The following is a 225,397-nucleotide window of genomic DNA, read 5'->3' on the forward strand; positions in this document are numbered from 1 at the left end:
TCTCCCCCCAAAATCAATGTGTGTCCAAATTAGGTAGTAAAAGCAGGAATGTAAAGGTTGACTGGGGACGGCAAAGAAATCATCCGGTTTCTGTGATTTTTTGGGCTCAACTTTGTTCCCACAGGAAGCTCTCATGGTTTCAGATGTAAACTTTAGAGTGTATCTGTTATTCCATTAGCAGGTAAGCAGAACTTAAATGGTCAATTTTCTCTTGCATTATTGATAAAGTGCTCACATTGTGTTCAGGCTCAGTGCATATAACGGACGACCTGACCATCACACACCACTTTGCTATTTCTGACCACATGCCAGAAGCATCTCGAGACCCCCTTCATCCTTATCTCAACTGTGTGAGTGTGTGTGTGTGTGTGAAGAAGAAGGGGGTCTTCACTGCTTATCAGTTTGTCCGTTACATTCTTGGCTCCACTTGCCAGACCAACGGCCATTTATGGCTAAAGGAAGAACACAATATAGAGCTCAGGCTGTGCCCCACTGACCCACAATGCACCAGGACTTTATAAAAACCCCACAACAAAAAGCCCTTGGACAGTGACAGAGAGGTTAATAGCTTCTGGTAACCCACTTTCTGCTCTGAAGAGGCTTAACGTTTTATACTATACCACATATCCTCTCCCATGGCGTCTCTGACATCGTCCAGCAGAAGATCGTCCTCGTCCTACCGATCATCGTCACGTTACAGCACCTCCAGCTCGTACCGGTCCGAGGGTTCGCTAGGCAGCTCGTCCGACTGTCTGGACCCCCTCTTTGAGCCGTTTCTGGACTCAGCTGATCGCTCCAGTCTGTTTGGAGAAGAGGGACCCGGCAGCTGCTTGACCCCCTTCAGCAGACAGAGCCGATCCTCCTATGGACTCAATGGTGAGAGAACTGGTATTAAACCTGCAAAGCTTCTGTTTTTACATAGCATGTATTTTTTGATAGTAAAAATCACAAGTACCACTTTTTGTTCTTTTTTTATAACAAAATTGATTTCATGTTGAGAAAATCTGGTATTAGAAATTTAAATGCATAGGTATTTCTTATTCCAAATCTGTGAATCTGTAACCCCTTAACACCCTATGGCCTGTGGGTTGTGTTGCTTCTAAATGCATGCTGGGGGTTTTAGGGGTTAACTGAGAAAGAGGACCCTGTGAAACAACTTCGATATAAAGGCCAACCAACAGCTCTGGAGCTGTTGAGATGTTGGTGCCTCACTCATGGGCACTGCCTTGGTATAACAGAGTGCCTTTTTAATTAATTTTCTCCACCAGCAGGAAAGCAGCATTAGTATCTCACATTACAGTGATGGGTTGATTGAAAGAAAAAACAGAAGAAGAAGACGGCACCATGGAGTAGAAAAAGACCTGCGGCTCATAGAGAGTAATGATCCAGCGCCGTAAGAGCTGCTGTGTAAGAGTCTGAGTCTGCAGGACTCCAGACGCCGTCCACTGGGCCACATAAAAAACTAATAATGAGAAGTGAAAAGAAAAGGGTGGAGCACTGATATAAAACACAGAAGCTTCTACAGTACAGACTTAACATAAAGTACTGAAGAATAAAGCAGTAAAAAACGGTTTATTACCAGTGTGACGCTATTGCATTATTTAAGTCGGCACTGTGTAAAAATGACATGAAAACTGATTGTGCCTCTAAAATATTTCAGTAAAATGTCTTCAAAAGAGGACCCACAGGTGTTTGATGATCTAACCAAGTCTCTTTTTTTTTAATGATAAGCATTTTTCAAACTTGTAGCCTAGTAAAACACATTTACAGCTTAAAAAGAGGCTTTAGTATTTTGCTTCAATAAAATAAATGTATATAAATAGGCTACATAAAATAAATGTCATTCTGAAATGCTAGCAGATAATAAACAAGATAGCCTAATAATAAATCTGTATGTAGTATTTTTTTTTAGCAAAATAATTTCATACATCTGTATTTCATTCAATGTAACTTTATATCACATTTTATTTCACAATAAAACTTTTGCAAAGTGGCAATGGTGTTTCCCCCTCATATTTCAGCCAGTCACAACACGCTATAGCACAACAGCTGCTACTACATTTATCCAGTTAAAGCAGAAGTAAGCGGAATGTTTGTGTTAATATAAGTCTTAAATAGTTATATCTTTAGACGGCAATCACTTACATAGAGTGTTTGGTCCGAAACACGGGTCTGTCAGTCACTCTGCTCTGCTGTAAGCCGAGGAGAAAACTTCTTGTATACTTCCTTGTATCCTACAAGCTTTATCCAATGAGGAGAGAGAACGGCATGAAGGGCTGTGTGTGCAGCCAAGGGATGCGCGTGAATGTGGTGACGTAGGGACGAGGACCAATAGATCCATGACGAGGGCGGGGACTGCTAACTCCATCGGCTGACAAGAAGTTAGCCAAAACGACCAGATCGCTTACTTCTGCTTTAACTCTTGTCTGCCAGAGTGACATCATTTCCTACTTACATTCACTCATTTGAAATGTACAATCTGGATTATAAGAAAACTGATTGAGAAAATATCATATCATCAACATATATGCACAGTACAAATCTATAACAACAAGAACAATATATTTCAATTTCTCCTTTTACATTTACAAACATTTAAAACAAGTTTATAGGCTATTGTTATTCCATTTTTTAACACTTTCTGAATGCAATGGAGATCCAATAGCCTATTTAAGTTCCTATCGCTCATTTTCTTTTAAAAATATTTCAAAGAAAAAATGTTTTTCAACATTTCCATTTAAGCAACATACCAGTGAATTACAACTATTTAAACGTCCTTTCACTACATTAAATACTAAATGTTTCTGCTCCTCTAGGTGGCTCTACATCAGGTCGTCAGAGCAGTACAGGCGGTGGTGTGTGTTGCCTTGGAGACAGTTACTACATGTCAGCTGACGTCAGCCAGTTTGAGCCTCACGACATCGTGGTGATGGCCTACAACCACCATGTCGTCATTCACGCCCAGAAGGTGTGTGAGTATGAACGAGCTCAGGTGTCTTTTACATACGTGAGTGTGTTTTCACTCTTCACACCACAATTATCACGTTCATCATGTATGAATCAGAGCTTCAGATGAACCCACTCACGTCAGCATCCTCACTACTCACACATAGTTTAAAGATAAAGCCACATATACTTTAAGCTACTGTATGTGTCACCGCATAAAATGTGATTTTAATTCAATGCATTATTTAGTACATAAGCCATATATTCTGGATCCTGTGCTGTTGTGTTTTCTAAAAATAAACCCAATTAAATGTAAGTGTTAAAAAATGTTCAAATTCAGATTGAAGTGATCATTTAAAGTTATTGTTCACATACGTATTTAATTGAACAAACTAAAACAAACTAAACAAACAGTAATAAAGAAATCAAACAAACATAATTATCATCATATAGCCCCTTTTCTGTGTTTTTTTTTCTTTCTGTAGTATTTTGGGGTTATCAATGTATTTTCATTTTTCTTTTATGAACAAAACAAAACAAAACAAAACAACAACAAAAGAAACCAGAAAACCCAAAACAAATGTCCCAAGAAAAAAGCTAGGATCAAGATCAATGGTTTATATTAATAAATAAATAATGATGATGATAGTAATATATTCAATTTACCATGCATTTTTCATTGACCGTTGACATTCAGTCACCAAATTAATTTGGTTTAGGCCTACTGCCCGCCCCCCCAAAAAGTCACACACTCTAATATTTCATTACACTGCCTTTGAGGACAGCACACATTTGCTGTGGCATCGTTTCAATTAGCTTCTGCAATGTCACAATATTTATTTCCGTCCAGAGTTGAATTAATTGTTTTTAAGATTCTCAGTGGGGTTAAGGTCTGGACTCTGTCACATTGGACCACATTTCTTCCTTGAAGATGATGGTTCCCACTATAGGCCTATCCTTCCAGTCTTTAATAATGCGTTGGACAATTTCAGTTTCAGCCATCTCCTTAGATATTTTATTTGCTTGATGCCAATAATTTGACCCTTCTGGAACAGATTAACATCTTTTCCACGACCACAGGATGTGTCTTCTGACACGGTAGAAATGAGACTCAGTTAGGGTTAGAGAGCCTAAGTTATGAAACATAATCATCCATGCAGTAGGCTAATTATCCAATGGGGGGATTTTACTTATTAGCAAGTTAAATCCAAGTGGTAACTTTTTTTGGGACGGGCAGTATATTATAGGCCTATGTAATATCATGAGTGCTATGAGGAAGCGTTAACATGCTATCATGAGCATGCTCTGTCATTGTAGCATGTTAGCATGTAGCTCAGAGCCCCGCCCTGCTGTGTGCAGCTAACTGCAGACATTAATCATAACAAAACCAACAAACAGCAAACAACAACAGCTCATCCATCATGCTGAGTGAGCTGGTGTGTGTAGAAGCTGCAGCTCTGTCATTTTGTGTTTTGTTCACAGTTTGACGTTAATCGTGTTTAAAAGGAGCGGGAGAGAGAGAACGGTGGAGTGAGGTTCACTTTAACTGGGGTCAGAGCACAAACTGGTGAAACTCCCACAGCCGCTCGGCTCGCCTCGTCTTCAGAGGGAACTCGTCAGTTTTCATCTCCTTCCTCCTCCACCTCCTCCTCTCGTGTTTTTTCCTCTCTGACCTCTTCTCCTCCGTCTCTTTCACTGGTTCTCACCCTCTTTTCTTGCCCTCACGCCTTTTTTTCCTCGGCCCCCGACGCCCTTCTCACTTCTCCCTCTCTGCTCCGTGACCTTTTACAGCAGAATCAATCTGTTTCTAACTTTCATCCTCTTCCCTCAGGTTCTGGATGATGGAAGCGTCAGTGACACCTTTACCCATAAGTCCCTGCTCCCCGACGACATGGACCCCCTGTCGGTCAGCGGGACCCTGGACCCCGACGGTACCCTGGTGGTGAGCGTCCGCCGGACCGCAGCGGCGCTCAGCGGGCTCGAACCTGCGGGCGCATCTTCCACCTTCCACAGTGAGGCTCATCTTGACCTCTGACCTCTTCTCAGTCGCTTCTCGTCATCTCAGCTGCTGTTACTTTTTATATTATCACTTAATTACACTGTTGATAGAGTTTAAATGAATGGAAATATTATAATATTATTGGTTTTATTATTTACAGTTTATCCATGAGGGCGTCATGACCTTTGTGTCACAGCTGTTTGTCGCTTTCCCTTTATCAACATTTTACACCATTTGTCCACCATATATATTATTAATAATTATAAAAATGATAATAATAATTTCCAGGATAGTTTCCTTTTTTTTCCCCCGCCTATTTGCAAGTAAAGTGAAGATCACAAATCAAAATCTTTAATTAAAGAAGATAAATAATTGAGAAATAATCCTGGATTTTTTCGTTTTCTGTCATTTCACCCAATAATAAAATAATGTGTAACTTTATCTCTATTACTATATTATGAGTTGTATAATTAACAAAAGACATTTTTTAAATTTCAAAGAAATAAAGAAATAAAGTGATCCTGTACCACTGGCCCTTCAAGGCTTCCGTATGTAATGGAAAATTGAAGGGTTTTGTTGTAGAAAAATGTAGAAAGAAATCACACTTTTTAGTGTTCATTCATTTTCTTTTTTAACTTCATCTTGTAAAATCATAAATTTACATCAGAGAAACACATTAAACTTGAGGTCACTAACTTTTTCTGTTGTGTCTAACAATATGAAGCTGCAGTGAATAGCCTATATATGTTTCATGAGAAAATGTATATCTACAATGTAATAATAAATATGTTTTGTTAATTGTAACCATTGTTTCTTTAATGTAAACTTTGCATCACTCCCCCTGGAAACACTTCAAGGCTGAAAGTGAGAGATTGTGTGTATGAATGTATTGTGATTTTTCTTTCTCTTTTTTGCAGTGCATGTGTTGATGAAGATTTTCTCAAGTCGCAGTGTGTTGAGCCCTCAGGGCCACCGTACAATACGCCTCATTCCATCTTTATTCAGTGAGTTTAACTTCAAATGTTTGTCTATTAAAACAAGTGTTTAGGGTCAACCTTTGGTCCAATCAGAAAGCAGAGTCAGGAACAAATGTTAGTGAAGACTCCTACTCTCACGGCTTTACAGAGATTTGGGGACAAAATGTACTAGTTTTGAACATTGTGTGTTTCCTCTGGGAGGATGAGCATGGGGACGTAAACATCCACTCCAGGTGTTTTCCAGCTGTTGCTAAGAGGAGAAAAAAAACAGCTGCAGATTCTGGGACAAAATGAGACAACACGTCAACAACATACTTGTTTGTTAAAATCCAATTTATTCATCCCTGATATACAAAACAAAGTTTCATTTTTCTGTGTGAAAAATAAGCTCTGGGTTTTGTTCAGCTCCTTCTGTTTTCGGCCCTCGGGGGTCAGGTGGGGGGTTATAGGGGTGGAAGGGGAAGTTGCCATAACAAAGGCAGCGTCCAGTATGTACAGTTTATAAGAGCAGAGAGAAGACCCCCACTCCCCCTCGCCCGCCTTCGACAGCTGATATCAGATCAGGTCTTATCAAAGGCTCCTCAGAAGGTCGGTGGTGATAAAACTGACCCAGAGTCAGCTCTTCATGGTGGGGGTTCTTGTACAAGAGCGCCGGCTACGGTCCATGCAGCAGGATTCACCAGAAAGCCTTCAGAGACCAGACGGAGAAGGTTTCCCAAAAGTCGACATGCGATGAGTAAATTGCTGACTCCAGTATTCGCTGAGGCTTCTGGGAAACCCCCTCCCCTCCCTTCCCTCCCTCCCTCCCTCTCTTCTCTTCTTTCATGTCTCTTTTTGAACATGAGCATTGCTTTTCATCACACCGGAGCGTCAAGTTCTCCTCATATACATACGTTATACTTTTTACACTTTTCAGGTTTTTCTTTACAAAAATAAGGTTATCTCGCATTCATGTCATCGATTAAAACTGGGTTACAAAGTGAGATGAACAACCGTTATTGCACAAAAAATCGATTACCAACAAATAAATCATCCATAAAAAGAAATGAAACAACAAAAAAAGAAAAGAAAAAAGAAAAATTCTACTTTTGATTAATAGAGACTAATAAATATGCATCTTCTACCTCAGTAGAGTGTGGTGGCAAATGAAATATGTTGTGGTGAAAAGCAAAAAAGAAATCAGTCAGTCAGTCCCTGGGGGTGAGGGGGGGAGGTAGGGAAAAAGGGTGAGGGAAGAAGGGAGGGAGGGAGAGAGTGTATGCATGTGTGAGACGACGGTGACAACAGGTTGCCACGGTGACAGCTGCACACACACACATCATCCCACCCTCTTTCCTCCACGTTTCTGTTTTGTTATTTGCTTGTTCCCGTTGATACAGTCAGAGGAGTTGATGCAGGCACTTGTGGAATGAACATGCTAACGCTAACGCTAACAGACCACACACACCGGACCCTCGGCTTTACATTCTGTGACCTTTGACCCCAACGATAATAATAATAATAGTGTTTTAATTGCAATTTACAAAAAAGAAAAAAAAGTCTTAGAAATGTTTCAGACACATCAACATGAACAAAAACAAAACAACATAAAGGACAGCATGAGAATCAACATTAAAAATCATCAAACATCATATAATAACAACCCCTTAAAAAAATCAGATTGGTTAAGACATTCAATTATGATTTTATATTACAGGAATGATGTTAAATATATTAATCTGTAAGTATAACTAAGACCACACCCCCTGGTTTTACATCAGTCAACAGATAAAGCTCATTGGGTGAATGGAAGACGCCAAAAAAAAAAAAAAATAGCTTGAATAAGATAAGATAATAAAAACACGCAGGCACACGATGGCAGACGACAGGAAGACGACACATCGTTCAATCGCGTTTCTCTTCGTTTTTGTGTTTTTTTGGTTTCGGATCCCATTAAAAAAAAAAAAAAATCAATCCACATGCGCTTGCCTCTCATGCAGAAGTCATGCTGTCGTTGTTTTTAAAAAGGCGACGGCGCCGGAAAGAAAAAGTTCATCCATGCAGTGGAAACAACGAGGAAGCTGAGAGTGAGAGTCAGTGAGTGTGGGAGTGAGTTTTCTTTTTTATTATTATTATTATTAAGGCATCCAAACAGTGGAGGGGTAGAAGGAGGGAGGGGGAGGGGGGGAGTGTTGTGAAGGACAAACAGTGCACAGGAGAGAAAAGGTAGAATAATAAATATGGAGGTGGAGAAGATGGAGAAGACGGAGGAGGCTCCAGCGGACATGAATTTTTAAATACACAGTACTCATACGTTTTCTGTCACGTCCGCTGCCGCACTTCCTGGTTTGAGGCTGGCTGGTTTCCTATTGGCTGAATCTCACTCGAAGCTTCGCTACTGGTCACTTTTCCTGTTTCCTGTTTTTTTTTTTCTGGTCCACATTAATCAAATTGCCTCCGCTCACTCAGAGTGAACCACAGCAGCTGATGTCTTCAGTCTTTCAGCCATCCATTTACTCCCTCCCTCCCTCCCTCCCTCTCTTCCTGCCCTCTTCAGCCCCCCTCCTCCATCCTCCCCCCTTCTCCTCCTCCATCCTCCTCCTCTGAAACGGTTATTAAGAGCTATATTTAGATAAACAGAAAAACCTCGGCTGTGGGGAGTGCGTCGCTGTGTGTGTGTTTTCTTGTGATGTGAGGAGTGTGTACGTTATGAAAAAATAATCTTAAAAAAAAGGAAAGAAAGAAAAAAGAAATGGAGCTACAGGTGCTTTGTCGTCTGCTTTTGCATAGACCGGACTCTCCACCTGACGATGATGAGACGAGATGAGACGAGCGAAAAGAAAACAAACAAACAAATGAGTTGAAAAACACAGAAAAAGAAGAGACTAAGGCAGCTGTCATGACGACGCTCGACGAAAGAAATGGCGCAAAAATATTTCCAGTTAAACCCAGACGACCTGATCAGTCAGAAAAAAACAAAAGAAAACAAAAACTGAAATGTGTCCTACAGGCAATAATAATAATAATAACAATAACAACAATTATAATAATAATAAAAATCGTATAAGAAATAGTCGTTTGCTACCTCCTTCGTCACGCACGCTCACATTTTCTCACCTCACACACACACACTCTCTCTGTCTCTCTCTCTCACACACACACACTTATTTATTCTTCCTGGCCATCATTCGTATTTCTCTGGAAGACTCGTTCAAAAGGAAAAACTCCTTCAGGTCCAAACTTTGATCACGACTCTGAAGACACATGAGCTAAAAGTAAAGAAACATCCCTTTTTTTTTTCTTTTGAGTTTTTTTGTTTGTTGTTTTTTTTTGAAGACTCAGCCCGGTCCCTTCGTTGAACTCCACCATCATGATCATGCGTCTTTTTTGTTTGTTCTTCCTCCTCCTCCTCCTCCTTCTCCTCGCTCCTCTGATCCACGTTGGCTGGAGAGCAGGAGCTCAGGGGGAGATGTGGTTCACCCTCCTGTGGAGTGGTCAGTGCAAAGCTCCAGAGGAGAGAGGGATGGTGGGAGGAAGAGGAGGAGGAGCAGGTGAGGAGTGGAGGAGGTCGGCGTAGCAGTTACGACTCTTCCCAGAATTAAATATTGATCCTAAGCCCTGAGGATTTTTTTGCATGTTTGTGGCTTTGGGGGATTTAAGACTTCAATGCCTCACTCCTCCTCCTCCTCCTCCTCCTCCACTTCCTCCTCTTCTTCCTCCACCTCCTCCTCCTCTTCCTCTCCTCTACTGGGATTTCTCGTCGGACTCGGAGGGTGTGTGTTCGCGGGGCAGCGACAGGCTCTTGTGGCGGTCCCACAGCTTGTGGAGCTCGGTGGCCTCGTTCTCGCTGCTGCTGGTGCCGCTGTCACGGAAACTGGCCAGAGGAGGACGGACCTTCACGCCCTTCACCGTCACCGAGCCCTCGATGGCCTTACGGAGCTGCAGGAGGAGAGACAGGGACGGTCAGAGGTCAGAGGTCAGAGGAGGAGTCACGCGGGTATGTTCACTTTAACAACAACAACTTAAAGTGGTATTCTTATCGATATTATTATTATTACTATGATTGACAGATGTGGGCAGGTGAAATTTCTGCTTTAGCGTTTCATCCAAAGAAAAAAAAAATGCTGACAGGTTGAGATGATGCATTTACTGTAACAGTTTCTGGTTAAACGACATTTTATCTCCAACATTTGTTGGATATGTTGAAGGTGAAAGTGAAGATTTCGTTCACTGTCCAACAGAGTCATTAGAGTTATGATGCTGAAATCACATTAAAACTCTTTAGTTTACTTGAGCTAGTTTTCAGTGTTGGCTGAATGTTTCCTGCTCAACATCTACAGTGAATAAATAACATTACCATATATATCATATCATATCATATATTTGTCATATGAATGATATAATGAAATACATGTACGGTAAATCACCTGTAAAATGGAGCCAATTTAGAACAAAAACCAAAGATACAATCTGTAAAACTACTAATATAAGAATAAAGTCTTGTTCTGATGTCACAAAATCCTACAGAACAAAATCTGAAAACTGTTTATTTTGGGGGGAAAAGTTTTGTCTTCATCACAGCTACAGTGAAAGAGAGTGAGAGAGGGAAACAGATGCATCCAAAAACATCCAATATTCAAAATATTAAACATGGAGGAGACACGAGACAAGACGATGCAGCATCAAAAGGAGAGCTCATGAAACCAGTCAGATGACATCACCACACTGACTGAAGGTTCATGTACATGGCTCTCTGGAGCTGATGAATCAGTTTTCTAAATAAAGTTCAGTGTTTGTGTTCTATATTCAATCCTCAGTGTCTCGACTCCTGTGAAATGAAAGTGTGAACTCCGACACGGCTGCACAGAGTTCGATCATGCAGTTTGAGTCTGTTGTGAGCTGGTGAAATAAAAATGGCGGAGGTGGTGGTGGTGGTGGTATTTCATGGTCAGAGGGTGACGTGCACCACAGAGTGAGGTCACGGCTCGTCCATTAACGCGTGTTCCTCCTACGAACGAGTGACCGAACTCTGGGTCAGAGAAACGAACGCTGCCTCAGAGGAAAAGACGTCAGCAGCTTCTTTTGTGCTCAAGTCAGAACAGCTTGATTCATGTGTTTTATTATCGTGCTGGAACAAAGTCACGCATGAGGTCAGATCAACTTTACACCTCCAGTCTGCACTGCGGCTGTTATTAATGCTGAATTTAAAATTGTAATTTCATTTTATTTTATTTTACCTTTTATTTCTGTTCTCTTCACTCTTGTTATTGGAAATCTGTGTCTTTTATGATGTAAAGTGTCCTGGTGCGGGAAATAAAGTCGCCCTGACTCATACAGACACAGACAGGACTTGAGAGCATCAGTCATTGGTATTAAACTCTATTGATTACTCATCAATACAGTTTATAATCTACCAGCACCATGACGTCCATGTCAGACTCCCTTCAGACAACAGGACAAGATCTACAGCCAGTGCTACAAGGTGACTGGGTATGTGAAATGTTTTTAACTATTTTAAAACTGTGATAATAAAACTAGATTATACCTATGATGTATTGAAAAAAAGAATATGATTATATTAACAAATTATAACGTAAACTATGATTATATGAACAGAATTTCGGTGCATCTCTCCCTAATGATTAAAAAAGGAATAATTTAAGAAATATGAAAGAAGTTGGTAGAGTACAAATATGTGAATATGTAAAAAGTAATCTACAAATATACTGTAAATGTTACTAGTGCATATTAACAGATAATGTCATAAATCATGATTATAATAACAAATAAACATGATTACCTGATAGATAACCAAAGTGAATACTATTACAATAATAGATAATACGATATGTCAACAAGACAATTTAGTTTTGATTGAGAACAGAAATCCAACTTCTTCTCTCAGCACCTTCAAAATAAAAGCATTTCCTGTGGAATCATGTTTAGTACTTTTAGTAGAATCTGATATCTGACAATTAAGAGTGAAAAATATATTCTCAGCATCTTTATCAGCTCTTTTTCTTTCTACCACTTATCAGTTATTAATATGGATTATTATGTTATGTATTCATGCACCGACAGTGACAGGTATTTGTTTGCTTTTTATCTGTTTGCATGTTTCCTCATGTTGCAGCTTCAACAACTATCCACACTTTATCAGATTGTGTATCGTTCAGTCTCCCGACGCCGTGTGGAGGTGAAGGTTCAGACTCTTTTTCGTCTCCTTCGTCCCATCACTCACTCACTTCTCTCTCTGTCTGAGAGTGCGTTCTTGAATTTGACAAGTTTTGCCAAGTTTCTCATTTGGTTGATGAGGACTAAAAAAAAAACTAAAACAACAACGTCTGGACGCTGCTGCAGTGACGAAACTAAACATCCCAGTGATGCCTCTTTGTCTGTATGGAGCAGAGAGGCTGTGGTGTGATATAACAGAGTGTCTGCAGAATGGGTGGGGGGTTATGGTGTAGAGGTGTGGTGGTGGAGAGGGGGGGGGGGGGGGTATTTTTTTGTCTGCTGGAAAAAAGAGACTAAATGTCAGGGACGGACGAGCAGCGCTGCACTTAGCAACAATCCTCTCGCCACTTCATGGACAATTCATAGAGAGAGAGAGAGAGAGAGAGAGAGGTTTTTTTTTTTTTTTTAACCCAGTTGTTTGTGAGGCAGCGCAGATGGATGGAGAGAGGGAGGGGGGTGAGGAGGTGAGAGGAGGGGGGAGGGGGGACAGACAAGAGAGACAACAGAAAGAGACAGCAATATTAAGCAGCCTTTTGTCTGTCACAGTACATAAAAGACAGAGGGAGGAGGAATCGATGCTGATTGAAATGTCTGTGTGTGTGTCTGTGCACAGCGGTGACAGTGATTTTACAGTCACAAAAGCAGTGAATGTGTTGCCAGTGTGAACGACGACAGTCACGACTTTTTAGTTGAAGAAGAAACAAAGACACACACACATATGAGGAAGAAGAAGAGTCTTACTTCTTTGAGGGACACCACCCCGATGAGACGTCCGATGCTGGTGACGTAGGCGTGGTCGAGGCCCAACAGGGAGAAGATGGTGTGAGTCTGTGAGAGGAGGAGGAGGAGGAAGAGGATGGAGACAATTAGAAACACAATAGAAACCAGTAGAAACCAGTAGATACAGTAAAGAGCTGTGGTTTCCTGCATCACTGATTTCAATTATCCAACAGTGACGGCTCCGTTCACACCAGGTTCATTCAGCTTCTCACATATTCAACTGGAAAAATGGGAAACGACCACTTCAGGGACATTCAGAGAATTTCCGTTGTAAAGGTAAAAAGCTGATAGAGGCCGGAGAAAGAGAAACCCTCAGACGACCTTGTGACATGAGAGAGAGCCGCCGTTTTTATAGCCTATGTGAGGGTGAGAAATTAGGTCATAAAGAGAAAAACCATAGCAACAAAGTAAAGTCCTGCTGCATTCAAAGACCAGAGGTCGGATTATCTGTACCAGACCCGACCTGGTCTGGAGGTTGGATAAATGTTGATTAGAAAAACTCACCCTTACCCTGTTGGAAAAACAAACAAAAACCTAAGAGCCTTAAAACATTAAGATGAAGTTGTTGTTGTCACGGTTGCTAAGCAACAGGTGGTGGGCATCACACAATAAAAACATCTCTCCACAGACCAGAACGTCTCACTGTGGCTCAGACTTCACAAAGACCACATCTGAAGAAACAGCTGAAGCTCATCAATTATTTCTATATAAATCGATTTATTAATGTGAGAAAAGGCCAAATACTGAAGGCGACATGTAGAAATAGACGATTTACACAACATGAAGTAGAGAGAAATCTTGTTTCCTGGAGTTTAACTTTCTAAATAAACAATATTTTCTACATTTATAAGACGGAAATTAAGTATTTTAAAGGGACTACGAGTAGTTTTGGAAAGCGTGAGTGTTTTCAATTTCCCATGAGCCTCTGCGCGCACGGTGAAATTCTTGGACAGGCACAAGACGGACGAAAGCAAAGCCATTTTTCAAGAATGTTTTCATTGATCAAGAAGGAAAGTCGGAGGTTGGAAGACGATCAGATACCATCGTAGTTCCGACCATAAACTAGCGATCCGGTGGCCCATTAACAAGTGGGTAATGTAGATTAATATGAGACTCTTTTATAACCAAAAGCAAACGTCTTGGAGTATCTTAAAGAGTCTGGGGGAAGTGATTTTAAAAGGAATATTTAAAGTTTAGCGTTGATATAGAGAGAGAGACGACCACACATTAACCTGCGACAGGTGTTTCATGAACTGGGTCAAATGCAGGTTGAGAAAATTTGTTTTTATAAAGTATAAAGTCTGTGTGTTTTTACTTAGTTTTATTCTTAAATACTTTCAGGCAAAAGATTTTTATTTTATAATTCATGTAAATATTCTTATTTTAAATTATCTTATCTTATCTCGTATCTAAGGATGTAAATATTAAGATGGAGTTGAAGCCAATTCCATCATTTACTTAATTCTATTTTATTTTATTTATTGAGGGGACATTTATTCACCCTACACACGTGGAAACTGTCACAACATTTCTTTCTTCTGTCATGTTGGAGGAACTTCTTCTTTGTCTTTAAAACAAAAACCCAACAACAACAACAACAATATGACAAAAACAATGGAGCTAAAATGTTCTGTGGACGCGCAGCTCTTCATTATGTGTCACTCATGTCATTATTCTTCTGTTCATTGATTCATCTATTTATTTATTTTTTACTTAGCGTTCCTGTGGTGATAAATGTCGCTCCTCTATGATCCCATGACCCTGCTTTTTTTTTTTTTTTTGCTCTGTGTATTAAAACCTCTCTGGTCTATTAGTGCTGCATTAGCTGATGCGATTACTCAGTTTCCCCACAGGAACCATTAAAGTTTCATTTAATCTCATCCTCACCGCTGGAGTCACCGTGGACGACAGTGGGCTGTAAAAAAACAAACCAAAAACAACCCAAAAAAACGAAAAAAAAAACAGAAGAGAACACTTCAGCAGGACCGACGCCAACTGGACTTTTAGTTCTGGACCCTTTTAACGTTTAATGGGACGTTTGACATTGATTGAAAAGATTGTTAAGTGTTTTTAGGCAGAGACCCAGCTGTAATGTAATCTACCCCTTCAACCACCGCCCGAACCCCCCACACAGGAGGATATTTTACCCTCTCTGGGGACTCGATGTGGGGGGGTTGGAGTGTCACCTCTATTTCAACCCATTCACATCTAGTACAGCTGCTATTCATTCACCTGATTAACGGTGTCATCATCACTCAGTGTTTGGGATCATTGGGGATCGTTTTGTCCTCTTCTTCTAATCAGACTAAAAACGGTTTACACAATGGTGAAGAGGATTTTGGGAAATGTGGTTTCAGTTGGTTTCAGAGGCACAGCCCAGAAAAGCCAGAGACAGGAAGTCTATACCAGTAACAGTGGTTTTGTGGACACTGAAAGGCCGGGGCCCATTAGTGGACAGTGATGGGTAAAATCAATACTATTAGAGATCCACGACGACCAATGAGGAACCTTCAAGACTTAAAGAAATAAAACCAACACAGACGCATGAACACCTGCAGGTCCTCTAATGGCCACTAGAGTGAATCTCCATAGACTTACATGTTAAAATGTCCAACTCTGCAGCAGAAACAAACATGTCTACCACCTGTTTACATACAATACAGTAACTCTGTAACATTTATTGACGATTAAAGTTCTGCATAATTGAGTGGGGGCGTGGCCTATTTGAGTGACAGGAGGTTGGGAGTTTGTCTTGTGCTCCTCCTCTTTGCCCATTTTAGACTAGCTAGAAGTCGGGGGGCGGAGTCAGACACTGCCAAAATGGTGACGGCGGAGCAACAACTCTTCATAAGTTCACATTGATGATTATTGTATATGTTAGGGATGACAATCGATTCACATATTTAGTAAATTGATGGCACATTTTAATTTGCATAAGATCATGGGATCTTTTTTTCCAAGTGTTTAATAATGGACAAATGTGCTGCTTTGTGAAATGAAACAGATGAAAGTTAGCCAAGAGCTAAATCGGGCAAAATACTGCATTAAGAATTAGAGAAAATATGGTCAAATGATAATAATAATAGCAGAGATGGTTTAGCCGGATTAAACTGCAGATTGGGTCAAAGGTCAAAATGACAGAATATGTGTTAATCCTGTATAATAAAGTAGCATAAGGGATCTGCATTCACTTGTTATTATACAGCTCTGATACATATATGAATATTTCATATGATGCTTGTAATTCAATGAATGATTTACCCCTGTTTTCCTCCACCTCACATGAACCGACAGCAGCTTCAGGCCAAAACTCAAAGACACATATTGTATTTTAATATTCAGAGGAAGTAGATTAGTCTGTTATTATATAAGACGCACAACAACAACAACAAACAACAAACAACACAATAAGAGTAAGGAGCACAGGATGAATGGCGACCAGATTCTGAGAGAGCAAGGAAGAACTACACACACACCACACACTCACACACACACACACACACTCGGGCCTGTACATAGGGGCGTAGGGCGGTGTTTAATATGCTGAGGGAGATTGTGCGTGGTATTGGCTTTTGGCAGTGTGCAGTGGAGGGCGGGGGTGAGATGGATTGGTGCAGGATCCCTCTCTTAAATGTTTAAAGAGTATTCACACCGAGCCCAGAGGACACAAAGGGTGTGTGCGTGTGTGTTTATGTGTGTGTGGTGCAGCAGGTAACATTATGAATGGACGACATTAGGCAGTACCACAGCCGCCGGCAAAACCAAACCACAACGCCAGAGTTTGTGTGTGTGTTTGTGTGAGTGTGGTGGACGAGCTCTGAAGAACTAAAGCTGCTTTCATGAGGTTGTTTTCTCACTTTTCTCCTTCACACGGAGGAAAAAACTCGACTCAGTGTGTGTTTGCGTGTTTTTTTTTCTGCTTTGTGAGGACATTTGGACCAAAGACATCATCACTCAGTAAGTTTTAACCTCTGGATTTCTGTTTTATTTATATCGTTTACTATTGTTTTTATTATGAATGTGGTTTTACTTTCCTTGTAAAGCAGAAAAGAAAAGTACTTTATATAAATAAACTCATTATAATGAGACTGTGGTCAAGGTTCAGGTTCAGGTTCAGGCATTATATCATTATGTTAAAGTTGATTTCTAGGCCAGTGGTTATGTCTAGAGGTTGTCCACATTAGAAACCATGAGAATAACTATAGAAAAGTCTTTTGACTCAAGGTTTCAGACTTTTATTCTTCTCTTCTACTTTATTCCCTCTTCTGTTTCTATTTTTAAACCTCATCTATGTGTCTTTTTTTAGTCCTGCAGCAGCTCTTTTGTATCTCGTCGCCTTTGTGTCTATAACGTTGAGACGCTGAGAGTCAGTCGTTCTCCTCGTTGTCGTTCGGCCTTGTGGCTGCTTCACAAACAAACTCGACTCGACTAAATCAATGAGTAACTGCTGATGCGCATGTCCCCATGAACTGAAGCCGTTATTCTACACCAGCGAATCACAATCAATCGGATTCAGAGGTATCACAACACTGAACACACCGCACCTGCTTATAGTAGGAGAAAGGATGCACACACACACACACACACACACACACACACACACACACACACACACACACACACACACACACACACACACACACACACATGAAGACACACACACAGAGGTTGGACAGCAGCTGTGTTTGTAATCAGACCTTGTGCAGCGACGTGCGCTCCACCAGCTGGAACGGGGCGGGGTCGATCTTACAGTTGTTGAAGTTGACCTGCTCATCAAGCTGCTTCTCCTCCCACTCTGAAATCTGCACCAAAGAAGAAAAAACACAGAAGAGGAAGAAGAAGAAATGAGCAATGAGAGTTTTGCAGCATTTACAGACTAGTCAATAAACAGGGCTCTGCTGTGTCTTTCTTGTTGAAGTGGCGTCGTCCTCACAGGTTGATGCACACTTTGCACTCAAAGTTTGTCGTCTGAGCTCCTCTATGCGTTCACTGCGACAGCTATTGAAACCATGGAAATGTAAACATACAGTTCCACTGGTTGAGCATAACCGGCTTCCTTTTGTGATGTTCGAAAACGTGTGGATAGTGACATAATTTAAACATACTGTACATGAGCCGACAGATATGCACACGTCTTCTTGGACATACACCGATCAGATCAGAATCGGTATGGTCATACAGTAGCTAGCACACAGCCAATCGGAGTATCCGATGGCTCTAATCCTCCAATGGTTGACGCTTCATGTTGATTCAGGCCCGGCGGCTTCTGCGCGATCCCGACGGAGCTGAACACACCGAACAGACGCGTACCCAACCTCGTCCGTCTCTCCCTGACCGTCTTGGTGTGTTCCAGCTTTTCGAAGCAGCAAAAATGGGGCAAGTGTGAGGATTTGAGCGAGTTTGACAAGGAAGACTGGGCCAGATCATCTGAAAAAGTGCAGCTCTTGTGGGTCGCTCCCGGTCTGCAGTGGTCAGGATCTACTAAAACTGGTCCAAGGAAGGAATGGACCGTGGTGAACCACAGGGCCACAGGGTAAAGGGTCGGGGCCAAGGCTCATTCATGTACGTGAGGAAGTGAAGGCTGCATCAACAGACCAGCTACTGTTGCTCAAACTGCTGAAGAAGTTCACGCTGGTTCTGATAGAAAGGTGTCAGGAAACACAGTGCATCACAAAAGGGGGACCGACACAATACAGTATTGCACAAGTGGTCATATTTTATGCTTGATCTAATTTAAATGAACGGTACTCAAATCCATCCTAAAGCTTTTCCACAAGGATAAACCTTTCTAAACAAGAGTGTATTCATCACACATCTCAATACTAGGAAACTCTCTTTTTTGTGTTCCAGTTCCACCCGTCAGAGTGTGTGATAGCTGCTGTTAACAGACGACGTCTTTATGTCTGGTGTCAGTCACTAATCAGGAGTCAAAGCCGGTGAATAATCCCACACAACCTCCTGACAGATCACCTCCCTCTGATAGACAATCAATGGACCGGACACCGCGCTGAACGACTCTATAAATCACCCCAGACGCAGGACGAGCAGAAGTGAACGGTGACGGTGGAGGCAGAGGTGGAGGTGGAGGTGGAGGTGGGGGATAACGAAACGATGACACGGCAGATGTATGGGAGCGAATGAACGGTGAGTGGGGGGGAGGAAAAAAGAAAAAGAGACAAAGAGGGGACGGAGGAGGAGGAGGAGGGAAGCGTGAGGAATGTGCGGCTGACAGAGAGGAAATGAGAGGTGCTGTTGATGGATGAATTATGAATGATGTCATATCCAAAAATATAAGACTCCGGGGTAATCTATCCGTCTGGGGATATTGAGAAATCTGGGGGGGGGGTAGTGCGTGACGTCATCGAACGCTGAGACGAGGTTCGAGTTTGTTGAAGCCGATGGGATCAAACTGGGTCTGTTTCCTCCTGTCGATAGATCAGCAACCAAACATCAATACCTGCTATTAATTATCAATGACGGACGGGTCTGCTTCCCTAGTGCCACACAGATTTGTTATTGTCTAAAAAAATATCAAGAACACATCAATGAACCGATCTGAGTAACACATTCACTCTTGTCCATAACTACACACTATTAATCATTAATAATGAATCCATAATTTACAGACTTATAAAATCAAAACGCTTGGCCGAATAACCGAATAATACCGAATACCGAAAGTGGTTATAAAGTTTTTAAATAAAATATTTTTTTAAACTTAATTTTCAAATAAAGTTAATGTTTATTGACTATTCTGACAGTTTTTGAATATTCCAGTTGCCGTTGCTCATCAAAAAAGCACAAGAAGTTAAATAAAGTTTTTCATTTATATCGGCCCATTGTGAGTGCTGAAAGATCTATGCAAGTACATTCCAAAAAAACCCAAGTGTCTTTTAAAACAGTGGTTCCTAACCTTTCTTGGTCAGATTTTTTTTAATTCATCAATTAGGTTACTAGACATTTAAGGCGACCTCATTTGAATTTCAGGCGACCCCACGTGGGGTCCAGAACCCAAGGTTGGGAAACACTGTTTTAAAAGCTGTCGGCCACGGACGGAGTGGGCGACATGCTGGGACGAGGAGCTTTCGTTTGAACTGCTGCAGCCGTCTCTCCCTCTTGTACTCAGCATGCCGTTCAGGGTGTTTGGTTTTTAAATGATTTATAAAATGGCGCGTTCCTACGGGAACGGTCTCCTCAGCCTGGTTTATGCTTCTGTGTCGCGGCGACGGCGTACCTACGGCGTAACCCGACGTGAAGCCGTGTCTCCGCTGCAGACAGGACGCACCGGGCTCTTGGAGCGACGTGCAACGTGCGACTCGCGGTCGCTGTGCAGCTTCCCCCCCCCCCACTGCTCTTGTTGCTGTTGTTTTTCCAGCAGTAGGAGTCACTTACTAATAAAGCTCAATGGGGTTTAAGCTGCCGTTTCGATCATCGCGGGATCGCGTAGTTATCAGACTTTTTTTGTGTGTTAATATTCGGCCTTGCTTTGCGCTCATTCCACCGAAGGCCGAATGTTGCTTTTTTTTGCAATATTCGGCCGAATATATTCGGTTACCGATTATTCGGTGCATCCCTAGAATAAACCCTATAGTCTTAGGAGTAGGTTCGTTACCTTTATTTGTCGGTGCAAGCTATTTTTAGAACAGCGGAGCAGAGCCGCGAGCTGCTCAGAGCTACGCTACGGAGGCTAATGGGATTTCTTGTTTTCAAATACACAATCCAACAACTCCAAAACGCTCTGGTGGACAAGTTGTGACCTGCACATTCACCACGCTATGAGATAATAACAGAACGTTACGAGACAGAGTTGTTTTAGAGGTAAATTCATGCAAAACCGCTGATGCGTGTTCCTGTCAAGAGCAGTTTTTCAGCAAGCAGACTCTGAATTTACCTCTAAAACAACTCTGTTAACTTTCTGTTCCTATCTCATAGCGTGGTGAATGTGCAGGTCACAACTTGTCTACCAGAGCATTTTGCAGTTGTTGGATTGTGTAATTGATGAGTTTGATGAGGGAAATCAAGAAATCCCATGAGCCTCTGTAGCGTAGCACTGAGCAGCGTTCTAAAAATAGCTTGCAGCGACAATTAAAGGTAACGAACCTACTGTTATGAGTATAGGGATTATGTCAATGGGCCAATTTGCCAAAATGTTGAACTATCCCTTTAAATAGTTTATTGATAATCTACTGGCACTTTATTAATGATCTTATGGACCACTGACATCGACTAAATAACTGATTAGTGATTGATATAAAGCTTAATTATCTATAAATGCTGAATCCATCATTTATCAGGCACAAAAATACAACAATTAATCACAATATAGACGAGCTCATTATAGAATTAATCATTTATATCTGTGTGATATCAAAGTAAGACTTTATAAATGATAAATGAATACTTAACTGTTGCTTAATAGTGTGTGGTTATTATAACGTTCATGTTGCAGTTGGGAAAAATGGGAATTTAGGTTATTTTTCAGGAATTTTCTCCAGGGACCAAGAACTTTTTGAGAAACTTTACACACACACACACACACACACACACACACACACACACACACACACACACACACACACACACACACACACACACACACACACACACACACACACACACACACACACACACACACACACACACACACACACACTGTGGAAACTGATCTGTTTCTAAAAAAGCAGCTGCAGCTGACTGTTTAGTTTTGATTCTGCGTTTTTTCAAGATGGAGTCCAAGAAGAAAAATTACGACAGACAGACTGACAACAAGCTGCAGGCCTCGCTCAGCGTTTATATAAAAGACGACGATGTACAGCGGGAACTGGAAACGATAACCTGCATCACCATTGGCCTGATTTGCATAATCTTCTTGTGACTTTAGGTGGAAACATAGACAACAGCAGGTCACAAGAAACTTTTACTACCTGAAGAAAAAGTGCACGGATCTTACTTTTTGGTCATAATGCACCTGTTTTCACATCTTGTTTTTTCCTTTGTGGTACCATGATTCATTGCGACACATTTTTTGCACTTTACCACATCGTAGTTTTACTAATATTTCAACAATTTGACTGTAAAGAGTCAATACAGCAACAAAAGTGTGTTAATCCACAGCTGGAGATAGCCCTTATTCTCCTTCGTGGGCCTTAGAAACAGCATCAGCATCAGCATCAGCATCAGCATCAGCATCAGCATCAGCATCAACATATCTTTGCAGGTTTGTGCTCAGTTAGTGATAAAGACTACAGTGCAAGTCTCTTTACATTAGAAATCAATACAGTAGGTTAATAAATGAAATATGCAAACATCATGTATAAGTAATCTTACAGAGCTTGAGGAGGTAGGGGGAGTGTGTGTGTTTGTATCTCACCTCTCTGATGGTCATGTCATCCTCCGGGTCTGCATCATCCTGCAGAGATGAAGGGAACAGTAGTCAGAACAGAAAACACACACTTGCACACAACAATGTAAAAAGCATAAAACACAAACAAACACTCAGTGATGATGAAACGGTAAACACTTGTTATCCAGTTGCTTTTTTTTTTTTTTACTCCATAAACATTTACTTTGTAGCTGTTTCACCTCTGGCCTCAGCGCACAGAAGGTGAAGTGACTCTGGAAACACATTATCACCCATGCGTCACATCGTAAGTGTTGTACGGCGGCGGTGTCGGCGCCGTGTTGAGACAGATGGACAGAAATGGAATGAGCGACTAAAAGAGCGACTACAGTAGATCTAATGAGCGCGGGGGATGTGATGTATGACATGTCAGAGCAGATGATCATTATGATGATGGATCTGCGGCGAATCTCTCTCTCAGCTCACGGCTCTCGCCACTGACAAGCTGATACCGTTTGACACGCCGGAGTCAAACCGGCAACCCTGGCTGCAACCACTACAGAGGTACGGGTGTGTGTGTGTGTGTGTGTGTGTGTGTGTGTGTGTGTGTGTGTGTGTGTGTGTGTGTGTGTGTGTGTGTGTGTGTGTGTGACGGGCTGTGAAATGCGATTTCAAAGTGTTTAGTCATGTGCTTGAGTATAAGTATTTACTTTCTCAGGATTGAACGCAGGAGAACATGTGTGTGTATGTATGTATGTGTGTGTTTGTGTGTGTGTGTGTGTGTGTGTGTGACCCAGGGGCTGATGGGAGCCCTGAGCTCATTTATCCCCATCGCTGTGGCGGCTGACTTGTCGGTAACCCTGGCAACCGCTGCCGCAGGGTGGAAAAAGAGGTGCCCTACTGTAGGATTATGCAAGCAGAGGCCAGACGTGCCTGGAGTTGATGAGACAAAACAAACAATACACACGCACACACGTACACACACACATACACACATGTACACACACACACACACACACCTACAGCCCTTTATCACTGCTGTCTCACTGATCATTCTGCTTGTCACACAACATAAGGGCACTCTGAATGTCGCCAAGACACACTGTTGTTACCGCATAAAATGTAAACTAAAGAAAGATGGAGGGATCAAGTCACTTTGGTGTGTGTGTGTGTGTTCGCAGGAGAGTGTGTGTGTGTTTGCAGGAGAGAGAAAGAGAGAGAGAGAGAGAGAGAGAGAGAAAAAGGTGGGTGTGTACATGTAAAACAGGTGCTTTCAGGAAGATTAGCTGCTCGATTAAGAGAGCAAATCTGTGCTTTCGAAACTTGAGTGAGGCACAAGTGTGTGTGTGTGTGTGTTAGTGTGTGTGCGTGTGACAGTGAAATCAGATGCACTGTGTGGGCACAATTCAAATGAGATTTGAGTGACGAGCTTGCAAGTGTTTGAGTGTGTGTGTGTATGTGTGTGTGCAGAGGCATGTGAGAGGCAGCAGGACCACAGGGCTCGGTTGCCGTGACGTTTCTGAGACCAACAGACAAAAGAAACGATCCATCTTCACTTCCGTGCAGCGACCGCATTCATCCAATCAGTGGCTACTGTCAGTCCAACACCGGGTCAGAGGGGAGCACACAAGCTCGCACTTAAAGACTGCTGCATCACACACACACACACACACAGAGACACACACACTGCAGGATTATGTCGAGAGAGTGTGGTGATGGTGGAAGTTTGGATAAGAAGGAGCTTCCTCTCACTTTAAACTGAGCAGAAAGAAGAACAGGTGAGTTCTTTACACCTGCAAGTTTTTAACATCTGCTTCTTCTATACAAAATTCAGTTCATCCACAGAATAGTAGCTATATTTACACCTATGGGTATTTAGCAATGCAAAAACGTTTGGGTTTTATTTGGAGTGTTTTCATAAGTTCTGGTGAAGCAGCACGCATAAATCAAAAAAAGAAAAAAAAAGTCCACAATTTTTCTAGTGTGAAGGGTTTATTTCGGCACAAACTTCACCAGCTTTACTGAAAAAAAAAGAAATGAAAAATATTAGATATCGATTTATTTAACAGATAAAAAGATGACCGTCCAGTTAATGTACTAACATCGGTTAATTAGCACTAAATGTTAAGTACAGCTGAGGCTGATGGGAATGCTAACAGTTTTAGAGCAGTTTTGCCATAAACCAAATGGACCATATGTGTTTGTGGCGCCTGGAGTCTCTGGTCTGTCCAAGACGAATTTCTTCCAAGGGAGACAATAAAGACTAACTAACTAACTAACTAACTAACTAACTAACTAACTAACTAACTAACTAACTAACTAACTAACTAACTAACAAACATTTTGATTTGATGGTGGCGCTAGATGAAAAATGTACTGTAGCATGCTAGCGTGTTAACATTCACTGGTAGAAAACCATCCCCAGTTTTGGCTAATGGGAATGTCAATGTTTTTTTTTTGTTTTTTTTTTTACAGATATTTGGCTATATCCAAAATATTGTATTCATATTGGAACCGTATCAGATTTTAACTAAGATGTTTCCACTAACTAACTAACTAACTAACTAACTAACTAACTAACTAACTAACTAACTAACTAACTAACTAACTAACTAACTAACTAACTAACAACATGAACCTGAAGACAAAACCTCGGTAAATTAAACTACAACCTGTGAGGCAGAACACAACTTGAGGGACAAGAGAGGTTATTGAAGCTAACGTCATTATTTCTAACCTGAGAATTAATTCACTCCAGTTTTCAATTGTGCGTTGGAAGCAGCTTGTATTAATATGTGCAGATCTGATTTTAGCATCATCGTCATTAACACCCTCTCCAAGTGTCTCAATGACACAAGACGCTATCAAGTTTATCTCTCATGCTAATTTTAGTCATGTGCACTGTTTCTACCGCTGCCAACACACACACACACACACACACACACACACACACACACACACACACACACACACACACACACACACACACACACACACACACACACACACACACACACACACACACACACACACACACACACACACACACACAGAGAGACACACACAGACACACACAGATCAACACACCACATGGTGCAACAGGGACACATTGCAACAATAATTAGTTACCACTCATGTGCGACCAATGCTCGTTTTGCTTATTGCTTTCACACTCTATTGCCGCTCTGTTTGTGTATCTGATTGGACTGAAGAGAGTTTAACACGACTGTGGAACAAGATCTTTAACGACTTTGGTCAAACTACTGTGACGTGTGCAACAATGACGCAAAAACCAGTGGTACCCTGCAAAGACTACCTGAATGACACCCATCAGACGCCCAAAGCTCTTTTTAATAACAACAACACTGGAAGAAAAACCTGCAGTGGAGTCCTGACCCCGAAAGTATCCGGTATCAGACATCGCATCAGTTCACCCTCAAAACAAATTACAGTCAGTGTGTCGCACTCATCTCCTCCTGATAAGTTCACTCTGTCTGCTGTGTATCTCCTCTGTGTTGTCTGAAATTATTCAGGAAATGAAAACTTCATCCCGTCCCCTGAATATTCCTCCTATCAGATACCTGAAGGACATTTTTTAATGGAGTCGGTGTCTTTGTAGTAGCTACAACTTTAAATAAAAAAAAAACTTGCGGCCATTGGAGCCTATTCTGAAATAGAGCTAACACTTGACCCTGGTGATTTAATAATTACTGCCCCATTTCACTATTCATCCTTCTTGCTCTTTGGTTCTTTAACTGTAATCTCTTCTGTTTTATCAATGAGAACAGTGTCCGTTTGATAAGAGATCATCACAGCCGTCTGTTACTCTGAAATCCATCATCACTCGTCCTCTTAAACTACATTCAACAGTGGAACGCCACATAGGAAATCATTATCCTATTGAACTGTCTGGACTCGTCTTTTAGCAACAAGCTCATGTTAGTTTCATCAGTTAGATTATACCAGGCTGGAACTCATACTAAAATGGTTTTTAATTTAGCAAAGAATAAATCTATTTAGACTCAATCTGCACTGCAGTAATGAAAAGCTGTTGCAACCAACTCCAGTATTTTCTAGTTTTATGCAATGGTTTTGATGACTAAAGATCCTGCTACAACTGCCTGACCCTGTTGTTCTTTACTGACACACTGGCTTCAGTTCATCTGTTTGGTTGTATTATGCTCATCACGAATTCATCTCCTTGTTGGTATTAAAAGTTGTTCTTTGATTGACAAAAATGTGCTTCACCATTAAAATGTAGGTTTTGAACTCAGGTAGCATCACGATCAGCTTCAACAGAGATAACTACACAACTAATGTAACAAACCTGATATGAGTTTGGTATCCTTATACATGCAAACATGGTGAGATATTTCACTTTATATATCACTTTTATACTTTTTCATGTATATACTTTTCACTTTGATTTTATCACTTGTCTTGTGTTACTGTATTTTCAAGCAGAATAATTTCTTGTCATCTATCTCATTTTTGCATTTCAGAGTTGGTAGTTGTGTTTGAGAAATATCTAATTATGCCAATGTACACAACAATATGTGGTAATCCAAGCTAACAACAGTAGTATTTCATTGTTTGAGGAAGTGTGTCTTTGTAATTTTTGTGAGACTGAATTCAAAATCTTTCTGATCTACATCGTTGGTTACAGAATTTGATCAAGAGTCTTTAATCTAGAATGAGCGGACCAACATTATTTTAGTCACCTGGATCGATCACTACCACCTGGATGATACCAGGTCTAAATGTATAGTAACATCTAACGTGTAGGAACATCCCAGCTGTTCAAACTCTAAATGTCAACCTTCGACTTCACGCCGATGACACTGACATTCAGCTCTGTCCTTCTGAGCAATAGAAAGAAAGAAAACTGCACTTTCTCTTGAACTTAATGTCGGCCATTAAGGACAGAACGTCCTTAAATGTTGTGCAGCTGGATCCCAAAAAACATTGACATGTGTGTAATTGGACTGAGCAGTTCCGACTCCAGATGTCACAATGACTTAGCTCATTATCTCCGAGCGTCGGAGATAATTCTGCAGCAATTCTTCATAATAATGTAGGATAAACACGACAGGCCAATTTTCGAAGTTCTACTTCTTTTTTCCGCTTGTGATCAAATCCTTCCTCTCTTGTCGTTCGTACTTTTACATCAGTCTCTAGCAGAGCTGTAATTGTCTCTGGGAGCTGCTGTTCTCTCACTACATTTTTCTATCATTTTCTCAGACTGCTTTTCAAGGTGGACGAGTGAAAAGACGTGAAAGTATAAAACCAGTTTTGTGGGGGTTTTTTGACCCAGGGGTTTGTTGCTGAGCAGCCAAACAACAACCGTTAAGGCGTCAAGCGATGGAGACATATTACTCCTCCAACACTTCAATGCAACTTGTCTTTTCTCTCTTGCATCAAGTGTGTGTGTATTCCATGCAACTATATATAAATATATATATATACATATATACGTCAAGAAAGATGCACATCCCCAAATGATCTAAAGAAACAAGAAGAAGAAAGGAGAAAAACACTCAGAGAAATAAAGGGGGGAAAAACCGAGATGCCAAAAAAACTGAGCCCACAAGCCATCATAAATAAAGCATGGCTGCATTACGAAGATGCAAGAGTGTGGAGGGAGGAATAATGAGAAAAAACAGTGAGGAGAGAGGCTGAGCGGCATTATTCCTAGGAAACAGACTCCTGATGTCATTTACCCTGCATCAATATTTCACAGCCTAGATGGAGGGATGGAGGGAAGAAGGTGGGGGCAGATGCCAGAGATATAAAAATGGCAGGAGGAGGAGGAAGAAGAGGAGGATTTTAGAAAGGAGGTAAGCTGCAGAGATTCAAACAAGATCCAGAAAACAAAGAGCGAAGGGAAACGGTGAGAGCGGAACAGACGGAGGACGAGGAGAAGGCGAAGGAGGAGGTGGAGGGAGGAAGCAAAAACTCGATTCTTCCTCCACCGTGGGGGCGTATAACTCGGAGGTCTTGGGAGAAAAGAAAATTGATACATTTATTTGTCCACATTTTCGACTCAGGCCTCGACGGGCCCGGAGGAACGCTGTAATCAGCAGCGTTTCTCTGGCACGTGCACTTCTACGCTCCTGATGACAGGGAAATCAGGACGGCTGGCCTGTGCTACTGTAAACACACACACACCGAGTGCTACAGGGGTTCATTTACTAATTAGCTCACTGCAAGGCAATAATGACTAACACGCTTCTAGGCCCACTTAACACATCCAAAATTCATTGCACTAATAATACACCATCTGTCTGAGCGCTGACCGGACGAGACGCTCCGCGCAACAAATCACTGGACTTCATTAAATTACAACCAGCAGAGGCAGACACAGGAAGCTTGACCGACGTCCACCAGTTCAGGTTAAACTCTGTAAAATATAAATAAAATCTGACATAAAATAGCCGTAAGCAAAAGCCGAAGTTAGTTAGTCACAACTGAACTGGTACTAAGATCTATTCTTATGTCCCAGACGCCCAAACAGTTTCACACTTGAAAGCAACAGATTTATATTTATTATCTGTGGAACTAGAAAGTTTCTGGTGCAACAGATGAGCTCAGGAGGACAAATAGTAAATAAATACATCTCTCGGTGTTAATTACACCAGAAGATTAACATTTCATTATGCAATTTAATGTTTAATATTGCCTAATATGGGGTATCTGCAGGTGTCAACAAGCTACATTGAAGACTTTTTTTTAGATCTTTTTAAGACCATCATGAATGCAATTTTAATGCAAAACCTAGGGTATAAAGGAAAAACTGAAGGAATTACTTGCAAAATACTTATTAATGACAATTAATTAACAGACTGAACCTTCCCAAGTTGCAGCGTTCCCCGCAGATGCCCTGTTAATAAATTTAAAAAAAGAAAAAACACTACATACAGTGTAAATTGCTGCATTATTGATGAATTAAAACTACTTAAATCACATTTCTTATAACTTGCACATAAAACCTGTCACTACTAAACAATACATACATACTACATACTTGCATATTTACAATGGATTGTGTAAAGATTGAAATATGTAGAGTATTGTAATAAATGCAGCACAGACACCACATGCTAATTAACTACTGTCCTAAAGTAACATTTGGAAAGTGGAGAATATGAAAAATTATTCAGCAGCTTCTATTATTATTGAATTACATAATTTCCAAAATGCTACTCATGTGTAGCAGCACTTGGGGACACGATTTGATTCATAGACCAAATATCGATAAATGAGCTCAAGTGATGTACAACGTAACATAGAGAAGTATTAAGAAGTAGCTGAGCTGAAGTTTTTAGTGAGTCTGTTGAAAGGTACAACACTCTTTATGATCTGCCGTGTAACAGCGCTGCAGCTCATCCTTCAAGGCTTCACTCTGAATTTCATTTCACAGATCCTCTAAATGGGTCTCCGTGCTGCTTGAGCTTCCTAAATCTGCACCTAAACCTGTAATTGATGGAGTTAATAACCTTCTCTGCAGCCTCGATTATGTCCAACTCGGAAGTAGGAGTTTAAAAAGTTGTGTTCAGGAGGGGGAAAAAAACGTGGGACGACCTCTGTTTGAAACATGTTTGATAATTTGCCAAGCAATGTTTTCTTAACAGATTAGAGGAGGATCCTGTGTCCTGTGTGAATAAAGCCAAGAAGCCTTCCTGCGTCCCTGAATGCCACACTGTACCCACTGACTAACACACTTGAATGGAAAGATGCCATTTTGCAGGAATAAAGCTCCACCACTGTGGCGAATTAACAATGAGAGGTATGAAAAATGAAAACTGTGACGTTGCACTTACGACTTCTCAAAGTCTTTTAGAAAAAAATTCTGACCTTTAACGTAGCGAGCAGCCCTATCAGGACAATCAATGTGAATTTAGCCGCCGGTGCACACGTGCTGAGCTGTTGCAGACGGACCGTGTAATGAGCTGCGTTTGTGCTGTAAATACGAGAAACTGGTACATCTTCTCTCTATTTTTTATTAATCTCTATGATTACTACAGTTGAAGGAATGTGTTTCCTCATTCACCTCAAACTAAAAGTTCCTCCGCTGTGTTTCAACGGCAGCTCTGTGGCATCATGGTGTGAAATACAAGCCTCAGGGTTCACATTTTTACGCCTCTGACAGAAAAGAAAAAGGAAAAAAGAAAGAAAAAAACTCCCTGTGCACCTCCTCTGTTATTAATTTTCTACTTTTCTTCAGGCGAGTGTGTGTGTGTAATTGTGCAGCATGGATTGTGTTAAGGAACCAGGAGTGTTTGATTTTGATTTTTGGGAGCATATTTTTTTTTAAATATTTTATGGTATTTCATAAGTGGAGAGTGATGATTTCAAGAAACCACAGAGCTGGATGTTAGATGTTTCGATGGTATCTGTGCACAGTCTGAGGAGCTGATGTTGTCAGTGATTTTTCTCTTACATACCAACAAGATTAAGACTTCACGGTGTAATTTATTAGCTGTTGAACCACGAGTTGTAACAAAGCCCGGAGCAACAGATGACGAATGATCTGACACTGCTCTGTGCTTGTGAATGATTGAAAATGTGTACAAGACTTCAATAGTTGTCACTGACATGTGAAACTAATGGAGCCCTTAAAAGTGCCTCAAGTCTAAATCATTAATAGTGCTAATAGAGTTACACTGACACTGTGACTGAGAATCTCAAGCAATGTGTTTATAATTATACCCAAGTGACGTTGTGGACAAATAAACATTTCTATCAGGGTCAATAGTTCACATGATGTCATAGCGTAGATTAGGTAGAGTTAAGGTCTCCAATTAAGACTGGGCTGCTTTTTGAGATAATTATATTTTAATTAACTGGCCTTTGGATTCTGCTAAAAACATTTCTATCATCTGAAAATTAAATCAACAAAACATTTTGCTTTGCATCATTTCTTTCTTCTTTCTTTTTAAATTTTTTTAAATTCATGTTTGTTTTATGTGTGTAATTTGTCTTGCACTGGTTGTATTTCTCTGTATTCACTATGAAGTGCCCTTTAAAATGCTCCCTGGTTACCAATAAAGTTTCTTGAATTGAGAATGCCATTTCATTTCACATCTGTTTAGAGTGAGTTATCACAATTTCATACACAGACAGTGAAAAGCCAGGATTTTTATGGGAAACACACACTACAAGCTAGTTAGCAATATAGCTACAGTACTTCAGCTAAATGGCTAACAAAGAGCATCATCTGCCAAATCAACCCACAAATTATCATAATATACACTAATCTAGTTGTCACAGGATGTAGCATGCTAACAACGCGCTAAAGGGTAACTTTAGATAACCACCCTTAAACTAACAAAAACTGTATTATGTTTTGAAGTATAAAGTAGAAGTCAATAAACACACTATATAACTATTCAACAGCTGTATTTACGTTACTATATTGTACCCTGAACACACTTTTATTTGCCTGCTGTCCCAGACAAAATGTCTCTATCACAACTGTTGTTTCTTTAATGTTGTTTTTGGATGATTAAAGCACTGAATTAGTACACTGTAGAAAACGTGTGCAACAACGGAGACTTTAACAACCAGTGTACGAGATGATCAAGAAGACAAAGATCCACTGTGTTCATTAGCGAGTCTGGAAGTCTGTTTCTGCTCTTTCATCTTCAGACTCAATTGAAATAAAAAGTGAAAACAGACATTTAGAAGAAATGTGGACATCATGCTCACCCCGTAGAAACTCTTTAAGTTCGGTGGTGGCTCCTAGTGAATAAAATGACATTACACGTGATGAGTGAGAGGCGATTTCACGGTGATTTGATACGAAAGGCTTTAAATGATTATAAATGAATCACTGATGTCGAAACATGTTGAAAAATTGTGTTTTGATTGTGTAAATTTTAATAGTGTTTGATTTTTTGGGGGGTTGGACGTCGTCTGATCGATTGTCATGCAACGCCGGATGATCTGGTATCGTGGGAATCATTTGTCTCAATTCACAATCACACGCTCGTTCCATTGATTGACATGCATCGCTGCTTGGTCGCTGGTAATTGGACAGCGACAGGCGGCGGCTTCTGCTGCTGCATCCCAGTTTGTGGCTGATATCTTCCAATAGCTCCCAGGACTTCTCATGCATCATCATCATCATCATCATTTCGTCCGAGCTGCTGCTGCTGCTGGAGCGCTGTCGTTCAAATACCTGCCCGCCGCTAATGAAGAGATATGATGCTCCTATCCTGGTATTTAACGCTGCATGCACACAGCAGCTCCCTCTCGTCCCTCCCTTCCTCCCCTTCCTCCCCTCCATTGCACATTAAACACATAGCATGGCGACTTTCATCAATTACAAAGAAAGCGATGGGACTGTGGGTCACTCCAGGAGCAGGGTGGGGTGGGGGGGACTGCTCTGGGAGGCCGTCACTGATCGGACGCCTCGGGTGACACAGCTGATGATGGACAGCACAGCATGCTCGGTTGAACGGCCTCGTCCTCGTAGACCACTTGCCCGGTAATTTAATTTTAGAAGATGTCAGCAGAGGGATTTAATTTCACCCCATGAACCCTGGGCTCTGATGGGACTTCACAGGTTTTGAGAAAAACTTAAAAGGGATAGTTCAACATTTTGGCAACTTGGCCCATTGCCATAATCCTTATAGTCATAGCAGTAGGTTTGTTACCTTTAATTGTCGATGCAAGCTATTTTTAGAACGGCGGAGCAGAGCCGCGAGCTGCTCAGAGCTACGCTACGGAGGCTCATGGGATTTCTTGGTTTCCCTCATCAAACTCATCAAATACACAATCCAACAACTCCAAAATGCTCTGGTGGACAAGTTGTGACCTGCACATTCACAACGCTATGAGATAATAACAGAACGTTACGAGACAGAGTTGTTTTCAAGGTAATGCAGAGACTGCTTGCTGAAAAACTGCCCCCGACGGGAACGCGCATCATGAATGCATGAATTTACCTCTAAAACAACTTTGTCTCTCGTTCTGTTATTATCTCATAGCGTGGTGAATGTGCAGGTCACAACTTGTCCACCAGAGCATTTTGGAGTTGTTGGATTGTGTATTTGATGAGTTTGACGAGGGAAACCAAGAAATCCCATTAGCCTCCGTAGCGTAGCTCTGAGCAGCTCGCGGCTCTGCTCCGCTGTTCTAAAAATAGCTTGCACCGACAATTAAAGGTAACGAACCTACTGCTATGACTATAGGGATTATGGCAATGGGCCAATTTGCCAAAATGTTGAATTATCCCTTTAAATCTGTTCATTGAAATTGAAGAGAAATAACTAAAGTGTTCCAGATGCTGGTCAAAACAGAAGTTTATGTGAGTCAAAGATAAATAAAAATAGATATATTATATTAGATAAATAGAATATTTGACACATTGTTGCAACCTCTGCTGACCACATGACCAGTTAAAGCTGATCAGGACGAATGGATCCAGTGAAAGGTGAGTGGGCGGGGCTTACAGGTTGGACGAGGAAGAGGATGTTCAACGCTTTGTTTGTTTGTTTGTTTGTTTGGGCACAATGGCACGGACGGGCTTTTGGCTGATCCTGGGCCATCGGCATTTTTGGGATTAGCCCTGGGATGGAAATGACGGTGGTGGTGGTGACGATCGATTGATTGGCAGATGAACCTGTTGCCGGGCGGATTCCGGTAGCCCCGATCGGTGGCTCTTACCACGACAGATATCCTGACTCGTTTGGACGGCTTCCTGAGCTTAGGAGATGAGGGGCGGCTCTCCATGTTGTTGTTTTTCTTCCCGGGAACGACCAGAGACAAGCACACAGCGTTACAACAACAACCTCAACGTCAGAGTGACTTTGCAAAATAATTGAAAAAAATAAAATAAAAAAGTGCAATTCTTCCTTGCAAACGCCACTTTGACATTTGCAAACTTCACTGCAATGCTGAGAGGAAGAGAAATAAAACTGAGAGCTTATTTTTATGAAACAAGCCATTAGCAGCAGGAGCAGGTTTCTCTGGAAAAGGTTTTAAATCGAGGCCGACTGAGATACAGTGTGTGTGTATGTGTGTGTGTGGGAGGTGCTGTACTGTAGAGCGTGAAGGACTGTATGTGAGAGATAGCATAGGACTGTGTGGGTGCACAGAATGTGTGAACGACAGGATGCGAGACACCATGTGTGTGTGTTTATGTGTGCGTAATGGGTGTATTCGAGGACACGGCTCTCTCACCTCGAGGCCTTCTGTGTCTGGGCTGGCACAGAACAGGTTCTTTAAAGCAATGCCCGAGTTATCATTTGGACCTGAGAAAGAGAGAGAGAGAGAGAGGAGAAAGAGTGAGAGCAGTGAAACCATCAGAGATCCCGGCTCTCCATCTGTTAGATAATCGGCTGCCGTCTGTTTGCGGACCTAATCTTGCCGCTCTGGTCTGAACAAGTGTTACAACAACGGTTACATCATGAGCAGAAAATCACTGAAACCTGAACCTGGAGGATGAATCTACACAGTTTTTTTTAAAACTGATTAAACATGAAACTGAACAATTTACAGGTAATTTCACCTTGACAAGAAAAACTTTCTGTCTGTGACATTAATAACGTGCACATCATTTTCCAGGATATTTTCAGTGATGATCTTTGCTCCAACAGGTCTGAAGACGAGTCATTTTCTACGTTTCTTTATTGTACATTTATTTACCCAGATTGCTGCTGTGTTCATTCCTCTCCTCCACCCTCATTCATGTGATTTAATGTGTCCATTTAAAACAACTGAATTTATCATAAAGCTGCTCTCAGTTATGCATTCACAGAATTTACGGTTTCCGTTGTCAGAAAACGGAAAAAAAAAACAAAAAACATGTTTATCTGAATCTCTTCCAAGCTGCTGTTTTATAACCTAAACATCATCTGACAAAAAACACCAACAAATTTCCTGTTCCACATCAACACACAACTTCTAAATCGTAGAAACAGAAGTAGGACAAATTATTTTCTGGGATGTCTAAATCTTTTTTCTTTTATCTCTCCCATTTTCCATGTGTTTTTTTCCACAACTGGAAAATTGTTCAGAATTGTTCATGTTTTCCAGGATGCATGGGAACCTTACTAATAAGCTATACAGACAGGCCACTGAGGCTATGTCCATACTTTTATATTTTACGTTTAAAAGGCAGCTCCTCTGCCATGTTTTTGCTTCTCGCCTGGATGGGTCTAATCAGCCTCGACTACCAGCAGTGAAAGCAACATGGAATATATCATATATATTGTATATAACTAACTGAAGGAGGCAAAACTCTTAAGTCAACAAATATTTCTTATCCACACAGCTCTTGTTAATGAAATCTATGTTTCCCGAATTTAGAATAAAGTAAAAAAAAAGCTGCACTAAAAGTCTACAGATTCATCCACAGTTTGATTTCGTCCACAACAATATTCACAACATAGAAAACTCTGAAAACTCTACAGCTCTGCACCTTTTTACTTCACAGTGAGTTTACACTGTTAGATCAAAAGCAGAACCAAAAGCAAACATCGAAATGTAAATGAATCAGCAGCTGGTCCATGCAGAAGGATCTAACATGTAAGAAATAACCAAACACACTCAAACCGAGAGCTCCAGACCTTCATTAGCTGTTGGACTCAGCAAACATAAGATATTGTTCTGCCCACAGCTGCTGCGTGTGTTTTGGTGGATGTCTGAAATGTTCCAGTTAGTTTAAAATCCAGTGGAAACACAGAAAGAGTCCAGACCTAGAGTCTCATTAGAAATAAAACATGACATATAAGACAATGACGATGGCACCAAACCTGGACGACAACAACCACCGGACATCTGTGACAGAACCAGAGTAAACTTCAGCACAGAACAGAACAAACTGAGCAGCAGATTATTTGGGCTCAGTGAGGAAGATAATAAATAAATAGATAAATAAATAAATAAAACACACACACATACAGACCACAGCCTGCTGGGCTCTGAGACTGGTGGACACAAACAAACAAACAAACAGAAGAAAACAGACTACGCCGTCAGAAAAGCACAGACTCAGTGTTGACCAGAGGAAAAACTCACACTGACGACCAAGCAGCAAAATAAAATATATTAATTAATTATAGTCTTTAACTAAATCAAGTCTTATATTTAACTATGTTCTCTTACATTGGTTATTGTAGTTACTGTGAATCTTGTACAAACGGCTGTGGAAAACCTTCAAACCTTCAAACTGGCTGAAACATTTCAAACATGTTGGTGGAACCAGATCTGATCCAGAAACAACATGGAGGCCAGATGAAAACAGCTCAGAGCACTTAAACCTGTTTTATCAATCATTGATGATCGATCATCCAGAACCAACTCAGAGCAGGGAGGATCTATCTATCTATCTATCTATCTATCTATCTATCTATCTATCTATCTATCTATCTATCTATCTATCTATCTATCTATCTATCTATCTATCTATCTATCTATCTATCTATCTATCCATCTATCCATCCATCCATCCATCCATCCATCCATCCATCCATCCATCCATCCATCCATCCATCCATCCATCCATCCATCCATCCATGAAGATATTTTTCTTTCCAACAAAACTGTGCTGAAACTACTAACTAATACAGAATGATTGATTTATTGATTGACTAATTAATCTAGAAAATAATCAACAAAGCTTTTTAAAAAAAAAAAAAAAATCCTACTGTATATTTATGCATTAGAAAAACTTACAGTTACAGGCGAACATTTAATTATTTAAAAAAAAATCTCTTTCTATTGAGAGTTTTTAGAGATGGGGATATACATTTATCCCCATTTTCTACACCATACATTTTTTACAGGGGAACATTTAAATATGACGAAGTGAAATGTGTGTGTATCATGTTGAGAAAAAGAAGACAGAAAAACGGGAGGGAGAGAGAGAGGTTATTTAGGTAGAGAGACTAAGATAAGCTTTTAGTGTTATTTGACTTTAGACAGAGAGAGAGAGAGGCCATTACAGACACACTCCTTCCGGATCTATTAAATCCATCATACTTTCCTTTCTTCATTGCATCAACTGTCTACTGTTTGGAAAGTGTGTGTGTGTGTCTATGTGTGTGTGTGTGTCTTACTGCTGGGGATTTCGGTGGGCCGCTCGACCACAGACGATCTCTTCAGAGCGGGTTTGAGGGGTTTCTGAGGGACGGGACGAGTGGGACTGAAGGAGGACTCCTCTGTAGAGATCTGCACACACACACAGAGACACACAGACACACACAAAGATAAGAAACAGCCCTCCTAAACCCCCGTCCTGCTTAAAAGATCAACCCCTCTCTTCCGTCTCTTACAGGGAACTCATTAGACAAATGGATGCACTTGTGCAGAGTGATGAGATGGAGGAGAATCAAAAGAGTGAAGAGAGAAGAGGCAAGAAAAAAGAAAAAACACAAAAAGAAAGACATAAAAAAGAAACAGCTGGAGCTCAGAGTTAAAAGACGAACTCTCATGATGTTAAATTTCATGACTTCAATGACTTTCCATGACCTAAAAAAAACAGAACTGGTTTCAACCATAAAACATTTCACAGATCAAATACTTGTGTGGAATTAATTATAATTCTGTGAAGTCGCCCATTTTGTAAATTCATTAATATTCCTGATATATGAGGCTGCTGTTGTCCTTTGATTATTGGACATCGGCCGGCTGGAGTTCCTTCAATAAAAACAACTCTTCCTGTTCTGTTTCTTTTTCTTTTTTAATAATTCTCCTTTTTGTCTTATGCAAAATAATTAAGAAGGCGGAGAAGCTGAACTATACTAAAAAAAAAAAAAACAGAGTAAGGGGAGAAAGGAGTTAAAGTTACAGATGTTAAAAACGTCACTATCGAGGGGTTTGATAAAAAGATGGCCTCTAAAAACCTGCAGTCAAATACGCCGAGGGTTACAGAGAGAGTTGGAGGGAGGGTGTGAAGTCAGAGAAATGTAGAAAAGAGGAGGCAGATAAGGTAAATGAGCATCACACACACACACACACACACACACACACACACACACACACACACACACACACACACACACACACACACACACACACACACACACCAGAGCCGGAGGGTGCTCCACTCAGCCATTCGCTGCAAACGGATGAAATTGAAATGAAGACGGAGAAAAGAGATAAATCGACATTTGGAGCAGCAGAGTGCAGGAACCAATTTATACATCCAGCTAAAACCACGGCCGCACATCTCCAATTGTCTCTCTTAAACACACACACACACACACACACACTGAGCCTCATACGATCTCCTTATCTCTGTTATTGATGGCTTAATAACACATGTTAATGCTCGGAGCTATCAACCTGTCGCCCACACACACACAAACACAGAAACACACTTTATGTTTCTTTACCTTCTCTTCTGTTGTTTTAAACCACCAGGCATATAACGTGTGTGTGTGTAGAAGAAGTGGAGAATTGCAGCAGATGCAGTGCGTTCAGAAAGTTTTCAGACCCCTTCACTTTTTACACTTCTTTTATTGCGCTGTCGATTATTTCTAAATGGATAAATTCATCATTTTTGCCCATTTCACACTGAATAACTCCACTCCAGAACAAGTAGGCTATTCACACTTTCTGCTTTAATTATCTCTGACATGTAACTAAAACTCAATTAAAAACCAGGACAGAAACTGAATCAGGAAGCCCAGAAAACTCTCTGTTCACCCAATGCTGTGTATTATAAGTAAATAAAACTATTTCTGAAGCTTTCAGTGTTTTCAGAAGCTTGTGGCCTCAATTATTGTGAAATAGAGGAAATTTAGAGCCACCAGGACTTTAAAGCTGTAAAGGCCTGGGTCTGAATTATATTATGAATGAGACATTGCACTTTTTGTATTAACAAATTGGCAAAAAATGATCAATAAACTGATTATGAATGACTGATACTGAGTGTGGACTGATGGAAAAATAATCAATTTATAATTATATCTACAAAACAACAAAGAGTGTACACAGTGAAGGGATTTGTGTGTTTTCTGAAGCAACTACAAACAACTGTGCAGAAGATGTTGATTTCTTTCATCAAGTCGACTATTCTGTTGTTGTTTTTACTTATTTGATGCGTCAGTCTTAATTTTAAATGTTAAAACTTTTAAGAACCTGGACTAATTTTTTTTTATGCACAATGTGATTTTACATCAAATTTCTTTTATTTGAGGTTTTATCTCAGCTTTTTCTGAGGCTCACCTGGAAAACACTGATGTCACACTAGTGAACCAATCAGGATTAAGCGACATACAGAAGCAGGATGTTATTTCTCTGAATGTGACATCTATGTAACTGAATTTTAAGATATTTTTCTCTCTGAAATAAAAATTTTGTACAAAATGTTTTCATGCAGTCAATATTCGGGATAAGTTCAATATTCCGGTTTCTTAAACATTCGGAATAACCCGTTAATAACCTGGTTGGAATCGTCTTTTGTCTGACCACATATTCATATATTTGAAAAAACTGCACTTGAGCATCAGCAGCATGTGAACAGATAATAAACAGCCAGACGTCGCTGTCGCTGTCTGTTGTGTTCCCTCCGGCTGCGGTGACCCTGACCTGGAAGCGGACCTCCTGACTGGCCCGGTGGCTCTCGTCCTCGCTGGCGGGGTTCGACACCACGGACATGCGCTTCTTCTCGGCGGCGGCTCGCTCCCTGATGTACTCCAGACGTCTGGGGCGGCCGAGCTGCAGGGAGAGCAGCGCCTGGAGCTGGGCGCGCTCGATGGAGCCCAGCAGGATCATGGACTCTGGGAAGGGAGAGGAGGGTGAGGATGGGAGAGGAAGGAGAGGATGGAGAGGATGGAGGAGGGGGGGGGGGAGAAAGGGGGATGAGAGGAAGAGAGTAAAACAGTTTTAGTGTGAAGAGTGAGCAGACTGCAGGAGATTCCTAACACATGTTGCAGCACTGCAGAGAGATCAGCTGAGTTACATAACAAGAGCCCAGAACACAGTGAATGTGTATGTACCAGCGTGTGTGTGTGTGCATGCGCATGTGTGTGTATGTGTGTGTGTGCAGGCGGGTGGCAGCTTGCTTGCTTTAAGTAATTGCCTTTGTGACAGTACTTGCTGATTATGTATTTGGTTAAATGCCGGAGCTAATTGTTCCTGCACGATTACATAATTGAGACAGTGTTGGAATAACAAATCTGCACTTCAGCTGCGAGGTGGCGAGCGCCGCGTCCTGGCCATCTCTGTACTGTCAATCAATCAACCAATCAATCAAAATCGCAGACTAATGAATGAGCACGTCGCCAAGGTCGACGGTGGGATTTGTTTCGGGTACACAGTGTGAGGGAACGCTCGGTCCGGCATCGAACGCGGACATCGATGATACAACATCAGAGTCAGACGCATAAAAGACCTCATCATCTCAACAGCTTTGAAACATCAGATGAAAGTAGATCCGTCTTAAAATTATGAGCTTCATAAAAAGTCTGTGCTCCCCTGATGATTTATTTTCTCCAATACTTTTATTTAATCAAGTAAAGTGAAGAGGGTCAACACTTTTTGGTTTCATCTGAATCCTTTACATCTGCACACAGTGTAAATCATCAGGCTCTCGTTTTCATTTCTAGAGTCTTTATTTATATTTTTGATACCTGAGTTTTGTTTTACAGTATTCACTGGAAATCCTATTATTTGCTTCTTTAAGGGTCTTAAAGGTGATTGACCAATTGGACACAATATTTGCACACGAAGCAACAAAACAGTGAACAACAAAAAGTGGCCTTGAATATGTTCCCAAATATCAAAAATACTTTATTCTATTTATTAAAGCTGCAGTAGAACAAGCTACACACCATTAGCATAGTATCAACTTTTATTATGCCAATGATTCCCAAAGTGTGACCACTGCCCCCTGGTGGATCATGAATATACTGCAGGTGGTCATTTACAATAAGTACATAAAACATTTTTTTCTTAATCTTTGTTTCTTCAGGTTTATTTTGTGTCAGATGTTGTAAAGTTTTATTATCGAGGCTATTTGCATTAAATTCATATTCGTAATTCGTATTTACCAATTGTTATGTGTTGGTTTATATAAATGACTTATTATTAACATTTATAGGGAGTAAGTACAGATTATGCTGTTAAAGTCCACAGATATAACAGTTGGGGAAACAATTTCTAATCTTTATGTGGGCTACAGCATTCCTGCACAAATGTTATATTGCTTTGAAGTTTAATTTAGGTTTTATTTGTGTCAACCTTCCTCCTTTTTGCTCCATATTTGGTCTCCACCAGTTGGTCTCGCGCTTTAACTACTTTAACTAAGAATTTTACAATTCACAATGTTAATTATTAGTAATTGTTGACTGTTTGCGTCTCACCTGCTGATTCCACCAGGGCCAGAGTCTTCAGGTGACCCGTCAGCAGGACGTTATGGAGGTCCCGGTAGCAGCAGTTGAGGGTGATGTATCTCACATCCCGCACCATGATGTCCTCCACACGGATGTTATACTTCCTGTAATAAGGAAAAACAAACAAACAAGAGGAGAAGGGTTTAAAAAACTGGCGAATGAGATGAAGGGATGGAGGCGAGCTGTGAGGCGAAAGACGGACCCATTAAAGTATCAAATAACATTTTCCCTGAACATGCACACACAGCTGAGTTTTACAGTTTTACATCGACTGCACAGACTTGGCGCGACGTTTTCTGATGAGTTGTCACTGAACCATGACCTCACAGCGACACTGACAGAGCATCCTTCCTGCAGCTGACCGCCCAGTCCAATAACACGCCGCGCTGTCAACACGTCATCCGGATGTTAGCGCTAGCACCGGCGCGGCCATGTGTGACATTGTGTGAGCAGATCTTGCCTCAGCACATTCACACGCCTCGGCTACAGCAGTCATAAACACTCAGCTCGCTCTTCCTGCCCGACTCTGCCAAAACCTGCAAACACAACAGCAGTCACTCTGCGGTTTCCGCTGCCAAAGTACCCGTAAGCCGTGCCAGGACACGGGCTCCGGCCAACCCCTCCGTCCGCTCCTAGTCGCGGTGACAACTCAATACATTGACCTCTCTTTGAAATACAAAGTTAATTTGATGACCGGCCCCCACAGCTCCACTGCTGCTCAACAGAGCGCTAAGTTGGTCAAGGAGCCCTGATACAAATTCCTGCTGCTGTCTTCTGAGCTCTGGCCAACATCTAAACCTCTTTATAAGGTTCTCTATGGGAAGTCATAGAAACCACTGAAGAATATATATTATCATGCAGTAAAGTCAGTTAATTGAAGTTATTCAAATTATAAAGAAATGTATATTTACTTTCATTAAAAAAATTGTGAGAAATCGGTCAAAAATGTCAAAACCAAGTGGAAAAAAACTGCAGTTCCTCAACTGGCCACTTGCTCCACTATGAGATAATAACGGCACGTTACGAGACATAGTTGTTTTAGAGTTAAATGCAGGGACTGCTTCCCAAAAAACTGCCCCAGACGGCAACGTGCATCAGCGGTTTTGCATGAATTTACCTCTAAAACAACTCTGTCTCGTAACGTTCTGTTATTATCTCATAGCGTGGTGAATGTGCAGGTCACAACTTGTCCACCAGAGCGTTTTGGAGTTGTTGGATTGTGTATTTGATGAGTTTGATGAGGGAAACCAAGAAATCCCATTAGCCTCTGTAGTGTAGCTCTGAGCAGCTCGCGGCTCTGCTCCGCTGTTCTAAAAACAGCTTGCACCGACAATTAAAGGTAACGAACCTACTGCTATGACTATAGGGATTATGGCAATGGGCCAATTTGCCAAAATGTTGAACTATCCCTTTAGTTAAAAGAGACAATTTGTTTCTTTGTTATTTGGGTGAACTGACCCTTTAACGGGGTCTTACTGTAACTGAGGTCCCCATTTTGAATTCTGGTGCTCACAGTGTCAGTGCTGCTTCCTCCAATATCACCTGTCAATCAAACAGTGCAGGCCAAAGTCTGTTTTATTGAATTTCGCACTTAAAACTTCCCTTCTTCTTTTTTTCTTTTCGCTGCTGTGACAGACATCTATCACACCGACTTCTCAGCCTTGTCCTCCTGCACCCACCGCTGTCAATAGCACATAATGAAATTGACAGGGTGAATCTGATATATCAGTGTGCGATGGAGGATACAAACAAATATGGAAGTGAAAAAGGGAAAAATCGCCCTTGAAGGAAGCTTCGTTTTCCTGATGAACTGGCAGCCTCTTTTAATTTGCCAGTGGATCTGAGAGAATAATGTAATGCATGCCTCTGAACTGACCACAACCGCTGCCAAGACTAATTTCCCTCGGGGATATCAAAGGCAGTTGATGAAATCTGATTGGTTTCCTCTTAATTGAACCTCCTCCTCTTCCCCCCGCACGGGGCCGAGGCGATACATCTGATCAGTTGGAGCTATCTCGCTTTCATCCACTGGCTTATAGATTTGAGCCAAGATAAACAGAGTTATGGGGTTATGAATCCAGACTTATAGATCATCCATATTGTCCACAGCAGAAAAGGATGTTTGAAATGATCCGGAGAAAATGTGATCATCTCCTGTGGCTTCGCTCGCCGTCGGACGAACAGAGACGGAGACAAAGGTGGGCCGAAGACGCTTCAACACACTGTAATTGGCCGTTATGTCATGCTAAGAAACACACACACACGAACACACACACACGGAGAGTGATGTTATGTAATTGTTCCCACACTTGAGAGAGAGACTGGGCTGGAAAAAAAAGAAAAAAAGGAAAAAGAGGAGGAGGAGGTGGAGGAAGAGGTTTCATATGTGCTACTGGGTATGATTAGAGAGAAGGAGTGGGTACCAGCATATCTGTAGTGTGTGTGTGTGTGTGTGTTTGTGTGCATGTGTGTGTTCGTATCTACAAAAGCTGCGCAGGAATAAAAGATAAGGAATCCAATTCGCTGCCTGTCGGCGTGGGTGTGCGAGCAAATGTACATGACATCATAGTATGTGTGTGTGTGTGTGTGTCGCATGGCAGGCGTTACGTGAGTGTTCCTGTGATTTTGTGTATGTGTGTGTATGTGTGTGTGTGAAGAGGAGGTGTGGGGGGGGCTGGTGGGTGGACGGCTGCGTGGGTGTAAGATGGATAATTTCCAGTTTGAGTGAAAAACACATCCAGCTTGGAGGAGGCCAGGCTACCTACAGCGTCTCCCTCCTTCAGCCTCCTCCTCCTCCTCCTCCGCCTCCTCCGCTCACGTATGCTGCAGTAATACAACAACACACACACTCACACACACACACACACACGCACACACACACACAAACCCATAAAGGCTCACTGATGGAGTCCAGTGTGAGAGCTAAGAAAAAAAGTACAAGACGGATGGAGGAGGAAGAAGAAGAGGCTTTTTTCTGCAGAGCAACTAAAGTTCACAATGTGTGTGTGTGTGTGTGTGTGTGTGTGTGTGTGTGTGTGTGTGTGTGTTATTAAATATAAATTATTTAAGGAGATAAGATTTGTGTGTGTGTGTGTGTATGGGGCTGACTTGTTTACACAGAGGGGATTCCCAACCGTGTCTTCGTGCCTCGTCAACTTTAAATATTTTTGAAACGTGTCATTATGTCGAGATAATTTTTGTATTTTTTATTGATCAATGATCGTGCCATGATTTATGTTCACTTTGCACACACACACACACACACGCTGACAGTTTCTCAATCATCTTAAAGCCTGGGCAACTTTTTACATTTAGAAACTGTTTGTCATTAAATATAAATGACTGATTGTGTGTCGATGATTGATGATCGTCTTGTGTTGTAATGACTCTGCGCACAGAGACTTAGACGACGTCTCATGTTTTCCTTTCTAATTCAATTCACTTAAATGTGTTGAAACTTGGATCGTTAATATTTGACGAAGCTTAACAGACTTTGCGAAGACAGAGTTTGTCTTAAAGGGATACTTCACCCAAAATCGATAATTCACCAATTTTCTACTCACTGTCATGCCAAGGAAAGGTTCGGAGAACTTTCGTTCGTCGTTGTAAACCATTGGATGTCTGATGTAAACACGGAAGAACATCAACACAGCCACTGGGAGCTACTACTACAACAAGGCTAAAAATAGAGATCCAATTACTTTTTTACGAACAACTTTTCCATGTGGCGGCTTCAGGACACTTGGGTCAGTACAGACGAGCAGTATGGAGGTATTTGGATGTTTCATAGTGTGTGTTTTGGACGATTCAAAAGTGAACTCTATCCGCCACCATTATATGAAAATCCGTTGCCAGCCGGACCCCCCTGGAACTCCAAAAGCATTATGATGACTCTTGCACAACCCAAAACTAACAATCCATCTAATAATCCATGACTGCACTGTATGCATGGAGGGTCGGTGTGTAAAACACCCAGTGGTAGTCCGGATGTTGTTAGGACACAAGGACCAATTCTTCCAATTTGCCTGGAATACCCACAATGCAACTTGGCTTGTTTCCTTTAATTCAACTTATTTCTATGCATGCACACACACAGAGGACAGGAGAGTGAGAGAGGGGTGAAAGTGTAGAAAGTGGAGGACAAAAGATGAAACTCTTCAGGGGGGGGACGTGGGAAATGATGAACAGATGGAGGATGAAAAAAAATAAAAAATTCCCTCATTACTCCCAATTTGTGAATGATGCGCCGGCACTATTATCTCCACCTAATGATTTGCCAACATCCATAACAATAATTGCTTCCAAACAATTAAATGAAAAGTGCTTCTGTGTGGTTTCAGGCAGCTCGGAGGACACCAAGCAGCTGCTAATCCCATTCACTATTTTTTTTTGTGGTTGGTATAAATCATTAATGGGTGGTGGTGGCATTTTAAAAAGCCATGTAACGCTGAACCACCGCAGCCTGGCACCTCCACCCACGTCCGTCTCGCTGAGAGTCAGGGAATGATTCAGTTTGCAGTTGAAACACCTAAATTAAAAGCAACATTTGAAGCCATTAAGACTCACTGTGCTACTCGGCTTTCACAATTAAAACCTTAGATTAAGAAGACGGCAAACACAGACGCAGTTTCTAAGCCATTATGTAACTAATTAACCTTCCACAGTTGAAGAAACAAACCTCTGCAGAGCAAATAAAAACGCTCAGTAGCAACTCAAAATAAACCGACTGTGTGAAGTGAACTCACTGGCACCAAGTTTAAAAAGTGAAGTCATATTTGATGATGTGCGTTTCCATGACGATGCTAGCATTTGATTGACTGAGGGGGACGGGGCCAATATGGAGGTTCAGGTCTCACCTGATCTCACTTTATTTAAATTCATGATTTGCAGTATTTTCCTGTTGCAGCTCTAATGAATATAAACATGTTGATATTAGATGGTAAATACAAAAATACTTCTTGATTTTTCTCTTTTCTGTCAATAAATCATTTCCAAAAGATCCCATTCTTTTTCATCTTTGATCTGTTAATGCTGTTAATTTTTTAAAATACAGATGATATAAAAGAAACATTTTTTAGGGAACTCCTTCTCAAAGTTTAGCTCAACTTTCATTTAAAAAAAATGTTGTATGAATGTAAATCGCTATAATAGTGTCTTGAAGATTCATTCTTTAAGTTATGCTTAAGTTTTGGCAAAACTTTCCCTAGAAAATAGTTAAACTCAAACAGGAATGCATGTTTCCATACTCACTACAGTACAGTATGCTAACATGCTAAAGGTTGGATACTTCTAAACTTGCTAACATTATCTAGACACAAACTTAAATATAATACAGGTAAAACCTAAACTTAAGCATGTCAACATAAGCTAGTGTTCTGTACCAGTATCAGTAACTTTCAAAATGACAATTTTTCTTGAAAAATCTTAAATCAGCATTGTTGTGTGTTAGGTACACATGCTATAATCCTGTAGCGTGTGATTTTGTTAATCAATAATGAGTATTGGGGGTTACGTACTCGTGGTGTCCCCAGCCGAGCTCTGGGAGGTAGGGCAGCTTCTTGATCCTGATGATGGAGTCGTAGAGCGACGGCTGCAGGGACTGGGCCACGGCGTTGGCCAGGATCACTGCTATCATCACCGGCAGGATGTGGGAGATCTGACCCGTCAGCTCGAACACGATGACGGCCGTGGAAACCGTGTGGGTGACCGCTCCCGACAAGGCCGCCGCACCTTTCAGGGTGAGAGAGGAGAGTGAGGTAGTGAGGGGTAGTTAATGTGGTTTCAAGGGCATCATCCATCTAAATGAGAGAGAGTTCAGTATTGACTAATATTAATCAATCTTTCAAGTGCAATACAACAATAAAAAAAATAATATTTACTACCCAATGGCCAATAACTGAGGACTGTTTGTGATGTTAAGTGAATAAAGACTTTTATTATTCAGGTCCTGTTATAAAGGTACAATAAATATTCTTATGCAAACAACCTCAGACCAAAGCGCTTTTGGTTTTCCTCCAACACATTTATTTGACAGTTACTTTAATGCCTCATGAAAAAGTCCCTAACAAATGTGTAGTTGTTATTATGTCATATACTTGTTATTATATCACTTAGTATATTACTTTATTGTCTTCTTGCAGAACGTAATGTGAGTATTTGGTGTCTACACAGTCTTACATTCACACCACCTCACATGGACCCTAACGAACCCTTTATGGCTCCTTTAAGATAAATATTTACATTATAAACCTTTGATTAGCTCATATAAAACAGTATTTTATCATATATGAAACTCTCTATAGGTCTAAAGCAGTTGAGAATGGGCTTTACTCCACCTCCTACAGCATAAAATAAGGTTATTTTAAGATGAACCATAGAAATAAATGAATTACTGATAGATTAATAAACATCTTGGACAATTATTTGTACCTTTACTGCACCAAAAATGTATAAAAAGATTAATTTTTTTTTTTTACCTTAATCATGGTAATGGTTTGCACTTTGCTCCATATTTCCACATGCACAGTGCATGTGGTAAATAGTATTGAGTTTTACACCTACCAACATGCAAGAGTACAGGAAATCCATATTTGTAACAATCTCTCCAATATTGGAACATTCATGGTTCAGATCATACAATATAGTGTACATCCAGCTTTATTGATCCAATCAATAAAACCCCACTTCAAGTTATCAAAGTTATCATCCCGTTTTAAATTTCCTTGACTCTCCTCTCCTCAGTTTACTCCCCGTCCAGCAAACTAGATTCATATTTTTTTATTCTCATATACTCCGACAGCAAAGATAAACTTATTCCACTAATTCAATACAAAATTGGAGCCTCAATATTTTCAAATCTTTTTTTTCCCCTTTCGTTTTCCTCAATAAAGTGTTGCAAAGAAAAAAAAGAGCAATAAAAGAGCAGACGGAGCAGCCTAGGCCGACGTGAGGCGTCGTTGCTCTGCAGAGAAAATGGATGAATCCAATCCAAGGAATGAGATGAACACTGGGGTAAAAAATAGTAAAAAGAATAAAAGCATTAAACTGAAGTGAAAAGCGAGAAGGGAGCAGGGAGAAACAGATGGTGGATGAGAGAGCGCACAAAGGCAGGTTTCACTGCTCTGTCTCCTAAGTTAATTAAGCCTGTGTGTGTGTCTCCGAGCCTCCTCAGATAAATGCTGCTGCTCCCTCTGCCCGGCCTAACATTTAGTCCTTAAAGCGAGCTCCGCTGTGAGTTGAAAGAGGCTCATCAGACTGTCAGGCCTGTAAAGGACTGAGTCATCAGCTGCACAACAACATCAGCAGCAAAAAGAAAATAGAAAAACAGCCGTCGCCAACTCAAGACGGTGGCATAATCATCGCGGCTGTCAACAAGTAGCACAGCGGAGGGGGAATCACAACACTGCATCTCATTAGACACACGACTTCAGGAAGGATGGAAATGTTGTGGTTATGGAGGGGACAGCTGGTGTCCGCAAGCTACAGATAAATGAAGGAGTTTTCTGCTTAAAACATCACATTGTTAAGTCTTTACTGTTTTAAAGGGACAACGAGGAGTTTTGGAAAAGCAAAGCGTTTTCACACTACATTTATGAGCCTCTGCGCGCACCGTAAAATTCTTTGACCGGCGCAAGACGGACTCATGTTTTCATTCATCAATAATTAACGTCAGAGGTTCAAAGAGGTTCAGTTACCGTCGTAGTTCCGACCATAAACGGCGATTCAGCTGCGTTATTCTCATTAAGGAAACGCTGGTCGGCTCGACCAGCATTTCCACCACCACTAATAATAACAAAATAACGATAGAGACAGAACGATATATTTATCGAAAATGGAGCCATTAACAAGTGTGGGTAGCGGAGATTCATCCACATTAACGTGAGACTTTTTTATAACCGAATAGAAACTCCTCGTTGTCCCTTTAAGAATAATGATAACTTTATCAGTTTTTAAAGCTTCATATATCACACCTATCTTGTGTTTACATAAGAACATATTTGTGGTTTTAAGAACGAAAAACCATCTCAGTGTAGCTTTCCATCTTCACTCAGCTTCTCTCTGGAGTTCTAGTAACAACAGGTTGCTGTCAGCCAATCAGAAGAGAGGAGGCAGCTCTGAGCTTCTTTTTGATTGGCTGATTGTTTTTTTAAAGTGATCTAGTAAAAACAGAGCAGATTTCAGAAAAAAAACACTCAGAGAAACCAAATCCTACAAGTGTTGGATGGCTGGTGGGTCCAGGTGGTGAGGGGGCGGGGCTTTGGGTGACTGCTTTGTTGTGACATCACAAAGTGACAGGAAGTTCTGACGGCTGGTTTTAAGGCTCAGTTTCTGAATACAGGCTGTATGCATTTCTCTGTGGACTGAGGCTTTGATACTTTCACAGTATTAATATAGAACCTAGAGCTGCTTTATAATCACACTACACATGGACATCTACCTTTATACTGTATGGAGCTTTAACACAAACATCTACCTTTATACTGTATGGAGCTTTAACACAAACATCTACCTTTATACTGTATGGAGCTTTAATACAAACATCTACCTTTATACTGTATGGAGCTTTAACACAAACATCTACCCGGAGCTTTAATACAAACATCTACCTTTATTTTGAAGGAGCTTTAATACAAACATCTACCTTTATACTGTGTGGAGCTTTAACACAAACATCTACCTTTATACCTTATGAAGCTTATATACCGAAAATTAACATGTGCATGTTCCAGTACCAGTGACATTATGTGCTCGATTTTTATTTTATCCCAAAATGTAAGAAAGACAAATGACATGTAATTTGATGGGATCCGATGACCGATGATACAATTAAATATCTTGTTATCTTTTTGTCTTTCCTTTGTTATTTTCTGCTCATTATTCCACACTATATATTTTTTTCTAGTTCTCCAATTATATCGAAGACAAGCTGTTTTAAACTCCCACAGAGTGCGGGAGATAAAGTTAGTGTTGTACTCACATTTCATAGCTTCTACTGTTAAACTGTTAATAAAAGCTTGACTTTTCCTGCAGTTGGCTCCCTGTTAAATCCTTATCTGCATTTCATGGGGTATAATCGGAACCGTTTATGTGCTGTTTCTTTCCTGAGGGAATTGCAGCTGCACTTTTACATATTAAAACAAATCAAACAGGACTGAAACGTGGTCTAAATACTGAGCCTGACAAAACTTTGTTCATCTCTGTCCCAACGCTGTGAAACTGTTTCCTCATGGACGTTAAATGCTCTGCTGGCTTCCTCAGCAACACTGACACTCTAAACTCACCGGTTTAAAGCTGCTTTTAACTTTTAACAACCCGCTCTGTCATCGATGCTTTTATAAGAGAGTATGTTTTATCTCTTACTCCTCTACTGTGCTTTTACTACTGCCCCTTCTCCTGCTGCTGCCTGCTTCTGTATAACTTCTTTTTGCTCATCATTTATCCATGTAGAACATCTCTGAGTGCCTTTAAAGTGCTGTATAAATAAAACTATTATTTTTATTACTATTATTTAAGCAGGTGGTGACATCTGAATACTAACTTAGCTCCCTGGCTCGGCTACCAAGGGACAATGTCTCGTAAAAAACACCTACGCATAACAAGAATCACACATCTTAGAGTTGTGTGGTGAGATCAGGGAACAGAAAGTCAGCTCTTCTTATAATTTGTGTTACAGACAACTGTTCACATGCGTGTCTGTGCAATTACCCAATCAGCCAATCATGATCCTGCAGATACAGGTCAGGAGCTTCAGCTAATGTTCACATCAAACGACAGAATGGGGATAAAATGTGACCGGGTTTCTGCTGAGGCTCACAGATGGTCAGGACAGATTCTGGCTTCAACACTGTGGATTCATGGACCCAACCTGCCTTGTGTCAACAGTCCGGTCCAATGGTGTGTCCAATGTTTTAATGTTTACCATGTGTTTAACATCTTATAATGGCTGCTTCCAACAGGATAATGCTCCGTGTCACAGGGAAAACGTTATTTTATGAGAATGGCTGTGAGTTCAGGGAACACCAGCGTTAGGTGTGAACACTTTTGTGTTGTGTTCACAGCATAAGTGTGCGTTATTATTATTTCCAGAGCAAAGGGAGTCCCACTCAGAATTAATATTGGGTTGCTAATAAAGTGCTTCTATATTGTATCTGTTTTAATTATTGAACTGATTTTGTTTATGTCCATCTTTTGAGTCTCCTCACTTAAACTAATACTGTATATCTTTGCCAGATAACACAATGTCTCCAGAGATGTTTGAGGTTACTATCAAGCTTTTGTCAAATATTTCTGCAGGGGAATTTTTTTGTCAAGTCTGATCTGGTGATCTAGTAAATGAAGTTTGAGTCTGTCTGGAGTGAGAGAGTCTGATCATATTCAATGTCTCCTTTAATCTGGGTCCATTTACAGTCTTAGCTTGGAGCCGTAACTTGAGCTATAGGAAAATAGCCTTTCACATTTATTCATTTTCTGTGAGTGGTGGAGAGAAAGGTAAAAGTGGCCGCACAGATTCTGCACAGAAACCTAATGAGAAGTTAAAAAATAAGAGAGAGAAATGTGCAGCTTCCATCTCGAACAGACTGAATCACTTAACCGAGCTGCTTATGAATGGGAAACATTTTCGCAGTTAATACAAAAATGGCAAGTGCCAAAGCCCTTAAATTTTAATGATCCGAGTCTGACAATAAAAACGGCTTTCAAGAAATAAGTAGAAGACGGAGGGGGTAAAAAAAAAAGAGGAAGGTATTAGAGCACAGAGGCTGGATGATTGTCTCTTTAACTTACCCACGACAGCGTAGCCTCCTGGCACTATTGGGTAGATGGTGCCATCTGTGTTAATGCCATCTGGGAACCAGGCTGCCATGCTTTCTCCAACCAGACGACCAAAAGCTGCCCCTAAAAAAGCACAAACACACAAACACGAGGAGAAAAACACATTAAGTGTAATTAAGACATGAGATAACATTGGTGTTACTTCCCACTGCTCTTAGTAAAAAGTGTGATGCTAAACTCACAGTGTTTCCTTGAGACTGGTAGCTGCAGCTGCTAATGCTAATGCTAGCTCATTTATGATACAACAGAGTTACAATTAAGTTTTTTTTCTTAAAGGGATAGTTCAACATTTTGGCAAATTGGCCCATTGCCATAATCCCTATAGTTTTAGGAGTAGGTTTGTTACTAAACTAGCTTGTGCTGACTGGGCTTTAGGGATTATGGCAGTGGGCCAAAATGTTGAACTGTCCCTTTAAGAAAAGACAAAGAAAAACTTGATAGCTGAAGGCCCCTCTATTACTCACAAAAAATTTTTTTTTCAGTGTTTTAGTCTGAAGCTCCCGTTTGTTTTATCAACAAAGGACTATCCACTCAGAGGCACGACGTTTTTGTAGCAGTAAGAGAAAATCTGGCTATTGTTCATTCTACCTGTAAACACACTGAGTCGACTTGAAACAAAGAACATAATTCCAGAGTCTTTATGGCTTTCTTGTTTTCAGATTGACTAATTGTGTTTATGTATTGTTTGATTTCCTTTTCAAAACAGCAAAAACATGGCGTTTGATTACGGTTATGAATATGAGCCTTGGCTAAAAATAATAAGTTCATTATATAATATTGATGTAATTGGGGGATGATTGAAAAAAAAACATACAATACATTTTGATAATTTGATAACAACGTTTTTTTCAATGTGTTGACAGAGAAAAGTAGTGATCTTTTGCAAAAACGTCTGCAGGTGAAGGCATTGCCAGAAGAGGTGCTGCAAATCTTCTGGAGTCTGTTTGTTCCTGCCAATTGACTGTAGCTTCATAATAAGTGTCAATAAATGTCAAATTATTCCCTTATTTTTCAAAGATTCAAAGTTTTAAATTTAATTAACAGTATCACTGATGAATATTAAAGAAAACTTTTCCCACTTGTTTGTAAATCACACATTTTTACCAAACACATATCTACCCACACACACACACACACAGCTATTTGCTTCTTACCAATAACAAACACTGGCATGAAGGCTCCACAGGGCACTGGGATGGTGGTGGCCAGGGCAGACATCCAGAACTAAGAAATAGAAAAGAAAAAAAAAGAAAAAAGAGGAAGATAAAGAAAGAGAAGACATAAAAAAGAAAGAACAGGGTGGCATTTCAATTAGCTTCAAAGTGCCATCTTGTGTGCCCCTAGATGATAGCCAAGTTGAATCTCTCCACCAGCAGTGAGGAGGCGGCCATGCAAGGCTTATTACTGAGGTTAGATTGAGCTGTCACTTTCACTCTTCATTTGACAAAGACCCTGAAATGAACCCTGGGTAATGAGCGGTCTCTGCCGATTGGCCGACACTGCGCCAGGGCGAGCGGAAGAGACTGCTAATTAGGAAAGACAAACAAAAAGGGAAATGTCACGACTGACAATGTGTGAGCACTATTGTCAGGTGTGTGTGCTTAACTTAAAGCAGAGGGTTCAACAGATATGATACAAGACAATTTGTCTGGATTCGTCATACTGTATATAACATTAAGTTGCTCATTAAAACTCTTTAAACTTCAGCTCCACACCAGTCTGTCAGTGTAATATTGATCAATTCTACAGCAAATATGTGATCAATATCTATACCCTTGACACTAGAGGCTGACACCACCACTGTTTAATGCATGATCAGTATTGCTCGTCTAAATGCCAAATCACACACCAAAACAGCCGCCCGTGCTATTATTCTCCAAGCCCACGCCGTGACACGACACTTCACGCCACGTTTCTATTTCCAGCTTCGCTGGCCGTGAAAAAAAGAACAGGCTGTTTTGTACTCTGCAGCTTTTGTAGCAGCTTTCTCATCCTCGTGTTGTCTCGGTTTCTTCCTCTCGTTTGTAAAAAAAAGGACGAGTAGATTAGTTGTTGAGGTCAAGGTAATATAAAGAGCTATATGTCCCACATTCATGTTATTATAGTAGCAAATATTGTTGCTATGGATGGTTCTTGACCCTGTGGCTATGCAAGTTGTTGTCACACCTGTACATTTGATCCACACCCACAGTTCTGGTCATTTCCAATAAACTCAAACAAAAAAAGAGCTGTAAATACAAACACACAACAGGACTGACTGGAAACAGTGGTCACAAAACTGATAAGATCCAGACAGGAGGAAACTGTACAGAACACACTGTAGCAGAATATTAATGGGTGAAAACAGACCATTCTCCAGCGTGGTTAACCTGAACTAAACCAAACAGGTGTGAAAAAACATTCATCAACTGAAGTAGAAGTAAAATCTACTGTAGTTGCATCCATGCAGAAGTTAAAACTGTTGGTAAAGGACTCAACTACATAATCCTGAATTACAGTATTGATAAACATTTATTAACGAACTCACTAACTATGGTTGACCATAAAGTTAATTATGTTTAAAGACACATGCCTCTTTTTTTTATTCCTATTATATAGTTTAATTGTGGTTTGGTTTCCACTGTGATATGTTTGGAAGAGATTGATCTATAGAGTTTTGAGATAGATATACACTTTATCTATCAAGAATAAATCACATTTTCACAATCATTTTATGAGAAGAGTTTAAAATATTTTATACCAACTTTATGGGCAACTGTGTATTAGTGCATGCAAAGTGCATTAAATGTCCATTTACTGACACTATAAATCATCATAAACCACTGAAATCTCCTAAATAACTGGTTTGTAATGATATAATACTTCATAATTTATTGATGATAAATATAATTTATCAAGTATAAAAATACAATCAATAAATGTGTATAGATGAGCCTATAGATTACATACTTATTAGTGTAAATGTAGGAATAACTCTATAAATTATAAATTAAAGCAGAAGTGAGTGATATATTTGTGTTAATATAAGTCTTAAATAGTTATATCTTCCGACAGCAATCACTTACATAGAGTGTTTGGTCTGAAACACGGGTCTGTCAGTCCCTCTGCTCTGCTCTGAGCCGAAGAGAAAACATTTATCGTATCCTACAGTTTTTATCCAATGAGGAGAGAGAACGGCATGCAGGGCTGTGTGTGCAGCCAAGGAACGCCGTGAATGTGGTGACGTAGCGACGAGGACTGTTATGGTGCGTTCAAGGAAACTCGTATTTTTCCGACCGTGAAGTGGTACCAGTTCGATCTGGTACGAGTTCACCGGTCGGAAGTTACGAGTGGCCGTTATAGTGACTTTCACCGGTAAAACAGGTCGGAAAAACACGAGTGGGTTGCCTGGAACGCTACAAAGTCGTAAGTTGTGACTTGAAGCTGTAATTTACGATTTCAAAAGCCTGCCTGGAACGCAGCATTAGCGAAAACGACCGGATCACTCACTTCTGCTTTAAGTATTAGATAATGCTTTACTAATGCTTATAGGGTGTAGTTAATATAAAAGGTGAAAATGTGCAATTAGGATGTAAATGAAGAAATTAAAAGTAATAGGAATAGGAATAGGAAAAAGGAATCAGTAACTGTTGTAAAAGTTGATTAAATATTGAAATCACTTGAAGAAGAGAAGCCGATGGTTCAATCCCGGTCTTCTTCCAGTCGGCATTTAACCCCAAATTACCTCCCATGATGCAACACCAGTGTATGAATGTGTGAAGACCATTTACATCCAGTGTTTGCATGCAGACAATAAGAAGCAGGAATTAGAGTATTGTACAAGCCATTGCACAAACCTCATCGATGTAATAATCTCACGGTTTCAAATAGACTTTTTAATTACACTCATTGCTCTCTCTCTCTCTCTCTCTCTCTCTCTCTCTCTCTCTCTCTCTCTCTCTCTCTCTCTCTCTCTCTCTCTCTCTCTCTCTCTCTCTCTCTCTCTCTCTCTCTCTCTCTCTCTCTCTCTCTCCCATTCTCTCCATCTCTTCTCGCTCCCTCTGCTCCGTCTATAGTTAGCTGTAATTAAGGCCGGCTGCCATGGTGAAGTAATGGATCTCCTTCTGTAACCTTACACTGCCGCCGTTTTCACACCCCGCACTGCACACACACACACACATATAGTATGTGCGTAGGTGTTCACACACACACACACACACACCTACTGTGACACAGACTCAGTGCTGAACATCACAGAGTGTAACAGACGCACAACCAGTTGAATAGACTAAATAAGCCTTGTGGGACAATGAGACAGTCATTGTAATAATTCTTTACGCTTCTCTTGTACTGTCTGTCTGTCTCTCTCTCTCTCTCCTCCTTCCTCTCTTGTTCCCTCTCTTTCTCTACAACGTTCATAAGAGCCAGAAAGATTTAAAGGATCTAGGAACTCATAACATGAGCTTAACTTTATTACAGAGGCCATGAACTCGGCAGCAAGTGTGTGTTTGCACCCCCCAAGTGACGCTGTGGGACAGAACGTCTAAAACCACACTGAGCTGAGAACAATGGAGTTTGATCCAGCTGTAAATTTACAGTTTGCCCATAAACTCCACAGAAACTGAGAGCAGCAGCTGTTCACAGATGTTCGCGCCCACAGGACAGTAGCTCATCCTCACAGTGTGTCACAACGACGTTAACTAAGTCGTACAGATGTGTAACAATACATCTGATTAAAAAAAATCTCATCTGGCAAACTATAAAGTCCTGATGTGCTGCTACAATAAAAGCTATCAACATATTATATGCATATAGTGGTTGTAGCTGTTTAATGGTGCACTGTTCGATAGAAAAAAGGTCTTTTATTAGTCTATTTGTCACTCTCTTATAGTTATCACTGTAGAAAATATTAGTAGATAATATAGCAAATACAGAAAAAGACAGAAAGATCCAACCTCTGTAGATCAGCAGATCATAACAGTACTCAACAATGGCCATAAAAATGTGTTAGTGTTTTTGTAGAGTGCAAACATTAAAAGGACTGGGCTTTTCAAATCCAGTCGACTCTACTGTACAGAGTGAATAAAGAAGACGACAACCTCCAGCTCCCACTGTTGTATTCAAATATATCACACATATATATGTATCCATATTTTACTCTGTCAGAAGATGGTGTGACTGTACACATAGAAAAAAATTATAAATTGTGAATTTTCTGCATTTAAAACACGATGCCTGTGATGACAAAGAGGAAATACCACATGCTGGTGGCGATGCAGATGACAGTGTAATCTGGACCAGCTGCTTGTTGTTCACTCATAACAACACTGTGTCACTCAGAGCCACTTGAACACAGGTGAGTGTGACAGCACGACCAGGCTGAGGCCGATCACCCACCGTCTGCAAAGCGAAACGCCGGCTGACCCCTGTGGCTCTGCTCTCCTCCTGGATGTCTCCAGGTTGCCATGGAGATGCACTAATGGCAATAAAGACTCAATTCCCCTCTGTACTGGCTGGAAAATTTAGGTCCACGTGTATTGTGTATTAATGCTTAGTGTTACTCAGTTGTAACAACACAATGCAGACTGACATAGAAAAAATAAATACAGTGGTATCATCTGCTCATTATGCAGAATTGCCCATTCCTGGATGTCATTTTATTAAAGTGTATACTGTATATATTATAGCATATTATTACACGGCTCTATTGAATGCTGCTCTCTGATTGGTCCAGCGCTGCGTTCTGCGGTCCGTTATTTCTGAATAATGACCGTCGTCAAGTATAACAGACCGTTGCTAGGGACGGCGCTCTGATCAGCGCAGCACAGAAAAGAGAAACTATGCAGGATATTTACATTGTGTTTCATTTTTACCGTCATTAAACAGCTTCGGACAAATAGCGATGTTAGATAAATGACTTGTAACTTGTTACAAGGAGAGTGGAGGCTCCTTCCACATCGTGGCTGGAAACCAGACCTGCATCAGAGCCTCTGACCCGGTGTCACAGCTCTCCTCTCGTCTCGGTGGCACCGCGGCTCCGCGACACAAACGCACCCCGTAAACAGTAAAGTTAATCTCTTGTTTATGACAGATACGACTACACACAATACACACACCGTAACACGTGTATGGTAATCTATCGATCCACTGATTGATTATCAAAGGCTTCACATGCACGAACGGGAGGAGGCTCGGCAAAACAGCGGAAGTGACCGGTCTTGCAGATTCGCTAAATTATGCAATTTTAAATCAATGAAAGTCGTATTTTGATCAGAATTATGTTTCAAATTAATTATTTCACTCGTAAACCGTGTAATAAGCGGGATAATGTATAGTTGGTCGGTTGTTATGGAGAAATAAACCCCTTCATGTTGTATGAAACCCCTCCGCTTCGCGTCGGGGTTCCATACAACCTGTCGGGGTTTATTTCTCCATAACAACCTCCGAACTATACATTATCCCTTACATAATGTACTGGATTAGCATATATATCTACAAGTATGCAGCACTTATATGCTGTAGCAGGTCAAGGTTAAATATACTGTGCTATGTAGTTCAATTTGTAACAGTGTCTCCTATTTGACAAAGAGATAATGAAGTGTTTTATGCACAAAATCTTATTCTGCAAAGTAAATAGGTACTAGTTACTGTTCTTGCCTTGGTATGAAATGAGCTATATAAATAAAGATGCCTTGCCTTGCCTTGTTTATGTAATATTTTTATTTTTATATTAACTATATTATATCATAGAGATTATTAGCTATCCGTGTTGTTCTTGGTGGTTAAATAGTTGATAGTTGGACTAGGTATGAAATGTCAATCAAAACTGTATTTTAATAAATCCTGTATATGAACATATGCATATAAACTGATGGGCACACACCAGAAATCCCATCTAAGGATGGATATATGCTAATTTCGGAAAAGAATAGCTCTCGTTAAGCTTTTGCTGATCTCCTTTTTTTTTTTTTTGCCAATATGGGACATAATTATGTATTCTCATCCTGCTGACATACTGTACATAATGTAAAACCACACTGTGCGTCATTTACATATAAGAAACAACATCCAGTGCGTGACATTTGAGTGGGGTCTCCTGTGAATGCTGATGCACTCCCCTCCACGGTGGCCTCAGTGATGAAGTCACACTGACTTTGTGCCATTACTTCAATAACACAATGTGCTTCCCTGCACTTTCATACACTTGTATATTATTATACTATAGTTGCCATAAAAAATGTGGATGGGAAGCGAGTCACTGCAACCTTGACTCTGGTCCTCTAGTGCACAGTTTATATATCAGCAACAGTACAACATCAACTATACTCTGAGTCTGAATGCAAGAAGGATAAAAACAGCCTGACAATTTGTCTATAACATGACGTAAAAAAACAAAACACATTTGCATTAGTCTCTGAGTCATCTGAGAATCAGCATGACCTAATGTATAACTCGATAGGTGAGTGTGTTTACAAGGTCATAACCTGGTCCTGCTGAAACTCCTGTTGGAGTTTACAAGGTCTTAGAGAGCTGGAGTCTGCAGGACATTCACTATGACAGGAAACAAGCAGAAGGACGGTCCGGATTGACATAGTATCAAAGCCTAATTGAGAGCTGATCGCTTTTGACGAGATGCATTAGCATTTTCCGGACATATTTCTTTGCCCTTTATTTGCTCTATTACTATTTATATCCTCCTTGCTATTGCTAAATCCAATTCTTTGCGGCAGCAATGACTCACTTTCCCCTGGAGGAATCATTAATTTTTCATCTAATCTAATCTAATGTAATCTACTAAGTGTACATCTCACTGAGGTAGCGCACAACCATCAAAATTTATGAGGATCTGTGACCTCCAACTGAAGGAGGATTTCGGCGAAACCACCAGAGGAAGCCGGAGGACTCGTGTGAACAAACGCGAGCCAAAGACTTGACTTGTTGTCAGCTGGGGTTGTCGGTTTCAAACCCTACACGACGAGGCAGCGGACACGGAAACCTCTTTTACATGAAAACCTCCTGCATTAAAATCCCATTAAAAATTAGTTAATGAGCCACATGAATTCTGACGGTAGCTTTAATGAGACTTGCAATGTAAGTTATAGAGCTGCTCCAGGGCTAAACTATTTTAGAGGGGAAAAATAATTAAATTCAGTCAAAACATACGACGAAGCTTTCATCAGCAGACATGATTAGAAACGTATTTGCTGAGCTAATATAATAACAGGGTCCTTTTTAAATATAATTTCAGCTGGATTCAAACAATGGACTTAAGTTCAAACAAAGAAACCTGAGAAACCCTTTAACCTTTATTATTAAATCTACTTTGTATGCAATTATGAAAAAAAACTGCATCAATGTTTGGTGCTTCACGTTCCAAGTTGGTACTGTAAGAGCTTCACATACTTGCATAGATATTATCTACTCCGCCAGACAAGGAAAGTTTGTCTTAACCTTTAAATTAAATGATATGAAGCTAAATTAGCAATTTGCTTCATTAATAATGTGGCCTCCATCTTCATTATACATAGCACTTCCTCTAATTCTTTTATTGGCCTCTGGATACACGTTTAAGATACTGCTGGCTCCAGCAGCCTTTCTGCAGTTAATACAAACTGTCAGAGTGATAAAGGAAAAGGGAGTTATTTTGTAAGCTGAATTTATGGTTCTGTTTTAAAGCATCGGTAGCTACAGGGAGAGTGTTTTGTCAAAGCATTTGATGGTGTTTTTCCCCTAAAAGTTTCCAATACTGGTAGAAATTGTTGAAAGTGAAGACAACACTAAAGAAGTCAAAGAAAGATTCAAGAGTCTGAGCTTTTTACGGGAACACAACTATCTATCACCACTCGCTGCTCTCTAATGAATGGGGAAAGTCTCAAGAGATCTTTGGATGCGACTCAAATGAGTAAAGTGTGTGTAACCCACCATCACTCTAGATAAATCAAAACTTAGCGGATGTTGAGGGAGGACTCCTGTTAATCCCATTGCATCAACTATCAATCCAGTTAAAGAGAGCTGGACAAAGGCCAGATTCTGTTGTGGAGGAATCGTTAGTGTCTGTGCCAAAAGGCTGGAGACAATTACGCAGCCGTAACAAACCAATATGACTGATGGGATTTAAGCGAGGGTGGTTGCAAATGGACAAATCAGGACAAATGATTATGCAAATTACCAGAGTTAGGAACCGTTAATTTCCTCCCTGGTAATCAAGTAAGAACCAGTGTTTTTTTTTTACATTATGACTCAAGTCTGTACAAGTCTTGATTTTTCTCCTGCAGCTGGTGACCAGCGCTGAACAAGAAACAAGAGACGGCCATCAAAGTCTGAGAGCTGAGCAAGAGCTGAGGGTTTTAATGGAGTGGGAAAAGGAAAAAAAGCTGTATCTTTATATTTGATTGGTTGTTTAATAAGAGTCTATGATTGAGTTTAATCAGGCAGCTTGTTCTATAGTTTACAGTATGAGACTGTTCTCACCTCTATTTATGCAAAGACTGCAAAAGGTCTGCGTTGGTGACTGGTTAATGGTGACCTCTAACAACAAAGAGTCTTGCTTATTAACTACGACAATATCGCTAATAGAAATGTCATAAAGCAGATAGAGACCTACATCCAACCAGACCTTAACCACAGAAGAGACAAATCAGGAAATACTCGTATCGTGACCTTGGCAGAATGTTTCACTGTAATTCCTTAAGCCGAATAAATGTATCTGTCAATGCAATTTCTGCTGAGCTGCGCACTCGAGGTTACAATTTTAATATGTAAAGACATGAGCTGCTGTACGGCTTAATAAGTACTGGAGCACCTGCTCCTGCAGTAACACTTCAGGAGGAAACAGAAGCCGACCAACGTGAGTTGCAGGTTAAATTCAGGTGAATATCAGCCCAGAGGAATGAGATACTGTTTGATGCAGTTAGATTAACTGCATATTAATTACATATTTTTTTATCAACACTACATGGATTACTTCTAATACGTTTAATATCTTTTTAATTTAAAATTCTTGACACAACTCTTTAGGGTGGACTTTTATGTTAATTGCTGCTAAGCCGCAATGTTACCACACACTGCTTCGATCATCTCTCAATATTTCTGTGCGGTTTAATTTACAATAATCATGTTGGTAGATTTACCACGAAAATTATGTTTAAAAAAAATAAAAGTCTTAGATACAGTGGTGGACAAAAGCTGGTTTCAAGGCAGCTACGTCAATACTGATGTTGACAGAAACAATGACTCTTGCGAGCAACAACTGCTAACAACTGTAGTTCAACATAATTCAAAGCTTCAGTTTTAGAAATGGGCTAAAGATAGATAATACTAAAAAGGGAAACTAGAGAAGGGGGGGGGGGGGGGGGGCAAAACACTATAAAACATAAGTGCAGTAGCAGGGAGAAGTGAAGGATACTCAGGTCAAGGGTATCCTATCAGTTGTGACGCACTATCCAGGACATTTATATTCTATTTAATTCGTCAGTCATTTGGGACGCTCATGTGCTTCTGCGTGTCACATTCAGAGGACAGTCTATCGCCTGGGGGCCTTGAGGGACCCTCAGGGGCCCTTCTTCTATTCCCGCTCCAATTACAGTCCCACCAGCTCCCTGTCACTCTTACACACACACACACACACACACACACACACACACACACACACACACACACACACACACACACACACACACACACACACACACACACACACACACACACACACACACACACACACACACACACACACACACACACACACACACACACACACACACACACACACACACACACACACACACAGATAACAGAGGACTCACTCAGGCTAGAGGAGGTGCTCACACACACAGACACACACTCAGAAACACACCTGTATTAATAAAGCTGTTCCTCACTAAGAGCTGTTGATGTGCATGATTGCACACCACTAAAAATAGCATTTAACAACACAGCATGCATTAGTTTGCAGGTTTACGTGTGTAAGACATCAAGTGTGTTATGAAGCTGCAAAAAGACACAAAAACTCTTAAGACAGGTGCAGTGATTTTTTAACTTTACACTTTTTGCAGCATTAAATTCCTGAAAGTGTCTGTGACTGAGTGAGTTTTTTTTTAATTATGTGGGGCAAACATTTTATATTCTACTCCATCAGGGAGTGTTTACAGTGAATCCAAGAGTTAATTTTTGCTAATTCTGTCCTGGTGTCTCGTTTCATGCTGTTTAAAACCACATGTAATTAAACTATTCCTAGCAGCTTAATTAGCCAACCTGCTAATGAGAACTTTGCATTGCAATGCACCTCTATTTTGAAAAGTTCAGCAGCTGGGATGGGGAGCGAGGAGTGGTGGGGGTGGGAGTGGGTGGGTGGGGGGCTTCGTCAAGTAAGTTTTCGGCATGAAAAGAAGCAACAAGACAAGATGGCTGCCAAGTGGAATAAAAGAACCATTCATTACGAAGAGGGAGAAGGAGAGAGCAATCACCCCTTTTGAAAATCACCAGGCTGAATCCAGGAAAACCAAAGGCTGTAATTAGACAGAGCCATTACAGCCTGACTTTGAATGCTGTGTGTGTGTCATAAGAGTTGGTGGTGTGTGTGTGTGTGTGTGTGTGTGTGTGTCTGTAAGTGTGTGTATGTGATAGAGAGAGGACATGATTCAGCGCATGCCCACAGACGTTGAGAGCAGCTCGATGACATTAATGCAGGTGGATGATTAAAGTTAGAAAAGTGGGTATACGTGTGTGTGTGTGTGTAGTACAGTGTCGCTGCATCTGTCTTTTGTAACCGCGTACCTGCATAAATGCAAGAACATGCACACACACCCTCTGTGTGTTAGACATCACGCTGAGAGTAAAGCCATCAGATGATTTTTTGCTGAAGGGCAAACCACACACACATACAGTACACAAACACACACATACACACAGAGCGTACAGCTGGGTTTCATCATAAACAGTTGACTCAGTGCAGCTTCTCTGCTTTATGAAGTCATCAAAATCTTTTTTTTTTTGACATTCAGTTTTTCTAATTCATGACAGACAAAAAGGCCGAGACAGACGTCCTCTGTTGTGCCGTTCAGACCCAAAGACAAAAGAGACAGTGAGTCTGTTACATTACGGCAGCACACGCTGTCACTCCATCAGCTCCTGTGCTTACATAACGTCGAAACCGGAGCCTCCGGGTAACGGTGGGAGCTCGTTTCACGTTGCTGCTGCTGCTGCAACTCCAGGTTGCTTGGCAGTCGTTCAACTTATCTGTGGAAGGATCTGTGTTTAGTTTTTTTCTAAAGTTATTTGTTGTTATGTGAAGTGTAGTTACAGTAATCCTCTTCATCTGTCTATCAAAAGGATAAGATGTAGTGCCATGTTTGCTTCATTAATCCACATCAGTGTGTTTGGTTTGACATTAAAGGACGATGAGTACAAGTTGAAAATATTTGACTTTGGAGACTCCAAGTGGTGAAATGAAAGAAAAAGAAGAAAAAAAACTGCCAGATAACAAAACACAGAGGAAACTAACAGAAGCACCAATAGAAGAAAAAATAAACAAGTCTATACTGTATGTACTGTAGGTGCTTTAAAGTCACTGTGTAGCTTCTGTTGTAATTAGAAGATAATGGTAAATGCTAAAAAACAGAGTTAGAGTCATTAAGTAATTGAGATGTGTCATGTGAAGGACAAAAAAGAGGCTTAATAATGTTCATATATCAATATAATAATGTACTTTTGAGCCCTCACATTAACTAAGAGGAAGGCTGTAACACTCACCTCACAATATTATGATTAATAGTCAGACTTTCAGGTGGTATATTCCAAATTGAACCTTTATATATTAATGGAATCAATATGTTCTCATAGCCCCCAAGCTGTGAGTTACAGAAATAGAGAATAGCCATTATTTTTTATTTCCTAGCCATGAGCGTCGCTGTCAATTTATGACATTTATTTTTTTTGAAACATTATTATTTAATGCAGTTCTGCTAGTCGAAGTGGGAGCCGCCACAGGTTGGCTTCAATAACTTAAAATGATGCCGTTAGTTGACATCTCAGAGCTGTTTTGTCGTGAAGTTATGAGTTTATAATGTTTGAAAAAAAAGTGTATGTGACACTTTCTCAACCAACTTGGTCTTTTGTGCAACTTAAGTTGATAAAACCCACACATACTTTCACTGCAAATAAACTACAATGTCAAGGACAGTAACAGATTCAGTTCAGAAAACACATTTGAAAAATTATTTCCCTGAGTCTGCCTGCAGCCGGCTGCCTGCCTACACACACACACACACACACACACACACACACACACACACACACACACACACACACAACCAGATGACACACCAGCAGCACTCTATTCTGCACCCACTTACACTTTCGGGCTCTCTTGATGTACTTTACTTACACTCTCACACACACACACACACACACACACACACACACACACACACACACACACACACACACACACACACACACACACACACACACACACACACACACACACACACACTGTACTGCTCTTGATGCGGTGCTAGGAGATTTACAACCTTTTGTTTTTTTGAATTTGGAGATGACATTTCATTTCATTTCATCTGAACAGACCGGCCTGAATAAATAAAGGTTACATAAAAAAACAAAAAACAAAACAATTTAATAGCCCTCTTTTTCCCCACCAGAGTAAAATGGAGAAACAGTAACTGCTCATCAGGCTACGAGAGCAGAGAGACTTGGATCCACTACTTTATATCATGATGCATGTTTTTTCTCCTCTTCTCCTCTGTGACTCGGGGGAGTTGAGCCAGGTGCTGATGCTTTCACTGCACCTCCCCCTCAAGTCTCTGACCTCAGCTGAATCAAATCACCTGGGATCCCCAGAGTTTACACAGAAGCTTTTTTGCTTTTAACCTCAGAAATATTTTCCGACGCTCAAAACGCCCAAACACCTCCAGCAGCCTTGATGTAAGCCTCTATAACTGCAGGTATTGGGCTCTTCTGCACTGTATGATATACCGCTGTGTGTTTGCACGTTTAAAACCAAACCTACCTTCATGACGATGAAGAGGACCAGGGTGACGAAGACGTTGACCTGCGGGTGTTTCCAGGCCGCAGAGTTCCCGATGTAGTCGAACTCCTCGGCGATGCCTTGTTTGGCCCACGTCCGGTTGTCCAGCAACGTCACCAGAGTGTCCTTCTGGGTGAGCTGTACGGGATCACAGGAAGTGACATCATCAAGGCCCAGTTGTTCAAAAGGTGCAATCTGGATACAAAATATCCGGATTTTGAAATCCTTTTTTTTTTGCTATTCAGGGTCATGTAATCCGTCTTGATTTTATCCCAGTTGTTCAAAGCGAAGTTGGATTGGATCAGTCCGATCCTAATCCTAACTTTTCAAGATTAATAATAATACTAATAATAATAATGATGAGTGCATGGGGTCACTCAAAGTGTGTTTATTTGAAAACGAAGTGTATATATTGTTTTCTATGCTCTTTGTTATTTCTTCAATGTCTTTTCCACCCGACTGCTGGGATCAGAATAATCCTGTTTTTTTGGATCAAAGTTATCCCGATCCTACTAAAAAGTTTTGAACACAAACTGAGGGTTGGATCCAGATTAAAACCAAAATTGGATTACGTTATCTAATCCGATCTCAGAATCCGTTTTTGGTTTTGAACAACCCATTTTCAAGATTTGATCCAATCCATTATCCAAAATCTGATCAGATTACTTTTAAACAACTGGGCCCAGAAAAACACTGAATCACATGTTCAGTCCTCATACCAATAAATGAATGCAACACGTGTTTCTCCTTATCTTAAAGGCCCCATGGCATGAAAAATGTGATTTTGGTTATTTTTTCATGCTTGGGGAGGTCTCTGGGTCACGTATATACTGTCCCATGCATCAAACTGGTCATAAACAGAGAAACACACACCGCCCATTTGTAGGAACATTCTATTTGAGACGAGCAGATAGCACTTCCTCCTTTCTGTGATGTCACACACAAGGTAACTCCGCCCACCGTGACCAGTTGTTATTTTTCAATTTCTATGAATGCAGCTTAGGTTTCAGTTACTTGCCTGTGATTGGCCCGACCACATGCCACTCTAAAACAGTCAGCCAATCAGAGGAGAGGTTCTCATTCTCTCTTCTGATTGGCCAAATGACCTGTGCCTGTTAGAACTCCAGAAAGAGGCAACAGAAAGGGGCAATATAGACGATATTAAGCAGATCACAGGTACTCAAAACCAATGATACATCTTGTTAGGGATATCAGCAGGTAAATAAACCCAGAGAAAAGTGCACAGCATGGGGCCTTTAAAGCAGTGTTGAAACTTAATTGCTTATTAGTTATCATTAAAACCAATTGAGTGTTTAACAGAGGTGTAAACTGTTTTTTACTGTTCACTATTTTACCATCACTGTAGTTTACTGTATTTACACGGTTAGAGAATAAACTCACAAGTACCTGAAATATATAATATATGCACATGTGAGGTTTGAAGTCTTAAATAAAACCAAACTATGTGGAAAGAAATGAATCACTGTGTATACTATTTGAAGTAATGCAGTACAATAAAATGGATGTATAATCCTGATCCTTAAATACTGACTTTTGCTGAAAATGAGCACTTCTCCTTTCTTAAAATATATATAACAGTTATTAAAATTCAGTGCTGAAACACTGTGGTTTGACACAGATTTCTTCTACCTCTGTGGTGATAACTGACCCAAATCTATTGTAAAATGCTGTAACACAACAGACATTACAGCTGCGTAATGGCCCATTATTTCAAGAAAATTGCTAGCAGACACTTCACTTCACTTGTAGTAAATAGGTACTACTCTCTTTTGTTTGAGAGACTGCTTTCAACGTTCACCTACATATTGACCTCAAACTGTATTAAAACTTGCCGCGCAGCCGACTCGAGGTGTAAATGTAAATATCCTGCTACTCGGAAATAAGAGTACTTTAAATGCAAAAAAAAAAAGAAAAGAAAAAAGAAAAGTCAGCAGCTCATCAGCAGAGGAGATGATGTGCTACTGCTGCTGAGAATGCATTAAAAAGATATCGCTGGAAATTAAAGAGTGTCAAACGACAAAGTCATCGGTGGCTCAGTTTTAAAGACACTAATGACAGAAGAAGCAGAAGTGATGACAGAGGAGTGTGAGAGTAAGACAGAGGGATTTGAGATGCAGGACGTGGAGTGCGCTCTCTGGAGTGGTGCTTTAAGACGAGTGGGTCAGTGTAGACAGATTTAGAGCTTCAGAGGCCTGACTCACCCTCTCAATACTGGGGGGAAGCGTGTGTGTATGTGTGTTTGTGTGTGTGCGCTGTTTGTGCACACACAAGGACTGAGGATGCATAGAATATTCCATTTCTAATTTTGATAATTAGACAGATGAAAGGAGTGTAATTGGAGGGAACAACACACACACGCAGGCACACATGGTTATGAGTCATCCCAGGAGCTAAAGGACAGTGCGCCCGCCAGAGTCTCCGGTGTGTACACAGATGATACACACATAAACACATTTTCACCTGCGACGTGAATGATTAAAAAACCGCTCACGTCACACACACTGACATTAATGGTAATCATCAGGCGGTTGTGGAGAAACATAATGAGCTGCATAAAGACCACAACAAGAACATGTGTGAACACTGTGGTACGGTGGGTTGGATTGTGAACTTTTCTTGTCTTGGTTATAAAAGAAATTAAATGATTAAACCAAACTATCATATTGTGTTGTATCTGACTGGTTGACACGTGGTTTTTATGTTACAGGGTTGAGACTGTGAAGTTCAATTAAGGTTGAAGTCTAGATACTGAGTTTTCCAGGTTGTCAGTGAATGCCTCTTATGATTATGGGTTGTGAAGCCTGTCATTGATCACAGCTGCACACCTGTGATTGGCTGAGAGTGATGGGTACAGGTTGTTGTTGTTGTCCCTCTTTTAGATACAGTCTATGTGTTGTCCCCTTCAAAGATCCTCTACTGTGACAAGATGGCTCATTACAAGCTGCGCCAATGATATATGAAATGGTTCACTTCCTGTCTCCTAAGTGGGCGTGGTCACCTCCAACTCGTGTTGGTAACGTGTGTGTGGATTTATAATATAATTTATAAAAGTTGTTGATAGAGGAAAGTGAGCAGTAATTTCCTGAGGATAAGATTAAATATTTACACAGATAACAGTCATATTTAGCATTACAAAAATGAGTTAGCATGGGCGTTTGCGAACGTTAGTTGACGTTGCCTAGATGAAGATCTGTGCCAAATCTGACAAGAGTGTGTTGTTAAGACACAGGCAGGTCTTGAACAAAATTAATTTTATCCTGATTTGTCTGAAATTTGTCATTTTCGTGCCAAAATGTTAAGAAGAGATGTGCCGTGTGAAAAACTGTCATTGGATTCAATAGACTCAAGACCTGCTGCTGCTGCTGTTGCTGGTCTCCTAAAGGGGGCGGAGTCATGTTGAAACCCACAGGTACAGGAAACTGACTCGTCGTGGAGTGTCTTGCTTCTTAACCGTCTTTGGTCCAAGACATAGCTGACCAGATGTGAGCTTTTATTTCGAAATTTAGAGGCTAGGGGCCGTGGCTTCATGGCACCTGGCGAGTGCTCCATACTACACACACTCCTGACAGTTGCCTCCCACCTTCTTTGAAAATTGTGCCTCACATGCACAATTTAAGCTGTTAGCAATGTGCTTTACTGGAAATGCCTGCTGCAGCTGAACATAGCCCGCAGACATAGTGAGAATTATGGCTTAACCCTCCCTAAAAGAGGAAACATTTATCTTTCTTATCAGTAATCATAAATACTAATATACAGTATTTTCCATATAGTCTACTTGCCAACAATGAGTACCCGGAAATGTTGAGTACCCCAAAGTTTTATGTTAGAAATATATAGTATGGGTCCCCAGTATTCAGAAACTACCGGATGCTAACTTGTATATATTGGGCAATTAGCACATTTGACATAATTAGCATAAATTAGCATATTTTGCCTATATGGGCAATATTTCAACAAAATTGACTTGGCTGATCTGGGCAATATTGGAGTGGTTTTAGGGGTTATTGATTATGCTGAATCCATTTCTGACATTTTCAAAATTCAAAATGGCTGTCTAAACCGGAAGTGACCAGATTGAAATCCATCAAAATCGGCCCACTGGCAGTTAAAATCTGGTCACTTCCAATATATATAAGTTAGCATCCGGCAGTTTCTGAATACTGGGGACCCATACTATATATTTCTAACATAAAACTTTGGGGTACTCAACATTTCCGGGTTCACAATGGGGCCCTATGGGCTGGCAAGTAGACTAATAGTTATCCATAGTTCCATAGTTATTCATCTCATCCGCTATCAACATCATCAACAACTCACTATGAAATCTTTTAATGTTCTTTTAAGGTCTTACTCTGTATTTATCTCTGCTATTCTGCATCTATCTGCTGTTTGTTTTATATTTTATGTCATGTGTTTTTCTTAACTTATGTTTCTTTTATGCACACGCCAAAGAAAAATTTCCACTGCTGGGACAATAAAGGTTTTCCGATTTTGATTCTGATGCCAGGAAGATGCTTGTAGTAAAACTTCCCCTAAGGAATCTGGTCAGTGACAGTGAGGGATGTTACATTTTGGTTGGTTGGTGTTTTGTCACATCAGTCTCTCTCTGAGTATTAATGATATGCAGGTGTATTGATTTATTTGTTATTGATGAAATTGTCTATAAATCTACAGTAGGGAATGACAGAAGAGGGGGCACTGCAGCTAATGGGGATAACGATGAATAAATGAACAAATGTATGATGTGTAGTTTTGACATTAGTTTCTTTCAGTTGCTTTGTCAGATGTGATGTTAATACATTTCCTCTTTTCACAGTCTTATTCAGTTCAGTTACAACATTAGTCCTTTGAACATTGGTGAAAATTCAACATGTCTGAAACCTCCACACTCACAGCCACAGCCCCGGTCGCTTTGCCACAGCTGAGTTATAGTAATAGCTGCAGTGAAATGTGTATTAAAAATAATAATGAAATAAGATATGATTCATTGGTATAAGGGGAACCCACCTTGCCGGCCATAAACTGTCCGAAGCCGGGGGGAAATGTGAGCGTTGAAATGAGTAAAGTGACCAGTGCTGGATACAGCAGACGCCTGAGAGACAGAGAGAAAAATAAAGATTAAAGCCGATTCAGTCGACATCGATACATGAAATGAGCTGAAGTGTTGATGTTTACACGGCTCAGAGTGTGTTAATGAGCGTGTTAACACACCGGTCGTTACTGCTTTCATTATTAATGTCACAGCAACAACAAGGTCTCACGATCACTGATGGACAAACAGTGGTGTTTACACAACAAAGCCCCGCTGTGTGTGTGTGTGTGTGTGTGTGTGTGTGTGTGTGTGTGTGAGCATGTCTCATTATATAACACACAACAAATGACAGTTATGTGACTTCACAGCTTATCGCCTGTACAGAACATGATGTATGTACAGTACAAAGGTGTTAAACTTTATTTACAGTATACAGACCAGCAACCTTTATAAATGTTAGCAACAAATCAGAGAACATGAGCTTCTGATATGACGACATGTAATCACTTCACATATTAAAATAGAAAAATCATCACAAACTAAATGCTCAATATACAAATATATGATTTATTTTATTTTAACTTGAGAACATACTTGTTTTTAAGGATTAAAATCATTCTTTTCTTGCTGTATATCAGTCCCAAACATGTCCTCCATGTGGACTAAAAGACGGACTTACAAAACACTGCAGTGGTTGAAGCAAAAATAAAATGCAGTTTCTCTTTGTGTCTAAATGCAGCTGATCTCAGAGTTCTCGCTTTGAAAACCATCGCTTCAGGGGCGTTCTCCCTCCACATCACTCACTCACTGTATCTGTAATAATGTTTGGTGGTTCATGTTGTAGTTCATTTTTCTGCTCCATATGTATCATCATGATTGTTTTTTGCCATATCTTAATAGTTATTACTAAGGAGAGTTTAATCTATTTGGAAGCAATCCAAAACTACCTCCATGGTGGCGGCAGTGGAGGTTTATGGGGTTGTTGTTTGTACTGACGCTGCAGCTAATAGTTCTTTTCATCATCCATTAATTTGCTGTCCATCTGTATAATGCAAAATTTGAAGAACTTCAATTTATGTTGATAAATGAAAAGAAAAGCTGCACATCCTAACTTTATCATGATTATTTGACTGCAATGATTAATTGATAATTTTTTGTTCTTTACAAGTAATTCATATGATTTCCAGTTGCACTCCTTTAAACAGTGAAGCCTTTATCTGGTGTTTGTCTAACATAAAACTATGTGACTAACGACAGTAAACAGATGACATCAGTGTGAGATTTAAAGCTACAGCTTTACTCGTAAAATATCTGGACTTAAATTCAAAAATACATGAGCAACTGTACATGAAATATCCAAATAAAAGCAATTTAAAAACAGCAGAATAATTAATTATCGATTATTCTAAATATACCCAAATATTTCAACTTCTACTTACTTTTTCATGAGGAATTTGTTGATGGCCTTCTGTTTCCTGATGAACTGCACAATGAGTCGGTTTAGGTACACAAACAGAGCTCCACCAAAACCACTGGCAATACTGCAGAGACACAAACACACACACACACACACAGATCAGAAAGAGTTGCGCTAATATGCAGTTGAATACATTAGTTCAAGTGTAAACAAACCAAAGCATCAATTATAAACATTTTTCCCTCTCAATCCACCTCCATAGGTTTTTCCACTGTGTGTGCACCTGGCCACAATGAAAAACAATGCAGATGTAATGAGTCTCCAATGGGCCGTGGGTGGACATCAGGTGAAGGGTGCAAACGTAACGTAGTTGAACCGTAACGTACAGTCAATACAACCCACGTACTCTATGAGATGTATGTTAAAATAAGCATGGGGGAGAGAAACATAGGATGGAGAGAGGGAGAGGAGAGGGAAACATAGGATGGAGAGAAAGGAAAGAGGAGAAAAGATGTAGGAGGAATATGCTGTCGATATAGAGGAGGAAAAAAACACTGACAAACATTGGAGAGAAAGAGAGAGAGATACAGTAGATAGAGAGAGGATACAGTGGAATGGGGATGTGAGGGGGAGTGGGAGACAAAGCAGAAAAGGAGGTTTACATAATCGTGCATTTAAAAGCTCAGTGGGAGTCCTCTTCATGGCATCAGGAAAAGAAAAGAAAGGAAAGAGGACAGAGGGAGAGAAAGAATAGACTCAGACAGCTACGTAGACAAGCTAATGCTTATAAATTTATCTTGCTGCATTATTAATTCCGTCAAATACCTCTGAATAAATGATGAACGGGATGATGAGGGAGTCTTTGCCCTCGCAGTGCAGCTCAGGAAAACACTGCATGTGTCTCTTTTTTGTGGTCTGCATGTTTTGTTTTTTTATCTAAAGGATCACATGCCACTGTCACTGTGTTACAGGTGCGGCCAGGTAAAGGTGATTTAAAGCCAGCGAGGCACCGAGGCACAGGTGGGTGAGGTACGTGTGAACTAATATGACTCAGAGATTCATTGTTTAGTCTATAAAAAGTCAGAAATGAGTAAAAATTAAACCAGTTCATAGCAACTTTTTCAGATTTTTGTCTGTTCTGGCACCAAAGACATTAAAATTACATTAAACCAAGCAAATGAAAACATTTGAAATTCTCTAAACACAGAATATTTGTATATTATTAAGATTATGCAGCAAAAAAAGCCAAAGAGATGCCTTTATCTGTGTCTGTTTAACCCAAAAATGATCTGTAGAAGTATCTTTATTTGGATTTAAAGGGAAAACAGAAGTTGGCATGGTCTCAAATTTTACTTTAATTTAAATTTAATAATAGTTTCTAGATGAGAACAGACAAAGATCACAAATTATGAAGCGACATTAGATTAAAAGAAGTTCTGGCAATATAGATGTCTTCAAATTGATCAACCTTTGCCACATAAATAACCATAAGCTGTATTTCCTTCACTATAATCAATTATCAGATTAGACTTATTGCTTTAGCTCTAGAAAATAAATCAGATGAAGCAAATAAATCTATTGAACTAATAAAGTAAGTGAGTGTGTTTCACAGTGCGACTCCTCCTGTACTCTATATTCAAAGTGTTTCACCACAAACACCATGAGTTTTAATTTGTCTGATGATAAAATATATTAGAACAATGTGTGTAAGTTGATAGTGAGCTATGACTCTGAGAATAAGTTGTCAGAGACTTATGAATAATGTATTTATATCCTCTTACTGTGCTGTCAACTCAACAAACAACACTGAAGGAGAATTATGTTTTTTTTCCTCGTCAACAAATCTCTCAAAATAAAATAAAAACGAATCACCAAGAACTGGTTCCATTAGTTCTGTAAGTTTTGTGTGTTTTCACAGCCTGTTATTCTCAATCCTCTCCACTGTTGTCCAGAAACTATTAATAACACACCAACAGTTTGTTCTGAGAGGATCCCACACATCCTGCTGCCGCACTTACTCACCACAGCAACAAACACAAAGAGTATTAATCCACTTCTAAAAACAACAACAACTAAAAAAAAAAGTCCCCCAACAAGTTTGCCTTTTTTTTCGGACTCTGTATACAAGGTCGTGTCGCAGTGGCCCCAATGTTTCCAAGCTCCTCCTGGGGGGGATCCTGAGGTGATCCCAGGCCAGATGAGATCTATAAGCCCCTCCAGCATGTCCTGGGTCAAACCCCGAGGCCTCCGACCAGTCGGACGTGTCTGGATGACGTCCAGCATTAGACGCCCAGGATGCATCCTAAACAGATGTTGAACCACCTCAAATGACTCCGTTCAACAAGAAGGAGCAGGACTTTCTACTCCGAGGCCCCTCGTGACCATTTTGAAGGAAGCTCTTGAATTTATTCAGTGAGACAAAACGCTGTGACCTGTTTTCCATCATATTCAGTAGGATTTAATGTGCTTGATGCAGAGGGACGTAAGAAAGTATTGAGAAAAGGCATCACCAGCCTCGTCCTTGAAGGCACCGTGCTGAGTTTGTGACCACTCGTGAGGCTACGAACGATCGTGTCAAAGAGGGGTTTCCTGTCGTCTCTCCATCTGCTGCTGTACTGAAAACACCAGAGACACAATTTAGCATGACTGCTATTGTGAGTAACAGGGAATCTAAAGCCTCTGTTTAATAGCAGGAACTTTCCCAGGTAAGAGATGGGAACCCTTTAAGGATCTACGCATGCTTCGACCTCAGGAACCAGTGTTTGAAGTAAGGTCTGGGGAAATTCAGCCAAGCCCCAAAAAAGTCCCTCGTCAAGGGAGTCGTGCTTCTGATGGGTCAATTACTGACTGCATTTTATTTCACCCATCACATTCAAAAGCCCACAGCTGGAAGCCAACTGTTTTGGTTTGATTCAAGAGTCTGTTTTTCATCGTGGTTCAGGATGAGAGTCCCAGGAGAAAGCGTGGGACAGATGGAGCGACGACAAGGTGCAGGCCTCGCTCAGAAGACGATATCCAGTGGAAACTGGAATTGACGACCCACAAAGAAAGAGTCTTTGCCAGAATAGCAATTTATATCAACAGTTTGAATGAGCTCAACATCATCCACACTGACAAACCGGTTCGAGAGAAGTTAAAAAACTTAAAAAGAACTAGAAAACACCCAGTAAGTGGTTTGACCTGCTCGAAGCTTCACTGGTACACAACCAACATCGGCCTGATTCTTCCTGGGATTTTAGGCCACAATGGAAACACAGAAACCCACAGGAACCTTTACTTCCTTAAGGAAATTTATCTGAACTAAACAAAAAAATCCAGCTGAAATCCACCTTAAATCAGTTTTTAAAACCCCAAATACTTTTGTTGCAACCACAATGAAAAAATGCACAGTGTATTGGAACATCCAGCTCATTTGTACACAACCAGTGTTCTGCATGTATTTGCATATGTGCATGTTATTTTCGTGTGCAGGAATCAGGTCGCTCTTCAGCCCCCACTGGTCCCAGTGCTTCTCATCTCTCCTGCCTGCAGGTGTAAACACCAACCAGACTCGTGTGCGACTCTTCAAAGACGTGCCCTTGGCAGCATGTAACACAGAACAAACTCTTTCTGGCCTAGTTGACTGAGACACTGACCGACTTTCCTCGCTTGACAGCTATTGGCAGGGGAAGATGGAAACTACACACACACAAACACACACACACGGACGTGCCAATGCACACGTACACACAGGCTTAGTGTAAAAGTGCGGCTGAGCGCTCTGGAGGCAGCAGCGCTAAACGTAACTGTATGTACGTGCACGTCAGCGATGCAGCAGTGGGTGTTAACACCTCCGGACGAAGAAAGAGCCAAAAGATGAAGCACAAAAGACAAGAAAGAAGAAGAAGAGAGGGATTTTCTTCTCTTTTTGTGGAGCCTACGCACAGTTACACTCAGGCTTGTGCTTTAATCTGAGAGAGGGAAAGGCAGCAGAGGGAGGAAGAGCACCGCCACCACCTCTCCACCAGCTTCCCTTCTGGGAAGCCCGTGGTCTCATTCACAGGCGAGGAGACGCCCTCAGGCTCAGGCAGGATAAAATAAGACATCCCTCAGTGCGCGAGCAACTGTTGCAGGCTGAATTATCCATGTTGGGTGACTCACGCTGGCTGCCCTGAAGAAGCAACACCTTCACAAAGCTACAGAGAGAGAGAAAGTGAGGCAGAGGGAGCAGCGCCGCGGTAACGTTTGAGTGTGTGCTGCAGTGACAGCAAACGTGAAAACCTGTCAAAACAACCGGACAGACGAAAAACAATGAGTCACAGTGTTTGGATTTACTTTAGGTTCATGTAGACTTTTGTGCTAAACCAAACCTGTGTGCAGGCCAGGAAGTATATTTTTATAACTTTTTTAATAATAAATTATTCATAAAGGGTCAATACGCTGGAATTTAGATCTGGCAACAACAATTTATCTTCATCTTCACCTTCTTTTACACCTTTTGTTTCTTTTTCCCATGCAAAACTATTATAAATACACATATGTCCCTGTATCCAGAGTGATAATGTCTTATATGTCACTTATATTATCATCACATAGTACAGTATATAGCCAATAGCAAAATTCAATTTGCACTTTTCCTTTCTTTTCATAATCAGATGAGAAGTTGCCGGTGAAAACGTACCCAATGACAGCGAAGGCAGGAAGCTCCTGGAGGTCGAAGGGGAAGTCGAGCCGGAAGCGGGTTTTAAACAGAGCTGTGATGGTTTCTGCAGCGAAGAAAAAAGACCAGAGTGAGGTAAGAACAATCATTGAAATGATGCAGCTCTTATAAACAGATGCAGTACAGGTGTTATAAGTTCAGGCTCTCAAGTATTAATGTATGGTAATGAGGTTCTGACCAGACCTCCAAACATCTGTCTCTATAGACACTGAAACTTTGTTAATGTTTGGTTCAACTCCTCCAACATCTATCATCAACAGCTCAAGTTTCTTCATCTTTTGCTGATCAAGAGGAGAAAATCCCTGGTGTAATAACATTCATGATGAACTAATCTGAACCCAGAGACACTCAACTGAAGCACACCGGACACACCTGCTTGTGTGGAAGTTAAAATTAATTAAAATGTCTGCTGTTAAACTTTTTCTAAAAAAAATTCTATGTGACAGATGTGCAGCTGTAGCTGAGCACATCTGTCAAACACATTTAAACTCTATCAGCTTTATTTTCACCTCTGAGATCTGTTAAAAGTCTTTTTAAAACCCCTTCTTCATTACTTTTCCTACTTTATTTAAAGGGCCTGTGTGTACGGTCTAGTGACATCTAGTGGTGAGGCAGCAGAACTGATCAACTCTCACCCCTTCTTTTTTCCCTGTATGTACAGTAGGAGAATCTACAGCGGTATAAAAAATGCAAAATGACCTCTCTGCATATACTGCTCAGTTTGTCCATTCTGGGCTACTGTAGAAACAAGGTGGTATATTCAATTTCTGCCAATAGTTCCGCTCCTAAATCCTCCACACTGGTCCTTTAATTTCTTTGTATAGATCTAAAATCAATAATCCTGTTGGTTTCTGGTTTGATCTTGTTGGTAAAGGCTGAATATTTGAATATTTTAAAACTACTGATCCTAATTTATAAGCAGTTAATTAAGTGTATCTTATCTTTCCTTGGTTCTTTCAAGGACCTTTGTAAACTTTTCATATTGCAAACTGGAGAAGTTCATACTAATACGTATCTCTTCTGTCCCACTCAGCTGAACAGCTCAGCTCTGTAAACATGTTGTTGTTATTGTCATCATTACCTTCGTCTCTGTTCCACACAGCCAGTACTCTGAAGATGAAGGCACTGAAGGTAGCAGCAAAGAAACCTCTCCAGTAGTTCCTCACCGCAAAGAATGTGGATGTTACTTCAATACTGAACAGCACTCCTGAAAAACACACGCACAAACACAATCCCACATAATTTCAACACTTTATTCATTACAATATATTTTATTTTATGTTTTTTTTCTGGGGACTCACCTCCTATGGGGGCGGCAAAACAGCAGCCCACTCCCACAGCACAGGCTGCTGCCAGCATCTCAATGTTCCTCGACTCGTTCTGAAACACACACATGCACACTGGTTAAACATCGAACCATTTCAGCATTTAACAAATAAACGCACAAAAAGCTAGCATTGGAAGAAGAAGCTGAAGTAAACGATACACAAATAAATTAATGGAAAAAACCCCGATAAATTAGCTCTGTGCTGCTTTAAAACAACTCCTTTCAATCCATCCATTCAGAGCAGATGAGGAGTTGTGGTGTAACACACAATAGGACGAATGGAAAGACAGCGCTGCATGACTGGAGGACAGGAGGTCACGGTGCGTCATGGGAAATGAAGAGGTTTTTTTTGTTTGTTTTTTCCCCCAGACAGGACGGATCTTGCAGGACTTACCTTCATTCCTATGCTTCAAGCAGCATGGCAGTGATAAAGAGGTTAGTGTGTGTCTGTGCATGTGTGTGTGTGTGTTTGTGTGAGACTTCACACTCAGTGTCTTATCCTGAACTTACAAACTTACAGTGTGAAACTCTAGCATGCAGCACTGCAGCTTACACACACACACACATACACACAGATAGATGGTCACAGAATAATGAAAAGAAGTGGTCAACAAACATTTTTTTTGCAAATACAGCTTACACTGCAAAACATCTTCATCTTTAATAAATATTTTATGACTCTCGCTTGCTTGGAATATTTCTGCTTCTTCAAAGTTCAAATCAATGTTGTCCAAGAAATAAGTTGATTTTTTTTCTCTCTCTCTCTCAAGAGTTTATTCTGACTGTTACGGATTCAAACATTCAGCTTCATGCTATTTATTTTTTTATGCACAAGTGCCTCAGGCTGCTTTTTGAAGGAAATACATAAAAACATAGGAGTCTGAGAGAAAATATTACATATACTGTAGTTGTTTTTGAGCAAGGTGATGGAGAACACTTCATTTTAAAGGATTAAAAACATGTTTCCTTTACTTGACACTAAATATTTAACTTTTTACTGAGTGAATCAGGAAACTTTAGTGGTGGGAGAAAAAAAGAAAAGAAAGGACACGGGCTGCAAAGCATGCAGGGAAACATGCGGGTGAATTACCTTAATCCCTATAAGACCAGGCTCCTTCAGGTAGCACCAAAAAAGAGAGTTAAACTGATGAGGACAGATGAACACTGAGCTGACGGAGGCAGATTTAACTAATATCAGTGGTTTTTAATCGTTCTGTTCTGCTTCATTAACAGTTTAATCTCTATAGACATTTATACAGTTCCAATAAAAAACATAATTTTCAATAACATTTGATACAGTGAGAACCCAGTGTGTGTCTGTGTGTGTAGCTCTGGTTTCTCTTCATCTTTTTTTTTGAAAGTACAGCACACTATCTAAGAGCACGCTGAAACAAAAAAGCTGTTTTTTACAGCCCACAGGCTACATTAGCATACTGTACTTCAAACTGTGGAGAGAGGACGAGCTACTGCTGCAGAGGGACCCAACACACACACACACACAGCATTAATATTCCATAAAATGCAGCACAACACGCTGGAGGGAGGGAGGAAGAGGGGCACAGGAGAGATTAATAGAGGGTTACTAGGAGACGGTAACTACGATGATGATGATGATGATGAGAAAAATTAACCGCATCAACTATGTGTGGGAATAAATTCCTCCTGTTGCAAATCCTCTGTCCATTTTGATTCCCCAGGTTTTCCCCTTCACTGTTACTCTTAATTAGTCACTGCAGTGAGAAACCATGAGAGAAAAAAGCATGAAAAGCTGTTTAAGATCTTTTTTAAAAGGTTCCTTTTTATATAAAGGTAGATGTCCATGTGTAGTGTGATTATAAAGCAGCTCTAAGTTCTATATTAATACTGTGAAAGTATTAAAGCCTCAGTCCACAGAGAAATGCACACAGCTTGTATTCAGAAACCGAGCCTTAAAACCAGCCGTCAGGACTTCCTGTCACTTTGTGATGTCACAACGAAGCAAGTCACTAAGCCCTGCCTACCACCTGGACCAACCATCCATCCAACACTTTTCAGATTTGGTTTCTCTGAGTGTTTTATTCTGATATCTGCTCTTTCTGCTCCAACCTTTATTGGACCATTTTAGAAAACAGTCAACCAATCAGAAGAGAAGCTCAGAGCCTCCTCTTTTCTGATTGGCTGACACAGAGCTTCAGAGAGAAGCTGAGAGAGGAAATGGAAAACTATGGATGGATTTTGCCTCTTAAAACCACAAATATATCTTTCAATGAACATCAAACTTAATATAAAACACTGGGAACTTTATAAAACAGGACCTTTAAAACATTTGAAAACAATGCTTCTATTTTTCATAATTAGCCTTCATTACAAAAACTTCACTGTTTTGCTAATGATTTGTCGGCCTTTTTCCAATGTTCTGCTCTCATGGACCAATAAAAATCGGAGTCTCTTTCTGTGTCTGTCCAGTTTAGCTGCTCCACTAAAACCACCTTTATGATTACGTAACAATTCAGTTTTTCCACTGCAGCGGACTACGTAACGTGTCCTCTTCCTGTAGCTCGAGGCCAACATTGCGGATGCAGCGCAGGGATTTTTTTAATTTTTTTTTTTTTTTGCGGCTCTCACGCCAACCCTTCATTCGGTCCCACTGCCCTCTGTACTCGCTTCAAACCGTCCCATCTTCCCACCATTTCATCACCCAAGAGAGCTGCTCACATCTTCAGAACAGAGAGAGATGAGAGTCTCTGTGCCTTCCTCCAGCTCCTGGACTCCTCTCCCAGAGGATGGGAAAGATAGAGAGGAGGCAAAAAAGAAAGAAAAGAGGGAGAAGAAGAAGAAGAAGGAGGAGGAGGACGAGGAGGAGAAAATGTATTTTTTTCCCTTTGCTCCTGATCGATCTGCATCTGTTCCATCCATCTTTTCCCCCTGACTGAAACTCTCATCTCATCCGCTGCATCTCTCAGAGCAAAGTTGGTTTTTGAAGATGAAAAAGATGTAATTTGTTGACAAATAGCCGACTGATAAAACATTTATAAATTGAGGGTATTTCTGGATGTTGACTTTACACGGGATGAAAGAAATCGATTCCTGAGGATAAATAAGAAAACATTTGCATTTCGTGTCCGTTTCAGCTTTTGTTTTATTTAATTTCCTTCCCGCTGTTTTCTCGCTCTCTCTGTGGACGTCACCAGCTGCTCAGACTTTACAGATCAAATTCAACTTGTGAAACCTCTGTTCATACTAATTATTGGATATTACATAGGCCAAATTTATGTTGCGTTCAAGACACCTCGGAAATAACAAAGAAGTCCAAACTCCAACTTGGAAATTTCCGACTTCCGACGTCATTCACCCTACAGGTTAACTCGGAGTAGAGAAAACATGGATGCCCAAAAGAAGTTCGGCATATTGTGGCTGAACATGACAATTATATGCAGCAGCAACTTTTGCTTATTTTTGAAGCAGATGAAGATGTGTGAAAACATCAACATAAACTTTTGTTCCATTTTACTGTTAACGATGTCGGAAAATCGGAGTTCAGAGATGATACCTGAATTTCTGACCTGTAATTTCCATTTGACAACATTCAATTCATTTCTCACAACATCGGGGTTGTTTTTTGTCTTTAACGCAACTTTGGAGTCAATACAAAACTAATGCTCATGTACTGTACTGACACAACACACGGAAACCTCACAGGAAGAGAGAAATGGAAAGTCACCAGTGACCATTTTGACACACTCTTCCTACATACGTTCATTTAAAGCTGCTGTTTACTAATCATCCTTCAGCTCCACCCACAATCCCTCTCTTCTGCTCAAATGTTTAATTTCCTGGATAAGGAAAAGGTGTGGGCAGCACAGGTGGGATGTCACAGGTTAATGTGCAGTTTCTGTACGGTCTTGAGTCTGGGAAGTCTCCAATGTGAAATTATCACTACAAACAGCAGGTGTGCGGTGTCACAGTTTAGCCAAATCACCTAATGTGGAGGATTTTAATGTTAAAAATCACCCAAAACTGTCCAAATGTCTGTGGTCTCCTAAATTTTTTTAAAGATTTTTAAATCGCCTGGTGTGTGGCCAGTCCCTCAGACAGCATCCAGCACTGTTCAGACTTATATCTGATTAGTTTTAACTGTTTTGTTATCTGTGTGCAGAATAGTAACTGAGTGTTTCACAGAGGTTTTGACCTTAAAGTCTTGTAAAAGTAAAACTAGAAAGGTAAATAACAAATGAATGAAAATCAGATTACCAGGGCCGTAATTTAATCTGTCACATAACCCGTTACAAAAAAAAAAAACTCTATATTGTTTATACCTGCTTAAATACATATGGTACTACTACTCTGTACAATTATTGGCAATGTTCATGTTCATGTCTCTGAGTGTTGGAACAACACTCAAGGGAACATTTAAGGGAATATCTAACGGTAATAAAAAAAGAAAATATATATATATATCATATGCAGACAACCTGACCAGAAACCGAGGGTGAAAAAGTTTAGAAAACACTCAATAAGAGCTGAACAAAAAACATATTTCCAAGAAATAAATCAGAAAATAACTTGAGCTAGAGTATGGAAGTATTTCTTTAAAGACCTGGTGGATGGCATGTGATGGCAGTTTATATGAAAAATAATAACGATAAAGAATGAATAATAGATGTTTCAATTTTAAGTTTTGCCAGTAAAATGCAGGGAGTTGGACAAAATGTAGAGAGAGTGGGAAGAAAACTGTTAAAGGAAGGGAAAAAAACAGTGTTTACCTCGTAAATGCCTCCGAACAGAGACATGAACTTGCTGAGCAGAGCTGCACACAAACTGGCGATGTGAACGAACGGACCCTGACAGGAAGAAGAAGAAAAAAAAAACAGACATTAAACACTACAGGTGCAAACATTACATGTTAAGAAGCCCCTCTGCCCTCCTGTTGGTTGTGTGTCACAGAAGACGGCACAGGGAAACACATCAGCAACAACAAAGTCTGAGTGAACATTAAAATTCAGGGAATGAAGTTCAAAGTGGAACTAAGGGGATTAAAAGTGAGAAGTGAAGGAAGTGAGAGGCTGCAGATACACAACAACCACAACAACACAACCAAAAAAGCCTGAGGCTTGTGTGTGTGTCCATGTATGTGTGTGTGTGTGTGTGTGGTAACAAGTCTTCAGGCTTGGCAGGAGTCTACTGTACTTACCTGGAACTGTTTTTGCTTCAACATTATACACAAACCAGAGTGTAAATGTGTGTATGCATGTGTGTGTGAGAGACATAAACAACATCTGCGCTGTGAATTTGGGGATTTCCACAATCTCCAGAAAAACATTCCTCTAGCTCCCTTTGGGTTTTACAAAATGTCCCGAGTCAACAGCACACCTTCCTTCAGCACTGTTGTTTTTGTTGTTGTTGTTGTATTCATGGTCTCCAGTTTTCACACTCGTTGCTCTCGAACTGAACCCGAGCACGTCAGCATATTGTGTGTGCACCTTTACTTATATGATATCCTAGTACTGAGTGGAAATTAATAATAATTTATGTTAGGCTATTTTATGTTTTTTAATAGCATAAAAATGTGATGAAAAATTGTGAAAATCTCCTCTTGTTTATAATATATAATAATAATATTGTACAGAGTGATATTTTAGCTGGATGGACCATATTGAGATATTAAAGGGGAACTATGCAAGTCTGGTCTCCTCTGTGTTGCTAACCCTCCTCTCCTCCATGTGCATTTGTTTTCAATGAAGCCGGTGAGAAATCAATCCATGAAGTGGTGGATAACGTTATTTATCACCTACTATGTTACCATGTGTATATTTGTGTAGCCTTATCTGTCATAAACAACAGATTACGGGTTACGGGGCGCGTTACGTTTGTGTGGCGGTGTCGCAGAGACGAGAGCTGGGACACCGGGTCGGAGGCTCTGATCTTACGAGGTTGGTTTTCAGCCAAGAGACGCTAGGTGGAAGTAGGTGGAACTAGTTACAAGTCATTGATTTAACCAGCACTAGGACTCTGAAGCTGGTTAATGAAGGTAAAAATGTAGCATAGTTGAGCTAAAAATCCTGCATTGTTCCTCTTTAAAGTTTGGATATGCCAGACGAAGTACAATAATATGCTTCATTGTCCTTCCATGCACTTTTAACTGCAGGCTACATAAAGATGATAACTTACAATCAGAATCAGACTTTCCTGATCCCAGGGGGAAAATTACATAACGTATAAGTTGCTCAGAGAAAATGAAGAGACAATGAGGTGGATAAAGATGAAGATAAAATTATAACCTTAAAACTTTAAAACAGTTGAGAAAAATAGACTGCTACCCCCCTGAACCAGCCCCGGATAAGCGAAAGAAGACGGACGGAGTAAAATAGAATATGTAACCTCGATGCCAAAGGCAGAGAAGAAAATCTATAAAACTTTACCACAGGACTCCAGTGAGTTTAACTCAATTTGGTTGATATTGCCATTTAAATGACTGGTACTGTAGTTAGTTTGGTCGTCGGTGGCTATTTGGTGGTGCCGTTAACGAATCATCTGTAATTAAAAGCACTGAGGACGTTGGGAAGTGAGACGCTCAGGTCCTGTCCTTTGATGAAGTTGTGCTCTGATTTCTGACATAACAGAGCTGCTGGAAAACCCAATTCACCACAGACACCTGTTCTCCAGTCGCTCCTGCTCTTCAAAATCTGTTTTTTTTAATATATTTATTATATATATATAATGAGTTGGATTCAAGCCTCAGACAGCCCGGTGTTCTTTTCTGATATTGAAGGTTTATGTGTTGTTGTTGCGTAAGCCGATGGCAGCTTGGTGCCAGACTGGGTTCTTCTATAATTTTCTGTCAAACAAAGACACGCTGAACTGAACTGAACTAGAACTGAACTGTGTTACCGAACGCCTTACAGCGGCTGCTGAATGTGGGTCAGCACTTGAGTTTTCCGGCCATTTCTGACCTTTGTGTCGGTGACAATGAGACGGATCTGTATGATGTAAGTTTATGTTACCTGGAACATCTATTTGTGCTCACACACTAAAGCACATGTGAGCAATTTACCTCAAGGTTTTTTCACTCAACAGCCTCTTTCTTCCTCTCTTTGGATTCACATATGGGTGACTGATGATGAGACTGTTGGACTGTGCAGTGTGTGTGTGTGTTACATGCAGTCGCAGCACAGTGTGTCCAGATCCACCCCCCCCCCCCCCCCAAAAAAAAAAAAAAAAAAAAAAATTGCATATCAGATTTGATACAAACATTTTCAACACGGTTCTACTATAAAATAAGTTATGAAATATTAAGTAGTTTTACTTTGCATCAATGCAGTAACTATTCCTATTGAAGTTTCAGCAACATTTTTAAAAAGTTTTTCTTACCTTAACCTTTTCAAAATTGGCAAAAATATGAGAAAACACATTTGGGTCACTGACTGACAGCGGCCATATTGAAGGCCTGCTGGTGCATAAATAACTGCACCCTGGTGGATTATCTGATCGTATACATTAGGTTTTTCAGGGGGAAAAAATCACAGTGAGGATGTAGAGGTCTAAAAAACTCATGTATTTTCATGCATCAAATTTGATACAAATGGCAACATAGGGTTAAAAAGGCCTGTGCAGCAGGTGATGCCGGTTCCTCACCTCCTTGCCCAGGGGCATGCCGCTTCCCAGAGCGCAGGTGAGGCCGATGACTTTGGCCACAAAGGTTTTGAAGGTGAGGTACTCCTTCAGCACCACTCCTCTCAGGATGGTCTTCATCTCTGGGATACCTGAACCTGCAGGAGGAGAAACAGACCAGTGTCAGCTCAGAGAGAAACCACATATGGTTGTCTTCATCTGACTTCTGTCCTTCAAAGCTCCATTTTTCATGACACATGGAATTCATTTATCATATTTTTGGAATCAAGACCTGATTTCCTAACTCCTTAAATCGAACTTCTTCCAAGTAAGACTGTTTCCTTTTAATTAAATTCTATTTATGTTGGTTTTGTATTATTATTTGCTTCTGTTGTCTTTTTAATGTTACATTCATAAATACTCTCTTTTTCTTATTTTTACATATGCATAGGTGGATATTTTGATTTGATATTTTATGTATGTTTCTCTCTTTTGTTCTCTCTCTCACTCTCGCCTGTTTATTTCAGTTGACTATGTAGTCGGGGGGAAGAAGGGAAGTTGTTTAAAGACTTGAAAGATGTAACAAAATATTTTTGGACGAATGATGTACCAAGTTCAAAAATCAATATGCGTTAAAAACAAATTTAACACACTGATTTCTGCATTAGCAACAAAGTTTAAGGTTTGGTGAACCGGTCTGAGTGTAAACAAAGATGTCTGCAGCTTCTCTTGGCTTTACAAAGTCCAACTTGTGAGAGGAGATGTAGGCCAATCAGATGTGGGACTGTCTAAAACCGTCCAAAGCGTCGTACCGACAGCCTGCGGGGCGAGGATCTGGGTGAAGCCGGCGGAGAAGGTGATGAGGACGACGGGATACGTGACCCAGGCCAGATACTGCAGGAAGACGTTACTGTCCAGACCACCGTACATCCACTTCTGTGCTGTGGACACACACACACACATACGGATACACACAAAACACACACAGTAAGAAAGAGTGTTAGTGCTCATGTTAAGTGTAGATATATAACATTGACAGCGAAGGTACTGTGAGGGGAAACTGTGATGCACACATGCACATGCAAGAGAGATGTAGTATTAAACATTAAAAAGACATGAAACCTAATGGGACTATGTGTGTGTGTGTCACAGGTGACGTCGAGTCATGTTCTGCACTCAATTAAAAGAACTGTACATCATAACCAAAACTGACAACACTAGGATGTCTTCTCTTTGAGAGTACCACACACACACACACACACACACACACACACACACACACACACACACACACACACACACACACACACACACACACACACACACACACACAGGAACCATCCATCCCTTCATCCTTTGATCCCCCTTCGATCCCTTTTCCTGTCTTCCATCCGTCCACCTCCACCTCCTTCATCTCTCACTTGTTCCTCTATAACTTCTCCTTCCTGCTCATGTTCCTTCACTTCACTTGTATTCACTCGTTCTTTCTTCTACTCTTCTGTCTTTTTTTTAACTGGACTTTTGTTATAAATAAAAATGAATGCTTAAAATTGATCCCATCCTCCCACTACACATTTTCTAACCTCTTATTTTTATTCATCCTCCCCTCCAGGCCTGACGTCCATTCATGTCGAGTTTATTTTATTTATTCATTCAGTAAAATGTAGTTTAGTCTAAATATAACAGTCAGTGAACCACCACTTCCTGTTTTCCTCTACACCTCCTCCTCCTCCTCTTCTTGTTTCTTTCTCTTAAATCACCTATTTTCATCCCTCCCTCCCTCTGTCCTCCCCCCGGTCCTCACCTTGTAGGCAGATGGCGATGCAGAAGTCCACCACCCAGCTGACCAGGGCCATGAGGAGTCCCAGCAGGATGAGGAAGATCCAGTCCTCCCCGACCCGCGAGATCAGGAACTTCTGACAGCGAACCGTGCAGACTACAGGGAGGGCAGGATAACAACACAAACATGTTAGGGCTGCAAAAACACACTCAAAAAAAACCAAACTACATTACCCACAAGACACTGGGGTTGTGGAAAACACTGGTGACCAGCGACAGTCGCTGCGTTTCCATCCGAGAAACTGTAAACACATCACCTGCCCTGAAATCCATTAAATCCTAAATACTGTATCATTTTTGTTTTGATGAGAAGCAGCAGTCGAAGCCTCTCGTGTTAATGAGTCAGTGCAATTTTGGAAAACGCTGAAATCTATCATTTCACCCCGAAGGAACGCAGGATCAATGAAAGCTGGGTAATTTGGGTAATTTGGTTTTTACGGCTCAGTGATTTTCTAATAATTTTCTGGAGGGTTCCCAGGGAGAAACATGATTGATACTAATTACAGATAAGATAGAGGCAAAACTTCTGAGACTGTTTAAGGTAAACTGAGTTGATTTTATGATGATCATGGCTGAAAATGGGCTGAATGTACCCAGCAATTACATTTAAATTGTGCTCCATATAGAAGGAAAGATTTATTCTGTATTTATTACTTATTATTGGAAACATCTTATGTGCAATGAAATTAAGTGTTTCTGCTCTTGTAACATAAAGCTATTAGAGGAGTTTTGAGAAAAGAAAGTTACAAACATTTATTTAACTTTTCTTTCTTCCATCAAAAGTAAACAAAGTTAGGTTTCCTTGAAAACTGATCACGGTGAGGATTATTCAAAGTAATTAGAAAACTGCTCCTCATTGACAAATGAATTTCCCCTCGGGGATTAAATAAAGTATTTCTATTCTATTCTATTGATGAAGCTAATTAGTTTATACAATATTATTCAAAGAAAGAAGTTCACATTCCTTGAAAACTACAACTTACAAATTATAGTTTAGGTGAACTGGTTTTAGGGTTATTTGTCAGTTTCAGCTGTTGTCTTCTTTATAATACAAGATGCTATAACATGAGCAATTTTGTTAGCAAAAATTAGGACATTTGGAGGTTTGTTTTTGTTTTGTTAAACTTTTTCTTTGTCAATCTCTCCCAAATTTCACCAAACCTGTTTTCTTTCTTTCTTTTCTTCTGGACAGTCAATACAATGTAGCATTATCTCCCTTTTAAAGGATTACTGCTTCTTTACTCATCCTTTGCAAGCTATCACATCTTTACATAAAGAGTTGAGTGTCATCGGCGTATCATTTAAGTCAACTACTTGTTATTGTTATTTTTAATTCAAGCTTGGATGGAAACTCAGCAAACTGTGGTGTAGAATAAAAATACTAGAAAAAATAACACAACCGCAGAAACCAGTGCAAAAACAAGAAGTTACAACAGAAACTGTTACTGTTATGACACAAGCCGACGGATTGTGCCGTTACCTCGTGTTAAGATTATTATTATTACCGAGTGGAGCAGGCTGACGACAGAGTGGACGACACTGATCTACGACGCTCAGACTATATTAAGTGCACAGCACAAAAATGGAGGCACTACAAAGCAGAACACAACACACACACAACAATCGTCACAATCGGATCGACTGTACTCACCTGCCAACACCACAACGACTCAGTCGCAGAGTCAACACTCGCATACACACAGATACTTATTAAGACTAATTGCTGGGACAAAAAAGTTAGTTTTCGAAAGTGACTCTTTGCAGTGTGCACACACTCACCATTACCCATAATGCCCCTCTCTCCTCCTCCTCCTCCTCCTCCTCCTCCTCCTCCTCCTTTCCTACCATCTTTCAGGCCTGTTCTCGTTTCTGCATCGTTCAATCATTGATCATCACTTTTTTTCAACAGCAGCGTTTGATTGTGGAGAAACCAAACTCACACACTGCAGCTGTGAGTGTGGTGTGTTCACGGTGACGCTAAACATGTGATGCAACAGATTCGCCAGAGACTTTGTGGATAAAGTGAAATGAAACGGAGGCAAAGAAGACGAGAAAACACAGAAAGTGGAGGCGAGACTGACACCTCACTTTGACTGACAGACAGAGAGACAGAGGGAGAGAGATGATGGATGCTGCAAGGATGGAGAAAAAAAAACACACACACATATGATCACATTCTTCCAATCAACACCTTCAAGAGCCGTCTCACACACACACTAACACACACGCAGGCAAAGACTGTCACAAACACACACACACACTTTGCTCTCCATCACTGTGCAGACAGTAATGTGACAATTCTAAGAAACAGGCTTTGTACATGTGTATATTTAGATTTATGTTATTTCAGCATGTGTGTGTGTGTGTGTGTTTGTGTGTTTGTGTGTATGTGAATGTGCTTGTGCGTCATCTCACCCACGGGCCGTCTGTGTTCTTGGACCCCTTCTGTCATCTAGACACTAGTCACTGTAAATGGGTGTTAGTGTGTGTGTGTGCGTGTGTGTGTGTGTGTGTAGACATGATTTCTTTGTAGCCTACTTTTATACATGGTGTGTGTGTGTGTGTGTGTGTGTGTGTGTGTGTGTGTGTGTGTGTGTGTGTGTGTGTGTGTGTCTAGCAGCAAGTGTAATCTTGTCTTTTTGGAGATGTAATTTAGTTAGCTCCGTCTGTGCTGGTATTGCTTAATAGGTTTTTCTGCAGTACACACACACACACACACACACACACACACACACACACACACACACACACACACACACACACACACACACACACACACACACACACACACACACACACACACACACACACACACACACACACACACACACACACACACACACACACACACACACACACACACACACACACGTGCAGACTGGTTGCTGACTTTATTCTTCCTGGCATGCAATAAGCAGCATGCTAGTTCCCAATCACTCTCATTGCCTTCTGACTCACCCTCTGCACCACTCTCCTCCCCCCTCTCCCCTCCCTGATCCCATCATCCCTCACTGCACTGCCCCCTCCTCCCCCCTTTTTTCTTTTTTTTTACTTCCCTTCCTCTGCTCCCTACTAATCACATTCAACCTCTGACTTTACCTCTCATCTCCTCCTCCTCCTCCTCCTCCTCCTCCTCCTCCTCCTCCTCCCTCCCTCGGTCCTTATCTTCCGACTTGCACTCCTCCTCCTTTTCCACACTTTTCTTTCTTCTTTATCACCCCTCTTCTTCTTTCCCATCTTTCTCCCTTCATTCTCGGTTGCCTGCTTGCTCGTTCACTCTCTCTTCAGTGGGAGATGTAATGCCCACATACCTGCCAAGACTAATTTAGGTTGCCGTGGCTACACAGTGCATCCATTTCCTTGGCCTAGCATTAGGAGACTGGCACATATGTGTTTCTGCTGGTTTTTACTTTAGCGTCAGGTCTTTGTTTCTTCATTTTTTTCTTAGGACTCAAACTACAGACATTTGATATTTAGAGCTAATAAAAGTTTAAAGGTACCTTCCTGCAAATCTAATGTAACACTGATGTACTTGAACAAATTGTATGTGCTTCTGCCATCACGAAAATATAGTTAAAATCTCCTCTTCCTTTGACAGCACTGAACATTTTTTTTTCACAGAACATTATTATTTCACAGTAAAGGTGACCTTTGACCTCCAAATACTAATCTTCAAACGGATATTTGTTCTGAATCTGAAGGATTTCCCTCAACGAGTTCCCAAGATATTTCATACAACACATCATATGACGCACTATTTGACTTTGCGGCGATTTGAAGACAGTTAAAAAAAAGAAAAAAAACTACTGTATATTCCGGACTATATGTTGCACCAGAATATTAGTCGCAAACGTCAAAAAATACGTCATGAAGAGGAAAAAAAACATATATACAGTAAGTCGCATCGGTCTATAAGTTGCATTTTTTTTTGAAACATTTAATTAATAGCCGGGTCTCACATAATGGCCAGGGCTTTGTTTACATGAACAAATAAAGGCCGGCACCAAATAGCCTTGGAAAGTCATCAGATTTAGCGAGAAAGTCGCCACACTGTACGGCGTCATAGATGACATGGCGTATATTTTTGATATATAAGTCGCTGCTAAATATAGGTGGCATGGCCAGCCAAACTACTAAAAAAAGCGTGACTTATAGTCCAGAAAATATGAAATTGTTAAAATTTAATGTTTCAAATTTGATATTACATTTTCACAGACCACAAAGGGGTGATTGGAGTACACTTTCAGAGAAGCTGCTCTAAACCTGAACTCACTTTAACCCAGAACCAACAATTTTTTTTCTAAAACTAATCCAACTGTGATCGCTCTGAACTTCACTTTCATTGTGGGTTTATTATTGTCATCATGATGACCAAGGTTGGATAGAACTCTCTGGTTCAAATCAGAGATAAGAGACAAAAAAACCAACATGGTTATGTAGCTTCACAACTGTTCTGTATATATAATAATAATCTCTGACAAACACTCCTGACTGAATAATCAGCGATCGATCAAACTGCACCATGTTCATTATCTCAGGGGAAACTATAAAAAACAATATTTAATAGAATAATATCAGAAACTGAAAACCAACATGTGGCTTACCTCTACTGTGATAATGCTGAAATCGAAGGGAAACACACACACCTCCACTTTCTAAGAAAACCACTACCGGTGCAGATTCCCTGCTGCTGCTCCGACTTAAAACCCAATTATTTAAATCACCCCCTCATTTGTTATGCAAGGTGACAGCTATATATGGGTGTAAAGGGTGAAAGAGCGCCGCCACCATTAATGCCTCAATTTTGCACAGTCATACCAATGAGGCCTATCCCCGTTCGGTGTGTATGTGCCCCCACATTCATTATGTAGCTTCATGCGAGAGGAGGAGATTCAATTAGAAATGCCTGGCTGTGTTTAAGACCACCAGCTTAATTAGATTAACATTAAAATAGATAGAAAGTGACCATTCAGCTCTTCTGCTTTTCAAACAGCAACTCAGGAAGATAAAGATCCAGTGTGGACAGTATAGTGGAAAAATGTATCATACTGTACGTACAGATCACAATAAAGGGATAAGTGGCTGATTCTTCACTAAAAGTTGGGCCATTTCCAAACTGTAATATCTGTAGTTTTTATATTCTTGTATTTTTTTGGTTGAGGAAAAAACTGATGCCGTCTCTGAACAGCATTTTAAAGTTGTATGACAGCATCACATACTGTTAACGAAAAGTAGACAACTTAATAGAATGTTAGTAGAGTGCACGGTCATTAATAGAATGTTAGTAGAATGGGCGGTGTTTTAGAATGTTAGTAGAGTGGGCGGTCCTTAATAGAATGTTAGTAGAGTGGGTGGTCCTTTAGAGAATGTGGTAAAGTGGGCGGTCCTTTAGAGAATGTAGTAGAGTGGGTGGTAGAATGTTAGTAGAGTGGGCGGTCCTTAATAGAATATTAGTAGAGGGCGACGTGTAAGAATGTTAGTAGAGTGAGCGGTCCTTTAGAGAATGTAGTAGAGTGGGTGGTCCTTACTAGAATGTTAGTAGGGTGGGCGGTTCTTCAAAGAATGTTAGTAGAGTAGACAGTCCTTAATAGAATGTTAGTAGAGTGGGCGGTTCTTTAAAGAATGTGGTAAAGTGGGCGTCCCTTAATAGAATGTTTGTAGAGTGGGCGGTCCTTTAGAGAATGTGGTAAAGTGGGCGGCCCTTAATAGAATGTTAGTAGAGTGGGTGGTCCGAGAATGTAGTAGAGTGGGTGGTCCTTAATAGAATGTTAGTAGGGTGGGCGGTTCTTTAAAGAATGTAGTAGAGTGGGTGGTCCTTAATAGAATGTTAGTAGAGTGGGTGGTCCGAGAATGTAGTAGAGTGGGCAGTCCTTAATAGAATGTTAGTAGAGTGGGCGGTTCTTTAAAGAATGGTAGTAGAGTGGGCGGACTTTAATAGAATGTTAGTAGAGTGGGCGGTTCTTTAAAGAATGTAGTAGAGTGGGTGGTCCTTAATAGAATGCTAGTAGAGTGGGTGGTCCTTAAGATAATGTCAATTCAGTGGGCGGTCCTTAAACGTTCACTCTGATACAGTGATGTGGACATGTGGTCCAGACGAGTTGAACACTTCCTACATTAAATCACCTGAGACGGACGTTAACTGAATCCACCAGTCCAGGAAGCTCAGTGTCTTGTAGCAGTGCAAGTTTACATAAAAAGTAGTTTGCATGATATAATCTATATGAAAACTTTGTCTGACTCAAATTCCAGCACTTTCAAGATGGTTTGCATCTGCTCAACAGAACAAATTGATCAAGTTTGCCTTATTCAAACGCTCAGTGTGGATTCACAGCATCCACACTGAGTTTATTAAAGTTATTAAACTTGACATGTGCAGTGTGAGAGAAGAAGGAAAGACAAAAGCAGCAGAGGAAGAACTAAAAAGAGTAAAACCTAACAAGACAAATTGGCCCCTTAAGCCAGAACAGAAACATCGTCAGAGTAATAAAACCAACAAAGCATCTGTAAATGTTTCCTCTCCTACTTAATACGACCGTCTCCATTCCCTCAGCTCGCTGCAACTGAAGCATCTCCTTCTCACCCTCCGCTCCCTTCATCCCTGTTCATCCATTCATTAATCCATCTCTCCATCCCTCCTCCGCTCTTTTTCCTTCGTGTTGATGTTTTCTCTATGCTAATGAGATGTAAAATGAGGTGATGTTTATGTAAATGTGCTGTAACGGCGGTCCCGGGCGAGCGGGCAAAGCGCCTCGTCTCGCATTCAATCACTCCGTTCTCTCGTTGAGTAACGACGGTTGTGACACCTCTCTTATGGCTGCAGTACAATGTCTGCTTAATGAGGTGTAATGCTGTATCTGCAGCCCCTCACAACACACACACACCAACACACACATACACAACGCACACACACATATTAACCGACCAGCACTATCACTAAAGCTATTATGCAGAAACAGCCTCGCTATCCCTCCTTTAATCGCCTCCGAAGAATGTGTGATGTATGTTTAACGTTTCTTTCGGCACTGACACTAAATCCCAGCGCTCTCCACTGGGATGTTTTTTTCCAAATTAAAAAGCAAAGCATCGAGGATCATCAAGTGGACTCGTACAGTAAATGTAGCAGCACTGTTTCTGTGAATCAAACGAGGCAGAGGAGGTGGTGGCGAGCAGGGACGATGCTCCTGAGGTCAGATTGCGTTTTTATCTTCACGTTGGGGCCTCACTGTTGTGTGTTTGGTGACATATTTCACTTTAGATGGTCTTTATTAAGCTCATGTGGGGAGGTTCTGGTGACTCTTGTTGCTTGAAACTCAAGTTTCAGGACAGTTTTTGAGAGCCCATCCACATGGATACAGGACCAAGCAACCTGTATCCTGAGCCACACTGCTAGACGTATAGGCCTATACGGTCTATGGACGTAATAACAACAACAATGGCCGACTACTGTTGGGTCCCTTGGACACTGCGGCTGAATCAAGCTTGTTTAAATAATCATCATTGATTGATTGAAAATTTAGTCGACTTGTAACGTTTGGAGTTTGATACAGAGGGGAAGCTTTCCATCTTCTCTGTTTTTGGTGTTTATGTGCGGCAGCGTTTAGCGTTACTACAGCGTTTTGAGTCATGTTCAGTGCATCTGTGTGTACACAGATATTTCTTGAAATGATGCCGTGTTTATGGAAAACTTTTTCAAAATGAAGAAGAAAAAGATTGTTTTGGGTAAAGCTCTGCTTCAGTGTGGACAAGGCCTAAATATCAGATTTGCAAAACATCCTCATATACAGGTTGTTTTGAGGTCACGTCAATCTCACGAATGATAACAGTTCCTCTTTGTTCATGATGAACAGGTACAGTATCACAGTTGTGGCATTTCTTGAAGATAAAAATGAAACTGATGACTTTAATTTCTTGGATGAACAGCAAGCTAACCTATACTGTTGCTGGGTAACGATGGACTAGTAAAAAGTAAGTGCATCAATTTTGACAAAGTGCAAATAAGCAAATAGTATAATACGTATATAAAAAAAGCATTTACAAATGCTTGTAAAACAACAATTCAACAATATCAAGCATAAAGTTATAGACTAGCCTATATCTATACTCTCAGGATATCCTGGGCAATCAGAAGATTCATTCTGAAGGCAAGAGGTCATATTTTGTATAAATAATGATATAAACATGAATAAAACTAAGTTGAAATTGATTTCCCAGGGACCAATAAAAGAAGCACATATATCTACATGTTGGTGCACAGCCAGTGACAAATAACTAAATACTAATATGAAAAAATAATACTAATTTGTTGATGGCACAACCAAATCTATGATGAATAAATCTACATATGTGGAGAATATGAATGAATACAGTCTACTTCAATAGTATCTGCCTTTATTCATAAGGAAACAAGAAAGAACTAGCTCATTATTTCAGCCCTGAAGACACTCAGTGTGTAAATAATGTCTCGCTCTCTCTGGAGACGTCCCCCCTTTCCTCAGTGTCTGTGACCCACAGTCTGCAAACTCCACGGTCAGTCGCAGAATTAAAGCGTCCGACTCGAGGAGATTTCTCATCCCCGCCTCTGTTGCCCACAGATCCTGACGCTTGGTTCCCTTTTAGTTTTAAACCCGCAAGGGCTTTCCAAAAGGTTGAACCTCATGTGTGGTCGTTCATCACCTGCAGGTCCCTGGATGCTGTTTAATAAGAGTCACGCCCACATGTGTCAGAGAAACGCTGAGGAAGGCCAAGAGCTGGAGGAAATTAGTTCCTGTCTGCTGCTGTGTTTCAACCACGATCGTACTGCAGCACTCTAAAAAAAAAAACTTAAAGTTCCCATATAAAGTGATATATTCATGTGTAGTGTGATTATAAAGCAGCTCCAGGTTCTATATTAATACTGTGAAAGTATCAAAGCCTCAGTCCACAAAGAAATACACACAGCCTGTATTCAGAAACTGAGCCTTAAAACCAGCCGTCAGGACTTCCTGTCACTTTGTGATGTCACAAGTGGTCACTAAGCCCCGCCCCCAAGATGGGCCCACCATCCAACACTTTCCAGGATTTGGTTTCTCTGACTTTTTGTATTCTGAAATCTGCTCTATTTTTTTTATTGGATCACTCAGAAAACAGTCAGCCAATCAGAAGAGAGGCTCAGTTGAACCCCCTCTCTTCTGATTGGCTGACACCTCCAGAGAGATGCTGAGAGAGGAGATGCAAAACTACACTGAGATGGTTTTTGGCTCATAAGAACCACAAATACATCTTCTCATGGATCAAAACTAGAAAATAAAACAACCGGAGAGTGTAAAACATTGAACCTTTAAGTTTGGTAGGAAGGATTATGAAAGAAATATGGAAATTAGGTTTTTTAAAAAACTGTTTTTAATAAAATATCTTGGAATGTTTCAGTCTAAGGTGAACCGTAACGTTCAGGCTGAATCAGGGTTTAATCAGCCTGAAGCTCCTGTCGTCTGAGCTCGGCTTAACGAGTTGGCAAGACAATCCTCCGTTGCTTTGTCACCACCTTCTGAAATTGGTCCCATTCATATTTAAATCCAATACTCCAATATTTCTGCAGCGTGAACCACTGGCATCGGCGAGCGAGTGAAGGCGAGGAGCCTTAGAAATATCAGCACACAACAGATGGTTCCTGTCCTCGCTTCATTTCACTGCTTAGTTTTATTTATTTATTTATTTCTAAGTCCGAGTCTGAACGCCAAACTCTTTACTCCAACTTTAAACTCCTCGATCAATCGTGCTTTTTCATCTTCAACCGAACACACTCAAAGATCAATAACACAGTCCTGACATCTCCTCTAATGAATTGATCAGGGTCGTGGGTCACTGGGTTTATTTTCTCTCTCTCTCTCTGATCAGAGCTTCAAACCAGCCGAATCAGGAAGCTGCTCGCTGACTTCTTGGTTTGAATCAAGAGCATCCTACAGTACAATACTACAGGTTGTTCACGTTCCTCTTGCCTGCTGAAATAACTACAGTATATAACCAAATGTGGATTCATCCACTGCAGAAAATAGTCCCACCACACACCACATTCCCTAAAACTAAAGTCTCAGTCGGCTGATTGACTTAAAAAAAAAAAAAATTAAATGTGCTTCCAGATTTCCAGACAAAAAAAAACTAAACAACTTTAAGTTTATTACACTAATTAGTTGAAATTAAAGAGCCACGACAGGCTTGTTGCAAAAAAAAAAAAAGTTTCTTTTACAAAATCTGTTTTTAAAGCCTACAACTGATGATTTTGTAAGAAAGATATTTAACATGTCTCCACTTTTATAGTGAAAAATCAACTCTCTGCACTATAAACCACCAAAAATATTTAATCAACATGGTGCCATGCATGAAAACGGCAGCTTTGCTCTTGTCTTTAGTTATGTATTCCCAGAAATAAGGGCATAATATTCTTCTATAATTGCATCTGGTTTGGTAACTTCACTCCAACTCATGGCAACTGTTTACACTTTATTTTGGATATTTATGGTCAATAAAGCTCATTAACATCAAATTTTGGCTTCAGTTATGATCTAATGAACACGCATCGATTGATTATCAAGGACAGGTCTATGTCAAAACTTCATCAGGAGACAGTCAGTAATGAGAACGAACACCTCACTGTAGTGAAGTGAGTGAAACTGAAAAATGAAAATAGTGATAATTAATTACATTTGCAACAAGTGTGATGGGGGACCATTTGTGTTATTTGTACGCCCACTACAAATGATGCACATAATTAAAAAAAAACAACATATTTCTGATATAAAAACATTCGGATATTTCAGGGTTAAGATGAGTCACCTTAATTAAAAGTGTTACACGTTAATGATGTACATATTCTGATGATTTAAGGTCATTAACGATCAGTTTGGCTCTGATCAGCAGTGTGTACTGTACAGTGAGTCCTGACACTAGAGACCTTATTGACAGTTCATGTCTTAATTAACTCTGATGAGCTTCTGTTTTATGATCCTCAGTCAAACACTGGTGGTGATGATGATGGAACAAAATTAGCTCTGCATCAACACTGAGGCTGCCATGATGTGATTCAGATGATTCAGAAAGCAGCAGTATGATTTCTCCAGAGGCCACAGACACACAGACACACAGACACACAGACACACACACACACACACACACACACACACACACACACACACACACACACACACACACACACACACACACACACACACACACACACACACACACACACACACACACACACACACACACACACACACACACACACACACACACACACACACACAGGTAGACGACAGTGATGATGACAATAACAGTCCATCAACTTAATTGTGGGTGAGAAAGTATAAATGCGCTGGGGAAACATATTTCTATCTTTTGTGTGTGTGTATGTGTGTGTGTGTGTGTGTGTGTGTGTGTGTAGCCCCGTGCACAAAGGCGAGGGAGGGGTAAGTTGTTTCATTTCCTGGATGAAAGCCTGGTGAACCAAAAGCCAAGGGACCTGCTGCTAACGCTCTGCACCTCTTCTCTCTTCCTCCTTTCTCACTCCATCTCCATTTATTTCATCTATCCAATCCCCAGACCTTTGCCATCCGTTCATCCATCCATCCATCTGCCCCCCTGCCTCCTTCACTCACTTTATTTCTCCCTCCCTCCCCTCTCTCTGTCTTTTTATCTATCTCTCTCTCTCTGCCTCCTCCAAGTTTTCCCTCTCCTTCAAATCATCCTCCCATTTCCGCTCTGCCTCCATTCATTTCTCTTACTCTCTCTACTTTTCCCACCCTAACCCCCCCACCATCTCCATCTCCACACCCCCCCACCCCACCCCATCCTAACCGCCCCTCTCTGCCGCTGCCGAGTCAGCACTTCCGTTATGCAGTCCTCTGCAGACACACAACTGCACTGATTTACACTTTTACACCCGAGCACAACCAATTTCACAGCTTTTCCCCTGCACATGCCTTTTTGCTGTTATTTAAAATGACAGCAACACACCCAAACACACACACACACACACACACACACACACACACACACACACACACACACACACACACACACACGTATATATATATATATATATATATATATATATATATATATATATATATATATATATATATATATATATATATATATATATATATATATATATATATATACACACACACACAAAACAGCAGCATACATACAAGGTTACACATTCATACATACGCAAGCAGAGAAATGAAGCAAACACACCATCAATCTTAGGAGAAACAAAAGAAAAAGTATTAAAAGTTGCAAGCGAATGCACACACACACACACACACACACACACACACACTGCACACAGCTGATGGAAAAGGACTACATAAGTGTGCATATATCTATGTTTGTGTGTGTGCGTGCGTGTGTGTGTGGCCGTGGCACATTCATCTGTTCTTAAGCAGCCCTAAGAAAGAAGACATTGATCATCATGCTTGTCTGCAGCTTGCACTGTCTAATCAGAACCATTCATCTCCCCTATCACACACACACACGCACACACAAACACACACATACACACACACACACACACACACACACACATATATAAAAAACACACTGCTAAACTAAGATGTTCAGAGCCCTTTATTACTTTCCATTAGAGCTGCAGGCTGCTGTAATAAGGCTGGGCTGGGCGAGTTAGTCTTTTTTGGCACAGAAACACACACACAGCAGAGTGGGAATAACACACACACACACATACATACAGATATTTTTCATGTTGGCTGTTGATTAATATGAAGCCACAAGGTGAATATGTGTGTGCGTGCATGTGTGTGCATGTGTGTATGTGCAGGCGTTAGTTTGCAAACTGCAGGATCATCAGACTTTGGCTTGGAGTTTGTTTCCTGTTTTTTCGCCCTCACACACAAACACACACACACACACACACACACACACACACATAGACATAAAAACAAGATATATACATGTATATATAAATATTTTAATATTATTGATGGCGGCATTAATATGTTGGAAAGCAGAAGGGGGGGAGGGGACGTCTCTCAAGTGCTTGATAAAGCTGGAGCAACACTTAATGATCACTTATTAAAGATTAATGATGGCGTAGTGATGCAGCTGTAGCTATTAGGGGGCGTGTCAGAGGGCTGGAGCTGCAGGAGCCGACTGGGGGGGGGAGGGGGTGATACACAACATGTTTTGTCTATTGTTTACCAGAGATAAAGTCGTGGGCCGGGGCTTCCAGAACATACGGGTACCCTGACCCTGGAGGACAAATAACAAGACCACATAACATAACATAGTTAAACACAAGCAGTGTCGCTCCGCATCGGCACAATCCATCCTTCATTTCAAACAAGTTTCTTTTCCCCCCCTTCAATGTAAAATGAAGGAGAAAAATCCATCCATTTCTCCACGTAATATTATTATTTTGTGATGGATGCAGGTCCTGTGCAAACTCAGCAACACGGCAAATGAACGAGCGGCGGCGGCAAAGAAAGAGAGAGAGAGAGGAAGGGAGAGAGTGATGGGGAAAATGCAAACCCTGAAACAGAGAGGGATAAAAGTGGTGATGAGAGGAAGAGGAGGAGGAGGAGGAGGAGGAGGAGGAGAGGGGAGAGACTGAGATAAGGATGGAGAAAAAATAAGATGGTGAAGAAGGAATATATAAAAGGAGGAGAGGACATAAAAGACAGGCACTTTTATAATAAGTCTAGGTAATGAAGGATATAGCTCTCATGAGGGTGACTTACTGGTTCGATCACATACACATATATTATCATAATGGACGAGATTGGCTGAATATTTACTCCTGGAAATTGAGTGTTTGCTGAAGCACTAACTCACCTGGTGGGCGCCCACAGGTGACACACAGGCCTACGTGACAAAATAATGAAATACTTCTGTAATAACATGATTTATTATGTCACAGGAGAGGTTACGTATAATAACAGACTGATATACTCTATAGCTACAGTATACTGTTCTATAGACTATATAAATTTACTAAAAAAGGCGAATAATGCTGTTAAATTCGACATACTATGCTTCTGGCAGGTCATTAGCTAACAATATTTAGTGAGGATATTTATATAGTATATATTTATTCATGTGATATTGAGAATATTTTAAAAATATTGAGAAAAGTATTTTTTTTAACGACTGGAACATGAATGAAAACCAGGATGTCAGTAAAACAGCATTTAAGCCAATATTAGCAGCTAAGTGTATTATTTTCTCTGATTTTACACATATATTTTATACATAAGTATTATATATTAGACTAAATATCATTCAAATGATAACACTGCTGATGTTTTATCCTGTTTCCATTGCTTTTTGCATCTGCTAACAAGGATGCTAACTTTACATGTAGCCTTGTTTTATCATCCATTTTTGTTGCTGTTTTAGCACAATATTACTGTTTTTAAGACATTTTCTCTCCAAAACAAGACATCTGGAAACATTAAAAGCCACTTTTCATGGTGCTACTGCTAAAATTCGCCGAATCCAAAAAAGTTATGAGGCTGCTTTTTGTTTACAGTTGTGCATGAAATTTAAAGGTTTGATGGTTTAAGAAATAAAACAGGTATAAAGAAAAACTAAGCTAACTGTAGCTATGTGTGCTACGAGACATATCAACGCATACACTAGCTATAGGGCACAACATTTCAGCTTTTCACAGTGTCTTATTGAGCAGTCAGTTAGTAGATATGATCAATCAAATCTTCAGCCCCTATAATAAAAGTCAGATAGGAACAAACTGTGAGATCATTACAACAAACACAGTAAGAGCAAAAACTAATTGAAGACTATTAAACCTCATTTGCTTCTCCCACAGGATTTCTTCCCAACCCTTCATAAAGATGATGGAGAGATAAAAAGTTTTCTTCTGAAGACGAGTGAGGATACAAATCTGCAAAGTATGGAAATAAAATAGTTGTGTGAGTGAGCGCTGTGGATCAGCTCTGGGCTCACTGATGATTAGAGAGTAATAACTCAGAACATGGGGCTCAGATGGATGGATGGAGAGAGAGAGAGAGAGAGAGAGAGAGGGGGGGATACACCAACACACACATACATTTCAGATTATACCCAGTGGCGATGAGGGGGCGGAGGAGGCGGTGATGGATTGCAGACGGAGGGAGAAGTGAAGAGAGCTGAGTGGTGAGAAAGGATGGAGAGGAAACGGAAGAGAGGGCGAGGAAGGAGAGGAAAAAGGAGAGTAAAAGAGGGGAGAGGATGGAGGAGGAGAGGGTGTGGAGAAAGGATATGAGGAGAAAGAAAGAAAGAAAGAAGAGGCTAAAAAAGAAAGAAAGAATAGAAAGATAGAAACAAAAAGGATAGGAAGAAAGAAAGAAAGAAAGAAAGAAGGCTAAAAAGTAAGAAAAAATAATAGATCGATAGAAACAAAAAGGCTAAAAAAGAAAGAAAGAAAGAAAGAAAGAAAAGGCTATAATAGAAAGAAATAGAAAGACAGAAAGAAAAAGTATAGAAAGAAAGAAAGAATAGATCGATAGAAAAAAAGGCTAAAAAAGAAAGAAAGAAAGAAAAAGAGAGAAAGAAATCGGCTATAGAAGACAAAAGAAAGACAGATTGATTGATTGATTGATTGATTGATTGATTGATTGATTGATTGATTGATTGATTGATTGATTGACTGACAACAGTAGAAACAAATGGGAGACACCACAGAAAAAGACAAGTACGTTCAATGAGACTTATGGATACAGATGCGATGAAAATGAAGGAAAGATGGAGGAGAAGAAAGGAGGAAGACGAGGAAGAAGAAATAAAAGCAACAAACTCTGAAATCAGAGGAGGAATATCAATAAATTGAAAATATAAAAAAAGAACAAAGCTCGTGCAGCCTTGGCGTCGGTCACAGCCACATGTTGATGATGTCACAATCCTAAACACATAAAAGCGAACGACGGCGTTAATAAAACTCTGGCCTGTGTGATCACAGTCGCAGTAAAGACTCAACACAGTGATTTACACACGTGCAGCTGCGCGAACACACTCACCTCTAAACGCAACAGCTTCACAAAATAAATCTGCTTTTATTGTCTCTACTCAACTCAGCGCTCTGATACAGGAAGGAAGTACAGACTTTTTATAATTGCACTTTATTTCCTTCAGGTTTGTTCACGGCTGAGAGGAGAAGTAACTCTCCTCCTCCATTTAAACCATCAGCCACAGACGGAGATGGAGAGAAACTGATCTGGGAACAGCATCGGTCTCTCAAACCGCTCCCTGCTGACTCAGAGACCTGATGACTTTAGCAACCCCACCGGTCCCTGAGTGACGGCATCACGACGGCTCGCCGCCTCTCAGCCTCTCAGCCGACCGACAGACAGACAGGAGGAGAGTCTCACACAGAATCTCTTCACTCAACAGAGCTTAGAGATACTGAGTTTTATTTATTAATGACCGTATTAATACTATTATTATTGATTATAGATTAGATTATAGAGTGTGTGTTTAGAAAAGTGGTGTATAGGTACATTTTATTATAATATGTTTGTTGGAAAGACACGTGGAGCATAGATAGATAGATCGACAGAACGATAGATAGATAGACATAACGATAGATAGATAGAACAATGGATAGATAGATAGATAGATAGATAGATAGATAGATAGATAGATAGATAGATAGATAGATAGATAGATAGATAGATAGACAGATAGACAGATAGAACGATAGATAGATAGACATAACGATAGATAGATAGATAGATAGATAGATAGATAGATAGAACGAATGATAGAGTGATAGATAGATAGAACGAATGATAGAGCGATAGAACGATAGATAGATCGACAGAACGATAGATAGATGATAGACAGAACGATAGATAGATAGATAGACAGATAGACAGATAGATCGAATGAATGATAGAGCGATAGATAGATAGAACGATAGATAGATAGAACGATAGATAGAACGACAGAACGACAGAACGATAAATAGAGCGATAGAACGATAGATAGATAGATAGATAGATCGACAGAACGATAGATAGACATAACGATAGATAGACGATAGATAGACAGAACGATAGATAGAACGATAGATAGATACGTAGATAGATAGACAGATAGATCGAATGAATGATAGAGCGATAGAACGATAGACAGATAGATAGATAGATAGAACGATAGATAGAACGATAGAACGATAGAACGATAGATAGATAGATAGAACGATAGATAGAACGATAGAACGATAGATAGAACGATAGAACGATAGATAGAACGATAGATAGATAGATAGAACGATAGATAGATAGAACGATAGATAGATAGAACGATAGATAGATAGATAGAACGATAGATAGATAGATAGAACGATAGAACGATAGATAGAACGATAGAACGATAGATAGATAGATAGATAGATAGATAGATAGATAGATAGATAGATAGATAGATAGAACGATAGATAGATAGATAGAACGATAGATAGATAGAACGATAGATAGATAGATAGAACGATAGAACGATAGATAGATAGATAGATAGATAGATAGATAGATAGATAGATAGATAGATAGATAGATAGATAGATAGATAGATAGATAGATAGATAGATAGATAGATAGATAGATAGATAGATAGATAGATAGATAGATAGATCAGAAGTTTTGATGTTTAAAAGTTCTGAGGGGAAACTTTAATTTGGATTTCACCAAACATTGGCCTTTAATCAAATCAATAGTCAAATTAGGAATCAAACATACTTTATATAATAGAGACAGACAGTCAGTGTGTGTATCTCTCTGTTGGACTTGAATGTCCCCTGTTTGGCAGCGCTCCTGCTCCACACACTGGAGTCAGCACAGGACCTGTGATTTAGGGACCCAGGGACAGGTGTGTGTGTGTGTGTGTGTGTGTGTGTGTGTGTGTGAGTTAAATATGAAGTGAGCGTTACTGTGGCCATCTTGGCTCAACCTGCTGTCGCCCAGACGATAAAATCAATGCGAGACCATCCTCTTCTGCTTCTCACACACACACACACACACACACACACACACACACACACACACACACACACACACACACAATCTGCTTGAGTGAATCAAATATTGATCACTGGCCTGAGTCTCCTTGGTTACTTGATATATTAAAGTGAAAGTTCCCTCACACACACTCAGCCACACAGGCGACAATTTAACAGTGTGTGTGTGTGTGTGTGTTTTTGTGTGTAACATGCAAATAACTATTGTGCGCACTGTGCAGCCCAGAACATGCGTCAGTTTCAGATCAAACAGACAAACAAAAACATTATTTCAGATTTGCCCTGCAGACCCGAGCCTCAATATCCACTTCAGTTTTATCACAAACCCATTGTTGAAACTATTGTTGTAGTAAAAATATTGATTTGTGGAGCTTTAATTGCTCGTCAGGTTGAATGAATGAACTCTGTGAAACACAACCTGCTGTGAAGTGTTTTCTGCTGTTTTCCTGTAAAGTGACTCAACTGTAAAATGCACAGCAGCCGCTCAGCCTTTAAAGTCTGCAGGCGGCCGCTGTGGTTTGATTTGTGTTTGGTTCAGTTGGATCAGCGGCAGGTCGGAGCTGTGGTGTGTGTTACCACATGAGTATTGATGAGGTGGGCGGCGGCGAGGAAACTCTGGGCCCGACAGCAACTGGTGGAGTTTAAAACACATCTGATAAAACTGAGGAAGGAAAGAAAATCCATCTTTTTTTTAATCCTCCTCTTAATCTCTTCGTCTCATTCCTTCACTCTCCTTCAATTTCTGCCGTTCTTCCAGCACTAATGACCTTGATCTTAACTTTCAGTACGGCAGTCTGTTTGATGAATATTCATCAACATATCTACGTAGCTACAGTAGAGGTTTGATATTTCACCAAAGCTTTGTCTGAATTCCATGAAACTTCATGTGTCTTGTAACTTCTCCGGGACAGATCATCACCGCCTTATAGTTTTAAGAAAAGAAAATGAATACACTACCATTTTAAAGAAATATAAACATTAAAACACATTTGCCAACTTTGCAAATTGCATCATAAAGACGGTGCAAGCAACTCAGGAACGTCATCTTACAGTAATGCAGTATTTAGTGGAGATCCCCAGTTTGAGTCCTTAACTATGTTTATCCAGGGCTGATGGATGAAAATACCAAAATTCTCTGGGGTTCAACCAATAAAATGATCAGAAAATCCACATTCAATAAGAAGAAACAAGACGGTAAAAACAAAAATGACCTTACAGTATATATATATCAGGGCCTAAAACTTTTCAGGTCTTGGCTATTTCTTTATTTTTACTTTTTTTGTTCAAACCACAGATTATAAACAAATCAATATGTGATGTTGCTGACTGGTTTCTCAAGTGCAGGTCAATCCAGAAGCTCAGGCTGGGCTGCTCCACCATCGCCATCTTGGCAGCTCCTGACTCTGTCCCTAACCAATCCAAAAAAGGGCAAAGAGGAGGGGTTTGAACTGACGTCAAGTCCACCTAAAGAGGCATTTTAAAATTTGTAAAAAAAAAAATTGCTTTCCCATAAAAAGTTATTTTAAAAAACTCAAACTAACTGAGTTTCTACTCTTCTGTTTCCCTCAGACAAGTCTTAATCATACATATTCAAGTTCTCAGCCTAACTGTGTCTCCTTAGTGCATCTTATATTGATAGAAAAAACACATTAATCGTTGCAGATGAGGCCAAATTTAATATTATCGGGTGGATAATACTTGGATATTTATTCAGTGTGGTTTCACTGCCCAGTTAGACTGATTCAAAATTTACATTCCTGCATCTTCTGTTTTGCTAATCCTTCCTAAACTGCTGTGACAACATGTCAGGAGACATTAGCAGGCCAGGAAAACACACATTTTTTATGCATGCACACACACACACACACACACACACACACACACACACACACACACACACACACACACACACACACACACACACACACACACACACACACACACACACACACACACACACACACACACACACACACACACACACACACACACACACACACACACACAACCAGTGGCAGCATGGGAAGTGTCAATAGTTAAGGAGTATTAAAGTGTGTGCACATGTGTCCAGTGTCCAATGTCCACCTGGACCGGCCATCAGCCAATCAGGTGCTTCGCTGCTCTGTCATTTCAATCTCAATAAAAAATGGGTGAGTCAGGAGGGGGAGAGAGAGAGAGAGAGAGAAAGAGGGAAGGAGGGAGGGGAAGATGAGGGATAATATGGAGGAGGTGAAAAAGGGAGGAAGGAGAGATTGAGAGGAGACAAGGAGACGAAGAGGAAGCAAATAAAGGAAAAGAGAATGAGAGCATATGAGCAACTGTTGGTCGCTAGGCGCCTGCCGGTCACCATAGCAACACGCGGCGCCATGCTGAGCTCCTGCTGACATCACACCTGTTGAACCGAAATGCTGTGTGTCTGTGTGTGTGTGTGTGTGTGTGTGTGTGTGTGTGTGTGTGTGTGTGTGTGTGTGTGTGTGTGTGTGTGTGTGTGTGTGTGTGTGTGTGTGTTGGACCCAATTAAATGACATAGCAGCAGTGCAGGTGGACGGAGGGACGGAAACAGAGGGAGGGAAGAGAAAAGAAAAAGACAGCTGTGTATATTTCATCAACCCTGTGGACACAGCTGCTTTGTGTGTGTGTGTGTGTGTGTGTGTGTGTGTGTGTGTGTGTCCCTTCTAGGATGCTGGGAACCCATGTGGGAGCCCGTGACATCAGCAGTGAGAGTGAATGACAGCAGCCTGAAGCCACACACACACACACACACACAGTCACAGCTGGAGGTTACCTGACCCTTCCCACACAGATTGAGATGGAGAGATACAAAAAAAAGGCAAAACAGATCAGATTTTGGGGGGATAGAAAAAGAAGAAGAAAAGAAAAGAAAAGAATAAGAACCGATAGAGTTGATGTCGATTTGTTTTGGCAACTGCCATCAGATCACTAAGTCACATCTGTGGGTAAATGAAGCTCGACTGGGATTTGGATTGGTGCATCACTGCGAGTTACCTTCTACTGCTGCACGGTGTGTGTGTGCGTGTGTGTGTCAGGGCAAGTAGTTCCTCTTGTCAGCTGAATATTTTATGTCCGTTCTCATGGCTGACCTCTTTTAACAGAATTCGTTACGCTGCAGTCACGCACAAACACACGCACACGCAGAGTAATGTAATCAGCCTGCTTGTGTAATCTTTACCTTTTAACCCTGTCTGGTGCAGGGATTCATTTGAAACCAGACTTGACGCAAGAAATAATTAACAACGAAGACGAAGAATAAACAAATATTTATCTGAGATCATGCAACAAGAACCGACACACTTGATTGCACACACATGCACACACATGCATAACCACAGAAGACAGAACGACCACCACCACTCTCCTATACGCTGCAGTTCCTGGCCTCATGATGCTGCTGCTGCTGCTTCCGCCGCCTGACTGTGCTGCAGTGAAGCTCGATGCTGCACCCTGCTGGACAACTCATGCAACAACAGGCTTCACCCCCTCCCACAGGAACGGTCGGTACTGGGTGGTTGAACAGCCAACAGCGAGTGAAAACACCGTATGTTCTTTCCTGTGCCGCTTGTTTTTCACTTAATGGAATCCAAATGGAGGCATTGTGGGTAAAAGGAGCCCCATTGCTGCTGCTCCTCGTTTTACAAGCAGACAAACTCCACTAATTCTTATATAAACCAAATTTTAAACCTCAGTTCATTATCCAGACTTTCATTAACACAACTCAGTGGAGAGTAACCGAGTCCATTCACTCTATAGTACAATCTCTAAGCACCGTGTTGATGTCATTTTACAGGAATCTGCACAACAATCAGGAGGGAAATACAGTTGTTTTGACTCCAGTACACTTATTGACAGCCATATGAAGTAAACTACAGATCGTTAATACAACGGTTTGCAGCTTTTGTCTACTTTTTACAGGCCTTTACGTAAATTTCAATTTAATAATATGAATATATATATTTGTGCAATGAAACAACTGTACTCTGATCACTCCAGTTTAAAAAAGTTAATGGGAAAATATTGATGGGAAGGTGATAACATTCATTTGGTGGCAAAAATATGCCAAAATATTGCTTTTTTATGTAACTTACATTAAAATATCTAATAATGACAAATCTCAAACTTAGATAAATGTGATTTTAATCATGATTTGACAGTGTCATTTGGTCATTCTACTGTATACCGCCCACGGGTCAATTTGATCAAGTTTTAAGATCTTTCAACATTGTGATTGTTTGCGTCCACAATGAAGCATCAATGAATCTCTGATCTTTATGTGATTTAGATTCTAATCAGCGGACACTGAACAAATCCCAACTGGGAAAATAACTCAACGCTACATTAACTTTACTGTAAGTTTCATACTGTGTCTTAACTCCCTAATATCAGTCACCTCACCACCATCCTCATATAGTTAAATTGTCTTAAATGGCTATTTAAACTGCACCTACAGCTCCTTTCTCACCCTCTAGACACGAGGTATCATAAGATCAGAGTCATCACCATCACTGACCCATTATGTCAAGTGGGCACTTAAAGATTTAAGTTAAAAAGCTATACAGCAATTTTCACCTGCTGATACTCCTACAGCGGGGGAAACTGCAAGAACAGCAACATCAGTGAATTTATAAAGCACCTTCACAGCGTTGTGAGTCATCCATAAATGTCTATTTTTCTAATAGTGATTCAGAACAAGTTGCTCTGATTGTCTGATCTTGGGGCGAATGTACAGTTCTTCAGAAAAAGACCCACTCAGCTTTTTTCGCAGCCTTGAAAAAGGGCAAAGGTGTCCTGGCTGATGATGCAAAGGCTGGGCTCTGCCTTATAAGTATATGATAGATGTGGGGGTATAGCTGGAGGGGAAGAACCAGTTAAGCCTTAAAAGTCACCAGTTGAAAGCTAAAAAAAAAGGGAAAGTAAATCAATTCTAAACTTCACAAGTCTTATCCGGGGCTTAGAAACCACCATCCCGGTTCAGGTTGTGAGCTTTGCTGCAGTATTTTGTATTAAGCTATGTGGACATGTCAAAGACTTCAGGGCTTGACAAGTGCGAATAAAGTTACTTGACTCTTATAAGCATGTGGAAGAAGGTATTTTGAAGTGTTTTGATCATAGAGGCTGAGTCCCACCTCTATTTCTAATGTACACTAAACATTTGAATAACCCTGGATTAAAGGACATTTGGAAAAGCGACTTGAGTAAAGTGACAGTTTCCACAGTTGACCAAAAGTTCATTAGCCTAGTGGCATAATATTCAGAGTTTCTGTTGTGCTTTCTTGTTGCTACTGTATGTAACACTTTTTTTTTTTTTGATGGTGAAAGGTTTTTAAAAACACCTACATGGCTGATGTCTGATGTGGTGCAAAAGGCAACAGGACAATACAGAAAAGCAAACATAAGTAGCCTATCAATGTGTCTGAAATATCAATAAATGAACTCATTAAAGGATAAAGGCAATGGTGATGATGTGGCATCTGAATGGAGCTATAGGCCTACTCCTGAAATGCATTAGTGTAACTGTGCATTACATTTCCACAATATGACTTTCTCGAAGGTAGATCAATAACTGTAAAAAGCTGAATTTAAGAAAATTTGTTTTTTAAGAATTCAGACGCACCTAGCCTAGGCTAACTGTGTAGCTAACAGACGAGATGATACTTTAAGAGTAGGCTACTGCAAACATTCTTCAAAAATCATAGAAACTGATATAAAAAATGTATTATAATCTTATTTAAATATGTGGATGTGGTTTCAAAAGTAGTATTGTAAACAGTAGGAGGTTTATCCAAGGGTTAGCCATGGTTATCTCACTAGCTAGCTCTAGTTTTCTATAGTCCTATTTATGTGGCGAAAAGTAGCTAAGTAAATTTAGCTTTTAGCCGTTGTTATCTTACTGGCTAGATTTTAACTAGATTTCATTGTCTTGTTTTGACAGCTTGGTTTTCAACCCTCCTCAGCAACTGTAAATTTATTTAACATTAACTAAAACATATACATATTAAAATGAATATGATTAAGTCTAACTCTAGTCTTAGCCACATAAGTAGCCTATTACTGTAACTGTATTTTTTTTTTTAGCTTTGTAAAGCACTGGTTTTCTGTTGTAAGGTGTAAACTACACAGATTTTTATTTAACAATGCTGAAGGTCGATGGCTATTAGACTTTACAGTTGTTTTGTTTTATCAGAAAAGTTTGTAAAATCACACTTTATTAGTGTAATATTGATCGACTGCTCTAAGTCCCTCCAGCCTAAAGGGGAGAAACAGCTGCACTTGTCACACTGCTCCATGAGAACTGACACTTATTGAATCTGACACTTTATACATATTAACAGGCTGGACTGTGCACTGAGCTGCCAGCAGCATCGTGTGACTGACACACACACTGCCGGCCATAATTAAAGAGATGCTACCTGTTGTTCAAGCTGCTCGGCCGTCATTACATTTCACTGTACACACACACACACACCACACACACACACACACTTGAGATGATGACAGCTCCTACAGGGACAGAGGATGCTGATGATGGGCTGTAGATACTGCTGCTGCTGGCTGCAACACTCAGCATCATTAAACAGCAGCAAACCAATAGGAGGATGTTACGTGTGTGTGTATGTTTGCTTCTCCCCTCTGTGTGTGTGTGTGTGCAAATATAAATTACAAAAGATGGCGAGTGAGCAATAATAAGAGAGATTGTGCCGATCTAAGCAGGGGTGACACTGTGCATTAATGTGTGTGTGGATGCGAGAATCAGTGTATCTCCCACAGCAGCTGTAGTCATAACCCACAGAAGAATGTGTGTGTCTGTGTTTGTGTGTGTTTTTTTTATATTCACATATATTTTCTGCCAGTCCCTTCATGTTTTATGCCTTTATCTCACTGTGTGTGTGTTTATATTTGATTTTGTGTGTGTGTGAGAGACCACATCTTGTGTTTTAAACCTCCTCCTGGGTGACAAATCAATTCGATCAGTGGCATTTTGGTGTCCTGATCCTTACAGAGGAAAAAGGAGGAGGAGGAGGGGCAGGAAGAAGAGGAGGGGGAGGTGAGGGACAGATAGCTGACTCATCAGCTGCCAGAGAAACAAGAGCAAAAATCTCATCACTGAGATGAGAGCAGACACACACACAAACACAGGTCTGCAGCATTTAGGACAAAAGAGTGTGAGTGATGAGTGCCGGGTGCATTGTTTACTTGTCAACAGCAGAGGGCACTCTGTTTACACAGAACAGGCAGCGGCGAGGGAGAGAAGATGCTCAGCAGCACTTCAGCAGCAGCGACTTCATCCAGTCTCCTTTATTGTCAAGAGGCAGAACTGTGGTGGTTAAAATTTTTGCTTCTGGGTCAAATTTTTAATACTTTAAGAGGGCGTTTTATTTTGAAAGGGTCATGCTCCTCCTCAGTAGTCAATCCGTAATCACATGTCTATGTAAAAAAAAACAAAAAAAAAACTCAAATTACACCAGAAGTGATGGGGAGATCATCCACAGGCATCATTCTTTTTTAATGTTTTTTCATCGGAGCATCTGACTTTTGTTTTAACCACACACTGAACGAGCTGTGACTCGGCCCTTTAATTTGATTAATCACAGGAGTCACAGGATCAGTCAGCAACTTCTTCTCACAGCGTGAATCCTTGGTCTTGATTTTTATCACAGCTACAAACACCCATGCACACGGCTCAATTGCTGAGTTTTCAGGTGACTGTCTGACAAAAAAAGGACAAATGTTTATTCTGTTCTTTACATATGCAGCAATGTTTCCTGTAAACACTGTTTGATGTGTTAATCTGATTTGCAGGTTTTTAAAAGAAAAATGGGGGAGCTGTCTCAATAAAAGTGGGATTTAAGCTGTTAGTAATGATTTTATTCTCTTAATAAGACACAATAGATGTGATTAGAGAAATAAAGAGACGGAGAAAGATTTGGACGTGGACTTAAAATGACATTTCCTACATGTGTTTACAGCCGGTTTTATCCTGTTGTGTGTCCTGAACGCAGCGTTATCTAATCTCATTATTATCTGTCCCCCACACACACACACACACATGTTATTATTATTATTACTAGCAACAGTACAAAGACAGAGGTGGGGGAATGTGCTCATGAAACCACCCGTGCGTTTAAAGACTGGATACACCGACTTTGTGTTGTCCACACATTGCTGAGCCAGTCGTTCCTCAGTCGTTCCCTCTCTTTCCCTCCTCCTTTCTCCCTCTCTCTCTCTCTTTTCCGAGTGTCCGGCCTGATCAATGCTTCCCGAGCAGTAAAGCATTAAGTCCATTTCAGAGCAGCCAAAGTGCCGTCGGTATCGCATTTCCAGCACTGAGGTAATGTAGAAATTATGTTTCCCCCGTTGGGCAGCGGTGCTGAAGACGGCTCAGGCTGCTTTATGAAGCGGATACTGTTACTATTTCTTTTAATGGGGGGGCAGATATAATGTACTATCTAATCCCAACACTTACCACTACCGCGGCTGTGATGTCAAATTGCACGAATTTCCTCAACTGAGTCATCATGAAGACCATTAGGGGAGGAGATGGTTTCCTGTTTTTGTAGACGGAGGGGAGATTCGGAAACTGTTTTGGGAAAATAATTAATTTCTTTTTTCGGTCCAAGTTCTTTTAAAACCTTTCGACAAGACTCAGAGTCAACTCAGACGCGGTCCATTAAGAGGTGCTTTCTAGAAACAGTCTCAAACAGCTGGAGTGGATCGTTGGTGCAGTGAACTGAAGACGCCGCCTCCAAATTCAGAAAAGCTTTGATGCTGTTCACCTGGTTTATTGTTTAACCTGCTAATCTGCAGGAATGGTTGATAGGAGGACGTGTAGGACATCGTGATTATTGACCTCTGGGTCGGCTCGACATGAAGCTCTGACACATACCATGTATAAATCTGATAAAAATCAAATGTCAACAACGTCTAGAGGTGTAATACTGAGTCTAAAAGCTTTTATTGACAAGTTCTCCAGGTCATGGTCCTCCAGATTAAGATCCAGATCCAGCAGGACTGGGCTGTAGATACATGAAATCTCTGACTGCAGAGGAGATCTACTTAATAAATAATTTGGGTTGTTATCAAGACCATTGATGGCTCCACCCATACAACTATGTTTTCATTTTAAAACTGCACTTTGAAACAAAAATGATCTGTTTTGGCTCGGTATCAGAAACTATGTGTCCATTACAACACACCTTAAACAAGCACAGACCAAACACGTACAGTTTACTGACCATGAGGAGTTGGCGTAACCGGATAGTTGATTCTCTACTCCATTGATTGAAATACTACAAATGATGAGCAGCAAAGAGCTGAGGGATTAAAATGCTGAATTTACCTGGGCGACAGCTGCAGCAAAGACAACAAGAGGCTGATAAGACCTGATCATGGAGCGTTCGCCAGCGTCTACGTCATTGTTTTCAAAGGTCCCCAATTTTGCCGTCCAGGCTACAACGAGCCACCAAGTTTTCAAACCGAAATGGGATCAGCTCCATCTTCAACTAAAGTGGACTGGAGGTCAAGACGTAGCAAAAGAGATGCATTTTAAAATGATAAGTGTGGATGTAGTAGACATCATTTGATCTGTTGGTGCTCCTTGACGTTCTGTTCTGTCGGAGGCAATTTGATTTGTTTTAATTAATGGTTTATTTACTGATTATGGTTTTATAGCCAATCAGTGACCTTCATTGAGAGCAACGTAATGTTTTTTTTCTTCATTTTTTGATGATATCAAAGTCAAATGTGAAAATATTGACTTAATTCAGCCAAACCAGCTCCAAGCCTGAAGAATGAAGAATGAAGATTTCTCCAAATCAGAGGAATGAGCAGATCAATACAGAAAAACGAATTAAAACTGTGTTGTGTGATATGTCCACTGTGTCTATATTAGACATTGTTTGTCTACATATGTTTCTCATAGCTTTTTATTTTATTCTATGCCTGCAGCACTATACACCCAGACATATTTCTCTGTCAGGACAATGAAGTTTATTTGATTTGATTGATTGATTTGATATAATTAGCTGTATAACAACACATATTGCAGATGCTGGATCATCATCAATCCATCCATTATCTACACTACTCCTTCGCCAAGGGTCAGAACAAGAGGTGGGAAAACGTCAAAGAGACAAACTGTTCACGTTCACATTCACACTCCACAGCCGATGGTATTGAACCCAGACCCTGTTAACCACTACACCACCGTACGACCTTGATAACCGCACTTTAACAATCAGTAATACCGACAGAGTTTCCATCAAGATTGTCCGTTTGTCAGCAGAAGCAGCATCGAGCGTCGACCTCGTGGTGTGAAACTTACTGCGACACTTTGCGCAGCGTCCCTTGTCGTACTCCAGCAGGTCCAGGGTCCGGCTCCGGTCGGTGACCGACCGCCGCTGCCCGCTCTCCCTCAGCCGAGCCGCCTCCTCTTTGGCGTACACCCCAAGCTCCTGCGTGTAGCGCCCATACATCTGCAAACAGACACATCAGCAAACATCAGCCTCGGAATTGAATGCACATACTGTAGGTTACTGCAGATTAAAGCAGAGAGCTGCAGAAAAAAGGTGCAATCAATTTATTTGACTTTATTGGCGTTTGTGCATCGTCTCCATGTGTTTGTAAAAGAAACAAAGGGTGTGATGTAACAACACGGCACAGAGCTGCTGACTGGCTGCTTTACTTTTGTTCAAACTGATAATAACCTGGAAAACCTCTGTATCATCAGGGCCCACACCCTAACCCACAGGTCAGAGGTCAGCCTGCAGGGCAGAGTGGAGGAATACCCTGTCTTTTTCCTTCAAGGAAACACACACACACACACGTATAAAAAAAAACACACACACACACACACATCACATAAAAGCACACATCACATCAGTCTCTCAGTCTCACAGTCTCGGCAATAAACCAAATAACATCTCAGTGGCTCCACACTGGCCGAACCTCAACCTTAACTATGACCCCAGTTTAACAACCCACACACACAAACAAGCTCACCCCAAAACACACACACACACACACATAAAAAAAAAAGACGTCAAGTCAGCAGTACAAGAAGAGACAGGAAGAGGCAAGTTCTCTACACCGCCCAGACACCAGGCTCCCCCACCCATAATGCTCCAGGGCGGTGGACAGGAACAGGGCCACTAATGACTTCCTCTCGTTCACCCGTCACAACAAAACGCGCCTCAGCAGGTCGATCAAGGTCATCGGGGCCGACTTCAGCAGTTGCTGATGAGCAAATGTTGGATATAAAAAGGATCAAACATCAGTATTATCACACACACACATGCAGCCTCAGGAGATTTTTAACCCCTGGACCTCAATGAGAGACAGCGTAAGGGCAAAGGTCACAGGAAGCCACATTGGTGTCTTGATGGGTAACTTCTGAATTGTTTTCCTCAGATTGCAAGAAATAAAAAAGAAAAGAAAACAACAGATATATCAACTTTGATTATTGACAGAACAGTTTTATGCAAAACCGATCCAGCTGTGACAATGTTTCACACACAATGTGTTTGATTCTCCTGAAGCTTTTACATCTATTACTCCTCAAGTCTAAAGTGTTATATAGCTGCAGCCTCAGTCCTTATTATATATGCATGGTGTTAAACTATTGAACTTCAGAAAGAGCTAATGTTGTTCTTGTGGGGGATGTTGGAGCCGTTGGTCTTAATAGTTAGATGGATCTAGACTTTATTTGTCCCCTGAAGGGAAATTTACATCTAGCGGCTCATTAGTAACAATGATAAAACAAAAAATAAAGTGCACTGTGCACAAGTGAACTGTGGTGCTGCAGCATCAGATTTCAAACAGAAGAAGACAAATATATACTGTAGGAAAAGAAAAATGAATATGACGATGTATAAGAAGAATATGTAAAGGAGGATGAACAAGAATAAAAAAGGAATATGTAGAAGTAGAGGTAAGGATGGAAGAAGAAGCAGAAGTAGAAGTGGAGGAAGAAGACTCACTTTAACCACAACTGTTGCTTATGCTGTTCATATCAGATCTGTTACTGGTGCTGTATTTTTTGTTGTTGTTGTCATTAATTTTATAAAGGCTTGATAAGTGTTGACAGAGTTAATGAATGTGGTTAATATTCGCTAACAAAATGTGATAAAATCTCTATTTAATATTATCTTCTAACATCAAACTATGCCTTCAGCCTTCAACAAAAGATGTATTTTGCTGCTGTTGTATCCTCAGTTTAGGGAAAAGTGTTGTTGTTGGTTTGTTTTTTATATCCCCAAGGAGCCTAATTAACCAAAGAGATCTCCATCTCCTCTTCTCCAAAACAAACCGACCCAATAATTAAAACACTTTCACTCCGATGCTCTTGGCTGGACACGGGACATCTTGTCCCAGAGAGAAGGAGCTTGATTCTCAGATAAGTTCAGGTCCAGACACCTGAAAATCTTTCTTCGGGTCGGAGTTATAAGGTCATAAAGTGAAACAGAGACATAAGTGGAAATAGTAAGAAAGTAGTCAGCTATTCATGCATGAACGTCTCAATAGCTCTTCTTTAATACAGTGCTAATAGGGCTGTAGCCACGTCAGATAATTAGTAAGGTAGTAATATAATATAATATAATATAATGTGATGTAATGTAATGTAATGTAATATAATATAATATGGCCCCGCAGCTATAAAACAGATGGTAAATTAGGACTCTTACCAAACCATTAATGTAAGTCTATACAGTCTTCCACAGGTTGAAGTTGACTTAATGTAACTACTGTAAAACTCACATTATGATCTCAGAATAACAATTAAGTCTAATAACTTGACAGATTGACCCCATGTCTCAGGATATTTAAACACTTCTACATATGTTGTGTGTTTCTGCCTCTGGATCAAAACTGTCAATTACAGAATATCTCACAATGTGAACAATCATCAGTTTTGATCTATAAATAGTGGCACGACCTTGACACAAAGCTCAGACTCTGTCTATGTGACAACAGTGCAGCTTCCTCCTCTTTTTTAAAAACTTTTTAAAGCCCTGACACGGCCGTGTTTACACAGCAGCAGCAGCTTCTCCGCCTGCGTCTGGTTCAATCATCAAATGTTCAGATTCACTAAAATTTCCGCACACGACAGGATGAAACAGACGCTGGTGTCTGGTGTTTCTCGGAACGAGGCCCCCATGGCCTGATGGGAGAAAGTGTTTAGACAACACACACACACACACACACACATGCACATGCACTTGCTTAATTGAGAACGATGACGGAGATATTCACTTGGCACCTTATAAAACACAGTCAGCAAAACACACAAAGTGGAGGCCTGCTGGCTATTTTTAGCCACACACACGCACACAGACACACACACACAGACACACACACACACACACACACACACACGCAGACACGCAGACACACACACACACACACACACACACACACACGCACACAGACACACACACACACGCACTCTTGCATAACTTTGTGTGTGTGCCTGTAAAACCGACTTGTTCACTGCTGTTTTATTGGGGTCAACGATCACAGCAGGTCGACTGACAGCAGGGCGGGACTCAACGTTAGAGAGCTTCCAGTCAAAACACAGGATGAAGCGCATTCACCTGAATGAACGGCAGGAAGTCGTTCACAGAGACGACGGCTTCACGTCAAGACAAAAAGCGCCTGAATGAGTGTTTATCACAAACCACGCTGAGAAAAGGTCGACTGCTGCTGTCGCCCCTCCCCCACCCCCTGACCGCCACAACCTCGTCTTGTGCAAGTTCTGTCCATATCAAACGCGCCTGGTATTTTTTTATAAAGCTTAGTCAATAAAATTCCTGTAAAATCTCTGCAGACGTGACTCATCTACTTCAAACACTGTTTCTCAATTTACTTTCCCCCCAAGTCGTCACAAATTCACCTGGAAACGATAAACTTAAAGAGATAGTTTGGGTTGTGTGGGGTGTTTATCTACAGTCATTGTGTCACCTGTTATAGATTTAGGTCATTGTGTTCTTAGTTTAGACAAGCAGCAGGAGCTGAGAAATGAGCTGATGTGGACGGGACCATCCACAAATTCATGTGTCAAAAATATCATTTTAAATATCTGTTTTATTTTGATTTTTTTCGCCACATCACCTTGCCATCAAACATCTCCATCCGTCCTTTGGCGCTACAGTTTGTGAACCGTTGAACTACTGTTTTCTTATGGCATGCACTTTAACTAACTGCTCTACAGATTAATTGTTGGTTCAGAAAGAATTAATGATAAGAACTAATGTTACTAAGGATATATTTGAATAGATTTAGATAGACAAAGACTGTTTAAGTGGTAAAATCTTCAAATTAATTTGGCTACAATATTTTTGCGAATGGCCCCTTGCTCAGTTCCTGTACCGGTGCTCCTGCTGCTCCTCCAAATAACCTGACCTGTCACTTTAAGGCCTCAGCATGCTTGGATGATCTAACAGCATCTCATATCCCTGTACCTATGAGAGATACAGGGACACTAATCAAACATTTTCATAACTTTCTGATCACTTACAGCAATTAACAAGGTAAGCAGAGATTAATTAAGTAGGATTTTCTGTCACTTTTCATTTGTGCATCTACAGTATGTGAAACTTTCTGAACGCTCAGCCGACAGACTGTCCGAAATAATGCCCCAACTTTTGTCATTCATACGATAACATCTTCCAGCCCCACTCCGCCCTGTAGTGTGGCCTCCAACGAGGCCTAAACACAGTTTGTGCAGCCACGTTCATTTTGAAGCTTTCAGACACATTTACATTTAATGAGTGTTGAGGCTCTGACGAGATGGACCATACAGTACATCAAATCAATAACAGTTTCGGAAGTGAAAATTGGAAGCAGTGTGTATCCGGTAAGTGACCATCTGCCTCTCACTGAGCTGGCCGTTAGAAATCTGCTGGAGACTGAGTTAAGCTAAGTTTGAAATCCATCACCGCCACCTAGTAACTACTGTATATAACCGGAACATTTCAGACTGTATTTTCCTCTGTGTGCTTCCAATTATATCAACATTAGTTTATTCATGAACTATATTTCATTATTGGCCTCTTCTCTGTTTGGGTAAACCGACGACTACACAACTTTATATGGCAGGGCTATTCAATTACAAAAATGAGTGCCAATTATTACAGCAAGACCAGACCAGGGGAAATGTTGCAAATAACATTTTGATTTTTAAGCTGGATGTTCAGTGTTTTGCACTTGTTGATAACCTGTACTTCAGTTTTCATTATCTGATTTGGTCTGGGGGGAAATACATGCACAACAGAGGACGTCCAAGGTTGTTTGATGGTTTTGCAGCAGTTTCCAGACTCACATCAGCTCAATATTACACATACACATAGACAGATGCATTCATAACCAGGGATATAGACAAAAGGTTCAGCATTGGCAAGATAAACAGGATCAAGAATTTTAAAAAGTGCTGTCATGAGATGCTGTTTTTAAAAAAACAAGGAACTGGTTGTGATTCAAAACAATTTCTGAATAATTATAATAATAAAACCGTCACTGGTAGAAAATAATTAATTGACTGACAAGTATCAAAATACCTCACGGGATCCATGTAAAAGCTCAATCTGGGAGTAAATAGAAGGAATGAACACAAACAGTGGGGAGGAAAAAAAAGAGGAAAAATCAACAAGGGAAACATTTGAGGAGTGATTTGGGGTTTCTGACATCAAATTCCAACCGCCGTTCTACCCAAGATGCCATTCTGCATGGCATTCTCGGCCACATTCATGATCGCCAACCCTAAGTTTTAATTAAGTAAGGAGACTTCAAACGCTATGGAAACTCAAAAGACCCGAAAACAAGAGGGCAGAAATAGACCTTCTCAGATGCACCCCCTTGAAACTCGCATCTGACCAGAGGAAGAAAACAAACAGACCCATCCAGAACAAAGGCATTACTGGTTGAAAGCCTATCATTATGTTGAGCATAGTCAGAAACGGGCACTCGGCTCAGCCTGCCCGCCTGGGTTAATTGATCCCAGATGAACGGGTTGTCCTGGACTCATTGTACCGACCGCTGGGGCAAAGGGGGAGTTGGGGTGGGGGGGGTTAGGGGTGGTGGCACGGGTGATAAATAACTCCAGCATCACTATGACAGGTATTTGAATTGTCTTTAAGGAGAGACTATGAAAGAGGAAGATCCCACACAATTAACATTTAACACAGATGGAAGAAACGCAGCTCAAAGATTAACTGAGAAAACTTGTTATTAACAAGCGACAATTACAACACCTCTGAAGGGTCAAACGACCTCCTCAAAACAGACGAGATAACAGGTGAGATAGAGGGGGGAGATAAGTCCGACTGACTGCCCTTGACCTGTTTCTGTTAATGCAACAGAGACTTCCAGAAATTCTACGAAAAAACAGGTCAGAGGAGGGAAAAGACGGAGATAACACCTGAACATCCGAGATGGGTCAGGAGTCAGGACTGAATCTTTTGGACCACCTTTTGGAATAGGACTTAAAGCAGATAACTGAGGTTTATATTTTGTCGCCTGTCAAAGTGTTTCAGGTTTAACATTGTCAGGAAGTTAAAAGTTTACGACCTCCAATTTTACGACCATGCATTTGCAAAAACCATGAGTGATGGAAGTTTCTCCAAACAGAGCAGGAACAAATGTCCTTCAAGCATCAGAACTCACACTGACACTGAAATACATTCATTTCAGACACAACATCAGTGGAAAATGACTTCTCCAGCAAAATATATTAAAAAAAAGTAATAATTCCTAGCTGCCAAAGACTGAGCAGTAGAGATGCACAATATCAGCCCGATATTGGCTGATAATTATCGGCCAAAATACACAGGTAAGTCCGATAATGACATGACAAGAGCCAATTATACACTCAGCCAACTTTGCCTTGATTTCACTCATATTCAGCCCATTTGCCCCCTGAGTTGATTTGAAACAATAATAAATGTTGACTTTTGAAGAGTCATAACTGTTTTTGTTGTGATTACAGTAGTGATGTCGGTTATATCATTGTGTTAAATCAGAGGCAGAGCTACAGCCGAATGTTAAATTAATCTTCACTCACTTCATCTTAGCCTTTCTTGACCTCAGGTGTGGATATAAACCGTTAAAAATGTTATTGGTTATCGGTATTGGTGGGAAAAAGAAGAGTTATCGTGCATCCCTACTGAGCAGGTTTAATGTGAAACAACAAACAACCCAATAGGGGAAATTAGCGTTCATTTTACGATAAAGTTATTCCTCTGTTTGATGGGAACTATTAGCCTCTGTTGCCAAAGTGGATTATAAATTAACCCATACAATAAGTCGTCCTAAATGCCAAATGCTGCCACAGATAATTTTTTTATTTAGTTTAAAATACAGGACATTTAAGAACAAAACATTTAAATTGATGCTCCACAAATTCTCATTATATGATTCCTCTGATCTTATTCAGCTGCTTCTTTCATTTCTTACTTTAATTTCCTTTCTGTTTCCTAACATGTACATCCCTGTCCAATGATTCAAACTGCATACACACACTGGACTGTTGCTTAATGTGCATTTAAATTGCCATGCAGGTCACATCCAATGTTGTGGTGCTCTCCAGCACCCAGGTAACCTAGCAACAACACTGCATCTCAACAGATGTCAGTCATAAGTCAGTCAGGAACAAAAACTAAAAGAGATTTCAGTTTGACTTTTAACTTCAGGGAAAACTTTGGTGTTTTTTCTAGGGAAATATAACTGTATTGATAAAACACACACACGCACAGACACACACACACAATACTGTTATGTAAAACTAAAAGAATCCAGGAGAACAAAGATTGGCAAAGTCAAGTTTTTACAAAGGTAATGTGGGGCCACCACTGAGACAAAAGCTTGTGTGTATTTGAGCGCTAAAGTCTATGTGTCTGTGTGTGTGTGTGCGTGTGCGTGTGCGTGTGCGTGTGCTATCTTTTGTAGCATTGCGTGTGGTTCGAAGCCAACTACAAGCAAGTCAGGACAAGTATAGTGGGGACCCTAAATGAGGGAACAAAAACCTGAAATATACATGAATGAGACTTGAGAGCTCAACACACACACACACAGACACACACACACACACACATGCACGCACACATACACACACATACGCACACACACAGCTGGCTGCAGTCCAAGCGGTCAACCCCAAATGACCAGGAGCCTCGCTGATCTCGCCCAGCATGCCACCACTCACTTCAGCTAATGAGCTCCCCGACAGGGTGTGTGCATGTGTGTCCAGTTGTGTGTGTGTGTGTGTGTGTGTCTGTGCATATAATGGAAAAAGACCATTGATTGCGATCACTCAGATTCACAGTGGTGCAGTAAAAGGAGACAAAACGCAGATAAGCTGGCGTTCCCTCTTCCCTTTATCAACCTTCCTTTTCAAAACATTCAACTGTACAATAACAGGTAGAGAGCAGTGTGTGTGTGTGTGTGTGTGTGTGTGTGTGTGTGTGTGCGTGTGTGTGTAGCGGAGGGGAGTGAGTCCTACTGTTTCTTTTTTATGTGTGTGTGAGTTTAAGTGTGTCAGCACACTCATGTGGGAAGGAAGGAAGAAGAGAGTTTGAAAGAATCATTGTGCAATTAATCTAAAGGAGGGACTGTGTGAGTCTGTGTGGGACAGGGGGAGGAATTCGATGGTGTGAAGACTTTTCCACCGCAAGGAGGAGAAACACTGCATCCTTGTTGGTTATTTAGTTTCACAGTCTTTTATTGAACACAGCAACTTTGTCTGGTTTTTGAATGGATGAACTAGGACATCACCTTCACCTGCACCCACACTGAACTTTCTGGCTTCCTAAAACATAAAAATGTTAAAGCTCCTTCAGTATAAAGGTAGATGTTTGTATTAAAGCTCCATACGTTTACTTTTTATATCATTTTATATCATTTATATCATATCATTGTTATGTAAACTGCTGGACGATCTGAATTTCCCTCCTAGGGATTAATATAATAAGTATTTTCTATTCTATTCTACGGTATAAAGGTAGATGTTTGTGTTAAAGCTCCATACAGTATAAAGGTAGATGTTTGTGTTAAAGCTCCATACAGTATAAAGGTAGATGTTTGTGTTGAAGCTCCATACAGTATAAAGGTAGATGTTTGTGTTGAAGCTCCATACAGTATAAAGGTAGATGTTTGTATTAAAGCTCCATACAGTATAAAGGTAGATGTTTGTGTTGAAGCTCCATACAATATAAAGGTAGATGTCCATGTGTAGTGTGATTATAAAGCAGCTCTAGGTTCTATATTAAAACTGTGAAAGTATCAAAGCCTCAGTCCACAGAGAAATGCACACAGCCTGTATTCAGAAACTGAGCCTTAAAAGCAGCCGTCAGGACTTCCTGTCACTTTGTGATGTCACAACAAAGCAGTCACCCAAACAACCTGGACCCACCATCCAACACTTGACACTGCACTACACTGTTGGACTCACAATAGACGAGAACAGTGCAACATGGGCTGCTCGGTGGTCGAATGGTCCAGAGCATGTCCCATGTCTAATGCAGTGATCGCCGGATCAATTCCCGACTATGCCAATCTGTACTGCATGTCATTCCCCCAGTCTGTCTCCACTATCCTATTCATTAAAGGCAAACATGCCCAAAAGATAACTTTAAAAACAAAACAATGCAACATATAGTCAGATTTTTCCTTGTTTTATTTCATGCGCTCATATTCCTTGCTAAAATCTGGTGCCCAGTGCCCACATTACCCATAATGCCACTCTGCAGCTGACAGCTCACACAGCTATTCCCTCTATTAACACCTTTGAACAAACCGATCCGTATAATCAGTTTACTTCGGCCTTTCAGTGTCACCCTAACAAACGAGAAGAAGTGGAAGAAGAGGAAGTAAAAAAAAAAAAAAAAAAGTATTAGAAGAGGATAAAGAACAAGGAGAAGAGGAAGTAGAGGAAGATGTCAAGTAAAAGAAGCAGAAGTGAAACACTCAGATTTATTTTACAGTTTATATTCAGGGACTGTGTTCGTAAAATTGATTTGGAGCGACATATGGAAAAATGTACAGTAAATAGAGATTTCCCAGAATGCCTATAGAAGACCCCCCCTGGGTTAGAGGGTGGGAGGGGGGGGGGCAGTGCTAGTCGGGAGGTTTGTGTGCTTGTGCCAGGCTGCCATGCCAACCCCTGAGGGCCTCTCTCACACTGACCCAGACCTGGACAAACAGATGGAAGAAAGGGGAAGGAAGGATGGATGGACGGATGTCAGGGGAAAAAAAAACAAAATAAAATAAGGAGGCAGGAAAAAGCTGCAGGAGGCGTCTGAAGAAAACAGTGACGGACGGACTGAAAAGAGAGGTGCATAAAAACAGAAAAGAAAAGAGAATGGGTTAATGTGTGTTTGTGTGTGTGTGTGTGGGAAGTTTGGCTCCATATACAGGATCCATCCTACAGTGTGAGCTGAATTTAGATTTTAACTGTGCATTCAGGAGGGAGGGAAGAAAGAGTGCAGCTGTGAACAGTGGAGGAACGACGAGTGATTAATGACGGAGGCTCCACACCTGTCTAACGTCGGCGCTATACAGGCAGTGAATTACAGCGCACGTGAACGCACCACCACCACCGCAAAAAAAAAAAAGAAAAAACAAAAAGAGCTGAAGACGCTCCAGCCGCTGCGATGTGATACGATACACACATTAATTACACTCCACAGCTTCACTTACATTAATATAATTATTCAGTCTCCCAGAGGACGGACTATAAACACACACTTAAACCTCAGCTGCAGACAGATGAGCAGTGGCAGCATGAATCTATCTCTCTCTTTGTCTAGCTCTCTCTCTCTCTCTCTCTCTCTGTTCATTTGCTGCCTCGTTCGCCCGGCTCCAGGAATCAGGTCCAACAGCAGGCTGGCAGCTGCACATTGATATTGGAGCCACGTCTTGAACACGGCCACAAGGAGAAAAAGAAAAAAAAAAAAAAAAAAACAAGCCACAGATCCGGCACAAGCTCTGATATTCACCTGTGGACTGTGTGTGTGTTTGAGTGTGTGTGTGTGTGTGTGTGTGTGTGTGTGTGTGTGTGTGTGTGTGTGTGTGTGTGTGTGTGTGTGTGTGTGTGTGTGTGTGTGTGTGTGTGTGTGTGTGTGTGTGTGTGTGTGGAGCAGTGTGTGTGAGAGAGAGAGAGCAGCAGGTGCATTTTCCTGTTGCCTCATTAAGAAAACCCATATTTACTTGGGCACATTCAGCTCTGCTGGCAAACTGCTCCTTCTCCTGCTCTTTCCAAATCCTTCACTTCACTTCCATTACTCTGTGTGTGTGTCCTTCTTCCGTCCAAGGTTTTAAAAGACACATGCTGTTCTCTCAAGGCCAAACGTTGATACTCATTCATCTCCTCAACTGAAAACTCTTGTAGACACAGTAAAACTTTCAAGTGTCACTTGATAAAAATGGATTTCGTTGTAACCTAAAAGGAGGACACTGAAAGTGACAAACCAAATCATCTCAGCTCTATGTTTCAGCATCATTCAGCTCATTGATTTGGTTTTCTTATCTTTAGTTTTGGTTTATTTCTGCTGCAGAGGCACCAGATACAAGAAAGCTCGGCCAAATGATAATAAGACCTCTACAGTCCTAAACAAAAAACATTAGGTCCCATATGTATAAAGGTTGATGTTTGTATTAAAACAATTACGTTAATCGTATTTTCATCGTCATCGCGATGTCAACAGGCAGAATAAACTCATTGCAAAAGGTCGCCTGAAATGCAATGAGTATGTTTTAGGGACACACCTGACATAAGCAGACAACATAAGCAGTCACCAAGCCCCTTGGTGTTTTATTCTGAAATCTGCTCTATTTTTATTGGATCACTCAGAAAACAGTCAGCCAATCAGAAGAGACTGACCTGTTGTTACTAGAGCTCCACGGTGAAGCTGAGAGAGGAGATGGAAAAATATACACAGGAAAACACAGAGGAAATGTGTAAAATATGGAGCTTTAACACAAATCAAAACATGATGCAGCACCAATTAGACCAGCAGCTGTCGTAAAGAGGCCAATTTCATATCAAACCTCTGATTTAAAAACAACAACAACCAGGATTCAGACACATTCCTACACACACACACACACACACACACACACACACACACAGGGAGTGTGGATGAGGACACTGCAGTGAGCGTGGTGTCACTACAGGAGCGGTGTGCTGGACAGATTCCCATTAGTGGAGCTGTTCAGGTGACATGGCTGACAGCAGCGCTCCGAGACTCAAACCACCAACAGCTCAACGCCGCCGCACACAGTCAAACAGACACACATCATGGCTTTGCAGAGTAAAAAATAAATGGGAGAAGAAAATCATCCCAACCCCTGCTCACGCTCCACGACTGAATGTTTATGCCTAAGTGTGAGTTTGACTTCGTGCAACTGGAGGCTAAGGAGCTGAGATGCACAGGTATCATCTATTAAAAAGCTGCGTGACGTGTCAGTCACTTCCTGCAAATCACACAGTCATAAAAGTTTCCCTCTAGGCCCCAGACTCGCATTTACTCACGGGCACACACACACGCACACACATCGGCGCTCCAGTGATTATGACACTAACTCCTCTAAATGCTCTCAGACCTGACAGTTTCCTGAGACACCAGAAATAACTGCACATTTGCATGAGGTGGTGGCGAACACCAGCCACAGCACCAAGGAGTCTGTTTACAAACAGTCCACGGAGGTGACGCTTATCTGCAGGTTTAAAGAGACTGATTTGCTTATTTTAACACGAGCATCAACACAGAAGCAACATGTGTTTGCAACTTTTAGAAAAAAATCCACTCTCAGTTAAAGTGCCCGCTTTATTTTGAAATTTTTCACCACTTTATCCAACTTTTTTCTTTTTTTTTTAAAAAATGCAGCACAACACTCAGTGTCAGTGTCAGCACTCCAATATCATAAATATATGAAGCAGATTAATCATTTAACTTCAGACTGAGCCTTCTCCGCATTTGTTGCAGGGAATTCTAGGAAAACTGTGTGATTCCATCAACTCGTCTCACCTGCCACAATGAGTCTATCGTGTTTGTGTTTTTCTGTCAATATATCAATTAAACAATCAGCCTTTATTTGAAAATATCTCTTCATACAAAGTGTTATAAAGCAATAAAAAAAACTGTATCAACTTCAAACTTAACACAAAACAATTAATGAGCAAGTAATAAATAAAAACTAGATAAATAAGAACAATAACAACAGGAATCAAGTAAAATGTATCATACATTTGCACCATGTCTTATATTTCAGCAGATAGTATTGATGAACATCTCTCTGCACGAAATGTCGAATCAGAAAAATCCCTGAAATGTCAAAACTCGTTAAAATGCCGATCATGAGCTCCCGGAGCCTAAAGTTAAATATTTAAAATGTTTATTTCATTGAACCAAATAAAAAAATAATTAATATATTTGTGAGGCTGGAAAAAAGTGAATGTTTACATGTTTGGTTCACTCTCACTGATCAATTAGTTATTATGATCATTGATATTCCGTCAATCTTCTGTAGGTTTTTCTCCACCGTCACTCTATTAGCACTCATCTTTTCATGAACCCACTGTCACTTCCTGCAGATGCTGAATTCAACTCAAGTGTCAGACTCACAAGTCGAAGCCAAAAGTGACAAAGAAGAATAATAATGTTTTTTTTCCGCCTTCTATGAAACGTCACGTAAAGAAAATAAATCAGAGTCTGTTTCCGCCGTCTGATTCATCTGTCACATCTCAGCTCCTCTATCGTTTTTAAAAATCATCCCACAGTTTTCCAACATGTTGAGATGAAAAAGCCTTAATATTCAAGTCTGCTGCTGGCCGAGTGAAAACCACAGATTCATTCATATCATAAATATTTTTTAGCTGTGGAGGAAGTTCAGACGCTCATCAATACGAGGGCAGAGTTAATTTTTACCCCCCTGTAGGACCCTGAACACATTTGTCTCATGGAAGTTGCATAAGCTCGTAGCTGTGATGTGTAAACATCACCAGCTTATTGGACCAGGAGCAGATAAACAGTAATATTTATTTATGATGAGTTATTTTCTACCACATAAGTTCATGTTCAAAACAAAAGTGATAATTATCTAAACTTTTATTTCTACTCTATACTGTATGTAAATGTCACCTCCACATTGGAGCAGACAAGAGCGCCCTATAAAGAAGATGTAATGTTTCCAAACCATTGATAATCACTGCTTTTTATGGAGATCAGTGATTACATCTTAAAATATCACAATTCAAAGTGAGTGGAAATAAAACTTTTATTCCTACTGCACATAGATTATAAAATAAAAACATTATGGAGCTTTCTTTATCCTAAAAACAACACAACTTGTGCTCCAGCCTGATCCAAGATGGTGGTGACATCCTCCAGCAGTTAACCCCTTAACACCCACAGGCCCATCGACGAGCCCAGCATTAATGTGGGGGATTATTTTCAGATTATTCTGTTAAGTGATATTATGTATGGATTATTGAAGTTTCTAATGGTATATTTGTGTTTATTTTGAGTCTGATGTAGGGGATTTATATCCTGTATCAAATGTATTTTCATTGAATTTCATTAAATTTCATCAATTAAGGGCTTAATGCAGAATCTACATACAGTAAATGTGACTCTGATCACTTAAAACCACTACAAAACTTTATATAACTTTATACAACTGTACATGTAGGCTAAATTACCACCATGGAGGACGGCTGCACCTGGTCAAACAGTGACCACCCAGGAGAGACGCTGCAGGAGGTAAAGTGATGACGTCATTGTCCGACGTCCGACCTGCGTTTCTATTGGTCGGTGGATTTTAACAGGAATCTGAGAGTTTGTGCTGCTCCTGAGCAGGTGCGGAGAAAAAGTCGAGCTCGAGCAGCGAGTCAGAGGAAGAATAAGAAGAAATCTGAACGTGAAATCAAGAACGAATGTCTCAAAAAGACGGAGAGGAAAAAAAAAACAACAACAACATTTATGCAACTGATAATAAACAGCTGGAATAGGGAGGGGGGGGGGGGGGGGTTGCATGTGTGTGAAGCTTATTTCTCATTTTCATATAATAGCAGAGAATCTCAGATGAAGAGACAATGGAGTCCCAGTGAGAGACGGGTGAGAGTGGGGGAGGAGGAGGAGGAGGAGGGGGGAGACAACGACATTCACGCACAATGCTTTCCAGTGTTCGGTTTATGTTTCGGTTTCTGCATCTCGCACGTGCTCAGCTGGGACGTGGGAAGGCAGCAGCACCACCATGGCACGGCCCTGTACACCCCCCCAAACACACACTCTACACACACACACACACACACACACACATAGAAACACACTCATGAAAACACACACACACACACACAAGAGAGAGCTGGGGACACACTGTTCAGTAAACGTATCACCGTCATCTGACTGAGAAAACACAGCTGTGACAATAACTGTCCGCAGGATGTGATGGACAGACGACTGTGAGACAGGGACGAAGACAGGAAGACAGAAAAACAGAGAGAGAGAGAGAGCGTCGTTCAGAAAGAAACAACAAGCGGAGGAAGTAAAGAGAGAGAGATGAAGGAGAAAGAAGAAAGAAAAAGACAAGTGGTGTGAACCCTCAAGAGATGGAGGTGGAGAGAGCATGAGAAAACATTATGCAGAGAGAGAGAGAGAGGGAAGGAGGTCGAAATATGAGAGTCATAACATAAACAGAGCTGCAGAGTGTGGGAACGACAAAAAAAGAGTGAGAGAGAGAGAACACATGAGAAAGTCAGAGAGAGACCGAGGTGAGAGGAAAATAATACGACAACAGAGTCTGAATGAAGACAGTCAGAGACTGCAGCGACACACACACACACACACACCCATTTTCACACAGACAACAGGAGGAGGAGGAAGAGGCCACAGCTTAGTGCCAGTTTTGTGTCAATATCTGTAATGGAATAAAGGGGCTGCCTCAGACAGTATCCAATCAACCAGTGTGTGTGTGTGTGTGTGTGTGTGTGTCAAACCTGCAGCCATCAGCAAGCATACAGCCGCATTGCACACCTCCACCACCTCCTCCAATTATTTTAATAACAGCCTCTCACTTTGCTTATTAAACTGTTTGTGTTTTAAATCCGAGACCCAAACACAACAGAAACAGGTTTGCTGCTTTTTACACGTCTGAATTGTAGTTTATTAATTATAATATATATGTATAATATATATAAATACAGTACTGTGCAAAAGTTTTAGGCAGGCGTGAAAAAATGCTGTTAAGTCAGAATGCTTATCCATCATGCAATACCTTCAGTGAGGCGTCTGATTGGACCCAAATTTATTCACAACAACCCCAAACATTCAGCCAGTGTCATTTAGAAATAGTATAATCAGCATAAAGAAGAACAACAAGTCCTGGAAGTGATGGTGTGTTGATTTGATTTAGGATTCTCGTCTCTTTATTCACTGCATTTTGTTAATTGATCAAAAAAAAATTAAGACTTCCATCTTTGAAAGCATTCAGCTTGTTTTCCTCACCTGCCTAAAACCTTTGCACAGTATACGTATAATGTATCGGGTGAATAATGGAGCTGATTCAAAAATAATCTCCATGAAATGACGAAATATTTTTATTTTTAGTGCACAGGGGCGTAAAAGAAGAAGAGGGTGTAAAAAAGAAGCAGAAGGAGAAAATGTGGAAGTAGGAGAAGAAGATGGAGAAGTTACACGGAACAACAACAGGAAGAGGAAGAAGAAGTAATGGAGGAGAGAAGGAGCAGAAGAAGGAGAAGGAAAGATGCAGGAGTGAAAATGGAAGAAGAAAGAAGTTGGGGTAAAAAAAAGAGAGAATGACGGGGAAAAGACAGGCAGTATAAAAAAAAAGGTTAAGAAGGAAGAAGACAAAGAAGAGAAAAAGGATGAGAGAAAGGAGGAGGACAGGGATGTGATAAAACGACACACAAGAGGATGAAGAGGAAGAATGATTGCTTTGGATCCTAGAAGTGTAACTGTGACTCTGGACCAATACAAATTAGTCAGGGATCATGATGGCACACAAACACGCACACACACAAATTTATTAATATAAACAGAAGCTTTTTAAAGGATCGGGGTCTCACAGGAAATATACAGCAAGTGACACACACACACACAGAAATGACTTTTACTCCATTTTAAGGGATTAACTTCCTTTAGCTTTATCACGCGAGATGAGATTAGCTCAATTAAGTTTACTCACTTCACTTCACGTGCACACACACACACACACACACACACACACACACACACACACACACACACACACACACACACACACACACACACACACACACACACACACACACACACACACACACACACACACACACACACACACACACACACACAGGGGACAGAGGAAGCATTTGGCCAAACAGTGTTGAAATAAAAGCTGAGGGGAAGAAGTGGACAGGGGAGCACACTGAAATGATTAAACTAGCAGGTTTATTAGGTGTGTTTGTGTCCATGTGTGTGTGTGTGTGCGTGTGGTGAACAAATCTTACACTAGAGCAGGCAATAAGAGCAGCTTTTGTGGTGTAACATCCCCTAAAACCAGAAGAAGTCCGATATAATCCCTATTTCATAACCCCACGCTAATCTACATATATATTGATCTGGCATCAGTGAGTGTTGTGCGGCCATGGTGAGAATAGTTTTGGGATTGTTGCCCCCATCCAAATTTAAATCTCTCAAATAATCACGGAGCTAAAGAACTTGGATGGGGGGTTGGGGTTTGAGCACGCTCCGCTCTGGCGCTTTGGCTAAATCCACTTATTGGACCAATTACGTCAGAGCGTTTTGAGGATATTAAAGGTCCCATATCGAATAAAGTGAGATGTTTTTTTTTGTTTACTACTGATCAGCTCTAGGTTCTATATCATATACAGTATCAAAGCCTCAGTCCACAGAGAAATGCACACAGCCTGTATTCAGAAACTGAGCCTTTAAAAAACTGAGCCGTCAGGACTTCCTTGCACTTTGTGATGTCACAACAAAGCAGTCACCCTTAGCGTGTGTGTGAGGGTCTAAGGGCAGAGGATGTTGTTATGATGCTATGTGAAGCCCTTTGAGACAAACTGTTTGTAAAAACATGCTATACAAATAAAATTGCCTTGCCATGATGAAATCTGGTTGTGTTAAAATGAGAAATATTGATTCTTTATCAGAAAAATGTGTATTTTCTGTACAAATTATCCATAAAATTAGCAATAAGTGAAGTTAATGTCAACTGGAAACACTTAAACCATAATGTTTGATTAGAAATAAGAGAAACTTAATAAAAACTTGATGTTGAAATGAGATGAGAAAGCTGAAAGAACACAGGCTGTTGTTCCCACAGTCTTGATTTGACTGACGACATAATTATTCAGATGTGTGGGTGTTTCAGGTGTGTTATTGTGGACAGAGATTGTCTCTGATCAGGAGCTAAAACACTCGTCTACATAAAGATTATCTGTGATTTAGAACAAAAATGTCGTCATGGGACGCAGCCTTGGTTTCTGAATCATTAGACTCCTCATTGATCAAACTGAGCCAATAGAAATTCATTAATATTTTCGAGTACTGAGTGTTTAAAGCCACAGGTGGAAATGATGGGTCGACCCTAAAACTTCCAAACTGATGAAAATATCAACTTAATGATCCAAAATGTTCCTAAAATTGAAAATCAAACATCAGTCCAGTCTCATCAGGAGCAAAAGTTAAACCCGAGATAATGATCAAACTGTCAGAGACTAACATTTCTGAGACGATGACTAATGAGTGATCAATAATAATCAGTTTTCACTGGTCATGTCTGTCCCCTCGGGGCCGCGAGGTGTCGAGTCAAACCAGTGAACGAGGTGAAGTTCAGGAGGTCAGAGGTCAGAGGTCAGAGGTCAGCAGCTGTTTGTCCGAGTGAAGCATGGACAATAACACGACGCCTTCGCTCACACTGTGGTTATGTAAGACACACAAAGGCTGACGCTGCGTTCAAGAGCTGCAGGGAAATTCCAGACACCTCGCACAGATCTGAAATATTCAATCTAATTTAAGTGCATTAAACAAACACCGGGTATTTAACCACAGGTTTAACACCATGACTCTTGTTTTTGTGCTTTACATTGTCTTTATTCAGACGTTAGCTAGAGCAGCTCAGAGGCAGCACATAGGTCAAAGGTCAAGACTGGTTTATGACCTGCTGAATAATGAATGACTGAAAGATGAGCATGAAAAATTAGATTTCATTTTTTTTCTAAATAATACATAAGATATTAGTATTAAAAAAAAAAACTTAAAGCAGAAGTGAGTGATCCGGTCGTTTTCGCTAATGCTGCGTTCCAGGCAGGCTTTTGAAATCGTAAATTACAGCTTCAAGTCACAACTTACGACTTTGTAGCGTTCCAGGCAACCCACTCGTGTTTTTCCGACCTGTTTTACCGGTGAAAGTCACTATAACGGCCACTCGTAACTTCCGACCGGTGAACTCGTACCAGATCGAACTGGTACCACTTCACGGTCGGAAAAATACGAGTTTCCTTGAACGCACCATAACAGTCCTCGTCCCTACGTCGCCACATTCACGGCGTTCCTTGGCTGCACACACAGCCCTGCATGCCGTTCTCTCTCCTCATTGGATAAAAACTGTAGGATACGATAAATGTTTTCTCCTCGGCTCAGAGCAGAGCAGAGGGACTGACAGACCCGTGTTTCAGTCCAAACACTCTATGTAAGTGATTGCTGTCGGAAGATATAACTATTTAAGACTTATATTAACACAAATATATCACTCACTTCTGCTTTAAATTGCATTTTTCCTCTGTGTCCCCTGGAGCTGTGTTAACTAATTATTTTGTTTTTTTGGGGGTAGTTTTGTTTGTTTTGGGATTTTTATTATGCTGCTGCGTCTGCTTTTAATGTGTAATTTCTTTGTTTATTTGTATTATATTCTCCTCATATAAAGCTGTTTGAGCTGCATTTAATCTTATGAGACCTGTTGTATAAATAAAGTCTCTTCTTCCTCTTGTCCTATAGCATTTCTTCTTCTTCTTAATATCTTTATCATTATCTTCATCATTTTCTTCTTGCATTTAATCTTATGAAACATGCATTTTCATAATAATTTATCATGATTTTATAACTGTTGTAGCTTTAAACATGTTTGCATTTTCTAATTCATACAGACTAGAGCAGAAAACCAAAACAGGAGCTGTGGTTTGTTCCCCGATCCACCTTTGACCGGGTGCTTAGTGTGTACGACAGTGGATTAAACCTCAGTGTCCTCAGATCTTTGAATAAATTCCCCTTGATGTCAAACCGGGACCCTTTGGGTGTCCTCTCACAGATGTGGACCGTCCACTGTGGGACGTGTCCGGACTGAGAGACGAGCGCAGAGCTGATTATATTCAAGGCCACAGGCTGCAGCAGCAGCTTCATCATCATCCACACAGGAGTTCATGTGTTCGGGGCAAAGTCCGTCCGGCCGCTGCTCTGGAAAGAAACTCAGGTAGCTCCAGCTGCAGATCCTTTTACTGGAGCCTCACACACACACACACACACACTGAGATCCCTGTCAAAATCCCCCACTGCTTCCCACTGATCTGAGTGAATAATACTTGTGCCACACACACACACACACACACACACACTTGCCCCCCCACAGGGCTGAAGCTCTGCTCCGTAATGAAAGTCTCAAGATAGAAAAATATTTTTGCTGCAGTCGTGGATCAATGTACGATAAAGCCGTCTTCAGACAAACATCTTCTACGGGTCAATGTACCGTGTGATATTAAATCATCATGCTGTCGCCATGGTTACACAAGAAGAGTCAAAGGTTTATCAGGTCAATACATTGCTGAAGAGTATTGAAAATCGTTGACATGATGTCAGAGGTCATGAAAAATTTCCCAATTTTTTTTTTGGCATTCGCTTTGTTTTGTTTTGTTTTGTTTTTTTTTGTCGTCACACGTCACAACCTTTGACCTTTGAGTGAGTGGAGCTGTGTTACATCACTGACCTATATTTAAAGAAGAGACCACAGTTATGACAGGAGCTGACAGTAGACATACATCCAGGGTGTAAAATTAACTTTTTAACTCATCGACTGCCATTGGCTAGTGACCTCCAAACTGTTGCTAATGTGATGAACTAAAAATAAAAGTGTAATTTATTGTCAAATTAGCCAATTAAGGAGCTTCAGTGTTTTCTATTTCAACCGTGTAAAACTTTATTCTACCTCCCTATGTTCCTGCCATTGTCCTTTTTAAATAAATAAATAAAATTTAAAAAATAAAAAAATTCAAAGTGCGCAGAAGGACTGGAACGTTCCTTTATTCTCTAATGTTATTTCTGTTAGTTTATACTAATTTATAGATTAATATCAACAACTATTGGACCTTTATAATTATGGAGATGATGATAATGCACAAGCTCCATCAGAGACTGGGCTGGATGAGACTAACATCTGATCACATGACCACATCCCAACACACTTCTACTGGAGGAAGAGTGAGGACGAGGAGTGAGTCATAATTAATTTAAAGTTAATGACGCTCATCTATCTCAGAGCAAGTGGGTGTCACTGGGAAAAGCCTACACACACACACACACACACACACACACACACACACACACACACACACACACACACACACACACACACACACACAGACTTAATGAATCAATCCCACAACTCCCTCACGAGGAGTCCAGCTACTTGTACTAATGATTGTTGCTGATACATCTGCATTTGTGGTGTGTGTGTGTGTTCTTTGTGCGTGTGTGTGTGGCTGCACAGGGTGGAATATAAATAAGATATTACCGGCTGCTCCGACAGAGCTGCCACATATGCATACATAAGGACGCTTAGTAAAAGATTAAATGATTCATTGAGGACAGTCACTGAATATGTAATGCATTTACCTTCAGAGTGTGTGTGTCTGTGTCTGTGTGTGTGTGCGTGTGTGTGTGCGTGTGTGTGTGTCTTAGGGGATCTTGTCGACAAGCTTAGTTGAGTTGTTGTGTGCTAACAGGTACAAGAGCAAATCGATGAAGCCCACAAACAACTGTCACCAACACACCGATGGGAATAAGACTTGCCACTCTGGATAACCAGCACTCAAAGGAACAAACAGCCGCGTGTCCTTGAAGGCAACACTTCAGCTTTATCAGAATAAACACTCTTCTTGATGAATCGCCGTCCACTTTGTAAATGTTTACTTTTCCATAAGTAACTGTTCATCCAGATTTTTAAAACTATGGCAACAATAAGATGTGTTATATTGATCCGATTGGAAATAGAAAGTGACATTCACTTATTAGTTATGTACAGATAAATAAGAACAGCAGTGTCAAGATATAAACTAATGTCATTTTATTTAATTTATTGAATCCAAATCATTTTCATCCTCCAGATATTTAGAAAATCTGGATCAATTTTACACAGATTATTAGATATAAAGCAATTTAACTCATATAATTAGTAAATTTACACCAGCTTCACCTTGGTAATTAGCAAATATAAACTAATTTCACCTAGATAATCAGTACATATGAATCCATTTTAGAGTTACTAAATATTACATAGTTTTGTTTAGAAAACAACAAAACAGCAACCGCACACTGAAAACACTGCATATTTCAATTTATTACAAGCTTTCGGTCATTGTGACCTTCTTCAGGCATACAAGACAAGTGAATGTAGCTGTATATACAATAAGGCGGCAGTTAGCTATATAATATAGTAATATAGTTTTGTTAAAATCTACGTAGTTAATTGACTCTTTTTAATCAATCTGTTCAGTTACATCACATAATTTCTCCAAGTGTGTCTCAGTCTCAGATGACGCTCTGAGACAAAACATTTACATGGGAAGTGAACTAGCTGTGTGTTATTGAGTTCAAAGGACACGTGTCTGTGCGTGTCTGTGTGTTGCTCTTAGACTCATAATGACTGTGTTTACTTTGACATGTGTAAATGTAACCTCTTATCCAGTGTCATCATCATCAACATGAGCTTTAGTCAGAGCTTTTATCTAGTGAAAGTTTCAGACTAATTCCTAATCAACGAGTCTGTCATCTGACTAATCCATCAATTATCTAATGAGGTATTTTGATCTTATCTCATCACTGAACTTAACTTAACTTAAACCAACATGTCTGACTCCTCTCACTTCTCTCCGTCATCTCCACGATCTGATCGACGTGACCTGCTGATAACCTGCCGCTCGATTGGATTACAGCTTAACCCGAATGTGTGTCAATATGCCGGCTGCAGAAATGTGTGTGTGTGTGTGTGTGTGTGTGTGTGTGTGTGTGTGTGTGTGTGTGTGTGTGTGTGTGTGTGTGTGTGTGTGTGTGTGTGTGTTTCTGGTCAGGTGTCAGTGGTGCAAAGCAGCTGCTACATCAGTGTTTAACAACCTCTGCTAAAGACACAGTGTCTGGAAACAACCACAACACAACCGGTGATGTGCATCGACACACAATCAGTTTACCTGAGCTGCACCGGAAAATACAGAGGAATGTGGCCACACACACACACACACACACACACAGACACACACACACACACACAGAGACACACACTGGCCGGGTGTGAGGTAGGCCTATCACATGACAGCAGCTCTGAGGCACAATCACTCATTCTCATTGTTGCATAACTTTAACAGTCTCTCTGTAGATGGATTACAACATCTTCTACAAGCTGCTGTTATCATGTCAAGAAGCTAACAAGTGCTCAACAGATTTTTTTTTAGCTTTAACAGGTCGATATAGGAATTTTTTTTTTTGGCCTGCGACAAATAACTGAAACTGCCATTCATTGACAGCAATTCTTAGTCCTATACATTAAAGTAGAAGTAAGCGATCCGGTCGTTTTGGCTAACTTTTTGTCAGCCGATGGAGTTAGCAGTCCCCGCCCTCGTCATGGATCTATTGGTCCTCGTCCCTACGTCACCACATTCACGCGCATCCCTTGGCTGCACACACAGTCCTTCATGCCGTTCTCTCTCCTCATTGAATAAAGCTTGTAGGATACAAGGAAGTATACAGGACGTTTTCTCCTCGGCTTACAGCAGAGCAGAGTGACTGAGAGACCCGTGTTTCAGACCAAACACTCTATGTAAGTGATTGCTGTCGGAAGATATATATTTAAGACTCATATTAACACAAATATTCCGCTTACTTCTGCTTTAAACACAATAGGATAAAGAAATGTGCTCTGTGTTCAAGAGGCTAAGCTAACAATTAAACCATTAGCAAACTCTCAAACTTTGCTTCATTTTCGTTTTTTAAAATATTATTATTACTACAGTTAGCATAAATACGCTACATCTTGATCTGTAGTTTTAACCTGCACTTTAAATGTACCCGTTGTTTCAGCTAACCTAGTAAATCTTTCTATTCTTCTTCGACTGTTTTTCTACTTCTTATTCTCCTACTTACAGTATTGTAGGCTACTACCCCATTTTCTTCTTCTACTTCTTCATTTTCTTCTTCTACATCTTCTACTACTTGATATTATTCTTCTATTTCTTCATATTGTTCCTCTACCTTCTTCTTCTCCTTCTACTGTTACATATTCTTCATCTACCTCTTCATTTTCCTCTTCTTTTTCTACTTGTTCTACTACATATTCCTTCTTCTTCTCCTTCTACTTCATATTCCTTCTTTTCTTCTGCTACTACATATTCTTCAACTACATATTGTTCTTCCACTTCTGCTGTTGTGGCTGCAGCTCTGATTAGGTCCAAATTAAAAAAGGTGTAATACCTGTTTTTAACGCCACCTGCGACTGAGAACATCTTAAGTGAACACCGGCCTGTTTGTATACACACAACAAACTGAATTTCTTTGTTTGTTTGTTTTTTAACAAAAGAAAGAAAAGCAATTAAGGAACGCACTGTACACAAGCGTACACCGAGGCGAATAATATGTTTTATTTCTCTGTTTTATCACCTTCACTGGGGGAAACACTCGGGTCTGGTTCGATCAGACCCACTGCAGCAATAATACCAGCCGACACAGACCTGTCTGTTGTGTTGCAGCAGCTACGTGTGAGTGTGTGTGTTCATATTTAAACTGTAATGTGCCTCCGTGTTGAGCTCATATTGCAGCTCAGGTCCAAACAGTGAGATATTAACACGGGCTCTAATCTCTACGGGCTCCACCATTAAACAATGATACAGTGACCAACGTCCACCTCCATATCAGTGTGTGTGTGTGTGTGTGTGTGTGTGTGTGTGTGTGTGTGTGTGTGTGTGTGTGTGTGTGTGTGTGTGTGTGTGTGTGTGTGTGTGTGTGTGTGTGTGTGTGAGAGACCACAGGAATACTGCATCATCAGCAAGGTGCCTCCAAGGTTGTGTGCGTGTATGCATGTGTGTGTGTGTGTACTGTATGTGTGTGCCATATCACAGCTTGTGTTGTTTAAACTGCAGCACAGAGAAGCCAGACAATGTATCAGACAGTTACTGCATCTGAAAAATGCTTCAGTATGTGCATGTGTGTGTGTGTGCGCATGTGTGTGTGAGTGTGCGTGTGTGTGTGTAGATCCCACGCTGCTGTCTGTGTGCATCAGTCATAGCTCTCACATGCCTGATCCTAGCGCAGTGTAGCATGGCGTGGCCCTGCGGCACTGTACGGGAGCTAAAGCCCAACAGGTTTCCCTCTCCTCTCCTCTCCTCCCTGCCTGCTGCCTCTTCCCTCTGCTGAGGGAGTCAGGGAGGGAGGCACGGGGGAGGTGCAGAATTGCTGAGGCTTGGGCCAACTTATTAGAGGGAGATCAATGTGTGTGAGCTCTCAACACTGGCAGCAGGAGGTGGGAGGACAAGCCAGCGTGCACACTTTCTGAGAGTGGACGGGAGGAGAGGGAGGGAGGAGGTGAGGAGGGCGAGTGAGGAGAAGGAGGAGGAGGGGGAGGGAGGGAGGAGGGGGAGTGAGGAGAAGGAGGAGGAGGGGGAGGGAGGGAGGAGGGGGAGGCAAGAAAGTGAGGGAGGTTAAAAATAGCATCTATTGATTCAACTTTAACGTGAATATAGTGAAGCAGGGGAGGAAAAAAAAACTCAATCAAGAGTCCCAACGGCCCAGTCGGTATTTTACAACCAATACATCACACACATACACACACATACATATATACACACACACGCACTAATTACCTCTGCATAACAACAAAGTCATAAACACATGAGGGATTTAATGCAGTTGAACAAAAGCTACAGACTGTTTCCAGCTGCACACAGTCAAAAAAACAAAAAAACAGACGACCTGACTCTCATACAAACACTCCTCCTCTCCATCACACACACACACACATACACGTGCACACAGACACACACACACACACACCGACACACACACAGGAGCAAGATTGAAAAGCTTCCTATCAGCTGTTTCGACTGTGTGCGTCTCACCTGGACGAGATGGAACAAAGACAGAGGAAAGACAATTTGAGACGCCTCCTACACTCTCATATCTGTCCTAACTCAGAGATTGGGAGGAACAGGACACACACACACACACACACACACACACACACACACACACAGAGACAGACAGACACACACACACACACACACACACACACACTTAGTCCTGGCTACAGGAGAGTGAGCACAGTCGTAGGTGCCACACTTATTTAAAAAAAAAAAATCACAAACACCCACCTGCAGTAAAAATAAAGCGCTGATATTTCTGCTACAGATTGAGACAGAGTGGAACAACGAGTACAGAGCAACAGAGCAGAACCGTGGACACGACGACTCCAATACACCGCTCGTATTAATAACTACCTTTAAAAACCTGCAGCGGACACAATCTGGAAGTCCTGCAATAACTATGGACTCTTGCAATCGAGAAGCTGTTATATACAGTATATTTATTCAGATAGACATCACTGTGAAAATAAAGTTGTGATTTTGACGGTTAACAGTCGTTCACAAGATAATAAGACAAATTTATCTGTCAATGGAGCAGAACAAGGTCAACAACAACAAACTTTGCAAAGTCAGAGAAGAAGTCGACACCATAAATGGACACTGCCTATAAAAAGGTCTGTATTCATCCACCGTTTGCATGTTTCCCCCTTTTATTGCTTTTATAAATGAAATCATGATCAATACAAAAACAACTCTTTAATGTCAAACTGAAAGCAACTCTGTCAATTAATTAAAATATATAATATACAATAGATATCGCATTAATATTTATCCCCTTAAAAAAATGGCTGACCTAATTCAGCTGAGGTCCAGATAATTGAGCCAAATTATATTGATCATGACTTCATTTATAAAAAGCAGGGGAAGACATCAAAGTTGGGTGAACAGTTTTTATAGGCAGGTTATATATCTAGATTCAGAAATTACCTCCGGAAAAAACTCAAACTTACAACGTTAAGAAAAAGTGATTCAAAAACTACTGTGTGTACTGCAGTATAAAAACCCTGCACATAAAACGAAACCCAGGTGAAAACACAACCTGTTGGTGGATGTTTAAAAGTTTTATTTTGAGAATAAAACAAGCTGCTCTCTCCGACTTTAAACAGAAACTAAAAACTCCACTGTTTTCTTATGATGATGTAATCTCACACTTTATATGACCTGTTTCATAATTTGTGTTTCACACTGTTTTATTGTTGTTCTTTTTACTTTTTATTTTTATGCCTTATTCAGTATATTGAATGATCCCCATGTGTAATGATGCGCTGGCTATAATATAAATCTGCCTCTCCTCCACTCCTGTGTTTTAACAGGTGAGAGCAGCTGAACAGCAACATCCTTTATAACTTTATTATAAAACATTTTGAATATTTAGCTATTTTGTTGAGACATGTCCCTGTGAGGACATTATACTGGACTGATTTAATATTACAGATATATTTTGATTATGTCGACAGATGTAAATAGAGATCACTGTACAGAAAGTAATATGACCCATATTTTTATATTTCCATTTATCTGTTTTTATATCACCTTTCATGTCTTATCACTTGTGAGTTTATTTTTTATTGTTAATAACTGATTGAAGATGAAGAAGTGTCACAACTTTATTACTTTATCTAATGGGACGGTTGTGTGTTAAAGATGAAAACACATTAAACTTTAATCCATTTTATCTATTTCTCTGTTGCACATCGATGTCAGTTGATCCGTCACTCTCTCTTCTCTCTTTCCTCCGTCACTTCACCTTTTCTTTCACTCACACTCTTTTGTTCAGAGGCCTTTATCGTCTGTCACCCTTGGGTGGCATCAGGTGGCAGAGAAAGCTCAACCTGCACAATGGCCCTCGTTCTCCCATGATGCACCAGCCCCCGTGTGAAAGTGAGAAAAGAGAGAGCGCCATGCTGTACGCCAACATGTCTGCTGCAGCACGGACGTCATCACTGACCGACTGACTGACGATCCCTCTCTGTCTCTTTCCTCCCAGGAGAACAGGTGAGGAGAGGAGGATGAATGGATGAATGACTTCACTGTCAGGTGCTGAGGGAAACACACAGACTTCCTGTTCACACTATTGTCCCTGAACGCACCACAACAGACTCACACTGCGACAACGGCATCGAACTGAGCTCGTCCACTCACACTACCTCATCCTCAGAGGCCACAATGGAAAACTATTATCACTCTTATTATTATCAATCAGTTAAGTACTTTGTACATTTTGTCAATGAGACGTTTTCATCATTGATCCTATTAATATTATTTATTTGGTTTCTCTTTCTTTTTATCTACATTTCTTTGTCTGTATATATATATATATATATATATATATATATATATATATATATATATATATACATATTTGTATGTATTAATGAGATTTAATGAAAATACATCTGATGCAGGATATAAATCATCTACATCAGACTCAAAATAATGACAACATACAAAAGATAAACACAAATATACCATTAAAAACTTCAATAACCCATGCATAATATCACTTAAATACATAATACAACACATATAATAACAGTAAAGGTGATTCTCATTGTGATTCTCCTATTTATCAACAATAAATCATAATCTTTATATTTTTTCTTGACTTGTGGACAACAAGGAAAACCAACTGTAAAGGGATAGTTCACCCAAAATTCAAATTTCACTCATTTTCTACTCACCCTGTGTCGACTATATGGGAGAAGTTTCAGAATCATCCATGCCTTCTCTGAGTTACAGCGGGGCTCCGTGCAGCACTGCATGTCCATATGACGGTAGCGAACGGGGCTCACTTTTCTTCATCCAAAAAGACACACCAAACACCACCCTCTTGTATTGAAGCCCCGACATGAGAATTGTTCCGAAAAAAATTAAATAAGTCTATGTTTTAAGCTTGTTTGTAGCGTATGCTCCCAGTGTCTCAGTTCACCGTTTCAGTGCAAATCTCACACCCAGTTCATGGCTACCGGAGCTTCAATACAAGAGGGATATTACAGACGAGCAGTATGGAGGTGGAAGTGAGCTCCGTTTGCGACCGTCATATGGCAATGCAGTGCTGCGCAGACCCCCCCTGTAAGGCACGGAGGACTCTGAAACTTCTCCCAACCCTCAGTCGACATGAGGGTGAGTAAAAAATGAGTGAAATTTGAATTTTGGGTGAACTATCCGTTTAATTTTTTTCCACATCCAGGGCTGAAAAATCAAGTCAACACCGGAGCTGTAGTTCCTTTAATGACCACTAGAGTGAGTCTCCAGCAGTGAGTCAGTTCCAATAGACTCCCATGTTGAAATGTAAAACGTTACAGCAGAAATAAACATGTTTTCAGTTCTGGTATGTAAAAGAGACCAAAACGAAGGTTACGATATTGTAACCCTAGTTATATTAACACAGGCGGAGCCCTCTACTGGACTCTATGGGTATATCTCTCCTCCAATCGCGTACGCGCGATGGCCCACTGAAATTTGCATGTACGTAGCCGGCCAGTATGGCGTGCCTACCTTTCCCGCCCTTTAGCGGGCTATATAAGCAGATGCACCGCCAGCTGCCCTCATTCCTTTTACATTCAGCGTCGGCGAGTGCCCACTGTCACACTAGCTCCAAGGATGGAGTCGCCGCTTCAGGAACAACGCCTCTGCCGGCCTGCCCTAACGGCATCATCGCCCCGGCAGACCCACATCTTCTCTGCTTCGAGTGTCTCGGGAGGAAGCGCGCCACCGCCGGGCTGGAGCAGCGACGGCAGGAGGAGGACGCCGCTCCAGCGTACACCACCTCCACGCCGCCTGATGAAGCTTCGCCGCTCAGACCCGCCTCAGCCTCTGCTGCAGACTCGCCGCCGCTACGAGACGAGGAGGATGAACTCACCCTCTCCGACGGCTCGACGGTGTTTGGCGCCGCTTCTATCAAGCTCAACTTCCCGTAGGTCATGACGACTGCAGCGGAGTGTGTTGGGGTTTGGGCGGAGGTCCAGTCTTCGCCCACCCTCTGGTAAAACGGTTCCTGCAGGGGGTCAGAAGGCTACGACCAGTGGCACGCACTTCTGTACCACAGTGGGATTAGCCACTGATGCTCGAGGCCCTCACAAGGGACCCCTATGAGCCTTTGGAACGCTCCTCCTTAAAGGTGTTGTCGTTCAAGACAGCGTTGCTTCTTGCTCTGACGTCAGCCAAGAGAGTGAGCGAATTGTGTGCCCTGTCAGTCCACCCGAGTTGCTTACTCCTTCGCGGGGACCGCAGTGGTGCCATCCTTAAACCGAACCCCTCCTTTCTTCCTAAGAACATAAGGAGCTCATTTCGGTCCAGAATCATCCAGTTGGAGGCTTTTCACCCTCCCCCTCATGAGGATTTGAGGGAGGCGAAACTGCATCTCCTATGCCCTGTGCGTGCGTTGACATACTATGTCGACCGAACAGCCACTGTCAGGAACACCGACCAGTTGTTTGTGTGTTATGGTGACGGGACGGCTGGCAGAGCCCTGTCCAAGAAACGCTTGGCGAGGTGGCTGTGTGAATGCATCCTCTCAGCCTACAGTCAAGCGGGTCGAGAGCCGCCCACTGTGGTCCGGGCGCACTCCACAAGAAGTGTGGCGACGTCTACGGCCCTGTTCAGTGGTGCGAGTGTTGAGGACATATGTACGGCGGCATCGTGGTCTTCACCCTGCCCGTTCATAAGGTTCTATCTCTTGGATGTATCAGGCTCCTTCTCCAGGTCTGTGCTCACTGTAGGGTCACAGGACATGTGAGAGGAAGGATGTGTCAAGTGTTTTAAATACTTGATCCCCACAGGGTGTCATGCACCTGCGTTGGACTGTGCTCTGCTAGGACACTGTCAATGAGGTGCGCAGGAGGTCTAGGGTTGAGACCCCTGCGAGGTTAGACCACAACTTCACCCAGCCTAGCCAGATGCTGCTAACTGGGATGAAGTTGGACCCGTTATCACTCCATACGGTGGTTAAGATTAATAAAGTGGTGACTGGGTCTTGGTACCTAACCGGTAGCTGGTGTGGTCAGTGGGCGGAGCCTCTCCCGCGGCAGGGAGTACATAAATCTGGCTTCGCCTACTGTACCCATAGAGTCCAGTAGAGGGCGAAGCCTGTGTGAGATATAACGGAGGTTACGATATTGTAACCCTAGTTATATTAACACAGGCGGAGCCCTCTACTTAGGGCCCTGCCGCTCTTTCGCCTTACGCTGAAGTTTTGATGGAATGAGGGCAGCTGGCGGTGCATCTGCTTATATAGCCCGCTAAAGGGCGGGAAAGGTAGGCACGCCATACTGGCCGGCTACGTACATGCAAATTTCAGTGGGCCATCACGCGTACGTGATTGGAGGAGAGATATACCCATAGAGTCCAGTAGAGGGCTCCGCCTGTGTTAATATAACTAGGGTTACAATATCGTAACCTTCGTTTTGGTCTCTTTTCTCCTTCATGGTGACTGATTATAGAAATCACCTGTTTATGTTTATTGAGGCTTCAAACTCTGCATAATTTAAGGGGCGCGGCCTCTCGGAGTGCAATCTGCCCATTTATGGATTAATCAGGAGCTAAGGGGGCGGAGTCACGTGCCGCCAAGATGGCGACTGTGGAGCAGCTCACTGAGCCGGTGTCATCCATCTTTATTTACAGTCTGTTCTTTATTTAAAAACATATTTTTTTTGGTCTCCCGTTTTCTGAAAATAGCCAGAGCTTCTGTGTTTGGAAAGAATTAGATTATTTTGTCATTTTGGGATCTCAGTCGTCTCCAAAGTGCTTTAACGCAGCAGAGAGTTTGGGGAGGGAGGGAAGGAGGGAGGGAGGGGAGATGTTGCTGGAAGATGCCGCAGATGCAGGAGCTGGTGAACAATACGAGGTTTCACACACACACAGACACACACACGCCCCTCCCATCAGGTGAAATAAACAGGCTGGAGACTCAGGCTTTCTGGGTTTAAGTGTTTGAATTATGCTCCGCCAGATAAAGCTGGATGTGAGATAAGAGAGGGTCTGGGAGTGAATGGGGGAGGCAGACCTGAGCGCCACACACACACACACACACACACAGGTTTGAATGCCAAATGTGTTCCCACCCTGCTGAACTCTTTGATTCTGATCCTCGGAGCTGCATCACACAAACTCTCTCAGCTCGTCCACTGAGCGTTTGAGCCAGACGGGTCAGAGATGAACACAGATATCATTACTGCAGTGCATCTCACACACACAGACACACACACGCACACAGTCTTCATCAGTACGCTGCTCCAACCTGATGCTGATGTGGCTTTTTAATCAGGTTTAGCAAATCACAGCCACTTCGACATACACATGACGACTGAACAGCGTTTGTCCAGATGAGTTTATCACCACGACAACAAGCTCATCTGAGGACGAGGATTCAAACTCGTTAAGGTATTATGACATATTCTCTGACATGCAACCTCCTCCCTCAGACTAATCTGAGCTTTAATCATCGTTTTGATCATTAATTAACATTTTTAAATGAGTTTAGCTCGACAGGCTTCAACACTGAGGATGGTACCTGTGCTGCACATCCTGGTTCGTTTGGTGCTGGTTTAACTAAAACTGATCAATAACAGATATCACAGATGTGTCACCATGTCCAGCTACTGTCATTGTGTCATTCACATTCACATTCAAATTCAGCTCCATGTGCAAGAAACTCAAAACTCTGCAACATCTGAGTCACACTGCTGCTTTATACCAACTATATTGTAAATATCACCACTATTATCATCTTTATTCATATTTTTTTATTACATATAATATCTAAATATTATTGGCTCTGGAACTTTGCCCTCTTATCTGTGTGGTTTCAGTTTATTGATTCATCATTTATTTACTTATTGAGGACAATGAGTTTATAGCTGTGTGTCTCATTTTTAATTCCTTTCACTTTTACATGTACAGTTTAATTAAAGGGATAGTTCAACCAAAATTCAAATTTCACTCATTATCTACTCACCCTCATGTCGACTACGGGCTGGGAGAAGTTTCAGAGTCCTCTGTGCCTTCTCTGAGTTACAGCGGGGCTCCGTGCAGCACTGCATGTCCATATGATGGTTGCGAACAGGCCTCACTTTTCTTCGTCCAAAAAGACACACCAAAAAACATCCAAATACCTCCATAGTGCTCGTCTGTAATGTCCCTCTTGTATTGAAGCCCCAACATGAGAAATTGTTCCCAAAAAAATTAAATAAGTATATGTTTTAAGGTTGTTTGTAGCGGAAGCTCCCAGTGTTGCTCTGCCGGAATCTTGCGCGATTTGCAGAGCCGGGAACTGGGTGTCAATGCAAATCGCGCGAGATTTGAACAGACACAGGCAAAGCAGTGAACTGAGACACTGGGAGCTTCCGCTGCAAACAAGCTTAAAACCTATACTTTCTCATGTTGGGGCTTCAATACAAGAGGGACATTACAGACGAGCACTATGGAGGTATTTGGATGTTTTTTGGTGTGTCTTTTTAGACGAAGAAAAGTGAGGCCCATTCGCAACCGTCATATGGACATGCAGTGCTGCACGGAGCCCCGCTTTAACTCAGAGAAGGCACGGAGGACCCTTAAGCCGTTTTCCCACTAAAATTAGCGGGTCGACGCAGGTTTTTTAAACGCGGGTCGACCCGCTAACAATCGGCATTTGGCCCCTTTCCCATTGACCAAAATGAGCCGAGTCTGACCCCCCGCTGAGGGATCAGACAGAGCATAAACCAGTCGCCCCGCTCTCATCCGCGGAGACACACACTACACAGTCATGCCACAGCCGCCCGCCGCGGAGTGTCCGTCCGCCGAGGCAGACTCTCTGGCTGGCTGACCTGGAGCACCAGGACCGCGGAGGACAGAGAGTCTGCTGCGGCCGGATGACGGACGTCCGCGGCACAACACGTCAGTTAAACAGACTGTCGCTTCTTTTCTTTTCTTTTTTTCAATCGTTTTTGGTCAGTGTTCTCTGATGTTTTGATCCCAGTCTCGGATGAGAGCAGAGCGGAGCAGAGCTTTGTTTTGGTACGTGATATGAGACGCGACCGGCGCGATGACGTAGCGTCACGTAACGTTCAGTGTCATCACGTAAATTAGCGGGTTGACGCGGGTCTGGCGTTCCCACTGCAAGCCGTTCGGAGCCGAGCCGATTAAAGGCGATTTTAACCCGCGTCGCTTGCCGAGTCGTTTGACCCGCGTCGACGCGGGTCGACTCGGCTCGGTGCGCCTTTCCCACTGGCACCAAAAGCCGATTGTTAGCGGGTTTAAACGGGTTTTTTGGCCAGTGGGAAAGGGGTATAAGTCGACATGAGGGTGAGTAGATAATGAGTGAAATTTGAATTTCGGGTGAACTATCCCTTTAAAAACTGAACATTTCCTTTAAAAAAAAAAACCCCACAGAACACAGATACAGAAAAAACAACAAACTGAAATGCAACGACTGTCAAGTTCAATCCCAGGAGACGAAGCAGACGACACAACTGATAACATACAGACGCTCGGCCAAAGATCCTTCATGAGGGAAGAGCCTCCACTCGGCTGCACAGAGCGCTGCGTCTTCTCACCTCTAATCACATCACATCAGTAATTTGCGCTCATCAAATTAACAGTTTCAAACCAGAACCTTCAGTAATTGGATCAAGTGGCTCGTAAATAATAAACTGAGCCAAATTAAGTTGTCCCACACAGCTGTTGTGTCAATGAGTCCCAGACATGTTTAATCAAAACCTGGGTAAATATCGAGACTGGGAATCAGCAGATTTGTCTCGGACTGCAGCCAAAAACATAAAAACAGACACACACACACATGACCCGAGTCAAACTCTGGGGCGAGACCTTGTTCTCATTCAAAAGCTGGAAACCGGTAAGAAAATATCAATCACCTACAGTAACAACAGGAAGAAACTGTGAGACGCGTTTGCTGCTTTGCGCAAAATTTGTCGATTTGAATTTATTTACTTTGTTGTAACAACGACCAATCAAATCTGTTTCACCATTTTTAACAAACACTAAACTTTTAAAGACCAGACGTCCTCATATAAAAGTGTAAAATATGGGTTTTATTTAAAATACATGGGAGGAAAGTGGTAGAAAAGATGAAAATGTGTCTCCATGTGCTGAACTCTGGAGGTCAACTTGAAGAAGAAGATGAATAAATAAAGAGCGAAAAAAGATGGATGTGAAAGAAGAAGAAAAGGAAGAGAGAGGGGGAGGAGGAGGAGGAGGAGGAGGAGGAGGAGGAGGAGGAGGAGGAGGAGGAGGAGGAGGAGGAGGAGGAGGAGGAGGAGGAGGAGGAGGAGGAGGAGAGAAGAGAAGAGGTTTATCTGTGAAATGAATGGATCGACTCCAAGAACCGACCAGTTAAAAATCCAGTCACACACTCGCCCCGCAACTGGGACCCAGTGGGCCGGTCCTCACACACAGCGTGTGTGTTTAATGTGTATGTTAAACACTCGATGTTGCAACATCTCTGCATGTTTGTGTGTGTGTGTGTGAGAGAGAGTCCACATGCCTTTGGGTACAACCAATATGCCCAGGCCCTGCCATGTTGTGTACGTAAGTGTGTGGGAAGACTAATCGTATGTTGTGGCGAGAGCGTAAAGGGGCGTTCAAAGGCATGCAGCCGTTCTCCCAGGGGAGAAAGAATGCTGCGGAATATGTGGAAAACAGAAAACAACAGAAACAGAGAGAAAAAGAAGTAATGAGGGAAAAAAAGACATTGGATTGTTTGGATTCTTCTTATAAATATAGATATAATGTCAATATAATAAAATAAGCTGTATAACTGAGCAACAAAATGTTGTTTTCTTTGTCTTGTTTTTTCTTTGTTTTGGCTTTTTGTGCATTAATTTGACTTATTTACTTTGGTTCCATACTGTACCTCATGTCTTTGTGTTCATTATTTGGTTTGTTTTAAATGAGACCTAATGTGTTCAGTTTGATCAGTGTTTATTCTACTGTTTATCTAACACCATGTTTTTGTTCTATGGATAAAAATAAACCATCTGTATTTGTACAGCGTTTTTCAAAACAGTGCCACAAAGTGCTGCACAACTATTAGCTGAACAACAAGTTGTGAAAACACAAAGATAAAAACGAGCAGAATAAAAGAAAAAAAAAGAGACGGTTTCTTTCTACTGATGCTGAAACACAAGGAGGATTCACATCAACTCAAACTGTACAAGTCCCACAAACAGGGTCTGTTCAGCGAATAAAGACAGAAGATGTGTGTGTGTGTGTGTGTGTGTGTGTGTGTGTGTGTGTGTGTGTGTGTGTGTGTGTGTGTGTGTGTGTGTGTGTGTGTGTGTGTGTGTGTGTGTGTGTGTGTGTGTGTGTGTGTGTGTGTGTGTGTGTGTGTGTGTGTGTGTTTATCGTTGGTTCATGTGTGTAATTGTGAAAGTGTGTGTTGGGGGGTCTTTTAGTTGAGCCGTTAAAGGAGGAGGCCAAGTTTCGAACTTAATCTGTCCTTTCTCTCCCTGCTGTCACATCACATTACACAATCCATCCATTCAACATACACACATTAGGTACAGACACACACAGACACACACACACTTGGCTGCATTGTAAAACATGGTGTCCGTGGTGGAAACCAGTGAAGTGGACTTCTGAGCGTCTCCACTTTAAACACAGTGAGACATTCGAGTGTTTGCTTGACAATCGGTCGACATGCCCTTCTGGAAAAGGACTCATTAGAAAGAAAAAAAATAAAATAAACCCTGTTAATATAAAATCAACATCACAAGATTCATATCTTTCACTTTGTTCTCAAATATTTACAAATCCGTGCGAGCGAGTGAGCGAGTGGCTCTTAATCTGGAGCCAACAGCAGCAGCTGCTGCACGTCCTGTTCATCTAAAATAAAATCACAGACTGTGGAGTTTAAAAGACGCGTAACGACATCATCTGTGTGGTTCATAGATTCTTCTTTCTACTCTGGACTTTACAGAATATTACATTTACTCATTTGGCAGAACATTTAATTCAAAGCGACTCCGAGAGTGAAGTGACGTTAGTGTAGGAGGACGTTCCCCTATGTGGGCGATTAGGTGACTTTAAATGTTATTTATGTGAGTTTGTTGAGTACATGTATAAAATATGATGTGACAGAGATGTGCATTTTTTATTATGATGTATGTTTTGTGTTTGTGTGTCCAGAGATGGCAGATGAAAATTAGCAAATTGCTGAAACTTGGTGCAAAGTGTTGAATCTCACTGAGCCCCTGATGAATAAATAAACTCAATTTATCTTTCTCCTCTGTCGTTGTGACCCTGACGTAGAAGATGACAAACATATTTTATATTATAACAAATCTGTCATCGTAGATAAATATGATCTCAATAGGAAATCAGGCCACAAATGTGGTTAAAGAGGTGCAGTGGGTTGTCCAACTCATCGGAAGGTAAATGGTTCGATCCTAAATGTCGACATGTGACAAGATACCTAATCCCCAAAGGTTTTTATGATAAATCATGTGTGAACGTGTGTGTGGTAAAAATAAGTGCTATATTAGGAAATGCGTGTGAATGTGACTCATGTGAAGTGTTTTAAGTCGTCTTGTGATACATAAATGATGTTGATTGACCATATCATCCTGAAATGAGCGAAGCTATGAGCTACTGGCGATGGCTCTGCACGGTACAAGTCAAACTCAGCCGTGTTCGAACTACTGCGTCCATTCAATCAGCACAAGCAGGTCAAGTAAAGAAGTGAATCGAAGGAGAGAAGTAACTGTGATTAAGATGAGACGCAGCTTTAGTGACTTGATGGATAGTGAGATGATGATGCTGATTTCGGCTGTTGAAGTATCAATGTGTCTGGAGTCAGAGCTGAGCTGAGCACCTGGTTGAGCACGAAATAAAGTGAAATCTACACTACACTTGTGTAGGATGTGATAAAATCTCTTCATCATAACGGAGCTCCTGGCCTTCAGCTCCTTTACATCCACTGTTTACATGATGAACAGGAGCAGTGATCAGCTTATCAGGGAGCTAAAGACAAGAGTGAAGGTGAAACAGGCAGGAGGCGAGATTGTGAGGCCTGCTGGTGTGTGTGTGTGTGTGTGTGTGTGTGTGTGTGTGTGTGTGTGTGTGTGTGTGTGTGTGTGTGTGTGTGTGTGTGTGTGTGTATGTGTGTGTGTGTGTGGGGCAGAGGAGAAAGCAGCAGGAGAGGAGGTGAAGAGTTTAAAGGAAACACACAGCAGGTGAACGGCAGATAAAACCCCACATTTACATTAAAGCAGAAGTAAGTGATATATTTGTGTTAATATAAGTCTTAAATAGTTATATCTTCCGACAGCAATCACTTACATAGAGTGTTTGGTCTGAAACACGGGTCTCTCAGTCCCTCTGCTCTGCTCTGAGCCGAAGAGAAAACATTTATCGTATCCTACAGTTTTTATCCAATGAGGAGAGAGAACGGCATGCAGGGCTGTGTGTGCAGCCAAGGAACGCCGTGAATGCGGTGACGTAGCGACGAGGACTGTTATGGTGCGTTCAAGGAAACTCGTATTTTTCCGACCGTGAAGTGGTACCAGTTCGATCTGGTACGAGTTCACCGGTCGGAGGTTACGAGTGGCCGTTATAGTGACTTTCACCGGTAAAACAGGTCGGAAAAACACGAGTGGGTTGCCTGAAACGCTACAAAGTCGTAAGTTGCGACTTGAAGCTGTAATTTACGATTTCAAAAGCCTGCCTGGAACGCAGCATTAGCGAAAACGACCGGATCACTCACTTCTGCTTTAACTCAAAAAAAAAACCCACACACACAGTACTCATGCTGAATGAGCCGTGCTGTGATTGGTCGCTCTGGACCCTGGCTTCATTAGCGCCGCTTTAACTCGTGGCCTCATGACGAGGTGTGCGACATTAAGACAGAGCTCAGTCACACAGGAGGGATCTGCAGTGTGTGTCTAAATCACACCTGTATGAGTATGTGTGTGTGTGTGTGTGTGTGTGTGTGTGTGTGTGTGTGTGTGTGTGTGTGTGTGTGTGTGTGTGTGTAGCGTGCAGGTCTGTGCAGCTCTGTAATTCCTGCTGATAACCAGTGTTTGGTGCATCAAAGCGCCTTCAATCTCGCCTCCCGATCTGTCAGCGCGGGGACCGCTGGGCCTCGGCTGCCAAATGCTGCACTGATCAACTCTATCAGCGGCTAAACGCTGCCAAGCGTCTGTTTAATTACACTCCATCAACGCTAAACTAACGGCAATTAGAGAGGCAGGCGGGAGGGGAGGGGGGGCACTGTAACTCTGGGCTGACGAACTGAGGACAAAGCTGAAGATGAGCTTTGTACAGGATGCGATTTCACAGGAAAGATACGACACAGGGGAGGAGGGAGGGAGGATGTGATGTTTACAACTCCTTTTACCAATAATCAAACGGTTATCTGGAATTTAAAGTGAATTCATAGACAGATAAAAGAGATACGGCAGGGTGGACTTTATTTATGACGTAGGACTGATTAGAGGCTCATAGTACAACTGTTTATAGATCAAAAAGTCTGGTTATAAAGCAGCAGGGTTTGGCTTCAGCCACAGAGACACTGACCAAAGTTAGAGGAAGAAAACTGAGTTACAGTATAACTGAAATGTCCCAAACATCCCATTAAAATACCTGCAAAACTACTTGTAATGTAAAGTACACTGTGTTCTGTGTATATATATATTTTTTTAACAATGCTACTCAAAGCCTTTGTGCAATATAACAGGCTATACTTTTTTGTGTGTCAATTCTATATACAGTATTTCTATTATATAGACAGAAAAATATGCACATTATGTTAACATCTTTACAAATATAATAGGCCACTTGTGTTATTTTTCTACTTGAGACTGTGATATTTTCTGTGCTGCAGTAAGAATTGAATTTCCCTAGTTTATCTTAAAACTAATGATATTAATATTGGCTTTAACTGCATCTTTGTGTTTTAACAGACCAAACTGATACAGTAAACATTATAAAAACAAATAGGGAGCTTGGGGAATAAGACAATAAGCCACTCCATCGTCTGAATGAATCATGAACCAACACATTAATGCTGCGTTTGAGACCAGTCTGAACTCAGATCTTTCCGACCTCCTACTTGAAAAAGTCCAATCGAACGCCACCTCAAGTTGGAGCTCCCAATCAACGAAGTCGGAGAAAAAAATCTACCCCGACTTCTCCGGGAATCAGAATAAAATACATTAAAACGTTCATTTTGTATTGTTTTTGTTCGCTTTGCATTCAAAGTGCTTCATGTAAGGCGTAAAAAATATTACAACGTTGAGGTAGCTCGCTGGTTAGCAAGCAAATTTAAGTACAAGAAAATACATGACATGAATAGAACAGTTGCTTTCTCCACATCTGGAGACAGATGTTAAAGCAGATATCAGTGGAATGTTTTTGTTAATATAAGTCCTAAATAGTCCTATTTTCCGTCAGCAATCACTTACATGAAGTATTTCAGCCTAAACACGAGTCTCTCCGTCACTCTGCTCTGCTGTAACCCGAGGAGAAAATTTTCCTTGTGGGATACAAGTGTTATCCAATGAGGAGAGAGAACGGCATGAAGGGCTGTGTGTGCAGCCAAGGGATGCGCGTGAATGTGGTGACGTAGCACGAGGACCAATTGATGCCTGACAAGGGCGGGGGCTGCTAACTCATGGTGCGTTCAAAGAAACTCGTACTTTGTGTTTTTCCTTCCTGTGAAGTCATACCAGTTCGATCTGGTACGAGTTCACGGGTCGGAAGTTACGAGTGGCCGTTATAGGGAACTTTCACAGACAACAGGATGGTAAAAACACGAGCTACGGGTTACCTGGAACGCTACCAAGTCGTAGTTGTGACTTGAAGCTGTAACTTACGGTTTCAAAAGCCTGCCTTGAACGCAGCATTAGCCGAAACGGCCGTGAAGCTGATATCTGCTTTAAGTGAGAAAATGAATTAAGTTTTGTACAAAACAAACAAAAAAAACAAAACTTTTCTTCTAAACCAATACGTCAACAGCTGCTAATGCTAACGCTGGCTATGTTGCAGCAGCAAAACCTTTCCTTTTGTTTTACTGAAGCTCCTAGTGAGAAACATTTTGAGAAATGTATCATAGGGTTAGGGTTAGCCCTTATCCTTTAACCACCACCTACAAGACATAGTTTTGTAATAAAAAGGTGTGAATTTATCTGAATCAGTGTTAATCATAGATTCTGGTTTTCAGGAGGAGGTTTTTATCAGCACAGATGTGACATCAGGGTCACTCACAGTGACACACACACTCACAACAATGTGCTGATGACACCGTACGGATGCATAGGCAAGGAGGCAGCGAGCCACGACCAGGAAGCTCAGGGAGAGGAGGCGACTGAGAGCCGGACCACAGCAGAGGTCGTCGCCCTGTCAGACCACATACAGTACAGCATCATGACGGTGACGAAGCCAGTGGAGGAGGAAGGATCAGCCCCACACCATGTCCTCTTTCTGCAGCTGTGACAAACATCTGCATGAGTAATAGTCAGCTCAGAGAGGTTATTCCTGCAGCCGCCCACAACACACAGCAACTAGACCCCATGTACAAGATGTTAAATATATATAAACACCAGGATTTTTACACCTGTGAGGCTGATTCTAATATGTTTGGACTGCATGAACGACTTTGATGTGTCTGGTATTTATTTCTGTTTTAGCTACAACTTAATCCATTTGGTTTTTCTCATATGATTTTCCTTATTTAGTTTTCAGAAAATGTGTTGATGTGTGTAATAATAGAAGATATTAGACCTTATTTAGGGATTTTCACCTTAGTCGTTACTGACTATTTCATTTACATTTCTGTTTAAAAATATAAAAAACTCAGAAAAATGCCAATCAATCTCAATTGGAGCCAAAAGTGATTCATTTCTCTGTGAATGGCCCAAACCCACAGTTTTTTGTTATGCAAGACAAACAAAATAGGTGCCTCTTTAAGTCAGCTCTTTTTTTTGTCTAAAAGATTAAAGAGTTTCCCAGAATCTAGGGTGACGTCTTCAAATAACGTCTTGTGTCGAACTAATGGTCCCAAACCAAAATAATATTCACTTGATAGTGATTTAAAAGAAACAGAGAGAAACAAAAGCTCCACACATCGGAGTGTAATTTGTGCCTCGTGAATGGCTTTAAAGTAATTAACCAATCATCATAACTGCTCATTGATTTTCTGCCCTTCAGCTAATCAATTACTGGACTAATCACTTCAGCATTTCCATACCACATGAATCCCAAGGATTCACACAGATTTGTATTTAACGAAATGCAACTAAGGCTCTAAAATAAAAGCATGAGTAAACTATAGATGTTTATATTAAAGTTCCATACAGCACAGTATGTTTGTGTTAAAGCTCCATACAGTATAAAGGTAGATGTATAGCTCCTTCAAAATAAAGGTAGATGTTTGTATTAAAGCTCCATACAGTATAAAGGTAGATGTTTGTGTTAAAGCTCCATACAGTATAAAGGTAGATGTTTGTATTAAAGCTCCATACAGTATAAAGGTAGATGTTTGTATTAAAGCTCCATACAGTATAAAGGTAGATGTTTGTGTTAAAGCTCCATACAGTATAAAGGTAGATGTTTGTATTAAAGCTCCATACAGTATAAAGGTAGATGTTTGTATTAAAGCTCCATACAGTATAAAGGTAGATGTTTGTGTTAAAGCTCCATACAGTATAAAGGTAGATGTCCACGTGTAGTGTGATTATAAAGCAGCTTTAGGTTCTATATTAATACTGTGAACGTATCAAAACCTCAGTCCACAGAGAAATGCAGACAGCCTGTATTCAGAAACTGAGCCTTAAAACCAGCTAAGTAGCCACCTAAAGCCCCGCCCCCTCACCACCTGGACCCACCATGCAACAACATGCAAGATTTGGTTTCTCTGTGTGCTTTATTCTAAAATCTGCTCATTTTTTCATTGAATAAAACAATCAGCCAATAGAAGAGAGGCTCTTCTTGTCTGATTGTCTCTCCAGAGAGAAGCTGAGAGAGGAGATGGAAAACTACATTGGGAATTTTTTTTTAGATCTTGAAATTTGTCTTCTTACAGTTCAACACTCAAATTAAAACACAGAAGGAGAAGAAGAAAATATGGAGCTTTAATTAATAATCACTTTGATTTGATTGAGTCTGAGATGAGACTGAGATTGAGTCGTGCACTAAGACTGAGCTCTCTTCTCTCTCTTCTGTCTAAATAACATGACATAAGACAGAAATTAAAAATGCAGGAGATCATCGTATCAGTGTTATGACCCATTAGGATGGAGCAAAATGAAGGATGGTGAAGCCTCGGGGCCCTTTCTACTCAGCCCACTGTTATCGATCTCCTCTCAAGGAAAGTGCATAAGTATCCTTGTTAAAAGCAGAGGAAGGAAGACAAAGGCACACACACGTACTGTATACACACATACACACACACAGAGAGCTTTGTGAACAATTAGGCAGTCACTCACTGAGTTTTAAAAAGTACAGAGGAAAGCCGGTGCATATTCTCATTTTTCTCATTTTTCTCACAGAGGAAACTTTGGTCGTTCTTACATTCTGGATCTTTTTCACGACACAGTTGATCCATCAACAAGACCAACTTTTATCAAAAAAACTGGTGTTTCAGGTAAAAGCAGATCTAGATGTGGAAAATCTCAATGCAAACACACACAGCTGATAGTCAGGTGAACATCCACTGATGTGTCAACTGTGCATTAATCGCGGCTCCAAGGTGACTCGGCTCCGACTCAGTTCAGATGGTTTGAGTTACACACGAGGTATCAACTCTTTCCTTTATTTGAGAGTTTTGTCCTTTAATTTGTTTTAGTGTGAGAACCAGAGTAAATGTGTATGTGTATGCATATTATGCATTTTTTCCTCTATTCGTTATCTCTTGAACTTGTTGATTGTGTTTTTGAAATTCCCTTTATCTTTTGAAAACACTTGATAAATGAAATCGTCATATTATTGCTGTTCTATTATCTAAAAATAATAAATCTGTGAACAGATCCCAGTGTAGGTTTGGTATTAAAATAAAAAGTATGAATGTTATTTGAATATCAGATGAATGAATGGAACTTTATTCACCATTTACTTAGATTATGATATTATATGACTATTTGCTTTTGTTCATTTCGTACTGATCCCATTAAAGTTTGACTTGTATTTTCCCTGAGAGACTAGACTTAGGGCAAAATGAATGACAATTTTTACAGTCCTCGCTGCAGTGGTGCCGGTTCAATTCCACCGGCAGCCCTTTGCTGTGTCGTTCACCCCACTCTCTGTCTCACCATTTCAATCTCAACTGTCCAGTCAATTAAAGGCAATTAATAAATACTTAAGACAAGAACATTCATTTTACTTTTAAAAGGTTGCATTTACACCTGTCAACTGAGCCAAGTTTCTGACTTCCAACAATCACAGTGGTTGAATATGAAGAGTGACTGGCACAAAAATATAGAGTTTAAGTGACTGTTCATGAGTTTTGTCTGATTTTTTGTTCCCCTCTTTTGATTTGTTCCTTTTTATATCAAAATAAAAAGGAGAAGCTGAGGAACCTCTGCCCATGTTAATGTTGGAAATAAGAGGAAAACATAATAGCAGCGTTTTAGACTTCTTCTCCTTCTTCTTTTTCTTGGACCTTTTTTTTGTGTGTGTGTGTGTGGAGGAATGCGTCAGAATGAAAAGTCAGAGCTGAGATGAAACAGTCGACACTTGTTTTCTGCTCTCACATGCTGCACATGTTATTGGATTTTCAAAATAAGATTTTCACTGTTGTTGATTCATCTGTTTATCAAATAAGAAACAAAATGTTTTAGTTGAGCCTGACTCTGTGTCATTAAGTCGTTAGTGGGACATCAAACAAAATAATAGAAGAAATCACACAAGCACTTCAAAAAGATTGATTTACGGTCTTATTAATAAACTAATATCTGATTGTTCCTGTGACTCCTAGATTAAACACGGCTGGATTTTGTTATTGTTGCTGAACAAACCACTTGTTTTCCCACCGCCCGGCTCTACCAGGTCACTAAACCACCACTTGTTCTGATCCACGTCACCGTCCACATGATCACGGACACTTTGCCAAAAATCCCTGAGTTTCCAGGAGCTGCAGGAGGAGGTCGCGACCTCGCCTCTGTCCGCCTGCATCTTAATGTCACAACTTCAATCTCTAACAGATGACTGGGTCTTAAAAGGACCTGGATTTGTCGAATTTACACTTTTAATTTCTCTCATTTCTCCTTACATCTAATTGCATTAGCTGTTCTGCTTTTGCTTTAGGAGCTGCAGCCGATCCCTGAGAGACAAACTACCATTAATTAGTCATCAATTAACCCTAATATTACATATGTCACTGGGCTGTGACAGGAAACCACAACACCAGGTGGAAACGCCCACGCAGGCACCAGGAGAACATGGAGACAGCAGTTACCACACCGGCCTTTTAATTCCTCAAATTTCCTTCATGAGCTCAGTTTGGAGTTGGTTTCTAATATTCAACATGTGGGAAACTTGTGGGAAAACAGCAACATTGACTTTTATCTTTAACTAAACTGAAAATTGTACCTTCAAAATAAAAGTTGCAAATCTGTTCATTTTGTTTGTAAAAGAAACAAAATTGATATTCGAGATCTCGACTGAAAATCTCCAAACTCTGTAGCTCCAAGGTTCTAATCAAAATACAGAACATGAAGAATCCAAATTTCCTTTTTTTAAATCACAATTTTATCATTAATGTTATTTTTTAATTCAAAATAATCTTAAATCAACCTCGTCCTTTTTAATGCTGATGTTGCCTTGAGATATTCTGAGCAACTCCAAATGTTAAAGGGATAGTTCACCCTAGAATGATATTTCGCTCATTATCTACTCACCCTCATGTTGACTAAGGGCTGGAAGAATTTTCAGAGTCCACCGTCCCTTCTCTGAGTTACAGGGGGTCTTGGCGTAGCAGTGCATTTCAATGCAACGGTTGCAAAGGGACACCAGAGCTCTTCGTAAAAAAACACACACAAAAAAACATCCAAATACCTCCATGATGCTCGTATGTAATGTCCGTCTTGTGCTGAAGCCCCAAATTGCGTAATTGTCCCGAAAAAAATTAAATAAGTCTATATTTTAAGCTTGTTTGTAGCGGAAGCTTCTCGAAGCTCCTCTTCCTGGTCCGTCCAAATCTCGCGTGATTCGCAGTAACCGCACTGACGCCGGCGCAAATCACGCGAGATTTGGACGGACCAGGAAGAGGAGCTTCGAGAAGCTTCCGCTACAAACAAGCTTAAAATATAGACTTATTTAATTTTTTTCGGGACAATTACGCAATTTGGGGCTTCAGCACAAGACGGACATTACATACGAGCATCATGGAGGTATTTGGATGTTTTTTTGTGTGTGTTTTTTTACGAAGAGCTCTGGTGTCCCTTTGCAACCGTTGCATTGAAATGCACTGCTACGCTAAGACCCCCTGTAACTCAGAGAAGGGACGGTGGACTCTGAAAATTCTTCCAGCCCTTAGTCAACATGAGGGTGAGTAGATAATGAGCGAAATATCATTCTAGGGTGAACTATCCCTTTAATGGTTAAAACTCATCTCCAGCTTTAACCACTTTTAAGTTTCTATTAACCAACATCCACTGCTATAACATGTTGCAGCTAATTAAAATTAGCCGACAATAGCGACCTGTTCCAGACGGTGTCACGGGGCTGAATCAAACTTAAGTAACAAACAATATGACGACTCAGCCCAGATAAACCAGCTCCAACACAAACAACACAACATCTTCTCATTTGTTATCTTGGATTTGGAGAAAAATGATGCTTAAACTTGAATTTTTTACACCACTTTATGGACAAAACACATCATTAAATAACTTTTAAAAACACCACAAACGGCACTCAAATAAGTGGAAGTCAACGGAATTTTAAGGTAAAGATGAAAAAAAATGTGGAAAGCTTTGGTAAATCTTAAACAATAACTCAACTGTGTTTAGTTGTACAGTTGATTTTTGACATAATGAGATTAACCTGAAGCCTTAATGTACTTGTGTTGTTGTTTACTTTACTTTAAACCCTGTATCCACCTTGAGTAGCAGCCTAATCTAATCTAATCTAATCTAATCAGGACGGTTACCACTTAACTTAACATCCACTGGCCTGGGATCAGTTTTCCATCTATTCTCCACTAATCCATGTTCATTAAGGAAGAAGAAATAATTGCATAGTGCTAATCAACACATCTGTTCATCTACTGGCCCTTCCCGCTCGTTCCCTGGTTCCCTCTCACTCATTAATCATCTACACGATCGGGCTGCCCCGATCAATGCATCTAAGAACAAAAACACACCACAACTCATTCCACCTTTGGTTTCCACCTTAACACACACACACACACACACGTCGTCCGTCTTGTCGAGTGTGTGCCAAATCCACTTTTTTAACAAACAGCTCCTCATTAAGAGGCTTCACTCTTTTGCCTTTGTGCAAACGTTTGCGTTTGATCCGTCCACACCTCGAGGAAATCCATCACAGCCGTTTGTAAAGACAGCAAATAAAAGGTGGAAAAGTTCATTTAGCAAAAGAAGAAGAAGAAAAAACAATTTAATCTTTTGTAACAGAGAGAGAGAGAGAGAAAAAAAAACCATTGGAGGCTTTTGATGCTCAGTCCATTCACGACTTCACCCTGGACAAGTGTTATGCAAATACTCTTTTGTCCGCACGCTCAAAAAGCAGGAGGTCAAGGAGCTGTTGACCTGTGTTGCAAAAGATTTTAAAAAAACACACACACACATGCAAGAGAAAAGACTTTGGCAGCAAGGCGTGATGAAGTGATAGAGAGATGGATAGATAGAGAGACAGAGGAGTGGAGAGCTTAAGTGTAAGGAGAAATTTCCACTATGGCTGCGAGGGAGCCGACATCAAACGGCCGAGGCCACAGCTACATAAAGCCTAATTACCACAGCGAGGCAAATAACACAGGGTTACAAATTACCCCGTGTCACTGCAAGACAGATGGCCACAACATACACACACCCACACACTCACACACACACACACATACACACAAGAGGCGAACACAAATTATTACGACTCCATACTTCTGCTGCAGAGTTTTTCCTCCATGTTGCCTTGTTCAAAACCCAGAGTGAACTACAGTAGGAGTCCTGCTGAGACTGATATTACATTTACTTTACATTAAACAGCCAGATCCAACTCTGCTGAGGCTAAAGCCAAAGTTTTATATCACAGTAAGTGAGTTAAGGGTGAACAGACGTCAGGTAGACACGTGCAACTCTGCATCTGTCTTATAAAACATGAAATTAAAGGCCTCATACAGTATAAAGATGTTTGTGTTAAAGCTCCATACAAGGTAGGTGTTTGTGTTAAAGCTCCATACAGTATAAAGGTAGATGTTTGTGTTAAAGCTCCATACAGTATAAAGGTAGATGTTTGTGTTAAAGCTCCATACAGTATAAAGGCAGATGTTTCTGTTAAAGCTCCATACAGTATAAAGGTAGATGTCCATGTGTAGTGTGATTATAAAGCAGCTCTAGGTTCTATATTAATACTGTGAAAGTATCAAAGCCTCAGTCCACAGAGAAATGCACACAGAAACTGTACTCAGAAACTGAGCCTTAAAACCAGCTGTCAGGACTTCCTGTCACTTTGTGATGTCACAACAAAGCCCCGCCTCCTCACCACCTGGACCCACCATCCATCCAACACTTTGTAGGATTTTAGTTTCTCTGAGTGTTTTATTCTAAAATCTGCTCTATTTTTATTGGATCACTTTAGAAAACGGTCAGCCAATCAAAAGAGAGGCTCAGACCCACCTCCTCTCTTCTGATTGGCCTAGCTCCGGAAAGATGCTCCAAATTTATCTCTTTATGAATCAACACTGGACCCTTTGATGTTTTTTTTTTACAGCTTCTATGTACGTGTCAGAGTGGAGAACGACCATAAACCAATTAAAATCACACATTATCTTTTCACTGTGAGTCACCTTACGCAACACCTTCACACACACACGCAGACACACACACACTCTGGATACCTGGTCATGAGCCTCCACACACACCTTGTCACTTTACACGCACACACACCATTACCCAGCACATTCATATTATCGGGTAATAACAATAACAAGCCATCAAATGCAGCCGGCGAGACAAGAAGAGGAGGCGTGACAATCGCCGTCCGTCCAGCGGCGACGAGATGAGGACGGACATAAACCGCAACGGACCACGACGCCCGGGGGGGTGGGGGGGGGATGAGTCGGGCATCACGGGCGCAATGATGCGAGCAGGAGGCAGTGACACTGAAGTGAACCGTCCTCTGTTTCCACATTATTGTATGAGGAGTTCAATGACAAGAAGGGGCCGTCGTGATTGTTACTGTCGATATTTCCTCAGCGAGGCGTCTCAGTGTCGCTGTCTGTGATCTTTTCCTCACAAGATATTTTAGATTGGTTTCGGTTTAGTGTCTATCTGATGCTGCTCTAATTACTTATACCGCAGACGTATGTTTGGGAGTTAGCTATGTTAGCTTCATCAGCTAAATGAGTCTAACGACATGTACGAAGAACACAAATAAGAAGCCAAAAATTAAAGAAGTCTTGAAGTATTAAGGGAAGATATATTGTTCATGATCAAAATTACATCTGAACCCATTACCAATTAATCCACCTGACATGAAGAAAAGGTCCAAAAAAGTCTAGTCTCATATGTTTTTTCTTGGTCTTCTACAGCTGTGAAATCTAATTTCTGTTGGTTTTTGATGGTTGGATGGACAAAATAAGCTAAATTAATTTACCACTTGTAGTTTTTGGTCAATATTTACTAATATCCAATATGGATTTATTCCCACATATACTATATCTTTAACAATATCAAGTAAAATTGTAAATCATATCATACTGAGTGATATTTGAGCTGGATTGTATCAAAATATTTAAAAAATTTGATTCAATCTTGGATATTGCTTAGGCCTAGTGCTTGTCACAGGCTAATTTCCCACTTTCTCCCAACATTTTGCTAATGAAACGATGAATCAAGAAAATTCTTTGTTAAAGTTAATCAAAAATTTTAAAAAGCAGCCCTGGTCCAGAAACAATACACCAAAGGCGTCAGTCTGGAAAATGTCCTTTGTTTTTTAAACTCTTGTCCACAGTTTGTAACAAAAAATGTTTGTTTCTTTACTTTGTAAACTGCTCTGGATCTGTTAAACTGGTGTCCTGTCCCTTTAAAGCTTCACGTCCCCTCGCTCCATGTCGCACTTGGACTCGTTGTGATTATCAAGTTAATTATTACAGATATGAACAAAGAGCTGAGGATCAAATAAAAGACACTGTCAACACTGTTTAACTAAAGGCACTTCATGTCCCATATGTCTCTGCTACATCAAACAAGCATTGAAACATGTGACGGTGGTCCAGTGGGTCACATGGACCAACCGACAGGGGTTCGAGTCCTGGTGCTAATCCAACATCATCTAAATCCAGAGGAGGGTTTGTTGTTGGAGGAAACTCTCGGGACTCGAACACACGTCGTAAACACATAGTTATTAATTAAGACGGGACAACAAACGCCCCTGTCATTGTTCATAGTCGTAAATCTCAGCCTTTAACTTGTGATTATGAAACAACTGACGCCAACTAATAAAACGTTACCTTTGATAACAACAAGGCTCTTTTATCATTTAATGACATAATAAATACCACAGGTCACGACTGGAAAAATACAAAAACAAAGGCAAACCCAGGGCCATGGTCACGTTTACTTTCATGTTCACGTCAAAATAAAAGCTCAGTTTGCTTAAAAGATATTGAATTTCAACTTATCTTTAGATTATTGGTTCACAGATAAAAATAAAAAAGTACCTTCAGGACAATCTCATAGTAAAGTATGATTCAAGACCTTTTACCTCATGGGTTTCCATTGATAATGATTGTTACTAATGGTGAGTCGTCACTGATAGTGACTTTCTCTTTTTGTCAAAGACACAACTGAACAAACCGATGATATGCAAAAAAAAAATCATATTGCAATGTTTGATTTTTTTGCAGACTTTCAAAGAAAAACTGATGAAGATGTCAAACAAATGAACAAACATGTTCTCTCACGTTCTGTACATGTTATCCAATACATTCATTTATGTTCTGTTGTGTTTACATTTGATTTTCACTTAATTGTTGTAAAAACAAAAAAAAAGGTAATCTTGGATACTGCACGTGACCATATTGCAATTTTGATCAGATTTTGATTAGTTACTAATCCTCATTAGTATGTTTAGATAACAGCTGTAGTTTGTTGTTACTCTGGGCTCAGTGAGAGACGGCTCTCAAAGCCGTGAAACTCTGATTTCACAATTAATTCATTCTTTCGTTGATCACATGACACTAAAATCCTGGACAAAATTGACTAACTTGTGAATATTTGTGTAACCTTCAACTTTTACAGATATCATAATGTATCTGCATGTCTCCGATCACTTTGCATAAATAAATTAAGAATAATTGTTTCCATCAGATAATTTTTGCATAATATACAAAAAACAATATATTGCGATTTCAATGTGAATGGTCATTTCTGCTTCATTTTCACTTAACAAAAGATAAAATTGAAACTTGAACATTTCTTGGGTCTTGTACCAAACAAACCTGTCTCTTAACATTGTCTCAAGATGATGATTCATTGATGAGGGCGTCTCTATAGCAACGCAACACTAATGGTGTTCACAATACACAACAATGTTCAAAATGCATCAGAAAAACTGCATCTCCTGTGATTTGGATACGACTCTTTACCATATTATGACTTCGATCCCACACTAGTGATCTACAGTATAAACAATCAAGTGTCATTCAACTCTAATTACAAAAAGCAGCTTAACCATTTTTTTTAAATAATCCAACCAGCCGTGCATTCAGCATCTCTCCGCTGTAACTGACAATATGTTGAAGCTGGTTTAATTTGCAAGTGCTCCTTCTGCCTGGCTCCAGCACAGGCAGCCTTTCAGCCGCTCTCACAGCCAAGCTACACTGGCCTCTTTGAGCATCCACTGCCCACAACAAACCCACACAACCACCGCGACTGCCAGCACCACACAAAGACACCATGTTACTACAACCCACGGTGAGGAGCTGAGGGAGGGGGCACGGAGCAAGCTCATTTATGCTAAAAGAGGTTATTCTCACACTCTCACAATCGTCCACATGCAGCAGCAGCAGCAGCAAGATCTGGGATCAGCAGCAGGAGGAGGAGGTCCAAGGTTGTGCCTGGACTCTTTCTCTTTGCCGAGCACGAGACCCCGCACAGGGTGACAGAGCGTCCAGCGCTGAATCAGCGGGTCGCACGTTGTGTAATCTCTCGCACAAACACACACACACACAGATTAACAGTGCACAGAGAGGTGGGAGGGGGTGAGTAGGGTGAGGAGGGGAGGGGGGGGGGGTTCCTTTACAAAGAAAGTTCTTCAAGAAAAAGGAAACAGAGGCCTAAAGAAGTGTTACAGTTGTGGCTCTTCTTAATTTAAAGCCTCGCTGCCACTGAATGGGTCCAGTCGGCCTATAAAACTACTCTCTTCAAATAGCAGACTCTTTAGGCCTGACAGAGGTTTTGTCAGTCACAAACACACAAACACACACACACACACACACACACACACTGAGTAGGCTACAGAGAGTCCCAGTCCTAACCCCACCCTGACTCCTTCTGAGGGGCACAATGTAAACCCACGCTCCTCCAAGTGGGATCCAGGAGCCTCAGGGAGTCGTTCAGCAGCAGGAGGAGGAGGAGGAGGAAGTGTAATTTCTCTAAATTATATCTCACTGTACCAAAACAATTCTACGGTGGCCCAGAGGAGTCAAACCACTGCAGCTTAGGAAAACACAAGCACAAGACACAAACATCCAGAAACTTGACAACACAACACATGTGTGCTGCAGAAAATCTCAGCAAAAAGTGTTTCTGGGGACACTAAAAGGTGACGGACCAGGCTGAAGGGTGCTTTGTGCAGCTGTGATGCTTGAAAATAAGGTTTATAAAAAAAATCAATATTGAATAATTTACATATTTTTCCAAATATGCACTGTTAGCTTAGCATTACTCTTTAGCCGGGTCTGTCACTTTTTTTGCGTCCCCTGAAACAGGTTCTGCAGCACATGTATCGTCAAATTTCAAGATCTTTGAGTCTTTGCATGTGTTTTCTGAAGTTCAGGTGCTTTTTGAGCCTCCAGGGCCACTATACAGAGTTAAATCAGTTCTAATGGAGATGCTAAAGATAAAACCACCCCAACTTGGGCATCCATGGGCCCAGATCAGCACCAGCTTCAAGATCCCTCTGCTGTGTTAACTCCTCTGTCTCCTGATTGGTTCACAGACCGACTTTGTGTCCTGGTTATCTCTGCTATAAAGGAAACGACCTTAGACAGTGGTTATGAGCCGAGCGGAGGCTTATGAAGTCTGACCTCAAATTCAAATCACTGTTCACACTCTCCTGCTTAAAGGCACCTGCACCACATAGCTACACCTGTCAGGTGCATGTCACCACCACGGCGCATCATACATAGGACAGTAGACTCTCCATGTGCTTTTCCCAGCACAACAATGAATCGATGCATTGTTAGTTGATGTCAATGCAGCCCACACAAACTTTAAGTTCCTGATTTAGCATGCCAGCCAGCTGGTGTGGAGATAACATCACCCTCCTGCATGAATTACTGTAGCTGCACACAGCAAAGACAATCATCATGGCTCTGCATGGACAGAATTTTCATGCAAAAAAACCTATTAAAAGTCATAATTAATTGGCTTTTTGACAAAATATACATATTGCAAAAACATCACTGCAGGCTTTTTTTGCAAATCACTAGGAGGCTGTTGTAAATTCAGCTTATCAATAAAGCACCAAGCAGCACTTGAAGTCAACTTTTACAGCCCTCACCCTGCTCCTACCGCCCGGTAGAGCTGATGACTGCAAAATAACTTCCCTCCTTCATTAAATAATTCATAAACTGCAATTTTTTTACAATTCAAAACAGACTAAAAGTCGTTCAGGACAGTTCACGCCTCTTTCTTTAGTGTGACTTTTTTTTTTTTTTGTTGCAGTGGAGTTTGGACACAACCTGGAGAGGACTAGACTAGACTACCTGTTTGGGGAGGGGAGGGGAGGGGGGAGTCAGCCAAATCCAGATGTTATGACAGCCTGTACAGTTGTTAAACTACCACATAAACAACATTCAGCCCCGTGCTGCTGCTCAGTTTCCTTAAGTTCCCAAAGTAAAAAGGGGAAATCAGAGTTAAAACCACACGCAGCTGCTTCCACTCGGCCACTTTTCACGTGAGTGGACAGGAGGCCAGACTCCGTTTAGAAACATAGAAACTCATGCATAACTTGCTTTCTCCAAAACACACACACACTCAAGTAAGATATAACGCATCACACTTACACACTCTTTAATTCGGCTCACACATTTCACAAATACAAGAGTGTGTTTTTGCATAATTTCCACTTTTGGCCCCACGCTCCCCGTTGTATGAAGCAGCCAGGCGGCGGTAAAGTGACAGTTTTTGCCGGTGCGGTCCGGTCCGGTTTTGTCACGGAGGCACCGCCGTCAGTGGACAAAGTTCAGAGCAGCGACAACAAGTCAAACTTACCAGAGTCTGTTCATACTGCAGCGCCCGCTGGTCCGAGCCGTCCCCCGCCATGGCTGCGCTCTGCTCCGGCTTCGGCTCCGGCTCCGCTCCGCGTCTGATCTGAACACCCGGCGGCCGCCTGGTGAACGCTTTCTTCGGCTTTGGGAAGTGAGAGGGAGCCCGACGTGTCTGTGCGTGTGTGGTTTGATCTGGAGTGTTGAATGGTGATTAAATCATTGGACTGAGTTTTTTTTTTTTTTTTAATTTGTTAAGTTCCTGTGCTGGAGTTCACAAAGGAAACTCCAACTAAACTGTGCGTCCCGGTTACTGTAAGTTCCTTCATTTTATAGCCTCAAGTCTCCCAGTCAGATCCACCACACTGCGAGGCGGGACTTAGGTGGTTTCAGCTGGAATCGACCCTCCCATCTGGAGTTGGCTGTCAATCAAAGTCAGGAGGAACTACTCTCCAACTCTGTTACTTCACATCTTGACCTCCCGTGTGTGTGTTTGCTGTATTTCTCCACGGTTTGGACATATAGGCTAAATAATAATAATAAAAAAAATACTCATTACGCATTAGCCTACTCAGAATAAAAATCAATAGATGAAGTCAGTGAGGTGTAGTCCAGGTGTATTGATCCTCCACTGCACTGGATGTTGATGATTAACTACTTATAACTTTATTTATGAGAGCAAATAATTTAATGGTTGATATGTTAAATAGGCTATAGCTGTTTATATGTATGAGAAACTTATTTTAGCTTCACATAATGATACCCGTTGGCCTTTATTATTTTTATTTAGGTAAAGAAAGCAAATACATAGCTTTAAAGCAGAAGTGAGTGATCCGGTCGTTTTCGCTAATGCTGCGTTCCAGGCAGGCTTTTGAAACCGTAAATTACAGCTTCAAGTCACAACTTACGACTTTGTAGCGTTTCAGGCAACCCACTCGTGTTTTTCCGACCTGTTTTACCTGTGAAAGTCACTATAACGGCCACTCGTAACTTCCGACCCGTGAACTCGTACCAGATCGAACTGGTACAACTTCACAGGTCGGAAAAACACAAGTTACGAGTTTCCTTGAACGCACCATAACAGTCCTCGTCCCTACGTCACCACATTCACGCGCATCCCTTGGCTGCACACACAGCCCTGCATGCCGTTCTCTCTCCTCATTGGATAAAAACTGTAGGATACGATAAATGTTTTCTCCTCGGCTCAGAGCAGAGCAGAGGGACTGACAGACCCGTGTTTCGGTCCAAACACTCTATGTAAGTGATTGCTGTCGGAAGATATAACTATTTAAGACTTATATTAACACGAATATATTGCTTACTTCTGCTTTAACTATCTGTATGTTTATGTAGGCTAAATAAAGTTTTTATTTGCACCTGTATTTCTCCCTCAGACAATAAAAATAGTGATGATGATAGTTTAGAGAAAAGTTGAAAAGTTGTGTTGAACTGATCCTCCTCCACACTGATGTTAATTGATAATTAACTACTTAAAGCCTCTTTTATTATTGCAAATTATTTAATGGGTGATATATTACCGATGTTAGTGCTAATGTATGGACTAAAAAGTACATACAAATATTGACTTATTTTGAAAGGAACCTTCTAACCTGATCATTACAATGCAAATGCATATTTTACAAGGCTGACAGTACTGATTAGTTTATTTTACAACATTTAATCAGTTTCAGCATAATGTTGTCACAATTATTTAAGGAATATATATTATTGTTGTGTATTTCAATCATACCATCATACAGGCATCAGTTGGCTCAGAGTCCAGTATAGACCTCAACTTCTTGTGTTGTGTCACCAACATTCAAATGAAACACCTGAGACACACTAAAACTTTTGTTTTGTAGCGCCTCTAGTGGACAAACCCTCCACAGGCGTCCACAGTCCACACCTCACCTCACAGATACTTTTATTCAGAAATAAAGTTAGATATGATGATGTAATAACACAATCAAATGTCTGAGGTAAAGAATGTTAAAGTCTGAGATAAAAAACAAAAAACAAAACACCCGATATATATAAATATATAAATATTATGCATTAGAATAAAAGCCAGACAGATATCGGCTGAACCTCCCAGACTCTCAGATATCCAGACGTTAACTCCTCTCCTCTGTTTTCTCTGCTCAGGTCCAAACTGAGCTATGATTTAATTTCAGCTTCGGGACATTTGATACTGAGAAACTGAAGTGTTTGATGTTCTTTTGCAGTGATGTGAAACAAACACAGGGAACCTATTCATAGCTGTCAGCGGGGAGTTCGACCTGAGATGGAGCTCCACAAAAAAAACAGACACACACTTGAGCTCGCAAGGATATTTTTCCATTTAAATGTGCGTGAGATAGAGAGTGTGTGTGCATGTGTGTGTGTGTGTGTATGTTGGTGTTAATCATTACTACACCTGAGCTTTGTGTGAATCCCGTTTGAAAGTGACAGGCTTTGTAGTTTAACCCCCACGTCTTGTCAAACGTTTCTTTTTCAAGGTTAATGCATGAACTCACATTCTCCACATTCTTTGACAGCTCGGTCCCGTCGCAGTGGAAAATGACTGGAGGAGTAACACATGATGAGGAGGACAAACACTGATGCTCAACAAGAACATCCATCCCATTTACCCACAATTATCCAGATCCAGGTCATGATGTCAGCAGGATGATCCAAGGTCTCAGGACAGGTCTCAAAAACCACCTTAACTTCAAGATAAGTTGCACAAAACAACTTTAAGTTCTACTTAAGTCTGATGGCATGGTAAAAAGTTTGTTGAGTTAAAGGTGTATTTTCTATGTTTTTTTTAAATCCTGTATGCCCTTTTTACTGTAATTGTTAATTGATCTCTTGATGCCAACCGATGGTGCTAGATGTACATTCAACTCTATGGGCTACTGTAGACAGAAGAATCAATCTATGACACTCTGACTTTATGTTTTTGATGGGAACCTGTAATTATGTGGAAATGAACAATGCTCTGACTGATGGGGGAAGCCTTTTTATTTGACTCCTGGTTGGTTTTCCTTAAAACTTGGTCTAATCTTTCCTTCTGTCCACTGATACAGCCCCAGCGAAAGTGATGGACAGAATCCACAGTGTTTGTTGCAGCCAGGGCCGTTGCGAGGAATTCTGGGGCCCCCCAAAAAAAAATACAATAGTGGAATCTCGCCCCCTGACTTTTCATCATCGGTGATAATGAAAACCTTCTTCTTACACTGTACCAGCTATCAGTGAGATGTGAACCCCAACCTCCCAGTCCAAAGTCAATGGCATTACCCAGAGAGCTACCCGGCTCCATACTATTACCTTACATTACACTTCCTGATAGTACTACTTACTAATAATGACACAGAACACAACACATTGTGATGAAAAGATGTGAAAAGAATCTGCTCTATCACAACTTTGAAGCAACACAGAGCGACAATGTCAGATGGTAATTTAGTGGAGCTGAGGCCAGGTAGGTCAGTGAGTACCGCCACTGACTTTGAATTGAGACGCTGGGGATTCAAATTGTCCTGCTTTGTGTGGGACTTCAGCATTTTCATCCCTTGTTGTCTCATGTTACACATATTGAGACAGTGTCTTATTTTATTAACTTTCAACATTCATCCGTTTGACAACTTTTTCCTGCAGAATGAGGATGGTGGACTTTGTTGCCCATCACTCACAGTTTTTGGACTCTTATTTCGGAGAGAAATGTCCTTCTGAAGCTGGAGGTCAGAGCTTGTATCATGTCTTTTAATGTTCAGAGGAACAGTTTACACCTGTGTTTGAATGACCGCTGCAGCTGGGATTACATAGACACAATAAACATGAACATATAAGCAGGGTGAAGTTAAGCTCATCTGGAAAAGGTCTGAGCCCTATGCCTGCATCTTATTGCCTATTATTAAGCAAAAATGTGACAAAAATAATGTAAAAACCAAACAAACCAAAAGTGAAACTGTTGCGAAATGTCTTTCTTTGGGAAACGAAGAGGTAGAGATACTTTGCCCTTTAGCCAATCAGAGGGCTTTTCCGCATGTTGTAATAGGGCCAATATCCAGATACTGAGTACAGATGATTGTACTGTAAAAGAAGGAAAAGTACCAGCCTCAGGTAACAACAGCAAAAACATATTCCTCTGCTCTCACTTCCTTATTCCTCTATTTTGCATTTGATGCATTAAAAAAAACCTGTTTGTCACTGGATAACGCCATCAATCAGCCGGCTTAATACAACAACAGCTAATGGCTTTTGTTTGACTGTGTTGACAGCTTTGTTTGCTGGAGGCCTCGACTGTGACAGATAGGGCCACCAGGAGTAAACACACCTACAGAATGGCAAATTAAGAGGTCTGACAACAAAGCAGCCGTGACCGATTGATGATTATTTGTCTTTTATGAAGATGTTTATACATGTGTTTTGTCGGCAGGTCTAATCTTTGTGAGATTTCCAGTCTTATTCACAAAGGAGACTTGGAATAATATGATATGGGACAGAGGAGTTGAGGGGTGGTGGTGGTGGTGGTGGTTAGTCAATAAACTATTAGCTAATTCAAACACTGACTCAGTGATGAAGTGTGTTGCACAATAGAAATGCTGCATTCCTCAAATGGTTACTGAAGAATGGAGGTCAATGAGAGACCAGAGAGATCGACACAAATGGAAGCCATTCAGTGTGTGTGTGTGTGTGTGTGTGTGTGTGTGTGTGTCAGGCTCAGGTAGGCCGCCACCTTTGCTTGACAGGAGCCGCTCAGCTGTGACCGTCCCGCTCTGGTCCAGATTACAGCTCTTCACATGGGCTGTGTTGACAGGACGGATCAGTGTGTCTGGATGAAAGTCCACCACACTTCACTGTTTCTAATCCTCCTTTGATTTCCCCTCACAGCTCTGCCTGCCCTGCAGCCTCCTCCTCCCTCACCCCGCTGCCTCTCAATACTGGAGCATAGCTGAGCACATTGTATTAAGACTCTCTATTTGTTTTCTACTTTATTCCTCTGGTACTGCCAATTGTTTTTGTGTTTTACTCTTGGTTCACAAATGCTGTAACTGATCTAGCAAGACAGGACCAATTCAGTTTTCTTTTCCATAGTTTTCTTTTATATAATCACACAAAAATGGTTTATTTGTAATATGTTTGTTTCTGGCGTCTCGGTTCCCATTGCTGGTGGCCACAATAAGAAAACCTTTGCCTCTCTCACACTCTCACAAACCATACATGTTTTGAAGCCCAGCCTCCCAGCCTCCCAGTCCAAAGTCAATGGCATACCTATCATACTACTGTCCAGTTGGATGTTGTCACCTCCACCAGTCTATTATCTTACATCATCACACTTACTGATAACAATTACTATTAATGACACAAAATACAATTCCTTCTGATTACAGACATAAATTCTTTTCTTATCTATTTGGTATTACACAAGCTCTTCCTCCACAGATCTTGTGGACAAACAACGTATTAGGCCTAATATAGATAGATAGATAGATAGATAGATAGATAGATAGATAGATAGATAGATAGATAGATAGATAGATAGATAGATAGATAGATAGATAGATAGATAGATAGATAGGAAAAGGAGTGAATGGATGTTACATCAAACACTGTAAACTTTCTCAATGGTGCACCAGTAAGAAGATATCACCTTTGACCTCTGACCCTTGGCCTTTAGTATGTTTATTATGAATGAAACATGAATCATTTGTGTCACATCCCCACTGTTCAGTCCAGTGAAGGGCAGAACAAACGACCCTGAGTGGTAGAAAAACGAACCACACCTCCAAGATGAGGCGACTCAGTCTGACGCTGTTTATTCTCACTGTAATGGCGGAGGTATAAATTCAATATTTCAACGTGTCATTTTCACCGTGCTGGGAAATGGTTTTCATAATCACAAGCTACTAGACCTGTCAAAGTTCAGCCTCTCTTTCCACTGGTGCAAATGAAGCTCATTATAACACCAGGAGTTACATCATCACATCACCAAGCTTTTGTGTGTAACATAATGACAGTAGATTATTTTTGGACTAGAGCCGTTATGTTCTTCACTTAACTGTTTTCTGTGCACAGGCTGTGGTGAAATAGGACGAAGACCTACTGATAGTAGTTCTTTAGCTAGCAACAACTTTTTATTTGCAAAAGTTACCATCAGCACATCCACTGTTTGACATTTCTATGCTTTTAAATGCTACAGTACTAGTCATTTTACTGTACTGTATGTGACCTGCCCACTTGAATAGTTTCTGGCTTTAATGGAATTGTGTTATAAACAATAGATTAACAAGTCCAACCAAGGATCCATTTCTCCAACCAACCAACTAATGTAACAAATTCTTTCTATTAACAAGGTGCCAAAAGGAAGTGACACCCGGGTACCAAGGAATATTGGGCAAATATCAGGGTGTACACTAAGTCAGCAGCTGCCAAACTTGTGCTCACCAAACAGATTTAATGTTCTTATAAAAGCCTTAAATAGTGGTGAAACCAAAAAAATCACAAACCTCTGTCTTGCTTGTTCAAGTATGTGCAGGGAAGCCAAACAGATTTATGAGGTAGCAATAAAAATAAAAGGGGTCAAAACGTGCTAACCATAGTGTTATGTTCATGAGACGCTCTTAGTTGTCAACTAAAAGCCTTAAATAGTGTTGAAACCACAATGGACCATAACTTCCCCTGCTGTTAGGAAGCTGAAAATGTACAGTAAGATCGAGCTAATGATACCTACTGTATGATACAGAGACTATAGTTCTGCTAAGGATGCTACAATAGCGTAGCTTTAGTCACAACATTTAAGAAAGATATCATGCATATTGGAAAGGCGTCCTTTACGGGGGGCAACCGCCATTCCGACATCTTACCAGTCTGGTGGGAATGACGGTATATTTTTTTAATTCTGTCATTCTTACAATTCCTTTAATAGCGAATTTTTTCCCAAAAAAGATTTTGCACTGGTTGGGTTTGGTAATGATGAAAGGAGTTGGTTAAGTTTAGTAAAAAGACAGGTAGAAGCTAGAGGACAGGCCAGATAGATAGAGAGAGTCCAGAAGTAGAGAGTCCAGATAAGTAGGAAGGAGTCACCTGTTGAGTAACGCACATTTCCTTATAGACCCTTTCAGAGAGTATAAACAAAGACAGGTGTGGCTCATTAGAAAACGCTCTGGTACACTAAATAGAATGGAGCCTTAATTAGTATCCTTGGTAACACCTGTCTTTGTTTATACTCTCTGAAAGGGTCTATTGAAACCCTTGTCGGAAAGAGGGGGCGATGGCATGTCGGAAGGGTAGGATGTCAGAATGACAGCATGTAACCGTCCTTTACAGGATCATCATTTTAAGAAACATTAGCTGGAAACCTGGAGACAACGTGTAGGCTACACCTTAACTCATCATGGAACTTAACGTTAGCCAGCTACTGTAACTAACATCGATAAAACCTGCCAGAGAAACTGGCTGTAAATGTAACGCAAGGCCTTGTTTACTTGTCTGACATCAAGAAAACCTTTTTTTTTTTTTTTAAACATTCCCAAGAATTTAAAAAGAGTTCTTCCCTTGCTAATTAATTAAGATATTTTTTTCCATCAGTTTTAGACACAAACAGAGAAAGTAAAGAAAGCGGTAAACAAACACTCATTTCTTCCTCACCGTGACCCCACCAAAGGTCATCAGTGTCTGGAAAGTTCAAACTTTTTTCTCGGAGAGTTATTATCCCTGCAGGCTTTGTTCCTGTGTTCCTCATGAGTGGCTGATGTGTGGTAAACCAATTAAAGAGGCTTTTCTTTTAACTCTTAACCACATGCCTCACAGCTGAGGACGCTGCTGCTTTTAGCAAGCTTTATTTATATCATTACACATCAGTAGCTCTTGTTTTCACATTTGTTTTTGTCCCGACGTACACCTACACACACGTAAACACACGCTCATTCCTTTAACCACTGATATTTCCCTTTAAAGGCTGATTGTTATTAGTTCTCTATGCAGCTTTCCTCCGTCTCCTTGTGACCTCTTTGGACTTTGAACGCTCCTCAACCCCGTCTCCACCACTTCATTTATTTATTCTCGGTATGTCTGAGTGTGTCTGTGCATACACATGTTTCTGTTTGTTTCATGCGAGCCTACTCTCTGCTAAAGCATGTGATGTTGATTGTTTAAGCCTTGGTATTTTCATTTTTCTGTGTGTGTGGTTTAATATGCATGTCTGCAGCAAAAATCAGACACGATCTCTCAGGCTTCCACTTCCCCTATCCTCCTCCTCCTCCGTCTCCTTTCAAGCCATGTGGAGAACTCACGAATATCCCCGAGCTATTTGTGGTTTCTGATCGTGCATCAAAGTTCACAAAGCTGTTGAAAAATCACGTCAGACAAACAGATCGTTTCCAACAGAGGAGTTTACGAGGCAGTGATGCTCTGTGATTCTAACAATCAGGCTCATTCATACAGTGGGAACTCCTGCTTCTGCAACACTGCAACACTGACCCCTTTTGTTGGATCCATACAGATACCCCAGATACAGTAGAGACACAACAACACACTCAACAGCCCGTGGCCTTCAGACAGTGAAACCTACTTCAACTCTGTAAAAGCCAAATAAAAAATCTGCTGCGAGTATCTTCAAATACATCATTTTACAACCCCTAAAAAGGTATAAAAGCCTCTGCCGCAGCTGGAGCAGAAACCACCACAGAGTTAGTTTTGAGTCCTTTGGTGAGGCAGGTTTATTTATACAGCACCAATCAGGCACGAGGCAATTCCAAGTGCTTACAGAGGCGTGGAAATACATTAAAATACAACACTGAGATGGCATTAAAACAGCATTTAAAAGCCATAAAAACACATTTCCATCCATCTATTAGCTGCAGCACATACAGTATCTGTGCAGGGGTGCAGGGGGAGCTGGAGTCTGACATATAGAGACAAACAACCTCACACTCACACTCACATTTGCATTATGTTCATTTGCAAATTAACCTATTTTTGCACTTGGAGAGAACCAACACCCTGAAGCTTCTTGTTGTGGGGTTACGGTGAAAAGTGCAATTAAAAGAAAATACTTACATAAGTCATGAAATCAAGGAAGAAACTTTAAAAAAAAAAACTGGTTTTGTTGGTTGAGCTGCAGTAGACTTTGGGTAAAAGACCATTTAGTGCTTCAGTAGGATTTTAACACCTGTCTTCTGATATGCAGGTGGGCGGTGCAGTGAACCACCTACTAACATACTGCCTGCTACAAGTTCAGTGAGTATAAGCTGCAGAATATACGGCATACGTAAGGAAATAATTAGTGTACCATTACTAAGCTGATGTTTACACTGAAGCTAAACGGCTACTAATGCATTTCACATGAACCAGCAGCGACAGTGCCGACTAGCGGGGATTTTGAGGAAGGCTGAAAACTGTTAAAGAGTTTGATATGGTGTTTTTTATTATGCAAAGCACATTGTGCTTAATTTTTTAATTGTATTAAGAACGCTATAGAAATGAAGCCCGATTGATTGATTAGTACTGTATGTGGTTCCCTGCTCAGCCATAGGCTCAGGACAATGGGCTGGACCACAAGTGAAAACAACGGCGGCCATACACCAGAAACTTCAAATATCAGCGTGGCTGTAAATGAGTGAAGACAAGGAAAGTCAATCTGGAGGATAATCATCAGTGCAGTGGGATTAAAGCCTGTGAAGTCTGGATGAGGAATCGGCAGCCGGGGGCTTCAGGGTGAACTGACTGAGTCCAGCTCACACAGATCTAACCCAGGCCCTGCACACCGAGGCCATTACACATTAACAGCCTTATCAATTATTGATCGCAACATCCAAAGGCTTGCATAACTTATGTCTACATTGAAAAATGTTTATATACTATATGTTTCTGTATGTGTGTTTTGTTGTGTGTGTGTCCCACGGCCTCTGTTCGTGGGTTTTTAGTTTCTGTCCACACACTGATGGAAGCTGAAATAAAAGAACGAAGGGTTTTCTCAGGGGGGATTCGGGAGGTGACTGGTGGATCCTACCTGATGTGGAGCTGCTGAGTTCGACCAGTGCAACATGAATAAAACCATGGCACGCACATGCACGCACGCACACCTCACCACAGAAACTTAAACTCACCAACTCGATTCTGAAGTATTTATTCTTAAATCGCTGCTGTGTTTTCATGTGCCAGCTGAGCAGCTGGCTGTCATCCTCTTAAGTGACGATAACACAAAACATCAAAAACATTCATGTGTCACTCAGAGTTTTGGGCTCCATGCGGCTCTTCACTTTAACACAGTGTTGATGACTAATGATGGCATTTAATGCTTAAAAAAGATGGAGAGAAATGAGCACTTGTCACAGCACATGAATCCAGTTGCTTAGTCTGAAAGTTAAACAATTTACAGAGAATGTAAATTATGATTTTTAACAATTTATACAAATAGTGTGGGCCATGAAAAGACCAGGATAACAAAGTGTTTTCAGAGTTAATTTAGGAATGACTCAGGCACAGGAAAGCAATATGATGATTCAGAGATGTTAAAGGTCCCATATTTGTAATAAAAAGGTAGATGTTTGTATTAAAGCTCCATACGGTATAAAGGTAGACGTTTGTGTTAAAGCTGATGTCCATGTGTAGTGTGATTATAAAGCAGCTCTAGGTTCTATATTAATACTGTGAAAGTATCAAAGCCTCAGTCCACAGAGAAATACACACAGCCTGAGCACACAGAAACTGGGCCTTAAAACCAGCCGTCAGGACTTCCTGTCACTTTGTGATGTAAAAGCAGTCACCAAGCTCCGCCCCCTCACCACCTGGACCCACCATCCAACACTTGCAGGATTTGGTTTCTCTAAGTGTTTTATTCTGAAATCTGCTCTATTTTTATTCGATCACTCAGTAACCTGTTGTTACTAGAGCTCTAGAGGAAGCTGAGAGAGGAGATGGAAAACTACACTGAGATGGTTTTTGGTTCTTATACTCACCCAATTATATGAAAACACAGGGAAAGTGTAAAATATGGGACATATTGTATTCATTATTTAATAATTCATTGATACATTACCTCCTACTCTGTTCTCTGGTAACTTGTAATAATCCATGTCATAGTCTTAAATGAGGGGATTGGTGACAATATAACTAAAATTCATTATATATCAAAATGTATGTGTATGTGTATATGTCTTAAAGGTGTACAGAAAAGAAAATTGAATTTGAGCCCACTCTGGATCATAAAATTAATGTAATAACTCATCTTTTAGACGATGTAGGCCAAACTTTGTGCAAAATTCTATTTTTGAGTAAATCCGGGATGAAAGTGTGTTTTTTTTTTTTCGCATTGGATAATGCAGGCGCACGGATTATACGTCAGCCTGTACACGATTCATCAGCCACTGACATTGGATCCGTAATCCGTCATTCAAACGTCTGAGACACGCACACACACACGGAGCTCGGGCTCGCCCCAAGCTTTGAATATCCCGCCCGCTCGATAACGACCAATCAAATTCGTTTTCCTTACTCGGGTAAACTCGTGTTGCAGCTCGTGACAACTCGGCGCGAGTCGCGCCACAAACAGGACAAACGGCCATTTCTGTACACCTTTAAATGAGGGGATTGGTGACAATATAACTAAAATTCATTATATATCAAAATGTATATATGTATATGTATGTTATTTACATGACTATTGTTGTCAGAATACAACCTGACTACATCCACTTAAATCATTCGGGCTGAAAGGCTGGAGGCAGAACACTCAGTCTTTAACGGCCCCTACTCACACTGTTGTCAGCAAACCACTAGAAACACCATCAAAACATGAGAGTGTGTAATCATAATGGAGGTTTGGGGGTGTCAGTTTTATCTCATGCAGAAGAGGTTTGTTGATTCGACTGGTTTGTTTCTGTCGATTCAAAGCACAAAGTTTCAGTTTAGTTTGTAAAGAAAAAAAGTCAAAGACAATAACATAAAATTCAGTAGCTCAGAACAAAAATGGATCAAGAAAAGTATAAAGTCATTTAATTTCAGGCGTCATTTCCAGTTTTTTTTTTAATCTAATTTTCCATGATGATGAATTTCCATGATGTTTCTTGAACTTATTCTTAAGACTTTTTTTTGTGTGTGACGGGACTCTCGGGAACACCAGAACTTCTCCAGCCTTGGAGAAGATTAATAATTCAGACAGTGATCAGACAGCACAGGCAGCCGCACACTGACCATCTGGAGGCTCTGAAGAAGTGCAGCAGAGCAGCAGCCACGTCGAGGACATCTGGGCGAACACTGTTAATCCAAGAACCAGAATCTGTATTAAATCTAATACAATTTCATATTCTGAATAACTCAGGACATCAATGAAATCCTGAACTAACTTCATTCAGCTTGTATTAGTTTGAGAGTAATTAAAACATGAATGATGCCGAGCAGGTGGACAGTCAATTGGTGTTTAATTTAATACTGTTTAGGTGTCTGCAGGGGGAATTTGGACTTGTTATATATAACTGATGACAACAGGTCCAACACCCTCAGCTGAATTCCTAACTCCACCTGGCAAAACGCTGCTGTGCTATGACTCATGACTTTGTATTAAAAAGGTAGAGTGTGTGACTCAGACCACAAAGTGTGCAACAGTGTGAGAGTCTTACACAATATTTCCCAGGACAGTGTCTTAAAATAATGTCCCGGTCCAGTCCACAGCTTCTGTTTCACTGTTTGTAGATAAGAGCCCATCCAAGCCTGGTCCTGGCTCTTCTGGACGATACAAGGAGGAGACTGTGGATATACGGTAAGTACTCCGAATCCAGTGAGGTCAGAAAATAAGAGACCCAAATGGCTTTTAAACAATTCGAAAATCAAAAGAAGTTATTAATCCTCTAAATGAGAGTGAACATTAAACCTAATTGCCCAAATAATCCATTAACCTTGCCCTTGAACTGGCTGACACAGTTTCCAAAACTTGGTATTCATCTGAAGGAGCTCGATCATTAAGGTGTTGCAGAAAAGAGACACATTTACTGAGGAAATGGTCCTGATATCAGATTAATGAAACGTCCTCACAGAACTAAACATAGCACAAATAAATAAGAAGAGACTGTGGTAAATGTGGTCATCATTTTAAACATTAATAGTGCGAGTTGTCACCTCTTTTAACAGGAGGTTTAGCGCTGCACAGTTTTGTATGCATGCTCGTAAAACAGACTTTAAAGATGTATATTCTGTAAAGTCTATAAAGAGTTTGGCAGCGTGGATACTCTTTGAGCTCTTTGAAATGCACAGAGAGATGTTCTGGGCAGATTTGTGTCTTTGTTGATGCTGCAACAAAGATCGAATTGATAAATATAGAGCTTGGCAGCGTAACGAGTCTGATAGTCGATGAATGAGCCACTGTCTTTCCAAGAACCTTGAAAATCAATTGCAGACTGCTTAAGGATAAAACAATGAAAAAGCTCTCACTCTGTCATCCGTGTCTCCGTCTGCTGCTCTCATCATCATCACCACCACGTCTGCCTCTACAACTCTTTGTTTTTGGGAAATCTTCCCTAACTTTAACTGTACTGTAGCCAACACAGGCCAAACCCCAAATCTGTAACCTTAACCTAATCAAAGACTTGCAATATTGTCAACTCAGATCAGAGTCAGCTCTGTTTTTTCAGATATTTAAAAGTACCCACTAGTTATAAAGAGTTATTTTCATGTCCTTCTTCTTACAATGGCCAAATACCTTATGTACGTACAGCAAACCAAGACAGGCAACTACATAGTCAATGAGTATATTCTGCATACTACCAAAGTACCGTATTGACCTGAATATGATTAACTGAGGTTATATTATCTGATATTTGGGGTCTCAAATTTGGTGGCAACTCATACAGTACCAGTTACCTGTGCCCACATGATCAAAGCTGTCAATCAAAACTACAACAGTCGGCAGGGCAGGCTTGGGTAAGGGTAGGCTAACCACTGGAACTTCCTGTTAAAGGTACAAAAGGCTGAACCATCGCAAAAAGAAAAAAAAAAAAAAGCTTTCGCACTGCAAAAGTCCAAACCATGGTTTAGTTTGGTCCTGACCGAGACCACCTCTTTTGGTCCTTGGACCATGGTCCGGCGGAGTTTTCAAATCTTCAAATTTGTCCTTAAATTTGGTTCAGATCAAATGGAAAAGTCTTAAAGTTCGGGCCTAAGAAGGCGCGAAACCCCCCTAAGAAGACTGGCATCAGACTAAAGACTCCAAAAAAGCTGTTCCACTTCATGATGCTGATGCTGTTCTCGTCCAGCAGTTCTGGAGTTCTGAAGTTCAGCATCTGAGCCTCTCACTTGATCTGAAGACCCGTACACATATTCAGCCTGTCACTCTTGACAAAAGCTTGGACTTGAGGGAACTTCCCCGGTTTTCATCTACACACCTCGAGGATGGCACCAACATAAAGCTTATGTGCTTCCATCTGAGCAGCTGTGGTTGACCTCTAACCATAAGGTCAGTGGTTGAATTCCTGGTTCTTCCAGTCCATATGTGGAACTATCCTTGGGGCAAAATACAGACTTATCCTGGGGTAAAACATCCCCCCTGATGGAGCATCAATGTGTGTAAATGGTTAAATACCATAATCTACAATCTATGGAGATAAAGAGCGCTGCATGGTGATAATAGTTGGATACCAAGCCATTCTCCTTTGCCGAACTACGATGCATCTATTGTGCTCGCTGTGCGTACTTCATTCACACACTGTGCAGGTGAAGCACTATGTAGGCCTACTGGTACAACAGTACATCCGCAGGTGGTTATGGACACAGCATGGTCTTCTATTCAAGATTGCATCCACTAAAAAGAGAGATCCTATCGGATGTCAGAGTTTATCAAATCAAGTCATCTTGTAAAATTGATGGATTTCTAATAAAACAGTTTGTTTCTTCTCACTGAGCTGAAGCAGAGACTCTGGAGTCCTTTTGGTTTCATTCACACACAGATCAAGATCTGTGGGAAAAGTACGGAGAAGCTAAATGACCTCAGGAATCAATAAACCCAACTTTATAGATTCAAATAAATCCATGTACTGGCCTCAACTGTTTGCTAAACCTGTGTGTTGCGCAATGTGCAGGTGAGTCAGTGTGAAGTGTGAACACCTGTCGGCTTGTACAACATAACTGACACAAGTACACAAACAAACTGCACAACAACACAGAGCTGGTCGTTGTCCATCTGCAGTAATATATGACATGCATCGCCAATTAGGCTCTGCCTGGTTCTACCAGTCATTCACAACAGCCTGAGGGCATAAAAACACACACACACACACACACACACACACACACTGGGTGAAGCTACAGTAAGACGAACAGCTTGAAGTGGATATTTTCTGGATGATGCTGTTTCTCTTCGGTGGGACTCAGGTCAGACATCGATGCACTCTCGATAACATTCACTACATGACTTCCATTTTCACTCGGTGCCACCGGGGATGAAGGCGCGCACACACAGATACATTTCACATCTGCTGCACAACACATCTGTATATACTGTAACAACATGGTAAATCTGTAGACTGCCATAAATACACCTGTTGACACATAAATAACTTACCAGAAACCTTTCTGTCACAAGGTTTAACAATCTACGGTCATGTTTTACTGTAACGTTTAGTGGCCGTAGGAAATGTGGCAGGCATGAAGGAGGAAGTCAGAAGGAGGAGGATAGACGGAGAGACGGGGTGACATAGTGTTGTGCATGGACAATATGAACACGCTGAATGGGTATAAGAAAAAATAAATCTGCATATGCTGATAAACTTCAGATTTTTGGGTTAATTCTGTTTTCGTTCTCATTGATCTAAAAGGAAACAAACCTGTTACGTACAGTTCGCTAATTAATGAAACAAATAAGCTTGTGGCCTCAAGAAAGAAAACATATTAGATTATTAATTAATTGGAAAACAATATAAAAAGTGTATTGGTTCTTCTAGGCCTCTGTAGTTTCTCAATCTCAATGTTTTCTTTTCATTTTAGATCTAATTCAAGTCTCTGATTCTCCAGTGGTAGCCTACAGTAATTCATTTTGTTTGGCAGTGATAGTGATGGTAGAGGGAGTTCAGATTTGAAAATGAATAGAGTATATCTATTTAAAAATAGATGGAACAATTAAAAAAAAAAAGAACTATGAATGTGAACTAATTCATTTTTTCATCTGTATGAACTGAACTTTGAACTTGCGCTTTTCAAGTGTGAACACTGGTGACACTGATTATTATCCTTAACAACATTTCTTAGTATAACCATGACAACCAAAGTCCTAAACTAAACCTTCTCTTTAAACCCAAATCACAGTCTTTTCTTAAAGGAATAGTTCAACATTTTGGTAAATTGGCCCATTGCCATAATCCCTATAGTCATAGCAGTAGGTTCGTTACCTGTAATTGTCGGTGCAAGCTATTTTTAGAACGGCGGAGCAGAGCCGCGAGCTGCTCAGAGCTCCACTACGGAGGCTCATGGGATGTCTTGGTTTCCCTCATCGAACTCATCAACGACACAATCCAACAACTCCAAAACGCTCTGGTGGACAAGTTGTGACATGCACATTCACCACGCTATGAGATAATAATGTAACGTTACAAAGAGTAGTAGAGGCAAATTCATGATAAAAAAACGCTGATGCGCGTTCCCGTCGGGGCCAGTTTTTCGACAAGCAGTCTCTGCATTTGCCTCTAAAACAACTCCTTCTCGTAACGTTCTGTTATTATCTTACAGTGTGGTGAATGTGCAGGTCACAACTTGTCCACCAGAGCGTTTTGGAGTTGTTGGATTGTGTATTTGATGAGTTTGATGAGGAAAACCAAGGAATCCCATTAGCCTCCGTAGCGTAGCTCTGAGCAGCTCACGGCTCTGCTCCACCGTTGTAAAAAATAGCTTGCACCAACAATTAAAGGTAACGAACCTACTGCTATGACTATAGGGATTATGGCAATGGGCCAATTTGCCAAAATGTTGAACTATCCCTTTAAACCTAACCAGGTAGTTTTTTTTTTTCAAATCAAATTATAAGCATGTTTTCAGCACTATAACCATGATGATGACAGTCCAGGTAGGAACAAGAGACCCATGTGGTTGTTTAGGATGTTGTGGAGTTTGATGACTTGTTGATGTCTTCCTGCTTTATTCCACCTGTCATTAGTCCTAGCTGCTGGCTTTTATAAAACAAAATATAAACAAGCCGTGTTTCAATCGCCTGGTCTGCACTGAATAAATCATCCTGCAAATCCCCCTGAGCCAGATGGGGTCCACCATGGAGGTTCACACAGCGCTTCCTACAGTATAACCCTCCCGTCACAGGCTTTGCGGGAAATGACACATCTTCAGCAGAGGAAGCCTGTTTTAAATTCATTGTATAAAATTTTGTAGCACTGGTTAGCTCCATGGGGCATTACTACCATGTTGGCATCTCCTCTTAGTAAAAGCTGCTACCCACTAGCTGCAGGCTAACAGTTATTGTCCATGAGTAGCACTGTTGTGTCTTATAATGTGTTGTAATGATCCTTTCCTGCAGGCACAGTTGACAGTAAACACACCTTCTTCTCGCAACACTTGTTACAAGACGGGCTCTGTTGTCGTTAGCACAGTGTGTGTTGTAGCGTGCAACACCTTGCAATTTGCATGACTGAAAGCTACTTTGTATTGCACACATACATGGCACTTGAAATAGTTATTGGAGTGGTCAATGGGTTCGTCCGTGTTTACATTAGATTATATTTGACAGTGCACAAGCTCCTCAGGGTTTAAATCTAATCTGATGCTGTCACCTTGCCAGATGTATGACAGGAGAGCATTGTGTGTTCTCCTGTTTATGTTGCAGTGAAGGAACTATACTGTGTGTTAACGGCTATCTGTAATTTCCCACATATGATGAGTTGTGTGAGATTATTAGATTTGAGATCTTATTTGATTTGTTGGTATGTCGTGTCTTGGATGTCTCGTCTCGTCTTGTCTCATCTCTGTGCCATGTCTTTTTTTTTTTTTCTTAAATGGGTTCACTCGTGTATTTTCTGTGCAACTGGTGCCTGAGCTGCAGAGCTGCTGCTGTTTGCTGTGAATGAAGTGACTTCCTGACATTGACAGTTTCATGTTTTTATTGACGCTGCCCTGTGGAGGCCTCATGTAAACAAACACTTCTGTTTACAGTTAGTTAGTTTTTTATTGGAAAATGGCGGTGTTCAACCTGGATGTTATTGAAGGTTTTCTTTAAGTGATTTTAAAAAAGGGCTTTTTATAAATGTTGCTACTGCTACATAGTTAAATAAAGGCTGATTGATTAACGTTAGCATCATCAGCTTTTCACTTGCCATTCGTCCATCCATCCAGCCGTCCATCCATCCATCCAGCCAACCATATGGCCATCCATCCATCCATCCATCCATAAATCCATCCAGCCATCTGTCCCTTCCACATATCCAGGGTTGACTTAGGAACCTCTCTTCTGCAACACCTTCCACGTCTTCCTGAAGCATCCCAAGACGTTCCCTGGTCAGATGGGACTCTGAATCCAGCGAGCTCTGGGTCTGCCCTGGGGTCTCAAAGCGAGGCATCCTCATAAGATGTCCCGTGCCACCTCAACTGGCTCCTTTGAACACGAAGTAGCAGCAACTTTGCTCCAAACTCTTCACCCTATCTCTAAGGCTGAGACCAGCAGACATCCTATGAAGCCTCTTCCGCAATCCTCCAACTCTCACCAGTTCCGGAGGAGAAGTTTGGCATCAAAGTCCAATCCTTCAAGCACTAAAAGTGACACCAATGTTCAGTCTTGTCTCTCATACAGGGTTGTGCCAATGGACGATGAACAATCTGCAAGAGCTCGCCTTTGAAAAGGTCAAGACAACATCTGCAGCCCAATCATATCGGCCATCATCGATGATGATCTGAAGACTGGACCATGGTTAAGTTTGTGCAACTGTAATGCAGCATATTTCTGTCATAACTGACTGAATAAATTCACATTATCTACATGACCAAATAAAAAATATATTCACAAGATGTCCTCATCAGTTAGTTATAAAATATGAAACATGCAGTTGCGTGCCACGTTTTTACATCTGCAGTCAACAACCTAATCAAATCATATTTTGCAATTTAATTTAGAAAAGGGGAAATACTCATGATTAAACAATTGATTTAAACTATTTGTCACACTTGCATGTACCTGACAAATAAAAGAGGATTCACTGATAATTTAATTGGCGGTTGGTCAAAACAGTGTCATTGGATTGACTGGGCAGGTGACAGGCTGTTTAAATATCAGATATTAGATTTGAATATTATTTTCAAAGGTTGACATTCAATTTCTCTCTTATTTACACACACATTGACGCACAAATCTAACCAGTAATTTGTTGGTTTCTTCCTTTCAGAACTGACTCTTTAAAAGTGTGGATGCGTCTGATCATTTGACAATTCTGAATTAAAGTCATGAGTGTTTCCTTCATGCTAAATCTGATTGCAAAGCTTAATCATTTCATTAGATCATCTCCTGTCCTGCCGGCAAACTGAAGCGACATGTTTCCTCAACAAGGTTTGTTTCTTATAAAATTTGTTACTTTAATTTCCGAGAATTTCTGATTTTTCTCGTAAAAAGGGACAACTTTATAATCTCAGAGAATGTCCCCAGATCTTTTTTCTCATGAATTCACAACTAAGGAAATTAACTCATAGGCTTTTTTTCTAAAGCACAATGGCCGTTGTACTATATCATTGCACTATATCTGCCTTCATTTAATGGCAAAAATCCACTTGTTAGCATGGTAAAAACACTTGATAATGGTGGAAAACTAATAAGACTGAATGTCTGATAAGGGATGTTAGTGATCTTCTAGGTATTTCACCTTTGACCCAAACTGCCTGAGTTGCCTTGGTGCTCCTCATCAGACTGTACAACTGCTGTAGCCTCTTGGGCTAATGGCCAATTTCCTATCAACAAAATGTCAAATCACATTAAAGAAACTGCATCTAAACTTTCCATATCCCCTCTGTCTGACATCGCTGGCATCTCAGACTGGGATGAGACAAAACCCTGTGGTTGCACCTTCCCTCTCTCCCTCTCTTTCTGTTTGTTTTTGGACTAAATCTACTTAAGCCATTTAATCAGTTAAACAGTCAAAAATGTGTGTCAGCAAAATCTGGGTCTAAGTCATTTGCAAAGACAAAGACTGGATCAAAGACTTCAATCTGCTTTGCCTTCCCACCAACAGAATGTCTTGTCATTCTCAGCACCTGTTTCAATATGTGTGTGTGTATACGTGTGAGTGTGTGCAGCGCTTACATGGCAAAGTGACGGGCAGCAGATTGTGCACAGTGTGTATTCAGTGTATTTTGTGCGTGCATCTGACAGTGACCTTGGGTTTAGGTGCTGACTGGTCTCTGCTCGGATTAAAAGCCTTGAGATGATTCAGTTACAAGAAATAAAGATTGTCTGATCAATCAGAAAAGTGTGTGTGGTGTGTGTCACTCAGCGGAGACACAGCCTCCTTGTAGGCCTATGTTCAGTCATTGACGGCCTTGTGTGTGTGTAAACGATCTACGTCGTGTGCATGTTCTATCTGCAAACACCCTTGCTTAAAGGTTTCTGTCTGCAGAAAGAGCTTCATTTCTCTGCAGCACCTGTGCAGGGAAGTAATTTCTATGCTGGGAGCCATAAATCCTTGACCCCATCTGAGTAATGACTGTTGCACCTGAGAACTCCCCTAACTTACTTACAGGCTCTGGTTGATGGAGTGCACACAAAAACAACCTGTCGTCATCACTTAACCTGCACGCTCCAGACTAAAATATTCTGAGATTCACTGTGAGTAGGTTCGATTGAAACCCAAGTGCTTCAGGAGTCAAGGGTGTTTAAAAATTAAACAAGCTCTGTAAAATGTGGCAGTCGAGGCCATTTTTTATTTTATTTTATTTTTTAAACCAAGTCTCGTTATTTCGTATTTCCACCCACTGTCTCAGAGCTGAGCTGGAGGAGGCTCCCCGGTTTAATATTTGTCTGGAGGCAAAGGGAGAAGAGAAGGGAGCACTCGTGTTCACCATCAAAGAGTTGTATTTTTAAAACAATGGACGGGTCTGAGGTGTGAAGATGCCTGTAGGTTATGGGGAAACAGATTCTGGCTTTAATAGACGTCACCATTACTCTGTCTGTCTGTGTCTTGGTGCTTCTGTCTGCTTTCTCCAGTCTGGTTTTCTTTAGCGACAGTGGCATTGATGTGGACTTCTAAAGGCTGGCACATGTATATTTAAGTGTCATATCAGATTGACAAGACACATCTCATAGCCTACTCTGTTATCTCTGTTGGCCTACAGTAGCCTACATTAGATGTAGGCTATTGACAAGAGATATCAGAGGCAAGGATCGCTGGGTTTAATCAGGCGGTGTTGGGAGCTGTCGCTAGGTGCATGAGAGGCAGAAAAATTTGTATTTATTCAAACATTTTTGAAGCAGATTAAAGTTTGTCACGTTGTGTCTGTGGCTTTTTCCTTCATCATTTCTGAAATCACATATCCAGTGTTGGAATGTGTTGGAAATATAGCGTTTTTCCATTCATAAAAAAGCCAGGATGCTTAAAGGCCTTTTGCTACAGCTACATCATTTGTGTTAACAGCTGTCTAGCTAGCTAGCTACTTTAAACTATTAAAAAAAAACAAAAAAACACAGGTCCAGATTTCATTACTTTAATCACCAACATCTGTCCCCAGATCCAAACTCTAATGTTGAATCTGCTCTGAGGACGTATTATAACCCTTTGTCTTGCAAACAAAACAAAAAGCAGTTTACAAACTTCACACGGAGTAACACTTTAGCATCACCTAGCAAGTTGCTATGGCTATCATGCTAGCCAACAATCAATCCAGCGGTAGGCTAATAGACCTACGTACCTTAGCATATTCAGGGTTGTGTTTTGCTTTCAGTTCTGTTTTTAATCAACTTTATAAGGGAATTTCTGCCTCTTTAGCTGCTACATCCTCCACTATATTCACCTAAAAGTCGCTAACTCTGACTGTAGTTTGGGTGGAGAAGCTAATCACAAACAAGAGGAAGCTAAGAAAAATATGTTTAATATTGAGTTGGGTGATAATTTTCTGCTAACTCACAACTATGAACGACTCCAACGACATTGACCACCTTCATTTGATACATCATTAAAATAAATTATTTATCAGAGCAGTTGTAAAGCTTGGTAAATCAGATTTCAGTAACTTTTTTTTTTTTTTTTTCAAAATTCAGCAAAATGACTTTGAGAAACTTATTGATAACATGGTTAACATCAATATATTATTATTCCTCACCAATCATCTGGTCCTCCAGTTTGTGACATCACGCTTTGAGCAGCCAACTACTCTGATTAGTTTATTTTATTACTGTTGCTCACCTTGGCTGAGGGATAAATTAAACGAGTCTGCTATTTAGATATTTATCATTTTAACATTTTAAATGTCCTGTCCTGTCTTTTTTTTGGTGGGTTGAGGTGTATGTGTGTGACATCATCATCTTTCCTCTGTTTACCTGCAAGGACTTCTGGTGGTGTCCTTCGTCTCTGGCCAGACTTCAGACACTCTGTCTGGATGTGGTGTCTGGATCTCTTACACTGCAGAGATAGCTACTCCACTTATTTTCTTTTGGCAGTGTGATGTTGATAAGATGAAGACGGACTCAGACTCAATGGTCTGGTCTCAACTCCATAAGTTTGTGCAGCTGTGTCACCTGCAATTTTGAAGCTCACTCTTGATCTGGTTTGTCAGGTCGTCATTAGAAAGCTTGTGTCTCTTTTTAAGGATTTCTTATGAACTGTGAACTTTCTCTTTGCCTGGGGAACGGGACAGACTTTGGTTGTCAGATTCAGCCTCCGAAGGACGTGACCCCTGAAATGATTCAGGTGCAAGAAATAAAATGTCATCTAAAGTACATCCCTCTCAGACTGTTCTCAAGGAATTACATTTTTTGTGTTTTGATACGGTCACTGTGTCAAATGAAGCAATCCAGGTATAAACTCTGCTGTGACATGGCGAATAACATGTTGGACCCCGACCAATCACAGCTTGTCGTTGGCTTGTCGTACATCAGTTCCACCTGACGGCACCGACAATGAAACCAGTGCACATTTCACAGTGAGGGGTTCCTGAGCTGCACGACGCTGTGTTCGCTCCTGAAGTGACAATTTAAGGCGAGAGAGTTCGCAAACAAAAGTAGAGACACAATTTATTTCCTCAGATGAAATCGTTCACACAGAAGATGCCTCATCCTGCAACAACTATGGAGATTTAACTGACAAAAACCAAACACTGCATCATTGCCAAGATTACTTTTTTATGTATTTGTCAACAAAGGTCTACAATTCTATTATTATTAGGCCTATTGATTTTTGTAATTAAATCAAAGCCCCTTGATTAGAGGGAAGGGATTGGAGGCTTAGATTCAAGTGTGGCCTCACCCTACACAAACAGAATAGCAACATTATATTATATCACATTGTTTTTCATATATTTGCTACCATATAATTATAATATCATTAATATTACTCAATATGAGTGGCACACCCACACCACCAACAACATCACCAGGCTAATTCATCTTCATCTCGATTTCTTATTTTCTCTACACCATGTAAATTATTATTTATGACATCTTCTTTGTTTTTGTTTTTTTGACAATTTGTCCAGTTATTTCACCAAGTTTTGAGTAAGAAAAATGATTTTCTAATGTGCACGTCTGACATTGTGAGTTGGTTGTCTGCTACGCTTTTCCTTTTCCTTCTCGACTGCAGCTGATGTAGTCTTGTAAACTAGTAATTATAGAAACAAAGAGTCTTCTGCAACATTTAACATTTAAGTAAAATGTGGACAGAATTATCTTCTGCTCTTAACTCATTTTTGACTTGAACTTCATCCCGTTCTTTGTCTCATCTTGTGTGACTTTATTAAAGGGATAGTTCAACATTTTGGCAATTTTGGCATTTTGGCCCATTTCCATAATCCCTATACTTGATGAGTAGGAGTAGGTTTGTTACCTTTTATTTGTGAATGTGCAGGTCACAACTTGTCCACGAGAGCATTTTGGAGTTGTTGGATTGTGTATTTGATGAGTTTGATGAGGGAAACCAAGAAATCCCATTAGCCTCTGTAGCATAGCTCTGAGCAGCTCACGGCTCTGCTCTGCCGTTCTAAAAATAGCTTGCACCGACAATTAAAGGTAACGAACCTACTGCTATGACTACAGGGATTACGGCAATGGGCCAATTTGCCAAAATGTTGAACTATCCCTTTAAACTTGACTACAGCAGCTGATCTCGGTGAGTCTCAGTGCTTCACGTCGTTACTGTCCCATCAGAGCATCACCAACAACACGACAACTGTAATTTGCTCAACATCAGAGCTGAGCCCCAGAGAGAGAACAAACAATCAAAGGAAATGATTATCCGGCACTAATTAAACAAGAATGTTTGCAGCAATTTCACAACACAGACACGCACAGAAACACACACCTTTTTTTTTGCAGACTGAGCTGTTTGGAGAACAACATGGATTTAGAGTAATCTCCGATTTCTAAAACATCACCCACAGACGTGAGATGATTAACTTTCATAAAAAAAAAAACCCACACATTTCCGTCAGCGGACTGCAGTTTTCATTTGAGCGAGATCTGAAAACCAAACCTCTGATTTGATCTCAACCTCGCTCCACGTCTGGCAACACCATCCTCTCTCTCTCTCAAGGGGTTGAAGGAGGCACGATCCGAAGATCAATATTAAAAAACTGGGAGCAATCCAACCTCTCTCCATCCTCCCCCCCCCCACCCCTTCCTCACACCTTCCTCCCCTCCTGTCTCAACAAAGTCTACACGCCGTCCCTCAAGTGGTGAACTTTAAAAGAAAAATCCATGGCACGCCTTGGGCGCCATGTTCGCAGATACACAAGATGTTTATTTGGTGATAGACAACTCCATTAGTCTGGTGGATGTGTTGGGACCGATTCACGCGGCTCTTGGCCAGCTCGGCTGCTGCCTCCGCTAATTGTTTCACACTTAAATGTCAACTAAAGTGTTAATGAAATGTGTTTAAGGAGCCCGAGGGACAGAGCGGAGATGAGAAGATGTAGCGAGTTTGGCTGTGGAGTGAAGAGTGAGTGATGCTCTCACTGAAGCTCATTTAGACTGCAGATCTTTTAGCAGCATTCTGCGAACAGTCTAATATTTATGCATCAAGAGTTTTAAAGTTCTTATTGAGAAAACTAAGAAGGATTTGTCTGTGGAAAAAATATGCATGGGTGTATTTGTTTGTGTTTGTGTGTATGTTTGCAAGTTGTGATGTGCATCTCTGCATTGATGCAATAAGACAATAATGACACAACTTCTTCCATATTTTCAACTCATGTTGTTTGTTTTTAATTCAATTTCTTGTTTTTCTCATTTGTTTTTTCTCTTCTAATCTCTGAGATCTCTTTTTGGCGCTGTTTTTCTGAACTTAACCTTTTGACCTCTGTGTGAGAAAAACTAAACTAAAGAAGGCTGAACACTGTTGATTTACCTTATTCTTGTTTTACCGTCGTGGAAGGTTTTGGAAAATGTCCCGAAAGCAAATTGTTCTCTTCAGTCATACAGTGTTTACAGGCCTGATGATGAATTTAGTAAAAACAGAGGCAGCTACACGCACATCCCAAAAAACTGAAGTCTAGGTGCTGGACCACCAAGAAAGACACAGGTAAGGAAAAAGGAGACAGCACACTAGTTAAAAGCTTTAATGTCACATGTGACGTCACATGTGTGAGTGACATTAAAGCTTTTAACTAGTTTGCGGTCTCCTTTTTCCTGATGATGAATTTAACCTTGGGTGCTCAATTAAGTATTTCTAGATCCATCTTGACAGCAAACTAGGAAGACAAGATCTGTCCTTTCGTACTGTAAGTCGACAGCTGCCAAAATCATCACAAATCCAGCTACTAAACAAATTTTCTGCGGATCAGATTTTGTCTTGTGTGAGCACTGTCATGAATTTTAAAGCCGTGGTTTTTCATAAAATATATCTGTGTTTACTAGAATTTCTTGTTTTTGTCAAATTAGAGTATTAATCCCAGTTGTGATGTTGTCACTGAAAAACACCAGCAGCTACTCAGACTATAATAAAAAACAAACAGATGACTAAACAAACTTTAAAAAAAAAAATAGCAGTGTGGTGATGGGAGTCAGTAAAAAGCAGAATAGGTTTAATGACTATATTCATTGTGTCAAAGAGCAGCGTGAGCCATCAGACAGGAGTTAAAGGATGCCGCCATGATTCATAAGAAAGAGAAAGGTGACAAAGATGATTTTTATAAATAAAAAGTGACCTATAGATGGAGGTCTTAAGAACCACTCCCCCCACCCTGAGACACCTGAATGTTATTATTATATAACGACACACATGTCCTTTAAAAAAGAGCTGATCACTTGCTGTTTCAGCTGCTTGACTCTATCAGTCTAATCAACATGCATCACAGTTAATCAATCAAACTGTATCAATATGAAATATTTCTGAACTTTCATCAGCATATTAGTTTTAAAAACGGAACATCAAAACCTCAGCAGGGGATCAACCAGGTGTTAACACCTGTTCAGAAAATGAACACACCTCTAACGTCACTATCGTCACAGCACGTGGTATGGTGAGTTCACTGAACGTCACACTGTGGGAATTTCAAGAAACACAACAGATAACCAAGAATTCAACAAGTAGGTAGATGAGACACAATGAGAGGAAACTGACTGAAGGGAAATAAAGATAACAGCTCTGAGCCCCCTAGTGGTACAACACGGGTAACGGCATGGTCCTCGTGCAGCCATTCAACACACTGAAGTGTTCATTGAGGACCTGTGGAGTCGGTGTTCACGCTCTGCTCCGCTGCAGGGCACCGACCAGATCAGAGCGATCCGGTCACCCAGGGCCAGTTCAGCATCGTGCCAACAGTCTGTGTGTGTGAGTGTGTGTGGGCATGTGTGTGTGTATGTGTGTAGAAGCTTCACAAAAATTAGGGGAGATTTTTCCCTTTGCTGGGCCACATGATGGTCTCCCGCTAAAACGCATGCAATGTGCGTGAAGCGCGGAGCCGCGTCATGTGATGAGCAGATATCTCGTCTATCTTGTGACAGGGAGAAGATCCGTGACCCACCGAGATGGAATGCGCGTGCGTGCGTGCGTGCGTGCGTGTGTATGTGCGTGGAAGAGGAGGAGGAGGAGGAGGGGAGGAAGTTGACCATGAGGGGCGACGTGAAGACACCAGGGGAGGCAGATCATCATGGAACTCATTGTTTCACCAACACACGCGCACACGCACGCACACACACACATGCAGGACGCGCAGTGCGCAGCTACTCACCATCCTGCCCGGGGCCGCTGGGTAGTGAGCCCCCCCGGTGCCGTCCAGTTAACCCCCGGTAGACTTCCTGAGGCGGCGGTAAGTCACCTGCAGGTCTCCATGTCTCACCCTCCCGGTGCTGGGGTGCGTTGGAGAGGGGGAGGAAGAGGGGAGGATGGTGATGGTGATGATGATGGTGGTGATGATGATGATTGAGGGGGGGTCGGGACTGATGATCAAAATCCAGCAAGTTGAAAGATAAAGTTTGATTCAAGACAACAGTTTCTCCTCCTCAACAACTTGACTGTCGCTGCTGTGAAGAGAAGACTCCTCCGCTCCGGACTCTGTCTGAGCTCCCAGCCTGGACTCAGATCCCAACTTCAAGACGCATTTAATATCCACAAAAAAAAACGCACCTCAGTGAAATCCAGAGAGGGAGATGAGAGCTGACACCAGGTGCTCTGCTCGTCCTGTGCGTGTGTGTGTCTTCTCACCGCTGGACGTGACCAGATAATATCATGTAAAAACAAAAGAGAAGAGCTGAGAGATGCTCCTCACACATTCAACAGCCTGCATGTTCCTCCTCAGCAGCAGCAGCAGCAGCAGCAGCATCATCCTCTGTCTGTAGCAATGCGGGGAGCTGCCGCTGCACACGCCGCGTGCGGTCCCGCGTCTCTTCCTATCCTATACGCCGCGCGCGGGTTCCCAGATGCCGGGCAGATGTTGCAAGAGCCGCTGGACTGGACTCAACAAACACCCACTACCACACACACACACACACACACAAACACACACTTACACACGGTCTGGAGATGGGACTGGGGCAGACTGGGATGCGGTGCAGCGGGGATGAGAGGAGTGGAGGAGCTGTGCGCACTGCTGGAGGAGGAGGTGATGGAGGAGGAGGTGGTGGAGGAGAGGAGGAGGGGAAGAGAGGGAGGCAGCCGAGCGGGAGAGAGAGGAGAGGAGGCTTCACCTGTGGGAGGTTTTTCAGGATTCACCGACACGGCAGCGGACTCAACGTGCGCGTCAAGAAGTGCGCATGCAGCGACGTTTCATCACATTCAGAGGTTTTTTAATCACACACTTATCAAAATCTGATGTGTTTAATAATCTTCTTAGAATAAGTTTATTATAAGACCTCAGGTTAGTGAGTGAACACCTGCTTTGCGCGTTGGAGCTAAAAGAAACTGACTATTTTTATATATCCAATTTAAATATAACAGCTGATTTTATCAAACAAATCAGGATTTTAGATTTTAAAGTGTTTTTTTTTTTCTTCCATCCACTGGTTTATGAAGCCTTCGGGGGAAATGAGCGTTTATGTAAGGATTATAAATTAACTGCACTTCTTTTTATCTTCATTAATTTAATGATGCGTTATATTTCAGTTATAGAAGTGCACGATCCTTTGAAGTCTGTCTTCTTACAAGATTGAATTTTAAAGAGCTTTAATGTGGTTTGTTTGGTGTCTACTCAATAGATGAAAAGATGGTCAACCTCCTCTCTGGTCGTCAGTGGATGAACCTCCTGCTTCGGTCTGTGTGGATCATGGATGAAGAAGACGTTGCAGCTGGGCCTCTGTCAGCTTTGCTCTTCTTCCTCATTCTTCTTTGTTAAACCGCTGCAGCTCTCTTGTTGCACAGAAACCATTTATCCAGGTCTGGAGCTTCCAGTTTGCAGGTGATCTGCCTGGTGCAGCTCTGGTTTTGAACTTGAGTGGAGGTCAATGCTCAGCAGGTGGTGAGGTTTCATGCAGGTTTCCCTCCAGGTCGTCCCTGTTAGTTTGCTGCATCAATTTATCTGGAGAACCGCATCAACACACAGCAGGAGGCATCACACTGTGTTAACTTTGTTATTTAGATTTAATTTGATCTTAATTTAATAAGAACTTATTGACTTCATAAGAGCTCTGAATATTTGTAGGACGCGGTGCCCCTCTGGAACTCGTTCTGGGCTCACAATAAAAGCTCTAATGAGATTATCAGTGTCCTCTGTGAACATGTGATCCTGTTGTACGACTCAACAGCTGTTCAACTTGACTCTGTCAAGATGTGTGACATTATTTCCTGCAGCTGTTTTGTCTGTTTTGTGTTTACATTTGTCCTGGATTATATTGTAACTGCCTCCCATGAAAGATGCACGATACAGAGCCTAAAATAGAGTTTGAAAAGTAATACAAAAAAACTTTGTATTTACAACTTTATGTTCAAATATCCAATTTCCACTCTTTGTTTTTTGTTGTTGTTTTGTTGTCTCTTTTGCTGCCTTTAATTGGTATTTGACAGCATATAAACAAGAAATACAAGGAGAGATATAAACCTTAACCCTTAGACACCAGGTATGGGGTATAGCGGCTCATGCTGAAAATAACACCAACATTTTGTCACATTTAGCTTCAAACTATGTTTAAAAAAAGTGGTGTATGTTTGAAAGTCTAGCACATTTACAACAATAGGTGTGCTAAATATTAAATGCTAAATCTAAATCTAAATGTTAAATAGCCAAAACCAGAACACCTCTGATTATCAAAATGTGTAACTGCATAATAATAACCAAAAAGAAACAATAAACTATCAGACAGGCTGTCAGTTCATCTTATTAATGTCTTACAGAGAGCCTGGGGGCCGATAAAGAGACTGTGTCACATTAGGATACAGAAGAACCTGATTCTGGATCAATAAACCTTTTCCTGGAGGTTGTGATCAGTTTTCTTCTCTCCTGCAGAGTAAAGTCGTTGTTTTACTCAGATCCTCTTACTTAATGCGTTTTGGGGGTTTAAGACATTATCTACAGCATGTGGGGACATCAAAAAGCTGATGAGTGCTTATTTTAAAATCAGCATGCTACAGTGGTTTTATATACATTTCTAAATGTGACACAGCTGCAGGCAGTGTGGTCAAAACTAACACCTCAGCGAAGAGCTTCGAAACTGAAAGAAAAAAAAGAAAGATGAATGGGACGGGGCCTGAAGGGGATATAAAATCTAAATGACTCTGTGCCTCTGCAGACAACGGCTGCTTCTCCTTCTCCCGACAGAGACAGAGAGAAAACTGAAGATGAAGCAGACTGACTTTAAAAAAAAAAATGTTACACTGCAATTAAGAATCTCTTAAAAGCCTTAAGACAGGATTAAATGAGTGTTTGTTCCAGTAGAAAACCTCAGCATGTCCAAGCCGGTTGAGGAATTAAAGAGTTCAGAGGCAGTGTTTTGTCTTTTTTTTTTCCTTTTTTGTTTTTCTGAATTAAACGCCACATTTATTAACAGCAGCAGAGGAGGTGTTTGGGTCGACTGACGACCGCCTCAGACCAGAGTTTTCCTTCTGTGGTTTAGAAGCTCTTTGGTCATGGTTCAACAAAAATTGTGTTTTTTGTTAAATGTAAATAAACAGATGGAGTCTGACGTTACTGTGAACTGTTTCTGCATTAAACCAGACCACAATCTTTCCTCAGCTTAACCAAGAGCGTGAGTGACTAAACAATGACTGTACAAAAGTGTGTGACTCATTACAGATGGATATTGTAGTAGGAAATGTTGGTGGAAAACAAACAGAACACTTCTGGTAGCAGCTACTTTTACTGTTATTTTCATTATCAACATAGTTTTAACTTCCCAAATACCGGCAGAAAATTTGTATGAAACATCTCAAGTGTTTCAAATTAGTTGTAGCCTGTCATTTCAAAGAGACAAGGTTATAGCTTAGCTTATTAGTAATAATAATTTAATTTATATGCACCTTTCATACAAAAAACACACCTCAAGGTGCTTGAACAAAACATCAAACAATAAGACAAGTGATAAACAATAAAACACTAACAATCAAATTAGCCAGAGTTAAAACCAAGTTAAAAATTCATAGATTTTTAATTGTGTTTTAAAAAATAATATTTACATTTTTAAAAACTTGAAGAGAAGTTGACATTCCCAGATCCCAAACCATATACTTTATTAAAAAGGAAGGTTTTAAGTTGATTCTTGAAAATAGAGATGTTAGTGCTAGTAACCTAGCATTAGGCTACTAGGTAATGACAACCTAGCATTGCTAGGTAAAGACAAGAAGCATGTCACCAGGTATCAATAGTGTATAGTTCATGACTTTCCGGACACAAGACTGAATAAAATTGTAGTCGATTCCAAGACAATACCAAGACCTTGAAAATGTGGTCTTGAATGTAACAGAACTGCGTAGTAGAAGCACAAGCATCTTCAGAGTTACTAAAGCCAGCTGATGGTCACTGAAGTGAGCAGTTTGAACACCTGTAGACTGAACATCTGACAAATAATGCATCAATCAAAATAGTTTTACTCCGTGGTGTGTTTCATTAAAATGGCGGCTGACGTTTCCAGCTGATAAACATGTGAAGCCGAGGCTCTAATTGTTTTCTGGGCCTTTTAATGTTCACGCGGACGAGACTCTTCTTCTACCGCCGGCGGCGCTCTTACAACATGAAGCCCAGAGCGCACACAAGTCAATAACTAATTTGCGTCACCTCTGTATTGCCCCTCTGTGGTCTCACTCAATTAGCACATGGATCGGCAAACCAGCTGCTGCAGCCCCCCGCCACCCCAAGCAGATTCATCAGAGCAAAACACCGTGTTGCAGAATTCATCAGGACTCAGGGGTGCATGGGAATCTGGAATCTATAAACACTAATTAGAGTCTGAATGTCCCGGACCGGGGGTGTCGGGGGTTATAGAAATGAACAGGAAGCTTCCTTGTGGTGCTTCTCGTATCACATCTGCAGCATCTCTTTGTCGACGGCTCACCTGGCGACATTCAGCTACAGCTACCTGTGTGTGTGTGTTATGGTTTCCTGGCTGATTTGCATTTAATTTAGATAGATGCAAAAAAAAAAAAAAAAGAAGAAGCAATGCATATAAAACAATTCACATGCTCTCAGTGGTTATGATTTACTCTGGGGACCAATTTCAGCAGAACCGAGTTTTTGGTTCATCTTCTTCGCCAACGCCAGAACCAGCCCCTCCACCTCCTACGTTAAAGCATTAAGTGTATCCATACAACTGTGCATTGATAACAAGTGGAAAAGTTGAAATATATTTAAGCTCTTTGCTTCTCTTCTCCGCTGCCACAGGGAGATATGGTATAATTTTCTCTGTCTGCACGGTTCGATAAGCTCAGTGGAAGTGACAGAACCCCCACCCCTCCTCCTCCTGTCCCTCCACCTTCATATACAATAATAGAGTGCAACACTTCTGGACATTTGGAATTGAACAGCCTGAATTGTAAGTGGTTTGCTATATAGGGTGTAAGGAATGAATACGGTATGTGTTGGTCATTGTATACAGCTCTGGCTCTAATGCTGCACCATAGCTTTCATACATTAGAAACATTAGAAACATGGCTCAGGGGTTACACAGCAGCAACAAGCTATTTACTCTAATGAAACTGACTGTGTGTTTTCAGCTGTGAACATGTTACTGCTCTCATTAGACTATAGGAGGTCTGTTTATTTGTTCGTGAGGAAGCCTGTTATGGTTTTTTGAATTTTGCTGAATCAGGCTTAATGAGATCTGGATTGAGTCCGTGATGAACTGGGACTTTACTCATAAAGAATCTGTGCTTTATTTTATTAATTAACCTTAAACGAACCCTGTAAATCAGTCGGAATATCGACATTAATCTGCATTAAAACACAGACTGCCATTTGCAGCAGTGACTGCACAGGATAATGTGTTGATATAAGTGAACACAGCGTCAAAATATTAGATAGTAAACACCAGAGACTTTATTTGCTCAGTTTCTCTGTCAGTAATTCCTTCTTTTTGGGTAAAAAATTGTGTTTATGTAATTTAGGAACCAACTGATATTTAAATCAAATTTATAAGAAAAAAAAAATTAAATATATAAATAAAAAATTATATATATATATATATATATATATATATATATATTATATATAATATATATAATATGTAAATATTATACTCTAAAGTCAAAAATAGCAAGTCTTGTCCACACGACACTCTTAGACTTAAAGTTACGATCCCAGGCGGCAGGATTTAGGATTATTTTACGAAATACACAACTGATAAGGACCGTTGCTAAGTAAAACAGAGATTGCTAGGGACGCCGCTCTGATCAGAGTAGCACAGAGCAGAAGCACTTTGCAGGATATTTACCTTATGTTTCATTTTTTACCATCATTAAAGCAGAAGTAAGCGATATATTTGTGTTAATATAAGTCTTAAATAGTTATATCTTCCGACAGCAATCACTTACATAGAGTGTTTGGACCGAAACACGGGTCTGTCAGTCACTCTGCTCTGCGCCGAGGAGAAAACATTTCTCGTATCCTACAAGTTTTATCCAATGAGGAGAGAGAATGGCATAAAGGGGCGGGGTGCAGCCAAGGGATGTGCCTGAATGTGGTGACGTAGGGACGAGGACGTTATGGTGCGTTCAAGGCAGCCCGTAACTCGTGTTTTTCCGACCTGTGAAGTTGTACCAGTTCGATCTGGTACGAGTTCACGGGTGGGAAGTTACGAGTGGCCGTTATAGTGACTTTCTAAAACAGGTCGGAAAAACACGAGTGGGTTGCCTGGAACGCTACAAAGTCGTATGTCGTGACTTGAAGCTGTAATTTACGGTTTCAAAAGCCTGCCTGGAACGCAGCATTAGCCAAAACGACCGGATCGCTTACTTACTGCTTTAAAACAGCTTCAGACTAATTGTGATGTTAGATAAATGTTGTGGGAGATTGGAGGCTCTCTGCCTTCCACACCGCTGCTGAAAACCAAACCTGCGATCAGAGCCTCGCACCTGGTGTCACAGCTCTCCTCTGTGGCACCACGAGTCCACGACACAAACGTGTCCCGTAAACCGTAATCTCATCATCTCATCATCATCCGATGATGGATTATCAAAAGGAGGAGGTTTAGCAAAACAGAGAAGTGACCGGAATAGCAGATTCACTAAATGATGCAATTTGTAAATCGATAAAAGCCACATTTTGATCAACATTACGTCTGAAATTAATTATTTCACTCATAAGCGGGATAATGTAGAGTTAGTCTGTTGTTTTGGAGAAATAAAGGCTGAGACATCCTTCATCGTAGCCCAGACAGGTTATGATCGTAGCTGTGACTCGGTCCCCGGTGGGTCCTCAAGATGGTGCTGCATGATTTGGCAGTTTGACTGACAGGCGGGCCATCCAACCAAAATTTGATGGTAGGACAAACTTTGGCCCCTGCTCCTTACACAGATGACCAGATTTCGTAATTGATATGTCAAATCACTTATGTCATCGATTACTGTCTAATACTTTCCAGATATACTCGGGTTTTTATAATTTTGCCAAAAATGAGCCACCTGGGATGGTAGGCTACCTTTAATGTTTTATGCAGATAACAATGCCGTGCAGCGCTGCACGGCATTGTTATCTGTTTTCTTATTTCATATCTTTTACTAATATAAATGCTGCTAGTACTCTGTCCTCTCCTATATTTATGCAGGTTGCTATCTGTTTTCTTATTGTTGTAACTGCTGCTAATATTATGTTTCTCCATACTTATGCAGGAAGCTTCCTATTGTTGTCTTTTTGTATGGTATGTCTGTCCGTCTTTTAATGTGAGGACTACGGATGGAAACTAGCGTTGAGCTAAATCCGGCATATTTACATGACGTGATGTCGCATCACAAATTGTACATTAGTATGCACTGTCCTGTTCAAATAAACAATAAATGAAAATGAAATGAAATAATAAAAAGCTCTAAGAGACGAACATTCAGCTTCTGGAGGATCTCTATAGGCAAGAGAACAAAATAATTACAGTGCTCTTCCTCTGGCTCTTTCATAATTACATTAATATGTAGGATAACAGCATTTCTCCTGCAGGTTGTTTTAGCTCTCACTCATTAGTGTGTGAGTTAATTAACCGGCGATGAAACGTATCTACAGTCAAAGGGAAGGGGAGACAAAACAAACAGACTCGTATCTGCTGCCGAGTCAAGTGTTGGCTACAACAGGATTAAAACAGAAAAAAAAGAAAAGTAAATTGCTAAATGGTTTATTTACTCCAGCTAACTCGTTATATCAACATCCAATTTAAACCCTGGACAAACAGAAGAACGATCATAGGTTAATCTGATATTTTCAAAAACACAATTGATTTTTATTATAGCTACTTGAACTAAAATTGTCGTAGAAGCAGATTTTTTTTCAATCCTATATGCATTTTATATTCTTGTGCCTACGTTAATGCAACTTAACGACCGACAGTTCAGTTGCAGATTTAAATGAGTTTTGCTAGTAACAGCTATAAGGACCTTTAACCTTTTAGATAAACTTTTAAGAGGTGTCCTGACTGTGCGACAGGTTTGTATTAATCATTAAGTCTGTTTTATTTTCATGGCCACTTTTAAAGCAGAAGTAAGTGGGATGTTTGTGTTAATATAAGTCTTAAATAGTTATATCTTTCGACAGCAATCACTTATATAGAGTGTTTGGTCTGAAACACGGGTCTGTCAGTCACTCTGCTCTGCTGTAAGCCGAGGAGAAAACTTTCCTTGTATCCTACAACCTTTATCCAATGAGGAGAGAGAACGGCATAAAGGGGCGGTCCTCTCTGTGTGTGCAGCCAAGGGATGCGCGTGAATGTGGTGACGTAGGGACGAGGGCGGGGACTGTTAACTCCATTGGCTGACAAGAAGTTAGCCAAAACGACCGGATCGCTTACTTTAAGTTTGGAAACTATAATTAAATCCATCACTGGCTCCACTTAATCAGAAACATTAGGCAGACACATGCCACTGATAAGGAAACATTTAAAACCACCCGCCTCTCTAATCTCCTCGTGTTTTCACCACCCTCGTCGTGAATCAGTGTTTGGCAGTGTGTTGGCGAGATGATGGGGAGAAGACGGGCCCCCTCGCCGTCCAGCCTCCGGCCCCGTCTCAACCTCTGCAGATAATGACCGTGTGTGTGTCTGTGTGGTAGGAGTATAATGACGGTCTGACATTACCATATCTTGGCCCCGCTGTCACTGATGAGAGCACAGCAGAGTTACAAGCTGCAATAAACCCGGCAGGAAATGATGAATGATGCCTCGTCCAGCTGGCAGAAGAAACGTGCTGGGAGGGAGCGCCGTCGTGTTCAATAACGCCTCTTGTTACTCACAGACATCCTCCTTCTATTCCATCAGTGAGGGGGAAAGTGATTCTCCAAGTGATCTGTGGTGAAGGCAGGAGGGAAACTTTTTGCTTTTATGACACTCAGGGCTGGACTGACAAACTGGTGGTTCCACGACTTTAACTGTTATTGAAGGCGACTGAACATTGAGTGGATGTATTCAGAACATCACACCATTTATGAACTTGCAACACCAACAAAATATAAAGAGAATTGGAATTGGACAAACATTTAGGGCATCCTGAGTACGAAGAAGTACTTGGATGAGCTAAAGAGTGCATGATTATCGATTCCCAAAATGTTCATTTATGAGACAATTACATGACAAAAGGACAAGGACAATGTTTTGAGGGTTTGGCTCTTCGTCAGGTCAGTCAATTAGAGCAATTGCTTTCAGGTGTTCTTCGTTTTCCACCATGGGAGTTAAAGATCAAGAAGTCATAAACCTCAGCCAAACGCTTGAAACGTTGTCCTTGTCCTTTGATCATGTAATCCTCTAATTTAACATTAACATTAACATTAAACATTAACATTTTGGGAGAATACAGTGTGGCGAGTTCCCCTCTTTTGGTCCCTTTACCTTCCTGAACTCAGCACCTGGCTGTCAGGGTTGAGGGTGAAGGCTGGACCCAAATGCAGACTCGGGAGCAGGGTATGAACAAAACAGGTCTTTAATCTCACCAAAAATGATCTCAGGGACGACAGGAACACACATGGAACCAGGATATTGAGACTGGGACACAACAGAGGTTATATATACGAGGGAACGAGACACAGGTGGTGCAATCAAGCACAGGTGAGACACAGGAGGTAATCAAACGGGCGGGAAACTTAAGAGGAAGACAGGAATCAGACACTGACTTCAAAGTAAAACAGAAAACAGGAAAACAGGACACCGAACTACAAAATAATACAGGAAATAACTACACAGAGAACATGACACTAAGACAAGACACAGAATTGACCACACAAGAAAAGACAACACAACAGGAACTAAAGAAACCAAGAGTCCAAAGTCCAAAACAAGCTCAGGGCATGACTGGCTACACTTTGGAGGTTTTTTAATTTCTGAACTTCTGACAAATGAAAGGAGTGCATTTTTGTATAAGTCATTAATTTAAATTGTATTAAGGCTCAATGTTAAGGCTCAACATTCTTTACCTATTGTTGTGCAAGCTGGAAGGTAATTAGCATCAGGTTCAGATAATAAGGCGAGCTTCTAAATTGTTCATCAGAAACCTAAACTTTTTTCTTTTTTTTTAAACAGCCTACAAAGTCCTAAATATAAGAGTAAAAAAAATTTAAATGATGCTGTCACTTTTTGTTCTCATTTTTTATTTCCTTTTCCCCTGTAATTGTCCATAATTAATGTTACCCCCTGGGACAAGGGTGTGGGTAAGGGGTCTGGATGAATGAAAATGTAATGAAATAAAATAAAATAAAAAATTGATCACAAAAAAAAAAGATGCTGTCACTCACTACAGATGGATGTTGTGCTGCAAATCTGGATATTTTGGTAGAAAACCAACAGGTCATCTGTGATACACTTAGTGTTACTCTCAATAAATGTCTTCAATGTTGCAAATAAGTTATATATAAGTATATAAATATAATTTGTAGGAGACGGTGTTGAACTATAGCTTAGTTCTATCTATTGATCTATTGATCTACTATCTACTGTTTCTATATTTCCTCAGTACATCTCACCTGCACTCACCTGACTAATGTTCAACAGCTCTAATGGCTATAGTTCAGTTCACATTAAAGTTTAAAGTGAGAATTTTAAAAGGAGGTGTTTAACTTTCAGACGTGTTTACCTTCCTCTGCAGCTCTGGGCGGCTCAGCGACCACGTCCAGATTAACGCATGGATCTGTGGGCAAGTGAACACATCTCGGCCTCGGGCCTGTTGCCCCTCTACAGTATGTGAACAGTTCTGCCCCCTGCACAGAGTCGACAGAGAGACAGAGAGAGAGAGAGCTGATCTACCCATCTGTAAATCCACTCCTCTAGCTGCATACATTCCTCCACACTTGTCACAAATCTCTGTTACTGGCTACTGAAGCTCGGAGAGGCGGAAATTGAGCAACCAACAGAGACGTCTCTTCGCTCCCTGTGCTGCTGATCTATGTGAGAGCGGAGCAGAGTCTAGTTTAATGTGGGGAAATAAAACTCCAGAGGACATTTTCTTCTTCCAGGAGAAAGACTTTTCCATCGAGCGCACACAAGGACACAGCGCGGCGTTACAGCCTGCAAACACTCTGTCATAATGTGTCATAACACAACACAACACAACATATAAACATGACGCTCGTGGGACAGGAGCAGTAGGGCGCTGGGTAACGTTAAAGCTGTCAGTGTTTCAGAGCCTCGGATTTAATTATCTCAATGGGTGAACAGATTAATGAAGTAGAGGCCTCGTGTATTGTTCAGAGATGCTCGCTGTGAAACTTCAAGTAATTATTTTCACTTTTGCATAAAAGATTTAGGAGGTGAAGTCTTCTGGGGGTTTACGAGCACAGAAGGAGGGAAGCGATGCAGAGAGGGCGAGGGAGGAGGGACTCACCCAACTGACATCGATCACATTTGCATGTAAATACATATGTAAAGGCAGGTATTTTAATAAATTAAGCTAATGGAGTAAATCTGTCATTAATATCTGGCGATGAAAATGAAATACACCTGAGAGTTTCTTTCTTTTCTTTTCTTTTTTTTTTGCTGGTAACAGAACTCAGCTACTGCAGCGTTTGTCAAGAGGCGTGACCTATAAAGTCAGCTGAAAACAACTAAAGGAAGAATAAAGATTCCTGAAAGGTGCATCACGTGAAGCACTTTTATCTCTGACGGTGGAGATGAAGAGAAACCTGAAGGTGTACGTCGCTGACACTGACAGGCTGGCTGATGTAACCACAGAAAACACCTGAGGACGTGGAGTGCATACATCTCTGCCGCCGCCGGCCACCTGAGAGCATGAGGAGGACGGAGCAGCCAATTACCTGGGAGTTGGAAATCTGAGGTTTGATCCCCGGCCGCTCTAAACGTCTGCTGCCTGGCTTAAGTGTCCTTGAGGAAAGCAAACCTTCAGCTTCTCCCTCGGGTTCGTTACAAGGCTGCATCACAAATAACAGCCAGTCCAGGGTCTGCAGGTGTAAAGCTCGGAGCTGCCTGGTGTTTATATAACTGCACACCTGTGAGGTCCACGAGAAAAATGACAAGCGGAGAGTTTACCTTCACATTCAGCACTTATTGTTTACTCTGTCCTATAATCTCCAGCTGGACGCTTTCCCAGCCCGAGACAACTCCTCTGTGCTCATTACAAACACTGGCTACAACTCCAGTCGCTGTTTCTGCCACGGAACTAATCTGGCAACAGCTGGGTGTCAAATGTTAATTACACATCTGAGTGAATGGAAGTGAGATTTGGCGTCCCCCAAGGCTCTGCTCTGGGGCCTCCAACTAAGCCGGTATTGATGCTAAAACAACATTACATTACTTAATTTATATAATTATAGCCTGAAATATAATGACGATGGTCTCACTGAGTTTTAAACAAATCAATGGTTGAATGAGGAAAAAAATTTTTCCTTCAGCTTAAAGCAGAAGTAAGCGATATATTTGTGTTAATATAAGTCTTAAATAGTTATATCTTCCGACAGCAATCACTTACATAGAGTGTTTGGACCGAAACACGGGTCTGTCAGTCACTCTGCTCTGAGCCGAGGAGAAAACTTTTCTCGCATCCTACAGTTTTTATCCAATGAGGAGAGAGAACGGCATGCAGGGCTGTGTGTGCAGCCAAGGGACGCCGTGAATGTGGTGACGTAGGGACGAGGACTGTTATGGTGCGTTCAAGGCAGCCCGTAACTCGTGTTTTTCCAACCTGTGAAGTCATACCAGTTCGATCTGGTACGAGTTCACGAGTCGGAAGTTACGAGTGGCCGTTATAGTGACTTTCACAGGTAAAACAGGTCGGAAAAACACGAGTGGGTTGCCTGGAACGCTACAAAGTCGTAAGTTGTGACATGAAGCTGTAATTTACGGTTTCAAAAGCCTGCCTGGAACGCAGCATTAGCCAAAACGACTGGATCGCTTACTTCTGCTTTAATGTAACTGGAATAACATCTGGAGCCAAAGAAACAATTGGCTCTTAGCCCCTCAATGATCAAAAGGTGTGGCCCAGTTTGAGGCTCATCACAAACCATTATTGGTCCAGTTGAGTGTGATGTGTCGATACGATTGTTTTTCTGCTTCTGATCTAGTCAGAATCTCACCGATCTCCAATTGTAAATATCAAACATGTTTGATAGCCCACATGGCCACAGCAGCTATACCGTTTTCTCAGCCAAGACTTCTGAAGTCACATTTGATCATGAAAAATTGTGCAAGATCTCCTGTCCTGCCATGATTTTAAAACCAGTCAAGCTCTGAAAAATTGTCTGGTGCGTAGCCATTGTTAAAAAGCAGGAAACTTTCTGCTCCTTTCCCATGATAACAGGTAGTAATATATCATCACTCTCCTCCAGAGAATTAGATGTGAAAACTGATATCAGCCTCATATCTCTGCAATAAATCTAGCAAACCTACAGCTGATTAGCTCTGAGACTGGTCACAGGGCAGAGCAGGTGTCAAAAGGTGTAAAAACCTGCCGGCCAGAGGTCAGTGAATGAACTAATGAGCTCATTAATGAACATTATCTCATTTGTTTAACTTGTACAGAGACAAATGACATCTTGTGACTTTATGACCTGTATATAGGTCGTCTCTGCAAGCAGCTTATTACGCAGAGTCCAGTATAGTATATGGCTGTATAGTGTGTTTTCAATATACATTATTGTTCTAGTTACTTGCACCAAATTGGTTTTGAACCTCATGATCAATACCCTAATCTTCGACTGTTATTAGCTGCATATATCTCCTTTTTAATCTTATGATATTTCATCTCACCTTACTTCCTGTTTCATTTAGACACATCTCACCTGCTTATGGTTTATTTTGCTTCCTGCTCAGTTGGTGGACTGTGCACTTCTTGCCGCATCAGATTGGATTTTGTATCTCCATCGAGGTGAGACGTCTTCTTTGAATAAATCTCTGAGCGACATCAGAGTCTGCATTTATGGTCCTGAGATCATTAAACCTGAAACAAACAAAGCAAATAGACATAAACACTGTGAAATCCCTGGTGTCAGTGAGGATGAGCTGACACTGGAAATGACCTCTTCAAATAAACTCATACTGAAGCAAAACTTTTAAGAAGAAAAAGTCAAAAGAAAACTTTACCTCTGGTTTCACTCCATTTCCTTTAAATATATATTTGTATATAAAGCAAGTGTTATACTTTCGTCCTTTACCCCAGAGGGTTTCTTGTTGCTCCAGGCACAAAAAATTGAATTTCCAAGAAAATTACTGTCAAGAACCTTCTTGATGATTTAAAAAAGGAAAGAAAAAAAGAGGTTTTGTGCAACTTTTTCTTGATCTGCTCCCTGATGCACCTGGACCTGTTTGTGAGAGCTTGAGGATCCTGAAGATTAGACTTTACAGGCTCAAGTAAACTGCTGCCAAAGTGCCATCGAGCAAGGCATTTCCCCCTGCAGCATGTGAGCAGTGTGGAGCATCAGTGGTTAAGATTTCAGCAGCAGAAATGCAGTTTGAACTGTTCTTTATGGAGCCATAAAGGCTGCTGCTGCGATGGTATGAGCCTAAAGAACCGTTTTATGATGCTATATAGGGCTCATGTGTATATATGGTCGGTTAAACACTGTAAATCCTCACTTTAACACTGTGATTTAAAATGTGGGTTCAGCTTCCCACAGCAGAGGGCAGCAGTGATAAAATATTGATGGCTCATTAATATTTCCCCCCAACTCTCTCTCTACAGTGTAATTTGAGGAGGATGTCTGAGGCTTTCCCAACCAACTGCTTCGGAAGAAATTAATGTCTCAAATATTGTTCAAAATATATAGTTGTATGAGAGACTTTCCTGATTTTAGAGATTAGAGACTGCAGATCTCATATTATTAGTATATAGAATATCATACAACAAGCTTCAAGTGGTAAAAACATTTCCTAATGGAAGATCAACATGAAGACATTCCCTGTTCTTTTCCACAGTTCCACATATTACATAAATATATATAGCCTACTATATCACAATAAATTGTTGTGTGATTATTTAAACTCACTATAGTAGGAGATGACACATTTCCAACACTAAAATATTGTGTATCACAGTGGATTTTTTAAATATCATTTATTCCCTGTCACTCCAAACTCCCACATCTGCATAGATACCCATATCTGGTCTGTATAACTAACTGTATAACACAGTAAGTGATGCTGCACAGTAACACACGACAGTTACACACAACAGTATCGGAAAGCTGCATCGGTCACAGTGGGATTACATTGGGTTGGCGCAACACCTTCGTGGCTTCACCTTGATCCTGAGCTCTGGAGGCTTCAGAGAGAAGTCTGAGCAAAGGGGCTTGGACTTTTGACTTTTTCATTTTCAAAATGTGGCCTAACTGTCATGGCCCTGGGTCTGCCGCCATTTAGTGGCTTGGTTTTCTGTTGTTTTGGACTCTTGTTTTCTTCAGTTCCTGTTTTATTTTGTAGTTCTGTTATTGTGCATTTGGTTCCAGTGTTACGTCCTGTGTTTTCCCTCCTCACTCTCCTTGCACACCTGTCCTGTGTTTCACCTCGTCAGCCCTGCCCTGCTCCTTGTGTGTCTCCACCAATCAGGTTTCTTTGCCCTCCTGTCTCCTCACCTGTTGCTTTGATTAGTTCTGTTCTGTGTCTTTCAGTTCCTTGTCAGATTATTTAAGCAATATCACACGAGAGGGAGTGCTGTTGTACTGTATATCAGCACGGGTGTGATTCAGTCGTAGGCACGAGGCCGCAGGCCGAGTGCCGCAGATAATCAGCAACAGCATGACCTCGAGTGTGATATTGTTTTTACACAACAGTGCTACGAGCGCATTTTAGAACAGTAATAAACTACAAAAGATTATGATTTGTTTGTTTATTTAAAGGGATAGTTCACCCTAGAATGATATTTCGCTCATTATCTACTCACCCTCATGTTGACTAAGGGCTGGAAGAATTATCAGAGTCCACCGTCCCTTCTCTTAGTTACAGGGGGTCTCGGCGTAGCAGTGAATTTCAATGCAACGGTTGCAAAGGGACACCGGAGCTCTTCGTAAAAAAACACACACAAAAAAACATCCAAATACCTCCATGATGCTCGTATGTAATGTCCGTCTTGTGCTGAAGCCCCAAATTGCGTAATTGTCCCGAAAAAAATTAAATAAGTCTATATTTTAAGCTTGTTTGTAGCGGAAGCTTCTCGTCTTCTTCTTCTTCTCCTCTTCCTGGTCCGTCCAAATATCGCGTGTGTGGTATAGTAGGAAATTATTATTTGTTCCTCACCGAGACCTAGTTGCAGTCACAGGTAGTTTACATGTTTATATGCAGTTGACACCTTTTGCGGCTGTAGTACCTGAGAGTCCAGTAGAGGGCGTATGTGGATTAGCATAGGTCAAGGTTGGTGTTAACTAGAAGAAGTCACACTCCGGAAGTGAAGCCCATGTTGTGTACTGCCATGCTGTTGATGGTCAAGTAAAAGAAACCGCTAAAACTGCATTCCTGCTGTGTGGACATTCCTTCTTTTTTATTGAAGATGCAACATCTTTTTGGCGACGAGGAAACTTTTGGAGGAAGGAAGCCGTCGTACGGACGTTAAAGAAAAGAAAAGAGGGAGGAACGCTAGCTGGGACGAGGAGAAAACAAAGCCGAAGGTAAAGAAAAAAAAAAGAAAAGAAAAATGGCTACAATTGGCACGCTAGCAGCGTTTGATCCCAAGAATCAGACGTGGGATGAGTATACTGAAATACTCGAGCAGTTTTTTGAGGCCAATGAAATTGACGGGGAGGAAAAACAAAGAGCTATACTGTTAAGCGTCGTCGGAGCTTCAACTTACAGCCTAATACGTAACCTGCTCAGTCCGGCCAAGCCCAAAGACAAAACCTTCGAAGAGCTAGTACACCTGATGAAAAATCACTTTGATCCAAAACCCAGTGAAATTGTGCAACGGTACAAATTTGACTCCCGCACCCGCAAGCCCAATGAAACAATCATGGATTACGTGGCGGAGCTGCGTCGTCTGGCTCAGGATTGTAACTACGGCAACACGTTGCAACAGATGTTGAGAGACAGGATCGTCTGCGGGATCAACGATGATAGAATCCAGAGGCGTCTCCTGTCAGAAGCAGAGCTCACGTTTGACAAGGCTCTGTCAATCGCCGTGTCACTGGAGACTGCAAATAGAAATGCCCAGGACCTGCAGACCTCGGGCGCAACAGCAAAATGCTTCAGCATAACCAAAGGGCAGCGGGAGACTCGCACCTTTAAAGGAGAAAGCAGAGAGTGTTATCGATGCAAGGGAACCAGTCACACAGCAGCAGACTGTAAGTACAAACAAGAAAAATGTCATGCTTGTGGTAAAGTGGGACACTTAGCAAGAGCTTGTCGGAGCAAAGCTAAGAAGAGTGGATTTGTAAAAATAAAAAAGGAGACAAAGCAGAGTTCACATTATCGTTCTCACAAAGTACATGACACAGAGGATGTAACAAGGAGTGATAGTTCAGAAGAGGACCCCTTCACGTTGAACTGCATCAAGTGCAAACAAGAGCATCAAAGCAAGCTGTACAGATTAGGGCGTCGAAGTGTGGTGCACCTGAGAAAAGTAGACCCCTACACTGTAAATATGCATCTTGAAGGAAAAGCTGTCAATTTCGAAATTGATACTGGATGTTGTTTAACAGTAATGAATGAAGAGACATTCAAAGACACATGGAAACACACCAAACCCCCTAGTCTGAGATCCATGAAAATTAAGCTGGAAACTTACACAGGGGATCCTGTTAAGGTGGTTGGTGTAACACTCGTCAGAGTCAAATACAAGCAGCAGAAAGGGAATCTGCCCCTTGTTGTGGTCGAAGGAGACGGCCCCAGCCTGCTAGGTCGAGGCTGGCTGGAAGAAATATGTCTGGACTGGAGAGAAATAAAAAACAGTCGTAAAGCCAGAAAAGTGCACCAGGTCAACACAATAGAAAATCCACTACAGCAAATGTTAAATAAACATGAGGATGTGTTCAAAGAAGAGTTGGGCACCCTGAAAGGCACCAAAGCTACCATTCACGTGAAACATGATGCCCCTCCACGTTTCTTCCGTCCACGATCTGTTCCCTTTGCCATGCGAGCAAAGGTAGACGAAGAAATAGACAGACTGTTGAAAGAAGGCATCGTCTCGCCGGTGAAATACGCTGAATGGGCGGCGCCAGTTGTGCCAATTCTGAAACCAACAGGTACTATAAGACTGTGTGGAGATTACAAGCTTACTGTAAATACAGTGGCTTCCCTGGAACAGTATCCAATACCCAGAATGGAGGACCTGTTTGCAGCACTTTCTGGAGGAAAGCAGTTCTCCAAACTGGACATGAGCCACGCCTACCAACAAATACTCCTGAATGATGAATCCAAACAGTATGTGACAGTGAACACACACCGAGGGCTGTTCACGTACAACAGACTGCCTTTTGGAGTGGCATCTGCACCAGCCATATTTCAGAGGACAATGGAAGGCCTCTTAAAAGGGATACCTCTGGTAGTAGTGTACTTAGATGACATTTTGGTGAGCGGGGTGGATGAGGCAGACCACCTGCGGAATCTGGACGAGGTGTTGTCACGGTTGGAGGAGGCTGGTTTGCGGTTGAAAAGAAGTAAGTGTGCTTTCATGCAAAAAGAAGTGGAGTACTTAGGGCACATAGTGGACGCACAGGGGCTCCATCCTGTGCAGAAGAAAGTTACAGCCATCATGGATGCCCCTACTCCCACAAATGTCACCGAACTCAAAGCATATTTGGGTTTATTAAACTACTACAACAAATTCCTTCCCAACCTGGCAACCCTGTTAGCTCCCCTGCATGAACTTTTAAGACATGATGTGAGCTGGACATGGCAAAAGAAACAAGAAGAAGCTTTCCAGAAATCAAAGAACCTGCTGAACTCAGCGGATGTGTTAGTTCATTTCTCTGCTGACCGAGAGTTAGTTCTCTCATGTGATGCATCCCCATACGGTGTGGGCGCCGTATTGTCACACAAGATGGACGATGGCAGTGAAAGGCCGCTGGGGTTCATGTCACGCACACTCTCGCCTACTGAGAAGAGGTACTCTCAGCTTGACAAGGAAGGTTTAGCTGTCATTTTTGGCATCAAGAAATTTCACAAATACCTGTATGGCAGAGTGTTCACTATTTACACAGATCACAAACCGCTGATCTCTCTCTTCAATGTTAAAAAGCCGATACCTCAGATGGGCTCGCCGAGGGTGCAACGATGGGCTGTGACACTGAGCGCCTATGAGTACAACATCGTGTACAAGCCAGGCAAACAACATGCAAATGCGGATGCGCTCAGCAGATTGCCGCTGTCAGAGACAGCACCTGAAAAAGAAATGACTGAACAAGTGTTAATGATGGATGTACTGGATGACACGCTAGTTGACACCACACAAATCAAGCGCTGGACAGCTAAGGATGTCATCCTGTCTCAAGTCCATGAATACACATTAAAAGGTTGGCCCGCACAGACAGATGTTCGCTTCAAGCCATATCAACAAAGGAAAATGGAACTGAGTGTGAGGGATGGGTGTGTGCTCTGGGGAGCCAGAGTAATCATCCCCACAAAAGGGAGAGACAAAATTCTGAAACTCCTGCACCAGACTCATACAGGCATGTCAAAGATGAAAGGCTTGGCAAGGTCATATGTATGGTGGCCAGGTATGGATGAGAACATTGAGAGAGAAGTGCAGTCATGTGAGGAGTGTCAAAAACATCACAAGTCACCACCCACTGCACCGTTACACCCCTGGGAGTGGCCGGAGGCGCCATGGTCCAGGATCCATGTCGACTACGCAGGGCCCTTCCTTGGTGAGATGTTTCTGCTCATTGTCGATGCTCACTCTAAGTGGATGGACATTTACCCTGTGAAATCAGCTACATCACAGGCGACCATTGAGAAATTGCGACAGAGTTTTAGTGTGTTTGGCCTGCCTAAAATGTTAGTCTCAGACAATGGAACATGTTTCACCAGTACTGAATTTGAAACTTTCATGAAACAAAATGGCATTGATCATGTGAGGTCAGCACCTTTCCACCCTTCGTCCAATGGTCTGGCCGAGAGGGCGGTCCAGACCTTCAAGGAAGGAATGAAGAAAATAAAAGGTGACACACTACAAACCAGACTGTCAAGGTTTCTGTTCAGTTATCGCATCACGCCGCATACAACAACAGGCTTGTCACCTGCAGAGTTGATGATGTCACGGAGACTTAGATCAGCTTTAGACATTCTCATGCCTGATGTGAAAACAAAAGTGCAGCGAAAGCAACTGAAACAGAAAGAAAATCATGACACCAAGAAAAGACTGAGAAGTTTCGCACCAGGAGACAATGTGTTTGTCCGAAACTACTCCTATGGTCCAAAGTGGATACCAGCTGTCATCGCAAGCTCATCAGGTCCAGTGTCATACACCGTCACCATCGGGAATGGTCAAACCTTGAAGCGGCACGTGGATCAGGTTAGAGCAGGATTGGCAGACACTGTTCCCAGCGAACCGGACATCAGGTTGGAGCCGCTGCCTGAAGAAAAAGCGGACTCTGAGGGCCTCTTGCCTTCATTGATGGACATGACACCACAACCTCCATCGTCTGAGTCACAGGACTTGCAGCCTGCTCCAGAGACTCAGGTTCAACCAGGCTCAGTTGCGCCGGTGGTGCGACGTTCCCAGAGAGAGAGACATCCACCTGTGCGTCTCAAAGACTTTGTTAGATAGAGTGAGATCTTTCCTGGAATAGAGCTACAATGCGCTCTGATCTCACTGGAAGGACGTACCTTCCTAGTTTAGGTTTAAAAAAAAATAAGAAAAAAAAATAATGTTCATATGTTAATGTTTGTATGTATGATACAGTATCCATTTACATGTAGGAGCTGTTAACCTAAGGGGGAGGAGATGTGGTATAGTAGGAAATTATTATTTGTTCCTCACCGAGACCTAGTTGCAGTCACAGGTAGTTTACATGTTTATATGCAGTTGACACCTTTTGCGGCTGTAGTACCTGAGAGTCCAGTAGAGGGCGTATGTGGATTAGCATAGGTCAAGGTTGGTGTTAACTAGAAGAAGTCACACTCCGGAAGTGAAGCCCATGTTGTGTACTGCCATGCTGTTGATGGTCAAGTAAAAGAAACCGCTAAAACTGCATTCCTGCTGTGTGGACATTCCTTCTTTTTTATTGAAGATGCAACAGCGTGATTCGCAGTAACCGCACTGACGCCGGCGCAAATCACGCGATCTTCCAGCCCTTAGTCAACATGAGGGTGAGTAGATAATGAGCGAAATATCATTCTAGGGTGAACTATCCCTTTAATAATTTCTTTGGCTCCGCCAACAGAAATAGTTCCGCAACTGGAAGGGACAAGGCTGTTGCCAGGCAACACATAAACATGTCCTACTAGCTTGCTACTAGCTTCAAGCTTTTCCACCGAGCTGCTTCCAGGGCTGGTTCTGGTTCTGAGCCCGTGTCTGATTAGCACCGGAGCAACAGGACCAGCGTGAAGACACAGAGACGTTATCGACACCGTATTACATCTGTTTATCTGCTATGTAATCAATATAAACACAGTTGAAGCTAAGTAGCTGAGAGGGTCATTCCTATGTTCCCACAGCCCTATGTTCCCTCATTTCTAACTTTTGTTGTCACTGAAAATTAGGCCCTATGTTCCCTCAGCCCTTCGGTCCCACCATTGGTTGGGTTTAGGCAATGAAGAAAGGAGTTGGTTAAGTTTAGTAAAAAGACCAGGTAGAGGCTAGACAGGCCAGATAGAGAGAGTCCAGATAGGTAGAGAGAGTCCAGAGGGAACATAGGGCTGTGGGAACATAGGCACGCTCCCGTAGCTGAGCTACGTGGCTAACAACAGCTAACGCTAATATCAAAACACATCGCCGTCAAAACGTAGTTGCCCCGCGGCGATTTTTTTCCAGCCGTGTTTAGTAGAGATGTATCGCCAATTAGACGGACCAGGTCAGTTCCGGGTTTTAAAGGCCCCATGGCATGAAAAATGTGATTTTTGTTATTTTTTGGTGCTTGGGGAGGTCTCTGGGCCACGTATATACTGCCCCATGCATCAAACTGGTCATAAACGGAGAAACACACACCGCCCATTTGTAGGAACATTCTCTTTGAGACGAGCAGATAGCAGTTCCTCCTTTCTGTGATGTCACACACAAGGTAACTCCACCCACCGTGACCAGTTGTTTTCTTTCAATTTTTATGAATGCAGCTTAGGTTTCAGTTACTTGCCTGTGACTGGCCCGACCACATGCAACTCAAAAACAGTGAGCCAATCAGAGGAGAGGTTCTCATTCTCTCTTCTGATTGGCCAAATGACCTGTGCCTGCTAGAGCTCCAGAAAGAGGCAACAGAAAGGGGCAGTAGAAACCATATTTAGCAGATCACAGGTACTCAAAACCAATGATACATCTTGTTAGGGATATCAGCAGGTAAATAAACCCAGAGAAAAGTGCACAGCATGGGGCCTTTAATGTTCAGGTCCGTTTCTAACTGTAGTAGCAGCAGAGAGATAGGGCAGCTCCTGTATGGGGAGCGTGGCTCTGACTTAGCTCCTGTCCAGCTGAACAGCGGAGTGATAATGTCTGTAAAAAGTCGCAGTGCTGTTATACTGTATATCAGCACTCATGGAACGTCTCTTGTCCAATCAAATTGCTCGGTTGGGACCGGTCGGAACTAACTGTTGTATAATGTTTGTTGTCATGATGTTCTGTTCCTGCCTAGTTATTAAACTTCAGTTTGCAAGTACCTACCTGTGTTTTTCAGATCTCCAACCCTACCTTTAATGTCAGCTTTTGACATTTCCGAGCAAGTCTATACACTTTGAGTTTGTATGTCATTATTTGTATTAATTCACCATGGCTCCTAATAACTGTTGATATGGGGGTTTAGTTAAAAAAAGAGCAAGATAATTCCTGCATTTTGTGATTTAGATAGAATCTGTCTTAAAACAGACTTAATGAATGTGATGTTTTGTTTTCTAATCTTGTTCCTCATGCACTGCTGCAGCTGCTGTTTGTGTGAGTCTGTGAGAATGACAACACGCCTCATGTCAGGATGTGTCACTATTTAAACAGAAATTAATCTTTCAGGTGTAAGGATTCGTTGTGGGTTGATGAAGTCACATCCCTTCAGCTGGTGTTTTGACAAGACATGCTGACTGACCAAGATGTTTTTCCCAACAGTCCGGCGCATGCACGTTGTTGGGGGTTGTTCGCCTTCTGTTAAAAATTCATGGTAGGCCTACATTAACTTATCTTGAGGAAGTGGTGAAACTCTTCCAGACCATGGCTGTGTGAGAAAATTACCTATGTAATATACATAATACATACCTGCAGGGCCGGCCCAAGCCTCCACGGGGCCCAGAGCAAAATTTTATTTTGGAGCCCCCTGTTACTGCCAATAATACTGATTATTGATCATTTACACACCGATTTTACACTTGTTTAATTGCAATTGGGCAGTAGCGGCGTTACTAGTTTAACTAGTAGCGTGGTCGTAACGTCGCTGTTTTCTACACCAGACTCTCGTCCAACCTCTTCCTCGCATACAGGTAGGAAGAGGTAGAAAAAATGAGAAGACAGGAGAAGCTAGAAAGTATAACTTTGGCTTATGTAGTAGTAGTAGTAGTAGTAGTAGTAGTATGTTTATTTCGGTCTCATAAAAACAAATACAGTAGACAAATATAAAAGGTATAAATACAAAACAAAATAAATCAGAACAAAAACACAACAAGCAAATCAATTTACTTTGACCGAAAAGGTGTAGGCTGAAGCATCAGCTTATTTTGCCTACCCTTCTTAAATTAACATTTTTCGTTCACTCAATTTAAAACATTTTTTACAGAGCACTTACTCTATTATTTGTGCCGTTTTTGAACATCTGTTTGTTTTATTGATCACTAGATAGCAACTGTCAACTCCCTCGGTGACATTGCATGTGGATTTGCATTGATGTATGAAGAAGTGTGTAGGTTTTACAGCCAAAAAACATTTTTTGAAGGTGAGAAACTAATCTTTTGGGCCAAGTCTATATTTTGATTACTGATACCGTTGAAGTTTGAATTATGTAACTTGTATAAGACTGAAGAGCAGGTTCTTAGGTAAAATATGAGTCATTTCATTTATGTTTCTTTCAAACCTCTATGTTGGCAGAGCTAGTCAAACAATGATTGACAAGGGTGGGGATTGTTTTAACACCAACTTTGTTGTTTTATCATGACTGTGTCAACTATCTTTCCAGAGTTTTGCCTGGGTTTATTTATTTATTATGAACTGCTTCCAACCTCCTGCTGAAGGTTTCCATTCATACATGTAATAGAAATCTCTTCTAATGTTATGATCCACACCACTGACACTGTTTTCCGTTTAGCCATCCGTGATGAGTTCTTTTTCTTCATACTGAACCGGGAAGATGCTTTAGTGTTGGAACATGCACAATAAACTTACATAGATGCATATTTAGTGGTGTAGTCTCAGTTTTCAGTTTTCAATCTCACTGTTACAATTTACCCCAGGTTGTGTTACCTACCCTGGTACTGTGGTAGGTTGTAACAGTGGTACTCCTTGCATTTGACATCAAATAGTGAATTCTGTGATATAGTTTGAGAAGTTTTAGTCATTGCTATCTGTAGAGGACAAATGAGGGGATGTTGTGTCAAAGTTTGAGAGCCCTACCATGAACTCTGCAAGTTATAGGAGTTATTGTTAACTTAGGTCTGCCTTAAGTTGAATACTGTTCTCTTTTTTACACAAAGTTTAGTCAAAGAGCCTATTTACATTAAAATAGATTAGACTAGGACTGAAACACTATTTTCGGGGGGAAGGTCAGTCAAAACACATTTGAATACATTGAATTGAACTCATGGTGTTGCAGAATCACTAAAAAGTGATCATTTTGATGAAATAGATGAAAACAAAAGAACTAAATCTGATTGGACTGTCGTTGATCCTGAAAGGTGTAGTCAGATTTTCAAGATGGATGACGACTGTCCAATCAGATCAAAGTGTAAAACACAGTTTCTTTGTGATCTTGGTAGGTCTTTACTATTTCAAACAATTATCTAAGGTTAAGGGTTTCAGTTAAGCATTTAGTTTGTTTATGGTTAAGGTCAGCAGCTGTGTTTGTGTGTGTGCAGATGTTGGTTCTGTACATTTCCTGGTTTTTGAGCAGTTCAGCTCAGAAAGACTCAACGTGGTCTTTCGAGGTTTCGTGTCCAACCAAGCCAGACTAATGCAGACAGAGGAGTATGGCTCTATTTGATCCAGCTGGGTGAAAACAGGCCTGTTCACTGTCTCCATCAACAGACAACAGCAGGAATGCCTTGAATCTTGTTTTATAAATCTGGAGAAATATGTCAGTTAAAAAGGACAATGTGTAAGTATTTTTAGTTTCAAACTTTCAATGAACGGAGATTATCAACAGAATGAGAAATAACAGTCCTAAAATGTCCTATGGGGAAAGTTGACTTTTGTTCTGCACGCCGTTGTCAAATTAATGGATTTGTTTTCCAGAGTAACTTTATAAAGTCCACACAAAGACTTAGTTTCATTCTATGTTTATTCTCTGGGTTTGATGGTGACAGGCATATTTTGAAGTTTGTAGACGATACAGAGTCTGCTTCAACGAGTCCAGCCAGAGTCCAGTTATTAATGATTTTATCAGCTGAGGTGATGATTCTTTTCTTTTTTTTTTAGAGCTAAACATGTCCAAAATAAAGGATATGATTATTGATTTTAGAGAGCAACAATCATCAAAGGCCGGTCTGAGGAGCATGTTGGGACAGTTAGACTATAAATTGTCCTTTAATAAGATTTTTGAGGCAGAACGGTTGTCAGTGTTTCCATCAATGACACTGATGTGACCGTGCCGACCCTCTTTTATCAAACTTTTAATCAATCTGTGGTGATTGTTTCCCTTTTTGTTTTGAACGATGTCCTCTTTTTAACTGATGCTGTGTTGTCTCTTGTTTCCTTCGATTGCTGGACACACAACAAATCGAGACTCTTCAACCTTGATTGGGCGTCCGAGAAAGTTGAATCTGGGTCGACCGGCGACTTGTTTGTAGATTCTTGAAGGTTTGTGTAACTGGAATCCGCAACAAAGTCCTGTCGACCTAGATTCAACTTTCTCACGAACTATACGACCTGGATGACTGAAAACCTTCACAGGGCTCATTGCTTTTGTGATGAGATTTCCCAGGGCTTAATATCTCACAACAATCCCTAAACATAAAATTTTTTTATTATTATTGTGGGAAATCTGAAGAGACTCAGAACAAATAAAACAATACATACATTGTCTTTTGAGATTTTCATTGGTGTTGAGAGCAGTTCTCTGATCATCAACAGTCAGTGTGATAAATCTGA

At 41.0% G+C, this 225,397-nt stretch overlaps 2 protein-coding genes across 2 annotated transcripts; one reads left to right on the plus strand and one right to left on the minus strand.

The window, feature by feature from the left end:
• Positions 1-635: 635 nt before the first annotated feature.
• hspb12 (heat shock protein, alpha-crystallin-related, b12) lies at positions 636-4,981 on the plus strand (the record flags this gene model as incomplete). Its single annotated transcript, XM_083985604.1, has 3 exons — positions 636-888; positions 2,817-2,968; positions 4,778-4,981. 3 exons carry the CDS (start codon positions 636-638, stop codon positions 4,979-4,981), a joined length of 609 nt encoding a protein of 202 aa, XP_083841730.1.
• Positions 4,982-6,322: 1,341 nt separating this feature from the next.
• Positions 6,323-171,714, minus strand: LOC310996423 (chloride channel protein 2-like). Its single transcript, XM_083985815.1, has 23 exons — positions 171,406-171,714; positions 116,720-116,870; positions 88,342-88,473; positions 87,350-87,478; positions 86,562-86,695; positions 83,693-83,770; positions 78,925-79,003; positions 78,705-78,830; positions 77,585-77,669; positions 72,947-73,048; positions 71,483-71,567; positions 66,437-66,592; positions 53,586-53,655; positions 52,384-52,494; positions 47,118-47,331; positions 41,572-41,705; positions 39,797-39,987; positions 37,321-37,432; positions 34,442-34,512; positions 22,286-22,324; positions 17,613-17,717; positions 12,877-12,963; positions 6,323-9,840 (listed from the first exon to the last, which is right to left on the minus strand). Exons 1-23 carry the CDS (start codon positions 171,454-171,456, stop codon positions 9,646-9,648), a joined length of 2,637 nt encoding a protein of 878 aa, XP_083841941.1. The 5' UTR covers positions 171,457-171,714; the 3' UTR covers positions 6,323-9,645.
• Positions 171,715-225,397: the final 53,683 nt, after the last annotated feature.

This window comes from Trachurus trachurus, assembly GCF_905171665.1.
Source record: "Trachurus trachurus genome assembly, chromosome: 13".
NCBI lineage: Eukaryota > Metazoa > Chordata > Actinopteri > Carangiformes > Carangidae > Trachurus > Trachurus trachurus.

What these genes read in the sequence shown, in the direction of transcription:
- LOC310996423 (XM_083985815.1), bottom strand. Translation starts at nt 171,456, where the DNA reads ATGGCGGGGGACGGCTCGGACCAGCGGGCGCTGCAGTATGAACAGACT. An exon ending in TGTGTGGAACAGAGACGAAG is followed by an intron (nt 77,670 to 78,704) that starts GTAATGATGACA and finishes TCTTCGCTGCAG; the next exon opens with AAACCATCACAGCTCTGTTT. An exon ending in TCCTCTTCATCGTCATGAAG is followed by an intron (nt 53,656 to 66,436) that starts GTAGGTTTGGTT and finishes TCTATTTCTTAG; the next exon opens with TTCTGGATGTCTGCCCTGGC.